We start from the raw sequence: 288,358 nt of genomic DNA, 5'->3' as shown, positions 1-288,358 counted from the left end.
GGCACACGCCACCACGCCCAGCTAACTTTTGTAGTTTTAGTAGAGACGGGGTTTCACCATGTTGGCCAGGATGATCTCTGTCTCCTGACCTTGTGATCCGTCTGCCTTAGCCTCCCAAAGTGCTGAGATTACAGGCATGAGCCACCGCACCCGGCCTTTTATTGTATTTTCTTTCTCCCCTCTCTCTTTTACAGCTTTATTATGAGTTTTCCCCACAAGCCCATGCTATTTCTTTGCTCCTGTGCACAGTGAAAACTTTTGGCCTTGCCTCTGGACAAATATATCAGGATTGATAGATTTTTGTCATTGGTACAGGCCCTCGCTTCTTGTCCCCCTCCACTGCCTCTCTTTTTGCTGATCCAAGATCCCCAACATTCTCCCTAGCTGCCATAGATCATTCCTGTTTCCCCATTATTCAGAGAAATTTAGCTTAGTTTTGCTTTAACTTCCATACCATCAAAACTCCTATGCCCGTCTCTCCCTGGTCAAAGGCTCCATACAAAAAAGACATCTGCCCTGAGATAATTTCTGAGGCTTTCAGTATTGCAGAAGTGATTGCTGGCATTTCTTTTTCCAAGCAGCACATTTTTTTCCTCTCGGTTATATAGTTTATTTTGACATTTATCCTCTTACCTAATAGATTGTGATTTTTAGTTCCTCATTCCAGAGGAAATGCAGATTGTCTACTCCAATGGTTAAAGAAAGCTGGTGATAGATAGCTGTACCTACTTAGTCCTACACTTTACCAGAAGGCAGAGGCCGAGACTTAGTTCTCTGGAGATGGAGATACCAGCAAGTCATTCCTTCTTTTTTGCTTTGAGCAAAACAAATTCTTTATTAAAACAGTTGACTTGAAACAGTATATTATATCTAAAGGAAGAGTTTTTTTTTATCTGTATAGCAGACTTTTAAAGAAAGCAACTAGTTATGTATAACTTGACACCTTTCCCTCCTATCTTTTGTCGGTTTGCCCCAGTTCATAATCTTATTAATGGACTTAGATTAGACTGTTCCTTTGTGATTTATTCATCTCCTTAAAATGTAGGGTCAAAAGTTTAAAGTTCCCTCCTGAGGACTTTAAACCAATGTGGATATCAAAATGCCTCAGGTGACTTCTTGGCTTGTGATGACTTGGGAGCTAATTCCACTCCCTATTAAGAAGTGTTGCCTGTTTTTCTTTCTCATTTAATTTCATCTTCTCTCTATACAGGCCAAAAACGAGTTAGTACCTAAAATATCTGTGATAGTAGTCTCTCTTTATCTTCCTTTCCAATAAGAAAGCAACTTTCCAGTTTCTCAGTAAGGATAAATAAACTACAAATAGCTTTCTCCCAGTTGACCGACCTAGAGATCACTAGCATTTATTTATTTATTTATTTATTTTATTTTATTTTGAGACAGAGTCTCACTCTGTTGCCCAGACTGGAGAGCAGTGGCACGATCTCAGCTCACTGCAACCTCCGCCTCCTGGGTTCAAGCGATTCTTGTACCTCAGTCTCTCGAGTAGTGGAGATTACTGGCATGTGCCACCATGTCCAGCTAATTTTTGTATTTTGAGTAGAGACAGGGTTTCACCATGTTGGCCAGGCTGGTCTCAAACTCCTGACCCCAAGTGATCCAGCCACCTTAGCTGGGATTACAGGCTTGAGCCATGGTACCTGGCCACTAGCATTTAAATTCATAAGTATAGTTCACAGATTAAATATGTCTAAGTCTGTTATCCATTGCTGAAATGTATAAACTTTGTTCAGATACAGACTGCTTTCTAGTATAGCAAAATAATTGAAGGTTTTAATCATAGAGCAATCCTTAATAGTTAAAGTCATTTTATGACAGGGCATGGAGGTGGATATCAGTGTGGCCAGGAGCATTCTGGGATGGAGTCATGGGAAAAGTGGGACTTGAATCATGTGTGGGTGGGAGTCAGATGAGGGATGGAAAGTAGGACAGGGTGAATAAAAGAATGAGCAAAGCTGAGGGCAGAAATGAGCATGAGATGAACCTGACAAGAGTAGTTGAAATTGATTTGGAAAAGGCCTAAATGAAAATTTAGGGTGAAGCATATGTCAATCAACTAAAAAATATATATTAGGAGCTTCCTAAGTGTCAGGCACTGCTCTAGGCATGCAGTAGCGGGGAAGACAAAGTTTCCATGGTCAAGGAACCTAAATTTGTACATGTGGTAGGGTAGGAGGGAAGAAATAAGCACACACACTTTTTGAAAAGGTAATTTCAGATTGTGATGGTTTGATCATTGTATCTAATCATGATAAAAGAAAATGAAACAGACTATAGCCACCAGATTTTTAAAATTTTGTACCCTTCTAGTTTAAATTAGAACAGCCATCCCATATATGTATGTTTTGTTCTCTTGTTACTTTATATTAGCATGATTAATATGATCTTCTACAGGATATTCTTAGCAGGAGTCTTTTAGAGCCACTTGCCCATTTTATGAAGGTTGGCTTAGCACTGTATCTTGTAATCCTTAAATCTCCTTAACTACATGCATGTAAATGGAAACAGATGTTGCAATCTGCAGAAGGTGAATGACTGAGTGAGGGCACATGCCAGCTCCTCAGTTGTGGAGGTCTCACCTTTTCCTCAGGAAATTAGCACATGACAAATGATTTACAGTCAATTTTCAGTTCTTTCTTATTTTTTAGACAAAAATTAAGTTCTAAATATTTTCATCAACTCCATCAGGTACACACACCCCACTATGGGAACCACTACCACTGCCAAAGAGAGAGTCTGGGAAAGAGTGGCTATTTTACCAAGGGTGATAAGAGAAGGGGACTCTGTGAAGTGACATTTAAATTGAAACTGAAGTGTTGAGGCAAGAACCGCCATGCACAGAAGTGTGTATAGGCCCAGGTGCTTCAGGGAAGCAGAGCCAGTATGAGTATTATGAGGATAAAAATTTACTATAGGAGTCAGATCTCACAGATGAGGGAGGATCTCAGGGAGTGAACATCTGGAAGGGAGAGTCAGGGGATCAGAGGAAGAATCAGTGACTGGTCCATCAGAAGCACTGGGACAGCTGGACAAATAGAGCCTGTGAGAAAATCCAAGAAGTTAAACCTGTTCAGCACCAAATTGGGGCTGCTAGGGTCTATGGGAGCTGTTGCTTCTGTGTAACTATCACCTCTGTGGGTCCACTGCCAAATATCTGGGTGGGGGGCCTGGGACCATCACTGATCATGAGGCCAGCAGTCCTGAGCATAAGCTGAACGTGGAGGAAAAGAGCAAGGACAAGCTGGGATCCACTGGCTTACCAGTGTGTCTGTCAATATGTCTAATCAAGATTAAGGGTCACTCCTTCACTTTTGATTTCCAAATCTCACATGAGTTCTTTTTTGGCCAACTATAACCTACAACCACACAGGGAAGGAGATTCTGGGAAATGTAGTTCTAAGACTAACCAAGTCGATATAGTACAATCCAGGGAACAAAAAACCACAGGGAACAAAAACCCCAGAAGGCAGTGAATTCGGTGTGCTCAAGAGACATACAGAAAAAAGGTGATGCTGAGGCTCAACAAAGGAGGGGAGGGTAGAGGGAGCATGAGCAGAGAAGCAGGCAGAGCCCAGCTCATGTGAGGCCAGCTCATGGTATGTTTTGATTTAATTCTAAGCTGCAGGATTTTAAGCAAGGTGGCAGCATTCTGTAAGTTATTTTTTAAAAGATTATTCTGGTTGTTACGGAAGTTTGGGAAGCAAGAGAAATGTTGAGAAGAGCCAACGGGGAAAACAGGAGGCTACTGAGGTAGCCCAGGAAACAGACAATGATGGCCTGGACTAGGATTATAGAATACAGATATTGAGAACTGGTCAGGAAGGCTTTTAGTCTCATTTCTCCAACATGTTTTTTTCAGTGCTGGAAACATTTCTCTCTATATGAGATGTGGGATCCATCTGCTGCAAGGAAGATACAGCAGAGGTAAGTGGTTAGGGAGGGTCTGAGACAAACATTGAGGACTTTCTCTGCACCAAGGCCTATGCTGAACCTGCTCCTCGCAACAATCTGGAATGAGGAAACTGATGCACTGGGAGGTTAAGTATTATACTTTAACCAGGGTCACACAGTTGAAAGTAGTGGGCCCCTGATTCTAACCAGGATATCTCAGAATCCAGGATCTCAGCTCCTTGCAGGATCCTGCTGCCTCTCAGGTGAAGGCCCTTGTGAGAATTCATGTCGACCATTAGCAGCTGTTGTCTGCATGAATATCACACCTGTTTGGCCTCTAAAGTGTACATCAAGTGTACAGGCTGATGCTTTTTGTTCCACTCTCAACCTTCTTAGAGACTCCATGCTGCGTAATGCCTCCAGTCCAAGTTTCCAGGACCCTTAAATAATTCGTTCAGTGTTTAGTTCTCCATCATAACTACTTAAGGCTTTATAATATTTAAACATACAATTTTAGGGATAGAAAAGAACACAAGTTGGCTTCCTGGGTATACACCTCATTGGAATAGTGTTACTCTTGAGGATTGGGAAATAGATTGAATTCTACATAACCCCCCCCTTTTTTTTTTTTTTTTGAACAGAGTCTCACTCTGTCGTCCAGGCTGGAGTGCAGTGGCATGATCTCGCCTCACTGCAACCTCCACCTCCTGGTTCAAGCAATTCTCCTGCCTCAGCCTCCCACGTAACTGGGACTACAGGCGCATGCCACGACACCCAGCTAATTTTTGTAATTTTAGTAGAGATGGGGTCTCACCATATTGGCCAGGCTGGTCTTGAGCTCCTGACCTCAAGTGATCCAACCACTTCAGCCTCCCAAAATGCTGGGATTATAGGTGTGGGCCACGGTGCCCAGCCCCACATAACTCTTTTAAAACAATGTTGTTATAAGGCAGTGTTGTCATATTTTCCATAGGTTTTTTTTTTTTCCTGTCCCCGATCAGCCCTTTAAAGAGCTTTCATGTGTTATCTCAATTAGTGCTACACTTTATTTGAGAGAAAGCTAAAAAGTAAATAATAAAGACATGAGATTTACTATTAAATATTCAATAGTTGAAGGGTATGTTCAAGATAAAAAAAATCAAGATCTGTTTTCTGATTAATGGTCTATTTATTGATACCATTCTATTTTAACAAAGAACATATTTCAAATTATACAAGTCAATACTGTTTTGAAGTTAAAAATTATTTGCTTTGAGAGTATATGTGTGTATGTATATATGAGATAAATGATTATAACATGTGTGTGTTAGTGATAATATGTGGTCCTTGGTTATTAGTTATATACTGTGTACCTGTGAGATGCAGGGTAAGTGGGTCACAGACTCTCAAATTTATGAAACACTTAGATTTTTCGGGGAAGTTACATGGAAGGAACTAGGGAGTTTCATGATTAGATAAGACGTTCGGGTGGGATCTCCACTGGACAGCACTCTAAATCATCAGCAGTGTGAGCAGTGATACAATTTGAGAAAGTGAGTATAGGTTTAAATTCTGGCCACAGACAACCTCTCCTACAGAATTCACTGAACCTCCTCTGGAAGGAGGTTTCCATGTCCTGCAGAGGCTAATTGAGCACCAATCATGCCTCCACTAACCGACTTGGCTGCTTCCTCTAGTGCTTAATACTTCACTGTTCCCTTTCTTCATGGGAGATAGTGTGGTAATTGATAATCACAATACAAACTCTGAAACAAGTAAACGGACAATAAAACTCATATTTGCCTAAAATAAGTTTTGAAAAGGATCTTGGTGGCTATCTTGTTAGATCGTAGAAAGCTGAGGCTTATTGGGAAAGCTCTTTTCCTTTGGGAAAGGGAATTTTTGTATGGTTGGGAAAAGGTTGGTCACTGGCTGATCTATAAAGTCCTTTTCATTGCAAGATTATATGATTTTTGGTAAACCGTATATTTTTTAAAAACAGTTCAGAATATCCGCAAGTGTTTTACCACGTGCTTCTTATTGTTGGAGAAGCTGAGCAAACATCCTGTCATAAAAAGACAAGGATATTGCATCATCCCTGGTCCCTGTAGTGAGTGTCCTGAAGATAATAAGTAAGAGGTTACCAGGGGCTAGCCAACATGGAGTAGCCAGGAAGGAACCAGCACCTTCTCTGAGACAATGGTCTGACTGCCCTCCTGCCCATAACAACATCAATTAAAAAATTATTAAAACCTAGTTCCACAGTATTATTAGGCACTGTGGAAGAATCAGGGAAATAAACTGTGGCTCTTGCCCTCCAGGAGCTGACAATCTGGTTGGAGAGATAGGATGAACACACAAGAATTGGTTAACCATTTAGTGTTCACCCATGTGGTACTGAACCAAGTGAAATAGGAGTTTTAAGATAACTTGTGTGTCCAGAACGGTTTATTTAAGAGTCAGGACTTGAACTAAGCTGGATTGAGTGAGGATGAATAGGGAGAAGGAAGCATTTCTGTGGGCTGTTGGGGACAAGGTGAGAAAGGAGTCAACTCAGATAAATCAGAGCATATGACATGTACACTGGAGAGGAGGCAGGCACTGAATTGTGGTAGGATGGAGAAGAGCTGACTTGAATGAAGCAAAGGGGAACAAAAAGAAATAAAATGGTCAGCCTGAGCGGGCAAGATAGAATCATACGGCTTCCAAAGCCAGAAAGGAGGCTATGAGAGCCACACACTGGTGATCTCCAGTGGTGATACCAAACAACAATCAGCATGAATCTCTCAGACACATTGTGTGTGAGGTCTGTAGGCTGATTCAAATACAGAAGTTGATGGCCACAGCAGCTTGGTGAGGTCCAGCTCAATTTCAAACTGCTTGGCTCACTAGCGTGCTCACAGGCTTAGGACTTGCTGACATGTGCCTCAGATACTCTCTGGAGGCTGCAGTGTGTGGAAGCCTAGGGCTGCTCTTCCAGACAGCTGTTGTGTGTGGGATGGGGTTGTGTGAGCATCTGTGTAGACATGGGTATTACTAAAATCACGGCCTTAAGCATGATGAAATTCAATTGGTGGGCAGTAGAAGAACAAAGACAATCATAGCCTCTAACAATTCTTAACGTTTAGATTCTTAAAATCAACTTTCTAACTTTAGTTACAATTTCAGAGTAATGTTTTAGATGTTCTAGTCAAATTAACAAGCCTTTGTATTATATACCATCCTCCTTTGGAATGATCTTGGTATAATTAAAACAGAACATTTTTAACACAGAATACTTATTGGGGAAGTGGTCTGGTCTCTTATGCAGTCTTCTTTTGTTGAGGACGTTGAGATTTTCTAACTTTCAGAACTTTCTTTTTTTGATGTTTTTTCCCATTCTTTTGCTTTTTCTTTTGGCTGACCTGTGAGAAGGGAAAAAAGGGCAATGTTTCTGAATCTTACCATTTTAACCTCCTTATATTTGGACTCTCCTGATCATAGTCTTTCTTTACTCTCAAAACCACATTAAAGTTGCTTCACTCTCAGAGGGGCTCCTTTACATTCTCTCTACTTTGCTCACTTTGAGGAGGAGGCAACAGCCTTCTAACTGGCTGTCTTTTGTCTATTCTTCTGACTTATTACATTCTCCTGGCAACCGTGCTTACCACTCTCCTGCCCCAGCTACAACCCTCTGAAGTTGGCACTATTTCCACGTTTTACATAGGAGGAGGCTGAGGCTTGGAGAGGGTGACTTTCCCAAAACTGGACAGCTAGTATGTGGCAGAACCACCAGTCTGTGAGACTCCAGAACCCAATCTCGCACCCACATATTCTGTGGCTCTCTTCAAATCCAACTCCTTAGTGTGCCATGCAGGATTCCTCCTGCTTTATCCTGATCTACTTTTCTGCCTCAGTCCCTTCATTCTCTTCACACAAACTCCAGCCACATTAATGGAGGCTCCCTGAACACAGCAAGTTCTCTCATGATTCTACTCTTCTGTTCACGCTCTCCTCACCTTCCTGGCAAATTACTTATCCTTCAACACCCAAATCAAGTATCACCTGACATGAGAAATCTTCCTTAACACTTTCTCCTGCCCCATTCCTCCAGCAAAGTTAAGTACTCCCTCCTTTATGTCTTCAAGATTCTTGTGCATACTTTTATACTTCTCACATTGTATCATAATTATTAGCATATGTGCTACAACAGGAAGGGATTATACCTTATTATCTTTGTATCCTCTGTGTCTACCATTAAATTCTTTACATACTTATTGTATTAAATAAGGACAAGCTCTGTACCCCCAAGGAACACACATTCCTCCAGTGGAAGACAGAGAGGAGATACTATATGTAGGAATCTAATTTTGTCCTAGGAACAAAATAGAAGCACCATAATATGAATGAAACATGTATTCTTAAAAGTTATGTATTCTTATAGTGTTAATGAAAAAGCAGATTCCTTGTCTTCTAAAGTTAATTTCTAAAAGAAAGAAATCTTTGATCCTCCTTTTCACCAACCTGTTTTTCCCACTTTTTAATCAATTCCTTCACATCTGCTGAATCTGGGTTTAGACATGTTTGATCTCCATTCTTCAGCGTAGCACTGCCAAATAAATAGCAATGAGATAGTTTTTTCTCATTAATAATTTAAATGCTTTTTCTCAGAAATAATGAAAATCAGTATGAATTTTGCTGAATTTTCTAATGAAACTGCTTAAAATTATTTCCTAGGACAAGAAGAGTCACTGGTTGAATTTTTTTTTTGAGACTGAGTCTTGCTCTGTCACCAGGCTGGAGAACAGTGGTACCATCTTGGCTTACTGCAACCTCCACCTCCTGGATTTAAGTGATTCTCCTGCCTTAGCCTCCCAAATAGCTGGGACTACAGGCGCATACCACCACACCCAGCTAATGTTTGTATTTTTAGTAGAGAGGGGGTTTTACCATGTCGGCCAGGATGGTCTCGATCTCTTGACCTTGTGATCTGCCTGCCTCAGCATCCCAAAGTGCTGGGATTACAGGTGTGAGCCACTGCGCCCGGCCCTGGTTGAATTTTAAAAATTACTTACAGTAGACTGTCTGGAAATAATTTAAATATTTCTTTAATTTTTCTGTATAGTCTGAGAATAAGAGTAGTCAAGGATGATTTATAAAGACAAAATATGCACACATTCTTTAACCTAGCAATCCTAATCTCTAGAAAGGAAAGAATTACAGACACAATACTGCCACAATAAGTTTTATTTCAGCAGTAATAATTTGGAAAAATCTATATTTCCAACAACAATCCTGGTCATATAAATTATGGTTTATCCATATGATGAAATACAGTTTGGCCATTAAAAATGACATTAGGTTAAAATGACATTATTAGAGATTTACTGACATGAGAAAATGTTCATGATATAGTGTTAATGAAAAAGTGGATTACAAAACAGTGTATAGTGTATGATTTAATTTTTGTGTTTATGTATTGTGTATATAAATACATATCTATGTTATGTACACATGAAGCAAGTAAGGGAGATTTAGAAAACTGTATACTAAGGGGTTAACAGTATTTGTCACTCAAGGGTAGAATTATGAGTGATTTTTATTTTCTTTTATTGTGTTATCTGCATTAAACATTTTGTGCAATAACACGTGTTACTTTGGTAATATGTCGTTCTTGGGGCCTAATCTACCAGAAATTCCTTGTATTTTTAAGGAGAAGAAAAGAAAGGAGCTGCCCAAATTTATGGAGGGGCTAACCATCTGATTTTTAAGTGTTTCTATGGGCAAGCACTCCAAGGGTAAAACTCATGCTAAATTTAATGTTCTTGCCAATATGGTGCATGCATGTTAGCTGGGTTGTTACTTACATGATTTCAGTTTTCTCGCAGGAAAGGTTTGGAGCAAATTGTTTAAGGTCTTTCAAGGATTGTAGGTGGATAGTCCCTTGGTTGGTGTTGATACAAGAACAGCGACCCTTCCTCATTACTGGGGTTCCTGAGGGAAAGAAAAAGAGAACACATCAGTATAGGCCAGTGTTTCAGTTTAGGTGATCTCTCAAAATGATACATTTGACTGAGTCATGATTATTGCTATCATTTACTGAGTGCCTAAAAATCATCACCACAAACCTTTGAAGGAGGTATCATCTCTATTTTATACATAAGGAAACTAAGGTTCAGAAAGATTAAGAACAAAGTCATACAGCTTTTAGGGAGCAGGGGCAGGGTTTTAGCCCAGATCTCTCTGAGTCCAAAGGCATTGCTCTTAACTACCACACCGTTATGTCCTTGGGAGAAAAAGAGACTTTCACAATATTTAATAAATGCCTACCACAAGACAAACAGATAACTAATTCATGTATGCTATGCTGATCACAGTTTCTTAAGCAACTCCTAAACCATTTATTATTTATTATCTGATCTTAGGGAATGGAACTGGTGTTGGTGCTGAATAGAAAGCACTCCTTTGTAACCAATCACCACTTCCATCCTCATCCTCTCTCCTCCCCACTGCCTTGCTTTTCAATAGTGTTTAAAATTTTTGGGAACCCCTTAAAATACATTATCTTAATTCTTCAATTTATATATTTACTTGGTACTTATTGTATTACATGCCGTACATTGTGTAGCAGTCAGAAAAGGTATAACTACAAACTTCTATTTTACAGATGATGAGGAAACTGAGGTCTAGAAAGATTAAGTAATTTGTTCAAGGTAACAAAGATAGTTAGTAAATAGATTAGGGACAACCTCTCTGATTATTGGTTGGATCCTTAATTGGTTAGCCACAGATTTACTTATCAAAAAACAGTATCAGGGAGAAGAAAATAATTTAGGAGATAGAGTTTCATCTCACTATTACCCAGTTCAATGAACATTTATTGAACACTTACTAGGAATTCATACACCTAGACTACAAAGACTTGTGTTTGACTTGGCAGATCTAAGTTATGAACTTTGGATAACTGATCATGTCACTGAGAAGCTTTTATAGGTGACCAAATATTACTCTTCAATGCAGGCAGAACATTCACCTTTATCTGGCTAATTAAGATTATTTTACAGTAAATCACTTCTCTTACTTTGCAATCTAACTCAGAACCCCTTACCTTGCACTCCAATCAGAACCAGGAAGATGATGCCCAAGAGGAAAAGAACGCCACTTTTCTTCATAGTGATAGAATGGAGTTCCAAGTCACTCCTGTATTGGATTTTGAGCCTGAGAAATTCTTTAGAGAACACATTTTGGGAATCATATTTATTTAGGAAATTCATTTCTCTCCTAAACTCTGATTGGCTAGCATCTTTAGCTGAGCTAACTAAATTAACCACAAACTTGATTGTGCTGGGGGAAACCCTAGTCTCAGATCCAAGGGAATTTCTGCATGTTTTTATTTCCATTTCACATAAATGGGTGGTTTATAGTAAGGGATGTGAAACTAGCAACACTGATAGCCTTTAGCATATTCACAGCTGCTCACCTGTGTGAAGAATAGGTTATATAATGAATATGCTAATGTTATACAACAAGGGTTGGAGATGTGGTTTCCAGATGGGAAATATTAAAGTCCAGATAAGTAATATACTTTTCAAATTCCCTTACTATTTATGGCATGTTCTTCTGCATAATAGATGGCCACATTGATATTTTCTTATATTCCCCACCTAACAACTTAAAGCACCTGAATTGCCTCTGGGACCAGATCATTTTCTACTAGTGGTAAGCTCATTTTGTGTCATTCCTGCTACTGTTTATTATTTTTTAAATTATTAGATTGGTTAGCATAAGGGGTCAGTTGCATGTAAGAGACCCAAATTGACAGTGTCTAAGAAATGCAATGAAAACGAAGATAAATAGCTAGGACCTAATTAAACTAAAGAGGTTTTGCACAGCAAAAGGAACAGTCAGCAGAGTAAACAGACAACCCACAGAGTGGGAGAAAATATTCACAATCTATATACCTGATAAAGGACTAATATCTAGAATCTACAATGAACTCAAACAAATCAGTAAGAAAAAAACAAACAACCCCATTAAAAAGTGGGCTAAGGACATCAAAATACAATTCTCAAAAGAAGATACACGAATGGCCAACAAACATATGAAAAAATGCTCATCACGAATGATCAGGGAAATGCAAATCAAAACCACAATATGTCACCACTTTACTCCTGCAAGAATGGCCATAATCAAAAAGTCAAAAAACAGCAGATGTTGGTGTGGATGTGGTGATCAGGGAACACTTTTACACTGCTGGTGGGAATGTAAACTAGCATAGCCTCTATGGAAAACAGTGTGGAGACTCCTTGAAGAACTAAAAGTAGAACTACCATTTGATCCAGCAATCCCACTACTGGGTATCTACCCAGAAGAAAAGAAGTCATTATTTGAAAAATGTACTTGCACATGCAGGTTTATAGCAGCACAATTCACAACTGCAAAATCATGGAACCAATCCAAATGCCCAACAATCAATGAGTGAATAAAGAAACTGTGGTATATATATATACACAATCGACTACTACTCAGCCATAAAAAGAAATGAATTAATGGCATTTGCAGTGACCTGGATGAGATTGGAGACTATTATTCTAAATGAAGTAACTCAGGAATGGAAAACCAAACATCATATGTTCTCATTGATATGTGGGAGCTAAGCTATGAGGACACAAAAGCATAAGAATGATACAATGGAGTTTGGGGACTTGTGGAGAAGAGTGAAAGAGGGGTGAGGGACAAAAGACTACAAATAGGGTGCAGTGTATACTGCTTGGGTGATGGGTGCACCAAAATCTCACAAATTACCACTAAAGAATTTATTCATGTAACCAAATACCACCTGTACCCCAATAACTTATGGAAAAATAAAAAATAAACAACAACAACAACAGAAAACAGTGGTTAAGATAGAAGCTTATTTCTCCCTGAAAGACATAGGTGGATTAGCACTTGGATGGTGGCTCTTTCCCATGAGGTCTTCCAGGCTCCTCCTTTCTTGTGTTGTCACCATCTTTAGATTGCTGCCCTCATGCACATGGCCAAAGGTGGCTTGCCACCATGTCCAATTTCCAAGTATAGGATGGCGAGAAGGCAGAAAAAGGGCATGTCCCTCCTTTGTAGACATCCTAGAAGTTGTACTTATCATTTTCTATCACCTCCTAAGGGGGCAGGCCTTAATCACATGGCTACACCTAGCTGTAGGGGAAGTTAAGAAATGTGATCTTTATTTTGGTTGACTAGCTAAAGACTGGAGATTTCATTATTGTAAAACAATGTTTCTTAACTTTTTTCATTATGGACTCAGCTAAATGAAAACTAAAATTAATTTCTTCCTAAAGAGAGAAATCAAACGCTAAGAAATAAGATTTTGTTGGGTAGGGTTGAAGTTTGGTAGGCCACTAGTCATTGTAATATCTAAGATTTTTTAGCTCTCCGAGAACCGATTTTTGTCCCCCTTGGGAGCAATTTACCCCTCCTCTCATGACAATGCATGCTGTAGAATTGGAGGAAAATGGATACTAGCATTTTATGTCACATGGTGCACATTTTTTGACTGGCTTCTATACAGATTATTAATACTTAAATGGAATTACAGAATTCTTTTTGAAGAAAACATGTGGTGACCATTGATACAGCTTATCCATTTGCTCATGCTTAGTTTTGGTACTGACTGTGGCAATGCATAGAGTGGAGATAGGTTCACGTTCCTGCTTTACTACTTAATGACTGTGTGCAAAATACATAATTTTTGTGAGCCTCATCTCCCTCATTTAAGAAAATTATTAGACCTCACGGAGTGTTAAGATTAATGCCAAGGACAGCTTGTCGACTGCAAAGCATCACAGGACTTGTGGCTGTTCTTTCCAGCAAAGAAAGGAGGAAGGAAATTTCTTAGGATAAAAACTAAGACCCAGCACTGTCGGTGCTACCCTCCTTTCCAGCCTCTTCTTGCACAGCTCTCTGCTCCCATCATTTTGTCTTCTCTCAGTTTTTTCTTTTCTCCTTCTCCTTCCCCTCCTGTCCCCTCTTCTTTTCTTTTATTTTCTTCTCTTTTTTCTTTTCTTTTCTCTTCTCTCTGAGACGGAGTTTTGCTCTTTTTGCCCAGGCTGGAGTGTAATGGTGCAGTCTCAGCTCACCGCAACCTTCATCTCCCAGGTTCAAGCGATTTTCCTGCCTCAGCCTCCCAGGTAACTGGGATTACAGGCACCCGCCGCCATGCCGGGCTAATTTCTGTATTTTTCGTAGAGATGGGGTTTCGCCATGTTGCCTAGGCTGGTCTCGAACTCCTGACCTCAGGTGATCTGCCGGCTTAGGCTTCCCAAAGTGCTGCGACTGCAGGCGTGAGCCACTGCACCCGGCCCTTCTCTCAGTTTTCAAAGGGGACAATGCTCCTTCCCATGGCACTGTTTTTGCTCATGCCATTCTTCCGCCTGGAGAGACTGTGCCTGCTCCTCATTCCTGCCCTCCTGCATAGCAGTTATTTACCATAGTTACCCAGGCCAGCATCATTTCCCTGGGAAGACTTCCCTGAACCCCAGGGGAGCTCTCACGGCACACTTACAGAGACCTCGCTGAGCCCGTGTCCGCGGCAACGCTACGTTTCCTTGCGACCCTATGGTTAACATTTCCTTCCGCCAATAGGCAAGGAAGGCCTGCGAGGGTCCCCGTCTGAGCATGGTGCTGAACACGGTGCCTGGCACCCAGCAAGCGCACACACACGAGGGAAGGAGCTGGGAGCTGGCACGGCAGTTCTGGAAGTTGGACAGGGTCTGCAAAGGGCTGCCTGGCTCCAGGGGCCTCACACGCAGTGACCTCAGCCGGGCCCGAGGTGCATGTACTGCGCATGCCCAGCCAACCGGTCTTCCAGAACCTTCTTTCGTGAGGAGGTTGTATCCGGAGCTCTCAACGCTCGCTGGTGCTGCTCGTGGTACCACTGGGTACCTTTGCTGCCAGTGCTGATCCAGCCGGAGGCGAAGAGAAGCACTTTGGGGGCAAAAGGTAGTGGTTGTGCCTTCGGGATCGCTCCTCTCTGTCCCCTGAGCGGCCCGCAGCCTCCCCAGCCGAGATGGCGGTGCTTTTGGGGGTGGGTGGGAAGGTTCTCAGGGGCGGTGGCCATGAGCAGAGAGGCCTGTTTTGCAGGTTTCACACGAGGCTTGGGTGAGGCCAGCAGGTAAGGACGGCCCCAGAAGGGCCAGGGCACTGGGCTTCGGGGTAACCCTGGGCCGTGGACTTCAGTGACTGGGACAAAGGCCCTTGGGATAAGAGAAAGGAGGTGTGGGGGTCAGTTAGGAGTCACTGAGGCCAGATCTTATTTATTACCCAAAAAGCGGCTGATTTTCTGAGGTAGCAAGCGGAATGGGAAGGCTTCTCTCGCCTGACCCTGCTTCATGTTGAAACTGTTCTGCCATGGTAGGGTAGGGCCCCTCCGAGCAGGCTGGGGCCGCTGCTCTCAGCTCAGGCCTGTCCAGACACTAGTTTCCTGGGCTTCGTTTAGGAACTTGTCATGCAACGTCTGAGAGCAGCCACCTTCTCTCAGGAAGCAGGCAGCAGGAAGGAGAAAATCCCATTGATCATTGCATTTATGGCTAGACAAGGCTTTTAGGAGAAACAGAAACCTGGTGAGAGGATGTTGCAGGCCTTTCTCACAGCCCTGGGAATGGAGCCAAGGATGATCTAGAGTTGAAATCAGCAGTTACCAATTCCTTTTTGGACAAGAATTTTAACTTCCTGTGCCTTGAAAAATTCCAGTTCTGTGTCCGTAGGGGATCCAAATGCTAATGTGACCCCAAAGAACTTTACCAAGCGGAATTCTTAGTTTTCACGGGTGTAGCCCAGCCTCCGCCTTGAATCTTTTTGGTTGTGGAATCGAGGTGTTCTGTTTAATTATCCAGGGTGACTAACTGTCGCGGGGACGATAAGAGCCTTCCTTTTTTACTTGTGAGAGGAGAAGTTTCTCTCATAAAGAAACCTCCAGGCCTGTTTGAGTTTCCCTCAGTGTGGACTTCCCCTCCTCTCGGCAGCTGTTAGTACTAAACTGACTAGAAAGGGATTTATTGATTGAAAGTCTTCTGCCCCAAGAGAACATTTTACTTTTTTTTTTTTCCCTCTCCTCTCCTCACTCAGGGAGTCATTTCTTCCTTCCTAAATACAACATGCTAGGTTACATGCAGGCAAATCCTAGCTGTGGAAGGTTTTACATCCTGTCTGCCTCTAAATCACTAAGAGAAAGGATAAAGTTCTTTCTTTGCTAATCTTATTATCTGACTTCTTGGTTTATATTTCTCATGTAAAACTGAAGGACTGGGTTAGGTTTGTGAATAAACAATTTTGAGAGAGCATGTTAAGGACATCATGTAAAGGACAAGTTTCCCAAAATGTTGACAATAACATTTTTGCTTAGTGACTTTAGGCAAGTCAGCTTATAGTCTGATGATATGTAACAACAGCCATTAAGAAGCTGCTGACTAACCTGAAGAAAAATTATCCTGAAAAGAAAATGTTTATACTTAAAATATCCATATTTATTTAAAATGGCACTTTAAAATTGCCTATGTAAGTAATTTTACAAGAAAAAAATCCACATTCTTAAAAATCTTCATTTACTGTTTATCATTCACTTCATTCACGAAACTTTTATTCTTATGGTTCTAGACTCTGAGGACACATATATGAACAATGATTTCCTCAAGGAGCTCACGGTTCAGTGGGGGAAAACAGCATGTACATTAACACTTATTATAGAAGAAGTGGTATGATAAAGGATTGTACAGAATAATTGGAGGTACAGAGAAGTGCACAACTCTGGCTGGTGGGTTAGGTCTGAAAGGGAGACACAGTTAGGTCAGACACAGCTGTCTGAGTTAGGTCTGAAAGGGAGAATTGGCTGGAATTTGTTACAAGAAGAAGGTGGGGGAATATTCTAAGCAAGAGGCGGGAGAAGGAATGCCAAATTTGAGAAGCTGCAAGTACTTTAGCAAGGGTGGAGGGTAGAATGAATAATGGAGTGGTGAGAAATTGGTCTAGAAATGTGACAGGAACAACATGATGAAGTGCCTTGTGAATCTCTATGTGGGGAGGCGACACTGCAGAATTTTAACTAAGGGAATGACATGAGATTTATACACACACACACCCCCCTGTATATACATCTGCCCCTTGACCCCAGTCTTTAATCTTGTTTTACTTGAACATTTCCTTGTGTCTACATAGTTTATATATTTGTAAAATGTTCTCATATTTCTAGCCTCTTCATTCTCAGTGCTGTGTCTTTGAGTTGTTTCCAATAATGTCTCAGTAATACAACAGTGCTCTTACTGTTTTAAAAAAGATTTTACTCTCTGGGGATATTTCTCATCTTTGGAACTATAGGGACAAGGGTTAAAAACGTTTCTGTATCTTCTGTAACATTTTGACAGATTGCTTGCCAGAAAGATTGGGCTATCAGTATGTAGATGTATCTGTTTCACAATCCTCTTGTCATTTTATTTACTTTTGTTCATTTAGCATGTGAAAATTGGCACTAGAGACTAGTGTTAATTCCCTTTTCTTTACAAATTGATATTTTACTTTGTATTGGTTTAATGTCTTCATTTCCTACCTTTTCAAGACCACTCGTCAAGTAGAGTCGGAGTATTGACCTTGTAAATATCTGTCAGTTCTTTACATATTTTGATTAGGAAGCTCCAATGCATTTTTAGTGAAAATATTTGCTTTTTCCATTTTGTTAAATTAATTTCTTTCATAATTAAAAAAAAAAAGAAAATGCAAGTTAGGGGCTGAATTGTGCTCCCCCACCAAATGCTTATGTTGAAAACCTAACCGCCAGTACCTCAGAAGTTGACTGTATTTAGAGATAGGGTTTTCACAGAGGTAGTTAAGTTAAGGTGAGGTCCCTGAGGAAGCACAGTCTTTGGACTTACTAGACCAAGATATTAAATCAGCTGTCTTAGATATACTCAAAGAGCTAAAGGAAATCATGTACAAAAAACCAAAGAAAACCAGACAAAATGAGAATAACAATAAAGGGATAGAAATTATAAAAAAGGAACCAAATAGAAATGATGGAGCGGAAAAGTGCAAAACTGAAGTGAAAAAATTTAATCGATGGGTTCAGCAGCAGTTCTGAGCCAGCAGAAAAAAGAATCTGCAAATCTGAAGATAGGGTAATTGAAATTTTCAAGGCTGAGAAGTAGAAAGAAAAAATAATGAAGAAAAGTGGGCCGGGCGCGGTGGCTCAAGCCTGTAATCCCAGCACTTTGGGAGGCCGAGACAGGCGGATCACAAGGTCAGGAGATCGAGACCATCCTGGCTAACACGGCGAAACCCCGTCTCTACTAAAAACACAAAAAATTAGCCGGGCGAGGTGGCGGCGCCTGTGGTCCCAGCTACTCGGGAGGCTGAGGCAGGAGAATGGCGTGAACCCGGGAGGCGGAGCTTGCAGTGAGCTGAGATCTGGCCACTGCACTCCAGCCTGGGCGACAGAGCGAGACTCCGTCTCAAAAAAAAAAAAAAAAAAAAGAAAAGTGAACAGAGCCGAAGAGACCTATGAGACACCATCAAGTGGACTAATACATGCATAATATGAGTTTCAGAAGGAGAAGAGAGAGAAAGGGACAGAAGACTATTCACAGAAATAATTACTGAAAACTTCCAAAATCCAATGAAACATATGAATATACATGAATCAAGAAGCTCAGTGAACTCCAAGCAAGTTAAACTCAAAAAGATCCACACTGAGATACATAATAGTCAAGCTGTCAAACCTTAAGAGACAAAGAATCTTGAAAGCAGCAGGTGAAGTGATTCATCATATACATCCAAGGGATCCTAGATAACATTAACAGCTGATTTCTTATCAGAAACCAAGGAGGCAAGAGGGCAGTGAAACAACATGTTTAAAGTGCTGAAAGAAAAAATAATCTGTCAATGAAGAATTCTATATCTGGCAAAACCACTCTTCAAGAATGAAAAAGAAATGAAGACATAAATAGACAGAAGCTAGGGGGAGTTTTTTACTAGTAGACTTGCTCTCCACAACATATTGAAGGCAGTCCTGCAGGCTGAAATGAAAGGATACTAACTCAAAGCCATATGAAGGAATAATACTGGTAAAGGTAACTATGTAGGTAATATAAAAACCAGTATTATTGCACTTTTGGTTTGTAGCTCCTCATTTTTCCTACATGAATTAAAAAATGCATAAAACAATAATTATAAATATGTATTAATGGGCACACAGTGCTGTAATCTGTGACAATAATAATTGTCAAAGGGGAAGGATGCAGATGTATAGGAGCAGAGTGTGTTTGTTTACTGTTGAAACTAAGGTGGTATTCAAACTAGGATGTTACAAGTTTAGGATGTAATCCCCAAAGTAACCGGTAAGAGAATAACTAAAAATATACAGAAAAGGAAAGAAGGGACTCAAAACAGTACACTCTAAAAATTCAGCTACATACCAAAAAAGGCAGTAATGGAGAAATTGAGGAACAGAAAAATAAGACTCTTAAAAAATTCAGTAGCTGAAAGTCAAAGTAAAACCTTCCTTATCAGTAATTACTTTAAATGTAAATGTATTAAGCTCTGGCCTAGTGAGCTTATATGTATACAAGGTTTGATTTGCTTTGGTTTGTTGAGACACGGCCTTACTCTGTTGCCTAGACTTGAGTGCAATGGCATGATTATGGCTCACTACAGCCTCAACCTGGCTCAAACAATCCTCCGACCTCAGCCTCTCAAGTAGCTGGGACCATAGGCATGCGCCACCATGCCCAGCTAATTTTTGTATTTTTTTGTAGAGATGGGTTTTTGCCATGTTGGTCAGTCTAGTCTTGAACTCCTGGGCTCAGGCGATCCTCTGGCCTTGGCTTCCTAGAGTGCTGGGACTATAGGCACAAGCCTGGCCTGGGATTATAGGCACAATGCCTGGCCTAGGTTTGTTAGTATTTTATTGAGGATTTTTGCATCAATATTCATGAGAGATACTGGCCTGTTGTTTTCTTTTTTGATGTGTCTTTGATTTTGGTATCAGGGTTAATACTGGCCTTATAGAATGAGTTTGGAAAGTCTTTATTTCTCCTTCATGTCTAAAGGATATTTTCACTGGATATACCATTCTAGGTTAAATGCTTTTTCTTCAGCACTTTAAATATGTTATGCCATTCTATCCTGGCCTGTAAGGTTTCCATTGAAAAGTTTGCTGCCAGACGTATTTCCAGATATTTGAAGATACTTGAGCGTTGCTGTGTAAGCCATATTTGCATTAGGAATACCCAAAGCCCAGTAATACTGTAGTTCTTGCAGACTCAAAGAGATACCTCCTTGGTGGTCTTAGATAAGATTTGGAAGAATTCTCTGGATTACCAGGCGGACTCTTGTTCTCTTCCCTTAGTTTCTCCTAAACAAATGAAGTCTCTGTCTCTGTGCTGAGCTGCTTGGGGCTGGGGTTGGGGTGACACTAAGCACCCCTGTGGCTACCACCACTGGCATTGTGCTGGGTCAGACCTGAAGCCAGCACAGCACTGGGTCTCACCCAAGGCATGTTACTATAACCACTGCCTGGCTACCATCTGTGTTTGCTCAAGGCCCTGCAGCTCTACCATCAGCATGTGGAAAAGTCAGCCAGGCTTATATCCTTCCCTGCAAGCAGCAAGTTTTCCCAGGCACCAGATGGGCACAGAGATGCTGTCTGGGAGCCAGGGACTGGAGTCAAAAAACCTTAGATATCTACTATTCTGTTGTGTCTAAGCTGACGCTCAAACTATGAGACAAAGTCTTTCCCATTCCTCCCTCCCCTTTCCAGAGGCAGAGGAGCCTTTTATTCATGCCCGTCACCACAGGCCCATGGGATGTACTGCCAGGCTACCTACCACCAATGTTCACTTAAGACCCAAGGGCTCTTCAGTCTGCTTATGGTGAATGCTGCCCAGCCTGGGACTCACCTTTCAGGGCAGTGAGCTGCCCTCTGGCCCAGGGCAGGTCCAGAAATGCCATCTAAGCCAAGGCTGGAATTGGGGACCCAAGAGCCCGCTTGGTGCTCTGCTCCACTGTGGCTGAGCTGGTACCTATCTTCAAGAAAAAGTCCCCTTTACTTTTCCTTCTACTTTTCTCAAGCAGAAGGAATCTCTCACTATAACCACCACAGTTGGGAATGTGCTGGGTCTCACCTAAAGCCAGCCTGTCTGAGTCTCACCCAAGGCCCACTGTGTACTACCTGGGTATTGCTGCTGGTTATTCAGGGCCCAAGGGCTCTTCAGTCAGCAGGTGGTGAATCCTACCAGCACTGGGTCCTTCCCTTCAAGGCAGCAGATTCCCTTCTGGCCCAGGGCATGTCTAGAAATGTCGTCCAGGATCTAGGGCCTTGATTAGGGGCCTCATGACTCTGCCCAGCACCCTGTCCTACTGTGGCTGAACTGGTATCCAAGTTGAAAGACAAAGTCCTCTTTACTCTTCCCTTTCCTCAAGCAGAAGGAAGGAGTCACTTTTATTGCTGTGAGCTGTGTTGCCTGGGATTGGGAAGAGCGGTGCAAGCACTCTCTGTGCTGCCCTGGTTGGTGTCTCACTAGGTCATGTTCCCCCAACTAGGTTGTGCACCCCCGAAGTCCACTGGCTCTTCAGCACAGCATTAGGACTGCCTAGGAGTTGCAATCCTTGTGGCCTAGACTGCCTTTCAGATTTATTTAGGACCCCAGAGCACTGTAGCCAGCGGAGGCAAGACTTGCCAAAACTCGACTTCTAACCACTAGGATGGGTGATTCCCCTTTGCCTAGGGCTGGTCTAAATGCTCCCTCCATCAGCATCAACTGAGTTCAGCCTAATTTTGCTTTCCACTCTGACAGAGCAGCACTGGGTTCCCCCAAGCACACAGACTATCTTTCTGTGCCACATGGCCACTGCCAGGGAAAGGGAGAGGGGTGGCATTGGCAATTCAAGACCATCTTTCCTACCTGGTTTTAACTTCCTATCACTGAAAGAGGTACTGATTAGTTCAGCCACTTTGAGAAGCAGCTTGGAGATTTCTCAAGGAACTTCAAATAGAACTACCATTCAACCCAGCAATCCCATAACTGGGTATATGCCGAAAGAAATGTAAATCATTCTACCATAAAGACACGTGCACACGTATGTCATCACAGCTCTATTCACAATAGCAAAGACATGGAACCAACCTAGATGCCCATCAACGGTGGACTTCATAAAGAAAATGTGGTACATATACACTATGGAATACTAAAAAAGAACAAAATCATGTCCTTTGCAGCAATACAGATGAAGCTGGAGGCCATCACTCTAAACGAATTAACACATGAACAGAAAACCAAATACTGCATGTTCTCACTTATAAGTGGGAACTAAACATTGAGTACCCATGGACACAAAGAAGGGAACAATAGATACTGGGACCTACTTGACAGTGGGGGTTAGGAGGAAGATGAAGATCCAAAAACGACCTGTCTGGTACTATGCTTATTACCTGGGTGATGAAATAATCTATACACCATACCCCCACAACACACAATTTACCCATGTAACAAACCTGCATGTGTACTCCCTGAACCTAAAATAAAAGTTGGAAAGAAAAATTTCAAGAAGTATTAAATACAAAGTAGCATGCCATGAAAAGTCTCCCTGTGCTACGAATGGAATGCCAAGTTTACTGTGTTTTACATTGCCACATAAAAGGGAATCTGAACAAAGCAAATGGAGAACATATGCCAGAGCCGAGCATGGTGGCTCGTGCCTATAACCCCAGCATTTTGGGAGGCCGAGGTGGGTAGATCGCCTGAGCTCGGAAGTTCGAGACGAGCCTGGTCAACCTGGTGAAGCCTCATATTTGTATTATCTACCAAAAATGCCCCCAAAAAATTAGCAGGTGTGGTGGCACATGCCTGTGGTCCTAGCTACTTGGAAGGCTGAGGTGAGAGGATTGCTTGAGCCTGGGAGGTGGAGGTTGCAGTGAGCCGAGATCACGCCATTTGCACTCCAGCCTGGGTGACAGAGTGAGACCCCATCTCAAGAAAAAAGAAAAAAAAAAGAACATATTCCAGAAAGGAAGTAATCCAATGAAGTCATGGGAAAAAAAAATGGCCCCACCAAAAGATGAAAAATATAAAAAAGATTAGAACTAAGTGTGTTTTTGGAATACCCAGGAAAGGAGTAAAAAAGAAAAGTAGAATATTTACAGGGAATAAAGGCAGTACTATTCTGCTGATGGCTCATATTGGCTAGGGAGAGCTAATGGTTAGATTTTCATGAATTATGTGAGTTAGTTTTTAAATACAGTCGTTATTAAAAATTAAACTATGTACTTGCAATTGAATGAACTGTGTTAAAATTATACTACAACAGATTTTATTGTTTCTGGGAAGATGATCAGTGTACTGTACATTGAAGCTCATTAAATAAAAAAAATTCAATCTGATAAAAAAGCAGTTCTTGGCCAGGCACGGTGGCTTACGCTTGTAGTCCTAGCACTTTGGGAGGCTGAGGCGGGTGGATTACGAGGTCAGGAGATCTAGACCATCCTGGACAACATGGTGAAATCCCGTCTCTACTAAAAATACAAAAATTAGCTGAGTATAGTGGCGTGTGCCTGTAGTCCCAGCTACTCAGGAGGCTGAGGCAGGAGAACCACTTGAACCCAGGAGGCAGAGGTTGCAGTGAGTTGAGATCGTGCCACTGCACTCCAGCCTGGGTGACAGAGCAAGACCCCGTCTCGAAAAAAAAAAAAAAAAAATACCTGCAAGAGTATCTGTGGTATATACAGAGGAGTAGAATTGCTGGAGCATGAGGTATGCCAGTGTTTAGCTTTACGAGATAATGCCAAACTGTTTTGCAGAGTAGTCATAGCTATTTTTTCTTTCATCAGCAGTGGAAGCGCATTCCTCATTGCCTTGCATCCTTGGTAATGCTTGCTATTATCTAACTTTAAAAGTTTTGCCAGTTTAGTGGTGTGAAATGTTATTTCATAATGATTTGAATGTACATTTCCTTGATTACAAATGAGGTTGAACATATTTGCATGTTAGGGGCTTATGCTTTTGTGAAATTCTAAATTCTTACTCACTTCTGTTTCTTTTTTTTTTTTCTTTTAGAGATGAGGTCTCACTCGGTTGCCCAAGCTGGAGTGCAGTGGTGCAGTCATAGCTCACTGTAACCCCAGACCCCTGGGCTCAGGTGATCCTCCTGCCTCAGTCTCCTGAGTAGCTTAAAAGAAAAATTTGGTAGAGACCGGGTCTCACTGTGTTGCCAGGCTGGTCTGAAACTCCTGAGCCCAGGCAATCCTCCTGCCTTGGCCTCCCAAAGTGCTGAGATTACAGGCATGAACCACCGCACCCAGCCTTGTCTTTTCCTTTTTGATCTATGGAGATTCTTTGCATATTCTAGATGCTAATAATTTGCCAACTAAATGTATTGTGAAGATCTTCTTAGTAAGTAATTGGATGTGGGAGGGGAGGAAGAAGTAGTATAGAATTACTCCTAGGTTTCTAGTTTGGGAAACTGATTGGATGATGGTACAATTAAACTAGGACATAGAATAGAGGGGGAGAAACAGATCTCAGGGAGAGGAGAATTAATTCGGAGTTTAAAGTTCCTATGGGATATTCAAGTGGAGACATCTTAGAGAAATTTGGCTATTGGGCTGGATGTGGTGGCTTGCACTTGTAATTCCAGCTTCTCTGGAGGCTGAGGTCAGAGGATTACTTGAGCCCAGGAGTTTGAGGCTGCACTGAGCTATGATTGCACCACTGCACTCAGAGGAAGACCCTGTGTCTAAAAAAATGAGATTGAAAGAAAAAAAAAAAGAAATCTGACTATAGGGGTTTGGAGATTAGGCCAAGCTCTGTTATGCTACATTAGTTCTGTAGGATCTTATATGATGAGCCTTTCAGAAGATTACAGTTGGAAGGAGAGAGAGTGGTAATTCTCCAACTCATTTGTCTTCTGCCCATCCCGTCTTCCTCTCCAGGCCATGGATTCTCCAATCTAAATTTCTTATGAAATAAATATCCCAACCAAGTGACACACAAGACACTTCATCTTAGTTAATAATTACTTTATTAACCTTTTGGTCTTTCAACATTTAGATAGTCTTTCTCAATATTTCCAGGAGAGTACTTCATTTTTATTTTGAAAACCATTCAACACATTTATCTTACATAACATGCAGAGCATATATCTATCTGTATTTTTAAAATTTTCCTGTTACTTGTTGATACATAGTACATAATTACATAAGTTATTCCATGTACACTGAAAACAATATAGGAAATATATACATCTAAGACTTCTACTTTGTACAGTCTTTCATTAAATAAGAATATTTACATACATTTTCAGATGTTTCTACCTTCCTGTATGTATTTGGAATTGTATGTAGGTAGCCACTGAAAGAATATGGGCCCCTTGGGAGGATGGCAGTGGAAGTCCATGAAGTAAAGGGCATTCTTTAAAAAGCAGATTGTATTATCATTTTGATTGCCTTTTAGTTATTTGAGATTCTGAGAATTCTGATAAACCCCAAAGCAGAAAGATTCCTTAGTACCCTTGGAAGATGGGAAAGGTGAGGGAAATACCGGAAGCAGGGTTAGGACTTGGCACATCCACTAAGAACATAGCACCGCAGTACAGCTTACGTTATAGTGCCAGGGTAGAGTTATTACTGAGTAGCTTAGGATGATGAACATTGACCTTCCTACAGGAGTAGTAGCAGCTGATTTGTAACCATGATTGGTCACCTTTTAATGGAACTGCAAACTAAGAACAATTAGGGCTTGACATATACTCCATGTAGGGAAGTGATGGGAGAGGCAGCCTCTGTGTGGTCCATTCTTGGCAGCACTTTGTTTCCCTCTGGTTTTAGGGAGATCTTTTAGACCTGTAAGAAAAGAAAGGGGACATAAAAGTGTGATATTCAGACTCTGACTTCAGACTGGGTTTTGCTTGGAACATATTCAGTTCATAGATAACCCAAAGATCCTCAGGTAAAGGATGTGATGAGCTTTCCTGCTGCTATGCATTCATTATGGATTACAGGGGCTGCTTTTTTTTTAAAGCCATGAAAGACTTGGGGAAAATGTGTCAGTTTTGCTTAGATAGTTATAGCTGTACTTTAAGGTTGACAGGTAATCAGGGTAACTTCTAATACTTAACACGTAAGATGGTGCCTCAGCATTTAAATAAATGGAGGTAGGAGAGGGCATGGTGGTAACATACTTTTAAACCAGTGATTGCAAAGCAAACCACAATGCAAGTATTTCTGACTCCCAAGATTGCCATTTCCTAAGAGCAATTCTGCAAGCAAAAGCAAACCTACCTTTCCTTGCTAACTGCTTTCAGTAAATTCTTGATGGCCTTAGATTCTGGATTCAGACACCTCTTCTCACCCTTCTTTTTCATTGTAGCACTGCAGAAATAAATAGGGATGAAAATATTTAAAACAATGTTGGGTCAATAAAACAGATGGCATACACAGTTCTGAAGTCCGACATTTAAGTTGCACTCTGCATGTTTTTGTTTGCTGTACATTAGTTTTATAATCATCATAAACCCTTACTGATCTTTTGTTATTATCATTACATATTTAATACAGTATATAATTACAACCAGGGAAGTGATAATCAGATGGGATTTCACTCACATGATCTCAACATGTGGACAAAATTGACTTGGAGGAATAATTTCAAGTTTTTCTAAAGACCTTGGATTAACAGGTTGATTACTAATGCTGATGCAGGTACAGCGTACAGTTCTTGAGAGAGGTATTCCTGTAGGAAAAGAGAAAGGAACAGCAGAGAAAGTTAGCACAGTGTTCATGTTAGACATTTAATGTAGACTGGTGGTATTTAGCAGAACCTATATCCCCATATTAGCAAACAGTCACTTAATCTGAGGAGGAATGAATCGCATCACAACACAATTGTAAATGATTAAATAGTTGATTATCTGGAAGAAAAGAATTGCAGCTTATTGATTATAAAGTCAAACCCTTAAACACTGTTCCTGTGGTTCATTGAGCTTAGTTAGGTAAGGAAGTATCTATCTCATCTCTCTCCGCATTCCCTCATTTTCTCTCTCTATCCTCCCTCTTCCCCATCTCTTCTGTCCTCCTTCCCTTTTTCCTTCTCTTTCTCTTATTCTATTTGTTTTTCTCACTTCAATTCACATAAGTTTTATGATCTGAGGGAATCTCTATTTATTTCCCTCTTATTTATAAACATGCAGTGAAACTTTTACAAATACATTATTTCTGTATTTTTAGAATTTATACCTATTCCTATTTCTCATTTTACAAATTAAGTATCCTTTGATGTTCCTTACCTTGAATGCCACTTAGAGTCAGAAAGACAAGGCAGCAAATCAGAATGGTAGTTTGATTCATGGTGCTGAGACTGGAGATTCCTCTGCTGCAGGCTCAGAATATGTCTAAGCAGTTGAGGAATGTCTCAGAAAACGTGAGGCGAGTGTGCCGTATTTATCTGCAAAGGCATTTTCCCTCCCTAATTCTGATTGGATAACATTACAGTTGACTTAGCAAAACCTGCTGGCTGTTCCTGGGGAAGTCCCATGTTGCAAAATCGAAGGTATTATGTTTGTTTATTGTAGTCTACAAGTATGGAATTTCCCTCTGCCCCTCTTTTTTTGGTAATAGTGAATTAGGTTTCACTTTCCAAAACATGAACTGTTTCTTGAAAAAAAGAACTTAATTGCATATAGAAAAAAACAAAGGTTGCAATCCATTCTAACTATGCTTTTTCTCAACACTTAAACTTTTATAGTTAATTTCAGAGGCTATTTTAAAAAATATCCCCAGTAATAGAAATTTTTCATCCTTTATAGGTAAACCTAATTTTTTGGTAACAGCAAGTTGTGCCTGATTATTAGAACAGTGATTTACCTGGACAGTGCTCCTTGATCAAATACTATAAAGTAATAGGATTGGCTTGCTCAGACAAGGTCAAAGATATGGAACTGGCAAGTTTTAAATAATTCAATAAATGCTTTGTTCATTCATGACACCATTAGATTAAGTAAACAGCTTCCAACATAACTATTTTGAGGGAAGGCACTGCTCATTTGGGTATCTAATTTCTGGTGTGTTAAAACAAGTTTCATGTCCTACAGCAGTCCCTGAATGAAAACATCATAAGATGGTATCTAGGATGGTGGGAGAAAAGGATTCATAGCTATCTTAGGGTTATTGTAAAAAACAAAGGGTGCTTTTTGAGGAAATGAATTTAAAAGGGGAGGTATGCATAGAGACAGACCTTGGGAAAGCAGCTTGAGACAGGAGGGAAACAGGTTGATTTAAGATGGGGTTCAACTGCAAGAGACTGTTAAATGCAAAGGAAAAGAAAAAATGTGTCAGCCATTGAGCTAGTAACAATGATAACTGAAATTGGCACAATTTTAACTGGATGATGAATTGTGGCAAAACTTAATTTCTTAGCATTCAATAGTACTTGGCTGATTATTTATAGTAGTCAGCAGTAGAAACACATGATACTCATATAATGGAACACATGTTGAACCTGAAAGTGGAAATTTAACAGAATCCATGGATATAGTGGTCCTTGGTTGTATTCTTTGCGAATGATTAATAACAGGGAATCCAAGATGAATTACTGTTTCAAAAGCAGGCACCACCCTGCAATGAGAGATCTGAGGCAAGTGATATTTAGAACCTAGGAAAATATATGGGAGTTCTTTTCATAGTCAGCTGGGCTGCAACAATGCAGGGATTGGTCAGGGAATGGAAAAGCTTCCATCCTAGGATGAGGCTACTGTACCTGGCAGATACTGTCTCAGAACCTGGTATCAGGGGCCGAGAATAAAGCCTATATCTGCAAACTGGGCACACACAAGACATGGATCCTCAAATGCAGGAACTTCATCATTGGAACAGAGAGTGAGTTGCTTGGGGCAAGTGGAGTTTGCTAGAGAGCTGACTCCCATGTTAATCTGTTCTAGGGACTGGAATAGAGCTAAGCTTTCAAGGGAATAAGTCAGCGGAATTAGCTGTGGGAAACTGGAAAGACAAAAGAGAGGGAGGTGAGGTAGAGACTGACAGAACCCGAAAGACTTTCACCTAGCAAAGAGGTGTTCCTTCTGATGAGAGAAAGGCTTATGAGAAATAGTGACATGGAAGGATGCTTCCATGTCTGTTTATGCAGAACAAACATTTGCCTGTGAATAGAATGCCAACAAATTTCAGAGAAATGTCTGACATCATGAATGGAAGAGGCCCGGAAAAGTTCAAGATTAACCAATCAAAACAAGAGATGGTGATGGTTTTATTTTAGTTAGTATCTGAGTTGTCAGCTAAGATGTCTCTATATAGAAGACAGTGTAAAAAGGAGATACTTGATAAATGGACTAAAAATCTGTTATTAGGGATAAAATATTTGATTTTTACTAAACATTGTATTACATTAACTGTGTGCCAGACATTGTTTGAACTGCTTTATGAATATTGACCATATTGACTCATTTTATCCTTATAATTTCTATCCTGACCCAGCCACTCTTCTATTTTTTTCACCATAGATTATTTTTACCTGTTCTAGAACTTCATATAAATAGAACCACTTAAGTATATACTCTTTTGTGCAAGACATCTTTTGCTCAGTATGTTTCTTAGATTCATCAATGTAGTTGCATGAATTAGTAATTTGTTTCTCTTTATTGATGAATAGTAATCCATTGCACAAACATATCAGTTTGTTTCTTGTTGATGGACACCTTGACTGTGTTCAGATTTCAGTTATTATATATAAATCTGCCACGAAGATTTTTGTGTAATTTTTTTTCTGGGCATATGCTTTCATTTTGTGGGGTACATATGTAGCAGTGGAACATGATCGCTTACTTTTTTTATTTTAAAAACCTAAGTGATCATGTCACTCTGCTGCTTAAGACCTCAAACAACTTCCACTTAGAATAAAATCTAAATTTCTAATTAAGCTGCTTTACTAAGTCCTCTATGATCTGGGTGCTACCTGTTTGTCCAACCTCATATCATTCCTTCTCAACCACTACAATCCGGTCAGTGGCCCATACACTGGCAGTTTTCTCCATCTGGAATGCTTTTCCTCCTGTTTGTCACATAGAGTGTTCCTTCTGGACATTTAGATTTTAGCTGGCTTGTACCTTCTCTTGTCACACAATCTGAAGCAGACGTGACTTTAATTCTCTACATGGCATTTCATACTATTTGATATTCAGTTCATTCTGTTTTTTTAGTGTAATGTCTGTTTCTCCACACTAAAATGTATGCCCCAGGAGAACAGGGAACTGAAATGCATATGAGAGGCATTTGGTAAATATTGGATAGAAGGGTAGATGAATGAATCTTTACAGACTTTAAGTAACAGCATACAAGGATTGTATTTCAAGAAGTATTTCTGTTGGTTCATCAGATTTCTGAATTTGAACATGAGTATTATTGTTTTCCTTAGCTTTAAGAACCAAGTTTAATTTAAGAAGACTATAATTTCCCCAGAAGTTAGTTTAGATTTAGTTAGGTAAAATCAATACAGATATTCTCAGCTAGCTATAGGACAGACTCTTCATTCCAAGAACTCTGGTAAATATAGAGTGGTGCCCCCAAAAGCTTCTTAATTATTCACTGCTTTTTATCTGTAATTAAAGATTGAATGAATGAATGCAGGAATGCAAATCTCCTCAGTGCATATTATGTATATGGCCATGGACAGTGTTAGAAGAAGGAGAAGTAGACTTGTTCTCATTATTTTCTGTGCACTTTGTGTAGGGAACTAAGCTAATCTCAGGGAATACTAGAAGGGATAAGATCCAATATTTATCCTTGACGGGTTTACATTCTAATTGGGAAGACCAAAAACTATGAAACAATAAATATCAATAAGAGAAACTTTATGGGCCAGGCATGGTGGCTCACGCCTGTAATCTCAGCACTTTGGGAGGCCAAGGCGGATCACCTGAGGTCAGGAGTTCAACAACAGCCTGGCCAACATGGTGAAACCCTGTCTCTACTAAAAATACAAAAAATTAGCCGGGCGTGGTGGTGGGTGCCTGTAATCCCAGCTACGTGGGAGGCTGAGGCAGGAGAATCGCTTGAACCCTGGAGGCAGAGGTTGTAGTGAGCCGAGATCACACCATTGCACTCTAGCCTAGGCAACAAGAGTGAAACTCCACTTCAAAAAAAAAATAAAAAAGAAAAAAAGCCTTTATGATCAGTACCAAATGAGTGGTATAGAAAATAAATAACGTGGAGGTTCATAGGAGACTATACGTACTCATTAAGGTCAGAAGTTTTCAGAAGATCCCTCAGAAAAAAAGACCTCAGATGAGCCATAAAGTGTGAATCTTACTTAAATAAGTGGCCAGGAGAGGAAAGCTTGTGCAATTACAGATAAATGTCATTAAAAAATGGCAAAGGGGGAAGCCAACTAACCAGTCAGGAAGATTGGTGGTCTCATAGGAGTGATAATGCCTTGTTAGGATTCTGTAAAATCTGGTCCTTAGTTTTTCCAGTCCAGAAATTCTCATTTTTCCTAGTCATCCACGGTAAGCATATTCTCAGAGAGTTAACTCTGCTAACAAAATCTAAAAGAGACTAAGATGAAAATTAAAAGACTGTGTATCCATTTACAATGAGAACTTTTTCAGTGAGTAGGATGATTGGTTTTGGTATCCAAGTCACCCCTTTCCCAGGATCAGATTACCTATGAAATTGAATTAGTATCAGAACAGTGCATGGTGAGCAGAGTCAAACGAAGGACCCTTCTCGTTTTAAATGAGGGGTCTGCTCAGGGTAGAAACCTGACAAATGTGATCAGCATGGAAAAATCATTTAGAAAAAAAATCAAACTTTTAGAGACAGTAGCAAGACCACTATTACTTATTTCACCCAAAACCAAGACTGCATGTGTCATTTAAATAAAAATCTAAATGATAACTCTTTTTATATATTTCTCTCAATTTTTGCAAGGTTTATGGTATATTAACTTTCCTAGAAGTCACTGATCTGAGTACAGTTTTGAAAGAAAATGAAAATCAAGGAAGTATCCCGCTTTAGTTTCTGTTTCAGTTGCTATTGATTTATCTTTAAGCCTCTGATTATGGCATCAGGCCAAAAAAGACAAGCATAAAAAAAGAAACAGTCTGCCCTGACAGACTAATGAGCATAGACCAAGGAAAAAATGCTTTCCCGGAAACTGTTGTGCTTAGAAGAAATTTTCTAAAAAGTGAGCAGGAGGACATCAGTGATTTCTGTGGACTGGGAATCCCCTCAGCTGGTGCAGAATGTGCCTTGGAAAGTATGGGAGAGGAGGGCAAAGCTTCCCCTTCATAGTTTTCACTCTGAGCTCTCAAAAGATTCCCTCAGCTCACGGTGTTTGGTAATACTGGTTATATACTTTTCGATTACCCATGCGTCTCATCTTTCATAGCCAGCCTAAGCAGAGGGCAAAATGAGTGCTGGCAAAGTGGGTGGTAGACCCTAACAATCATCATGGCATTGGAGGAGGGAGGGGCTCAGAATAGCTTCTGTTTGGATACATTTTAGGCTATTCAGTGTTTCTGAACTCATGCACTTGAGAAGACTTTTACAAATACGGCAGATTTCATCATTTGGAGGAAGAGACAAAATTGGAGGACATTATAATAAAGGAAATGTGTTTGGGGGAAGTGTGGTGCATTTCTTTCTCCTTCCCATAAATAAGATATTTCAACAAAATAAATTAGAATTTTGTGATATTTTGTTCTGTTTTTAATCAAAATCTTTAGAAAATGTGTAGTTTTAATTTTAATTGATTGATCATTGGTTGTCTTTTCAGAAGAGGAATCTTGAGATACAATGTAGTTCAGTAGTGCATGTTATTCCATATTTTAGATTATCGTGTTTGGAATTGGTGGGTTCTTGGTCTCACTGACTAAGAATGATGCCGCGGACCCTTGCGGTGAGTGTTACAGTTCTTAAAAATGGTGTGTCTGGAGTCTTTTCCTTTAGATGTTCAGATGTGTTCACAGTTTCTTTCTTCTGGTGAGTTCATGGTCTCGCTGACTTCAGTAGTGAAGCTTCAGACCTTCGTGGTGAATGTTACAGCTCTTAAAGGTGGCGCGTCTGGAGTTGTTCATTCTTCCTGGTGGGTTCATGGTCTTGTTGGCTTCAGGAGTGAAGCTTCAGACTTTCACGATGAGTGTTACAGCTCATAAAGGTGGCACGGACCCCAAGAAGGAGTAGCAGCAAGCTTTACTGTAAAGAGTGAAAGAACAAACCTTTCACAGCAGGGAAAGGGATCCCAGAGGGTTGCTGCTGGCTGGCTGGGGCAGCCTGCTTTTATTCCCTTATCTGGCCCCACACACATCCTGCTGATTGGTCAGTTTTACAGAGCGCTAATTGGTCCGTTTTACGGAGAGCTGATTGGACCGTTTTGACAGGGTGCTGATTGATGTGTTTACAATCCCTCAACTAGACACAGAGTGCTGATTGGTGCATTTACAATCCTCTAGCTAGACATAAATGTTCTCCAAGTCCCTACTAGATTAGCTAGACACAGAGCACTGATTGGTGCATTTACAAACCTTGAGCTAGACACAGGGTGCTGATTGGTGTATTTACAATCCCTTAGCTAGGCATAAAGGTTCTCCAAGTCCCTACTAGACTCAGGAGCCCAGCTGGCTTCACCTAGTGGATCCCACACTGGGGCTGCAGGTGGAGCTGCCTGCTAGTCCTGCACCACATACCTGCACCCCTCAGCCCTGGGGTGGTCAACGGGACCAGGTGCCATGGCGCAGGGGCAGCACTCCTCAGGGAGGCTCGGGCTACACAGGAGCCCACGGTGTTGGGTAGGGGAGGCTGGGGCTTGGTGAGCTGCAGGTCCCAAACCCTGCCCCCATGGGGAGGCAGCTGAGGCCCAGCGAGAATTTGAGCGCAGTGCCAGCGGGCCGGCACTGCTGGGGAACCCGGCGCACATCTGCAACTGCTAGCCGGGGTGCTAAGCCCCTCACCGCCTGGGGCCGTCGCAGCCCGCCAGTGCTCCAAGTGCAGGGCCTGCTGAGCTCATGACCACCTGGAACTGGTGCTGGCCCGAGAGCACCCTGCACAGCCCCGGTTCCCGCCCACGCCTCTCCCTCCACACCTCCCTGCAAGCAGAGGGAGCTGGCTCCCGCCTTGGCTAGCCCAGAGAGGGGCTCCCACAGTGCCTGCGGTGGGCTGAAGGGCCCCTCAAGCATCTCCAGAGTGGACGCTGAGGCTGAGGCCGAGGAGGCGCTGAGAGCCAGGGCTGCTAGCATGTTGTCACCTCTCATTATCATTTAGTTTTCTTCAACCTCTTACTGACAGTTTGTCTTTGTGAACAATTTGAAGACGAATGCTAAGTCAGGATTTATTGTATAGAGTCTATAACTCACACTAGGGCATTTCCAATTTAGAAGCAGTTTATTGAGCAGCACCAAGGAACTATGAATACATCTGTACTTATGCTGCCAGGAGTTTTAGGACATATTCTTCTTAGGTACTTAAGTGAAACTATGGTTTCAGTGTTATGTGTTAATCTCAGACTTGCTCAATTTCATTACCAGTGTCTGATAAATAAAATTTCCAGACAAGGCAAGAAGAAGCAACTAATATTGCCTCATTCACCCCTTCTCCAAAAAAAAAAAACCAGTTTTTTTGTGTGAGTACTACTTATAATCCACAGAATGTGCTGACCCTATCATAAAGATTTATAATTGTTGGCTATGAAAATCTTTTCAGAAACAGATACAAAGAGGTATATTAATTCCATGTGAGCATATTAGGTCCCGTACTCAGTAGCCAAAAATAATTAAGTATAATCTTTCCTTTTCTAATAGTATTATCCAAAACTACTCCATTTGTTTGAAAGCTCTTCTTGGCTAATTAGAGGAAACAGTCCTGAAATTTTAAGTCACTGTGGGTGTTTGGCTTCTTAAGTTCCATGTATTTAAAATTGAATCTGCAGTTTTTTCTGCTAAACTACATCTTCCCCCTCATATCCCTATTTCTGTTAGTGACAGAACTATTCTTTCAGACATCAAAAGTTCAGTCTTTTTCCCTTGTTTCTTCTCTTGCTTTAAAATTAGATTCAAATCCTTAACATGTTCTTTGTTTCTTTTTCTCAGCTTCAACTTTCTTTTTTTGATATGGAGTCTCACTCTATGTAGCCCAGGCTAGGGTGCAATCATGCAATCTCGGCTTACTGCAACCTCCGCCTCCCGTGTTCAAGCGATTCTCCTGCTTCAGCCTCCTGAGTAGCTGGGATTACAGGCATGCACCACCACACTCAGCTGATTTTTTTGTATTGTTAGTAGAGACGGGGTTTCACCATGTTTGCCAGTCTGGTCTCGAACTCCTGACCTCGTGATCCACCCGCCTCGGCTTCCCAAAGTGCTGGGAATACAGGCGTAAGCCACCGTGCCCAGCCTCAGCTTCAACTTTCACGTCCAATCTATCACTGTCTTGATTCTTTCTGTAGAGTGTGCTTGTCATTATATTTCTACTCTTACTAATATCACCTTAGTTTAGCCCTTCTTCTTTTTATGATAGTAAAATACAAATGACATAAAATTTCCCATTTTAACCATTTAAAAGAGTATGATTCAGTGGAATTCAGTACTTTCACAGTGCTGTGAAGCCATCACCATAATTTAGTTCCTGAACATTTTCATCACCCAGAAACCTCGTACTCATTAAGTAGTTACTTCTCATTAACACCTCCTCCAAGCCCCAGTCAACTAATTTGCTTTCTGTTTTTATGGTTTTTGCCTACTCTAGATATTTCCTATAAAATGGAATCATACAATATGTGGTCCTTTGTGTCTGGCTTTTTTTACTTAGCATATTTTCAAGGTTCATCCATGTTGTAGCATGTATCAGTACTTCATTCCTTTTTATGGCTGAATATCTATTGTGTGTGTATACCACATTTTATCCATTCACTTGTTAATGGATATTTGGGTTGTTTCTGCTTTCTGGCTGTTGTGAGTAATGCTGCTACGAACATTTGTGTACCAGTTTTTGTTTAAAGAGCTGTTTCAGTTCTTTTGAGTATATATCTAGGAATGGAATTGATGGATTATATAGTAATATATAATTACTATAATTCTGTTTAACTTATTGCAGAGCCAGCCCCATACTTTTCACACCAGTGTTTTCCAAAACGTGGGACACTACCATGTACATTGATAATAACATTTAGTATCAGTGAATTATTCTTTTCTTAACTTCAGTCCCTCTGATTAATTAAATCAGGGGGAATATTATTTTTTTCATTGTATTTTGTTTTATCGTTACATTTTATTTCCATGGCATGTATTACCATTTCACATGTATAGTAGTGAAAGTTTACTTTTGATGTTAATATATGTAAAATAAAGTGGTATATAGAGTTTCTAAAAATATAATGAAGATCAGACAGAGAAATGTTAAAAAAAATTGTAAAGATGATACGAGAATGCCTTGAAGTTTTGGAAATACAGACCTGAGCTATTACAGCTATTGCAGCAAATCCCAACTGATTTTCCTTCTCCAGTCTTTCTCACTTTCAATCAACCATTCATGCAATTCCTGGAATATTTTCCAATGACTTTGATAGGGTCACTCTGTTCTTCACAGACATTTGTTGAATCCCCATTTTGTACAGAGTAAAATTCAAGACATGTTTTCATGTCTTTCATCCCTCCAACCAAACGAATCTAATTGTGATTCCTAAAAATCACTTTATACTTCCTACTACTGTACATTCCCTTATGTCATTCCTCTGCTGTAAATTCCTTTTCCCTTAGTTCATATTGCCATTCAATAGGGTCTGATATGTACCAAAAACTGTACTGTTGGCCTGGACTGCAATGGCTTTCTTTTACACTTATGAGACAGCAGATAATAGGCACAGAAATAATTCATTAATTACAATGGCAGTAAGTAGTATGATAGAAAAATAGAGAGTGTTATGGAAATAAATAAATAGGACATCTGATCTAATTGAAACTGAAGGGGTGGTTTCAAAGGCTTCTTGGAGAAAATGTCATTTAAGCTGAGACCTAAGTAATTAGTAGGCGTTAGCTTAATGAAGAAATGGACAGAGAGAATAGTATGTGCAAAGGTACCAAGGTGGGGAGGATCTTGGCTCAAATATGTTAATTATTCATATTTCATATATTTATTTTGCTATGAAGAACTTTAGGTATATGTTTTCTTCTCAATAATAATGTACTGGCCTATAATATTTAATATACTTCTTACAAATACCAATTTATCGTGCAGCCTTAACTCTGTAAATTTTTTTTTGAGGCAGGCTTTTGCCCAGGCTGGAGTGCAGTGGTGTGATCACTGCTGACTGCAGGCTCAACCTCCCGGACTCAAGTGATCCGTCCACCTCAGCTTCCCAAGTAGCTGAGACTACAGGCATGTGCCACCATACCCAGCTAATTTTCATATTATTTATGGAGATGAATTTTTGCCATGTTGCCCAAGCTGGTCTTGAACTCCTGGGCTTAAGCCATTCACCTATGTCGGTCTCCCAAAGTGCTCAGATTATAGGTGTGGGCCACCATGCTCAGCCAACTATGTGAATTTTTATTTTTAAAGAGACTTAAAAAAAAATCAGTGTAGTAGTCAAAGATTAAAGATTAAAGTCAAGTCTTTTATTTATTTATTTTTTTTTGAGGTGGATTTTCGCTCTTGTTGCCCAAGCTGGAGTGCAATGGCATGATCTTGGCTCACTGCAACCTCTGCCTCCCAGGTTCAAGCGATTCTCCTGCCTCAGCCTCCCTAGTAGCTGGGATTACATGCGCGTGCCTCTACACTCGGCTAATTTTTTGTATTTTTAGTAGAAACGGGATTTCACCATGTTAGCCAGCCTGGTCTTGAACTCCTGACCTCAGGTGATCTGCCCGCCTCGGCCTCCCAAAGTGCTGGGATTACAGCCATGAGCCACCCCACCCAGCCAGATTCAGGTCTTAAAACTATCCAGGGAATTTATATGGAAGTCCCATCTCTATATAGAAATTTATATAGATTTATATAACAATTTATTATAAATCTGTTTTGTATCTATGACCTGTATAATAATACAATATATATACCTGATTATAATCCTAAAATAAATATTTTTATTTTTCAAATGTACGGGTGCCTATATAGAGAGTACTGCTGTCAGTCAAGGCTTTTGGTTACATGCAGAGAAACCAACTCTGGCTATCTTAAGGAGAAAAATAATTTAGTTGGAGATTGAAGAATCCACAGGATAATGGAGAATAAGTCTTGGAAAATGGACAAAGACCTAAGGGAGCTAGGTGATAGGAAGGACTAGCCAGAGTCATGCTACAGGAACACACATTGGGAAGCCACTACTGTAAGACTTTCATTGTTGTTGCTGCTGCTGCCAGGCTTTAAATAATTTTCTTACTCATAGTATCTTTGTGATGCCAGTTGGAGTTCAAAGTCTAGGGTAGAAACAGCATGGCTGAGTCCTTGTTGTGGCTATAGGAGAGGATCTCCTCTCTTTGGATTCTCTCTTTTGGCCTCCCTCCAACACTCACATAAGGGATTTTCTCCAAGTAAGAAGGGGGTTTGGACTATCAAGACCTCCCCCCACTGACAAAACAAACAACTGTCTTTCCCACCTACCCATTAAAATATATTTCTAAACAGTTCTGCATGATGATGGATAGGCATATGTTTCTGAAATATAAGGCAAAATTTTTAAAGACATCTCAAATGTCCTGGAAAGTATGTAGTTGTTGTTGTTGTTTTTTTTTTTAAAAAGAAAGGTTGTGGTAGTTTATTAGAGAAAAAAATGACTTTGATTCTTTAAACTAGTCTTGAGTATACCCAAATTTTATAGTATATAGGCATCAAAAAAGAAATTTATTAGATTACGTATTTTTCTAAGAGACAGAATTACGAAAAGTGAAGGTGATTGCCAGATATACATTTGCTTATTTTTCAACATTTTTCTTTGGTAGACAAAAACGTTTTATATTTCAAATGTGTCCAAGATATTGCTATCATTTATACAAATGGATAAAAACACAAAGTACAGTAAACACACATATCCTAATTGCTTCAAAACATCTCAATAAAAAACAGTTGAAAAACATCAAATTAAGACCAGTGCTACTAATTTGGTTATGATATATGTGCACTTTTGCCAGTATCCCATAGTGTATAATTTTTTCATAGTACATTTTATGAATTACATTTCATGAATTGGTTATAAAACAAACCAAATGATGCATAAGAATGTTTCCCTATATACTGATGTGCTACATGCTATTTGGAGAAAGAAATGTGTATTTGCATGAAAAAACATTTGAGGAATGTTTTACTATACATAGATGCTTTTGACTCATAAGGGCTTGACTCCAGTAATAATGTCAATGTCTCCACTGTAACCACAGATAGTAACATAGCATAAAGATCAATACAGAGAGATGACTTCCAGAGACAGAAATGTTCTCATAGTCACAACAGAATAGTTATAAACATCAAATCTAGAAGGTTCTCTAGCCTAGAAATGCATGAATGTATAATACAACAAGTAACAATGTGAAAGCACTTTGTAAACTCCAGTGGTAAGGAGCCTTTCTTAAGGTAGCTTTTCCTAGAAATCCATTTAATTGTTGGATTACTTTGGGCAGCGGAATTCTGATTGTCATTCATTCAGGAAGACTGTGTTTCTATTTTTGGTCCTTTCACCCACCTTTCATCCTTCACATAACTGTACAAAAGTTGAAAGTCACAAACCTATAGAAAAGTCTCAGTTTCCTACTGCAGAATTCTTGTCATTTCAGTAGTCACAGTTAAACTTGTTCTAAGTTTTTCAAATCCTCTTTTCCAGGACTTCATATGTTTTGATATTTTTAAAAATTCTTTCTTTCAACTTTCTGGAATAAGAAAACAAGAGTTTTATTTACTTGGACTGTTCTTATTTCCCCCAGGACATCTAAAAACATATAGTAAGAAAGGGAAACTGTTACAACCAAGGACCCCTTAACAGAATATTTCACACAGGATCATAGCAGAATCTTTCTGTAGTTGTCCATATTATTTTCTTTTTCAAAAGATCTGTCTTGGATAAAACAGATTATAACATGGGAGTAATCTGGTAACTTACTTTGATTATAAGTCTTGCTTGCTTCGATTTGGGATTTAGGCATCGTTGTCCTTTATTTTCTTTCAGGGTAATACTGTTAAAAGAACATACAAAAGAGTCTTAAAGTTTAGATGCAAATACATAAACAAAAAAGCCTGCACCATTGTCATCTTCAGCAAGTTCATTACTTACATCACTTCTATTTTGTCACAGTTGTTACTTGGGTAAATTATGGAGGCTTTCTCAATATCTGCCACTTTCACTGCTTTTACTCCAGGGCCTATGCAAAGACAGCGTCCTCTTTTGAACATAGGGAAACCTAGAATAGATCACAGCATTAGTTAGTAATGCATCTGATTGCAACAGATGGCTGTGGTTTATAACTGGTGGCGAACGTGAGCAGAATTTTCATTAAGGGTGAAGATAGTAATTTGTCAAATAGCACTTAACACAACTATTACTGGGAAAAGAGTTAAGTAAGATGTTGATTAATTCTCTTTAAATTTGTAAGCGAATCACTAAAAACCGGGAAGCATGAAGGAAGTTTATTGGAGGTGAAGCTTGTTTTGCCCCCTTGATTTTATCCTCAAGTATTTTCCCAGAAAGCTTGTTAACATGATCGCTATATAAAATCTTCTTAATAGACACTTAAAACTGTTGCTAAAGGCTCTTGCCAGATATTCTAGCCAAATCAAAAATTCCATGAAGTCCATAATTTCTAGTTTCAATAATCATCTCTAGTACCTTAAACACATCCATCATTTCTGTGCTAAAGCTGTGTAACTTCTAATCTGTGAGATTAAATATAACTTTATCATGTCTTTTAGGATAAAAGTGGAAGAAAAGACATTTGAAACATTAGAAAAGGAACTTATAGGTTGAGAAATAAAAAGTCCTGCTTACCTTGAACAACCGTAGTACACAATATCATAGCTAAGGCTATAGCCATGCCCTTCACACTCATGTTTGATTTTTTCTGCTGCTGCGATTGCTGCCACTGCTGCTGCTGCTGCTGCTGCTACTTCAGCTTTGCTACTCTTCTTGGAAGGAGTAGAAATGCTGAACATGAAAGGAAATTGACAATTGGTATATATAGAGCATTTTATACACCCGCAATCCTTTTATGGCACAGGAATTTCCCTCTTTGAGTCATGCACCTTTCTTGCTTCCAAGAGTTTCTGTTTTGTTCTCTTCTAAATGCTACTGTCCCTTCCTATTTGTAGTAGTGTTGAAAGTGATAAGAATGTGAAAGCACTGTGTAAACCCAGATGGTAACCAGCCTTTTTAAGATAGCTTTTCCTAGAAATCTGTTTAATTGTGGTGGGCAGCGGAATTCTGATTGTCATTCATTCGGGAAGACTGTGTTTCTGTTTTTGGTCCTTTCACCCACCCTTCATCCTTCACATAACTATACAAAAGAATATTCTGAGAAGCTTTTTCTTTATCATCTAACTTTTTCTTTCCAGTTCAAACTCTTATGATAGATAAGGCCTATATTATATTTGACACCAGATGACCTTTTCATATTTTTGCCTGTAAATGAGTGCCTAAAGAAGTTTCCCTGTGCTTCTGTATTTATGTCCATATTGTTTTGCATTTTCAACAATTTTTACTTTATATACTTTATTTATTTTGTTTTGCTTTATTTTATTTTTAAATTTAATTTAATTTAATTATTTTATTTTATAATTATTTTATTCTGCGAAGCTTTTATTACAGGCAGATGGCAGGGGCTCAGTCCTTCGCAGCTGCTTTCCTCATGGCGGTCAGGACGTTGCTCAGCTCCTCCTGCCTTCTCTTGGGGCAGATGTTTGTCCCTACCCTTTTCTTGATGAATTTGAGGGCCCGTTTGACCTTGGAGACCTTCAGTAACTCCATGCCATGCCACTCGTTAGGGGTGAAGCCACACACCTCTGGGATCATGTCCCACACAAACTTAGTGTGTTTGGTCAGGCGCCCACGGTGGTTGTGCCTGGGCTTGCTCACGTTCTTGGTCACCTTGTGGCCTTATTGAGGCCCACTATAGGGTAGTACAGAGTCATGGCTTCTGCCCTCCAGTGGTGGCCATGGCGGAAAACTACTTTATAAATATTTTAGCACTGTTACTTAGTACATGAAGTTGTATGAGTTGTGTTAGGGATCATAAAAAAAAGTGATCCTCTTTCCTCATGTGATAGTTTTACCTCTGAGATTCTACTTTGATGTAATTCCTATCTTTTTTTGTCTTTATCTTTTCCTGTTAAGCTTCCTAAATCTTTGTTTTAAGTGTGTCACTTGTAGACATTTAAGAAAATCATATCCAAGGAGCTTTCTAATGGGTAAGCTTAATAAAATACATTTACTGTTTAACTGGTAATCTGTAATTTTTAAAATGCTTCCTTGCTGATTCTTTATGTTTTCTTTGATTTCTTTCTAACTTTAAATATGTTTTATTTAACTTTTTGAAGCAATTTTTTTTTTTTTTTTAATGAGATGGGTCTTACTCTGTCACCATTCTGGAGTCGAGTGGCACAATCACAGCTCACTGCAGCCCTGAACTCCTGGCCTCAAGCAGTCCTCCTGTCTTGGTCTCCCAAAGTGCTAGGATTACTGGGATGAGCCACGGTGCTTGGCCTTCCTTAAGTAATTTGAAAGGAATACACTGTTTTACATTTCGATATTCTTAAAATTCTTTAAAAAGATTTTTACTTGAATTTTTCTAATTATTTACATCAACCATCAATAATATTTTTTTTAGCTCCTATCTTTGTAACATAAGAAAATCACTGTAACTTTCTTTCAAGAATTTTTCTCGTATTTCCTAGTTTTACCAATAAAAGTTGGTATAATCTGGGAATTTATAGCTGGTTTATTACTTTTAGATTATTATTTTATCTTATTCAACTTCTTTTTTTTTTTTGAGAATTACCATTTGCATTTTATCTTTAAATTATATATTTATTTAGATATAATCCTGCATTTAAATTCTTTAACAACCATGACTAATCTTTAAAACCTCTGAAAGTCTTTACAGTAGTCACCCATTAAATGAGAAATTCTAGAAATAATTCGTAAGTTTTAAATTGTGCACTTTTCTGAGTAGCATGATGAAATCTCACATCATCTTGCTCCATGACTTCATCCCATCACATAGACATTTTATCATCTCACAGCATCACTAGAAGAGTGAGTACAGTACAATAAGATATTTGAAGAGAGACTACACAGTCACTTAACTTTATTACAGAATACTGTTGTAATTGTTCTATATATTACTATTGATGCTGTTACTGTGGCTAATGTATAAATCAAACTTTCTTATAGGTATGTATGTATAGAAAAAACTACAATATATACAGGGCTCAGTACTATCTGCAGTTTCAGGCATTCACTGGGGTCTTGGAACATATCCCCCAAAGATAAGGTGGGGGGGCTAGTATATTTTAATTAATTTCCAAGTAACTGGAATATTCTTTCCCTCTTTTCCGTTAATTCATTTGACATATGTAAATAGAGACTAATTTTTCCTTAGGAATATGGGTAAAGTAAAAGGAATGTGTTTGTGGAGCTCATAAATCCTTATCTGCTATTATTTTTTAATGTTGCTTTTCATTTTCTCAGCATTAGAAACACAGTAGAGCATAGTTAATAGGGGAGGCTCTGGAGTCAGTCTGTGTTCAAATCCACACTCGATTATTTATTTATTTTTTAGATGGATTCTTGCTCTGTAGCCCAGGCTGGAGTGCAGTGGTGTGATCTCGGCTCACCACAGCCTCTGCCTCCTGGATGCAAGTGATTCTCCTGCGTCAGCCTCCCAAGCAGCTGGGATTACAGGTGTGCACCACCACGCCTGGCTAATTTTTATAGTTTTAGTAGAGATGATGTTTTGCCATGTTGGCCAGGCTGGTCTCGAACTCCTAACCTCAGGTGATCCTGCCGCCTCAGCCTCCCAAAGTGCTGAGATTACCGGCGTGAGCCACTGTGCCCAGCCCACATTCAATTATTTATGAACAAGTTACCTCAACTTTTTGAGGCTGTTTGCTCATCTATAGACTGGGGATAATAATAGTACCTTTTTTTTTTTTTTTTTCCTTTTGAGATGGCATTTCTCTGTGTCACCCAGGCTGTAGTGCAGTGGCGTGATCTCAGCTTACTGCAACCTCCGCTTCCTGGGTTCAAGCGATTCTCCTGCTTCAGCCTCCCAAGTAGCTGGGATTACAGGCATGTGTCACCACGCCCAGCCAATTTTTATATTTTTAGTAGAGATGGGGTTTCACCATGTTGGCCAGGCTGGTCTCAACCCCCTTTTTCATAGGGCTGTTATAAACTAGGTATTAAAACAGGTAATGCATATTAATCATTTAGAAAAATATGTGGCACTTGAAATGTATTAACTGCTATTACTATTATCAGTGTCCTTTTCTGAATTGGCATACCACATCTAGCTTGTTTTCAGCTGTTTTTCAGCATTAACACAAACACAACCACTTAATAAAAGATTAGTTGACATTGTTATAGCATATCAAAATATTTTAAATTTTAATAACCATGAATATAAAAATAGCACACTAATCATAAAAATCACTTACAGAAAGTGCATGAATGCAATAGCATAGTTCAAATAATACAGACAATAGTGAATATTTCTGCTTACTAGCTAAAGTTGTGTTGTCATATAGCTTTGGGGTAAGAGAATTTCTTAAATAGGGATTCTTAATTAATTTTTTTAAAAGACCCTGGAATTGATATTATTAAACATATTTTTACATTATACTGTTTTAAATAGAAAATAGACATAATTCAAATTTACATAAAACATGACTAAACTCTTCCTTTTGCCTTCACGTGTGAATTACTATTTAGCTGTGTAGAAAAACTGTGGATCACAATTTTCTCCTTCAGTACTCTGCTGGGAGTCCTGGAATGTATCCCCCAAGGATAACGAGGGGGCTACTGTATTTTATTTTCTAGTGTTTTATTTTCTTCCTTACTGCAAAGGTAATATCTGATATATTAAAAAAAATTAGAGCTGGGCATGGTGGCTCACGCCTGTAATCCCAGCAGTTTGGGAGACCGAGGCAGGCGGATCACTTGAGGTCAGGAGTTCGAGACCAGCCTGGCCAACATGGTGAAACCCTGTCTCTTCTAAAAATACAAAAATTAACTGGGTGTGGTGGTGCATGCCTGTAATTCCAGCTACTTGCAAGGTTGAGGCAGGAGAATCGCTTGAACCCAGGAGGTGGAAGTTGCAGCCAGCCAAGATTGCATCACTGCACTCCAGCCTAGGTGACACAGTGAGACTCCGTCTCAAAAAAACAAAAAGCTAAACATTAGAACATATGTAATAAGAAGAACCTTACCACCAGAGATGACCACTATTTTAGTTTTCTTCCCTCTGGATGGATACACACATACACTGGATACACACACACACACACACACACACACACACACACACACACACATTTCACCTAATAAGTGCTGTATCAGACTATATCAGGTTCCCCCACGCTGCCCCGCCATGTGTCAGGGACTATAAAGATACTTCAGAAGGAGACAGAGGAGAAGACAGGGAGAAAAAAAAATTCTTCCTTTTCCTCTGTGAGGAAGACTACTGCATAATCTTCCTCACAGAGGCTGCTGCTTGTGTATGACCCTAGAGGAGGGGGCTATCCCTTGCCCATGTAGACACATCTTTGTCTGCTTTTCCTCAGAGCTAAATTAGTTTGAAAACTGAGGGAGGTTTATTTAGTTCTTCACTTCTTCAGGTGATAGATCCAAGATTATGCAGAGTAAGGAGAGGGATTGGTTTTGTGCTGTAACCTTTTCACTTCATCTCCTTCAACCACTAAATAAGCCTAATTATCCTTTAGCAGGTGCTAATATGGTTGCTCTCTCCTTCTATAACACTCTCTCTCTCTCTTTACTGCTCTTCCTCCCAGTTGTTCCTGCCTTAGAGTTTCCTGGAAAGCACTACTCTTTTCTATAGTAGTTCATTTGTTCATTTACTCATTCATTCAGCAAATGTTTATTTTAGATGTCTGTCACATGTCTGGCACTCTTTTGGGTATTAGAGATAGAACAGTGAACAAAACTCACCAAGTTCTTTCCGTGTGTTGCAAATTTCAGAACCTTCTGCCTTATTGTAGAAGTTAGTCTGCCTGATTTCTGCTGGCTCTGTAGATGTGTGGGGTCAGACGTGTCTTCAGGATTGTGACTTGTTCTGGCTCTATACTCTCTGACATCACATGAGGAAGATTACCTTCTTTCACAGCATCTCCTCATCTGGTGAGCCTGAGAGATCCCTATTTTTTATATTGGTATAATACGGTTTTTCTAGCATGGAATGCACTTTCCTCTCTTTTGAATCCTTTCCTTCCTTTTAGTCTTGATGTCTTCATGAAGTCTTTTTCATTACATCGTGGTGTCTTCTTGTCCTTTATACTTTGTAGAACTTACTGTCTTTTCTAACTTTATCCAGTAGAAATATAATGCAACGCATGTACATAATTTTAAATATTCTGATAGCCACATTTAGAAAGTAAAAAGAAACAGATGAAATTAATTTAAATATATTTTCTATAATTAAGCACAAAAATACATTATCATTTCAATGTGTAATCAACGTGGATATAAAAATACTAAACGAAATATTTTACCTTTTATTACTAAGTCTTCAAATTGAACTAGCTACATTTCAGATGCTTGATAATATGTGTTTAGTGGCTACCATATTGGACAGTGAAGGTCTAGTTATTCATTTGGCATGTATTATATGCTCACTCCATACTCCATACTTATTTTAAACTAAAGCTGAGGTTGGAGAGGCAGAGAGATAACTGTCAAACTCCTGTAAATTTCCCTAGTTGCTTTCTTCCTTCTCTAAGTCATTATATCTCATTGCTCTTTTTCTTTGATTAAATGCAAAAAAGATCAGATACATTCTCTGTGTTTAGTAGTGTTGGCCTTTTTTGTTGTTTCCAGAATTGGACTATTTTACTTTATTTTCCCAGGTTCACCTACTAAAATAAGCTTTGCTTTTAATTTAAAGACGTAGGAGCATCCCAGGAAATGATGGAATACCAGTTTCCATAAGTAATCACTCTTTCAGCTTAAACAATCTGTAATCTGTGATTCTTCTGAAATTTTATTAATGCTCCCAAATTAGCCAATTAATGTAGAATTTTAAAATGTTTCCAAGTTAGAGGAGATTAATGTAAGCTATTTAAAAATAATTTCCAACTCACCATTCACCAGGTCTCTGAATAATATATTGCCTGACAAAAGAAAAAAAGGTAGTATCAAGGATATTTTGTTCAGTTAAGTTAGTGAAAAGTGGGTTACAAATGGATACTAATGTTTCCATTTATTATAAACGAGTATGATTTAAAAGAATCCTGTTTTGAGTGTTAGAAGGCAGGTGACTCACTCCTAGGGAAGAGGTTGCCAGGCATGTAATAGACACCTAAAATAATGTAGATAGACTGAACAGATTAATGTAGAATCCTAAATTCTTAGAAGTACAGTAGTATAGTACCTGATGTTCTTTTATACAGGGACTTAGGCATGCCAATGAATTTAGGGAGCTGCCAGTGGATTTTTTTTTTTTTTTTTTGAGAGCTCTTAAATAGAATACTACTGTGAGTTTCTTATAATATTATTAAAATAAAACCCAGAAATTAGACAGATTCTGCAGGCTATATTCAAGGTAGCCATTAGGCACTGGGTAAGGCTCTATTTTTTCCCCCAAAACTTGGAGTAAATTGTATAAATAACATTCAAATCATTAAGACATTGAGGAATAGTGCATGTTTTATTGCCACTGAAAAGAGTTTCAAAGTGACGATGAATTTTTGTTTTAGACCTGCTGTATCGCCCAGGCTGGAGTATAATGGCGTGATCTCAGCTGTCCGCAGCATCTGCCTCCCAGGCACAAATCATCTTCCCACCTCAGCCTCCTGAGTAGCTGGGACTATGGGAAGACACCTCCACAGCCAGCTAATGTTTTTGTATTTCTGGTAGAGATGGGGTTTCACCATGTTGCCCAGGCTGGTCTTGAATTCCTGGGCCCAAGTGGTCTTCCCACCTCAGCCTCCCAAAGTGCTGGGATTACTGGCATAAGCCACTGTACCTGGCTGACAATGAATTTTAAATAAGGATGTTTCCGAGTTTATGTTGTATCTCTTTTTTTTTTTTTTTTTTTTTTTTTTTGAGACAGAGTTTCACTCTTGCTGCCAGGGCTGGAGTGGAGTGCAATGGCGCGATCTCAGCTCACTGCAACCTCCGCCTGCTGGGTTCAAGCCTTTCTCCAGCCTCAGCCTGCCAAGTAGCTGGGATTACGGGCACCTGCCACCACGCCCAGCTAATTTTTTTTGTATTTTTATTAGAGACAGGGTTTCACCATACTCATGCCTGTAATCCCAGCACTTTGGGAGGCTTAGGTAGGCAGATCACTTGAGGTCAGGATTTCGAGACCAGCCTGGCCACTATGCTTTATCTCTTTCTGGGACTTTGACATAAGAAGAGATTTCCAAAGGTTGTATTCTGCTAATGTAGTCTGGTATTTGAGAATGAGATATACCAGCGCTCACATTTTATAAGGACGACTTCATCCTTGATATTTGCTACCCCAAACATTGCAGTCTCAAGTGCATGCACAAAAGAAGGGCCAGTTTTTAGTGACTACCCTATCACCATATGGACCTTCTCATGCTTGAGAGTGCCACTGGTGGCCATCTACCTTTCCTTGTCAGTATACGTTTGGGGGATACAAATATAATTTTGTTACATTGATATATTGCATAGTGGTGAAATTAGGGCTTCTAGTGTATCCATCACCAGAATAATGTACATTGTACCCATTAAGTAGTTTGTCATCATCCACCACCCCCAACCCTTCCAAGTCTCCGTTGTCTATCATTCCATACTCTATGTGTACACATTATTTAGCTTCCACTTATAAGTGAAAACATGTGTGTACCCAATTTCTTTTTTCTTTTTTCTTTTTTTTAAGACAGAGTCAAAAAAAAAAAAAAAAGAGTCTTGCTCTGTCACCCAGGCTGGAGTGCAGGGGCACGATCTCGGCTTGCTGCAACTCCTGCCTCCCAGATTCAAGCAATTCTCGTGCCTCAGCCTCCCAAGTTGCTAGGATTACAGGCCTGTGCCACCGCACCAGGCTAATTTTTGTATTTTTAGTAGAGACGGGGTTTCACCATGTTAGCAAGGCTGGTCTCAAACTCCTGGTCTTAAGCCATCTACCTGCCTCGGCCTCCCAAAATGCTGGGATTATAGACATGAGCCCTTGCGCCCAGCTGGTGTGTACCAAATTTCTGATGTTAAAGGAAAGGCAGTTATTTGTTCCCTGAAAGTTGAGCATAAAAAGAAGAAATAAGCTTTAGTTTCCAGTGGTTAAGGATTTGAAAAATAGTTACTGGTAGTTCAGTTTACTTTGCTTTTTAACTCTGCCTATTCATGCTGATCACATACAGGTTATCTCTATCTTGTTACTGGAATTGGATCGTTTCTCATTGGCTTAATTAAATTTATTGCACAGGAGGAGTCTTCCTGAAACATTTAAGCTATACCTGATTTATTAACTACGGCTCTGTCATTTTCTTATAAATTAATTAAGAGTTTGATCTACCGTTCCTCTTCTGAAAAGAAAACAGTGTTTCTCTACCTTTTTGGTAGAAGAGTTATTTAAAAAAACAGCTATTAATTGTCTCTTTTTCCAACCTGGCAAAGCACAGTATATAAATATTATTTGTTTTATCTCTAACCAAATTTAATTGCCTTGGAATGTTACTTTTTACATTTAGTTAAGAAGCGGGGTCAGGGGACAGCAGCAATGAAAAACACAGGAATTCCTTTCTGGGATGAAACGGGAGTGAAAGGCGTCTCAAAGGTCTGACAGTGTAACTCCCAGACCCAAGCCTCCCTGGAAAATAGAAAATGCAAAAGAAGATTAGAGCAGAAGACTAAATGTGGAACAATTTGGGATAAATAATATCTGACGGTCCTGGTGAGAAAGCAATTAAGAAAGCTAGAGAAGGTGTCTAGAGCCCCATTTAATTTACATTTCATTGAATAACAGGAGAATGCTTATTGTGAGACTTGTTAAAACTTGTATTTTGTTGGTAAAGTTTATCCTCTATTTCCCCATTGTGATTTGTAATAGTAACCCTTAGAAAATTTCAGAATAGGCCGGGCACAGTGGCTCACGCCTGTAATCCTAGCACTTTGGGAGGCCGAGGCAGGTGGATCACAAGGTCAGGAGTTCAAGACCAGCCTGGCCAATATGGTGAAACCCCGTCTCTACTAAAAATACAAAAATTAGCCGGGCGTGGTGGCACGCGCCTGTAGTCCCAACTACTTGGGAGGCTGAGGCAGGAGAATTGCCTGAACCCGGGAGGCAGAGGTTGCAGTGAGCCAAGATCGTGCCACTACACTCCAGTCTGGGCGACAGAGCGAGACTGTGTCTCAAAAAAAAAAAAAAAAAAAAAAAAGAAAATTTCAGAACAGCCAATGTTTATTCCAGGGACTGGATAAAAAGGGAGAAGCCTGTGCTCTTTTCTGCATTTAGCTGTGATAAACAGAATCTCTGATCTGAGGCAGTAACTGATGTCAGTGCAATAGGTAGCCAGCAGGTCAACTCCTGTCCCTAAGGATTTATACCAGATGAAGGTCTTGTGGAAACAGGAAAGGATAGAGAAGGAGGCAGTGAAACTACTTTAAGACTTCAGTGACAGTGCTGCTCCCTCAGTGCCATCCCTCTACCCCACTGCCTTTCTCCTTCTTTAGCTTTTGTTCTAAATAATTTCCTAGAGTCCCAGTAACCCTAAGTGTTATCTCTCTGCTCATTCTAGGTCCCTTTCCTTCCAGAACCCTTGAAGTTTGAGTTTACATTTTTGCAAGGATGCCAGGGATTAGCCCAGTTAGTAGGTCAAGCTTCTAAGGGTTAAATGAGTGGAGGGAGACTTTTTACCTCTACCTGTGGGGTCTTCCTAAAATCTGATGAATATGCAGAGCCCAAAGCTGAGTCTGGAAAGTCAGAGAGGCCTGTGAACATATTCTAAAACTAAGGACTCCAAAAATAGGTCCTAAAAGCCAGGAATCAAGGGTTAGGGGAAGAGAAAAAGAGTTGCAGGTTTAGAATAAGGGGGCAGCAGACCTGAAAATTGCCAAGAAGCAGCGTTATAGCTTAATAGCATCAGAGTAATGGGAGGATGGGGTGGGGGTGGACGATGTGTGCGAAGAGACCAGGAAAGGTGCCAAGTTCCTGTTGCCTATCAGTCTGAGGAGGAGAAATAAATGTATTCCTGACATCTCACGTTGAGATTTAGAATACTTTTCTCTCTAGAAAAAAAATACATACTAGATTAGATTTCCAGGCTAGCCTGCTAAAATAGTTTCCTCATAATGAACTTGAAATACAGATTCTAAGTATCATGAGAAAAATCTTGGTAGAAAACAGTGGGTTATCAAATGAACTTTTGAATTAGTTTCCACTAATAAGAGGGGAATCACCTATCAATTAGAATTAAAGAAGAGTTAGCCATACTTTAGTATTTTATCATGGCTTACACATATTTATTAAGATTATTTACTATTCTTTAAAAAGTTTAAAAAATAATAGTGACACTTTTGAAGAGCATTGATTAATTATTTTATCAAATATCCCTCAATTTGTCTTATCTGACATTTTCTCATAATTGGAATAAGGTTTTGTATTTTTGGCATGAAAACTACAAAATTATGTTTTCTTTTCAGTATGTTGTATCAGGGTTCATAATATTGTTATGTGTTATTATTAGTGATGTTTACCTTGATTGTTTTATTACATTTGCCATCTACTAGGAAATACCTTACAGGTTGGAGGAGACTTAGGAGAAATAACTAAATGCAGTGTGGGTTCTGATAGGAACCTAGAAAAAGGACATTAGTGGCAAAATTGGTGAAATTAAAATAAGGTCTAAAGTTTAGTTAACAATATTCCAATGTTCCAATTGGTTCCAAGTACCAATGTTCATTTCCTGTTCTACATAATTGTACTGTGGTCATAAAAGATGTTAACATTAGGGGAAGAGGAGTGAAGGAAATAAAGGTACTATCTGTACTGTTTTCTGTAAATCTAATATTAACTCAAAATAAAAAGTTAAAAAATAATGCTATGTAACACTTACATAGTGCTTCCTATTTACCACATGTACTCTGCATCTATTAACTCTGGTTCCTTTCAACAACCCTGTGAGGGGAACTGCTGTTATCTCCATTTGTCATATGAGGAGACCTAGATACAGAGAGGTAAGAAGCATGTCCAATGTCACATGGCTGTGAATTGGTCACATAGCTAGAAAGTGGCTGAGTTGGGATTTGAACTGAAGCACTTTGGATCCGGAAATCAATTACAGCGTACTGGCTTTCAATGTGCTATATATGCACATAGTTTAAAAAGATTCAGTTATACTCTTCTCTGAAGCAATCTCTGTTACAAGTTTTTGGCTTTTCTTTTAATCCTTCAAGGAAGAACTTACTTTCGAACATTGATAGGAAGGCAACTCACTTTGGTTTTAATTTGCAATATTCAAAGCTATGCTATGGCCGTGTTTTAGTCTCTCTTCAGAATCTTCTCATGGCGTGCTAACAATTGTAGATAGCAACTGTGTTAGAAACTAGGGAATCCCATCTGAGTTGGTCAAAGTCTGCGAGTAAAGTGCTAATTGCTCATAACTACTATGTTATGATTAAGTACAGTATGATTAAGTAGACTAAAACTTCATTCGGAATTTAACCAAATTCTGCAGTTGCTCTCCTGAGTACTTTGATTAGTATGAATGCTTTTTTCATTTTACTATTGAAATTACATTTTTTAACTCAAAAACTGCCAGCTGTTGTAATAATGGCTTTGTTTGTTGTAGTCTTTAAAATTGAAGAAAGAGTACGACGTGAATTACTATATATTAGACCTTTGAGAGTCTGAATAAATTGCTTGAGTTTGGTCTGATTAGTGTACCTAATGTAGAGACTGAGCTTCCTTAAATTGCCAGAGGTGTAAAGTTTCACAAGGTACTGGTTGCTGTAAAGGAAGACTGACTTTGAGTTAAATAGAAAGTTGATAAAAATGCATATATTGACAGTTACTGACTCAGTAAGCTTTATAATTCTAGGAATCACTGCTGATTCATATGTTTAGATATACTCATTTCTATCTTTCTGTTTCCTAGGCCAAAAAGAAAAAAGAAAACCAATATTTAAGAGGTGAGAAAAGTAACAGGAATTTCCTATCTATTTATACACATACACACAAACACAAGCCTGTAGCCTTTGCTGCAGAAGCAGCTTGTCTTTCGTTCCATAGTTAGGGCATTTTTTTTTCTGTGCGTTGAATTAAAATTTGTAAACAGCAGGAATTGTGGCTTGTTAAAAGAAAAACCTTAGACAAATTAAATTTAGTAGAGCTTAATTGAGCAAAGAATGATTTGTGAATCGGGCAGCCCCTGAAACAGAATAGAGAGGCTCCAGAGCTGCTGTGTGGTGAAAGAAGAGTATGGATAGAAAAAGGAAAGTGATGAAGAGAAAATGGAAGTGAGGTACACAAACAGCTGGATTGATTACAGCTTGAAGTTTGCCTTATCTGAGCATAGTTTGAATAGTTGGCTGCCCTTGATTGGCCGAAACTTAGTGATTGGCACAAGAGTAGATTACAGTCTGTTTACACATCCAGTTAGGTTACAGTTCACTGTGTATGAAGAAACCTTTAGGTTATAGTTCACAAGGTATGGAGAAACCTTTAGACTGAACTCAAGCTGTATAAAGAGACAGCTTTAGGCTAAACTTAATTTAACAGGCTTTTCGGTTGCCTTTGGATTGGTGGGGCAGGGGAAGAATCTAATAGCAGATATTTGCTTTGGAAGGTCCAAAGATCAATTTTGTTTTCTTGCTGTCTTCTCGTTATTTTCTCTTTTTTTTTTTTTTTTTTTTTTTTTTTTTTTTGCGTAAGCTTTACTTGCCTCTCCAGTCCTTTTCTCTATCTTTACTTTTTGATTGACTATAATATGGAATTGAATTTTTTAAAAAAAATCTGTAAAATTTATTTTTAAAAGTTTATTTCTTGGTCTTGCATTTAAAAGGCTGTGAATTGAACCTTTCTTCTTTCTTTAACTAAAAAAAACCTGTAATTAAGTGGCTTTTTGCTTAAATATGTTCTCAACTGATTTTTCTCCTTGTAGGTACCTTAAAGGAAAAAGAAATGTACTTTCAGTACTCTCATTACATATTCAGGCAATCCCAATTTGTATGGACAACTCAGTTGAAGTAACAAGTGACTCTGACAATTTAGAGAAATGAATTAGTAAAGTTTAGTAGCATTAAGCACAGGAGGATTTACTTAAGAGAAAAAGCAGGCAAACTTTATAAACACAAGTTGGAGAACTATCAAGTTCGTACATGTCTGACAGAGATGAAGAATACAGAATAAACCACTGGCCAAATATAAGTTAGATATTTAACACTAACACATAAAATTAGCAAAGAGGATGTTGTGGATTTATATGGAAGAAATCTGTTTGTGAGTCACTGGTTAGGAAATCAGAACCTACTTTCCTATAGATGTTAAATGGTGAGAGTCATTGTTCAGCCTGAGAGGTCCCTCCAGGGCAAGGAACCTTGTCTGATGTATCTTCCATCTCACCCTGTTGCCTGGCATGGAGTCAGGTCTTAATAGACTCATTTCCGTAGTTCTTGGCTTATAAAGTCTAATTAACATACAAGATACCCCAAATTCAAGCCTTTGTCCTGTTTTCTTCTTAACCTACTGATGTCAGATATTTTTCTATTTTGGAACATAATACTGTTGTGGAATATTGTGGAATCATAAGTTACTGATTAAGTTACTGATATTGTAAGTACATTGGTAATATATAACCAAACCCAAAGAACCCTTTTTATTTCGTATCAGTTTGATTTCTTCTGGCCTGTGACAATCAACTGTTTTCTCTCTCATGAAAGCCTCATGAAAATCTCTTTTCTTGAGGCTTCTTATTCTCCTTCTCAATCTCCTTCTTGGAATCTTACCTCTCTCTGCACCTAAATGCTAGTGTTCTTTAGGGTATTATGCTCTCTATCTGCAAGCTTACACACCTATTGGCTAACATGGTAGGCAGAATAATTATTCCCCAAAGATTTCCATGCCCTAATTCCTGGAATCTGTGAATATGTTATATTACATGGCAAAAGGAACACTGGACTTATACTTATGGACCTCAAAATACATATATATATATATATTGGGTGGACCCAGTGTATAACATGGGCACTTAAAAGTGGAAGAGGAAGACAGAGCAGTCAGTCAGAGAGACGCAGGGGAAGAGGCAGGAGATATTTGAGTATGAGAGGGATTCCACTTGCTGTTGTTGGCTTTGAAGATGGAGAAAGAGGACCACACACCATGTGGGTGGCCTCTGGAGTCTGTGAATAACCCTCAGCTGACAGCCAACAGGGAAACACAGGTCTCAATCTTAAGTCTTCAAGGAACTGCATTCTGCTAACAACCTGAATGAGCAAAGAAATTGATTCTCTTTTAGACCCTCAGAAAGTAACTTAGCCCTGTCAACACCTTGATTTTAGCCTACAGAGATCTATGTTAGGCTTATGATTTGGGAACTTTAAGATAAGAAATGTGTATTATTTTAAGCCACTAAGTCATGATAATTTGCCACAGCAACAGTAACAAACTATTGCAGCTAATGACTCTCAAATTTAAATTACTATCTCAGATCTTTCTATGAACTATAGTCAGTTGCCTATTGAATAGCTTCTCTACAGTATCTGGCTGGGACCTCAGACTCGTTACATTGAGATGAAACTCTTTTCCCTAAAACCTGCTCATATTTTTTTCTTGATGTTGCTCCTAACCATTCAGACTCCTTAGCCAGAAATCTGGGGGTCAGTATAAACTCCTTTTCTCATATGCTATTTCTCTACACATCCCTACTCTATATAATTGATACCAAATCGTTTTGATTTGGAGTTTATCACTGATTTAGGTCAAGCTCCCACCACTTCTCACTTGGATTTATCAGGTAATCTCCCAACACATCTTCCTGCCTCTGGTTAAAATGTCTTGGTAACTCATTCTTGTGTTCTATGAAAGTGACCTTTTCAATCAGATTATGTTTCTCCTCTACTTCATGGTTTCCCATTGCCATTTCAGTAAAGTTCCAATTTCTAAGCATTGCACACAAGGCTCTTTATGATCTGATTCCGCTTTCCTCCCCAACTCATTGTGTTCCTTAAAACATACCATGCTGTCCAGCTGTATTAAATGGCTTGCATTTTCTTGAACATGTGCTATGTATGCCATCAGTACCTTGTACATACTTTTTTATCTGACTGGAAGGCCCTCCTTTCTTTGTTTCCCTAACTCCTACTTCTTCAGTCTTCAACTGAATTGTCACTTTAGTTAGGGGCTCAGTAAATGTTGGTTTAAAGAGTAAATGAGAAGAATGCCGAAGAATAAGGATTGTGAACCACTGAAGTGGATTTCTGCACGAATTTCTGGAGTCTCTTTCCCTAAAGGACAATTTTAGATGGCAATGTTTCTGGAATAGTTTGAGGGTAGCCTTTTGTCGGTTTTATGTAAATGCTAAGAAGAGAGCATTTGAGTTTGATATTTGGAGTAGGAGTAGACAGGAACTCACTAAAGAGTTACTTCAGAAGAGAAAGTCATTATGGATGATGGTCTCATGTTCTTATCTGCAAGAGGGATTACCCCTTTTAGTTTTGCTTCCTATTTTTTAAAAGCTAAGATTTCCTGTTCCAGAAAGAGTGAGCTTACATTAAAAAGCATTAAGTATCTTTAGTTTTCTTTTAAATTTGACTTATGTTCTGATGATAGTTACTTCCTGGGGGTTTCCAACCTTGGGAAAAAAGTTAATAACATTTTTTTAGGTTTATTATAAGAACTATAGTTTAATCAATATAAAATGTACAGCGCCTTGTGTGTAATTAAGTAGTTAATAAAGGATATCTATAAATTGTTATAAATTATCATTATTGCTAAGCATTTAAAAATGATCCACCATTTTGCAGAGACTTAAACATCACCTATATCCAGAGTCCCTGCTGTGGCATGTTAGGTCACATGTTTGAAAATGAATGGAAATGGCAATTAAGGAGGAGCAAGGAACAAGTTTTTGTTTCCATTTAGTTGAAGGAAGCTTATCAAGGAAGAATCTTTGCAGCTCTTAAGAACAGAAGATAAATAAATTGGTAGCCTTAGTGGAGACAAAGTAGAAAGAGAGACAAATTCACAAAGATGAGGAGGTAGATAATGAAGGAAATGAAAGGTAAGAGGTTTACTTTTGAGGAAAAGAAGGATGGATAGTGGAGACAGAAAAAAAATAAGATAGGCCGGCATGGTGGCTCATGCCTGTAATCCCAGCACTTTGAGAGGCTGAGGCAGGCGAATCACTTGTCAGGAGCTCAAGCTCAACTGGCCAATATGGCAAAACTCCGTCTCTACTAAAAATACAAAGATTAGCTGGGCTACTTGGGAGACTGAGGCACCAGAATTGCTTGAACCTAGGAGGCGGAGGTTGCAGTGAGCTGAGATCATGCCACTGCACTCCAGCCTGGATAACGGAGCAAGATTCTGCCTAAAAAAAGAAAAAAAAGAAAAAGGAAAGAAAAGAAATAAAAATAAAAATAATAAGATATATAATTGTGAGCTATCACAAGAATGCCATTAAAACTGTGTTAGTTGGGGGAACCGCGAGCTCCTCGCGGCTGGGTGGGGACCGTCCTCGCAGTGGTGGCCTCCACCCTGGCCTCCCGCTTAGCCGAGGCTTCTGGAAGGATCGCAGAGTGTCTGTTGATGCAAGAAGCCGGGCCCTGACTGGCGGGACAGATTCGCCCAGCCACTCAGCAGAGCATCTGTAGGTCGGAAGTGGGGGTTGTATTGGACTGTGCTTTTTGTCTAATGATGTTAGACACATTTGGCCCAGGAATTGCTAACAAACATACAGTGCAGTGGTGGCTTAAGAAGTTTTGCAAAGGAGAAGAGAGCCTTGAAGATGAGGAACGTGATGGTGGGCTGTGGGAAGTTGACAATAACCAATTGAGAGTAATCATCGAACTACATGAAAAATTACAGAAGAACTCAGCATTTACTATTCTACAGTCATTAGGGTCATTCGGCATTTGAAGCAAATTGGAAAGGTAAAAAAGTTTGATAAGTGGGTGCCTCGTGAGCTGAGCGAAAATCAAAACTATCGTTCTGAAGTGTAGTCTTGTATCCTACGCAACAACAGCAAACCATTTCTCAATCGGATTTTGACGAGCAATGAAAAGTGGATTTTATACGACAACCAGCTCGGTGGTTGGACCAAGAAGCAGCTCCAAAGCACTTCCCAAAGCCAGACTTGCATCAAAAAAGGTCATGGTCACTGTTTGGTGGTCTGCTGCCGGTCTCATCCACTACAGTTTTCTGAATCCTGGCGAAACCACTACATCTGAGAAGTATGCTCAGCAAATTGATAAGATGCACCGAAAACTGCAAGGCCTGCAGCCGGCATTGGTCAACAGAAAGGGCCCGATTTTCCATGACAACACCTGACTGCATGTGGCACAACCAACGCTTCAAAAGTTAAAGGAATTGGGCTGTGAAGTTTTGCCTCATCCACCATATTCACCTGACCTCTTGGCAACTGACTACCATTTCTAGCATCTTGACAACTTTTTGCAGGGAAAACGCTTCAACAGGATGCAGAAAATGCTTTCCAAGAGTTCTTTGAATCCTGAAGCAAGGATTTTTATGCTACCGGAATAAATAAACTTATTTCTCATTGGCAAAAATGTGTTGATTGTAATAGTTTTGGTTTTGATTAATAAAATATATTTGAGGCCGCACGCAGTGGCTCACGCCTGTAATTCCAGCACTTTAGGAGGCCGAGGCGGGCGGATGACGAGGTCAGGAGATCGAGACCATCCTGGCTAACATGGTGAAATCCCATCTCTACTAAAAATACAAAAAATTAGCTGGGCGTGGTGGTGGGCGCCTGTAGTCCCAGCTACTCGGGAGGCTGAGGCAGGAGAATGGTGTGAACCCGGGAAGCGGAGCTTGCAGTGAGCCAAGATTGCGCCACTGTACTGCAGCCTGGGCAACAGAGCCAGACTCCGTCTCAAAAAAAAAAAAAAAAAATTAAGTTTGAGCCTCGTTACAATGATTTAAAATTCGCAGTCTGGAAATTAACTTTTGCACCAACCTAATATTTCTATGGTAAATCCTTGCAAACATGAAAACAATGCATTTGGCCCAGTGCTTTGTGGTTGTGTACTCTTTTTCTTTCTTTTTTAAATAGATGGCATTGGCCAGGCATGCTGGCTCACGCCTGTGATCCCAGCACTTTGGGAAGATGAGGTGGGTAGATCACCTGAGGTCAGGAGTTCGAGACCAGCCTGGCCAACATGGTAAAACCCTGTCTCTACTGAAAATACAAAAAAATTAGCTAGGCATGGTGGCGGGCGTCTGTAATTCCAGCTACTTTGGGAGGCTGCGACACGACAATCATTTGAACCCAGGAAGTGGAGGTTGCAGTGAGCCAAGATCGTACCATTGCACTCCAGCCTGGGTGACGAGTGAAACTCTGTCTCAAAAAAAAAAAAAAAACAGTTGGGGTCTCACTGTGTTGACCAGGCTGGTCTCGAACTCCTGGCCTCTGGTGATCCTCCCATCTTGGCCTCCCAAAGTGTTAAGATTGCAGTCATTAACCACTCCACCCTGCCTGGTTGTGTACTCTTTCAAAAATTAAGTTTTTAATATTAAATGCTGCTTCTAGATATATTGTAAAAATTCACCTATCAATGAGTTTTTTAATTAAAAACATTGCAATTGTACTAGACTTTAAAATAAATACTAAGTAGTAATTTAGGCTTCAATGTTAGTTTATAGTTTTCTCATTTCTTTCATTTAATAGCTCTGAAAATGAAGCAGTTACTTCCATTTTCCTGAGGTGCAGGAACTGTGGCCCAGATAAGTTAAGTGACCTGCACAATGTTATATGTCCAATAAGTGAGACTGGAGCTCTGATCTAGTCCCTTTGACATTAAAGTTTGTGCAGTAAACCAGCTATGTCAGTTTGCCACATTTGTAATAGCGTTCAATCAATTTTCACTTAAAGGTTTAATATTAAAGTAGTAGCAAGAATTCATAACCTTAATTGGCTTTAATCGCTTTTCTTCCCCTGAAAACAGATGCATACGTACACATGCACACAGATTGCTTACAGTATCAGCACATAGTAGGCCTTTGCATGTCGAGGTCCGTGCTGTGGTGCCTTTTTTTTTTTTTTTGGCTCGGTGTTTTGACTGCAAGTCTTTTTGGATAGAACTTTATAGTTAGAAAGTAGCTTTCTAACACTTGGATGGGTTTTATAGGCACAAAAAACAAGTCTTATACTAGCTGTAGTTTATTTTTTGAGTTCTTATTAATGAGGAGCATCCACTTTTGCATTGACAGTGGTTTCAAGATTGCTTTATCAGCCTTTAAAGGATTCTTGACTAGGTGTGCACATCAGAACTGCCAGGTCCCCAGTGGTTCTAAAGCAGTAAGCTTTGAATGGGCTCTGGCATCAGCACTTTTACTGAGCTTCACAGACAATTCTGATGCATACTCCAGGCCTGAACCACTGATCGATTTGAAACATGCATAACAAAGCAAAAAAAGTTTTGTTTCACCTTTTGAAATACAGTTAGCTCTTTTACCATGTCGGAGATTATTCATTCAGAGAGACAGGTCCTTGCTCCGGTGTGGCCCTTGTGTGTGTGCATTAGCTCAGCACCTGCCCGCACTGCAAGCCCCAGTAGGATGTGCCTTGTCCTTCCCTGTTTCAGCCCTTAACACAATACCTGGTACAGAGTATGTAGTGGGCATCTGTTGAATGAATGCTTTTCCCAGTAGCAGTGTATTCATACAATATTAATGCAGTCATCCCCTGGTTTACAGATAAAACTGAAAGCACTAAGTGCCCAGTGAGTGAGACCCAGGTGTTCTTCCTCCACCCCTAGTGGTCCCCTGGGCAGGTCTTTTTTTGTAACACCCACCAGTCTGTTCTGTAGTCAATCATTGATTGACTTGTCTGTGAACTTGAGAGGAGGAACTGTTTCACAGTTTCATTAGCACAGAGTAAACATGTTTGCCATGCAAGGTTATTTTACATCTGCATTTAAGTGATAAATGTTGAGTCAGTGAAAAGTATTGATTAAACAATAGTTGTAAATGCGCTAGGTTTTTCAAATCACTAATATCAAGTGGAGATTGTTTGTTTTTTCTTGTAAGGGTATTGCTTTTGCGATAGCATAAATAATGGTTTTCCTTTTTTGTAATGTAAATTAATTGCTGGCAACTTTTGTATTCCCATAGACCGGGGAAGCTTAATTGCCTTTATAAGTACTTATGTACAACTTTGTATCAAATTTTCTGTAATAGTTTATGCTTTATTACTATATATGTACTAAGATTTTATCTGACTTCTGTTTATATCGTTTGTACAATTACATGGTTGTAAAATAAACTTTTAAACTTCAAAAAAAACTGTTAGTTATGACAGTGCTAGCTGCTATAACACAAAAATGCTGAAATATCAGTGGCTTAACACAAAAGTATTTTCTGCTTGTGTTACAGCCTGGTAGAAAAGTTCCTGTGGCCGGGCGCAGTGGCTCACGCCTGTAATCCCAGCACTTTGGGAGGTCGAGACCATCCTGGCTAACACGGTGAAACCCGTCTCTACTAAAAATACAAAAAATTAGCCGGGTGCAGTGGCCGGCGCCTGTAGTCCCAGCTACACGGGAGGCTGAGGCAGGAGAATGGCGTGAACCCGGGAGGCGGAGCTTGCAGTGAGCTGAGATCACGCCACTGCACTCCTGCCTGGGCCACAGAGCCAGACTCTGTCTCAAAAAAAAAAAAAAAGAAAAGTTCCTGGTTAGGCAGCTCTCTTCCTTATGAATAACTAAATTCTTAATTACAACATTAGTCATACCCAGGGACAATTTTGCTTTATTCTTCATGTTATGTAAAATGCTCACCTACTTAATAGTGCCCCTTCCTGCATTTAAAAAGGAAATGTACAGGGCTAAAAGTAAAACTTTTTCTTTCTTTTTTTTCCCTCCTACTGAGGAAGGAATAACTTCCACAAGGCCTTTCCAATCAGTAAATTAGGTCCTGTGTACCTGAGGACACAAAACAAAAATTAGGTTTTGTGTCCTCAATTCAGAAGGTCCTGTTTTGGTCATCTGGACATCTTACAGCTGATAAATGAATAGCAGTAGATCATTTTCCATCCCATTTAAACTCTTCTTCTTAAATCTATGTTAATCAACATAGATTTTTATATGGAGAAAAATGCAGATTAAAATATTTGAGGAGAAGCAATCTTGAATGGAAGGAGACAATGGGCGAGAGGAATATGGAGAATAAATGAAAGAAGGAATACTGGGCTGGATCTGGCTTGACACTGCTAGAGTCTCTCTAGGCCTGGCATCATGGGAATTTGGTAGATTTACTCTTTGAAGACTGTTCAGTCCTGCTCACTGCCAGGACTTTAATGAGGCTTAACTATAATCCCTTTCTAACCACTATCCTACCTGTGCCATGTTACAGTACGGATAGAGGCACAGTTAATAGAGCCAAATGGTTTCCTAGAAATTTCCCACAGCAAAGATAGTGGTTGCAGATGTCAATTCTGCCTTTAACCTTGTAATTTCAGTCATTGCTATTATCATAGATAATTTGTGCTATCATAATAATTTATGCTATTACTATAGATAAAAAGTAAAGGTATACGAAGACATATATGGCATGGACCCTTTACCTCTCTGACCTTATTTTCTATACTTAACCCACTCAGCCCCAGTCACCTCTGAGCCATCCTGGTTTTCCTCAGGCATGATAGGCAGGCTCTGTATTCTAACTCAGTGTTGTCCAAAATAAACAAAATGTGAGCCACATATGTAGTTTTAAGTTTTCTAGTAGCTCCATATCAAAAGACAAAAAGAAGGAAGTGAAAATCATTTTAATAACTTATTTAACCAAATATATATTAATGGGATGTTTCACCATTTTTTAAATACTATGTGTTTGAAATCCTGTGAATATTTTACACAGGCAGTAGCATTTCTCATTTGGATATGAAATTTCCATTAGAAATACTTGATCTGTATATACACTTTATAAAATTTATAGTTGAAATATAGATTTACATGCCTGAGTTGTTTCAAATATACTTAAAATTTTTCCTATAAATCAATTATCAGTTTTTAAATTTAAATTAAATGCAATTAAAAATTTGTTTTTATAAACCAAATCACATTTCAAATGCACAGTAACTACATGTGGTGGCTAGTGGCCATTGAACAATACACTTCCAGCTATTCTCTCTGTAAGGAATACTTTCCTGCAGCTAATCACTTGTTTAAGTCCCTTACCTTCTTCAGGTTTTTGCTAAAATTCACTCTCTCAGTGAGGCCTACCTTGATCACTCTATTTAATACTATAGTGTGCTCCAACTCCCCACACTTCACATTTCTTCATTCTTACTTTATCTCTTTCACTGCGTAATTACTAATTTATTATTTTCATTGTTTATTGCCTTCCTCCTTTTTTTCTACTACTTGATGGACGTAAGCTTCCTGGAGGCAGGGATTTTTCTTTTGTTCACTGATAACATCCCAACACCTAGAATAGTGCTTGGCCTGTGGTAGGTGCTCAATAAACATTTGTAGATAAAACGTAATGAATGAATGAGTCATTGTAAAAACTTATTACAATTAGAAATAAGTATATACTAGATTCAAGATATAATTCAGAAAGAGTTAAAAGCATTGCTGAGCAAATCTCTCTTAACTAAATCTTGAATATATTCTCTGTACCTTATACCATTTTAAGCTGGAAGTAATGGGGAGAGAAATGAGTAGTTTAAAATGAGATTAAAAGAAGCTTAAATCTCTAGTTAGGAAGACAAGATTCACAAAAAGAAAATATGAAAAAATCCTGAATTTTGCTGAAAAAATTAGAAAATGGACTTACAATAAGGTCTCTCTGGTTGTGCCATATATATTCCTTTGATGAGAATTTCCCAATAGATATTTAAGTAGTAATATATATGTGTGTGTGTGTGTGTGTGTATATATATATATACAGTAGTTATGTATTTATATGTATTTAACAGAGACGGAGAACATAAAAACAAGAAAGTTAAAAGTATTATAAAGCCTGCACTTGAGAATTAGTTTAAAACAATGATAGTGAAAAATAGAATAATTTTGGCATTAGACATTGAGTTTATACAAATCTTTTAGAGATTCATGTATTATACAAAGTTCTGAGGAAAAAATATTTTGAACCTAGAATTATATACTATCCCAACTGTTCATCAGATTCACATTTCAAAAATGAAAGCACTGAAAATGTTTATCTTCCATGCATCCTTTTTAAAGAAATACTTTCAGAATATATTCCTACAAAACAAAGATAAATCAAAAAGCTGTAGATACAGTAGCATGAGACAAAAATTAAATTAAAAAAAAAAACACACTGTGGAATACAAGAAATGGAAAAAGTACCCAGGGATTCCATTGAAAGATTTTTTAATCTCCTAGTTGTTGGCCTGGAGAGCAGTTAGTCCAGGTTAGAATTGGTCTTCAAGAATAAGAACAAAATGGATTCCAAGCAATAGAATTGGAAATAGAAGCACATTAGGTATGTGATGGAGACAAATATTACTTTTCCCAACAACCACCACGATCACCACTACCATCACCACCAAAAAAGGCACTCAGAAACTAAAGGAAAAATAAAAAATTTTAGTGATCTAAATATGAAAGAAACAAAAGTGGGGCACGATTTTAAGGGATTAGTGGAGTATGGGAAAGGAGCATTCATTTGATCTTGACATAAAAATGTTTTGAGTGTGAATAGTGATCATGACATTGAAACAGCGGAGATGGAAATAAAATCCTAACTTATGTCTTGTCTTTATACTAAAGAGTATACACCTGATTGCAATAAACTTGCAGTAAACCATATTTTTTTATTTTTAATTTTAGAATAGACCTGTACTGAAAGCATGGCTACAGAACAAAAAGCAAATGTTATTACATTTTGACAACATAAAGATAAAAGAACTACTGATGGAAATTGGGAGGTGAAAGGCAGAAAGGAGATGAAGGGAAGGGTATCAGTGCTAATGTCCTCTTATTACAAAATGAGTACCAAAAAGAGAATATTGAAAGTGGATGCTATAAAATATACTAACAATATTGTTTCAATTATCAGTGTTGGTAGAAAGATGGGAGTTGGAATATTGAGTAAATTGGTTTTTTTTTTTGAGACAGGGTCTCGCTCTGTTGCCCAGGCTGGAGTGTGGCGGCGAGATCATGGCTCACGGCAACCTCCACCTCTCAGGTTCAAGCGATTCTCCTGCCTCAGCCTCCCGAGTAGCGGAGATTACAGGCACCTGCCACCATGCCTGGCTAACTTTTGTATTTTTAGTAGAAACGGGGTTTTACCATGTTGGCCAGGCTGGTCTCGAACCCCTGAGCTCAAGTGATCTGCCCACCTCGGCCTCCCAAAGTGCTGGGATTACAGGCGTGAGTAATGGTAGCCATAGTGGTGGTGAGTTCAATCAAGGAGGGAGTGTTTGCAAAGCAAAAATTGTGAGGTGCACCTCTTACCACCACAAAGTTCAAAAACAAACAATTACAAATATGGCGGGCTCACTGAGTGCTTTTGTACTGAATCATTTAATCTTGTGCATTTGTATTATTATTGTATGCTTTAGGAATTTTTATTTTACAATAATTTGTATTCATCCATTCATTTCCAAACCTCTCTCCTAACATGCCCATCTGTGGGATGTGGGAAGAAACCAGAGTCCCTAGTGAAAACCCACACAGACATGGGGAGAATGTGCAAGCTCCACACAGACAGTGGCCCTGGCTGAGAATCAGGTTTTTTCTCATTAATGTTATAATGAAATGGCCTTATTCAAGGACCTCTTGAACCTCCCACACTCTGATACAACCCTCCAACACACACACACACACACACACGCACACACACACACACTCTTGTTGAAATCATTGTCATAGAGACTCCTGTACTTGATGAGAATGCGTGTCTCTCACTGCAATGGGGGAAAGAAAGTTGAGAATTAAAGCCTAGAGACCTAAAATCTACCAGTAGGATGTGTCCGCAAATATAATAATATATTACATTATAATGTATACATATACTAGTATGTTGTATTATATAACATCAATATATTAAATATAATAAAGCAATATAATCATTATATATTGAATGTTGTAGGGATAATATGCATTGTTTTGAAACTACTAAATAGGTATGTGTTTCATTCCCTTTATAAAGTCTGTCTGTACTCCAGTAACCTTTAAGATTATCCTTAGTGGTCTAAAGGAAGGAAAAGGTTGATAATGCCAGAACAAGATAGGATTATCAACATAGGATAAAGACAAAAGAAATAGCACATAGGAAGTATGCCTAACAGGAATTGGGATTAGAAGACCTGATTCTAGAACGGAGAAAAGGAGAAAAGAGAATTCAGACTCCTGTGGCTCCTCTGGACTGAAACCCTAGAAGGGGTTGATGTAGGGGTTTAGAAACACAGTAGTAATTTTCAGGGAATCCTTTAGCAGCAGAGATTTTTTCGTTTCATACTTCTTGTGTTACAGGATCTTTGGGGTGTTGATTTTCTTCCCCTGTAAACCTCTGTTGCCAGTGGGTCTTTTGCCCGAGTTCTCGTCCTGCGTCCACAAAGAATGAGGTATGCAGACAAATGAAGGGTGAGGAAGAAGAAGAAGACAAATGAAGGGTGAGGAAGAAGAAGGCCCTGGAGAGGGCAGCTCCTCTCTGCTCTCTGGTCATCCTGAGGTCTGCTCCTCTCTGCAGGCAGGTCGTTCGGCAGTCTCTGCAGATCTCTGAAGCTATTAGCAGAGAGGGTAGCTCCTCTCTGCTGCTGGTCATCTTGTCGTCTGCTCAACTCTGGCTGAGCCCAGCTATTTATGGGCCTCAGAGGAGAGGAAGTGCATGCTGTTTGGCCCATGAGTGGTCATGGGCAGGCCTGGAAAAGGCACCAGTGTCCACCCCAGTCAGTGGAGCTGGCAACCCGGCCCCCAGCCTTCAGGCCCTCCCTGAGCTGACAGAGGGACCTCACTGGAGACCCACCCCCTTCCACCTCTGCCTCCCACTGTTCATGATGCCTGGGCTCAGCCTGACTTTGCTCCAAGATTGGAGTGGGAGCCAACAGCAGGGAGAAGCCAAGCAGTGGGAGCAGGCACTTCCAAGCTTGTGAGGACAGGGGGAGCCTTCCCAGGTCCCCAAGAGTACAGGGATACCTGAGTCTGCTGCCATAGTTTGAGCAATTGCACTGCTGCCCAAAAGGGCAGGGCTCCTGCCTGCTCTGTGGAACAGGCAGCCCTGGCCACACCTTCCTGCCACAGCTGGGATGATGGTAGGCCAACCGGAGTGGCTGCCACCATCACTTGGGCGTACTGGAGAATTTTTAAGGTCTCTTAGAAAAAGCATTATATTTAACAAGTTGAACATAACAAAGTAGAATGAATTGAGAAAGGACAAAAGATCCTCTCCAGTTTTCTAAAATCAAAGTTGTCATGATAGAATTCCTAGGTTTCCCTTGGGCTTAGGGAAGGTAACTGGGGTACAAACAAGTTTATGATCTTCTGTAAGAAGATGCCCACCAAGGGCAAGGGAGTGCATCTTGAGTTTGTGGGAGGGCCACCGAACAGGGTGAGAGGGCATGGAAATTGTTTGTCTTTAGAATGCCCAGTGCCAGAAGGCTATGATGAGGCAATTTAGCAACCAGGTTCCCAAAATCTATAAAAAATACTAAGTTACTGAGCTAGCAATTGAACGTCACCATTGCTGGAGACCAGACTAACAGCTAGAACTAACAGAACAAAGAACAAACTACAATTTTTCCCAATGTCAGAATGTCATAGTGTGAGGAATCATGTGCAAAAAGGAGTATGTATTTCTCTTTATTAGAAATCAACTTAGTTCACAAACCCCCATGTTAACAGTAAAAACTAATGGTAAAAACACTTAATATTGTCAATTAAAATTTAGTCACTTCTAAGTTGAAACAGTTTTCTTTGAATAAATATTTAAATTCAGAGTTCTTTTTCTTCCTAAGAGCAGTGGCCTGCCATTGGATAAATACCTTGTTCTGGTGCTGACCTCTAGCGGTCATTGGCCTTCCCTGAGGTATCTGATCCTGCTTGGTCTTTGGATGATAGAAATTTGCATTCACTACTGTAATGTCCTGCCTTGGCATCCAGTCCCTAAGATATAAGTACCTTGTATTTATCTTACTACAACTCTAGGCCTCTTTGGCTCACCTAGTTCTCTTTCCTCATCTTTCATGGAAGATCTTTCCTTATCTTCATTTTGTGTATTTCGTTTTCTCCCTGAAATACACAAATTTCAGGGAGTATGTAGGCAAGCTAGTTTTTGTTGTTATTTGTTAAAATTTGCTTTATTTAGGTATGATTAATATAAATAAAATTCACAAATTTGAAGTGTACAGTTTTGTGACTTTTGACGAATGTGTATCATCATGTAACATCTACTACAATCATGATATAAAACATTTCATCACCCAAATAATGTTCCCTCATGCTCATATTGTGGCATGTATTAATAGTTTATTCTTTTTCAAAGCATGGTTATTGAGATATAATTCACGTAATTCACATACAATACAATTCATTTAGGAATATTGGATAAAGAAAATGTGGTACATATACACCATGGAATACTATGCAGCCATAAAAAAGAATGAGATTATGTCCTATACAGGAACATGGATGAAGCTAGAGGCCATTATCCTTAGCAAACTGATGGTAGGAACAGAAAACCAAATACCACATGCTCTCACTTGTAAGTGGAAGCCAAATCATGAGAACACATGGACACAAAGAGGGGACCAACAGGCACTGGGGGCCTACTTGAGGATGGAGGGTGGGAAGGGGAAGAGGATAGAGGATCAGAAAAAAGTAACTGTTGTGTACTAGGCGTAGTACCTGGGTGATGAAATAATCAGTACAACAAACCCCTCTGAGACGAGTTTACCTATATAACAAACCTACGCATGTACCCTTGAGCCTAAAATAAAAGTTTAAAAGAAAAGAAATTCATTTAAAGTATTCGCTTGTATGAGTTTGTTTTTAAGAAATGAAGTCTCACTCTGTTGCCCCAGTGGCCTGGAACTCCTGGGCTCAAGTGATCCTCCTTCAGCTACCCCAACCACTGTGCACGGCTTAAATAGTTTTTATTGTGTGTAAAGATTTGTGCAACCATCACTGCAGTCATTTTTAGAACTACTGATACATGCAACAACATGGATAGATTTCATAGTGTTATGCTAAGAAGTTAGTCATAAAAAATGACATACTGACTGTATGATAATAGTTACATGTCTTGCTAGGAAAGGCAAAACTGGTGACAGGAAGATCAGTGACTTCCAGAGCCTTGGGTGAAGGGAGGAGATTGACTACAAAGGACATGTGGTGACATTTTGGGGAGATGAAATGTTTTCAGTACTCTAAAAAGAAGCCTAGTACGCATTAACAGTCTTCCTTACTTCCCCATTATACGTCCAGCCCTAAAAAAAAAAAAAATTAATCTATTTTCTGTCTCTATAGATCTGTCTGTTCTGGACATTTCACGTAAATGTATCAGTACTTAATTCCTTTTTTTTTTTTTTTTTGAGACACAGTCTGTCTCTGTCACCCAGGCTGGAGTGCGGTGGCGCTATCTCAGCTCACTGTAACCTCCGCCTCCCGGGTGCAAGCGATTTTCCTGCCTCAGACTCCTGAATGACTGGGATTACAGGCACACGCCACCATGTCCGGCTAATTTTTGTATTTTTAGTAGAGAGGGGGTTTCACCATGTTAGCCAAACCAGTCTCAAACTCCTGACCTCAAGTGATCCGCCTGCCTCGACCTCCCAAAGTCCTGGGATTACAGGCATGAGCCACTGCATTTGGCCTTAATTCCTTTTTATGGTGGAATCATATTCCACTGCGTGGGTATATCACAGTTTGTATATCCATTTACTAGTTGGTGGACATTTGGATTGAAATCTAGACCACTTTTTGGCTATTATATTTATAGATAAGACTGCTGTGAACATTTGTGCACAAGTTATTGTGTGAACATACCCAAGATGTAGGCCTCAGAGTGGAATTTCTGGATCTTGGGCATATACCCAAGATATAGTCCTAGGAGTGGAATTTCTGGATCATGTAGTAACCCTATGTTTAACATTTTGAGGACGTTTGTTTCTTTTTATTGCTGAGTGCTATTTCATTTGTTTGTCCATTTACCAGTTGATGGACATTTGGGTTGTTTCTACCTTTTGACTACTATGAATCAACCTGCTATGAACATTTGACAGGTGTGAGCACACACTTTAATAATTTCTTTTAAGTATAATAAATTCCTGTAAGTAGAATTACTGGGTCACATGGTAAATATATAAGTTTATGAAAATTGCCAAATTGTTTTTTTAAAAATAGCTGTATCATCTTGCATTCCCATCAGCAATTTATGAAAGTTTTGGTAGCTCCGTACTCTCATCAACATTTTATGTTGTTAGTCTTTAATTTTAACCATTCTAGTGGATGTATAGTGGTTTTAATTTGCATTTACCTGATGCTGATAATGTTGAACATCGTTTTCTACTTATTTGTCGTTTATATATCTTCCTTTGTGAAGTGTCAATTCAGATCTTTTGCCCATAATCATTCAATAAAATAAAGTAATCATTTTATCCTTGCTTGGAAAAGCTACAGTTTTTATTCAATCCAGTGTAGCTTAGTCTGCATCTACCATGGAACTGAATGTAGATGGAGAAAAACACAACCATCTTAAGTGGTTTCATTTTAAATTCAAGTAGGCCCTTAATGCAGCCCAGCAATCATAATGCATTCACTCTTCTCCTTTTCTAGATGACTGTTTCATTCTTTCTCCAGTTTCTTCAGATCTCTGTCACTTAAACCATCATCTTTTGTTACTACTTTTTTGAGAAAATTGAAGCAAGTAGAAAAGAATTTTTATTGCAAGCACTTCTTTCCGGTATCTGCCAATATACTGTGCCTTTCCTCCTGTTCATATTATATGAACTGCTCCTGCTCTTATCTAAGCCCACCTCATCTGCTTGTATGCTATGTCTCATCCCCTTTTGCCTACTCTAGAAGATTAACCCAATCATTCTACCCTCTCTCTCCTATATTATTAGTTTTTTCCTTTATCTACTAGATCATATCCAACATGCTGGTTTTTTTCTGTCTTTAAAAATCTTTCTGGCTGGGCACAGTGGCTCATACCTATAATCCCAGCACTTTGGGAGGCCAAGGCGGGCGGATCACTTGAGGCCAGCAGTTCAAGACCAGCCTGGCCAACATGGTGAAACCCCATCTCTACTAAAAATACAAAAATTAGCCAGGCTTGGTGGTGGGCAGCTACTCAGGAGTCTGAGGCAGGAGAATCGCTTGAACTGGGGAGGCAGAAGCTGCAGTGAGCCGAGATAGGGAGGTGGAGGCTGCAGTGAGCTGAGATCATGCCACTGCACTCCAGCCTGGGTGACAGACCGAGACTCTATCTCAAAAAAAAAAAAAAAAAAAAAATTTCTTGGACTCTTTTCTTTACCTTTTCCCCAGTCCCGCCATCAAGCTACTGCCTCATTCCTTTTATGTCCTTTATAGAAAAACTCCTTGAAAGAGTTGAAGATATCAACCACCTCCAATGTCTCCAATTCCTCTTTTCATTCTTTCTTAGGCCATTCTTACCAGGCTTTCATTCCCACTGTTCTATCAGACCTGTTCTTATCAAAACTTTCAATGTCCTCCACATTGCTAAATCCAATGGTCAGTTCTCAGTCCTCATCTTACTTGACCTATCAGAAGCTTTTAACACCTTTGATCTTTCCTTTGTTTTGAAAATATTTTCTTCACTTGAGTTCCAGGATGCTTTTTCCACACACAGTCTTCTCCATGTCAGTCAGTGACAACTCCGTCCTTCCAGTTATTCAAGCTAAAAATCTTGGAACTATTCTTTACTCCCCTCTTTTTCTTGCAGCCCACATCTAGTTTGTCAGTGCATCCTATTGCCTCAATCTTCAAATTATATCCTGCATTTAAGTCTAAACATTTTTTTTGTTTGTTTTTGATACGAGGTGTTGCTCTGTTGCAGACTGGGGTGCAGTGGCACCATCATAGCTCACTGTAATCTGGAACTCCTGGGCTCAAGAGAGCTTCCTGCCTCAGCCTCCCAAGTAGCTAGGACTACAGGCATGTGCCAACATGCCTGGCTAATTTTTAAAACTTTTTGTAGAGACAAAGTCTCCCTGTGTTGCCCTGGCCAGGACTCCTGGCTTCAAGCGATCCCCCTGCCCTGGCTTCCCAAATCTCTGAGATTACAAGCACTTTAACTGTATAATAAATTGGTATCTTTATAGATCATTTCCATTTTTTTTGTGAGTTATTACATTTTTGAAAATATAGTAGACTTTTAGAACCCACAAATGCTTTTCCTTATCATATCGGGAAATACTGTGTCTAACCTACAACAGTCAGATTTTTAACAGCCTCAAATAAAAATGGCCTGTTTCTAACAAGCAAACAACAACAAAGCAACAACATAAACATACACTCAGACATCCATTTCATACCATCATACACTCAGACATCCACTTCATACCACCTCAGCAACAGCAACAACACACATACATACACATCTACTTCTCATTACGTTTAATGCTGCCTTCCTGATTCAAGCCACCATAATCTCTGCTTGCATTATTATAATAACCTGTCAATTAGTCGTCTTACATTCACCCTGCAGACCATTCTCAGCATAACAGCCAGAGTGATCCTCTTAAAAAAAATAGATCATGTAATACCTCTTTTCAAAACCTGTGATTTGCTCCTTTTCTCTTAGAGTGAAAGCCAGTGTTCTTACAGTGGCCTACAAAGATTGACATGGTCTCCCCACCACCCCCTTACCTCTCTCACCCTTATCTTGTACTACTCTGATATTCCAACCATATTGACCTGCTTACTGTTCCTCAAACAAAAGTAGGCATTCTCTTGTCTCAGGTCTTTTAGTACCTGCTATTCACTGTGTTTGATTACCACAGTCTTCATGACTGATCTCTTTCAAGTCTTTGCTCAAATATCACCTTTCAGTGAGTCTTCCCTAACAATCCAATTTAAATTGCAAACACTCCATGCACTCCTAGTCTCCTTTGTGCTGCTTATAAACAAAAGCCAAAACCATAGCACTCACTACATTCTAACATACTTGTATAATTTACATACTTATTTTAGTTATTTGACTACCTCCTCCCACAAGAATATAAACTTCACAAAGGCAAGATATTTATCCATTTTGTTCACTGGTATACCTCTAGTACCTAAAACAGTTCCTAGCATATTTTAAGGACTCAAGTATTTGTTCAATGAATGAATGAAAGAAATTTAGTTAAAAACTGGAACAAAACAGGAATGGAACAAAATCACATTGGGTATAAACAAGGCCAAACTTGCCGTGAATGTCATCTCGCATTTGTTCTATTCTTTTTGATGAACGTTGTCGTTTGTGTGATATATAGATGAGTCTGGCAGGTTTTGGGAGGCCAGCAACAGGAGAACTTCTCTACCTCATTTCCTGTAAGTCTACATACCTGGGACTTAAAAGCAGGTTATTGTGAGCCTAAGGCCTGAAAACATGCACACTCTCTTTTTTCTTTCTAACCAAACTCTTGCTTTTTAAAAAATGATATTTCTGGGAGTGAGTCTGTGCTGTGTATTTAATCTTGGATTGCCAAGCCAGTGAGGTGGGAAAAGGTTGGAACTTGTCTCAGTTCTAAAGAGTAGAGTTGGATTTTGTAAACATGGGTGTATTTCATGATAATTGAAAATGTTTTCTTGAAGTAATATATGTGTGTACAAAAAAATACACATATCATAAGTATATAGCTTGCTGAATTTTCACAAACTGAATGTGTCAATGTAATTGGCACCCATAGCAAAAAGCAGAACCCAGCTAACATCTCAGATGCTCCTCTGTGCCCTCCCAGTTACTAGCTACTACCCAGGGTGACCTCTATTCTGACTTCGCATGCCTTGGAAGTGTTTTGCCTAATTTTGTTCTCGATATAAATTAAATCATATAGTATAAACATGCTTGTATCTCTTTTTGTACTCAAAATTTTGTGAGATTTATCCACATTGTTATATATGGTCAGAGTTTGTTCATTTTCAATGCTATATAAAATTTCACTGTATGAATATACTACAGTTTAACCATTCTACTATTGATGGACATTTAGATGGTTTCCAGTGTGGGGGTTATTATGAATAGTGCGACTATAAACATTCTATTAATGCATTGTGGTGTATGTATGCGTGAATTTCTTAGGACATTTTTGTGTTTTTTTAATCCACAGTCAGTGAACCCTAAGTGTTCCTCAGCATTGCAGTCAGTATATTTACCATGTATACGTTACGCAAATGAGAGCTTTAGTTGCAGGCATTGCCAAATCCTTCCCTCCTTAGTGTTATCACTGGACTTTGTCTATACTTGGGATTCTTAACATGTTGTATTTTGGTTAAGTATGCATGTTCATGTTTTTTATTAGATCGTGAGTGCTTTTTAGTACTTTGTTTCACTTGCTTGTGTATCCCGACTCCTGACAAGGTACCTGAAATACAGTAAGCTAGTTGAGCAAATGGTGATAGCTGTCACCATTGCCAGTGATTAACAAAGCAAGTTCCCTTAGTTATGTGAATCACTTAGCCTAGAGTAAAATCCATGCTTTAGTTTGATATCTCAGTGTCAAAGGATTAGGAATGGGAAGTCATTTCTCTCTGAGAGAAGCCTAGAACTGTGGGCTCAGAACCGAACGTGCTGTGTGGCTAAAGGGAATGGCTATGGCTTTACCAGCCTCTTGGAGATTTAAAGTGTTAACAGCAGTGATTCCAAGGCATAGTGTGGGGGCCAGATATAAATAGCAGAACACAAGTAGCGTAATGTGCCACTGCCAAGCTACTGCTGGGGGTGTTTATAAAAAGAAAAGCATTCCCGTCTCAGCTCTCACTGTCAACAACATCCCATCCTGAAGACTCGCTTACCACAACTGAGAGTGGGGAGTCAGTTTGAGGCCTAGCATCATTTAAACTTCCTCCAAAGGCACAAAAGCCAGGTAAACCTTTTGACTTATTTACACTCAGACTAAAGAAATGAACAATTTTTAGGAAAATCCTGATCCAAAGCTTGCTTAAAATATATTGCCTTGTGACAGATATCTATTATCTTATATTCAAATCTTTTTTGGAAAGAGAAGTTTAACACAAAGTAGCATGTTGGTACTATATTTTAGTATTTTTAGTAAAAACAAAACAAAACTGCTTCTGAAGAAATATGGGAAATTGAGGCCAAAATGATCTATAAAAGGGAAGACTGTCTCCCTTCCCCTGTGCTGTTCATTCTCATTTTTAGAATCCAGAATATGGTGATTGGTAGGATAAAATAGAAGCTTCATTTGAGTTACAGTATCATAAATACTGGGATGAATATTAGGCATTCAGCCAATAGTTGTATAATGTTAGAATTGCTGCCTACCCAGTTCCTTCTTATTCTTGTTCCCGCCTTTAGAAAGTTATGCAACACACTTATTTTACCCTCAGGCTTCTCTTGATTGTGAGTATTTGTGGGAAGGGGGCCATCTCTGACAATCCACTGCTTTGTACCACTATGGCCTCATCATCTCCTCCGTCCCACTCAAAAGGGCATGACTTAATGTGCAAAGAAGATAGAAGAATGGATAATGTGCATGGACATATTCCTGGAGAATTCTTAGAAACTGGGAGCTAGGGGACCTATTTGAGACTGCTGTTTTTCAGTCTGATTGTGTTATTTCCTGTGCATGCTGAGGGGAGATTTAGCGATGGGAAGAAAATTTGACTCCCAGTGACTGTGGTGGGAGAGATGACATGTCTGGAGAAGTATGGAAATGGACAGATTTAATCTTGAGCAAATCACTGAAATTCTAAGGAGTTTTTGTTTTCTCGTCTGTAGAATGAGAGCGTTAGACCACTAGATAAAGCCTAATTGCTTTTGTAGCCCGTTAGGAATTTATTGATAATCACTTCCTGACCATCATGCTATCCACTCGCATTCTAAACGAAAAAATACACAGTGTCATCCTATTCTACTCCCCTACATCTCTTTTTTGAGTCTACTGAATTGAAATTTCTTTATTTTAATTTAGAAGAGAAAAATGAAGACAGGACATTTTGAAATAGTCACCATGCTGCTGGCAACCATGATTCTAGTGGACATTTTCCAGGTAATGTTGGGAATGGGAAGCATGTGGTCATTGGAATGGAAATTCTTGATATAACATTCCCTGAGGCATCTGTGTGGCTTGAGGGTGGAAATGAAAGTAGGTAGGATAGGTAAATTAATTTATTATAAGTAACTCTTTTCATTTTAAATGTGTGACACATTAACTGTAAAAAGTTGAAAAAATTAAAATTAAGCAAAAAGAGGAAAGTAAAGATTATTCATAATCCCTCCACTCAGAGGGAATGATTCCCAACCTGTTGGTGTATACAGGCTTCTTGGCTTTTTTCTATGTGTATACTGTTTTTAATTTAAAAAAATGGGTTCACACTGTACGTAGTATTTTTTCTTTGCATTTTCAGTTAATACTGTGCTGCATGTCTCACATGTCATCAGATATTCTGAAAATATGTTTTTCTCCAAATAAGATAATGCTGCATTGTTTGATTACATGTTTTTTAATTAATGACGATTTTCTCACTTTTTTTTCTGGCAGAACTTTTATGATTTTATTTACAATTGACTCTTTAAGCATCTGTAACATATTTTTATGTAAAATATAATATTTCACTTGTTTTTTTTCCCCATGTTGTTAGCTGCCACATTACTTCTGTATTTGTGTACCATTTTAGACGCCTTTTAAAAAATATCTTAAATTCTTAAACTGTTATCCTTTTTTGAATTTAATATTCTAATCCATTTTCTATAGAATTGTTGTGTATCCTGTTGCCTGTGTCACAGTATGTTTTTTATTGAAATATAATTTACATACCATAAAAATTTACCGTTTTTAGCTGTCTACTTCAGTGGTTTTAGTATGTTCATTATGTTCTGCAACCATCACCACTATCTCATTGCAAAACATTTCCATCAACCCAAAAGGAAACCCTGTACTTATTATCAGTCAGCCCCAATTTTCTCCATCCTCCATTCCCTGGCAACCACTATCTACTTTCTGTGTCTATGGTTTTGCCTATTCTGGATATTTCACCTGAATGGAATCATACAATATGTGACCTTTTGTGTCTGGCTTGTTTCACTTAGCATAATGTTCTCAGGAGTCCTATCAGTACTTCATTCTTTCTTATAGCTGAGTAATATTCTGTCTTATGGCCGTACCCCATCTTGTTTATCCATTTATCAGCTGATGGACATTTGGGTTGTTTGTACTTTATGGCTATTACGAATAGTGTTGTTGTGAACATTTATGTACAAGTTTTTGTGTGAACGTGTGTTTTATTTTTCTTTTTAAAATGTTTTCTAATCATGTAATCTTGACATAGTGAGATAAGACAAACACTATTTGGTTATTTGGTAGCATTACAGAGTAAAGTTTACTTATATATAGGAAATGTGTGTGTAAAAATGAATTTGGGGGTTATGATTTATGATTCATGATAACAAAATTACCTATTGTTGTGACCATGTTTCACTTCTCTTGGGTATACACCTAGTAGTGGAATTGCTGGGTCGTATGGTAATTTTATGTTAACTGTTTTAGGAACTGCCAAACTTTTTTACACTAGCTGCACGGTATTACAATCCCACCAGCAATATATTAGAGTTCTAATATGTCTGCATCCTTGTGTTACATGTTACTTGGTTTTCATCATTTATAGTCATCGTAGAGGATATGAAGTGGTATTTCAATGTGGTTTTGATTTGGTTTTCAATATACTCTTGCAGCATAATTTAAGTGTATTTGTTTTGTAATTGTTTCGTGATTTGTTTAGCCAATTTCTCTCCTTGACCTTTAGGTCATTTCCATGTTTTTGTAAGAAATTTTTGGTAATTGAATTTCATCAGTATGACCTTTTTTCTCAGTGGTTATATCAGAGAAATATAATCAGCTTGTTCACCTAGCCTTTTGTACCTGTTTTTTAGTATCTGTTCAGTTGTCTCTGAATAGTGGTGGCATTTATAAACTTTGCCACTGCTAAAGGCACACATCATACAAAATACACAATCAGCTGTGGTGTCTGGCCAGAAAGACTTGATGTCTAAAATTAGATATTTGGAGACTTGTTAGAGGCATAGGGAAAAGACAGGAACATAGATCAACTCTGACATAATGTAAGGAATGTGGGAGGTGTTTTCAGAGTCTGGTGTCTTATACGGTGTTGAAGTCTTGAAAATAAATCAGACATTGGCACCCAAGCTGCACTGTGGTACATTCTGTGCTGTGGAGGAAAGTGCATTTCTTGGCTGTGAGATAGCAGTGATTTGATCTCCTGAAGCTCAAATTCCCATGTCAGGAAACTGACCTACAAACCCAGGACTACAGGGGTCTCAATGACTTCCATGGCAGAATTCTCCGTGGCTAGTAATCAGGACAGTTTCTGAAGCTGGCACAGTTCCCTCTTTTGTAAAATGGTGTTAATGATTTTCTATTCAACCTTTTATAATGGTTGTTCTGAAGACAGAATTACACTCTTCTTCAAGTGCTACATAAATGTCCATGGTCTTCGTCATTGGAAACATTCTCATTCTTTAGAGGCAACAGAACAGTTTGGTTAAGAGGACAAGACTCTGGAATTAGATTGCCTGAGTTCAAATTCCAATTCCATGTAAGTCTCAATCTCTTAGTTTCCTTATCTTTGTTAAAAAAAAAAAAAAAAAAAAAAAAAGGAGGGGGGCTAATAGTAGTACCTACCTCACAAGGTTGCCGAACACTTAGTGCCTGGCATATAGAAAGAACTCTGACGATGTTTGTTAAGCTTAGTGATAGAGTGGCTACGGAGTGTGTCTGAGAAGGAAATATGTAGGAAAAGTTCACAAACGAATGGATGGTTTTAAATAAGAACCAGGTCGTTGTGGCTGTACAATTGTAAGTTTTGTCTTAGACATGTTACGTTTGAAGGGTCTTTGAACATTCAAGTGGAGGTGTTAAGTAGGCAAATAAATTTGATATATAGGACTGGCACTTACAGGATAGATCAGATATATTTAGATCATAATTGAAACTGTAAGCATGTATATAACTGCCTGGGGAGCGTGGAGTTGAGAGTTAGAAAATATGTAGCCTTGAGAAACTCCAACATTTAGTGGCTAACTGGAATATGTTGGGTCTGCAAAAGAGTCTAAGAAGAAATGCTCCCTTAAGTGAGAGCTGTTTGGGTGGAGAAATGGGTGGGAAGCCATAATGGTGAGGGTTGAGCTATAAGTGGGAAATGAAGTGGAGATGGCAAGGATAGACATCTCTTTCAAGATGTTTGTTCATGAGGGAGAGAAGAGAGACGGGAAAGGAGATACCTAGGGCAGGATATGGAAGCAAGTTTTGTTTTGCTTTTACAAGTTAATGTATCTGTCTCTCTCTGTCTCTTTCTCTCTCTGTCTCTCTCTCTCACACACACACAGTAAGAGAGAGAGTTTTTAAGAATCATTCACATAGAATCTGTAACTTTTTTTTTGAATCTGTAACTTTAACAGCTTCTGACTAAATGTGTCTATAAAGTCTCCAACTGAGGTCCCTAAGGAGACTTATGCAACTATGCACCATACAAGTATAGAATAATGGAAGAGGCATTATCCTTTTATTTGCAGAAACCCATAAATGGTATTCCTGGGGAGATTTGATCATCTTATTTTTTGATCCGTAAGCCAGAGTACAGGGTTCTAATTTAGTTCACTTGAATATTTTGCCAGGTTCTGTGCTAGGTGCATAGGATTCAAAGATAAAAACGATACAGATCCTACCCTTAAGGAACTAACAGTATAATACATATGTTCTTAACATGAAATAATACAAAATAACCACATCACACTGGAGAAAGACCTTATAAAAAAATAATAATAACCACAGCATGTTAAAGACTTGACAAGTGCCAGACATGGGACAAAGGGCTTTGCATATATTCATTATGTAATTTAATTCTCACAGCCATCCCGCAGTTCAGATATTATTTCCTCCACTTTATCTTCATTTTTAATTTATTTTTTATTTTTTGAGACGGAGTTTTGCTTTTCACCCAGGCTGGAGTGCAGTGGTACAATCTCCGCTCACTGCAGCCTCCTCCTTCCGGTTTCAAGCGATTCTCCTGCCTCAGCTTCCTGAGTAGCTGGGATTACAGGTGCCTGCCACTACGCTCAGCTAATTTTTGTATTTTTAGTAGAGATAGGGTTTCATCATGTTGGCCAGGCTGGTCTTGAACTCCTGACCTCATGATCTGCCCACTTGGCCTCCCAGAGTGCTAGGATTACAGACATGAGCCACCGAGTCTGGTGTTTTATCTTCATTTTTTTTAATGGAAAACTTGAGGATTAGAAATGTCAAGTAACTTTCCCATACCTAATTAGTAACAAATGGGATTTGAACTCAGATCTGCCTGGCTTCAAAGTAGTGTTGATTACATTACACCACCCTGCTTCTTATGGTATGTGAACATATGTATATGTATAATTTAGTTGTATGTGGCATTATGCCTCTTCAGTTGTATGTGACTGAAATACAATTCAAACTAGCTGAAGTAAACAGGGAATTTATTGATTCTTAGAATTGGTGAAGAACACAGTCTTCAGGTACAGTTAACTCAGTGTCTAAAGTATGTTTTCAGGGCCTTATCTCTACTTCTCAGCTCAGCAAGCCTTATTTGTTGCTTTATTTTCAGACAGAATTCTCCATGGAACAAAAAGAATAACTGTTGGAAGCCCTAGGTCAATATTATCCTTAGAGCTTATAGCTTTAAAGGAAGAAAGATTCATTTTTTTCCTCTGGGAGCTCTGATTGCTAGACTTAGATCACCTGCTTATCCAGGAAATGCAAAATCATTTCTACCCAAGCCATATGGACAAGGGAGGGGGCAACCCCAAAGGAAAAGGAGTAATGTTTGTCATTATGTGTTATAGATCATGAATAATATTTGCATATGATACTTCAAATTCCTAACAGCCTTGACGGGTCGAAGAAATCTAGCTAAGAATATTGTTCAAAGCTGGGACTGCTACCCATTTCTTTAGCTTCACATTCATTGTTCTTTGCTCTGTACCATAATGTCCAGATAAATGAGCTACAGGCACAATCTCACCCATACCTGTCACCCTGTCACCCACTGACATTTACTCTTTCACACAAATATGTCACAGCTGAGAAAAGTTATCAGTAGCAGTGGAATATACTTCCTGCATAAAAATCCTACCCAAAGTTGGTTATAAGTAAGGAGAGAATTTTGGCAAGGGATGAGAAGATGGGGGTAATAATGTGAGAGAAAATGATACTCACTAAATTTCTTATTTCAAGAGTATTACTTTCTTTTTCCTTTGAAGGTGAAGGCTGAAGTGTTAGACATGGCAGATAATGCATTTGATGATGAATACCTGAAATGTACTGACAGGATGGAAATTAAATACGTTCCCCAACTGCTAAAGGAGGAAAAAGCAAGCCACCAGCAATTAGATACTGTGTGGGAAAATGCAAAAGCCAAATGGGCAGCCCGAAAGACTCAAATCTTTCTCCCTGTGAATTTTAAGGATAACCATGGAATAGCCCTGATGGCATATATTTCCGAAGCTCAAGAGCAAACTCCCTTTTACCATCTGTTCAGTGAAGCTGTGAAGATGGCTGGGCAATCTCGAGAAGATTATATCTATGGCTTCCAGTTCAAAGCTTTCCACTTTTACCTGACAAGAGCCCTGCAGTTGCTGAGAAGACCTTGTGAGGCCAATTCCAAAAATGTGGTATATAGAACAAGCCAGGGCACTTCATTTACATTTGGAGGGCTAAACCAAGCCAGGTTTGGCCATTTTACCTTGGCATATTCAGTCAAACCTCAGGCTGCTGATGACCAGCTCACTGTGTTATCCATCTACACATGCCTTGGAGTTGACATTGAAAAATTTCTTGATAAAGAAAGTGAAAGAATTACTTTAATACCTCTGAATGAGGTTTTTCAAGTGTCGCAGGAAGGGGCTGGCAATAACCTTATCCTTCAAAGCACAAACAAGACCTGCAGCCATTATGAGTGTGCATTTCTAGGTGGTAAGTGTCTGCTCTGTCTGTGCTTGTCTGGGAGGAAAGGAGTGGGATTCTTAGGCTTAGGGAAAGGTCAGTGAAGGAGAGTGAGAGGTATTTGAAAGGTGAAATGACGTTTGGCAGTTTTCTGTCTAGCTTATTTCATACTGTCTCTTTAACCATAATTAATTTTATGAAAATTATACATTTACAGTATAATTAAAAATTTTTAAAAATAGCACTATAAGGCAGTGGTTCTTAACCAAAGGCAGTTTTGCCCTGCAAGGTCATTTGGCAATGGTCAGAAGCATTTTTGGTTGTCACAATTGGGGAAAAGGAGGATTGCCACTGACATCTAATGGGCAGAGGCCAGAAACACTGATAAACAATGCATAGGACAGCCCCACACAACAAAGAATTATATGGCCCAAAATGTTGGTAGTGCTAATGTTGAGAGACCCTACTATAAGGCTTACAATAAATAAATAGTGCAGCCTGGGAGGAGACCCCCATCTCTACAAAATAAATAAATTAATTAAAAATTAGCCAGGCATGGTAGCACATGCCTGTGATCCCAGCTACATGGGAGGCTGAAGTGGGAGGATTGCTTGAGCCCAGGAGGTCGAGGCTGTAGTGAGCTGTGATCACACCACTGCACTCCAGCCTTGCAACAGAGCGAGACGGTGTCTCAAAAAAGAAGAAAAAGAAAAATAGCAGTCGCCAGCCCCACCTTTCTCGATTTCCACTCCTCAGTGGCATCCAGTTTTCATTCTTTTAGCTATTTCTTCAGGTGCTTACTGTCATGTTTCCAAGTAAATAACATGCTTCAACATGTTATTTCTTAGTTTTTAAATCTTTAGATATCATGTATTGACTTCCTGCTATAGAGAATGAATATTTAACTCTCATCTATCATGTATTAGCTAAGAATTTTTTATGCGTTCAGCTGTAAGTAACAGAAAACCTGACTGAGCTTTCATTTAATAAGTCTTAGAGGCAGACTGTTCAGAGTCAGCGCAGTGGCTCATCTATGTCATCAGTCACTCACGCTCTTCCTTTCTGTTCCACCATCCTTACCACGTTTTGTTTGTTGATTCATGTTTGCACTTGTGACTGTTGCAGCTCTAGGCATCAATCCATGTCCAAGACAAAAAGAAAGGAAAGGGAATGACTGCCAAATCTACTTGTTCAATAAGGAAAGTAAAAGCTTTCCCAGAAACCCTTACTAAACTCCTAATTACAAATGATTGACTTGAACAGTTTCGTGTTCACGCATAGCTACCAGAGAAGCTTGGGAAGGCAGTAATTAGCCTTTCTCCAGCCAAGGGAATATAGTGTGTGGGGGAGACAAAGGAAAAGGGAATTAGAAATGGCTGTTAGATCAGTAAACCAAAAGTTTTGAAAGCCAACACCCTCCTTCCCAATGTACCTCCATTTCCCCCTTCCCATTCTCCCAGCACAGTAAAGACAGGACATAGCTGAATTAGAGTGGTTTTTCTGCGCTTAAATCCCTCTTTCACCCCAGGGTTATTGGATGATTTTTGTTTGTTTGTTTCCTTAGTTTTTTTATATTCAACCAGTAATTCACCCCCAAATCCTTTGACAGAAATATAAATTTCTTCTTTCCCCTGGATAATTCCCTCATCATACTGCTCTATGATATGCTCTTTAGGCCTGCTGACTGTCCTGAAATCTCTATTCATTACTATTCTGAGACTTGCTTCTTCCCTATGAGAGATCTCCTATTTCTTGGATTTGCAACTCTTTCTTGGATTACTCCTTTGTTTGGTGTGGTGGGGATGGGGGTTCTGCAAAAGTTTCTGAGAAATGGTCCATTAAGGAAAATTTTCTAAGTCTCTGCATCTCTCAGAGATCGACCTTTAAGCTTGATTAATAGTTTATATAGATTTGCATTTCTATTTTAGAAACTGTTTTTCCTTGGAATTTTGAAGATACTCCCCCAGTGACTTGTAGGTTCTGTAGCTGTTGTTGAAAGGTATGAAGCCATTCTAATTACTAAAACTTTGAGACTTTTTAAAAACAAAAATCTGGAAGGTTTTTAGGTTGTTTTCTTTATTCCTAACATTCTGAAATTTTATGGTTTTGTGCCTTAGTATGTGTGAGCAAAGGGTTAATAAACCCTTTCTCCTGTCTCCTGTGAAAATGGCCTCCTGGTGATCTTCCAGCACTCTTTCTCTGTAATCTACGAAAGGTGGAATGACAGCTGTGTGATCTTACAGTGTTGTCTGTGGTAAACATAACCCTTGATTGGTAAAGTGCATCTGAGCTGGGAGGTTTGTGAATGAACTATAAATACTTGAGGAGAAGCCATAGCTTTGGGCTTTCCTGAATGTGGTGTGACATACCCAGGTGTTCTTCTTGTTGAGTCCTGGAAGGAGAGCAGTACTCTCTCATAGCAATCCTGCATAGGTTCAAAATATATTGTATTTTATGTGTGGCATGAGGCTACTAAGCTAGAGAGGCTCCTACACACCCACCTGTGTAATCTTGTTTCCTTGAACCTGAGCTGTAATTTGGAGGCAAAAGAACAGCCCTGGACTCCGGTGAAGACTTGCATTAAAGGAACATGTCTGATGCTGCTCTGCTGCTAGACAGTATGCTTTATTCACTGCCATGTATTTTTCTGCAAAACTGAGTAAACTGGTGAGGGGTTGGCCTTTTCAGGTCTTGAAGGTGTGATTGCCTAACTGAACCAAAAACCATCGCTGCTAGGTCCAGTGGAGTAATGCGTGCAGTAGGCCTTAAAGTGGGATAGACTTTTAGACCTTGACTAAATGTAGCCAAGGTACTATGAGATAAAAAAAAAAGGCTGGGTGGTAGGGAAGTGCTAATGAGACATTGATTTTTAGGTAGGGACAGATCCATTTATGATTGGATGGCAGAAGCTGTGTGGCTATTGGGGTGCCTAGGGTGAAAATTTTAAGGAAGTCCTCACTTAGGGCTGTCCCTGCACTTGTATATTACTGAGAGTGCCTCCTTAAATTTTCTCTAGGCACCTTATTTGCCTCACCCTGGTCCTGCAACTGAGTTGCACCTGAGAAGGACGATTCTAGAAGAAGCAGATGAAAGCGAAATGAGTAAATTTGTATTGAAAGGAAAAGTGCTTATCAAAAAGATAGGGAAAAAAAGGCAAAAGACAAGATGAGAAATGCTGGCTAGGGTTTGGAGAAAAGGGAACACTAGAACACCATTGGTAGGAAGGCAGATTGGTACAGCCATTATGGAAAACAGTATGGGGGTTTCTATTTTAAATAGAAATTAAAAATAGAACTGCTGGTCAGGCACAGTGGCTCACGCCTGTGATCCCAGCACTTTGGGAGGCCGAGGCGGGCAGATCACCTGAGGCCAGCAGTTCGAGACCAGATTGGCCAACATGGTGAAACACCATCTCTACTAAAAATACAAAAATTAGCCAGGCGTGGTGCCACATGCCTGTAATCCCAGCTACTCAGGAGGCTGAGACAGGAGAATTGTTTGAACCCAGTAAGAGGAGGTTGCAGTGAGCCGAGACTGCACAACTGTACTCCAGCCTGGGCAACAAGAACCCTCCCACCCACCCCCACAAAAAAATAGAACTACCATATGACCCAGTAATCCCTCTCTTGGGTATACACCCCAAAGAGTTGAAATCACCACCTCATAAAGATATCTTCACTCCCTTGTTCACTGCAGCATTATTCACAGTAACCAAGATATAGAAACAACCTAAATGTCCACCAACAGACAAAGGGATAAGGGAAATGTGGTATATATACAATAGGATATTATCCAGCCTTAAAAAAAGAGATTCTGCCATTTGCTACAACATGGGTGGACCTGGAGGACATTATGCTAAGTGAAATAAGCCAGACACAGAAAGCTATTACATCATCTCAGTTATATGTGGAATATATATGAGATCAAAAACAAGAGAGAGAATGAAACAGTAGTTACCACAGGTGTAGGGAGAGGAACTGAAGAGATGTAGATCAAAGGATACAAAATAGCAGATTGGTAGGATGAATAGATTTAGAGATCTAATGTGTAACATGAGGACTAAAGTCAATAAAATTGTATTTTACTTAAATAAGTGGATTTTAGCTCTCTTGTTACACATACAAAAATATGTGAGATGATAGCTATGTTAATTTGCTTCACTATAGTAACAATTTTACTATCCATATGTATTTTGTGATATCATGTAAACCTTAAATATATACAATAAAATTCATTTTTTAAAAAAGGAAAAGTGCTCATTCTCACCAACCATACATTGGACCTGACCCGAAACCAAGCCAGCTGGGGCCAGTTTAGATGAGCTCATGGGAACGGATTGTGGGTATGCATGTCTTCTTTCCAGCTCCCCCTACGTGACAGTAGCTTGAAATTGGCCATAGTTTCGAGTTATACCATAGACCCTCCCTCCCTACACCAATCTTGTGAAACTTTACCAGCATAGCACAGCCAAAATCCCAGCTGCAGCAGCTGGGCTGACAGAAATGGTACCGCTTTTGGTGCTTTTGATGCCTTTGGCCAGATGCCATTTGTGGAACCGTTAGTTATATCAAAGCCCTGGCTGCAGTGGCTACAAGCTAAATTTAGCATAGGGGTCTGGTTGATGGGCTGCGGTGGGCCATGGAGCCCACAGACTCCATGTTTGTGAGTCGGATTATGAAAGAACCAAAGAGGTTCTATTGGATTGATTCTGAAAGCGCCAGAGTTCAGGCCCGCATGGAGAAGTGCAGGCCATTGTGGAGGTGCACAGGTACCATGTGTTTAGGGAGCTCTGACAGTCAGCCATTGTACTCGGGTGTGTTGATTTAACCCTGCGTTGGAGTCCTCTGCCGCCATCTAGAGATGGGAAGGCAGGATCAAAAACTCCCTGGAGTAACCTTTAAAGACAGGCAGTTTGAAATAGTCTGAAGAACAATGGCCAAGTGTTTTAAGAGCCCTAGCTAAGGAGGATATAGTCAGAATCTTGTTCCATTGTGACTGGATATAACTGAGACTTTGGATTAAAAAAGACAGTATTTCTAAAAGGGGTAAAAAACAATTTTACTGCATTAAGTTTAGTGTGCTAAACACAGTCCGACAATAATGATTTAAACTTGCCTGTGATTTCCAAGATAAAAATATATTGTGAGTTTTTCAAAAACTAGTTAGCTGGAAACTTGGTTCATTAGGAAGTGGAGAGAAAATCAACGTCTCTTTAGATAACAGAGTTCCTGGTGGTCATAGGCGTTAATCTTGGTATTAATCCAAGCCGATGTGAGTGAACTCTGAGAAAAGGAGTAACAGAAACCCTTCTTCTTCCTCAATAGAAAATTAGCCCAGGTTAACTGTCTTTTATGCTCTTTTTCTAGAAAATGTGATAAAGTTGAAATGTTAGCTGTATAATCAAGCTACATCCATTATCATTAAAAATTACTCCACTGGGGCTGGGTGCAGTGGTGTGTGCCTGTAGACCCAACTACTGGGGAGGCTGAGGCAAGAGGATCCCTTGACCCCAGGAATTCAAGTGCAGCCTGGGCAACATAGTGAGACACCCATCTCTTAAAAAAAAATTACTCCATTGGAAAATTATACCTCGACTGGGAGGACGGTGAATGAATTATAAATACCTCGTGGGAAGCCATGGCTTTGGGACTCCCTCCACCCTACAGTGCAAATATGTCAGGTTTATATGAAGAAAATTTATATACAGAGAAATAGTAGAGCACATATCATCCCCTGAACTCTCTCTCTCTCTTTTTTTTTTTTTTTTACTGAACAGAGGAAGCAGAGATTATCTGGCATTTTGGTCCATGTTTCCATAGAGAGAGGCCAGCCTGTATAATACTCTACATAATTTATAGAGTAAGAGGGCCAGGGAATATTGTTCCCTGGCTGGAAAGTAGCATTGATAGAAAGGAGGAGCCTCTAGACTCCAGTGGCTTGTAGTAGTATTTTGTAGAGTTTACTGAGACCTGTTGAGCCAGCTCTCTGCTAAGCCATCAAAAAGGCGGAAAGAAGGTGAGCCTACAGGACTATCTAGATTTATTTGTTATAAATCTACCCCCAGCCCTTGTGTGTTCTTTAAATGTTAAGTGTCTCCATTGGTTCTGATTGGCACCTTTCTGTAGCATTTCCTAGGAGTAGCAAAGTTTCTGTACTGTTGTCTGGAATTGTCTAGGATTGAGACATCAATAAGATCCATGTCCCTAGGCCTAATAGGAAGTGACATACCCAACACCATAAGAAATTTGTACTTCTAAACAGTGGCTGAAGTGTCCCTGAATGCTACAGCAATTCACCAGGCTGCCAAGGAATATTTTTTAATTTCACAACAGACACTGCCATACTTGATATTTATCAGACACTGGGTGAACTACTAGCTTGAGGTGGAACTCAGTTTCAAAGTTACATGTTATATCATAGTACATTCTGTTTGATGACATCATAAATTTGCAAAGCTGGATCTTTAGCAATTGTAATGAAACCAAGTATGTGTGAAAATCAATGTGGTATTTATGAATACCACAAATCAGTAAGTATTTATATCTTAACACCTTAGTAAACTTTTGAAAAATAGCACATACTTTTTTAAAGTACTATTATTGTAACAATAATTACTTGCTAATGGGATGTGTTTGCTTTTTGGACGTTCACAGCTTCTCAGACCCTGGAATCAGATTATGTACTATCTCATTTCCTGTTCCACACTGATTTTCACATATACTAGCTTTTTGTGACAATTGCTAAAAAGACCTAGCTTTGCAAATGATATGGTTTGGATCTGGGTCCCTACCCAAATCTCATGCTCAATTGTAATCTCCAGTGTTGGAGGTGGGGCCTGGAAGGAGGTGATTGGATCATGGGGGCAGTTTCTAATTATTTAGCACCATCCCCCTTGTGCTGTTCTCACGATAGAGTTCTCACAACAACTGGTTGTTTAAAATTGTGTAGCACCTTCCCCCTCTCCCTCTTCCTCTTGCTCTGGCCATGTAAAATGAGCCTGCTTCCCCTTCACCGTCCGCCATGAGTGTAAGTTTCCTGAGGCCTCCCCTGCCATGCTTCCTGTACAGCCTGCCAAATCATGAGCCAATCAAACCTCTTTTCTTTATAAATTACCCAGTCTCAGGTATTTCTTTATAGCAGTGGGAGAACAGACTAATACAGCAAACATGTGTCATCAAACAGTGTGTAACATGATATAATGTGTAACTTTAAAACTGAGTTTTACCTCAAGCTAGTAGTTCACACGGTGTCTGACAGATATCAAGCCTGGCTGTGTTTTTCTTGAAATTTAAAAATATTTTTTGGAGGCTGGGCGTGGTGGCTCACATCTGTAATCACAGCACTTTGGGAGGCCGAGGCGGGAGGATCACGGGGTCAGGAGTTCTAGATCAGCCTGGCCAATATGGTGAAACCCCGTCTCTACTAAAAATACAAAAATTAGCCAGGCATGGTGGTGGGCGCCTGTAGTCCCAACTACTTGGGAGGCTGAGGCAGGAGAATGGCTTGAACCTGGGAGGCAGAGGTTGCAGTGAGCTGAGATTGCACCATTGCACTCTAGCCTGGGAGACAAGAGCAAAACTCCATCTTAAATAAGTAAATAAATAAATAAATAAATAAATAAAAATATTCTCTGGTAGCCCTGTGAACACCTCAGCCACTGTTTAGAAAAACCACAGATCTAATTGCAGGTCAGCCACATGTTTGTGAAAGTGGATTAGGTTTTAGGAGCCAGGTTTGACCGTTTATTGGAGGTGAGATTTCCATATGACAGTGGAGCTTTTGAGAGTTTGTCCAACCTTATGGGAATTTAGTTCAGAGAGAACGTATTACATAATAAGATACTGGTTTAGTGAATCATGACTTTTCTTTTGATAAGACAGTCTGTCTCAATCAGGACCAGTTAACAGGCTAGCAGTAGCAGCCCTGCAGAAAGAGGAAGTCCTTGTGACCTACAAATTCTGACGTAGTCTTGTTGCCAGAGATTCTAATCTGCTGTGAGTATAGTCATTGACATTTGTAATTTCTTTGGATCTGAAAAAGATGGGAACTTGTGGGAGGGCTTTATTTACTCTTGTCCAGACTGCATCTAATGTTTCTAACTGTAGACTTCTCTGCTAACATGACAGCCATGTAATTCTCCAGTATTTAACAAGTCAGGGATGTGAAGGGCTTCTGTTGGTAGGAAACTAGAGACCAGATCCAAAACCTAGTCCTGCCCTGTTCATCTCATCCTCATAATTAAGAAAAAAAATTAATAGCTTTAGTGAGTTATAATTGGTATAATAAACTGCACATAAAGTAAAATTTAGTAAGTTTTGATATATGTATATGCCAATGAAATCATCACTACAGTCAAGACTATGAGCATTTTATATTTGTTGCTTGCAAAAGTTTCATGCTTCTTTGCAATTCCTTTCTCCTCCCTTTCCCTGTTTCCCAATCCCCCCAGGCATCTACTAATGTACTTTCTGTCACTATAGATTAGTTGGCAGTATCTAGAGTTTCATCCAAATCTTATCATACAGTATGTTCTCTTTTTTGCCCGGCTTCTTTCACTCGGCATAATTGTTTTGAGATTCATCTGTGTTGTTGCATGTATCAATAGTTTATTCATGCTGTTGTAGAATAGTGGACATAACACAGTTTACATGTCTATTCACCTGTTGATTAGTACGTGGGTTGTTTCCAGTCTTTGGCTATTACAAATGAAACTTCTATGAACATTTATGTACAAGTCTTTGTGTGGACATATGCTTTCATTACACTTGAGTAAATGTGTAGGAATGCATTGGCTGGATTATATGATAGGTATATGTGTAACTTTGAAAGAAGCTGCCAAATGGTTTTCCAGAGTACCTGTACCATTTTACATTCTCACCAGGAGTGCATAAGAGTTCTAGCTATACCACATTCTTGCCGACACTTCATAGATGTCTTTTTAACAGTTCTAAATAGATATGTGGTGATATTTTATTGTGGTTTTAATTTGCGTGTTCCTAATGAGTAATAATGTTGAGCATCTTTTCACATACTTATTTGCCATTTGTATATATTTACTAAAACATCTGTTCAAAGATTTTTGTCCATTTTTAACAAGATTGTTTTCTTATCTTTTGAAAATTGTTTATGTATTCTAGATACGAGGTTTTTGTTTGATATGTGATTTGCAAATATATTCTCCCAATTTGTAGCTTACCTTTTTTTTTTTTTTTTTTTTTTGAGACAGAGTCTCACTCTGTCACCCAGGCTGGAGTGCAGTGGCGCAATCTCAGCTCACTGCAACCCCTGCTTCCCGGGTTCAATCAATTCTCCTGCCTCAGTCTCCCAAGTAGCTGGGACTACAGGCATGTGCCACCATGCCCGGCTAAATTTTTTTGTATTTTTAGTAGAGACAGGGTTTCACCATGTTGGCCAGGCTGGTCTTGAACTCCTGACCTGAAGTGATCCACCTGCGTCAGCCTCCCAAAGTGCTGGGATTATAGGTGTTAGCCACTGCGCCTGGTGATTTATCTTTATCTTAGTATCATATATTGATCACTATAGCTATATAATAAACCTCAAAACCAGGTAGTGTTCATCGTGTTCTTTTCTTGCAAAGTCGTTTTGGTGATTATATGTTCGTTATGCTTCCATATGAATTTTAGAATCACCTTGTCAATGTCTACAATTTGTGCTTGGATTTTGATTAAGCTTGCCTTGCATTTATAGATCAATATGAGAAGAGTTTAAAAATATATACTTTTCCAACTCATGAACACAGCATAAAATCTCCATTTATTTAGGTCTTATTTTCTGTCAGCTGTATCCGAATAGTGTTGAGGTTATCTTTTCCATCTTTTGTCAGATTTACCTTTAAGTGTTGTATGTATGAAAAGTCTTTATTTCACCTTCAGTTTTGAAAGCTATTTTCACTGGGTATAGAATTCTAGATTGATCTTTTTTTCTTTTCTTTGAGTAGTTTACAAATTTACTGCTTCCCTGTTGTTTTACTTAAATTGCTTCTGACAAAAAAATCTGCTGTGCTTCTCATTTCTGTTCCTCTTTATTTAGCCCCCCTTCTCCCCACCGGCTGCTTTTAAGACTTTGTGTTTATCATACTTATTTGGACCAATTTGATTATGATGTTACTTAGTGTCTTTTTTTTCATGTATCTTGTGCTTGGAGTTCATTGAACTTTATGGATTTGTAGGTTCATAGTTTTCATCACATTAGGAAAGTTGTGAGTACTGTTTGTGCAAATATCTTTTCACCCCTCTCTTCTTCCTTTAGGGATTCTGTTTATATGTATATTAAACTGCATGAGGTTGTCTCCAGCTCAGTGAAACTCTAATGGTTTTTGTTATTAGTATTTTTCTCTCTGTTTCATTTTTAGATGTTTTCTATTATTTTGTATATTTCAGTACTTCATTGCTGCCATAACAAATTACCACAAATCTAATGGTTTAAAACAGCACATCTAAATTTATTATCTTACAATTCTGTATTTCAGAAGCCTGACATAAGTCTTGCTGAGCTGAAATTAAGGTGTTGGTAGGGCTGCATTCCTTCCTGGGGGCTTAGGCAAGAATCTGTTTTCTTTCTTTTTCCAGCTTCCAGAGGTTACCTGCATTCCTTGGTTTACGGCCTCCTTCATCCATTTTCAGTCAGAAACAGCATGTTGATGGCCAGGTGTGGCGGCTCATGCCTATAATCTCAGCACTTTGGGAGGCTGAGGCAGGAGGATCACCTGAGGTCAGGAGTTCAAGACCAGCCTTGCCAACATGGTGAAACTCTGCCTCTACAAAAATAAAAAATAAAAAAATTATCCAGGCATGGTGACATGTGTCCGGAGCTGCACGCCCCGGCCATAGCAAATGATAATTAAGGATTAAAATGCCTGAGCTATATTCATTTCCACCTCACACCTCCTCCCTCGTTTTGCCTTCTTCCCTATATTAATACCGCCATTAAAAGATGGCGCTCTTCCTGCTTCTTCACTCACTTTTTTTGAGCCCAGGAAAAATTGTTACTTGATAGCGCAAGCGCAACATGACGTCCGACGGGAGAAACCGAAACCTACCTGGCCACGCCCTCTGCAATGAGGTCATTTCCGCCTTAGCCCCGCCTCTTCCCTTCCAAATGTATATAAGGCATTGCATTACCGCCATTAAACGAGACTTGATCAGAGCACTGTCTTGTCTCCATTTCTTGTGTCTCTTGTTCCCCAAATTCCCACCCCCTCTTCCAGGTCCTGCCTTGACGATCCCGCGGGTCGGGATAGACATGCATCTGTGGTTCCAGCTGCCTGTGGTGGGCTGAGATGGGAGGATTGCATGAGCCCAAGAGTTTGATGTTGCAGTGAGCCATGACCACACCACTGTGCACTCCAGCCTAAGTGACAGAGAGAGACCCTGAGACCCCGTCTCAAAAAAGAAAGAAACAGCATGTTGAGTCCTCTGCACCTTGCATCTCTCTGATCCTCTCTTCTACTTCTTGTTTTTTCCACTTTTAAGGATTTGTGTTATTAGATTGAGCTCACCTGGATAATCCAAGCTAAATACCCCACCTGAAGGCCAGCTAATTAGCAACATTATTTACATCTGCAACCATAGTTCTCTTTTTGCCATGTAAAAGAACATATTCACAGGTTCTGGGGATAGGACGTAGGCCTCTTTAAGAAGGGTATTATTCTGCATACCGCAATATGTCAAGTTTGCTAATCTTTTTTCTGCAGTGTCTAGTTTGTCAGTAATTCTCTCTAGTGTGTTTTTCATCTCAGAAAATTTATCTCTAGAAATTCATTTTGGGTCTTTTTATATCTTCCACATCTCTACTTAACACCTGTTAGTAGTACTGACATTCACTATTGAATGTTCTCCCCACAAAATTCATACGTTGAAGCCCTAATCCTCACTGTGATGGTATTTGGAGGTAGGTTTGAGAAGTAATTAGGTTTAGATTAGGTCATGAGGGTGGGAGTACCTATGATGGGGCTAGTGTCCTTTTAAGAAGAGGAAAGGAGACCATGGCTTTGCTCTTTCTCTGACATATGAGGATATAGTGAGAAGGTGGCTATCTGCAAGGCAAGAAGAAAGCCTTTACCAGAAATTGAATCTGCCAGTACCTTGATCTTGGATTTCCCAGCTCTGGAATTATGAGAAACAAAAATCTGTTGTTTCAGCCATCCAGTCTCTGGTATTTTGTGTGGCAACTGGAGGTAAGACAACACCTTTAATCTATTTTTTGGACACATGGAATACAGTTGTAATGACTACTTTAATTTACTTTTCTAATAATACTAACGTTTGTGTCAGCTCTGGGGTGGTTTCATTAGATTGAGTTCTCTTGTCATGATGAATTGTATTTTCCTGCTTCTTTGCTGGTATTTTTTGATTGGGTGCAAGATGTTGTGAATTTTACCTTGTTGTGTGCACGGTAATTTTATATTTCTAAAAATATTCTTGAGCTTTGTTCTGGTACATAGTTAATTTACTTTAAAACAGTTTGATTGTTTTAGGGCTGATTCTTCAGATTTTCTAGGCAGAACCAGAGTCACTTTAATCTAGGGCTCATTATTTCTCACTGCTGAGGCTGTACCCTTCTCAATACTCTACTTAGTGCCTGTGGATTATAAGGTTTTCCAGCCTGGTTGATGGGAATAGACACTATTTTTGACCTTGCGGGTTCTTTCTCTGGCCTTGGGTAGTTATCTCACACATATAATCTGATCAGCACTCCACTGAATACTTGAGGGAAACTCTTTGCAGATCTCTGGAGTTCTGTTTGTGCCACTGCCTTCTCTCTGGTACTCTGTCTATAAAAATTGAATTATCTTGGTATGTTCTTTCTGGAAAAATTTTAAACTACTTAATGGTTAGTAAGTTAAATTTTTCTAGGAATTTGTCCATTGGCCTTTGTATTTCAAATTAGTAGGCATAAAGCTGTTCATAATATTCTCATGTCTTTTTACATCTGCTGAATCTGTTGTCAGGTTTCCTTTTTCATTCCTTATGTATTTGTGCCTCTCCTTTTATTTCTGAACCAATTCTCTTATCCATTTTTAACCCTGCTACTTCTTCAGAAACTCAAAATAGTTTGATTACTGCTATTGAAAATGCTAAATAGAAAATTAAATCCAGAGTTTAAATAGGGAAGAGAAATGCAATATTAACAAAATGACTCTGTGTTAAACATTAAAGAGGCCAGTACAGTGGCTCATGCCTGTAATCCCAGCACTTTAGGAGGATGAGGCAGGTGGATCACCTGAGGTCAAGAGTCCAAGACCAGCCTCGCCAACATGGTGAAAGCCTGCTTCTATTAAAAGTACAAAAATTAGCTGGGCGTGGTGGTGGGTGCCTGTAATTTCAGCTACTTAGGAGGCTGAGGCAGGAGAATTGCTTGAACCTGGGAGGCAGAGGTTGCAGTGAGCCGAGATCTCGCCACTGCACTCCAGCCTGGGTGACAGAGCGAGACTCCATCTCAAAAAGAAAAAAATATATAATAAATAAAGATACCCATTCTTTTCTATTCAGGAGGCCTTCAAAAATTTTGTGCATAAAAATCACTTGGAGTGCTTATTTAAAATGCAGATTACAAGGCATCCCCCTCTAGAAAGTATGCAGCAATAATAGTCCTGGCTTTGGTCCTGTAATTTGCCTTTTTAATAAGCACCCAGGTGATTCTGAAGTATGTGGCTAGAAAAGTACACTTTGAGAAACATGCTCTAACTTGTGCTACAGACAAAAGACAAAGCCTTTCAAAATCCCCCTGGTGCCTGGTCTCCAGGTTGCATCTTTCAACTTACTTCTGTAGCCTTCTCATCCACAATTCCCCTCACCTTCACCTTATCCTCAAATAAGCTCTCTGGATGAGGCTCGTACTCACTCATCTCCTGCTGAGACAACTGTTTTTTTTTTTTTTTTTTTTGAGACAGAGTTTCACTCTTGTCGCCCAGGCTGGATTGCAATGGCGCGATCTTGGCTCACTGCAACCTCTGCCTCTGGGGTTCAGGTGATTCTCTGGCCTTAGCCTCCCAAGTAGCTGGGATTATAGGCATACACCACCACACTGGACTAATTTTTGTATTTTTAGTGGAGATGGGGTTTCACCATGTTGGCCAGGATGGTCTCGATCTCCTGACCTCAGGTGATCCACCCGCCTTGGTCTCCCAAAGTGCTGAGATTACAGGTGTGAGCCACCATGCCCTGAGACAATATTTTGCAATAATCTCTAGAACCAATTTTTAAATTTCTAGTCTAGTCAAATGCCTGAGTTTAACCTCAGGGCACTGTCCAGATTATAACAGATCTGTTATTTCCTGGACCAGTAGAAAATGGACCAAATCACCTGGATTTTTGGTTCAGACACTCACTACAAATGGAGCAGGACTTGAGAGTAGATTATAGAAGTATGTATCTTTTTAGGAGCCAGGCCTCTCTAGGGATTCTCCTATTGTAGGTAAAGAGGCTCCTCCTCAGGTAGCTGAACTTCCAGATTAGATTAGTGTGTTCGTCAGGTATGGAATAGAGACCACGAGGCATCTGGACCTTCGTTGTGCATTCTGGTAGGCCTTCCATATGGCTCATACTGCACCAGATCTGTATGCTGTCTCACTAACCTTCTTACCTTACTGCTGTTGGCTGGTAGATTCCCTTTCTGTCAAGTCTCAGGGGAATCACTGCAGCACTGACAACTTTTTCTAGGGCATCACCAGTGAGAACATCTATGACCTTACAAAAAGTACTGTCAGATGCCACGTTCTGTTCTCCAAATACTGTGGATTTCCTCATATACAAATGAATATTCTGGTGCATACCAACTCATTTCCTTTATATGAATGCGAAGGATCTTTGTTCAAATATTAAAGGATGTTGAAGGTCTCATTGAGATTCTTTTTCTTCAAAGGATAGGAATTGTTGTAGTAGAGGGATAGGTTTGTTGAGGATATTTAGTATCTGAAGAGAGGATTAGTTGGACAGGTAAATTTTCTCCTAAATTTTGCAGACTAATTATAGAATAGAATGATAAAGTATCAGCCCAGGATGGGCCCTTGAAAGTCATTTGAAGCAGTCTCCTAGTAAAAGATACAGATAAGAAAACTGAATTCCAGAAGGCTTAGGTGTTTTGTCAGAGGTCATATGGCTGTTTGGTGGCTGTACTGTAAATACTAAAATATAATTGTTCTGCAATTTTTTTAAATAATTGAGGCAGGGTCTCACTCTGTTGCCCAGGCTGGAGTGTAGTGGCGTGATCACAGCTCACTGCAGCTTCAGCCTCCTGGGCTCAAGTGATCCTCCCACCTGACCTTCCTGAGTTGCTGGGACTACAGGTGTGTGCCACCATGCCTGGCTAATTATTTTTAAAAATTTTTTGTAGAAATGGGATCTCCCTATATTGCCCAGACTGGTCTAGAACTCCTGGGCTGAAGCGATCCTCCCGCATCAGCCTTGGAGTTACAGGTATGAGCCACCATGCCCAGCCTGCAATTTGCATCTTACTAATTATGAGTCTGATAGACCAGGAGCTGACAGATTCGGTTACCAATAGCCATAGATGAATTGAAATATTTTACTAGGGTAGATTATGTCTAACTAATAAAGCTTTATCTTTGTGTTTCAGGACTAAAAACTGAAAACTGTGTTGAGAACCTAGGTAAGGTATGCTTTAAGGTCTTATCCCTACAGTAGGAATTTTATCAGTGACTTCTCATAGGTATGGGTCAGAGCCACCCCACCACTGTGCTGTCATACTGTCAGACATCATTTTCTCAAAGCTAAATTGTGCTACTGCTAGTACCTTTTCTGGTGGAGGGCCTAGGAGCCTTTGCTGCCAGCTCCCCACTGCCACCCTCATCCCCACCCACAGACTTGCCTGTGGCTCTTCTCTCAAACACTGCACTGGCCTGGGCATAAAGGGAACATACCGCTGTCATCTGAGCCTGACTTTACAGGAGTTTAAGGACTCCTTAATTCCCCTGCATCTTCAGCTATTTCCCGCTTGACTCCTGTGCAAAGAGCTAGCTCCTGTTCCTGTATTTTCTTATCTTAGGAAATAACATTTGGGAGACCAATGAAGGAATGGCATGAATATAGGTCAAGGAGGGAGGAGAATGGGATGACACAAGGGTAATATGGTCGATTTTAACTTCTTCGGGGAAAAATAAGAGGATGTGACAAAAAAAAATCTTTCTTAGAGGACTGTGGGAAAGATTTGGGAAGGTAGAAAATTCTAAGAGTATTAAGGAACAGCATTATCAAATAGGCCTAATAAATTTGAATTGAAGATACCAAAAATGCCTTTGGATGAAGACATGCTCTGGGTGGATCCTTTTGAAGATTTCCTCATTAAAAAGTTTAAAAACATACCAAAGGTATCAGAAGAGAGACAAAAAAAGTTCAAAAACAAGGGTCTGTTTCTAGCTGTCTTCCTGGCTAGCTGTCCTGTGAATTTTTTTTTTTCATGTAACTTAAATGAATCCATATCCAGAGGCTGAGGCGGGTGGATTGCTTGAGGTCAGGAGTTTGAGGCTAGCCTGGACAACATGTGAAACTGGCTCTACTAAAAATATAAAAATTAGCCAGGTGTGGTGGCAGGTGCCTGTGATCCCAGCTACTTGGGAGGTTGAGGCAGGAGAATTGCTTGAACCTGGGAGGTAGAGGTTGCAGTGAGCCGGGATCGTGCCACTACACTCCAACCTGGGCGACAAAGCAAGACTCTGTCTCAGGAAAAAAAAAAAAAAAGTGAATCCACATCCATTTGTCTTTGAATTGAAATTTTATGTCTCTCATAATAACCATATTTTTATGTTTCTTAAATATAAGCCAACTAAATCTTTATTATTAATGAACATTTAAAAATAGACTGAACCTGACGTTCACATCTAAGCATAGTACCATGTAATGAAAACATGTCTGTATTTCAGAATATTTTCAACCCGTCTATGTCTACAACCCTGGTGAGTATGCTCTAATTTTTAAAAATAATCTTGGTTGGGCATGGTGGCTCATGCCTGTAATCCCAGCACTTTGGAAGGCCAAGGTGAATGGATCACTTAAGCCCAGGAGTTTGAGATCAGCCTGGGCAACATGGTGGAACCCCATCTCTACAAAAAATACAAAACTTAGCCAGGCATGGTGGTGTGCACCTGTAAATACAAAACTTAGCCAGGCATGGTGGTGTGCACCTGTAGTCCCAGCTACTTGGGAGACTGAGGCGGGAGGATCGCTTGAGTCTGGGAAGCAGAGGTTGCAGTGAGCCAAGATCACGCCCACTGCATTCCAGCCTGGGTGACAGGGCGAAACCCTGTCTCCAAAGTTAATAATAATAATCCTCACCTGGATGTTTAATAGCTCTTTCTTGTTTAGCAAATGTATTTCTTAGCTGAAGAATATTTGCAGATATAAAGCAGTGACTTGGCCTATATGCGAAGAAAAAAATAAAGAAGCTATTCTAGGGAAATGTACCTTTCTCAAATGAGAGAATTGGCTTTTTGGAGATCTGAACAACATGGAAACTTTCTGGTGAATACGGGTGGTGAGAATGAAGAGCTAGTCATTCTTGACCAGTTCTGGGGGCTTCTTAGGTACAGCTCTGTATTCAGTCATTGAAATGAACCTATGTGACTCCAAATACTCAGATGAAAACACAGAACTCAGCATATTTGCATCTCTCAAATATGCTGATGCTTGATGTTTAATGTTATTTAACTAAAATATGTAGGTGATTAGATGCTCTTAAAGTTTCCACTTAAGGATATATGGCCCAAATCATTTCTTTGCATGTAAGTTCCTTATCATGTGTTTGGTTTACGTGGCTACAGTAAATTTTTCTTTGTTGAAAAGAGAAGAGGTTCCAGCCTTTTTAAAACACGCAGTTTATTTCATGTTTGGGAAGATACTTCCTGTCCTGATAGAAGTGAAGCACTTTACACCTTGAGGACTTCTTAGCAGCCCTTCTTTTTATTGTTCCATTGCAGTCACAGGTTCTACTGATCACTTCACAGGGACTTTAGCTGACTCTTCAACATAGACATTTTCTCGGCTCCTTGAGATCCCTGGTAGACAAGCTATTTGTAATACTTTTCTTAATAGTGGGGGCAGAGAATGTTCCAGCTCATTAGCTAAGGTACATTTAGACTCTGATTGACAACGTAAGTTTAGTAGGGTAGTTTCCTGGACATATCAAATGGTTCTTTATAGTCATATTTCCTGAAAGCAATTTTGCTGTAGCAATAGTAACTGCCAGTTCTTTTGTGTCATGGTTAAAACTGATGAACTTCTTTTTTGTGACTCAGGTGAGAAAACCCAGAAGCTTGAAGACCACGGTAAGACATTTTTATACATTTTGGGGGCTTGACCGGGCGCAGTGGCTCATGCCTGTAATCCCAGCACTTTGGGAGGCTGAGGCGGGCAGATCACGAAGTCGGGAGATTGAGACCATCCTGACCAATATAGTGAAACCCCATCTCTACTAAAAATACAAAAATCAACCGGGCGTGGTGGCGTGTGCCTGTAATCCCAGCTACTTGGGAGGCTGAGGCAGGAGAATCCCTTGAACCAGGGAGTTGGAGGTTGCAGTGAGCTGAGATCGTGCCACAGCACTGTAGCCTGGCAACAGAGCGAGGTTCCGTGTCAAAAAAAAAAAAAAAATTCTGGGGGCTTACATTTTGCAAGATACCTCCCTTTACAGGTGGGAATATTTTCATATTTCTTGAAAATAATTTTGCTGTAGCTGTAGTAACTGCCAATTGTTTTGTTCCAACATTAAAAACTGATGAGCTTATTTTTGTGACTCAGGTGAGAAAAATCAGAAGCTTGAAGACCGTGGTAAGACATTTATATAAATTCTGGGGGCTTACATTTTGTAATATATCTCCCTTTACATGTGGGAACAGGGAAGAATGTCATGGTAAGAAAAGTGGGAGGAAGGCAGAGCTCACCTTAGCTTACTGGTTTGGTATATTAGAGACCCTCCTGGATTTCAGGTAGAATTCTTTAGAAAAATGACATAGCAACTCTGTTTCTCCCGTCTAACAATCTTTAGGTCATCCCACCAAACAGAGGAAGGTGTGGCTAATTTTTCCACACATTCTTGTGACCTCTAGGGTATTGGGCAGGGCATAACAAATAGTGTCGTTTTTTCTAAATTAAAATGACTATTCTTTGTATTTATTTCTATCTCCAGCATATATTGATTAATATATGCCATTAGCTATATCCATTTGATTATTTAGTACATCCAAAGTATATCTCATCCTCAAGTATTTGTTTTTGTTTTATTTTTAATATTACTCAAATGGCCGGGCTGGGTGGCTCACGCCTGTAATCCCAGCACGTTGGGAGGCCAAAGCGGGTGGATCACGAGGTCAGGAGTTCAAGACCAGCCTGTGAAACCCAACCAACATAGTGAAACCCCGTCTCTACTAAAAATACAAACATTAGCCAGGCATGGTGGCACACACCTGTAATCCCAGCTACTCAGGAGGCTGAGGCAGGAGAATCACTTGAACCTGGGAGGTGGAGGTTACAGTGAGCCGAGATCGTGCCACTGCACTCCAGCCTGGGTGACACGATGAGACTCCGTCTTGAAAAAAAAAAATTACTCAGATGTCCTCAAGGGTACCGGGACAGGAACAGTCTCATAAATTACTGGTGAGATTATAAATTGGAACTTTTTTGGAGAGCAATTTAGTAGTATGTATTACTCGTCTTAAAAATGTTTATACCTTTTGACTCGGTTAAAACACTTTTGGATATTTGTCCCAAGGAAATTAGAGATGAACACAAAGATTTGTGTACAAAAATGCTTATCACAGTGTTATGGTAGTGTCAAAAGACAAAAGTACAACAAATTTAAAGAGATCAATTGGCTTTATTTGAGATTCTAGAATTGGACAACACTTTATTCCATAGAATAAGTGTTCCATTGAGCTGAGCACAGAAGTTTGGCTTTAAAGACAAAGAAGAGCCAAAGAAAGTGGAAGCAAAGAAGAGAGTATATTAGTTACTTTTAGACAGAACAGTAGAAAAATAACTGATTAGTTAACATCAGTTTATTTCAGGCTACCTTTTTTGTGTGTAAGGATTGAAGCAGCAGGAACTTCATTTGTTAAGCTGATTGAAGATTTTAAACTGGCCTGTTTGGGAAATTCTGTTATTTCTTTCTCCTAATTTCTTAGAAGGTCAGACAACTTAGTTTAGGTGGTGTGGAACTTTAGCATGGGCGACTCCATGTCAATTTTTAGTCTGGTCTTTTGGGGCCTACTGCAGAAACTTAGTCTAAAGCGATGGTCTCCTATAATTTTTATTTGACAGTAGCAAAAATTTAGAAACAGCCTCAGTGTCCAACCGTTGGGTATGGTTAAATAAAATACTATCTATATCATGAAACACTAGACAACTTATAAATCATGTTTTTGAAACCATCTAAAGATAGAAGAAAGTATTCTTAATACAATGGTAAATAATTGGATATAAAACAGCATATACAGTATGATACCAACTTTTAAAAATGTATATGCATACATATGTATGCATAGCAAAATGATTGAAATACACCAAAAATGTTAAGAATGAGTAGAGTATTTCTGAGATCTGCAGTTTTAAGAGAACTTTAATTTTTAATAATTTTCTGTATTTTTCCAAATTATAACATATAATTAGGAAGCATATTTTATATATTACATATAATGACAATTTTGGGTCAAGGTCTTTGGGTTGAATTTTAAAAAAATGAACAAGAGATGCTTAACCTAGGAGAGATTCTGGGTCACTAGCCTTAGTTCTTATCATCAGTTAGGCTCCAGTGGGTTAAATACCTTCTTTTTGTTACCTTGTCCCCTGCCATTTCTCAAAACGTTCTGAGTTTTCTACTACAGAAGTCAAGTATAAGGTCAAATTAATTTTCAAGCTGATTGCATTTTTTTACTAAATAGTTCTTATTCTCATCCTTAGGAATAAAAAGTCAGGGGCTCACTGTTTCACCTGGTAAATAATCTATTTACTGAGACTAGCTACATGGTTAGGAGACAATGAGGGTTCCTAGGATTAAGAACATTGTGGAAGGCCAGCACAGTGGCTCACACCTATAATCCCAGCTCTTTGGGAGGCGTAAGCAGGAGAATCATAGTGAGTTATGATCGTGTCATTGTACCCCACCACAGCCTGGGTGACACAGTGAGACCCTGTCTCTCAAAAAAGAGAAAAAATATTACTGAGCCTGGAGAGTTTGAGGAATGAGTTAGACTAGAAGAAAGGGACTTCATTTATTGAGTTCTTTTTTTTGCTCCATGCAGTGTACCAAGCACTTTTATGCGGTCTTTCCTTTAATCCTCACTAACTACAAACGTAAGAAGTAAATATTTCTCTTGCAAAATGAGAAACTGAAGTTAGGAGGGATTAAGTAGTCTGCCCAAAGTCACGGAGCTAATAACTATAATTACAATAGAGCTAAACCAAGCAGAAATGTAAAACCAGTACTGTGTCATCCACAAACTGATGTATTAGGACTGCCTCCTGAAGATAAAGTTGGAGAGACAGGGGTTAGATTGTGGAAGTTCTTAAAGTCCAGGCTAAGGAGTTTGGACTCTGTCACATGGAGAATGAAGAGCCACTGAAAGGTGTTGGTGTTTTTGTTGTTGCTGTTTCTTTTTTCTTTCTCCCTGCCTTTTTTTTTTTTTTTTTTGAGTTGGAAATGGAGGAAGGATAGACCCAAGAGAGTATTAACAATATAAGATAACTGTTTAATACAAACCAATATTCATTTCTGCCTTTAGGTGTGAAAATCCTTGAACCCACCGAAATACCAGGTAAGACAGCTTTCTATTTATTCCCTGAGCCCAAGAATGAGGTGAGCAGGATTCCCCACGCATTTAAGAGAATACTGTCATGAGACTATTATTCATGAATATTTCCCTTATAGCTGCCTGCCAGTCATCTACAAATATTTAGCTGGGGAAGCGTAGAGAAAGTCCCTTTCCCCCTGTGCATTCATGTGCTCCTGGAACATTGTCTCTGGGGCAGGAAAGTTAGTTCTGCTCTGGATATGGCTGAGGGAAAGGCTCCTGGGATCTGGATGCATCAATCCAGCACCTTCCGGGTTCTACAGCTAAAAATTATTCAATAGAAACCTAACTTTATGCACAAGTTGACTGTTAGTCTTGGCTAACATCTCATTGCCTGTATCTCCAGGTAACAAAACACGGTATTCTCCTGGCATAAACACGCTCAGTGAAGTGCTATGGCAGACGACTCTTCTAATCTTGGTGTGGATTTGTATGAGGGTTTATGTAAGGAGAACTTTTAAATAAAAAGCCAGAAACTATAGTGCATCAGGGCCTTGGGTGCTTGCATCTCTTAAGCTCAGCAGACAAGAGTTTGAAAATTATACTCAGTGGAGCAAACTGTAAGTCACTGAAAACTTCCTTCTCATTTAGGAATGAAAATTCCAGAACCTTTTCCAGTACCTGGTAAGCAACTGATAGGCATGTCAGAGGGGAAGATGCCAGTTTGGGGAGTATAGTCACCATTAGATATGCACGGGTCTGTTTATGCCTCATAATTATCATCTATTAAATGTAGCCATCAGTAGTCACATGTACATGACAGGAATATTTGTAAGGACTATGAAACCATAGACTCTCAGGGTGCAAGCCACTGTCCAATGCTTAAAATCTTTTCTCCTGAGTTCATGCAGTACTTTGAAAATATTTTTTGCAGGTTTTGTTATTATGGAAATGATGATCTGTTAAAGAAATTAGATATTTGGCATCTTAAAAACTATATCCAGCCACACAGTGCTGAACTTCACGTAACACTGCTGGCAATGGAAGCTGCATGCTGTGTACAGAAACAGCGTTTTCTATTAAATAAAGGCTCAGAGAACATAGGCTCAGAGAAAAGGGTCCAGGACCTCTTTTATATTGACCCAAGTTTGTACTGTTGGATTTATTTGGCCACAACTTTGAAGTGAATCTCTAGTGACACTGATGACACACCTTGTGCATCTACATCTCTTCAGCTCGCTGGTCCTGGGTTTGCACAGTGCCGTCACGGGGGTCTTGCTCATCAAACTGTGGTTATCTGAAAGCAGCCAGTGGGCATGGCGGGAGATGAACGTGAGCTGTGTAGACAGACAGACCTGCTTCAGGAAGCCTCTGTCTCTTTCCTCTCAGTAACTTTATATAAGTTACTTCACTTTTCTATGCCTCTGCTTTCACATCTGTAAAATGAGGAAAGCTTCTGTCTTGCAGGGCTGATTAAAGACCTAATGAGATAAAGTACCCAGCAAAATGAATGGTAGTAGCATAGTAGTAAATAGTAGCTGCCTTTGTTATTATCTGAAAACCTCTTTCTTGTTTAGGAATAAAAATGATACAACTGAATGAAAAACCTGGTACTACATTCTTTACTGGGGGTGGAGGCACCATGGATTCTAAGTCCTTTACCATAATCATTCAGTTAGTTCAGTCTTACGGGGTCTGGGGAAGACATCTGGGCTGTACACTTGCCAATACCCCAGTCTGCAAGCCAGACAGCGAAAACGTTGAGAACTTTCAGTGTGAGCAGCAGGCTGCTATTATGGTTCTCTGGGCCAAACATCAAAAAAGGCACTTGATCTTAAACTGGAACAGTTGGCTTCCAGCTGGGCCTGTCTATTCCAGAATGAGGCAGGCTTCCCAGGGTGAGGGAATCTGTAGACATAGAAATAGTATCATCCAAGAACTGTGAATGAGGACTGTGCAGTGTGCCAATACTGGGACCAGCCATTCTGTGCTCCTCACCACACTCTGTATCGTCCAATAGGCCACTAGATTTTGCTGGGACTACAGTGTATTGTGCCCTCTCCTGGAAAGCTGTGTGTAGCTTTTAAAAAGGTGATGTGAAAACAGTACACAGGAGCTCAATGAGATAAATGTTATTGACACTTGAGAGATGAGAACATGGAACATAAGAAGATTAAGGAATTTATAATAGGCTAGAAAGAGACACCCAGGACTCAAACTTTTCAAGCTTTGTTCACTTTGTGCTACACTTGTCTTCCAAACAGATTTAGTTATCCACCTCTATCTTGGGCACCTAGAATTGCTATTTGGCTTCAAAGCTGTTAAAATATGGTAATATCATAATATTTCAATGCTAGGCACACACTTGGTAGTACAGATGGTCTCCAAGTTACAATGGTTCTGTAAGAATTAAAGAAAGAGGAAAGAAACACGAAAAGGTGGCTTGCCAGTTAGGACAGATCTATTTTAGAGAAAACCTGAGAGGCGCCTTCTGGCCGAGTGAGGTTAGAGGCCCACTTTTTTACAGACTAAGAGTTTTTAAGGATTCAGGGTGGGAGAGTTTATCAGAGGCTTGGACTGCTTCTGTGTCTCTTGGTTGTGCTTATCTGGGAGGGAGAGTTGTGTGTCTGTTCCCATACTACATCGTTCTGCAGCTGCAGGCATATTCCCCAAGTCTGCTTTTAGCTTCCCTAACTTAGTGCACCTGAAGGGAAAGGAATGTGCTTATTAAGGCCCACCGTTTCACTGGGGCCCATTGTATGAGGGTGAAGTTTGGGAGTTACTCAAGAGACTTTCCCCTCACCTCCCTTTGTGCCCTAGCTGTTTTATCTGTGTTCTACTGTTTGCTCCTTCTGTCTGCTTGTAGTTAGAAGAGGTGATTTCCTTGAAATGCATGAGGCTAGAAAGGGAGCTGGAATTTAAAGTGGCGGTGTTTGTCCAAGAGGATGGTGCTCCTGCTCTATCAGGTTCAACTTAGGATTTTTTGACTTTGCAATGGTCTGAAAGCCATACACATTCAGTAAAAACCATACTTCAAGTACCCATACCATTCTCTTTTTCACTTTCTGTACAATATTCGATAGATTACATGAGACATTCTATATTTTATTATAAAATAAGTTTATGTTAGCTGATTTTGCCCAACTGCAGGCTCATGTAACTGTTCTGAGCACGTTTAAGGTAGGCTGGGTTAAGCCATGATGTTCTGTAGGTTGGGTGAGTTAAATGCATTTTTGACTTACGGTATTTTCAACTTGCATTGGATTTATTGAGACACAACCCCACCATAAGTCGAGAAGCATCTGTATAGCATAGTAATTCAGAGCAAATTTGAAATTTGATATTTCTAGCACCAATTACCTCCGTGATTTTATGCATGGCATTCCTCAAAACATTGCATGAATGTTTTAAGGAATATCTGTGAAATATGGATAATTATACCTGGCTAATAAGACTAAGAAGTAAAGGTGACAGTGTACATAAAGCATTTGCACAATGCATGGCACACAGTAAACACTCAATGAATACTAGGTATTAATGTACTTGGGAATCTAAGTTCAATATGTAGAAAATACTTTTTTGTAAACAAAATTTTAACTTTTATTTTAATGTAAACACATATTGATGGTAAAAAAAAAAATTCAAAGAGCACAGATGAGAACAAATTAAACCCTTCCCCTAACCCCACACATACCCGTAAACCTATTACCCTGCCCCTCAGACCCACTCCCAGAGATAACCGAGTTTGCTTAATTTTTAATCAGATCTTTCTTTTCTGGATAAACAGATGTACAATATAACTAACTCAAAATCTCTTTATATTTTAGAAGATAAAAGTCAAGGAAATATCAACAATCCTAGTAAGAAATATATCATTTCCTCAGTTGATGAATGCCTGCTTCTGTAATATAGAAAAAGTGAGAAATTTATTTTTCCTCAATAAAGGGAACAAAGTTGCAAGGGTCTCAGGCATCTTAACAACAGAGTAGAATGTCACATCCAAAAGCTTGTGTGTGCATGTGTGTGTTGGGGACAGTATAGCTTTGTTTCTTCAATAATCATTTTCCATTGTACCTAGAGTCTCTACTCTTTAGAACAGTGGTTCTCACCAGTCTGGAGACTGGGAGCAAAATATAAAATAAAAAAGAAAATATATATTAAAAAAGAAAGAACAGTGGTTCTCAACCCAATTCTCCCTTTTTATAACAGTATTTTATAAAGTCCTTATATTATCCCGAAAGAAGATCCATAGATAAGATGCACTCGTACCCATAAAAATCAACATCATGTCTAAAGTAGACAGACGTTTACATTTATTTATGCAAATAAATTTGGGAGTGGAAGCTGCTCTATACAGAAAGTATAAGAAAATGAAGAAATACAGTAGATACTAAATAAAAACTGATGTTTAATGTTTATCAGAACTATTAAAAATATTTATACATAAAACTGCTTTAGGTTCTGAGTTTGATTATTTTAAATAGGTTTTAACTTACATGTATGTCTAGCAGTCCATTTGAAAGTCGTGCAGGAAGTTGGTCAAATTTCATGGTCCAGGAATAGAGCACTGCAGGATATCTAGCCCTCTACCTCCACTCCACTGTTAGCAGTTATTTAAAAAAAAAAAAAAAATACTCTTGACAATTGTCCAAACTGCCTCTTGGGGCAATGCTGCCCCCCTGAGAACCACTGGTCTGTGGTAACATACAGTCATGCATTGCTTAACAATGGGGATATGTTCTGATTAATGTGTTAAGTGATTTCATCATTGTGCAAACATCCTAGTGTGTACTTACCCAACCCTAGATGGTACAGCCTGCTACACATGTAGGCTACATGGTATGGCCTACTGCTCCTAGGCTATAAACCTTTACAGCATGTTACTGTACTGAGTACTGTAGGCAGCGGTAACACAATGGTAAGTATCTGTGTATCTAAACATAGAAAAGTTACGGTAAAAATATAAAAGATTAAAAAATGGTACAGGTATATAGGGCACTTAGCATGAATGGAGCTTGCAGGCGGAGAAGTTGCTCTGGGTGGTAAGTGTTGAGCGAATGTGAAGGCCTGGGACACTACTGTACACTCCTGTAGACTTTATACATACTGTACAGAGGCTACACTAAATTCACAACAGATTTTCCTTCAACAGTCAATTAACCATAGCTTAATGTAACTGTTTTACTTTATAAACTTAATTTTAACCTCTTGACTCTTTCGTGATAACTTAGCTTAAAACACACGTTGTACAGTAGTACAAAAATATTTTTTCTTTATATCCTATTCTGTAAAGCTTTTTTAATCACCTTTTTTTATCACCTTTTTTTAACTTTTTAAACTTTTGTTAACTAAGACACAAACATTTACATTAGCCCAGGCCTGTATAGGGTCAGGATCATCAGTGTCACTGTCTTGCACCTCCACATCTTGTTCCACTGGAAGGTCTTCAGGGGCAGTAACATGCATGGAACTGTCATCTCCTATGATAGTGCCTTCTGGGGTTTCTCCTGAAGGACCTGCCTCAGGCTGTTTTATAGTTAACGTTTTTTAATAAGTAGAAGGAGTACAGTCTAAAATAATGATTAAAAGTATAGTAACTACATAAAACAGTAACATAGTTGTTTATTATCAAATGTTATGTATTGTACATAATTGTATGTGCTATACAGTTATACAACTGGCCATGCAGCATCACCCCAAACAATATGTTACGACGGCTACGATGTTGCTAGGCAGTAGGAAATTTTCAGCTCTATTATAATCTTATGGGATCTCTGTCATACATGTGGTCTGTCATTGACGGAAACATCGTTTATGTGTTGCATGACTGTACTAATGCATGTGTGCATCTGCCTATCCATTTCTCCATGTGTATACATCTAACTGCATGTTTGTAACTATGGCAAGTACATTGATACTATGAAGCCTTTTACAAATCTTACTGGCTATTTTTCTTGGTTTTATTTATGATATCTGAGTGGTGATCCCATTTGGATACCTCCAGTCAACGCTTCCCTGTAGTTTAAACAAAAACAGTTTAGGGCAGCGTGAAACAGTTTATCCTATGGATGGACTCCACTGCTCCTCTCCACTAGTTCAAATGAAAGGGAAGGAGTTGGCTGGGCGCGGTGGCTCAAGCCTGTAATCCCAGCACTTTGGGAGGCCGAGACGGGCGTATCACGAGGTCAGGAGATCGAGAGCATCCTGGCTAACACGGTGAAACCCCGTCTCTACTAAAAAATACAAAAAACTAGTCGGGCGAGGTGGCGGGCACCTGTAGTCCCAGCTACTCGGGAGGCTGAGGCAGAATGGCGTAAACCCAGGAGGCAGAGCTTGCAGTGAGCTGAGATCCGGCCACTGCACTCCAGCCTGGGCAACAGAGCGAGAGACTCCGTCTCAAAAAAAAAAAAAAAAAAAAAAAAGAAAGGGAAGGAGTTTCTCCAGTAGTGTATGTATGGAGGGAAAAACATTTTTAAAAATCATCTTGCAGAGATTAGTGTTTAAAAAACAATGCAGCTATAGTTAGCCCTCTGTATCCTCTGGGATTCAACCAACTGTGGATCGAAAATATTTTTGGGAAAAAAAAATACAAATTAAAAATCCCATACAGTATAACAAATACTTGCATATCATTTACATCGTATTAGGTATTATAAGAAATGTAGAGAGGGTATAAGGTATACAGGAGTATGTGTGTAGGTGTATGCAAATACTGTGTAGCTATTTTATTTATTTATGCTATTTTATATAAGGGACCTGAGCATCTGTGGATTTTGGTATCCTCAGGGATTCTAGAACAAGTCCCCAAAGGATACTGAGGGATGACTGTATATCCAGTTGTATGTTGGTGGTTATCTTGTTTGAAATAGAAGAGACACATAGAAAATGGAAATAGAAAAATTGCTAAAAAATATACTAGAGAACTTGAACAACAGAAAATCATTATATTGGCTATATAGAAATGTAAAAGCATGTGAAATCCTAGATAAAACCTAGCGTAGCAAACCTTGATGATATATAGTTGACCCTTGAACAACACAGGTTTGAACTGCATGGGTCCACTTAATACATGGATTTTCAATAAATATATTGGAAATTTTTTTGGAGATTTGCATCCATTTGAAGAAACTTGCAGACAAACTGCATGGCCTAGAAATATATATGTCATGAATGCATAAAATATATGTAGATACTAGTCTTTTTATCATTTACTACCATAAAACATACACAAATCTATTGTAAAATGTTAGTATTTATCCAAATTTGTGCACACAGACCGTATGCGGCACCATTCAAAGTCAAAAGAAACGTAAATGTAAAGATGTGGTATTAAAACTTAACTGCATAAAATTAACTATAGTACATACTGTATCATTGTAATCATTTCATGGCCACCTCCTGTTGCTATTGCAGTGAGTTCAAGTGTTTCGAGTATCCTCTTAAAACACCATGTGTTGCTAAACATCTCCGAGGAGTTCATCTCCAGTAAATTGCACATCACAGTAAAAAGTGATCTCTCACAGTTCTTGTGTATTTTTTGTCATGTTTGGTGCAATACTGAAAACCTTGAATAACACCATGGGACTCAAAGGAAGTGCTACTAGTGATGCCATAAGTCTCACAAGCAGAGAGAAGTCATGACATTACAAGAAGAAGTTGAATTGCTTGGTATGTAGATTCAGGTCTGCAGCCGCAGTTGCCAGCCATTTCAGACAGATAAGTCATCTTATAAACAGATTGTAAACTTAGGGTATTAGTAAATACAGTACAGTACTGTAAATGTTTTCTCTTCCTTATGATTTTAATATTTTCTTTTGTCTATTTTATTGTAAAAATACAGCATATTTTTATTTATTTATTTATTTATTTAGAGACAGAGTCTCACTCTGTCGCCCAGGCTAGAGTGCAGTGGTGTGATCTCGGCTCACTGCAAGCTCTGCCACCCGGGTTCATGCCATTCTCCTGCCTCAGCCTCCCGAATAGCTGGGACTACAGGCACCCACCACCTCGCCTGGCTAATTTTTTGTACATTTAGTACAGACAGGGTTTCACCGTGTTAGCCAGGATGGTCTCGATCTCCTGACCTCGTGATCCGCCCGCCTTGGCCTCCCAAAGTGCTGGGATTACAGGCGTGAGCCACCACGCCTGGCCAAAATACAGTATAATACATATACAAAATATGTGCTAAACCACTATTTTTTTCTTTTTAAAAATAGAGATGGGCTCTCGCTATGTTGCCCAGGCTCAAACTCCTGGTCTCAAGCGATCCTCCTGCCTTGGCCTCTTAAAATGCTGGGATTACAGGTGTAAGCCACCATGCCCCAACCAGAATACAGTATATAATACATATAAAGTATGTTAATCAACTATTTCTATTACCAGTAAGGCTTCCAGTCAATGGTAGGCTATTAGTAGTTAAGTTTTTGGGAATCAGGTTACATGTAGGTTTTCATTGTGTGGAGGTTGGCACTCCAACACCCATATTAAGGGTCAACTGCATATGGAAATACAGCCTGAAATCTGTAGTGAATTACACTTATTTGAAAATTGCTTTTGGCTGGAAGTATTTCAGGTAAGTTTCTAATTGAACTTTAGTGTCACTGTTTACATATTGAGGTTATATTGTATAGGTGGTGATACTTGATGTAAAAAATGATGTGTCGGTGACTGTGTATTCTCGTTAACAGCTCCAGGTCCAGTTCCTGTTCCAGGTCCCAAAAGCCATCCTTCTGCATCCTTGGGCAAAATGCTGCTTCCAGAGTTTGGGATGGTCATCATTTTAATCAGTGTTTCTGCTATAAATCTCTTTGTTGCTCTGTAGTTTCATGCATTGTTTATCTTTCTTGTTCTTTACTTGAAATAACTATAGGGATCCCACAGGAGATCAAAAGGAATGATGTATTTTTCACTTGTTGGCCAAAGTCACTGATAAAATGAGAATTGTATATTTGTTATTCATTTTGCAAATTCAGAAAGTTGGTCCAGATATATGTCACAGAACTTTTCACTTCTATACTAATTGAAAAAAATCCCGAAAACTGTATACTTCTGATTGAATTCAATAAAAGATTTTTAGATATTTCAGAATTGCCAGTATGCTCAATACTGTTAGTGTTTAACATGAATTTAATATCTGTAGTAGAACTTTAATATCTGCATTTAATATCTGTATTTAATATCTGTCTACTCATCTCTCTTAGTCTGTTTGGGTTGCTGTAACAGACCACTGTAGACTAGGTAACTTATAAGCAACAGATACTTATTTCTCACAGTTCTGGAGGCTGGGAAGTCCAAGATTAAGATGCCAGTAGACTTAGTTCCTGGTGAGGGCCCTCTTCCTTATCCCTTCCTCACCATCTCACATGGCAGAAGGGACAAGAGAGAGCGAGCACTAATTCCATTCATGAAGGCCCCACCTTCATCATGACCTCCCACAATCACCATATTGTTAGGATTTCAACATGAATTTTTTGAGGACACAAACTACTCAGTCTACAACATTTGCTTCGATAACTGAGTCTAGTTATCTAACCAGCTATATGATTAAGGACCACAGGCCTGCCTTCTATACGCAATCACCAGTGGGACAGGAACCTAACAGGATGACTGGGACTGTCTTTAAAAGGCTGACCTTAGGCCCTGTCTGGTATATTTATCTGGTTGAACTAGCAACCAGCAATATTAGAACATGAAAAATCAGAGGCTAGAGAAGCGAGCATGGTATGCATGAGTGATCCATCCGCTAGATTATATAGCTCAGTGAGTAACAATTCTCATCAATTAGACCAACAACTCTTCCTATGATAAGGGGGTGTGTAGAGGGACAGAAACTCCTATACTTGGCTACATGGGTAAGAATGATGAACATGCAGATCTTCTGGGCCATGGAGAAAATGTGGAAAAGGAGAGAAATTCCTGTCCCAACACCGTTGGTATTGCAGTATAATGGATAGGAAAGAATGATGAGAGGGTAGTAGTGTAACAAATTTACATGCCATAAACTTGGCAAAAGCAGCTGCATACTTCTGGCAGTCAATTTGGAAAGAAACAATCAGTTTTAAAGTTCCTAGTCTTGGCCAGGCATAGAGGTTCAGGCCTGTAATCCTAGCACTCTGGCAAGCCAAGGCAGGAGGATTGCTGGAGTCTAGGAGTTCAAGACCAGCCTGGGCAACATAGCAAGACCCCATCTCTACACAAAATAAAAAATATTAGCCCATTGTGGTGGTGCATGCCTGTAGTCCCAGTTACTCGAGTCTGAGGTGGGAGAACTGCTTAAGCCCAGGAGGTCAAGGCTGCAGTGAGTCATGATTATGCCACTGTACGCCAGCCTGGGTGACAGAGAGACTTGTCAAAAAAACAAACAAACAAACAAAAACCACAAAATATCCTAGTCTACACAACTGTAACCTATACAACTGAGCATAAATCTCTTCAGTGGGTTCTCAGAGGATGGACTCCAGATATACAGTGCATCACACTGTTCACCATCCCCATAGTAAATACAATACCAAGATTCATGGGGCTGTTACTTGTAACACCTGTCAATATAAACCAAAGCATCACAGAGAAGTGCAAAGTTAAAGCATCTCAAGAGCGGCAAAGATGATGCAGCCCAAACATACAGTGTGTAGTCAGAAATACTGTTTAAAATGACCCACTGGTTAAAGACCCACTATTTAACACTATTTAATCTGTTTAACTCAGATTTTCTAGTATTTCAAATATTAATGACGTATTAGGGAATTCTTAATACTAGATGATATCTGAAGTAAGTTTTATTTGCCATACCCTAATCAAATTGTGCTGATTATATCAGCACTGACAAAAATCCCTAGGAGGGAAAAATCAGACTTAAGACTAAAATTCCTGAATTGTGATTATTAATTTAGTACCTATGTGGACAAAAAATGGTCATTCCTCAAAAGCCAAATAAAGCACCAGACAAAATTTTATAAAATTACAAATTAAGAATTTATTTATAAGTTTTCATCTTTTTAGAAATAAAAAGGCTTAAAAAACAAAATGGTTGCAAAAATGGTTAATTTTGTTATATCCTAATTGCTTAGGTGTGCTCTGTAAATTCCAAATAAGTAAAATAATATAAAAATACATTTTCAAATCTTTATAGAACAAAAAAAAAAACATTAAATGCTTTTGGATTTTCTTTACTCCTCCCACAGATGAGTTCACAAATAGAAAAACTGGTGTACATTTATACTCTGAAGTACAAATCTCCAACAGCCAAGTAATTATAGTTTCTTCTGTTATGTGCAAAGATTATTTCATATTGGTATGGAAAGCAGAGCACAGGCTCAGTGGACAATAATCATTAAACAGATGATGTTCAAGAAAATGCTGTTGTAAAAATGTACAATAGTACATATAATTTTGGTAATTATGCACTTCTCCTTTTAAAGTAAATACAGCTTTTAGATATAAATCTTTCAAAGGTTTTCTTTGAAGAGCTGTGAGGTGACTGTATTTCAGATTTGATGGACAGTAATTTGTCAGTAAACTTCTCAAAAAACCAAGCCAAGAGAGAATTGTTTTCTTTTTCCCTCCACGTGGTCGGTTTCATTCTTAAGGAAGGGCTGATGCAGTAAGAAGATGAATTTCACAAACCTTTACACAAGTTTGTGAACTGTCAACTAAAGACACCACCTCTGATGTGGATGGTTTCATTCAATCCATGTTCGACCAGCTTTATATCTTCTAGATCATCTTTAATGATGCTAATCAAATGGCTAAGGCCTTCCTGTTGTTGTTTCAAATGCTAGAACAAATTAAGAAACAACATATTAATGTATTAATTTATTAAAACTGCAAGCTAGTCACAGGAAAAAGGACTCCACTTTGACTGTTTTACTAATAACACAGTACCTAGTAAGTGCTTTAAATATAGAGGGCATGCATATTTAAACATTTGTACTACATCTTTTGCTAACAGTGAAAGACAAACTCTAAAGAACAATAAAATCAAACAAATATAAAATGAACAGTATCTTCCAACAAAAATGTTTTTTAGATAGCTATTTCCTTTTACCAACTTTTAATAAAGGCATAATAAAACAGAACTCAAAGGAGGTATTCAAATATAGATGACTAACAAAATAACATTCTGAAAACTGAGAATATTCATGTTTTGAAGTACAAAGTATATAGCGATAATGGTGATGATGACTACAGATGCTAACATTTTTTAAAGACTCCTCCTTATGGGTTAAGGTGCTGTTTTAATAGTGAGTACTGGTATTCACTTGTTCAACTCATTTAAAATCCTTTTGAGCACCCTTTGGGGTACCATTATCATATCCACAGTTAAAGAAACTACAGGTAAATAACCTACCCAAGGTCATAAAGTAGATGGTGAACCATGATTCAATCCCTGAACAATACACTGCTCATCATTTTAAAAAAGACAAGTGTTTAAATTATTCAGTTTTATTGCATATATCAACCTACAACTATTACAATATACTGGAATCTGTTAATTTATTGCAAATACTTAAAACAATGGAATATAATTGGTTGTGTAATGTCCAAGAATCTAGAAGCCAAACTAGTTTTTGGTTACATAAAACCAGCCATATCCATTCTAAAGCATATAATAAAATTGGATTTGTTGATGACATTTATAACCTTAATCTAAAATCCTCAGGGCCATGCCAACAGTCATTAGCTACCTAGTATGCTCCACAAAGTTCATCATCTTCATATATTTTCTTTAGATACAACTGTTCATTTTCATTAAACCAATCTGCATTTATACTAATGAAAATAAGCCAAAGCAGTGTTTCCCAACTTTTTCACACAAGGTGAAAACCCGAGAAGAGTGGCTGGAGGTTCTGGCCACCTCAACCTACCTCCATCCAGATCTCCTGAGGGCTTAGGGGATAGATCAATAACAACATGTTTATAACTTACGTGTGACATATAGGCAGGGAAGGTATTATCTAAAGCAGTTGCTTCTCAAACTTTAAAGTGCATACAAATCATTCTATGATCTTGATAAAATGCAGATTGAATACATCTGGAGTAAGGACTGAAATTTTGCATTTTTAATGACCTTCCAGGTGCGGTTACTGCCTACACTTTAAGGAGCAAGGTCTAGTAAACTGTAGTGTCTCTATTACCTTTTAAATTCATCTTTTTGGTGAGGAGAGGGATACTTCACCTTTTTAAAATTGTGGCAAAACAGGCTCACCATAAAATTTTGCCTGTAACTATTTTTAAGTATACAGTTCAGTGGCATTAAGTATACTTATGCTGTTGTGCAATAATCAACACTATCCATTTTGTTCAGAACTTTTCATCATCTCAAGTTGAAATTCTGTACCAATTAAGTTCCTCCCATCCCCTCCTCCCCTCACACCCTGGCAACCACCTTTCTACTCTCTATTAATTGAACTACTAGGTACTTTTCACAAGTGAAATCATAAATATTTGCCCTTTTACGAGTGGCTTATTTCATGAAACACAACTTCTTCAAGGTCAAATTGCACTGTAGCGTGTGTCAGAATTTCCTTCTTTTTTCAAGGCTGAATAATATTCCACTGTGTGTATATATACTACATTTTGTTTCTCTATTCCTTGATTGACTCTTGGGTTACCACCACATTTTGGCTATTGTGAATAATGATCTATGAACATGGGTGTACAAATACGTTTTGGGTCCCTGCTTCCAACGTACTTGGGTATATATCCATAAGTAGACCTGAGAGATTGTATCGTAATTCTATCTTTAATTTTTTGAGTAAACACTACACTGTTTTTCATAGAGGCTGAACCATTTTACCAACACTGCAAGAAAGTTCCAATTTCTCCACATTCTCACCAACACTTTTCTTTATTAGGATAACAACCATCCTAATAGGTGTGAAGTGGTGAGCTCACAGTTTAAATAATACACCCTCATACAACACTTACCTGCTTGATTTCTCGTAACAGATCTGCATCTATGTAATACCTTTCTTCAGATCTGACTGCTCCAAAATGATTCTGCATCCTGATTTGAGACATCAATTCATTTAGTCGACCCTAAAAGTTAAGACTGAGTCAAATGACAACTGCCAATAAAGACTTGTAAAAGAGAATGTTTTCTAAGGATGGTTTCAAAACCATCTATTAAAAATTTCTATTTCTCTCTCTGTACATTATAGTTGAAACACTAATACTAGCCAAAAGAACCATGACTGAGTTTACTTTAGAAAGGAAGTTCTAATTGGAGATAACAAACACAAGTATACAAAATTCCTGCTTGAAGGCTACATAACTTTTTGTCTGCAGATCCACCTGAAACAAACTTTAGCATTATGGTCTTAGACGTGGTTACCTTGAACTGAGTAGGTGCATTTAGTTCACCCTGAATTGTATCCAGCTGAACTCGCAACTGCTCTTCATCAGCCTGAATGGCATAACCACTCTTCCTTTGAATTTCCTGTTTGATTAGGACCTATACAAATAAAAACCACCAATAACAATAGAATCATCTCTTTTTAGTTATGCAAGTAGTAGTATTACAATTAGTTGTTGAAAGAAATCAGCTGAAAATGAACAGTAGGGTTTAACAGTTCAGGATTTGAATTATGTTTCTGTCCATTTTAACTGGGCAAAAGTTATCACATACACTGATGTACACTTCGTTTTTTTTTTTGAGACAGGGTCTTGTTCTGTCTCTGAGGTTGAAGTGCAGTGGTGTAAACACAGCTCACTGGATCCTTGACCTCTGGGGCTCAAGCGATCCTCCTGCCTCAGCTCCTGAGTAGCTGGGACCACAGGTGTGCACCACTGCACCTGGTTAATTTTTAAAATTTTTTGTAGGGGGTCTCACTATGTGGCCCAGGCTAGTCCTGGGCTTAATTAAGTGATCCTCCAGCCTTGGCCTCCCAGAGTGCTGGGTTTACAGGTGTGAACCACTTTGCCCAGCCAACAATTTTAAAACTATGGTATGGCTTGGCCAGGTGCTGTGGCTCACACCTGTAATCCCAGCACTTTGGGAGGCCAAGGCGGGCGGATCACGAGGTCAGGAGATTGGGACCATCCTGGCTAACACGACGAAACCCCGTCTCTACTAAATATACAAAAAATTAGCCGGGCGAGGTGGTGCACGCCTGTAGTCCCAGCTACCCGGGAGGCTGAGGCAGGAGAATGGCGGAAAACCCAGGAGGTGGAGCTTGCAGTGAGCTGAGATCGCGCCACTGCACTCCAGCCTGGGCCACAGAGCGAGACTCCATCTCAAAAAATAAACAAACAAATAAAAAAACTATGGTATGGCTTAAAAGCAGTACAAAAAAATAGGCAACATAATACCCGTTTCAGACATTTACTCACAGCCTTTCTAAAGAAAGAGTTCTTTAAAGATGAGTCTATAATATTTATGTCTAAAAATTATTTCTTGGATTTTTTTTGAGATTACAAAAGCGTTAAGAAACAATACGAGAACGTAAAAGACAAATTTTCTCTCATACTCCCAAGACAAATAGTGCTAACTGATTTTCATTCCCCTGTACCTTTCTCCTTGCTCATACAGAGAGAGCGCACACACACAGATCCAAAATAAAACTAAACAGTATGTATCACTCTGTGACATGGTTCCTTTTTTTGGTTGTTGTTTTTGTTTTTCTGAGACGACCTCGCTTTCTTGCCCAGGCTGGAGGAGTGTGGCACAACATAGCTCAATGCAGCATCGATCCCCTGGACTCAAGCAATCCTCCCACCTCAGTCTCCCAAGTAGCTGGAATTACAGGTGCTCACTATCATGCCTGGCTAATTTTTTTTCTTTTTGCTTTCTTTTTTTTTTAGTAGAGATGAGGTCTCTCGATGTTGCCCAGGCTAGTCTTGAACTCTTAAACTCAAATGATCCTTCTGCCTCAGCCTCTCAAAATACTGGGATTACAGGCGTGGGCCACTGTGCCAGGCCGCTTCTCTTTCTTTTCAATTTAACAATACATCGCGAGAAAGGGTCTAAAGCAGTGGCCTCTAAATGCAGACTCTTGGTTTGCTGCTACTCTCCAAGCCCAGCTTACTCAGTTAAAAACAGTGCAAGTCCCTCCATACTCTCAGCCATACTCCTATAACCATATATTTTTCATAAACACACACACAGACCGACTGCTTTTTACTCATCTAAATTTTAAAAAATGGATTATATATAATTAACAAAATTTTATCATCAAAATTAATCATTAAATTTTACTACAAATTAAAATTATAATTTTATTATCAAAATCTCATGAAATTCCTTAAGTATAGCTCTAATTTGTTATTTTTAATGGCTGTATGCTTTTTTAATGTGTTATTAACCAATAATCAATCATTACTGTCTTGATGCATATACATTTTGTTTTCACACTACAAACAATGCCATGATAAACATTTTTGTAGCTTTGACTCTATAATCAATGCTTTAATAAACATTTTGTAGCTTTGACACTACAATGCTGTAATAAACATTTTTGTGCATAGATTTAACTGGTATAGATCTTTAACAATGAGGCTGAGTTTTAGAGTAAGCTGCTAGATTGCTTTCCCAAAAGATCCTAATGATTTAGATTCATAGGCCCCACATCAGAATACCCTTTCCCCACACTCCTGTCAAGTACAGGTGGTGGTTGTTTAAATTTTTCCCAACCTGATGAGTGTAAAAGGATTTTTTTTTTTTTTTTTTTTTTTGAGATGGAGTTTCACTCTGTCACCCAAGCTGGAGCGCAGTGGCGTGATCCTGACTCACTGCAACCTCCACTTTCTGGGTTCAAGCAATTCTCTGCCTCAGCCTCCCAAGCAGCTGGGATTACAGGCACGCGCCACCATGCCCTGCTAATTTTTGTATTTTTAGTAGAGACGGGGTTTCACCATCTTGGCCAGGCTGGTCTTGAACTCCTGACCTCATGATCCACCCGCCTCGGCCTCCCAAAGTGCTGGGATTACAGGCGTGAGCCACTGTGCCCAGCCGGGATCTCATTTTTTTTCTTTAATCTGCAATTCCCAGATTCCTAGTAAATTGAAGGGACCATCTTTTAATGACTAAACTATTTTGCATTTGCTTTTTCTGTGAACTGCCTTTACACATCTTTTGCCCAAATTTCAATTGGGTTTTATTGTCAAATTATAGGATCTCTTTGTATAATATGAATATGAACACCAAATCTAAAATCAGTGCTGTTTGCAAAATTCCCTTTTCCTAAATTCTATCACATGACTATTGACAAATGGCTTCTGGTATGTTTTGCTATACACTATTTTTTATATGGCCAACGTTGGTTTATAGTTTCTAGCTTTCTGATCAAATGTCTCTCAAATCCCAGGTTGTACATACAGCTTTGAAAGTTTCGTTAAGTCTTCAGTCCACTTTATTTTTATATGATGCAATGGTCTAATTTTATTTTCTTCCTTATGTATAGTTATACTCCAGCATTATTTATTAAATAAACCCACTGAATTGAAATACCACTTTTACCATATATTACATTGTCAGCACACTATCATCTATTTATAAATTCCCTATTCTGTTCCATGTATGTTTCTGTCCAATTTCATGCAGATACTATATTGATTCAATTACAAGAGGTTTAAAATAGGTTTTGAAATCTGGTAAAGAAGTCCCTGTTCACTATTTCTTTTTTGTTCCTGAACAAGCTAGTCTCAAACATTTATCCTTTTAGAGACAGGGTCTCCCTATGTTGCCCAGGCAACAGAGTGCAGTGGCTATTCATAGGCACAATCATAGCTCACTACAGCCTCGAACTCCTTGGCTCAAGTGATTCTCCTGCCTCAGCCCTCTGAGTAGCTGTGACTATAGGCACCATGTCATCACACCCAGCTTAATCAATTTTTAAAAAGCTGTAATTCATTTTTAATTTTGTAAAGTGGATATTAAGTATTCTCATCTAAGAATATAGTTTATTTGTAAATACCTATACTTTCCTCATAAATATATTCCTAAGTATTTTACGGTTTTGTCACCATAGTGAATGGAACATTTTCCTATTTCCAGATAGTAAAAAGAAAAGTTGATTTTTGTACTTTTATATCTAGCCGGCTTACTACATTAATTCTATGGTTTATTCCCTTGGGTTTTCCAGAAATACAATCATATCAGCAAAAAGAGAACACTGAATCATTTTCCCAATGTTTATATTATTTCTTTGCTTGTTTTATTTATGAAAACCTCCAAGACAGCAACGAATAATGATGATAATATTGGGTGTCCGTATCTAGTTTCTAAATGCAATTTTAGTGTTTTGCCTTTTTGAGTATTTGCTATTCATTTTTGGTTATAGTTTCTATTATATATTTTCCCTTAATGTGTTGCTATAATAAGTCATGTTGACAGATGTCCTGTTATTAAAACCAACCCTGCATTCCTGAAATAAACTTTACTTGGTCATAGCATATTTTTTAAGAAATTGATAAATAGCTGGATTCTCTTTGCTTATACTTCATTTAGAATGTGGTTTTCAAGTCTGATTTGAGGTATACTCCACATACGACAATTAATCTGTTTTAGGTGTTCAGTTCTATGAATCTTGCAAATACATACAGTTGTGTAACCATCACCATGATTAAGGTACATAATATTTCCATCACCCCAAGCCCCTTGTAGTCACACTTCTCTCCTCATCTATAGTCCCTGGCAACTACTAATCTGTTATCTGCCCCTAATTTTCTTTTGTATAATGTTATATAAATAGAATCACGCCTTACATAGCCTTTAAGTCTGGCTTTTTTCACTTAGCATAACTTGCATCTCTTTAAAACAACTTTATAATTTCTTTTCAGATGCTACAAACAGAAATGTAAAATGGTACAGCTGCTTTGGAAAACAGTTTGGTATTTCCTCAAAAAGTTAAACACAGTGTGCATATGACACAGCAATTTCACTCCTAGGTTTACACCCAAGAGAAATAGAAGTATATGTGCACACAAACACTTGTAAATAAATTTTAATAGCAATATTATTCATAATAGCCAAAAAGCAGAACCACCAAAATGTCCATCAATCGAGTAAAATGTGGTTTAGCCATACGATGGAATATTCAGCAATAAATGAATAATCATCATTTATTAGTACCTGAAGTACTATTACATGGTACAACACAGATGAACTTTGAAAACATTATGCTAAACAAAAGAAGCCAGTCACAAAAGACCAAATATCATTATGATTCCATTTATATGAGGTTTCCAGAACAGGCAAATCCATAGGGCAAAACTGGTTGCACAGGACTTGCGGTGAAATGGGGAAGATTTGCAGTGAAATGGGGAAGTGACTGACAATGGGTATGGGATTTGTTTGTAGGGTGATGGAAATGTTCTAAAATTGATTGTGGTAATAATGGTTATACAAGTCTCTGAATATACTAAAAGCCATTGAACTGTACACTTTAAATGAGTAAATAGTATGGTATGCAAATTATCTCAAGCTGTGAAAAAAGAACAAATAAGGAAGCTATATACATTATTCCTCATTTGTCTAGAATAATTAAAATAACACTGGAATTAGCTCTTTTGTGGTTAGACAAAATTTGGCAATGAAACTATCTGTCCTTGAGGCCTTTTTCATGTTTCATCTTTCATTTTTCCAATTGCTTCTGTGGTTTTTTTTTTTTTTACTTCTCTGTAGATTAATTTTGGTAATTTTCATTTTCATAGAAAAATCAAAATAAAACTTCCTCTGAGTTCCAGATTTGTTACCCTAAAGTACATGCAGTATCTTTTTTTTTTTTTTTTTTTTTTTTCCTTTTTTCTGAGATGGAGTCTTGCTCTGTCACCTAGGCTGGAGTGCAGTGGCATAATCTCGGCTCACTGCAACCTCTACCTCCCGGGTTCAAGCAATTCTCGTGTCTCAGCCTCCCGAGTAACTGGGATTACAGGTGCAAGCAACCATGCGTGGCTAATTTTTTTGTATTTTAGTTGAGATGGGGTTTCACTGTGTTGCCCAGGCTGGTCTTGAACTCCTGAGCTCAGGCAATCCACTCACCTCGGCCTCCCAAAGTGCTAGGATTACAGGCGTGAGCCACCGTGCCCGGCCCATGCAGTATCTTCTTATTCTGTTTTGTGTATCTATGGTGATGCCTCTTTTCTCACTACCAATTTTGTGTCTTTTGCTCTGCTTTTCCCTTCTTCTAGTTGATGAGATGCTTAGTAATTTTAATGGTCTTTTCGAAGAAACAGTTTTACAATTTATTCTTTCCACTATTACATTTTTTAGTTTTTCACTAATTTCACATTTATCTTTCTTTCTTTTTAGTTTCTTTTGGCTTATCTTGATATTCCTTTTCTAATTTGAGTACTCAGTTCCTTTATTTTTCACATTTGATCTTTTAAAATGAGATTTTTTATGACTGTAAATTTTCCTCTGAGTACAGATTTGGCTGTTTCCCATTGGTACTGGTATGTAATATTTCTCTTTCCATGATAGTTTATAATTTCAGTTGTTATTATTCTTTTAATTCCTCTTGTTAATTTGTAAATTCTATTGTTGTTTTTCGACCATTATGGTTACACTCCTTTTTCTAGCACTCAAAATAAAAAATTTTCTGAACTATTTTATGAAATTTATGAGACATCGATAATCTCACAGCTGTTTCCCATTGGTACTGGTATGTAATATTTCTCTTTTCATGATAGTTTATAATTTCAGTTGTTATTATTCTTTTAATTCCTCTTGTTAATTTGTAAATTCTATTGTTGTTTTTCGACCATTATGGTTACACTCCTTTTTCTAGCACTCAAAATAAAAAATTTTCTGAACTATTTTATGAAATTTATGAGACATCGATAATCTCACAGAAGCTTCCCTTGCACTAAGATACTTTATTTCTTCACTGCTTTCCCTCAAATTCTCACTAAAATATGAACTTTAGGATATTTTTATTCTCCTCACTCAACCCTATGAGACCTGTTTTCCAATTTCAAAGTTCTACTGAAAGAATTCAGTACTTCTAGTTTCACATTATTATTTTAGTCTTTTTTTTCTATTTAAAAAATCCATATTTAGTACATTATTTCACATACACAGCCTTATAAACACTGGGGGAAAAAAATCCAAATTACTACCTGTAAAGTTCTATGGGAAAGATCCATGAGTTTCCTCTTGTATTGCGCAATTTTGGCTACAGATGTAGTTTGATTCTTTTGTAGCTCACTAATATCTTCAGATATGATCTGTTTAAGAAAAAATTGGGGGGGTGTTAATCAAATACCACAACTATTTATCAGTTACACCTGTATGGAAATTCTAATCTTGGGATAAGCCGGAGATGCATCCCTCAAAATATAAACTCTTTCCCTACAAATCTATGCTTATATTTCTTCCCTTTTTACATACCTAAAAATTTTTTAAAAGAATCATGCAAAGATATCTTTACAGCTCTAGGAAATTTAGCAATGAGGCAATACATAGAAAAAAATAAGCTGGGCATGGTGGCTCACACCTGTAATCCCAGCACTTTGGGAGGTCAAGGCGGGCAAATTACTTAAGGTCAGGAGTTCAAGACCAGCCTGGCCAACATAGTGAAACCCCGTCTCTACTAAGAATACAAAGAAGTAGCTGGGCGTGGTGGCGCGCACCTGTAATCCCAGCTACTTGGAAGGCTGATGCAGGAGAATCACTTAAACCCAGAGGACGGGGCCGAGATCGTGCTACTGCACTCCAGCCTGGGCAACAGAGTGAGACTCCATGTCACAGAAACAAAAAACAAAAAAAAAAGAGTGAGACTCCATCACACACACACACACACACGCGTGCGCACACACACACAGCTGGGCACAGTGGCTCACTCCTGTAATCCTAGCACTTTGGGAGGCCAAGGCAAGAGGAGTGCTTGAGACCAGGATTTTGAGACAAGCTTGGGCAACATAGCAAGACCTTGTCTCTACAAAAAATAAAAAATTAACCAGGTGGAGTGCTATATGCCTGTAGTCCCAGCTCCTTAGGAGGCTGAGGTGGGAGGATGACTTGAGCCGTGATCACACTCCAGCATGTAGGGGTTGGGGGGAGGGAGGCGGAGAGAGAGGAAATTAAGGAATTTGAAGTAATATGGAATACAGCCAACAACCAGGTCTGAATGGAAGAAGTTAAGATGTATAAGATGATATCTAGGGGGTGTCTTAATAGACAAGTAGCCCTGTATGTAACTATTGACAGAAAGTACAGTACATTTCAACATTAACTGTTACAGAATACTTGGAGGGAGTCATCAGAGTGCAGAGGAAAAGGAGTGATATTAATGATGCAGCAGGATACATTTTTATGCCTCTGGATGTTTGACTTGCTATTTTACCTGACTGAAATCCACTATTCTGCCTTAGGAAGTCTTAACCTTACAGGGTAGGTTAAAACCTCACTATTTTATTAAAGCATCCCAATCAGAATTAATCCCATAATTGTCTCTATCATAATTAATCATTCTATGTCACTGGCTTATATTAACATGTTATAAGAAAGAGGATAAGACGATTGTGCAAGACATATTTTAGCACATCTACCTGCGCACATCACCTTTTAAAGAAACTTTCCAATGCCATGCCATGCTGAAAGGACAAAATTAGGTGGTCATGTTTTATATTACATAACCTAGGCAATCTCCCATCCCAATTTTGAAAAATCACCAGGGTTTTTAGATACAAGAGTACTTACGACATTATTTCCTACCAGTAATAACTAAAAAAATTAGACATGTTATCAGTCACAGTATTTACTAACAAATACTAAAACCATCTAGGAATTGACTCAAGCAAGAATGCTCAAGATTTTAAAAGGGAATATTTAAAAATTATTTTAAAGGACATAAAAGACCACAAGGATTAAAGAGACAAACCACATTCATGGATGAAATGATTTAATATTAAAATTCAATTCTCGCAAATGAGTCTTTGCATCTAATGCAATTCCAACCATAATTCTAGCATTCTGACAAATTGATTCTAAAGTTTTTATGGAAGAATAAAGATCCATAAAGACCCAGAAAACTCTGAAAAGAAGAATCAAGATTAGAGATTCATTCTACTAGATATTAAGATACACTACAAAGCCCTAACACTAAAAAATGTGGAATGGGTGGGTATAAGAACAGACCAACTGACCAATGATACATAAGAGAGGGTCTAGAAATAGATCACATATATATGGAAACTTAGTGTAATTTAAATTCTTTGATAATCATTGAGGAATATCACATTTTTATAGGCAATATTAAAAATATGGACCCACTATTTAGAGAAAAATAAATCTGGGTTCATACCACATACTTGATATAAAGGTAAACTCCATGATGACAACAAAAGACTCAAATGTGGAAGGTTAAACTCTAAATTTTTTTAAATGTAGGATACTCTCAGAATTTAGGGTGAAAAATTATTGAGGCAAATTCCCAAAAAGAAAACACAAGGCAAACATTTAATGGATATCATTACATTAAAATTAAGGATTTCTCTTCAACTACAGACACCAAAGACAGAGTTAACAGAGAGATGAGAAGAAGATATTTACAATGTTAAGTTCTGGACAAGATGAACTAAGTACGTGCAACCCCAATCTTCCCATTTAATACAGCTATAAAACTGGGATGGAATACATGGGGCAGCTATTTTGAGGACTCTGGCAGGAAGATCAGGGAAGATAGGAATTTAAAGTACCGCTGAACTTGTGGTGAGTTTACCCATTTTTCCCCTCAGGCATCCCTAGTCTGGTTTCAACCCAGCCTCAAACCTGGAAATGAGCATAAATGCTGAAAGGGAGCTCCAAGAGAAGTCTGCTAGTTCTAGTAGGAGGAGATACATCGTATTACCTAGAGAAAGGTTTCTCAACTTCAGCACTATTAATGTTGGGTAATTACTTGTTGTGGGAGTACTGTTCTGTACACTGTAGACTGTGTGCAGCATCTGGGCCTCTACACATTAGATGCCTATAGCACTCCCCAACCAAGAGTCTCCAGACACTGCCAAATGTGTTTTGGGAGACAAAATCACCACCACCACCATAAGCCACTACTAAGAAGTACTGCTCTAAGACTTGAAATAATAGATTAAAAGGAAATGCTAAAAAAAAAAAAAAAAAAAAAAAAAAGTCCAAATAACCCAAAAGAAAGCAGAAAAACGGAAACAGGAATGAAAAACAGAGGCTGCAAACACAAAACAAATAATGGTAGGACTAAATCCAAACTTTATGCTGTCTACAAGAATCTCACTTCAAATATAACAATATACGTAGGTTAAAAGCAAAAAGATGGACAAAGGTATGCCATACAAACACTTTTTATCAAAAGAAAGGTAGCGTGGCTATGTTAACATCAGACAAAGACTTCTGAGTGTCTTGAGTAAGTGTCCATGAACAGATGAATGGATAAAGAAAACAAGAAAACATGGTGTGTATGTGTACACATATATACACATACAATAGAATACTACTTAATCATGAAAAAGAATGAAGTGCTACCATTTGCAGCAACACAGATGAACTTGGAAGACATTTTGTTAAGTGAAATAAGCCATGCACAGAAAGATAAATTCTGCATGTTCTCACTCATACGTGGAAGCTACAAAAAAGCTGATTTCGTAGAAGTAGAGAGTAGAACAGTAGCTACTAGAGGTGGAGAAAGAGTAGGAGTAGGGAACTGCCAAAGGTTGCTTAACAGATACAAAGTACAGCTAGATAGGAGGATTAAGTTCCACTGTTCTACAGCGCTATAGGTAACTATAATTCACAACCATTTATTGTATTTCAAATAGCTATATAGATAAATGAATGGGGTAATGGATATGCTAATTACCCTTATTTGATCATTACACACTGTATCCATGTATTGAATTATCACAATATGCCCCGTAAATATGTAGTTATGTATCAATTAAAAATAATAATAAAAGAAAAAAGTCATTAGAGAAGATATAAAACTTACCGGGGATTAAGAGGGATATGATATAATAATAAAAGGTAAATTTGCCAAGAAAACACAACAATCCTATATAACAACAGCCCTTCAAACTATTAATACATTCTACAAACTATTAATGAAGTAAACACTGAGAAATGAAAGGAGAAAAACACAAATCCGTAAGTGTAGCTGTGAATTTCAACTCTTTTCTCAAACTAGCAGGCAGAAAAATCAACAAGAATACAGAACAGAAATGTTATCAACCAACTGGATCTCACTGACATTAATAGAAAACGTCACCTAAGAATTGCAGAACACACATTATTTTCATAGGCTCCTGGGATATAAAGCCTTAGTAAAGTTGGCCGGGCGCGGTGGCTCATGCCTGTAATCCCAGCACTTTGGAAGACTGAGGCGGGCGGATCACAAGGTCAGGACATCGAGACCACCCTGGCTAATATGGTGAAACCCCATCTCTACTAAATATACAAAAAAATTAGCTGGGCGTGGTGGTGGGAGCCTGTAGTCCCAGTTACTCGGGAGGCTGAGGCAGGAGAATGGCGTGAACCTGGGAGGTGGGGCTTGCAGTGAGCCCAGATTGCGCCACTGCACTCTAGCCTGGGCAACACAGAGAGACTCCATCTCAAAAAATAAAACAAACAAACAAACAAAAAAAACCTTAGCACAGTTAAAAGAATTGAAATCATACAAATTTCTCTGACCTTTAAGACTCTTTAAGTATTTAATTATGAAGTCTTTTTTTTGAGGAGTCTCACTCTGTCGCCCAGACTGGAGTGCAGTGGCACGATTTCTGTTCACTGTAACCTCTGCCTCCTGGGTTCAAGCAATTCTCATGCCTCAGCCTCCCAAGTTGCTGGCATTACAGGCGTGCACCATGACACCCAGCTAATTTTTGTATTTTTTAGTAGAGACCAGGTTTCACCATGTCGGCCAGGCTTCTCTTAAACTCCTGATCTCGAGTGATCCACCCACCCTGGCCTCCTAGAAAAGTCTACTTTATGAAATAAAATATTAAGTATATTTAAGCATTAAGTAATTTTAAATTTGCTTCATCAATATACAATAATATACCAAGACAATTATATGTGAACACAAAAAAACTTAATTATAACCTTCATTTTCATAAGGCCCCATAAATAATAATATGCAATCCCTGGCTGAAACTGGAAATGACAGTCTAATTAATCTACTAAGCCAAGAATTCTAAATTCATTATCATATCAAATCAGATTCATATGATTTGGGGACTTCTATCATAAAGAAGGTAGTTGCATAAAACTATAATTATTAATTTGCAGTGTATGCTACATTGTTTCCTGATTAAGATAAAATAGTAGCACATATATTAAAAAGAAATAAATGGCTATAATCCCTTTCCCTACTTCCAGGGCCAGGGAATGAAAAGCTAAATGCTTACATCTAATCTGGTTTGATGTTGCTTAGTCATCTGATCTTGAACCTTCAGTCTTCGGAGAAGTTCCTTAAAACCCACCATTGGTACAGGAATTAACCTGAAGAAATGCAGTGAACAATTTTCAGATCTTAAGCCCATTACTACAAAATACAAGAAGTTAAGGTTTTAATAACATTCACGTAATTTTACATCAACTTTCTAGGGCTCTAAGGCAGATCTATGACTATTAGATAACCATGTTACACCAAAGAGATTTTATTCAACCTCCCTATTTTACAAATGAGGAAAAACAGGTCAGTCAAAACATTACATTATTAAATGCAAATGCAATTAGATTTTTCCACTCCTAGTTAGTTTTCACTATGCTATGCTGCCTTACCATAATCTTTTTTTTTCCTTTTTGTTCTAGCTGAAGCTTTAGCTGGACTATAATCAATATTTTTTAAAGACCATGAAAATGAAAATAAACTTCTCTTATATGTAATAATTATAATTAATAGCTCATATGTTTGCTTTCCTAGTAGCAAATATTAGTTCTTAAATGAAACAAGATGAAGACATACTTACTTTTCAGAATCAGGGTTATCTACCTTGGCCTGTTCCCAGATAATAGGATCAACACCTACCACAAATAAAAAATATTTTTTCTAAAACAATTTTCTGTTTTTATAATATGTGTATGACAAAGGCTTTCCTAAAGTAAGACCCTAAACCCAAAGCTATAATGAAAAGTGACTGTCAAATATGATCATGGTAAAAATACAAATTTTTGCAGCATAAATAAAGCTCAAAAAAAGTACAGACTGAAAGGAAGTATCTATAACCTATAGGATAATAGATTAACTTCCAGAATATAGAAAGAGTTCTTAAACATCAAAAAGGAAGACAAAAAAAATCTAGAAAATGGGCAAAGGACACAAATAGGTAACTCACAAAAAATACAAATGTAGCTAATAAACATATTAAAAATAAGTATTAATTTTTAAATTAATTATTTTGTCATCAGTGGCCAGAAAAATAACATTCCTGTTATGAATGTAAATGGTAGAACTTTCCCTGGAGGGCAATTTGGCAGTATCTAACATACATAATATTGACTCAAAAATTTCATTACCAGAGATCTATTCTAAAGAAATATATACCAATGTGTTTTAAGACATGTTTACAAGGATGTTGTTAATTACTACATAGTTTGTAATAGTAAAAAGATAGAAAACAACTTAGAGGTGTTAAGTAAAGGTGTATCCTTGGAATACTATGCAATGTTTAAATATAGTAAGATTTATCTTATGTATTGACATGAAAAGTACTAACAAATACTATAAGTGAAAAAGCAAGCTGCAGATGTATATGCAGAATCCTTTTTTAAAAGATCTACATGTAAATATGCTTACATTTCAAATCACAGATAAAGGATTAAACAGAGTACCATAAATTGATAGTAGTTACTTCCGCAGAAAGGAACTAAAGGTAATCTATCACACAGTCAATCTAGTTATGCCATCCAGAATATTTTACAGTGAGAACACATTCAGGTTTTACTTGAATATTCAATGAATATGAGATAAGCTAGAAAAAAGCCAAAATTTTACTAGTAAATTACCTTTGGTTAGATGGATTATGGACTACTTTTCTTCGGTTCACTATTCCTCAAAATTTCTATTTTAATACATACATATTAGTTACATAATAAAAAACTAAATGAATACAAATATTCAAAACTATTTCCCAAATAAGTAGATATGTGATGATACTAATTTTATTAACATTAATAACCAACCAACACCTCTGAAATAGGGGGGGAGTGTTAGTTCTAAATCTTTCTCTTTTTTTTGAACTCTGTGATTCTAGAAACATACCAGCAGGAGGATTCTGTAAAAGCTGTTTGATCTGTGCAGGAGAAAGTTCTGTTCTAGTCATAGAAAGGGTTACACCAAGTTGCTGCAATTGTGTTTTTATATTGGCTTGTTCAAAATGGGCATATAGCGTTGTAGCTGGAACTCTTCTTGAAGTACCATTTGGTGAACGCTCAACAACATAAATAACAACTTCTGTCCTGAAGGAAGAATAACGAATTTATAAAATACGGAGCACAAAACTCATAGCCACAAACCTCAGCATATCATAGCATGTGATTTCAGAAGTGTAAGTTGAATTCAGACATGGTTGTTTTAGGAGGCAATTAAAATGTTTCCTTTTTTTTGTTTTTTGGAGCAAAGTTTGCTCTGGTGCCCAGGATGGAGTACAGTGGCGTGATAACTGCAGCCTCAATGTCCCAGGCTCAAGCAATCCTCCCACCTCAGCCTCCAAGTAACTGAGAGTACAGTCACACACCTGCTATGTTTAGCTTATGTGTGTGTATATACATAAAGTTCTGGGATTACAGGTATGATGAGCTGCTGTGCCCAATTGTTTTCTTCTTAAATCTTGAAAATAAAAAAGTTTTACTTAATGTAATGTTCATTTACAAATCAACCAAAATGATAAAGTTAAAATGAACCAGGTAAATAAGATAATATTTGGGATTTTTTTTTTTTTTTGAGACGGAGTCTCGCTCTGTCGCCCAGGCCAGAGTGCAGTGGCGCAATCTCGGCTCACGCCATTGTCCTGCCTCAGCCTCCCAAGTAGCTGGGACTACAGGCTCCCGCCACCACGCCCAGCTAATTTTTTTGTATTTTTAGTAGAGACGGGGTTTCACCGTGTTAGCCAGGATGGTTTTGATCTCCCGACCTCGTGATCCGCCTGTCTCAGCCTCCCAAAGTGCTGGGATTACAGGCGTTGAGCCACCGTGCCTGGACAATAAGATCATATTTATAAAGCGGTTTGCTTAGCTGCAAAATCCTATGTAAATGTTATTTATATAGAAAATTCTGTTGAAATTTATGGGTTCTCTGCAATTACAACCACGAGTAAAATCTGATTCAATTATTGCATCTCATTAATAATCATTCCTCCAAATATCCTAAAATAAATGTCTTGCCACGAACACTGAGAATTATACTTAGGTCAAGGGAAGTAAAGCAGTAATACTTATCCATGAATGAACATGAACAGTAATCAGTTAATAACATTTTCCAGTAACATCTTTATGGCTCTCAATTTGCACATATCTATGACAAATGGTCCCTTCCTGGCCTGAATGAAAATCTAGAAAATTATTAGCATCTAGTAAGTTAAAAAATCCAAATTCTTAAAAAAGCTTTTAAATAAATGTTTTTATAAATACTGAATAATCACTACCTGAGAAAAGACATTCTGCTTTGAGATTTAATTTGTGCTTTAGCAACGAAAACATTATTGATCACTCCCTTAGGACCAGAAATAAATACACAATAAACAGTATATTTATGTATACTTACTGATCATCTGGCAATGTTTTAGTGCCCTCTACATTTACAGTAAGGGTCTGGTTTCCTCCCAAAACTTTATGCAATGATTCCACCAACTGTTGTTGTTGGCTTCGAATCTCTGTTTCTTTTTTGTTGAAAACTAAAACCACTAGCCCATCTTCATCTTTATTACTGGGCATGCAACTATAACCTACTGCCTGTGGAATGACAAAATAAACAATATAAAAAATATGTACGGATCTTAAATCAAGTGTTTAATATTAACAGCTTAATATCTGCTAAAATGGGAAAAACAACTTAATGTCTGGTAATTAAGGGAATAATGATTCTTCCCAACATTTTGTGCCCTAGGAGGTCACAAAATTATAAAGAAAAACTATTTTACCCGGGAATAACATTAACCGATACAGTAAGATTAAAATTTCCCCTTTGAGAGAGTAACTAAAGAGCTTTCTCCCCTAAAACATTTTGATATTCATTATTGTTGGTTGTTTCTAAACCATATGCATGCAATTATAAAAGTGACTGTAAAAATCACCAACTAATTATCATTTATTTCACTATACAGATTGTTCCCAACTTAAGATTTTTCCATTTTATATGGTGTAAAAGCAATATGCATTCATATATACATACATGGAAACCATACATGGAATTCTGATCTTTTAGTTTTTATAAAATTATTATTATAAGATAGACTTGGTGTTAGATTATTCTGCCCAATTGTACACAGATGTAAGTGTTCTGAGCATGTTTAAAGCAGGCTAGGCTATGATGCTTGGTAGGTTAGGTGTACTAAATGCATTTCTGAATTACAATATTTTCAATTATGATGGGTTTATTGGGATGTAACCCATTACAACTTGAGGAGTATCTGTACATCTGATTCATGGAATCTTAAACTAAGTTTTAAATGTATAAAGAAGCAATTTACAAATACATACTTTTAAATCACAGTAATGACAGTCAACTTACAAATACTATAAAGAATATCTGTATCACTTTATTGGTTTATATAATACAAAACTTTATGAAACAGGATTGTATTTTTTCACATATTAATAGGACCAATTATACTTTTCTAAAGAATTGCTCTTTAGGTAGAAGCCTTTTATCCTTTTCACCACTCATCTGCAACTTTTAAAAAAGAATTTAACTCAAGTGTACATTATGCATTTTACCATGTTATACACCAACTTTATTAAATTGCTATATTCAACTTATGTCTATTATTGAATACCTCTTAGCAACTAAATACGTGTATCAAAATTTCAACTACATGCAGTCAATATACTTTTTGTTAGTGATGAGACAAAGAGTTGTTCTGCAACAAGACAGGCTGACCACTTTATTCAAGGATCCCACCCTCAGCCTTACAGTTCCAAACACAGGGTTATGTACATATTGATTAGGTTTAAGAGACCAATGTAGGCCAATATAACTTCTAAGAGGCTGAGGTATAAACTGGAATGCAATACATAATTTGTTATGGAAAATGCATTACCAAATGGACCTAAATACTCTCACTGGCTGATAAAGAGATTTTCTGAACAGACAAATGAGAAGGTTGTTTGGTAGGCAGGGAATAAGAACACAGAAAATGGGCAATACTGTTTTAATAGCTTTGGGGTTATACATGCCAAGGGGAATTCCTGTCTGCTGGTTAAGGTATACTCTCCTGGCCAATGTTAAATGAATACCACTAAATTGTAGTTTGGTGTCTCCCCTTTACAGGTGCCAAGCAAACCACTCTCCTGTTTACATTTTTTTTCTTCAGTTATAAATCACATTCTAGTCACACTTTCCTTCATTCATATTCTGGTCACCTTCAACCACACATATGTATGAAATCACTTCAATTTTATAATTTCTATATTTTCAAAATAAAAGTATAATCATACCATGTTCAAGGAGTAAAGACCCCAAGCAATTGTTATCCGGATATTAATCTAAATATATTTTCTGTTATACAAAATCTTCAACTGAAGATATAAACAGTATTAATAATACCTTAAATCGACAAAAGGGATTTTCTTGTGTGAATTCCACTGGCGGAATATTATTGTTGAAATACCCTTTTCCTGTTCCCCAAAAGGCCTGCAGTTGATTCCATTTTGCCAAAATAGCATCTCTCTCATCTCCCAATAGCGTTGGAGCAGAAAGAGCACTCGCAGTATTTATCAGCTGGTTGGACTGTGTAGGAGCTTGTGTAGGCTGACTGAAGAGACCACCTAATGCTAAAAAGGTACCCAAAATTAGTATTTAAAAACAAAACAAAACAAAACTTAATCCAGATCATAGGCATGGTAGGCAAAATAATGCCCCCGCCCCCCCACCCACAAAGATGCCCATATCCTAATCTACAGAACCTATAAATATGTTATCTTACATAGCAAAAAGGGCCTTTGTGGATGTGATTAAATTAAGCATGTTTAGATAGAGGGTTATCCTGGATTATCAGGAGGGACTCAATGTAATCATAAGATCCTCAAAAGTGGAAGAGTGAGCTCAGAGTCAAACAGATCTGAAGATGCTATGCTGTTGGCATATGGCAAGATGGAAGAAGGAGCCGCAAACCAAGAAATGCAGGAAGACTCTAAAAACTGGAAAATGCAAGAGAATGGATTCTCCCTTAGTGCCTCTAGAAGTAACACAGTACTGCCAAGAGCTTCATTTTAGCACAGTGAAATCCATTTCTGGACTTCTAATCTCTAGAAACAATAAAATAATAAACTTTTATTGTCTTAAGCCACTAAGTTTGTGGTAATTTGTTATGGCAGCAATAGGAAACTAATACACTAGGCCAAACCTTATAACGTTAAATTTGCTTTTCTAATAATATATTTTGAGACAGGGTCTCACTTTGTTGCCTAGGCTGGAGTGCAGTGGCCAGATCATGGCTCACTGCAGCCTCAACTTTCTGGGCTCAAGCAATCCTCCTGCTTCATCATCCTGAATCGCTGACACTACAGGAGTGCACCAACGTGCACCTGGTTAATTTCTTAAAATTATTTTTTGTAGAGACAGGGTCTTACTACGTTTCCCATGGTGGTCTCAAAACTTCTGAGCTCAAGAGACTCTCCTGCCTCAGCCTCCCCAAGTGCTAGGATTACAGGCATGAGCAACTGTGCCCAGCCCTAATGATGTTATCCAAATTAATTCCATTACCAGAACACAAACTGGGTCCACAATATTAAACCTACACATGAAAGAAAGAAAGGAGGGAGGGAGGGAAGCATGCATGAGGATGTAGGATGCATAAAGATGTAAGATTTTTTTAAATAACCATTATTACTGTTATATTTGTATAATAAATATAAATTGGGGGATACAAAGTCAAAGTCTAAAAATCATTGTTATATCAATACCAGCTTACTAAACATTTTCCTTTCTCTCATTATTAAAAAAATATAGTAATAACAAAAGGATTAACCATCAGTATTCTAGGCTAAAAATTTAGATGGCTGTGTAACTTTGGGCAAATCACTTAACCTCTGTGGGATACCAATTTCTCTAATGGAAAGAAGGGCCAAGTTCTTAGGGCAGATAAATATTTCCCAAAGTGTGAGATAAGTACGTCATCTTTTAACAAAGGGAGGAGCGAGTCTAAGGCTCAGAGCTTAAGGCAAAGGTATCTACCTAGAATTTATTAACACTATATTTTCTTTGTACTTAATTTCAATTACCTTTTCCTTAGAGCAAATGATACTAGTTTTCCACTTAGAGCAGCAATAAATTTTACTTTAAAATAAGTGTATTTAGTGTTTCAAAGTAAACTGATTTAAAGAAAATTCTTAAATAGTAATACAAATGGTATACAGATAAGGAGAAAACGTGAATACTAAAATGACCTGAGTTTTAAAACACTGTATTAGATATTATTTAAGTTCTCTTTCAGCTCTAAACATTGAAGGTCCATGGAGTTTCTACAGAGATAGAGAGAGACTCTTTTACTCTCCAGAAAAGTATTAATTCCCAAATGAGTATATATAAACATTGGCAAGAACTGGACTAGAACTCAGAACACCTGAATCCTGGTTTATTATAAGGTCACTTTCTATCCTTCAGCAAGAAATTCCCGGGCTTTATCTTCCTCAACTTTTAAATGACATGAATCAACTGTGATCTCTATACTGAGACATATGTAGTCAGCCTCTTTTTATACTTCACACTGAATTATGACTGTACCAGTTTACTTAAAGTTCACCAGCTGGAGGGCACTGATGAACTCAAATTACAAAATCCAATACTCTTTTCAAGACCGAATAATATTAGACTTCTTATACCTTGCGACCTTCTCAGAGCCCTCTTGCTGTTGATTATTCCTTTGGCCCCCAAAGAAAATCTTCACCTTCTGCTGAATACACATCCTCCTTGAAAGCCCTTGTCCCTTAAATTTCCTGACAATACAGTCTCTCTTGGTTTTTTATATACATAAACACATTCATTCATTCACTCACCATTAATTCATACAACAAATATTTACTGAGTACCTACTAAGTGCTCAGAGCTAAATGCTAAAGATACAGTGGTAAACAAGGTAGACAAGGTGCATTAAACAAACCGAACACATCAAACAAATATTAACAATTGTGATAAGTCCTTCAGAGAAGTACAGAGGTTCTGGGAGTACTAAATAAGGGAGCTGATCAAGCCTGAGAGAGGGGTCAAGAGAAGACAGTTCCATTAGCACTTCAGTTAGGGCCTAAAGGAAGGAGCCAGCTAAGCCATGGGGTAGGGGTAAAGGCAAGCAACATCTCTGTAGAGACAGAGAGAGGAAGATGAGTGGACAAAAGCAATAAGGAGGACTAACAATAAGGTAGGAAAAAACTAGACTAGTGTCACAGAAGTTAAGGTCTCCCACTGGCCAAATGCAACTAACTGAAACATATTTATTAAAGACCATGCATTCAAAATGGTAATTTTATGAAGTATAAGATCAAATTTTTTTAAAATCCTAACTCCTTGGATACCATAAGAAATAATGAGGCCACAAACTCATTTTTACAAAAAGTGTCCATTAAAAAGAAAATTATCCTGCCTTTACTATCTAAACTGTGTATTAGCGTGATCAAGCAGTCTTGGAGGATGAAGAAAAAGTTCCTTTTACAGAAGAAATTTCAGTGTGATAGGGAGGAAATTAGAAAATCACCATTTTGCAACCCCTAATAAGATAACGGATTGAGGCAATAATCTTCAAGGAATGAAACCATTAGGTTTCATTAGTAGTAAGTAATCTAAAGTAGTAAGATAAAAATACGCTGTCACCATCTGAACCTACTGATCAATCTTAGCATCACCATAAGTGAGATAGTCTTTCAATGTGATGTGATATGAAGCACACAGCACCACTTGCAAAATGTTCTTACCAAAAAAGCAGAATCAAGTCCCTAAAGCAAACTTTATTTACCACAATTATGAGAGATAAAGTTAAATAATATTACAAGGAAGCAGAAGAAAAATACAGAATGGGGGACATTTAACAAGACAACTGGAAAATTTATGAGGGAAAAAAACAGAATGAGGAATTCTCTACACTAAAAAGAACTTAAGGGACATGACAAGAAAATGAATGTATGGTCCATGTTTGGATCATGAATCATGATTCAAACAAACCAAATAAGAAAATACTTTTGAGACATAGGGAACTCTGATTATAGATGGGGTATTAGATACCACCAAGGAATTATTGTGGGTTGGAATGAGGTACACATTTTTAAAGAGAGAAGTATAGTAAAGCATGAAATGACATGCTTGGGATTTGCTCTCCAATATGTCAGTGATTTAAAAAAAAAAAAAGGAAAAAGGAGACAAGAACAAATGTGGCAAATTCTGACTTTTGATGACTCCAGCTGGTAGGGTTCACATCACTATTCTTTTTTTCTTTGTTAGCATTTTTCATAATTAAAGAACAGTAAGTGTTCACTGGATTTACTGAGATGATTGATGACCTTAACTTATTTGATAAAATAAAGAAACAAAAACCAGACTGGCAAATAGTTTGTGATGGGGAGGAGAGTGGTAGCTGAAGTGAATGTGAGATTAAAGTAGTTTTTTTGTTATTAATGTTTCAAGAAAAAATAAACTTTAGTTATTTATATGTGGATGAGAAGGTGAAGACTAGGGGAGGGAGTGCAGCTAGAATAATCAACAGCACACGCACCCTGAGAAGACAAGAGGTTGAGATCCCGAGTAAGGTAAAAAGAGGAAAATGCGGATAGAGGGAGAAAAAGAAATAGATTTGGTGGAGGGAAGGTGAAGGAATTGCAATAAGGAATTCTATTTTCTCTTTGTTTTTTTTGTGTTTTTTTTTTTTTTTTTTTTTTGTGAGACAGAGTCTTGCTCTGTCACCCAGGCTGGAGGTTCAGTGACACGATCTCAGCTCACTGCAACCTCTGCCTACCGGGTTTCAAGCAATTCTCGTGTCTCAGCCTCCCAAGTAACTGGGACTACAAGTGTTCACTATCATGTCTGGCTAATTTTTATATTTTTAGTGGAGATGGGTTTCACCATGTTGGCCAGGCTGGTCTCTGACCTCAGGTGATCCGCCCACCTCAGCCTCCCAAAATGCTGGGATCACAGACGTGAGCCACTGTGCTCAGCCCTATTTTGTCTTTGAAGCAGCAGTCAAGGCCATCTGCTAAAAGTAAGAACAGATAAATTTGAGATTTGAAGAGTATAAAGGTTTAAAATTACTGCTATAGAAAGCGGGAGAATAAGCTGAAAGTAGAAATTTCACAGGATTACCAGGCAACATTGAGACCTGAGGTTGGTGATCAAGAATTTAGAGAGATATTATCCGCTCTTCCATAACGTGTGATTTTTCTCAAGCACTATCTAGACAGACAGTTGGGCTTATAAAGGCTTGGGGTTTTTTCAGGCAAATGTGACAAAAACAAGGAAGTTTGGCATATTGGCAAGAGATATAGAAAATGGAAGGCCATGGAATCTAAGCTAGTTAGAATACTGAAGATAGAAAGAGCTAACAGAGCAGAAAGTATCAGTTGTCGAAAGATCCAACAGTCTTTTGAAGGATCCTATATAATCAATGCTTTGGCTTGGAAAGGACTTCTGGTGGTTGTCAGAAAAGCCAAATGTGACTTTTCCCCTTGATTCACAGGTGTTGCCAACTGAGATGAGTATAGCTGTGATTAGTAAAAGGGAGCTAATGAGTATGAGGAATACATGGACGGGCATCTCTATACTGAGAGATGACAAGCAGTGATCCTAACAATGCTGCTCAGTATTTTATGGTCAATAACCTACTTGGCTTGGGGGTACGAGATGCTGGCATTTAAGTGTTAGTGTTTCTAAGAGTTTTGTTCTAGTATTCTCCTCTTACTCTGGAATCAGGTCTCCTAAATGACATCATCCATATTCACCACTTTAAATACTACTTATGTTCTGATGGCTTTCATAAATATATACAACTACCCAGGGGACTCCTCAAACTCATTACCCACAAACATCTGCTCTTGCTTTAGTATTCTGTATCTTAGTGAAGGGCAAGGGATCCTTTAGTTATGCCATCCAGAAGCCCAAGTTACCTTTATCCAGTCATTAGCTTTTACTGATTCTGCAAGTTAAATCTCTCTCAAATTCACATTCTGTTTTTTCTCTCCACTCTTAACTGTCACTGCCTTAATTCAGGTCTTCACTATTTCCTGCTTAGATTTTGGCAACAGCTTCAGAACCCATATCTCTGCCTCCATTCCAACCCACCTATAGTCTATCTTTGTATTTCTCTAAGAGATACTTGTAAAAATCTGATTATTTTCCTGTCCAGCTTAAATCCTATAATGGTTTAGAATTGCTTAAAGGACAGCTCCTTAGTAGAATATATAAGGCATGCTAATAATCCAATTCATATCTATTTCTCTAACTCTCACCACTGACCCTAAGGTCATTTATGCATTAAAACTGCACTGATCTAGTTACTGGTCCCAAATGCATTATACTCTGCTATAAACGATGCCACGTTATTTCCTCTGCGTGGATACCCTAGAATCTCCTTGACTATGAGCAGGGATTGTGGTCTTCAACCTTGTACACCCAATACCTGACATACGATACATACAATAAATGGCTATTACATAACAAAATGAGTCCCTTCCATTTTTAAAACAGCACCAGATTCAAATTCTCATTTTCCTAACAAAACTAAATGGAACTACAGTTACTCATAGTTGGAGAGACTATTTTAAGAAACAAAGGAAACACTTCATTTTTGCTGTCCTTTCCTTAACCACTTAAATATTTCATCAAATTTTGTATTTTTGCAGGATTGTAGAAAAGATGAATGACTGGAATAATTGAAGAATAGTTCTGAGAATAGTATTCTATTATCTTCATCCTACTGTTAGGCAATCCTTGAAAGTCATGTTTCATAAGTTAATAACTAATCTTCAATGACTGAGTAGGATGAATTTTAACTAGTCAATCAAGTTACTTAAGAAAAATGAAACAAAAGTAATTTTAAGAGGCATCAGATTGGAAAAGTGAAAACAGCACTAGAAGGAGTAGTTGAATTTACGTCCCTGTAAATTCAGAGGTATACAGGTAATTCACAATCTCTCACTTTCCTCTCTTCACTCATAAAATGGGGATAACAAAAGTATTATTTCACAGGGTTCTTGTGAGGATAAGTTAATCTATACAGAACAACCCCTGGAACCTACTGCCACACCAGCTAGTATGGATGGTTAGTAAGGAAGCCATCAAAGACTAATAACCAGACTGTGTCTAAGGGACTTGGGAGCCAACTTGAAAAGGCTTGCCCCGGCCAAAGATGTAATAATTTAAGCATCAATAAGAACGGTAACTGCAATGGATTAAAAAATAGCAACTAGTTTAAAGGCTGCAGTTTCTGACATTAAAAAAAAAATTGGTAATCTTTGGAGAATGCTAGACCACCAACTGTTTATTCTGAAAACCAGTAATAAAGAGAAAGAATCAACCAAACAGATGAAGTCAAGTTTCTCCTCATAGAAGTATTTCAACAAACAAATGAATCCAGGTGAAACGGCACTATTTGTAACCCCCAATGAATTAATGGATCTAGGTAATGATCACCAATGGCTCAATGGCTGATCAGCCATCACCAATGGCTGATCACTCAAAAAAAAGATACTATATGTCTTCTGATAAAAAATATACCTATGAAATAGTCTTGCAAACAAACAACAAAACAACAAAATATATATATGTATGCCCCAGATCTAACCCAATCATCAAGAAATACAGAGAACAAAGGAATGTGTTAAACTATACCATAGGCGTGCAATCAGAAAAGTCTTGACTAAAAAACTCTCTAGGATAAACGATCTGTTTTCTTCAACAAATTAAAACATAAAAAAGAGAGGCCGGGCGCAGTGGCACACGCCTGTAATCCCAGCACTTTGGAAGGCCAAGGTGGGGAGATTGCGAGATCAGGAGTTCAGGACCAGCCTGGCCAATATTGTGAAACTCCATCTCTACTAAAAATACAAAAATTAGCTGGGCCTGTAGTCCCAGATACTCAGGAGGTTGAGGCAGAAGAATTGCTTGAACATGGGAGGTAGAGGTTGCAGTGAGCCGAGATCGTGCCACTGCACTCCAGCCTGGGCAACAGAGCGAGACTCTGTCTCCAAAAATAAAAATAAATTAAAAAGAGAGATAAAAGAAGAGCCTATAGAGATTTAAGACAGGCAAAACTAAATGCTGTTTACATACTTGAATGACAACACTATAAAGTAAGGAAATGATCACCATAAAAGCCAAGACTGCAGGTCCTCTGATGGGGAAGCGAATGGGAGGGAAACATGGTAGGCTTCTGAACTAGCTGGCCAGGGACCATCTCCTGACATAGGCAGTGGTTACAAGGCTGTTAATCTTTGTAAACTTATATATAATTTACTAAGCTGTACTTTTGTGCAGTTTCTCTATTTGTTATTTTTAACAACAAAAATTTAAATGGAATGATCCTACACACAGGAACCTTATAATTCTAACTGTGCCAATCAGTGTTCTCCCCAGCTGCTATCATATATAAACATGAAAAGCAACATTCCAAATCTTTTGGAACATATGAATAATACTTTTTTTTTTTTTGAGACGGAGTCTCGCTCTGTCTCCCGGGCTGGAGTTGCAGTGGCCGGATCTCAGCTCACTGCAAGCTCCGCCTCCCGGGTTCACGCCATTCTCCTGCCTCAGCCTCCCGAGTAGCTGGGACTACAGGCGCCGCCACCTCGCCCGGCTAGTTTTTTGTATTTTTTAGTAGAGACGGGGTTTCATCATGTTCACCAGGATGGTCTCGATCTCCTGACCTCGTGATCCACCCGTCTCGGCCTCCCAAAGTGCTGGGATTACAGGCTTGAGCCACCGCGCCCAGCTGGAACATATGAATAATTCTTATAAAAAGTCCACTCAAGTATTTTGAATGCACCCAATAATGTCAGCTAGCATCGTCACGGTTTTTTATTTGAAGCTGAAAACCTCATACTTACTAGTTTGCTGCTGCTGCTGTTGTGTATTAAATCCTCCAAATCCCAGTCCAGTTCCCAAACCGGTACCTAAACCAGTACTAGTTCCCGTTGTTGTGCCAAAACCAGTACCAAATCCAAAACCTTTGTTCTGAGTACCACCGAAGAGTCCTTTGAATGAAAAATTGGAACTTCGTAAGTTAAAAAAAAAAAACAAAAAACGACCTCTACTTCATTTACTTCTACAAATGACTTAAGATGGCCTCTTACCAGTAGTGCCTGTGTTAGTGGGGGCAGAAAAGCTGAATGCAGAACCTGCAGTTGTAGATGTTGTCCCAAATCCTCCAAACCCACCTAATTAAAAAAGAACAAAAATAGAAAGGAAGAATCTTTTGTATATATAAAGGCAACTTTTTAAAATTATAATTGCTACATATAAAATCAAAATATATTGATCTAATTTTTCCTTTCTCTACTTTCAAGATCAATTTTTTAGAAAACTATACTACCAATCGAGAAGTCAAAATGTTACAAGAAATGAACTAAGCATTTAAAATAGAAATATCACAATGTAATATATACCCTTCAATTAAAGGGGTGGTTAACAGTTACAGATGAGAAAACACATTAAGCCTATTGCCATAATTCTAAAACGACTATGTATGTACTTTTAGAGGATGTGTTGCAAATTCATATGTCTAAACAGTAAAGACTAAAGTAGACTATGTGTTTACTGACAGGTGGAACTGTTTAAAATGAATAGTTTTTTAGATCAGCAGTTCCTAAATTCCAGCAGATACAAGAAAGGTAGTTTAGTAGTGTCACATATTCCCATTTTTTACCCCAAGAGAAACAGGAAATCTGGATTTTCCATGTAAAATGTATGGGTTTTTAAACCCTAATTCAACTACTTTTTTTTTTTTTTTTTGCAAGGAATTCAAATGTTTTGAAAATAGCGTGCCAAACATATCACATTAGCAGACTCGTTGCCAGTTTGCAACCTTGGTTTTGGTGAATTTATGTCAAGATTAACTTATATTTCTACTTAGTCTCTGTGAAGACTAAGTAACTTTTCAAAGGAAGCACACCAATACACTTACCTCCATACAACAAGAATGTGTTTCTTGAAGGAAGAGATTTGATAGATAAATGGAATGCTAGCCAATCTAAAATTGTTTTGTTATTTTTGTAACTTATTGTCAGTCTTCAGCTGATTACCAAGGGTATCAAAAAGCCTTTCAAGACAAATGTTTGAACCATTAGTGTCGAATTATATTGCAGGTTTTTTGGAATCTACCTTCAATTTTATTTATTTCTGGTATACAACACAGATTCATCAATATTGCAATACAGAAAATACAAGAAAAAAATGCAACCATTTTATATTAATCACCTCATTCTGATTTGGAAAACTACTCAAGTAAGCTGCATGTTGCATGCAGGCACAACTAAATATTCTATTTACTTGTAGGTTCTACTGCAGTACTGCAAACTGTAAACATTTTCATAAAAATCACCTAAAGTACTAAGCATTGTTGTAATCTCTTTTCATTACTTTTCACTTCCACAGAATAACTATGATATAATCTGAATTGGCTTCACAATAAACACTAGTCAGTTTCTTATCATGCTCCACAACATCAAAAATGTTTTAGTAATAGCAGGTCTACAAGTATACAAAATAAAAAGTAAACAAGAACTTTTATCAGCCCTCTGCTGAAGGTTAACACATATAAAAGTAGTTAAAACATGTTACATTATCGTAACTCAAAACTTAACAGTGATAACTCCAAATGAACATGAAATCAAGCAAATACCAACAAGTTTATTTACTGTTGTTGAATTATGAGCTGGGTGGTTTTATTCGGAAACACAAATTTCAAAGTAAGATTTCTGTTTTACCCAGTGCCAATTTTAAGCAAACAAGGAAAAGCAAACACACCAAAGGACAGTGATATGTGATCACTTCGAATACATCTTAATTAAAATGGATCATCTCGTCTTTGAAGTTTTCAAATATTCTTCTGTTTTCAACTCAGATGCTAGGGTGATAATCACATTGCAGTAACAAGTGAATGAATAAAATACCAAACTTCCCTAGTAAGGTGTAGGGAGTAAATAATGTTTATCAAATGCATATAATTGGCACGGGCATAAGAGGCATAATGTAAGAGACTATGGACGATAAATTCATATACGAGCAGCTGAAGAACAAGATTTTTTTTCTACAGTGTCACTATGTAAAGTACACATAAACCTATTTTAAATGCATACATAATATCATTATTGCGTCTTGCAAAATTTTTTTAATGAGCTTCAAACAACCCACATGCATAAGAAAATCTTCATAATTATCTTTTTGAATGCAAAGACGTCTAGCCTACCTTTTAGAATTCGGGGCTATATGCCATAAAATTAAACTGCTCTCTTTGAGCTTTTCCCAAAATTCCAGAAAAGAATTGGGGATTCTTTCTATAATTACACATCTTATAGAAATTACACATCTTATAGTATCCTAATCTGCTGAGTTGACCAAAGAAATACATTATTATCATTATAACACAAGTTAAAAAACAAAACAGGTTACTGCTGTTCGTATAAGACTTGTTTCTCTTTGGAAACAGAAGGACAATAAAATGAAATCTCAATGAAAGATGCAGAAAAAATGAAAAATGACTGCAGGAGTCCAAGAATCCCAGGATGGGCTTGACTGGTGGTGAGTTTATACTTTGGAAGTCTTATCTAATAATTTAAAAGATATATTCCATTCAAAATTATAATCCAAATGCTTATCATTTGGAAGATAAGTGCACATTTAATAAAGGAACACAACTTGCAAAACTTTCCTAAACCACATCTTTTAAGGTACTAAAAACTTGATATAAATGTTTTTGATCTGAGATCAGGAAACAAATTTCCTTTCCTTATTAAACAAGTAACAGTTCCTTCCCAAACTCCAGGAACCACAATATTCTTGGACTCCAGCTCCCAACACTCGTTACACATACAACCCGCAGTATCTACCTGCACTTGCCAGACTGTTACCAAAATTGAACGGAGTCGCCGAGGTAGTAGAAACACCGAAATTCCCAATATTAAAGTTCACTGCAGGATTAGCAGTTAATCCGAAACCCCCAAAATTAAACCCACTGGCGGTGGAGTTGGCAGTCTCAAGCCCACCAAATCCTGATAGGCGTGTAGGCAAAGAAACAAAATTTTAAAAAGGGGGAGAGGGAAAAAGAAAAGAAAGCAAGGTAAGGATTACAAGAATCAGCAGGAGGTTTCACAGAAGTGAACAAACCTGGTTTTGCTCCAAACAGTTTAAGAAAGCAGAGTGGGGGTGGGGTGGGGCAGATGGAAGAAGCACGACGGATAAGCCCCATAGCGAGGACCACAAGGGGCCGGGGCTGGAACTAAGGGAGTCAATGGGAGTGCCGGTGGATCCCCAGCCCCATCCTCGCTGGCAGCGGGAATCACGCAAGCGTTCCCGCCTATCTGGGAGGCTGAGGTGCAGAAGGGAGGGAGGGAGGCTCTCGGGCAAGGTGAGAGGGGAGCAACCTCCAATTTCTCTGAGTAGAACTCCCCGGTGGCGGGAAGCGAACCGCTGAAGCCAGGGCCCTGTGGAAACTCACGCGCGGCGCGCGAGCTTCTAGTGGGACCTCGAGTACCCCCGCGGCCTCCTCGGGAGCCGCCTCGGCCCACTTTGCGGCCGCCCGCCCTTTCCCAATGCCTCTAAAGTCTCCGCGTCGGCGGGAGATCCCAGGATACCCAGATCGGAGAGTCTCGGACAGAGGGGGCGGACCAGACCCTTCCCCTCCTTCCCGGGTGAAGGTCCAGGGGGATCACTCACCCGCGGGGGCCGCGGTGGCTGCAGCGGTACCGGAGGTGCCCGAGGGAGCCCCAAAATTGAAGGCCATGTCGCGAGAGCAGGAGACCAAGGAGATTACTCCCGCGACGCGCAGCGCGCTCCTCTTCTCAGTCCGGCCCGGAAACCGCCAGTCAGATCACCGAGTTCCGCCTCCTTTCTGGCCTAGCCTAAAAGGCCGGAAGGCGCCAAGGGCGTAGGAGCCGGGTGGTTGTGAGGGAACGCCCCCAGCCGGCTCACTTCCGGTGGGGTTCACAAGATGTGGGGCATCACTGTTAAGGTAAAATGCTGGGACGCTGGCGAGGGTGTGCCTCCTGGGAGTCCTTTAGAAACTGCCGTAGGGAGGTTCTTTGGGAAAGATGTGCAGAGGCTGAAGTTGTTACTGTAGGGATACGCGGTAAACAGCTAGAATTTGCATGTGGTAGGGTTGAAGTTGCTGCCCCATCAAAGAGTGGAGCTGGGAGGTCGGGCAGCTGGGCTGGGTTTGAGAACCCACCACCACCCACGAGGAGATGGTATTTGAACCCAGTGCTGAAGGATGAGTAGGCGGAGCAGAAGAAGTAAAGAGGGTGCACGTTGGAAGAAATGAAAGAGAATGGAACTGTAGCAAACACGTTGCGTTTACTCTGTGCCAGGCACTCTTCTAGACATTTTACATAATTTAATTCTCAGCTATCTTGTGAGGTTGGTTCCTGCTATCTCCAGTTTATAAAAGAGGAAACAGGTACCAGAGGGTCAGGCTGTGTCCAGAGTCAGTACTCCTAACCACAGCTCTAAGGAGCACTGAAAAAGAGGGGAAGAGTGGTCCCCCTCCATCTTACTTGTAATATTATTTAATCCTCAGAATAACTCAATAGAGGAGATTCTGTAACTATATTTTGCAGGTGAGATGAGAGGATTGAGGTTTGGAGTTGTTAAGCAGCTTGCCCAAAGTCACCTTGCAAGTAGGTTCTGGAGTCTAGTTTTGAACTCATGTTTCTCCACTCCAGAGTCCCAATTTGTAAAAATTACCATTATATTATATTGCCTTGTAAATTATGGTAAGGATTTCAGACTATTTCTTGAGGGTAATGGGAAACCTTTAAGGGGTTTTAGGCAGAGGACTAGTATGACTAGAATTTTATTTTTAGAAGATCCCTCTGGCTGCCATGAGGAGAATGGATTGGAAGGAGCCAGCATGCCTCGGGAAGGTAGAGCTTTTAGGAGTCTGTTGTAGTTGCACAGGTAAGAGATGATGATGACTTGGATTATATCTGGCAGTGGAATTATGAGAATAAATTTGAGAGATACTTAAGAAGTAGCATATATAAGACTTGTAGTATTTGGACATGGGGAGTAAGGATTCAAGGACAACTTCCTGCTTTCTGGCTTGGGCAAGTTGGTGAATGGTGACCAGTGTCTGACTCCTGCAAACTAAGTATGCTTTCATACCCAATGCACTGCCTTCTTTCACTGTTTGTCACAGATAATTTATCAGTCTAATTTTTACTCACAATAATATATATTCCATAAATGCAAGAACCGTGTCCCTCTTGTTCCATGCCCTGCACAAGTATCTGGCATATAACAGGGGGAAATAAATAATGAATGAATGACAGATAGGTGGAAACCAGATCTTGAAAGACCTTCCTTAGCATGTTAAGGAGCTTTGATTTACCACCAGCTTGTCCAGCCTGCAGCCCACAGGCCACATGTGGCGCATGGCTCAGGATGGCTTTGAATGCAGCCCAACACAAATTCATAAACTGTATTGAAACGTTGTGAGGTTTTTTGGCGATTTTTTTAAAGCTCATCAGCTATTGTTAGTGTTAGTGTATTTTATGTGTGGCCCAAGGCAATTCTTCCAGTGTGGCCCGGGGAAGCCAAAAGATTGGGCACCCCTGAGTTAGCACATAGTCTAATGGTTAAGTACTTAGCTTACCTTTAAAAAACAACCCCCCAATCTAGCAGAAAGAAAAACCAAAGATTAATTTATGGAATCTGCCAGAAGCTCAGAAATTGGAGATATCATGTATCTTCATCAGTTGGGGTAAAGGGAAGATAAAATGAGAGGAACTGGTTGAAAGTCTATTTAAGAAGCAGTTAGAGCTCCCAGAATCCTCTTCTGACCTTGTGCAGCCAAGTGAATGCTTCTTCCCCACTCTAGAAAAATAATGGAGAATTCTTCTCTACAGTGATTAAAATAGTATTATTTGCCAGGCACCAGCCTATAGTCACATCTACTCGGACAGCTGATGTGGGAGGATTGCTTGAGCCCAGGAGTTCAGCCAGCCTGGGGAACACGGTGGGGACTCTCCCCTGCCCCCCGCCAGTGTCAAAAAAATAAAATGGTAGTGTCTCTGGACTTGGGGGCACCAGACATTATTGAGAGTGGGTAGTGCCCTACTGAATGCTGGAAGACTGAGTGGAAATGCATGCCTATACACCTTCCCCTACTGCTCCCAGAGCATTGGCAGCCAACCCTTTACCCTCCAGGAAGGTATAGGAGAATCTTCTATGGGTGAAATGACCAGTATCAGAGAAAAGACAGTCATCTGACATCAGAAATCTCTAAATAAATGATTTAGCCACATCACATTATAGCAGTGGTCCTCAACTGGTGCCAATTTTGACTTCTACTCCTCCCACCCCCTGGCACATGTGGCAGTGTCTACAGACAGTTTTGGTTGTTGCAACCAAACTTTTAATTTAAAAGTTTCATTCTCCTTGCAGTTTCCTCCAAGCTGCTTTTGCTGCGCTATTTGTTTTGATCTCTATACTCTGTGTTAAAGACTTTCCTCAGCTTGGTAATCCTTGCTGGTCTACTCATATTTAAGAGTGGAAGATCCTACAGGCATCTATTGGGTAGAAGTTGAAGATGCTGCAAAATATTCTAGGACAGACTCCCTTCCTCCCCAAACAAAAAATTATCTGGCCCCAAATATCACTTTTACAGAGTTTGAGAAATCCTGCTTTATAATAAAGCTCACACTTCGCAAGCCTCGCTAAGACCCACAGAACTTCCATTCAGCTTTTAAGTTCCACTCTTAAATATGAGTAGACCAGCAAGGATTACCAAGCTGAGGAAAGGCTTTAACGCAAAGTATAGAGATCAAAACAAATAGCGCAGCAAAAGCAGCTTGGAGGAAACTAACTGCAAGGAGGATGAAACTTTTAAAAAGTGTCCACAGAGAGATAGCAAGAAATATTGTAACCATGAAATAATATCAGGATGTTATTATTTTCAAAGAAAGTATTCTTAGCAGAACAAAAGAGAGCTGTAGGAATTTTAAAGCTATTACCGGAAATGAAAAACCCAGTAGAAGTGTTGGAAGATAAAGGTGAAGAAATCTCTCAGAAAGTAAAACAAAAAGACCAAGGATGGAAAATTGAAGAAAAAATAAAACTAAAGGACTAGTTCAAAAAGTTGTCTATCACACACACTGTTATATTATGCACATCAGAAAGAGTATACAGAAAAATCTGTCCTTTAAAGTCTTTCAAGATTATTCCTATTATTCCTGTTATTCGTTCATTCAGAGTTTATTGAGTCCTACTATGTACTTGGCACTATTCTGAGCACTAAACAGAAAAGGTATGGTTTGTGCCTTTGAGAACTTACTGTTGAGTGAGGGAAAACCAGATATTAAGTTAATAGTACACTTGTGGGCCAAGTGCAGTGGCTCATACTTGTTTTTTTTTTTTTTTTTGAGACGGAGTCTCACGCTGTTGCCCAGGCTGGAGTGCAGTGGCGCAATCTCGGCTCACTGCAAGCTCCGCCTCCTGGGTTCACGCCATTCTCCTGCCTCAGCCTCCTGAGTAGCTAGGACTACAGGCGCCCGCCACCGCGCCCGGCTAATTTTTTTTTTGTATTTTTAGTAGAGACGGGGTTTCACTGTGGTCTCGATCTCCTGACCTTGTGATCCGCCCGCCTCGGCCTCCCAAAGTGCTGGGATTACAGGCTTGAGCCACCGCGCCCGGCCGTGGCTCATACTTGTAATCCTAGCACTTTGGGGGGCCAGGGCAGGAGGGTCGCTGAGCTGGGGAGATTGAGACCAGCCTGGGCAATATAGAGAGACCCCATCTCTACAAAAAAAAAAATAGACCAAATTAGCCAGATGTGGCAGATGCCTGAAGCCCCAGAGGTTGATGCTGCAGTGAGCAGAGATCACGCCACTGCACTCCAGCTTGGGTGACGGAGTGAGACATCTCAAAAAGAAAATAGTGTACTTGTGACTATTCAAGAATGCAGCACAGATGAGAAAATTATTAAATAATTCAAGAAAATTTATCATAATTGAAAGACATTGTTGGTTTGAAAATGGTTCACCAAATGCTCATTACAATTAATGAAACTAGACTTACACTAAGGCACATTCCAAAATAACAGAACCATGATGGCAAAGAAGTTTCCAGAGAATAAAAGAGGTCACACACAAAAAAACAGGAATCAAAATGGCATCAGACTTCTCAATGGTAACACTACCTAGAAGGCAGTCAAGAAATGCCTTTGAATTTCTGAATACAAATTGTTTCCAGCTACAATTCTATTCCCAGCCAAGTTGTAGATCAGCTGGGAAGGGAGACTAACAGCATTTTTAGACAAAAAAAAAAAAAAAACTTTAAGAAAATAAAACACCTCCTATTTTTTAGGCAGTTAGTTACCAGAGGATGATTGCCACCAAGATGGAGCCAAGGCTGAAAGAGGAAGACATTCGGAGCTCCAGCACAGATGGCAGGAATCCCCAGGATGACTTGGAGAATAACCAGTCCAGACTGTAGCAAGTCTGGTTCTGGGGAAGGCTACTTCAAAAGGATGAGCAATTGGAGAGAGATTTAGACAATCAGCAACAAGGTTGGGGTTGAATTGGTGATAAATACATGAAAACTAAGCCAGTGGGACAATTAAACAGTATTAGATGAGAAAGGAAAAGTGTTGAAAGGTTACTACATGGCTCAATTGTGCAGTTTCCACATAATCCCAATAATGTGAATTGAATATTGAGCTGTACAAAATTATGGCATAACTATACTGGAAAGATGGGGGAATGAAAAGAATATTTGTGTGAATAGAAAAGAGCTAAACCCTCATGCACCATGGTGGGGAGTCAGTGGGTAACACTGAAACAAAATTCACCAAGCAGCGTATCATCTAGAGACAGGGGGTAAAATAAAAAAAACAATTTAAAAAAGGCTAAAACAGGTGTCTGCAAGCACTCTGAGAGTAGTGTCTGCTTTTCCTATTTTTTTAAAAAATAACAATTGTAGAATTGTTTGATTGTTAAATCTATGTGCTTATATGTATAACTTTAATAAAAATGAAAACAAACAATAACAAAAAGGCTTTGTACTTATCAAAATTACTACTGTTGTTTGACCCAGCAATACTACTTCTAGGAATTTATCTTATAAATGATTTGGCAAAATAATGGAATACAAGATAATTCATTACAACACTATCTATAATAATGATTGGAAACAAACCAGGGTTTGGTTAAATAAATTGTTGCTTTTATACAAAGGAATACTATTCCGCTATGAGCTAGGAACAAAAAAGCCCTTTGTGTACTGAAAAGAAAGACCTCAAAGATAAATTACATGTGGAATGTTCATCCTTGGAGTTGAAAAAAAAATTACATGAAAAATGCACAATTCAGAACACTGTATGTATGCTACAATTTGGGTTTTTAAAAAAGGGCTAGAATATATAAATACACATGATTTGTACAAAATATTCCTGGAAAAATACGTTTGAAAAACCAAATAATATTGGTTGCATCTGGAAAGATGTATTGGGTGGCTAGGAAATGGGTGGAGGAAGACTTTTACCCTAAACCCGTTTTATGCATTCTGAAAATGTAAAAGGGTTACTTATTTAAAAAACTAAGTAATGCTGGCTAATATGGTGAAACCCCATCTCTACTAAAAAAACAAAAAATTAGCCAGGCATGGTGGCATGCGCCTGTACTCCCAGCTACTTGGGAAGCTGAGGTAGGAGAATCGCTTGAACTCGGGAGGCGGAGGTTGCAGTGAGCCGAGATCGTGCTGCTGCAGCCTGATGACTGACTCCGTCTCAAAAAACAAAACACACACACACAAAACCTAAGTAACGCTAATAGAGATTATTGCAGGAGTCCTAGTGAGAGTGCAGATATGCAGGTGAGGACAGCAGGAATGAAGACTGATGGGTGATTGCTTAATTGATTATATGTGGAGGGGAGGGAAAGGAGGAGTCTAGCATGAGTCCCTGATTTCTGGCTGTACAGTGAGATATGATTGTGATGCCATTTTCTAGTAATGGGAATTTGGGAAGAAAAGAAAAATGAGTTCCTATACTTACTGCATTTGAGGCAACCTGGCTAAGGATATCTAGCAGGTATCTGGATATGTGAGGCTGAAGCTGAAGAGTAAAACCCATTTACTTCCCAGACTTCATTTACAACCCAAACACAACCCAGCCTGTGTTGTGAAAAGAAAGACCTCAAAGATAAATTACATGTGGAGTGTTCATCCTTGGAGTTGAAAAAAAAAGTACATGAAAAATGCACAATTCAGAACAAAACCCAACCTGTGTTTTGGTTGTAATTGAAGTCTGGGAAGTAAATGGGATTGTCAGGGAGAGAGTATCAAGTGAGGAGAGGTTGTAGCTGAGCACTATTATTAAGAAGAGAGCAGAGAGTCTTCAAGGGAGCCTGAGATACAGGGGCCAAATCCAGCCCACTGCTGATTTTTGTAAAATACACTTTTGTTGGAACATAGAGACATCATTTATGCATTGTCCACAGCTGCCTTCATGCTGCAAGAGCAGAATTGAATAGTTGTGACAGGGCACCTGGCTTGCAAAGCAAAACTATTTTCTGTATGGCCCTTTAGAGAAGTTTACCAAACCCCACCTAGACTACGGCAGCAGCCCCCGTAGCACAATGAGCAAGACTCTCTGTGACCTTGGCAGTTCATTCTTGGTTGCCTGCAGAATGAGTTAGCTGTGGCTGGGGTTTCCTCCTTCTAGGGAAAAGGCTGCACCCAAGCTCAGGTTCCCATGGGACTGGCGCCTTCTTCATCACAGGAGTGGAGATTTTTAACATTCCATGGACAGCTGGCATTTCCAGACAACTCCTGTAAACCATTGGCACTCCAAATCCAACTGCCTGTTGCTCAGCATCTTGTGTATTCCCCCATTGACGAGACTTCTTCAAGCTTGCCCTATAGAAAGGGAGACTAGGAGGAGGACGTGCTCTTCTGAAACCAGTGTTGTGGGCCTTGGCTCACCTCTCCATGGGATAACATGAGGATGGTACCTTCTTTTTTCCTGGCCCTGTAAATTTGTATTTCCTCCAGTGAAGCTCATTCCTTAGCCCATGCTATGTAGCTTTGTGGATTCACCCTGAAGGGTGGTGTATGACAGCTGATGACCCAGAAGACCCATCTTGCATGCCAATGGAGACCTAGCACAACAGCTCCTAATTGATCTCCCTGCATCCATGTTGATTCTCTTCAATTCTAGTCTTCATCTTGCGGCTAGACTGGGCCTTTCTAAACAGACTTGCCCACCTTCCTCCCACAACCCAATTGAAAACACAATAGCTCCCCATTGGTCTTAAGACATACCAAAATACCCAAATCTTTAATATGGTTTAATGAAACCTTACTTCCCACCATTCGTCCCTCTCTGGACTGCGGCCATTTTCTCAGTCACTTGTAGTAACCGCATTTCCTCCTGCCCTTGAGCATGTCCTGTTCCCTTTGTCTGAAAGACCTTGCTTTGCTTAATTAACTCCAGCTCCTAGTCATGTTCCCAAAACACTAAACTCAGTTGAAATTTTACATTTTATCTGTATGATTATTTGGTAACTGTTTTCCACGCTAGACTGTAAGATCCACAGATCTCTTTTAAACCAGTAGCCTAGTTTATATTCAAAGTGCCTAGCATAAAGTGGGTGCTTAATGAAATTAGTTGAACACATTTTTAGGTATAATGTAGAAAGAAGCCAGGATCCAAATACCACATACTCTATAATTAAATAAAATGTCTGGAGAAGGCAAATCTACAAAGACCGAAAGATGATGGTGGTTGCCAGGGGCTAAGGTTGGCAACAGAGTGCTTATAAACTGGCATGAGGAATTTTATTGAGGTTATGGAAATGTTCTAAAACTGCACAACTCAGTAAATTTACTAAAAATCATTGTATTGTACATTTTAAATGGGTGACTTATGGTATGTAAATTATACTTCAAGTGTTTAAAAATAAAAACTTGACTGAATGAAAAAATATAGTTACTGGAAAAGGGATCTTTATCTTGTGCTGAATGTGTATACATGTTTTTATACTTTGTCTTCTATACCATTCATCCTATACTGTTTTCTTAGTGCTAATGGATATATGTTTTAACATACCTTATTGCTTAAAAAAAATTTTTCTGGATTTTTCTTACTCCCTGATTTGAAATAATCAGGCTTGGCATGTTACAAAGTTCCAGGTGTCTCTAACTACCTTGAGTAAGAAGAAATAGGTACAAGGAGTTTCCCTGTGACATAAACCAGCTGCAGAGTTAGGATTCCTAGGAAGTATATATCTTAGGGATCAAGTGTCCTTGATACATGACATTTGTAACACTGAGCTAGATATTTTAAGACTTTTCTGGATTTGCTGATTTCAAAAATAAGTTGCAGTATTGGGATGGGAAAGGTTTTAAAGGTAATCTGAAGTTTGGAACTAATAACTTTAGTACCCTAGATAGTACCGTAGATAAATATCCCTAGAAACAAAAGCCTCAGCCCTTTGGGAGGCTGAGGTGGGCAGATTGCTTGAGCCCAGGAGTTCAAGACCAGCCTGGGCAACATGGCAAAACCTTGTCTCTACAAAATATAAAAAAATTACCCAGGTGTGGTGGTGCACACCTGTAGTCCCGGCTACTAGGGAGGCTGAGGTAGGACGATCACTTGAGTCCAAGAGGTCGAGGCTGCAGTAAGCCATGATTGCACAACTGCACTCCAGCCTGGGTGACAGAGCAAGACTCTGTCTCAAAAGAAAAAAAAAAGAGAGAGAAAAGAAAAAAAAAAAAAAAACCCCAGTGCCTCTCCAATAGCTCTTGGATCCCACTGAGCCTTTTGGGTGGACTTATCTGCATTTTGGTTGGGTGTACCTGGAAGCAGACCTAAGATAAGCAGACGTAAGATGTTAGGACAGGTGGATGATTTGGGAAGCAGCATTGAAGGGCTGGGCGATTAAGACAGGGAACAAAGAAACGCTAACGGAAAGTAGTTACCACTGTGGGCAACCCTAATTGAGGACCCATGTGGAATAAGCCTGAGAATTGGTCCTCTGAGGATTGAAACATCTATCAGCTGACTGACTCCTGCCCCATTTAGTTGAGGGTTGCCTTGGGTTATTAACTCCCTGATACTTTCTCAAGGGCTCTTGAGAAAGACTCAAGACAGAAAAGCAGAGTGTGGGACTGCTTGGAGTGGAACTTGTCAGGCTGATTGTAACCGTCCACTACAGCAAAGCTGAAATCAGACATGGTCCAAGTGTGTGACTCAGGGCTGCCTCTGTCAAGAAACATCTTTCCAGTGAAACTCCATAAACAACAGGACATCCAATGACATATAACTTCTAGTGCAATTTTATATAAAGTGGTTTTTTATTAGTGAAACATTTCATTGCATTAAGGGTAGAAATAAACACGTCAAGAACCGCATGAAGTGAACCAACTGTATGAGCTACATGAAGAGCATTCTGGTCAGTATTCTCATTAACAGGCACAAGCAATTTAGTGATAATGCCCAGAGGGCCAAGGATACGGACCACCTTTTGCAGAACTCATATCTCAAGCAATTTAAATTAAAAATTAGCCTCCCTTAAGTTAAAAACCCCAATAGGGGTTAGTCGTGTAGTGCTTGTTCCACTTGACCATTAGTGATCTTTCTAGAACATAAGGAAATAAAATCTGGTTGGAAAAGCCTGGAGCTAAAAGTGGCAAAGCCCATCTCCTGTCCTGTGCTCAACTCCTAATTTTCCCTGAGAGAAGTGAGTTAAGCTCTCTGTCTTGGTTTCTTCCTAAGTTGAGGATCATGGTACCAGAAGCTTGCATTCTGTGATCATGACAGTGCTTACAATCACAAAGCCTTTGAGGGTCTTTCTAAGATAACTGCCGCAAGAGAATAAGCATGAGAAATAATTTATCTTTAACTTAAAGCCTAATAGGTGCATTCATTCCTCTGAAGCTATAATTTTGACTGTAGTTTGTACGTCTGTCTCAGACTTTTCAGAAGGATAGTATCAAATGTGATTTTAACCAAGTAACTATTAAGAATCATGACACAGGCCAGGGGCAGTGGCTCACACCTGTAATCCCAGCACTTTGGGAGGCTGAGGCGTGTGGCTAGCAAGGTCAGGAGATCGAGACCATCCTGGCCAACATGGTGAAACCCCGTCTCCACTAAAAATACAAAATTTAGCTGGGCGTGGTGGCACGTGCCTGTAGTCCCAGCTACTTGGGAGGCTGAGGCAGAAGAATTGCTTGAACCCGGGAGGCAGAGGTTGCTGTGAGGTGAGATCACCCCACTGCACTCCAGCCTGGGTGACAGAGTGAGACTGTCTCAAAAAAAAGAATCATGACACAAGTATGGAAGTAATATGTTTTTGGTCTCCCTGCCAGTGTGTAACTCAGTCTAAATGTGTATATCATTAACTGTTATCATTTACAGTATTTAAAATATCCTCACAGATGATTCTATCCTGATAATAGGACTAAGCCAATAAGTATGCACTAGCGTGTCCATTTTATTAGTATGGATAAGTACATGCATAAATAAGACATGCCCAATTATCTAGTTAAATATTTATAAATTCTAAAAATCTAGATATTTAGCATTATTGCAGACCCAATATTTTTCTTAGTTTTTTTACATTTTGGTGAGTTGGAGTATCTAAAGTTTCTATCTTGATTCTATAGAAAAGTTGAGAGTTTAATGAATTGCCTCTTCAAGAGGGGAAACATATCACATATTGTTTTAGTGTAGAAAAAGGAAAAATTGTCAGTAAAACAATTTATTACCTCAATACAGGGATAAGAAGCTATGGAAATGAAATCTATATATTTTTTCTTCATTTGCTTACATTGAAATCTAGTTTTAAACAAAAAAAAATCTTTTCGAGTGGTTCAGTTGTTAAGAAATTCTGTAAGCACTTTGTCAGCTAAATGCATAGGCTTCTTAATTCAAAATGAATGGTGAACTTTGAGAATCAAAGAAAATGCCCTTAAATATGCTTGAATTCTGAACACTGTGACATATGGTGGTTCCCAATTCCCTGCCTTTGGTTATGCTGAAACCAAGAAGTCCTTTGAAAAGTGGTGTCTCTGCTTCTGGTCCTAACAGACCTTTCTTTAAAGTACTTTGTGCAACATTTTAAACATCCATCATTCTGTCAGCAAAATGATTGTCACAGGAAGTGTAGGGCACACGTTTTTCTATTCAGTGAGTGACTGTGAGCTACAAAACACTGGAAAGAACTGAATCTGAGGAAAGAACTTGTAAAAAGAATTTCAAAATTACCAAGAAGGCTTTCCCAGAAGAAATGTCTCTTTAGTCTAATCAGACTTTCTGAAACTTATGTGTAACTTAGGCTGTAGATAAATGGATTTCCCATATTCATAATTTTACAAATAATCACTCAATATTAGATTAATTAATACAGTATCATATTTGGCAAGGGTGACTCAGGAAGAAAAATCAGTTACTCATTACATTCAGGAGCATCTTTTCACAGCACGATCATTTTGACTAAAAAAATAACAGTTAACTATCCACAAGCATCATAACTAGCATTTAATTCTACTCTACATGAAATATCTGTACTTATCCTCACCGACATTATTTATGCATTCTCTTCGTTCACAAAAGTACAAGTTAAAAATCCTTAGAAGCTTATCACTATCAACTCATGGGTACTGCCCCACCCAACCCCTTTCCTATTTGATTCTACCCAGTATTTTATTGTAGTTGGAAGACTGAGTTTTCCTGGAGGAATTATGAACTGAAGATCAACATAAAATGTAATATGTAATATTTTAGAAATCAGATGCATTTGAATGATATACTGGATGAAGCTACCATTTTACCCTGGGTCCCGAACTCTTATTTACTTCTGTTTTGCAAGTGAAATGATGGAATACAACATAAAATGGTATATACGCATTTTGAGCACAAAGTTCGGTGAATGAAGCATACTGAATAAAGTTAGACCAAGTAGCATTAACAAGTGATGCAGAGACATTTTACCCACAACAGTGGTCACAAAATTCTGGAGCTACCAGCACCCAACAACAACAAAATTACTATACATGGGTTTATTAAATACTTGCTAGACACATAAAAAAACAATTTCAGAGCCCACATGATTTTATAAAGCTTAATGGCCAGCCATGTCAGCCTGCTCTTTAACCTCTGGCCAGAATGTTCCTATCACTTGCCAGCGCCGTGTCTTTTCCCTTCTTTCAACAGGCAACAAGCCTGCGAGGAGGTGGAGGGTTTCCCCACATCATGGTCCAGGTCAGGACAGCTCACATGGTTTCTTCACCAAGCAAAGGCAATGTTTAGGTTCGAATGAGGGGTGCTCTTTCATCCGCTGTTCCCTGAAACACAGAAGAGAGAAGACAAAGAAGTTAGGTGTTCCTGTCAGAAACTTCTCCCCAGTGTGAAAAGTTTGGGTGAGGAGTGGGGGCATGGAAGGAGGAGAGACCTATAGGAAGGTGGCTCATCCCCCTTACCTTCCCTATTGGACTACTGCTTGTTCTTAAAGATTCAGGCCTAACCTTTTCAGGAGGCCTTTTCTGACCACTCTCACCCTCAATACCAGAGCAGTACCCTTCTCTGTGCTGATCTGGATTATAAAACTTAGACTCTATGGAATTTGCCTGCTTCCTGGTTTGAAACCTACTAAGGAGTAGTGTCTCAGAGATAGTAGTTCTCAATAATTGCTTGCTTGTTGAATATATGAGGAAGGTTAATTATAGGAGCAGTAATTAACATTTCCATGAGGTTTCATTTGTGCTTAAGACAATTTCAGTGACTGCACAAAGTCAGACTGGAAGATCCACACATAGAAATGGCAAAATAGTTTGCCTCACAGCTAATTCAAGCTAAAGTGACTGCCATGGGATAAGAGAAATAATGGAAGAATATGGAAGTCAGGGAAATTCAGCTAATTTTACTCAGATGGTTTCACTTATTTATTTTCTACTTCACATTTGCCTCGGACACTTAGTTGAGGAAACTGGAGGAAAAAAAGGCCTCTGTTGTAAAAAAGGAAGTTGCAGAAAATTTAAGAAGGGCTTCTACAGAAAAGGCTCATTGGAGGTATTCAGGTTCCTGGTTGGGCTGCTGGTCACTGGAGAGGCCAACCCAACTCTTTATCCTAGCCTTCCAGGAAAGTATGCCCGTGTTCCAATCATTTATTATGCAGTGATACCTAAATCATAGGTATCTTCGAATACATCAGGGATTCTTTCCAAGCAGGGCCCTGCCTGCCTTGCTCTATAATCTTGGAGCTGTTTTATCATATTTAATAATACTTAATCCTTTATTGAGCTCTTACTATATGCTAACACTGGGCCAAGTCCTTTATGTCTACTATATCATCTAATCCTCATGAAAAACTCATAAGGGAGGCTTTTATTATCCCATTTTACAGATGAAGAAATTCAAGCACAGTTTCTAGGGTCGTATAGCTATTAAGTGGCAGAACTGGGATTTGAACTCAGGCAGTCTGACACCAAAGATCAGATGTGTAACTGTTATATATTCTTCCTTTTCTTTCAGGTTATTGTTTTCAAAGACGTAAAGTTAACTCCCAGAGGATATATCCAAAGAGATTCTATTCCCCAAATACTAGATGGTACATTCTATCCCTCCACTTTCTTTGACATACTTCCTTTGCTTCCCATTTGGTCCAACAGTAAAATAAGAATGAAATCACTATGCCCAGCACAAAATCCCAGAATTCATCCTAATAAGCCAGCTGACAGCCCTTCAGTGAAGTACAGTTGAATTCCTCAGGTAAAGTTATCCAATAAGGAAGAAGTTCCTTCAGCCAGTTCTCACCTCATCCATGGATCCCTGTCCTTTGCATGCAAGCCAGGTAAAAACCAAACCGAAGAACACACCCAGTGCCATGATGATGTAGGGTATGTTGGTGATAATCAAAGTAGTGTTAATCACAGACTTCAGTCGACTCGCCGTCTCTTTATCAATGAGAACACTCTGGAGAGGCAAGAAAATAGTATTCCCTTGATGACTAAACATCCAGTGTGTAACCTTTTTTTGCTATATCTTTCCTTTATTTAATACAATTTGGGAATCTCCTCCTCTTAGCAAACCAAATATACTGAAAATCCATTTATAAGTCAGAGTAATCAGAAGGGACATTTATTCATTAATATCTTGTCTTCTCCTGAAGACATCTTTTTACTCTTAAAATAGATTGGAAAAAGGAGGTAAAATGTATTCAGAAATACTGAGACAGTATCATCTTTTGTTTTATGTCAGATAATTCCAATTCATCCTTAAAAATCAGCTCAGCATCACTTCCTTCCAAAAGTTTTCTCTGGCTACCTCAGGCCTAGTCAAAGGCCTCTTCCCTAAGTTTCCATCTCACTCTCTACCTCCATCATTGTCCTTGCACTCTGCATTGTAACTGTCTATCTTACAATGACTGTGAAGACCCTGAAGGCAAGACTTAACCTCAGTCACCTCCACACTGGGTATAGCACCCAGCACACAGTAGGTGCTTGATTAATGCTGGCTGATTAAATGAATAAATAAATGAAACACTCCAAAAATGGTATGTGGAAAGTATAATTTCTTTCTTGGTTACATCTATAGTAATCAGGACCACAGCCCTCTACAGAAAGTGCTCAGTGAAGTTGTGGGCTAACCAGAATTCCAGAGACTGTTGATAGTAGGAAATGTACTAGAATAACAGTGTATGCAGAGCAGAGGAATTACCACCTAGTGTAATGAGTGAGGTATCTGAAGAGCTTAATTCCATAGAAATTATGAGCAACAATTCTGGCCTAGTTTACGCTTAATTTGCATTGGAGGCCTGGCATAGTTGCACACGCCTGTAATCCCAGCACTTTGGGGAGGCCAAGGCAAGCAGACTGCTTGAGCTCAAGAGTTTGAGACCAGCCTGAGCAATGTGGTGAAACCACCTCTCTACAAAAATACAAAAATTAGCCGGGGCTGGGCATGGTGGCTCATGCCTGTAATCCCAGCACTTTGGGAGGCCGAGGTGGGCAGATCACTTGAGGTCATGAGTTTCAACATGATGAAACCTCATCACTGCTAAAAATACAAAACTTAGCCAGGTGTGGTGGTGGGCACCTTAGTCCCAGCTACTTGGGAGGCTGAGGCATGAGAATCACTTGAACCCAGGAGGCAGAGGTTGCAGTGAGCTGAGATTGGGCCACTGCCCTCCAGCCTGGGTAACAGAGCTAGACTCCATCTCAGGAAAAAAAAAAAAAAAAAAAAATTTAGCCAGCCATGGTGGCACACACCTGTAGTTCCAGCTACTTGGAAGGCAGAGGTGGGAGGATCACTTGAGCCCAGGCGCCGAAATTGCACCACTGCACAGGGTGTGAGACCCTGTCTCAAAAAAAAAAAAAAAAAAAAAAAATTTTTTTCACTGGACCGAGTCAGGGGATTGGGTTCTAAGACAGTTTTTCCAATAACTGGCTAGAGTTTCCTCCTCGGTAAAAAGGTGGTGCGGCAACAGTCTCCAAGGTCACTTCCAGGTCTAATATTTTATTTTTCTAGAGAAGAGAATAATCAAGCTGTTCCTAGGAGGCAGCAAAAATACAAGGTTCCACTCCACACACCTGGACTTAATCTAGTCTTTCACAAAAAAGCGAAGTAGAAGTTGGGGGTGGAAGGACTTCAAATATGCCACAACTTAACAGAAACTGGCAGAAAAGGGCCCTTCTGCATATTCAAAAAGACCTACTTTCATGCCCCTGCCCACAAACAGGAACATGGATGATCCAGGAGCAATTGCAAAGAGATCCTATGAATTGGTAAATATTGCCTGAATTTTTCCTATGAAACAATAAAAACCTCATCTTAGAATTGTAATCACAAACCCTTAAGTTTGTAAATGTGAATACCAATATAATGCTAAATGAAGAAAGAAAGATATAAAATTGTATCTATCATATGATTTCAGCGATGTAATAGCAAGAACACGAAAATATCAGGAGTTGACATCTGAACTGCACCTGTCTCTGAGAGAGAGGGACTTAGCAGTAATTTACTTTTTAAATCAATTTTTTAAAAAATTTCTAAGAGTTCTATAAAGAGCACACGTTTTATAAAATGTAAAACGTTAGATTACCTTTTAAAGTTGTTATTGGAAAAAACTGTACAATACATTGAGTAAAATAAATAGAAACAATATTATCAGACTGACACAGATTTTGTGAATAGTGATTTTAATTTTTCTTGCTAATCTCTATTGATATTCTACAAACAGTAAGTATTTTTAGGAAATAGAAAAACAATAAAAAGTAGAAATTTGCCAGTCAAGAATTCGTTGAAGAAAAAAACCTGTGTTTTTTTCCTCAAGCTGGGTGGAAGCAGGAGAAACTGAGGAGATATAACTACAGTAAACGTGATATGTGATTCAGAAAAGAATTTACCACAGGTGTCTTAAACCAGCATGGTTTCAAAGGAGGAGGAGACAAAGGTCTAGCTGGCATCTATCTGAGTGTGAGCTATTTCCCTGCTTCAACAATGCCTGCCAATGGCTCATTTTCCTGTTTTTGTTTCTTACATGAGCAGCTCCCCAAAAGGGAGTTTTGCCCAAATAGTATTCTTGAGAAGGAAAATTTCTTTCCGTCATTTCTCCAAATCAGCTCTCAGACACAGGCAGATTCATGTGAACATTTAAGTGAAAATTTCAGAGGAATAACAGGTTTTAAAAATCTTTTGCCTTTTTGTCATAACTTACACATAACTACAACAGTAGACATCATAATGGATTTTTTCTGAGTCTGAAAACACCCGTGGCTCCCTCTGTCTCAGGACTTACCTCATTGAGGTACATCACTGGGAAAACCATGGTTCTAATGTCTCCCGTTTCACTACAAAGATAAAGGATGAGATTGTTTCAGAGACATCCTCATCACAATGGCACACTTTCCTGGACAGACACATTTATATGAAGATTCCAGTACACTTATTTCTTAAATTACCCAGAATTTACTGATTTCTTAGTTATCTTTGCAAACATATACACCACAAGTTAGATTCCAGTCTGTCTAGCAATTCAAGTGCTGTACGTTTATCAAAACACAAGATACTGAAGGCAGATTCCTTAAAATGATTACTATTCTCCTTAGAGTCATCAGAGAAGGCTCCAGTTGACAGAACAAAGCTGTCACTCCTCAGAGTGTTTTGTAACTAGGCCACTGAAGTACCGTCTTTGCAACAAGAGCCAACTGAGCACGTACCACATACCAGCTCTGTGCCAGGTGTTTTTGGGATATTATCTCACTCAATTCCTACAGTAGTAACATGCAGTAGGTATTACTGTCCTAGGTTTACAGATGAGAAAATTCTGACTCAGAAAGGCTACATAATTTGCCTAGGATCACTACAAGTAAGTGATGGAGCCAGAAATGTAATTCCACTTTGATTCTAAGGTTCCAGCTCTTAACTACTAAATTATACTGCCTCAGAAATACACACACAGATGACAAAATGCATTCTTGTAAACCACATCTACTTCTTAGAAAAAGCCATGACACCTGGTATTAAATCTGGCAAATTCAATGAGGTAAACAAGTCAAGTTTTATAGATAGATAATTATGCATAGTTTTGCATCCTGTTTATTTCATTCCTAAAAAATTCCCATTGAAAAATCTGAGCAGGAGATTATACTTTGGAATTCAAATTAAGTTGCAGCATGGGGAGGTAAGGCTAGACTCGAGAGATTATAACTATACAAATGAGAGTTATGGTTGGCCCCAAGTGGGACCAGTGGGAACAGAGAGAGGGGAAGAGGAAGAGACTCTGTCTCAAGTCTCTGAGTGATAGAGTTTGGATACTTTTTCCCCCAAATCTCAGGGTGAAATGTAATCCCCAGTGTTGGAGGTGGGGCTTGGTGGGCAGTGGTTGGATCATGGCGGTGGATTTCTCATGAATGGTTTAGCACAATTCCCTTGGTGCTGTCCTTGTGACAGTGAGTTCTCATGAGATCTGGTATTTAAAAGTGTGTGGCACCTCCCCTCCTCTTTCTCTTGCTCCTGCTCACCCCATGTGATGTACCTTGTTCCTGCTTCATCTTCCGTCATGAGCAAAAGCTCCCTGAGGCATCCCTAGAAACTGAGCCGATGGCCAGCACCATGCTTCCTGTACAGCCTACGGAACTGTGAGCCAATTAAATCTCTTTATAAATTAACCAATCTCAGGTCTTTCTTTCCTTCCTTTCCTTCCTTTCCTTCCTTCCTTCCTTTCCTTCCCCCACTTCCTTCCCTCCCTCCCTCTCTCTCTCTCTCTTTCTTTTTTTTTTTTTTTTCCTGAGACAGAGTCTTGCTCCGTCACCAGACTGGAGTGCAGTGGCACTATCTCAGCTCACTGCAACCTCTGATTCCCTGGTTCAAGCGATTCTCCTGCCTCAGCCTCTCAAATAGCTCGGATTACAGGCACCCACCACCATGCTCAGCTAATTTTTGAATTTTTAGTAGAGACGGGGTTTCACCATGTTGGCCAGGATGGTCTCGATCTCCTGACCTCGTGATCCACCGCGCCCGGCCAGGTATTTCTTTATAGCAACACAAGAACAGCCTAATACACCAAGAGAGTCAAGGTGCATGAGAGAAAGGCTTAGTGGAGTGGGTAAAAGTTGACTAGACAGTAAGGCTGTGTGGCCTCTAGCAAGTTACCTAAACGCTCTGCTTCTGTTTCCTCATCTGTAAAATGGGGACAATACAAGGTTATATGTGAATCTACATAAGGTGCTAAGAATAATACCTGATCCATGGGAAGCACTCTGTAACTGTATGATTAAATACAACAAGTAAATTCCAAGACCAAGGCACCCATGAAAATGCTGATCCTGCCCCATCCCTGAAGGGCAGGGGTGAGCAGACTTAGGTGAAGTAGGCTGTAGTCCTCCTACCATCAACCCCACCAGAAGGGCAATGGAGCAAAACTGCTGTCTCCTCCATAGAAAGAAACAAAACTTACACAAAGTCATCTAATTTTTTGACATAAATGTTGATTTGGAACCTCTTGGCTGCTTTTAGGATTATTCCAGTCAACTGCAAATCAGAGAAGTGAAAAGGAAACATTAGGATTTATTAAACTGCAAACAACTTTTTCAATAGAGCACCATTTCTGTGTAGTCCTGATAAACAAGGTGACCATTACCATGTGTTAGAGTGGAAACAAGTAAAAGTGATCCCCAGAACAGAATGAGAACCATGTATTAGGTGGCTGGTACACCAATGTGTCTCAAACATGAGTATGAATGTGGGTCCTTGGGAATCCTGTTAAAATGTAGGCTCTGATTCAGTAGACTGGCCATTTCTAACAAGCTCCCAGGATGCTGCCACTCTGAGTAGCACAGCTTCAGAAGGACTCCAACAGGAAGGAGACCCAAAAGATAGCCTGTCACGTCTGGATTTCCAGGCAGTTGTCCAGAGAGCTAAGCAGAGGGTGGTGGTCACTGCCAGAGAGTGGCATCCAAGTATAGGGCCCACCTAGCACAGCCATGGGGGACAACTGCAGCACTTGTCTTCCTTAGGGCAGCTCCATCTTTGCACTAAGGTTATAAGACTGCATTCATCCCTTGGTGACAAGCACTGCTAACAGTTTGGCTGATCCAAGGGAACTGATCAGCTGATGGCTAAGAGAGAAAAGGGAGAAAACCACACACGATCTTATTCACCAGAGCATAAGATCAATGGTTTCTCAGATACAAATGCAATGTATGTAGCTAAGAGTGTGAAGTACCCATAAAATACTGTGCTAAAAGAATGTTCTTGCTTTTTTTTTTTTTATTGGTCTATAATGTTCAAATTCCAAAAATGAAGACATGGTTAGCATGGTTTTTGTTTTTCTCCTCTATGAATACAGGATTAAATGTGTATTATACATACACACACACACACACACACACATATGTATGTCTCCTCTATGTATATCTGATACCTTTATAATTAATAAGATAATAAACTCTCAAATAACCTGTAGAAAGAAGTTTGCCAAAAGTGCCTGAGGTTAATATACATATTCATATTTCAACCAAAATACTCCTGGCAGTGAGGAAGCAAAGGGACATCTTTAACTTTTTTGATCTGTGTCCCAAGGGGACAAATAAATATATGTTGAGGTCCAAGGCTAGCAACAGAAGATTGACCGGGTTACATGGGTCCAATCTCAGTAGTTTCCAATAACTGAGTTTTCACTGTTGCTTTTTGTTAAAGGCAGGTTTGCTCGTGTTTCTGCTATTCAATCCACACAATTCAGCCTTCTAATTATAGGGCTAGGAGACACTGCCTCCACTAGCACTAAGGTGAATTTCTCCCACTTGAATATGTATATGAAAGTAAGGATGTTTTTAAAGAAGGCTCAGGACTAAACTGGTGAACACTGTATAGACAGAATAAAACATATGCTCTTTTACCAGGAGGAAATATGTACTCACAGGATTAATGTCCACAAATGTCTCATGGTCTTCCTTATTTGGGTGCATGCCTTCTATGGCAGAAACAAACCTCTCATCTGCTTGGTAAAAGTGTGGGAAAGACATAATGATGGGTGCACCTGCGTTTGAAGGAAAACAGAAATGAATGATGCTGTTCTTAAAATCTAAGCTGAATATAAAAGTTCCTGGCCACAGCCTGGTTCCTAAAGAAAAAATTTAAAAGCTACATATAAATTAACTTGGGCAGGCTAAAACACCATTCTTTACCTCCTAGTTCAGGATTTATACTTCATTTTCTGACATCTCATTTACCCCCAATTTTTTATTCCTCATTATATACTGAAGTTCAGGCTGAATTATTTATTCTTCAACATATATTTACAGAAGTTAAAGTGCTTCATATACATTATTTTAATTAATGCTCCCAACAGCCCAATGAAGTTAGAACTATTAGCCTCACTTTGCATTTGAAGAAAGTGAGGTTCACAAAAGTTACAAAATTTACCCAGGGACAGCTAGCCATCAGGTTATGAAGGCAGAATACTAAGTGAATGAGGGGTATTGTACCTCAAAGCACTAGTTTCAACTACAATTCTCTAGGAGTAAGTGGGCTTTTTATTTCTTGTTATTTCTAAAATCAAAAAAAAAAAAATTGTGGTGGTTTTTTTTTTCTTTTTTTTCTTTTTTAACCAAAGATAGGCACAATCTCAGCTCACTGCAACCTCTGCCTCCCGGGTTCAAGTGATTCTCCTGCGTCAGCCTCCCAAGTAGCTGGGACTACAGGCATGCGCCACCACACCCAGATAATTTTTTTGTATTTTTAGTAGAGACAGTGTTTCGCCATGTTGGCCAGGCTGGTCTCAAACTCCTTACCTCAAGTGATCTGCCCACCTCAGCCTTCCAAAGTGCTGAGATTACAGGCTTGAGCCACCACACCTGGCTTATATAATTTTTTAAGAGTTAGCCTGGTTGTGGTTGTGCTATACACCCAGCCTCTAACCAGATCACAAAGATTCTGGGTTTTTTTCCTTTCCTATTCATTTTAAGAACCAAATAAGTGCTTATGTTATAAATTTAATGTTTATATATATATATAACCAAATAGGGAAACAAGGTACTAAGGAAACCTATTCTAGATCTGGCTATTGAAAAGAAGAGAGGGACCCAATAATTGCTGCCAGGGCAATATATTTTTGGAGAAAGGAGCTTATCGGCAAGTTATTTAAATTTGCTTACATATCCACCAGCCCATGGCTCAAGGAACACATCACACGTGCACATGCATTTTGCTGTTTACTGCTGAACAGTTCCAGAAAATCATGACTTCCTTCTTTGTGACCTATAATGACCTCGAAAATGTATTTTTAAAATCTGTTGATGGCTTATTAAGGACCACTGTCCTGAGTGTTTTACATACATTATTTCTAACTCTCACACAACCTCAAGAAGCTATAACCACCTCCATTTTATTAATGAGAAAACTGATGTCTGGAACCCTCCTTAATAAACTTTGGCCAATTTGCCAACAAATAGAATAGGATTCAAACCCAGATCTGCCTGACTCCAGAACACTCACTCATCCTGCTATCCAAAATGTTCCCCTGTAGAATTCAAAACACTGGAGGATGATCCTGGAGAGTTTCACCGCAGTCCCAATTTGGGAATATATAACAGAGGAAAAGGATTGTAGCAAGAAGTTTAAATGTGTAAAGTAGAATATTTCTGTTGATTCTGGCATCAGCTTCTTGAGGAAATAGAATTTAATAAAAACGGCAAGAGAAAATATATCTACATTTTTGCTTTGAGCCAGATGCACACCAGATGAGGGGGCAGGGACACTGTTTCAGGACTATTCACCAGTAAGGCAATGGGGGAGATCACAACCAGGAACATGTCCCCATGCACCCTTGGTCTTTATCTCCAGGTAAAGGGCACCATGTTCCCTCGCACAATGGTCCCCAAATACCTAGACGCCATGTTTATGGAAATCACTTGTTAAAAGTGTAGATTCTGGGGCCCTGGTATGTTCAACATGGGACCCTAGGACATACGTGTGTGTGCATGCTTGTGCACATGTGTGTATACCTATATATTATATACATACCTAGTATATTAAAATATAGCAAATATATGTATATGCAGATATATGCATATTTATATAACTATATAATTTAATACATTCATATATTAAGAAATATATTAACATATACATACGTAAATATATATACACACACACGCGGCTGTTAAACCTAGTCTTCAAGATGAAGAAAATACTTTTGTCAGTTGTATATTATATATATACTATATAATACATACACTATATATAATATATACACAATATAATATATACACTATATATAATACATATGTAACGTATATATTTTATATATATATATACACACATATATATATATATATACACACATATATATATATATATATATATATATATATATATATAAATTTTTTTTGGATACTCTGTTGCCCAGGCTGGAGTGCAATGTTGCAATCATAGCTCACTGCAGCCTTGAATTCCTGGGCTCAAGCGACCCTCCAGCCTCAGCCTCCTGAGTATCTGGGACTATAGGTGTATGCTGAGCTATGAGCAGCTAATTTTTAAATTTTTTGTTCAGATGGGGTCTCCCTGTTGCCCAGCAGGTCTAAACTCCTGGCCTCAAGTGCGCCTCCTGCTTCAGCCTCCTAAAGGCTTAGGATTACAGGCATGATCCACTGTGCCTCACCAACATATTTTAATAACTCTTCAGATAATTCTGATGTCAGGCCAGGTGTGGGGGTCACTGCCCTCTCAGACAAGGATCAGGAGGTATACTGCTGACCTCAGACTTATTCCAAAATGATATCTTATTCTTTTTTGTTTTCTTTTTTAAAAGATGGAGTCTCGCTATGTTGCCCAGGCTAGAATCAAACCGGACTCAAGCGACTCATCCATCATAGCCTCCTGAGTAGCTGAGTCTACAGGCACACACCACCATGCCAGGCCTGAAAGGAGATTTTAAAACGCGTTAATACGGGAGCAAAAGTGAGCACATTACTTTATTCAGGAGAAAGGGACTACAGAGATAGCTCTCCAGAGAAACTTTATAGAGGAATTATAGCCAAAGAGGGAATCACAGGGCAAATATGAGAAGACCCTGAGTTCCGCCAGAGATCTGCTCAGAGGGAGGAGTCGCATCCAAATCGTGTTACCTCTCTGAGCCCGTTTCCCCACTTATAAAAACAGGCCACTGAATATCTACCATCTGTAAGGTCGTTGTGAATAATTCTGCAACTTGTGGCTATTAAAACTACTCTTCAAGATGAAGAGAATAGTTTTGTCAGTTGTGCCACTGATAATTCTGCCTCATTCACGGAAAGGAGCAGAGTAGCTCTGACCTTAAGAAACACTGGGACATTTGTGTCAGGGTTTAAAACTAACTCTGCTTCAAAATCACTGAGAATCTTTGCCATGATATGCCCTTTCTTAAAACCGAGTTGTCCACTTTTTCTTTTAGCATCTGTTTTTGGCCGGGAGGTGCGGAATCACTCTATTGGTCAGGCTGGCATGCAGTAGCACAATCATAGCACACTGCAACCTCAAACTCCTGGGCTCAAGCAATCTCTCTGCCTCAGCCTCCTGAGCAGCTGTGACTACAGGTGTGTGCCGCCACACCCAGCTAATTTTTTATTTTTTATTTTTTTGTAGAGACAGGGGTCTTGCTATGTTGCCCAGGCTGATCTTGAACCCTTGGACTCAAGCAATCCTCCCACCTCAGCCTCTCAAAGCGTTGGGAACACAGGCATGAGCCACTGTGCCCAGACTCAGCATTGTTTTGAACATTGAAATCAGTTAAATGTTTTGCATGTAGTTAATACATGCAAATATGTAAAGCACTTAGGACAGCGACTGGCATACATCAGGTGCTTAGTAAACATGAGCTATTATTACTGTTAAGACTTCTAAACCACTGTCCAGAAAAAAAACACGACATGGCATTCTAGAAATAAAAAGCATCACAGAAAAGCCAATAATTTTTTTTACCATTCAATAGCCATGTTATGAAACATTATTCTTGAAAGAAACTGATCTTTCTATTGGGCTGACAACATATTCTTTTCTGTTTGTTTTGTTTTTTAGAGATAGGGGTCTCACTATGTTGTCCAGGATGGACTTGAGAACTCCTGGGCTCAAGTGATCATCCCACCTCAGCATCCTTAGTAGCTGGTAGTGTAGGTGTGTGCCACTATGCCCAGCTACATATTCTTTGTTGAACTCCAATCCTTCTGCATTCTTGACACCCCTATCATACCCCCTCTCTTGAGTTCTTACCATTCTTGCAGATGCTGACATTCAGAACTCCTGAGCCCAGGCAGTTTCCCTCAGGTATACAGAAGCCAGCATTGTCTGACGTATTAGCTAATATTTCTGCAGGAACTTTATAGCGAAAGGCAGGCAGTCCCTGTACACTCTCATAGTCACTGAAAGTAATATACACTGACCTGTTAGGATATAAGAATAAAAAGTGAATGTGGACTCTGGTCATTGTAATCTGCCCCAAATTCACAAGTTAGCAACAGTTCTCAGGTACAACGTGGCCAGAAGCTCATAGGGTAAGTAGAAAAGAATGTTTGGAAGGCCTTCTGTCAGCTCAACGTGTAATAAAGCAGAAGATGAATTGTAGTGAAAGGTGTTTAAGTGGTAGCAATGGAGGTATTATCCAAACAAGAAAAAACAATATGTGGTAGAAAATTAAGATGATAACATTTAGAATGGAGACTCACATAAAAAATAAGAGGCCTCTAGACCTGCATGGACACATGCCAGTGCGGACGGGTCACCAGCAAAGCCAGGAAAACCAGGGCATGGCAGAGCCAAAGCTAAGGTAGAACAGGCAGCGATGGCTGTGGCCTTGTAGGGGCACTTGAAAAGTGTTACACTGGGCAGATATTTTATTAGAATATACACTTTGATATTCATTCCTTCCCCCCACCAAAAAAAAAAAAAAAAAAATCAGATTCCATGTTTTGCCCCAGTCATTTATTTAAATGGAGTTCAACGTAATTCTGCCTTTCATTCTTACTGATTTCAAACATGGTCCCGTGTAATATGACCACTGCTTACACTGCATAGTGCCTCACAGACCACTTCGATGTACAGTCACCAGTGAGCCTCAGGCCCTCCTGTGAAGGCTGGCCGGAATAGCCTTCTGGGCCTCACTTTTTCATCTCTGAACCAGAGCTGTTGATACATCTCTCGCAAGGTTATGAATAACATAGGTGGTTTCACTGCACGAACCACCCCCACAGCATTTTTTAATGAAATATTTTAGGCACCAGAAAGAGAAAAAATATTCTAACAAATACCTTTGTATCCGCCACTTAGACAAATAAAAATTATATTATGGATATAACCAAACCTATCTACATAATGCTCTTGATTCCATTCCGTCTCTGTCTCCCCTGAGGACACCACTCTCCTGAAATATGGACAATAGTATCCTCTATTTGGCTTCCATGTAGAGACAACCTATTGACTGGAAGTAGGCCAGGTCAATTTAAGCTTGACAGAGCATATCATAGTAACTAACAGCCAACACTTAATATTGGTTACTGTGTGACAAGCCCTGGGCTAAGTATTTTACTAATACTAACTCATTTGTCCTCATAACTTCTAACATAGTTAACAATTTCTATCTTTGTTTTACAAATGAGGAAAGTGAGGTACAGAGTGGTTAAGTAATTTGCCCAAGGTCACACAGCTATAAGTGGTACAGCTAAGATTCAAACCAACAGTCAGGAGTCTGTGCTGTGAACCAGTACACTATACTGTCTCGATGTGCCATCAGCATGTATCACTGATTAAGCATAAATATCCATGCATAATAAGTGTGTCTGCATATATTCCTCATGCTTTTAGTGGTCTTGCAGTGAAAGACCTTATTTTTAAAAAAGAACTTATCTTTAAAGCTTTTACCTGCAAAAATCAGATGGGAAGACATAAAGGACCTCATCTTTGGTTATTAGTGGGTGAAAAGAATCTCCATCTGTTCCATTAATCATATTGCACTTGTCTGTTATCCACCAGTCAAGTGACCTATAATTGATAAGCGCAAGAAAGAGTAAAGATGATCACATTTGAGTTTAGATTCTCTTAAACAGTCAGGACTTTGCAAGATTTAACTGGAGCTATCTACACACAGTGTCTTCTCCATACACAGACACAACAGTGTTAATTAGATCAAGGGGGAGAAAAAGTAGGTCCCTGGCCCCAAATCAGTTTTCATAGAGGCAATGGCCAAATAGCCCAAAACATGTGGTGGTCTGAAAAGTATTTGTGCTGTAGCTACTACACATCACTCAATGACTACTAAGCAAGAGTGGGAAGTTTCACTGGCCTGTAATTCATGCCTGGCCATGATAAATCTACAAATCACGAATATTTACTCTGTAAGATGTTTTACCACCACCTTGATTTGTAGAATAAAAATTACAAGACTGTTTACATGTTTTTATATTTTTCATCCAAAAAAGGCTTAAACACATTTTTTAAACAATGTAGAAGTAGATATGTAGTTTAAATGAAAACTGAAAAAATAACTCCACTGATAAATCATTAGACTTACGTTTTCCCATTCCATTCCACAATCTTTGTAAAGTTAAGGTAATTGTCTTCTCCAGTTAGAAAAACATAGTCTCCATCATTAGTCCCATTTTTCTGAAAATACGTGAATACGATCATTTAAAGTAACTGCGATAATTTGATGACAACTTGGCTAGCCTATGGTGCTCAGTTGTTTGGTCAAACACTAGCCCAGATGGTGCAGTGAAGGTATTTTGTAGGTGTGATTAGTATCTACAATCAGTTAACTTTAAGCGAAGTTACCCTCAATGAGTGGCGGGGCCCCATCCAATCTGTTCAAAGCCTTACAAGCAAAAACAGAGGTTTCCTAGAGGAGGAATTCTCCCCAAGACTGCAACAGTGAAATTCTGCCTGGATTTCCAGGTTCCAGCCCGCCCTACAGATTTCAAACTCAAGACCACATCATCAACTTTTACCTGAGTTTCCAGCTGCTGGCATGCCCTATGGATTTCAGACTTACCAGCTCCCATAATCACATAAGCCAATTCCATAATATAAATTTCTTTCTCTCCCTCTTTCTCATCTCCATATACACACCCTCTTGATTCAGTTTCTCTGGCAACCCTAACTAATACAGTAACTAAAAAATTTAATCTTCATGAAACTGTCCTACTAGGGCCTAACTGCTACACAAGACTGAACCAGGACCAGAAAATAGTGACTATTTTGCTAAATACTATATTAACCATATTATTATTTTATGGTTTTAAAAAGTAGGAGCTCAATTTTAAAATGGGCAAAGGATTTGAAGAGACATTTCCCAAAAGAAAATATAATAATGGCCAAAAAGCACATAAAAACATGTTCAGCATCATTAGTTATTAGGGAATTGCAAATCAAAACCACAATGAGATACCACTTCACACCCACTAGGATGGCAATTAAAAAAAAAAAAATAGTAAGCGTTGGTGAGGATGTGGAGAAATTGGAACCTTTATACATTGCTAGCAGGAATATAAAAATGTTGCCGTCACTGCAGAAAAGAGTTTGTCGGTTCCTAAAAAAATTAAACAGAATTCACAGGACTCCAAAATTCCACACCTATGTATATACTCAAGAGAATTCCACTTCAAGGTATATACCCAATGTTCATACAAAAGCCTGTATGAATAAATATTCATAGCAGCACTTCTAATAATAGCCAAGAAGGAACACAACCCAAATGTCCATCAACTGATAAATGGATAAGCAAAATGTGGTATATCGACACAACGGAATACTCCTCAGTTATAAAAAGGAATGGAACACTCATACATGCTAGAACATGGATGAACCCTGACAACATTATACTACATTTAAAAAGGAGACACAGAAGGGCATATATTATATGATTCCATTTATATGAGATGTCCAGAATATGCAAATTCACAGAGCCAGAAAGTAGACAGTGGTTGCCAAGGCCTGCGAGAGTAAGACGGGAATAGGAGTAACTGCAAAGAGAGTATGCAGTGTCTTTTTTGGGATAATGAAAATGTTCTGGAATTAGCAGTAATGGTTGCACAACCTTCTGATTATACTAAGGACTACTGAATTGTACATTTTAAAATGGTAAATTTTATAGTAAGTGAATTATTTCTCAATAATAACAAATTTAAATGCCTAAGTCCAGGACCAGGACCAATTATACCAGAATAGCTACACTGGAAGAAGGTGGTATTAATATAGTCCTATTTTCAATTAAGGTTTCTTCAATTGCATATTCTCTCCAAGTTATACTTCTTAAGGGCACATACAGACACTATATATTCCTAAAATTCTTTATCTGGGCATGTAGCTATGATTTCTCAGAAACAGCACAGGTAGTAGCTCCTCTATAATAATAGGAGTGAACAATTGTTGAGTATAATATTCCTGGCTCTGGTCTAAAATTTTTGCACGAATCATCTCATGAAATCCTCACAACCACATAAGATAGTGTGGCTATCAGTCTGGTGAATTCAATGATGTAAAAACAAAAAAGCAAGTTATATAATGCAAATTATCTGAGAAACGGTGAGATATTAGCAACAAGATCTATCTGGCTGATGGACTGCAGCCACTGGGACCAAAAGGGCCTCAAGGGAACCTTTGCATAATATCTCTCAGTAGGAGGCTCTCTTGAAATTATTTCCAGAAGGAAGGTTCAGTCAGGGCTTGACAAGAAATCTGTGCTTCCTCTGGTCCTGTGAAGCTGTGTTCCTCTGAGACAGGACCCTCTAGGGAACTCCTGTCTGGTCTGCTTCTCCAGAATGATGCATTCAGAGTTGGTGAGGCCCTACTTTTAGGACTCCTGTCTCTCACACAGATAATTTTTTAAAACTTGCTCACAATTCTGTTTTAACAATTTCTAAGTTTAGTATAACCCTGAAGGCCCAGGGACACAATTATTGCTGTTTGCCATAAAAACTGGAATGCTACAGGATTACATGAAGAGGCAGAGCCAGAAAACAGCTTCAAATTTAAAGCTGAGGAGACTCATCACAATCCCAGAGCACACCCCTAATCTAATACTCTTCCTTCCTGGGGTTACTTTATCTTTTAACAACTTCCCAACTATCCACTGCACTCAAGGGTTTTTTTTTTTTTTTTTTTTTGACTGAGTCTTGCTCTGTCACCCAGGCTGGAGTGCAGTGGTGTGATTTCAGCTCACTGCAACCTCTGCAACTCACCTGCCTCAGTCTCCTGAGTAGGTGAGATTACAGGTGTACATCACCACACCTGGCTAATTTTTGTATTTTCAGTAGAGAGAGAGTTTTGCCATGTTGGCCAGGCTGATCTCAAAGTCTTAATCCTCAAAAGATCCACCCACCTTGGTCTCCCCAAGTCCTGGGATTACAGGCATTAGCCACCGCACCTGGCCTCAAGTTTTTTTTATTTCCAAAAAACACTCCATTTTTCACATACTCTACAAGATATCTTAACTTCTTGTTAAGTTAAGGCAATTTCTAGAAGAAATTGAAAGTTAATCTGGCTTGGGGTGCCCCTACCCGCTGTCAGCTAAAAAAAGAGGTTCTGAAAAGAAAAATCGACTTACCTCATAGAATAGGCCAAAATAGGGAGAGATGTCAGGCCTGAAAACATGGATAAGGGACAAGATTTCATCTTTGTAGCCCCAGAGCAATTCATCAACTGTGTGAGTCACAAAGAGCTTCTGCTGATAGGCTTTCAACATGGCCTCGATGATCTCCCTGAGGAAGTGGACCTGGGACCACTCTATGACAGTCTGCGGAGCAGAGGTATATTAAGACAGCAGCATCCCCTCCAAAGCACCCCCACCCACTCTCTCCTACTACCCCTCAGCAAAGTGGGTTGGAAATATAAATGTAAAGGTTGAGATTAAATAGCTGAAAAATCAGATAGTCAGCTCCGTTCTGGCTGCATATGGAAGACAAAGCCTCTTCTCTGTCCTTTCTCAGTACTACATTTTGTAAGTGTAATATTTACAAAGAGACCATTTGCAGGCTCTGAGTTATCCAGACACCACAAAAGGGGAAAAGCTCTTGTAAACATGTCGGCATCTTTGGCCACAAGGTGGCGCTACCTTCCTCCTGAGCAGGGCCAGAGGCTCATTATAAACCTGACCTACACCCCTGGGACTAGGCGGCAGGGACCTAATACTGTCTAGGTCCTGGGTCCATCATCAGTGTCCAGCTGCATATGGAGCGGTCACCTAGGGGTTAGGGTGGGAGAGTCGGAAGGGGTTGGTGTAGGTGAATTAGAATGTTTACTGGGCCAGGAACAGTGATTCACGCCTGGAGTCCCTGGCCGACACGGGAGGATCCCTGGAGCCCAGGAGGTAGAAGCTTCAGTGAGCTGTGATGGAGCCACTGCACTCCAGCCTGGGTGACACAGCAAGACCCTGTCTCAAAAAAACTAATAATAAATAAATTAATTAAATTTTAAAAAAGAACGTCTCATGGGTCTCAGTATAGAATAGATGTAGAATAGGTGTCATTATTAGGTGGAATTACCATTATAAACAGAGCCCATTGAAATCACAGTAGGTTGTACTCAGCCCAGTCTATTGATTTCTGGTGTCAATTTATGAATTTTGAGAATATAAAATCCAACATAAAAATCTGAAGTAAGAAATGGTATACAAATTTCACTGATAGAATTTCTGAATGAAAACAAGGGGCAAATAAACATTTTTAAAATTATGAGCTACCAAAAAATTCCAGGGGCATATTTGCACAATTGCTAATCCTGAACACACAGGAAGAAACTGTGAAAACAAATCCTAAAATCTGAATTTTGTCATCATTTGAAAAGACCTTATTTGATAGATCTTAGAAAAAAGTCCAAGATGCACTTTAAAGAAAAGAAGAAAAAAAATATTTTTCTTTTTATATATGTATATTTCAACATAACTTAATGGCTCCTAAATGTAAAATCATAAACAGCATTAACTTAGCTTTTTCCTTTCTTCCAAAATCCAAATTAATGGTATTAAAATGCCTACTTACCAATACAGGAATATTTAACGTTCTAATTAAGTCAATTTTAGGGTCTCCAACAGATTGGTCTCGTTCAAAAACATATGCCTTGTTGCTGACAGCAGATATTGTTGTTCCATTATCTCCAAATTGAACATTTGCTTTGTTTCTGAGTTCCCTAAAAGAAAGAAAGAAGGGTTTTATTTGAAAATAGGCACCACTTTAATAAGCAAGACTTTTCCTTTCTTTTGGCATCAAAGTTATATTTTTAATATAACATCCCCAATATAACACTATATAGAGACTGCAGCTACTAAGCCTTAAAAAGCTGGAGACTGAAGCTATAATGTGGGAAGGAAACGAGGCCTAGGATAGAGTCTTCTCAAAAACTTTGTTTTCATTCTTTTCTTCCCTGATGAGGGAGGTGCAACAGTCAAGGGTCACCTTGACCAGGGAATCAAAGTCAGTGAACTCTCTCCTGGGTTATGGTTTGGTCCTGAAGTATTTTCAAAATTTTCAGTTTGGTTCATAGATTTAGTTTGAATTTTAATTTGTTTACCAATGTCTTTTTGTTTCTAAATTGAATTAAATTGAAATTTTATTTTAAAAAATAATGCCCAAAGCTTAGTAAATTACAGGAATTCACTCCTGTTTCTTTTTTTGAGATAGGGTCTCACTCTGTTGCCCAGGCTGTAGTGCAGTGGCATGACTATAGCTCACTGCAGCCTCAGCCTCCTGGGTTCAAACAATCCTCCCACCTCAGCCTCCCAAGTAGCTAGAAGTATAGGAGCATGCCACCACACCCAGCTAATTTTTTTGTAGAGATGAGGTCTTACTATATTGCCCAGGCTGGTCTTGAACGCCTGGACTCAAGTGATCCTCCTGCCTCGACCTCCCAAAATGCTAGGATTACGGGCATGAGCCAGCACACTCGGTCTCTGTTTCTGATATACAGCACAGTTTGGTTCAAGTTAGTGCCCCCAAATGAAGCATTAGAAAGTTCTTAGAAAGTGCCTGATGCCAGGGCTGGGCCTAGAGTCAGTGTGAGTGATGTAAGATGTGCCAAAACAAGTAGTAATCAAGATAAGTATTTTAATGCACTATTTATTAAAACCAAAATTTATGCCAAAAATTTATGATGAACAAAATTTTAAATAAAAACAGGATCTGATCTTTTGTTCATCAAATGCCTCACACTAGCCCTAGCCCTGCCTGGTGTTCGATAAATAGTAGGTGTTCGATAAATTCCAGTGACTTTAGTTTCTTTCCCTTTGTTTAACTTTCCTTCTTCCTAAACCAGCTAGGGTTATTATGTCTGACATGGTAGCCACTAATCACATGTGACTACTGAGCACTTAAACTGTGGCTAACTGGAATTGAGATTTGCTGTAAGTGTAAAATACACACAGAATTTCAAAAACTGTGCCAACCTTTTTCTTTGTTGATTACATATTGAAATGATGCCATTTCAGTAATAATGGGTAAAATTAAAATATATTATTAAAATTAATTTTACCTGTTTCCTTCTACTTTTTAAAAAATGCAGCTACTAGAAAATCTTGAAATCTTAAATTACACACGTGGATCATGTAATATTTCTATTGGGCAGAGCTAATTTAAGAGCACAGGTTAGGAAGGCATTGGCCAGCTGGGCTACCCACACCTCCTCTGAGGCCTTTCCCAACCACAGTAGCACAGGGATTTTTCTCACCCACCTGTAGATGTCTGTACATGTCTTTAGCATTCAATTATAAACTTCTGAGTGACATCATTTAGATTGTGAAAGAATTACCATGTAGCCTCAGACTGTAAGCAAGCTGAAGGCTGAAACTTGTATGTAAAAATGCTCCTCGGTGATGATGGAGTTATGTCCCAATAAACCCATCATAAGTTGAAAAGATCCTAAGTTGAAAGTTTGTTTTTGATTCAATAACTTAGTATTTTTCCAATTTACGATGGGTTTATCTGGATGTAACTCTATCATCATTGGAGGGGCATACCGAGTACATTATCACTTTCACACCATTGCGAAGTCAAAAAATCATTTAAGTTGAACCATCGTAAGTCAAGGACTGTCTGTATATTATATCTCTTTATACCTCTTAAATCCCTTCTAGATTTTAAAATAAAAACAGATGAGAAAATAAACAAAAGCTTTCATACGATGCATAAAAATAAATGAGTCTTTGTATCTTCTCCAGTAGAAAAAAACAAACCATTTTTTTCTGTGCTCTCATACTGTAACAATTTACACAGAAGATTTCTGAGACTTCTGGTCATCATGAAGTATGTGGCGTTTTCTCCCCACCAATAATTCTGCAGTGTCCTCCAATTCAATTCAATTCTGATACTTTCTACTTGGACATAGCATCAGACTCTACAGGTTGAGACTGCCTTCCACTTCCTATGCCAATCAAAAGCCCCAGGCTGTTTTACCTGTGCTGCCAAACCAATGGCTATAAATTGGGATTCCCATCCCCCCATGCTTGGGCTCAATTAATTTGCTAGAGCAGCCCAGAATACTCAGGGAAACACTTACATTTTATTATAAAGGATATTACAAAGTACACAGATGAAGAGATGCATTGGGCAAGGTATAGGGGAAGGAGCTCAGAACTTCCATGCCCTCTGCAGGCTCGCTACTCTCCAGGAACCTCCCATGTTCGGCTCTCTGGAAACTCTCCAAATTCAGTCCTTTTGTTTTTTTTATGGAAGCTACATTACATAGGCATGATTGATTAAATCACTGGTCATTTGTGATCAACCCAACTTTCAGCCCCTCTCCCCTCCTGGGAGGTTGGGGGATGGGGCTAAAAGTCCCAACCCTCTAATCCTGTCCTCTTCTTTCAGGACCAGCTCCTATCCAGGAGCCATAGAGGCAGCCAGTCATCAGTCAACTCACTAGCACACAAAAAGACACTTATCACTTAGGAGATTCCAAGGATTTTAGGAGCTGTATACCAGGAAATGGAGGAAGACTAAATACATTTCATCATATCACATGTCTATATCCTATACTCTGTCAAGTGTACAGAAGGAAGCACACTTCGTATCACATATACGCATATCACACATCATATCACACTAAGCACCAAGCTATGCCCACAAATCCTATAAATATCTGACACTTGCATATCTCTTCAAAGAGTTTAACCCACATTATTTTATTTTATTTTATTTTATTGAATCCTTACAAGTCTGTAGTACAAATAGAGCATGTAGTATTGCCCCACTTCACAGACGGGGACACAGAACATAGGCAGAAGAGTCAGAACTTGATCCCACGTCTTTCTCATTAGCACAAGGTGCTCCTCCCTCTGTATGAGACAACCTCTCATAACAGGAACCTAAGAAACGCCTGTAGGATGAAACCAGCTAATGCCTCTAACAAATGCCTCTAACCAAAGCCAAATCTAAATGATAAATTACATGCCCTTCCAGTTTACAAAGAATATATTAAAAAATCTGATAGACACTTCCATGTTAAAACACTTACACAGCTTGAAGTTCGGTGTTTGCAGTGGACTTTTCGTTTGTTAGACAACCATTCCCCTTTCTTCTGGTAATAGCCCTGATATTCTTTCCTCTCTTGTACTGTACAGCTATGTAAGACCATCGGTCGAGGGTGCTATGGGACCTAAGCTCAACCAATTCCTTTCTTCTGGCCTCTGAATCCTGAGCACAGTGCCTCAAGACAGAAAACACAGTGAAAGAGCCAGGCATGGTGACCTGTACCTGTAGTGTCAGCTACCTGGGAGGCTAAGGTGGGAGGATGGCTTGAGCCCAGGAGTTTGATGTTACAGTGAGCTATGATCGTGCCACTGCATTCCAGCATGGGCAACAGAGCAAGACCTTGTCTCTACCAAAAAAGAATTTAATTTAAAAACAAGAAAACTCAGTAACAGACAGGATTCCTCCTGGTGGCAGACACATGATGTGATGATCAATACATTCTCGTGACCTGGATCTTTAAAGCTGCCCGGCATCCTGCTTTTGTCTTCCAAGCTGCTCTCCTTGATTCTGTTAACCTACTTTACAGCCTCCAAGCAGAATCCCCTTTTACTTAAATTAGCCAGAGGTAGTTTATTTTGCTTATAACCAAAGAGCCTTCACTTAGAAATCATTAACTCAGTCTTTTCATAGATAAGAATATGTAGATTCAGGACCAATCAAAAGTGTCAGGGCCAGGTTAAGAATCCTGGTGACCTCACCTCTCATCCAGGGTATTCCCTGATTTTACACAGAGGTTAATTCACAGTAATTTATTGGCATATGGAGGAGGAAAGGAAATTTCAAAGTCAAACTTTTCTGTAAGCCAAGGCTGGTGCCTGCAGAGAGGGGCATATTGATCAGTTACTGTCCTACAAGATCAAAGAAGACCAAAGGATCTTTCAGAAATACAAACAAGAGTTTGAAAAAAAAACAAAAATAACAACAAAAAACAAAGCAAATTTTTGGCCTAGGCAATTAAGGAACTATACTTAAAAGTACCCGGCATGGTCCCTGGTATTTAATAGATGCTAATGAATCTCAGACTACAGTGTAACATTTGTGAATTACTATGATGGTCCTTGTCATCAAGAAAAGGTTCAGTTATGCTCCATGAACTATTTAATCAGGTAGGAAAATTCATGGTTGGTTTTAGAAATAATTTTAGAAACAACAGACTAAGGAGTAGAAATCAAAAGGAATAATTTGAATTAGGTGGAAAATTAACATCTGTATGTCTAATTCCTCAGAGGTGTTTGATAAATTGGATGCATATAATATTATCATAGAATCATTATCTTTCAGTCATATTGGTTCCTTCATTCACCTAATCCTCTGTTGAGAATTACTATTAAGAAGTGATTGAGCACACACTGGATACAAACTAGATTGAGATGTGGCTGGCAGGGTTGACTTTCAACCCTGGTTTCATCTTACTCACTGCTTCTGTGCTTCAGTTTCCTCATCTGTAAAATGGAGGTAATAACGTACTCACCTTGTAGGTTGTTATGAGAATGAAATCCACATAAATTCAGTTAGAACACTACCTGGCACACCTGCTGCTTAGGAGGGATTAGCTACTGATACCACGTGCAACGGCTTGTGCTAAGCTCTTGAGATGGTGCGACATTAAGTCCTGGTTCTTGTCCTCCAAGAATCCACAGTAGAGCATGGGAGGCTGCCTTCAGAGGCCACCTCCCTCACAGTAAATGCGCTGTGGGCATACAGAGGAGGGAGGGATGGCGACTGGAAGGCGACTCCTGCAGGAGACACTTTTGCTTGATTCTGGAAAGAGTGGGCTTCTGCAGGTAGGAGGGTGGAGAGGGCGTTCCAGCAGAGGCAGCAGGAGGGCCAGGGCGGGCAGCACAGCATGAAAACACTTCCCACGTGGGGAGAGAGAAAGCTGTGGTCATGGAGGAGGAGGACACGCTTTAAAAGACCATCACAGATCCAGGTGAGGCTGGGGTGATGAATACATCAATGTGGAAAGAGTACTGCAGTCTTAGGGTGACCACCGAGCAGAGGGAAAGCAAGGTGAGCTGGCCAAAGGCACAGGCTGAGAAGCCCCTACCCTTAACTTTGAGTACCCTGCCCACTCAGGTAACTGAAGGCAGCAACCTCTAGATACAAAGCAGGATACTGAGAAGAAGTGGTAAGAGCAGGATCGGGAGAAGACTCACCCACTTGTTGACAGTGTGCAAGAAACAGTTTCATTCCTGAAGATGGAAACATCTCCCTGCTCTCCCTGTCCCCAGGCAGTGACCCCTGGGCTCATGCAGGCAATTCACCTGATGTACCACGTGCATTTAAAACTCACACACACCTGGTCACAACCTTTTGTGCATGATAAGATGGTGTGAGAGATCTTTTTCTATTTTTTTTAACTTCTGAGCAGTTTAAGGATTTTTTTTTCGAAATCTGTTTCTATTTTGGCAAAACACACACAATTTTAGCTACCAATCTAAAAACACTATCAGAGAAAGGTAAGGCAAGTTTAGAAAAAAGGATACAGCATTCTCCTATAATAATGGAAACAATGATCATGGTGTTCCTAAATTTTTTATTATCTCTTTATGTTAAAAAAAATTTTTATACAGCTTGGGTCAGAGATGGTTAAAGAACTAAAGGGTTAACAGGACAGAATTAGACAGTATAAACAAAATTCCTGCCTTTGCTAAATTGCAAGGAAGACACTTAGATCCTGAAGAAATTAAAAGTGGAAAAATAGAACTATAGGAAAATCAACTTGAACATCAAACCATTGAAGGGAGTAAAAGACTTTTAAAGCTCAGACATGACAGAAATGTTGAAAAAGAATAGACTTGATTACAATATATTTTAAAAATTAACAAGGCAAACAACGGAAAAACAGTTGCCCCAAATGAAACATAAAAAGTTCACAGAGTGGCATGAATGTTCCAGAACCCAGATAAGCAAATCAACAAAGGACAAGAACTAAAAGTGTGGAAACACAACTGGCTCGCAAACAGGGGCAGAACATTCAATCCATGAGGTAACCAGAGGAGAAAATGAAAACCGATCTACATGTTCAGGAAAGGAACAGTTAGGTGCAGTAATACATTTACTCTATAAAATATAATCATCATTAAAATTCATTTGTATGAAGACAAAAATATAAAATTGAAAAATCTTATGCTATAACATTAGGTGAATAAAAAAATGTGTATTTTATATGTGCACATGCATATGTACATAGTATGATAATCGTCTAAAACTCATCCATGGAAAAATGGCCGAGAAGATATCCACTAAAATGTTAGTTAGCATTGGTTATTTTTCAGACAGTGAAGCCGTGGATAGTAATTTTTGTTCAAAACTTTACTGCATTTTCAAGTTGATCTTTAGTGATTATATATATGGGACACATATATATGTGTAATTTTAATAATATATAGTTTACACTCTTAAAGATAATGCTGTATACATTATATATGTTGATATTTGAAAATCCAGTATTACTTGATATCAATGAATAATAAAATAACTTAAGATATAGCCCTTACATCTTTTTAAATAATACAAGCCTAAAAAAGAAATGAATAATCCAAATGGCAAAACTAAGAAACCCCAAAATAAGATATTTCACGGGATATTGTAAATTTAGCAAATACTTCTTAGAAATATGAAAATTAACTGGAAGTGCCCTTAGACAAACTGTTTTCTTTTTTAATCCTTGAAATACTAAATGGTATGCAAAATAGAAAAAGGTATCTGACAAGACAAAAAATAAACCTCAAAAAGGCTGCAGAAGCCATGGGATACCATGACTTGGATACAAATTTTATACAAATATGTCCCTGAGCAAAAGGATCATAAGGCCAATGAGCCTTGTATTCACAGACCTGTTCCAGGGCTGCTCAATCCGTAGCTTTACAAAAATATAAATAATACACTGCATTCCTTAAAACAGACTGTTATCTGGCTGTTATCAACATTTGGAACGCCCATCGTCTTTTCCCAAAAATATTACTATTCTGAACTCCCCAATATGTGAAAGGTTTGGGAAATGTGCCACTGTAAATCCTGTGTCAGATAAGTTGGGCCCACCTCCACAGCCCTGCTTGGCCCTTCCCCATCTCAGAGGTTTCCCACCACCACACCAATCCATAATAACTGGCGAAAGGGGCTACATACCCTCCCCTTCCTTTGTCCCAGGCCCCCTGGCATATGATTGATGGAGTCAGCTGAGTCAGTTGGGAGAAAACACTGGAGCAGGAGCTACTGGAATGTTCTGTCTTATCCAGCCTAAACAATAGCATCATAAAGCCACAAGTGACAAAATCAAATCCAGTGAATGACTGCAAAAGGCACATGTAGAGACTAGCAGGCTCCACAGAGGGTTTGGACAGCTCCCTAAAAAGCCATGTTTTTCTACAAATCCCAGATCTCATGACCCACTTAGCCTGTAAGGAGCTCTTAGCAGCCTGCACTGCACATGTGCATATTCCTAACAAAGCCATTCATTTTCAGGGCCTGATTCCCCTTTCTTGAACCTATACTTGGGTTTCCTGAACTAAGTCCTATGGTTCCGGCTATTAGGTAGGTGCTAAGTAACTGCATTTTTTGTCATTACTTTTAAACACTTTTTAATAATTGTGTCCTATAGTGTTAAAAAGTTTTTCCACACATGTCCTATGAATTTAAACCACAGTTGAAGATGTTTAATTCACATATTCCACAAATATTCATTAAACAGTAGACAGTCAGAGACAAAGGACTTGGTCACTGCACCCCATGGAGCTTCCAGTACATTGGGAAGAAAGACAGATACCTAAGCCAATTATTAAAATGCACTTAGTCACTGTCATAATGGATGCACATATTTATTAGTCCGTTCTCACGCTGCTAATAAGGACATACCTGAGACTGAGTCATTTATAAAGGAAAGAGGTTCAATTGACTCACAGTTCAGCATGGCTGGGGAGGCCTCAGGAAACTTACAATCATGGCAGAAGGGGACACAAACATGTCCTTTTTCACATGGCAGCAGAAAGGAGAAGTGCCCAATAAAAGGGTTTTGCTTGTTTGTTGTTGTTGTTGTTGTTTGAGAGAGTCTTGCGTTGTCGCCCAGGCTGTCATTCGGTGGCGTGATCTCGGCTCACTACAACCTCTGCCTCCCAGGTTCAAGTGATTCTCCTGCCTCAGCCGGTGTGTGCCACCACACCCAGCTAATTTTTTTTTTTTTTTATTTTTAGTAGAGACAGGGTTTTACTATGTTGGCCACACTGGTCTTAAACTCCTGACCTCAAGCGATCCGCCCACCTTGACCTCCCAAAGCACTGGGAATATAGGCACGAGCCACCACACCCGGCCAAAAGGGGTTTTTAAAAAGTCCCTTATAAAACCATCAGATCTCGTGAGAACTAACTCACTATCAAGAGAACAGCATGAGGGTAACTGCCCCCATGATTATATTACCCCCTACTGGGTCCCTCCCATGACATGCGGGGATTATGGGAACTACAATTCAAGCTGAGATTTGGCTGGCGGGGACACAGCCAGACCATATCAACATACCACTTTACAATTGCTATAAAGTGGTATACTTGACACATTTTTTTTTTTTTTTGAGATGGGGGTCTTAATCTGTTACCCAGGCTGGAGTGCAGCGGTGCAATCTCAGCTCACTGCAACCTCCACCTCCCAGGCTCAAGCGACGCTCCCACTTCAGCCTCTCAAGTAGCTGGGGGCCACAGGCACATGCTACCACACCTGGCTAATTTTTTGTATTTTTGTTAAAGACGGGGTTTTGCCATGTTGCCCAGGCTGGTCTCGAACTCCTGAGCTCAAGTGATCTGCCCGCCTCAACCCCCCAAAGTGCTGGGATTATAGGTGTGAGCCACCGTGCCCAGTCTACTTGACATTTTAAATAAGATGTAACAGGGAGAGAGTATCCCAAGTCAGGAAAGTCTCAGGAGATAGCATTTGCACTAAGTAAGATGTGAAGGTCAAGAGAGGTAGCGCTGGGGAATTCATTCTTGACTGCAGCAACAGCATGAATATTGGCAAGGTAGTGTGTCTGGGGAGCTTATAAATCATGGGAGTGGCCAAACGCAGTGGCTCACGCCTGTAATCCCAACACTTTGGGAGGCCGAGGCAGGTGGATCACTTGAGGTCAGGAGTTCGAGACCAGCCTGGTCAACATGGTGAAACCTTGTCTCTACTAAAAATACAAAAAATTGGCCAGGTGTGGTGATACGCACCTGTAATTCCAGCTACGGGGGAGGCTGAGGCAGAAGAATCACCTGAACCTGGGAGACAGAGGTTACAGTGAGCCAAGATCGTGCCACTGTACTCCAGCCTGGGAGACAGAATGAGACTCTGTCTCAAAAAAAAAAGAAAAAAAAAAAAATCATGGGAATATGGTTGGAATTATGCTGTCTAATAGGGTAGCCACTAGCCACATATGGCTATTGCATATTCAAAATGTGGCTAGTCTGAAATGAAATGTTCTATAAGTGTAAAATGCACACAGGATTTCAAAAATAGCATAAAAAAGATTGTAAAGTGTCTCATTAATAATTCTAAATATTGGTAACATATTGGAATGACACTATTTTGGATAGTTTGCAGAGTCTCCATCACATCTTAAGGAACTTCATTTAAAAATAACAACAACAACAAACAATGGGACACTTAGATACTGATCCTGGTTCAACTTCTAATTGTCACCAGTGGGAGAGCTTGAAATGCAAACTTTCTCTACCCAGTACACAATGTTTCCTCAGGCATAAAACACATACAAAATGGCTTTTTAAAATGAGGACCCACGTATTTTCTTAGATTTCTTCATATAGCAACAGGGTTCATCTTTATAATTCTACATATTGACTTGTACAGACTAAAACAATTAATCCACAAAGACCAATAATATAGTTTTGGTGTCCCCTCCAAATCTCATGTTGAAATATGATCCCCAATGTTGTAGGTGGGGCCTGGTAGGAGGTGTTTGGGTCATGGGAAGGATTCCTCATGGCTTAGTGCTGTCCTTGTGATAGTAAGTGAGTTCTCACGAGATCTGGTTGTTGTAAAGTGTGGCACCTCTCCCCTCTCTTGCTCCTGCTCTGGCCATGTGACATGCCTGTTCCCCCTCTTCCTTCCACCATGATTGTAAGTTTCCTGAGGCCTCCCCAGAAGCCAAGCAGATGCCAGCATCATGCTTCCTGTAGAACCTGTGGAACTATAGGCTAATTTTAAACTTCTTTTTTAAGTAAACTACCCAGTCTCAAGTCGTTTCTTTCTTTCCCTCCCTCCCTCCCTTCTTTGCCTCCCTCCCTCCCTCCTTCCTTTCTTTCTTCTTTTTTTTTTGAGACGGGGCCTTGCTCTGTCACCCAGGCTAGAGTATAGTGGCATGTTCTCGCTCACTGCAACCTCTGCCTCCCAGGTTCAAGCAATTCTCCTGCCTCAGCCTCCTGACTAGCTGGGACTACAGGCAGGCACCACCACGCCAGGCTAATCTTTGTATGTTTAGTAGAGGTGGGGTTTTGCCATGTTAACCAGGCTGGTCCCAAACTCCTGACCTCAAGTGATCCACCCACCTTGGCCTCCCAAAGTGCTAGGATTACAGGCATGAGCCACCGCACCCAGCCAGGTATTTCTTTATAGCAATGTAAGAACAACCATTCTATGGTACTCTCAGTACCATAGAAAAATGGTACTGAGAGTCAAATATTGCTATAAAGATAGCTGAAAAATGTGGAAGCAGCTTTGGAACTGGGTAATGGGTAGAGAATGGAAGAGTTTGGAGGGCTCAGAATAAGACAAGAAGATGAGGGAAAGTTTGGAATGTCTTAGAGACTGATTAAATGATTGTCACCAAATTGCTGACAGTGAAGTTCAGGCTGAAAAGGTCTCAGATGGAAATGAGGAACTTACTGGGACTGGAGCAAAGTTCACATGTGTTATGCCTTAGCAAAGATCTTGGTCACTGTCACGTTCATGCCCCAGGGATCTGTGGAAGTTTGAACTTTAGAGTGATGATATAGGATACCTGGCAGAAGAAATTTCTAGGCAGCAAAGCATTCAAGATGTCGCCTGGCTGCTTCTAACAGCCTACACTCAGATGTGGGAGTGAAAAAATGACTTAAAGTTGGAACTTATATTTAAAAGGGAAGCAGAACATAAAGGTTTGGAAAATTTGCAACCTGGGCATGTGGCAGAGAAAGAAAAAGCATTTCCACAGCCTGGGCAACATAGGGAGACTCTGTCTCAAAAAAAAAAGTTAAAAATTAGCCAGATGTGGTGGCACTTGCCTATAGGCCTAGCTACTTGGGAGGCTGAGGCAGGGGGATCCCTTGAGCCCAGGAGGCCAAGGCTTCAGTGAGCCATAATCATGCCACCACACTCCAGCCTGGCAACAGACTGAGACCCTGTCTCAGAAATAAAACAAAACAAAACAAAATATTTTTGTGGGGAGATAAATTCAAGCAGGCTGTAGAGCAACCATTGCTAAAAAGATTTGCATAACTAAAAAGGAGCCAAGTGCTGATAGTCAAGACAATAGGGAAAAGGCCTTGAAAACATTTCAGAGATCTCTGAGGCAGCCCCTTCCATCACAGGCCCTGAGATCTAGGAGAACTGAGTGGTTTCAGGGACCAGGCCAGGGTCACCATTTCCCTGTGCTGTTTCCCACATCCCAGACACTCCAGCTCCAGCCATGGGGTGCAGGCACAGCTCGGGCCATTCCCCTGGAGGATGCAAGCTATAAGCTTTGGCAGCTTCCATGTGATGTTAAGCCTGCAGGAATACAGAGTGCAAGAGTGAAAGAGGCTTGGCATCCTCCACCTCGATTTCAGATGATATATGAGAAAGCCTGGGTGCCCCAGCAGAAAATGGCTCCAAGGGCAGAGCCCTCAAGAGAACCTCTACTAAGGCAGTGAGGAGGGGAAATGCAGAGCTGAAGGCTCCACACAGAGTCCCCACTGAGGCACTGCCTAGTGGAGCTGTGGGAAGAAGGCCACCATCCTCCAGACACCAGAATGGTAGAGCCACCATCAGCTTGCAATCTCAGCATAAAAAAACTACAGGGGTGGAGCTGCCTAAGGTCTTGGGAGCCCACCACTTGCACCAGTGTGCTCTGGATATGAAACATGAAGTCAAAGGAGACGATTTTGGAGCTTTATGATTTAATAACTACCCTGTTGGGTTTCAGACTTGCTTGGGGCCTGTAGTCCTTTTCTTATGGCCAATTTCTCCCTTTTCAAATGGGAATGTTTGCCCAATGCTGATACCTGCATTGTATCTTGGAAGGAAATAACTTGTTTTGATTTTACAGGATTACAGGTGGAAGGAATTCATCTCTAGATGAGACTTGGGACTTAGGACTTTTGAGTTAATGCTGGAATGAGTTAAGACTTTGGGAACTATTGAGAAGGGATGATTATATTTTGACATGTGAGAAGGACATGAAATTTGGAGGCCAGGGGTGGAATGATGCAGTTTGGATGTCCCCTCCAAATCTCATGTTGAACTGTAATCCTCAGTGTTGGAGGTAGGGCCAGGTGGGAGGTGTTTGGGTCATAGGGGAGGATCCCTCATGGTTTGGTGCTGTCCTCACAAAGTGGTGAGTTCTCACGAGATCCTGTTGTTGTAAAGTGTGGCACCTCCTCATCCCTTGCTCCTGCTTTCGCCATGTAACGTGCCTGCTCCTGCTTTGCCTTCTGCCATGAGTAAAAGCTCCCTGAGGCTTCCCTAGAAGCCAAGCAGAGCCAGCATGCCACGTGTGTACAGCCTGCAGAACCGTGAGCCAATTAAACCTCTTTTCTTTATAAATTACCCAGACTCAGGTATTTCTTAGCAATGCAAATATAGCCTAATCCAACTAATAGTAAGAGCAAACACTTAAGTATCACTAATTATGTGCTAGGCACTAGTCTAAGCACTTTGTACATAATGACTCATTGACTCAATCTTCATAACAATCGTGTGAAGGAGGTCCTATTTGTATCCCCATTTTATAGATAAGGAAATGGAAGCACGGTCAAAATGGGTCATCTGACTCCAGAGTCACAGCATGAGCACCCAAGAAGGAACTAGGATTAGTACTGATTCATAACACATGAATCAGTCAGCAATAATTTATTGAGCAATCGATTACAACAGAATTGTGAGGCATTTTGATCATTCAGCAGTTCTGAAAAAGAAAGATCCTGTTGTCTGCTTCCTCTATTAATTTGTTTTCTAATTTGGTAAGGAGAGACTTTATTAGAAAGATTATTGTATGGTGGAGGGAGAAGGTATTATAATAGGGAAAAGGGGAAGATTGCAACAGAGAAAATGCTCTGATTCAAGCATCTCCCTCTACTAATCATTTAAAAATGACTAAAGGGATCCTGATTCCCCAGTGTTTGAAATTGGTGGTCACCAGCAAAGACTCTAACAGACACTGCTACTGGCTTATTGCTTATACCCAGGATGGGTGGAGAAAAGGAGTGGGTAAGAAACAGAAAGATCTGTCCCAGACAACAGTAAATTCTGGAACTGCTTTAAAACTAGTTATGTGGGGAATGGAAATGGAGGGAGACCCTAAAAGTCACTTAAGAATATCAAGGTAGCCAGGCGTGGTGATGTTCACGCCTGTAATCCCAACACTTTGGGAGGCTGAGGCGGGAGGATCACTTGAGCCCAGGAGTTCAAGACCAGCCTAGACAAAATAGCAAGACCTCATCTCTACAAAAAAAAAATTATCTGGTGTGGGTGGTGAACACTTGTAATCCTAGCTACTAGGGAGGTTGAGGCAGGAGGATCACTTGAACCCAGGAGTTGGAGGTGGCAGTGAGCTATGAGTGCTCTACTGCACTCCAGCCTGGGCAACAAAGCCAGATCTTGTCTCTTAAAAAAAAAATTTAAAAAGAATATCAAGGGGCAACCTTAAAAGCGTCAGGGTAAGGAGTAACTCTTCATGGTTTAATAATCACAGTCTGCCAACTCAGGAGGAAACCGCCGCACTTCAAAACACAACATGCTGAGACTTGGCCCAGTCCACAAAGCCATTCTCTGCTGAGGTTTCACACACACATACAAAACATCAGCAGCGTTTCAGACAAAGAAATCAGGAACTGTGCTCCCACACAGCCCTGGAGCCCTGCTCTTGGGAAGAGGTAAGGATGCAGGCCATATTAGGGTCACTCTGTATTTCTTGCAAGACAGGAGGCGATCAAGACTTACCTGTAGGTGTACGGCCCCACTTCTTCCACCCGAGGGGTCTCCCCTCTGAGGATCTCCTCTGGATTGGTGACATTGAAGAAATAGAACTGAGTATACACAGGCAGAGGGGGCTTCTCCCAGGAGTCAAAGGCCTCGGTACCATTCCTTAACACAATTTTCTAGGAAGAAAACCAAAAGATTTACAAAAATGTAAGGTAGTAGTTGGCTTTAAACCCAAGAAGCAGAGGAAGGGACGCCCCCCTATTCTGACCTCCTAGATCACTATTTTAATCATTTCACAGGCATTCAACTGCAGTCTCCTGAGAATAGGGCCATATCTTACACCAATAGAGCCCACAGTTCTAATAAGTCAGAGAAGGCCTTCGATAAATATTTGTAAAGTGGCCGGGCCTGGTGACCCAGCACTTTGGGAGGCCAAGGCGGGCAGATCACTTGAGGTCAGGAGTTTGTGCTTGGTCAACATGGGGAAACCCCGTCTCTACTAAAAATACAAAAAATCAGCCAGGTGTGGTGGCACGTGCCTGTAATCCTGGCTACTCAAGAGGCTGAGGCAGTAGACTTGCTTGAATCTGGGAGGTGGAGGTTGCAGTGAGCCAAGATTGTGCCACTGCACTCCAGCCTGGGTGACATAGCAAGACTCTGTCTCAAAATTAATTAATTAATTAATAATTGTAAAAGAAGGGTACTAAAGACAGCACATGGGCAGAAGCATGAAGCATAGTGTTACCAAAACCTAGGCCACAGACTGAGTGCCTAAAGGGCCTGCTGGCTTTGTTATTTTTGAAGATTCCATGGATGGTGTATCTTCTGTAGAAGTTGAGCAATTCTGAAAAGCACTCCCAGTTTGCCCAGATGAGAGAAGAACAAGGGGAAGGGCCCAAGAAGGCCAGTTTTGGTCCTTCCATTTCAAGTCGAACCACATCCATCCCTACTACCTCCACCACCAGGCGCTTTAAATGTATTTTCTTATTGGATCCCCAAAAACCCTAAAATGGAATTGCCTATCCCTGCTTCAAAAACCAGGAGGCCTAGCCTCACTGAGGTTAGCTGACAACAGAGACTGAACTCTGCACACAATCCCTCCTGCAAGTTCCACCCCTGTTCTGCATTATAGGACGAATAATGCCCCCCATACTCTAAATTCCTAAGCTGAAGTCCTAATCCCCAATACCTCACAATGTGCCTGTATTTTGAGTCAGGGTCTTTAAAGAGCTGATAAAGGTTAAATGAGGTCATGAGGGTAGGCCCTGATCTAATACGACTGATGTCCTAACTGGAGGAGGAAACTGGGACACAGAGAAGCACAGAGGGAAGGCCATGTGAAAACACGCGGAACTGACGGTCCTCCACAAGCCAAGGAGACAGGCCTCAGAAGAAACCAACTCTGCCAACACCTTGATCTCAGACTTCTAGCATCCAGAACTATGAGACAAATTTCTGTTGCTTAAGCCACCCAGTCTGTTGTATTTGTTTGGGAAGCCCTAGCAAATTAATACACCATGGCTCCCCTAGAGTGAAGTATTCTTCCTGCCTCACTGACTTCAGGTTAGGCCAAGTGACGAGATTTGGCCAACAGGATGTGGGTGGAATGACAGTGCATCAATTTGGAGCTAAGGCCTTAAGATGCACAGCAAGTTTCTATCTGCCATCTCGGAGTTGCCACCCTCGGAAAAGAGAAGAGCAGGCCACAGGTAGCTGCTGATCCTTCAGCCTAGGTTCTAAAATGGAGATGTGTAGACTAGTCCTAAAGCTAACCAGAAACCTGGGGTCAAGCCTCGTTCCACTGAGCCAGCTGAGCCCAAACTGCAACCAGCCTGCACACCCACATATTATTGTTACAAGCAAGGAGACTGAGGAGTTACTTGTCACTCACCATGGCAGCAGAGGCCTGATAAATACAGTGCCTGAGGTTAACAGAAACCTGACACCTGGTATTCCCAACAGTCCTCTATCTGTTAATGGAGAAAAGCCTTGTATTTTTACAGTAAAAACGACTGAAATACAAAAATAATATAAAAGCACAGATTGCAAATAAACCAAAATGTGAACTTTGAGTGTTGAGAATTTGTATCAGTTATAATTCACATCTGGATTAGGAGTCTTCCATTCACTGTTGCTTTTGTTTGGATTTTTACAACAGAAATAAATTACTTCTGTAAGCAGGAAAAAAAAAGTTCCCTTACCTTTTTCTTTTTAAGTGAAAATCTAAGAAACTCCGATTCTATAGGATGTTATGGATAGACCCTAAGGCAGGGAGAAGGAGTGCACACAAAGAAAACCCACTTCATCTTGGCTTTCCTCTGTTCTTGCAAAACAAAGGCCAGCCTGATGCTGCCTCAGCGGCGGTCCGCTCTGCTGCAAAGGCCCAGGAGCAGCTGCCCCGCCCCCACTCTCGGCTCTACCGCACTTCCCTTCCTGTGACTGTCAGGACAGTTGAGTGAGCACTCTGTATTCCTGCCTAATTTTTCCTGACAAGCATCATAGTGTGTGAAGTTTCCAGTGAGAAAGGACTTGAGATCTCATTTATTTGTTCATGTGAAGAAAATCACCTCAGAATTAGGAACCCTGAAAGAGTCAGCAAACAGAAATGAACAGATGGCTAACCTCCCGGGTTTATCTTGCTGGGCTGGCGTCCAGCTTTTAGGCAACCATAAATCTAAAGACAAGTAAAAGGGTTTCCAGAAACAGGGGGTTACCAGAAGGAAAGGTAAACCTGGTTGTTCTGACATGTGTAAACAGTGTGACTTGAACTTGTTCCTTCAACCTTTAGGATAGAAATAAACATTTAGTACATTTGACTTCTTAATGAAACAAAGCAAACGAAAAATAACAAGAACAATAAAAACAGTCCTTGACAGCATGCCAGAGTCACAACCAACCCAGACTGTGTTACAGCGGGGCTTCTCCTCTGTCTGCCTCCACCCCTACCACCCTTCTCTGCCTGGCCACTTCTTAGCTGAGTCACCGGCACTCAGACAAATCCTCATAGCCCCTTTTACTCCATTCACATCTTGCCCTCAAGAGTGGTGGCTTTTCCTGATCCTTTCATGTGTCTCTTTTCCTCCACCTTACAAGCTGGATGTTTGTCAGGAAACTCTCTGTCAATCCCAGAGTAGATCATGTGTTGGAGAGTGAGTGAGAGAGAGAGAGAGAGAGAGAGAGAGAGAGAGAGAGAGAGAGAGAGAGAGTGTGTGTGTGTGTGTGTGTGTGTGTGTGTGCGTGCGTGCGCGCGCGCGCGCGCATGCTCACACGAATGCACTAAGTAGGAAGAGAGATGGGGAATGAAAGAACAGAGGGAAGTTGTAAATACAGCTGCCAACATTTCTAAAACAGTTGTGTCTTTATTTTTATTTTCTCACTTTCAGCTCAGAAAATGACAGTTACCATTCAGTTACCATTACTACCACCCCAGCTGCAATTTACTATGAGTCTGCTAAAGTCAGGTGCTGTGCTAGGGGCTTTACAATGTACATTATCTCTGAGTTTTACAATGACACTACAAAATTAAAATCCCCATTTTGCAAACAAAGAAATGGTGGCACTGGCTGTCCCAAGTCACAAAGCCAGTAAGTGAAATGAAATCTGACCAAGTCCAGGCCTGCAGATTTGCTCACCCATGCAGCAGCTGCCACCCTATGGCACCCTGAGGGTAGAGTTGCCAGATTTAGCAAATAAAACCTGGGATACTCAGTTAAATTTGAATTTCAGATAAACAACAAATAATTTTATAATATGATTATGTCCCAAATATTGCATGGGCTACGTCAAAAATGCTTTTATTCATAGGAGATGCATGCTGAAGGATTTAGGAACAAAGTGTGTGATATCTATAACTTACATTCAAATAATTCAAGAAAAAGTGCACCAGAGAGATAAAGTAAATATGGCAGGATGTTAACAACTGATACATTGGACTAAATCGAAATATCACACAAGACAGACTCATACTAAAACGTTATTTGTTGTTTATCTGAAATTCAAATTTAACTGGGTGTCCTGTATTTTATTTTATTTGGCAACTCTAGCCCCAGAGGGACAGTGAAACTATGGAGCAGCCATAAGTTGGACCCTGAACTCTCAGGGTTTCCTGGAGTTCTGGAGGAACCCCCGCCATCTGGAGGAAAGGAAACTAGGACAGCTGTGTGAGGTCACGGTCAGCTCCTGGTCAGGAGCCCACAGGTAAGGAACCGGGAAAGGGAGAGTTTAACTCCAGAGTTTCCAGGTGGCCGTGCAGTCCCAGTATGCTAATGTGTCCAAAGAAAGCACCTCAACCTCCTGCCACAAGATGGTCCAGAGAGGGCTCTGTTTTGACTTAAACTTTTAATTTCTGCCCCTTCTATTTCTGATCCTCAGGGCATTCAAGTGTGCACTCCCAGGAGCTCGCTCGGCAAAGGAAGGCCTGAGAAACTAACAAATAATAACCTCAGCCTCAAGACCGCGGACTGTCTGGCACAGGAAGTCATTCATTCCGCCAGATACAACGAGCTAGTGTCCCCCTCAAAAGCGCCCTTTGCCAGTCTGAACAGAAAGCCATGGCTTGGGAACAACTGATCCTCCTTACTGAGGGTTCTGCTGTGGTGGTGACAGCCACCAGACAAACCTTGTAATCAGCTGAGTCTTCTTAGTTACACTAAATGAAAAAGCAGCATAAGGCCTTAAATCAGTTTTACAGTGTGACTCTGGATATTAACAGTGGCACTGTGGAGTCACAATGTAACTGTTGCTTATTAATTTTAACCAAGACGAACATAAAGAATTTTTCCATGCACAATACTGTGGCACTACCACTAAAACAAAAATACTGGAAAATAATCAAGTTATATGGTGAATTCGCAGTGTCAACAGCTTAAATTAATAATTTGGACTGAAAAACATACTTTTCAGTTAATCAGCCAATAGGTACCTACTGAGAGCTTCCTATGTGCCCGGACTATGCCCTGCAAACAGGCATAGGCCCTGTCTTTAAGAAGAAATTTAGCTAAGGACACAAAACCAACATGCATGTAACAGGGAGTGAAAAAGGTGTAAGACCCAGTAATTCAGTCTAACAAACAGCTTATGCCTGAAACGATTTAGATCCTTCATCTCACAGGCTGCTCCAAGACAACATGACCAAAATGGACTCAGGATTTTCTCCCCTAGTTGATCACTAAGTCCTGCTTATTTCACCTCCTCCTCTTCCCCATTTCTACCCCAAGGCACATTTTATCCTTGGCTTGGACTGTGACAATGCTGTATGTAGGCTCCTAACTGGTCTCCCTCTCTCCAGCCTTTGTCCTTTTAAACGCTTCATCCACCTCAGCCTTCAGAGAAGCCTGTCACAAATGCCTAATGGAACAGATACTCCAGCCCTGCTCAAAGGATAAAGTCCACAGTCCTTGACCTGTTGTGATCTGAAGCAACTGCATCACCTGTCGCTGTCATTTCCTGGTAGGCACTTTATGCACCAGCAACACGCAACCATCTACTGTTACCTAGCACCCACCATACAAGATCTCAGCCAGGGCCTTGGCCTGAGTCACTCACCGCCCTTCACCCAGAAGTCTCTGCAGGGCCCTTATCACCTGGTTCACTTCTACTTGGGCTTCAGGGCTCAATACAGAAGTGCCATCTCTCAGAAGGCCCCTCTGGGCTGTGTGTTTTCTCTCTGCTTTCACGAAACTTCACAGGTTTTAGAAGGAAAATGTGTTTATTAGTCTTTAGTATCAGACTGGGTCTGATACTAAGGACTGTATCTTTTTCTTTTTTTATTTTATTTTATTTTTTTTTTTGAGACGGAGTCTTGCTCTGTCACCCAGGAAGGAGTGCAGTGGCGAGATCTCAGCTCACCTCAAGCTCCGCCTCCCGGGTTCACGCCATTCTCCTGCCTCAGCCTCCCGAGTAGCTGGGACTACAGACGCCCGCCACCTCGCCCGGCTAGTTTTTTTGTATTTTTTAGTAGAGACGGGGTTTCACCGTGTTAGCCAGGATGGTCTCGATCTCCTGACCTCGTGATCCACTCGTCTCGGCCTCCCAAAGTGCTGGGATTACAGGCTTGAGCCACCGCGCCCGGCGACTGTATCTTTTTCATGGATCCCCAGCACATAACAAGGTTACTTTCTTCATTATCCAAATTTTCTGTGACAAATATGATGGAATGGGTAGGGAGTGGCTGGAATAGCATTTACCTGGCACAGAAGGGACACAATAAATAATTAATGAAGAAACAAATGATACTGTAGCGTATAGCACAATGCTGTGCCAGGCATTCATCTTCTGCTGTTTACCTAGTTCTTCGTAAAGTCTTCAGTGTGGCAAAATGCCGCATATTCTAAATAATATGTGAGAAAGGTGATCTGCATAAATAAAGTCTGAATTTCAGTACTGCAGAATCAAGAAGAGATAGTAACTTTCTTAGCTGCAAATATTATTTTTCAAGGAGACATTTTGGCCTCCTTTCATAAATGGTTAAGACTAGTTTGGAATTAGCAGGGTCTATTTTTATGCATAATTAATATGCCAGAGGCACACAAACATTAGTTCTAAGTCTGTTAGATCTGTCTTTAGCAATTTTGGTTTTAATGAATTTTTTATAATATCCTTTTTCATAGCAAGTATAGCATAGGATTTTCATAACCTTAAAACTGATGAAACTCTTTCATTCTTTCCACAAATATTAACTTAGCAATTGCTTTGTGCCAGCCACTGTTCTAGGTATTGGAGATATAACAGTAGACAAGATTTCCTACCTTCTCATTTTATTGGTGAATTCTAAAAACTCCTTGAGATAACACGGAACAAACTAGACTTGTAAGCAATAAAATATCACATTTATCGAAGGGAAAAATACCTAGATGTCATGATAAATTATCAATCTACAGAAATTTCTATATTCATATTAGAAGAGATGTTTAAAGTAGCAAATAACATTACTACAAATGTGTAGAAAAGTCATGTGTTGCCTCCAATTTCTATTCACGAATGAGGCTACTGATTGTTGCTACTTTATTTTTTATTTATTCAGTTATTTATTTATTTTTTGAGAGGGAGTCTCACTCTGTCACCCAGGCTGGAGTGCAGTGGCATGATCTTGGCTTACCACAACCTCCGCCTCCTAGGTTCAAACTATTCTGCTGCCTCAGCCTCTTGAGTAGCTGGGATTATAGGCACGCACTACCACAGCCAGCTAATTTTATATTTTTAGTAGAGAAAGGGCTTCACTATGTTAGTCAGGCTGATCTCAAACTCCTGATCTCAGGTGATCTGCCCACCTCGGCCTCCCAAAGTGTTGGGATTACAGGTGTGAGCCACCGTGCCCAGCCTGTTGTTACTTTTAATCAGGTAAATGCTATTCCATCCACTCCCTACCCATTCCATCGTATTTGTCACAGAAAATTTGGATAATGAAGAAAGTAAAACGAAGAAAATTTAAATCCCCTGTAACCCACATCATAGTTATTAACATATGGGTTTACTTTCCTCTGATCTAGTCATACATATGTGTATTTTAAACAAAATTGAGATCATATGTATTGTATCATTTTTTCACTCATCTTTTATGATTATCCTTGTTATTAAACAGTTTTTGAAACTGTTATTTTAATGTCTGTATATTAATCCACTATATTATTTTATAAAATATACTAAATCAGTTTATTTAATCATTCTTTTACTACAGGAAATTTGTGTTGTTTTCATGCTGAAGTAAATGTTCTTGAATATATTCGTCCAAATTAGTGAATTTTTTTTTTTTTTTTTTTTTGAGACAGAGTCTCACTCTTGTCACCCAGGCTGGAGTGCAGTAGTGCAATCTTGGCTCACTGCAACTTGTGACTGTCATGCCTCAGTCACTGGAGTAGCTGGGATTACAGGTGCACACCACCACACCCAGCTACTTTTTGTATTTTTAGTAGAGATGGGGTTTCACCATGTTGGCCAGGCTGGACTCTACCTCCTGGCCTCAAGTGATCCACCTACCTTGGCCTCCCAAAGTGCTGGGATTACAGGCGTGAGGCATCACACCCCGCCCAAATCAGTGAATAATTTCTTAGAATAGACTCCTAGATTGGGATTATTGGTTCTAGGGACAACAAGTTTTCATGAACTCATGAGCCTTTAAATATCAACAAGTTGCTCCGGAAAGCAGTGTATGAGCAACCATTTCAGCATATCCATCCCAATATCGGTGTTTAAGGTTTTCAGAAATCTTTGCTTCTTTAGTAGTGGCAAAATAGCATCTTCTTGTTTGAACTTGCATTTCTTGAATTACTGGAGAAGCATAATAGTTTTTACCATGTATGAAGTGAGACTGTTTTAAAACAAAAGTAAAAGAATCTTTCCCAGCATAAGCTTCCTTCCATTTGGGTACACAGAAGGCTGGTCAGAGGCAGAACTGAGAACAGCCTCTCTGCGCTGTGTGTAGTGAACACAGAGTCGCTGGCCAGGCTGACACCTGACCTAGGAACAGATGCAGGCTGGATTAACTTGACTGCTGAACACTGACATGACTTAATACAGCCACAACCCAAGTCAGCCTGACAGCAATCTTTTGGGAAGGCAACACCGTGAGTGGTTAAACCAGCTGTCCTGATGTAAGTCACTTCCAAATGATAAAAATAAGCACTCAGGGAATCCATTAGGCTTTCACGGGAATCAGTAAGACTTTTAAGGAAAGTTTCAGGACTCAAGAGCACTACTGGTTGTTCTTTAAGGTCAGTAAAGTGCTACTTAATAATTAAATGCAACTTAAGCATCCACGTTGCCATCTGCACAGTCTAAATTCATCCAGAGATAATGCAGACCAACTTGGAGAACTTGGCCTAATTGTGTATGGATGGTATTGGCCTAATTGCATACTGGACTCCAGATTAATAAAACTCATCAAATGGCAAAACACAAATTGCTTTGCTTTGTTTTTTAAAATTGCTCCCTGAAATGAAGCAAACCCAACTCAGACTCTTGCAGTAATTTAAGTAATTTCCACTGTTTACATAAAAGAAATAAACTGCCATTAACATTCTACTCTTATTCCCTCACCTTATTTTAACTCAGTAAAAATGTATTGGCATTTATTTATTTATGTCACTGTTGCTTAACTCATTTTGATTTTGCAACTGTCATAGTTTTAACTAATGAGTGCTGATAGTTCAGATTCAAATGCTAGCTCATGGGTGGACTGTTACTTTGTTTATAAATTACAAAAAGGACAATATGGTGGAATGGCAATCCCCAAAAAACCTCCTGCTACAAAATACCCACTAACTTATTTTTGAAAGTTTCTAGGTGATTACAAACGTACAGCCAAGTTTGAAAACTGATGACCTAAAGGGAAAAAAGCAGCTACCAGATAGAAACTTAAACATAGGCCGGGTGCGGTGGCTCACGCCTGTAATCCCAGCACTTTGGGAGGCCGAGACGGGCGGATCATGAGGTCAGGAGATCGAGACCATCCTGGCTAACACGGTGAAACCCCGTCTCTACTAAAAATACAAAAATTAGCCGGGCGCGGTGGCGGGCGCCTGTAGTCCCAGCTACTCGGGAGGCTGAGGCAGGAGAATGGAGTAAACCCGGGAGGCAGAGCTTGCAGTGAGTGGAGACCACGCCACTACACTCCAGCCTGGGTGACAGAGCGAGACTCCATCTCAAAAAAAAAAAAAAAAAAAAAAAAAGAAACTTAAACATAGAACCAGATGAAAATTGGGGGCAGAGGGTGGGGAATATATATACATATATGGGGAGTGGGGAGGGTAGAGAGAAAGAGGATTTTCTGATGTGAATAAATAAGAAATAAGGTCATGGAAACAAGGCCCACATATTCTGTGTGTAACTTACACAGCCAGTCTCATTATTTTGCAACCTGTTTGGTTGTGATTATATCTCTCAAATTTGAAATAAGTAATATTTTCATTACCTACCTATTTCTTTTTTTTTTTTTTTAATACTTTAAGTTCTAGGGTGCATGTGCACAACGTGCAAGTTTGTTACATATATATACATGTGTCATGTTGGTGTGCTGCACCCATTAACTCGTCATTTACATTAAGTATATCTCCTCCTGCTATCCCTCCCCCCTCCCCCTTCCCCACAATAGGACCCAGTGTGTGATGCTCCCCTTCCTGTGTCCAAGTGATCTCATTGTTCAATTCCCACCTATGAGTGAGAACATACGGTATTTGGTTTTCTTCTCTTGCGATAGTTTGCTGAGAATGATGGTTTCCAGCTGCATCCATGTCCCTACAAAGGACACAAACTCATCCTTTTTTATGGCTGCATAGTATTCCATTTACCTACCTATTTCTGTGTCTCCTCTTCCATTACCATTGATTATCAGAAGCACAGTGTTAAAAGAAAATATCCTTAAAATGGGAACTGCGGGGGCTGGGAGGACTGGTGAGATGTTAGTCAAAGGATACAAAAGTTCAGTTTGATATAAACCAATTCAAGAGATCTAACATACATCATGGTGATTACAGTGAATATATTGAGCCAGGCACAGTGGCTCATGCCTGTAATCCCAGGACTTTAGGAGGCAAAGGCGGGAGGATTGCTTAAGCTCAGGAATTTCAGACAAGCCTGGGCAACACAGCAAGACCCCATCTCTACAAAAAAAAAATTAAAAATTAGCCTGCCATGGTGGTGCACACCTGTAGTTTCAGCAACTTTAGAGGTTAAAGCAGGAGGATGGCCTGAACCCAGAAGGTCAAGGCTGCAATGAGCCATGGTAGCAGTACTGTACTCCAGCCTGGGTGATAGAGAGAGGTCCTATCTCAAAACAAAAACAAAAACAAACAAACAAACAAAAAACCCCAAAAATACTGTATACCTGAAAAATGCTGAGATTAGATTTTAAGTGTTCTTACCACAAAACAAAGATAAGCAATTGAGATAATGCGTATGTTAAACAGCTTGATTTAGCCATTTCACTATGTATATCTATCTATATCTATATCTCTCTCAAAACATCATGTTGCATGCCCTAAATATGTATAACTTTGACTTGTCAATTAAAAAATGAATTTTAAAACTGGGACTTGCGATGAGTGATTACATTAGTGTAACAATGGCACTCTGCCTCACACTCTCTCTGGAAAGTGTGTAAAATCCAGATGCTGAAGGGGCCAGATGGCTAGGGCAAATGAGTGACACAGGCCGTGAGTTTGCACATTTGTTTGCATGTCAAACGCCAGCAGCAATATTCATTTCTACAAAGAAACATGCCCATTTCTGTTAAACCCATGATCCTCTCAAGCTATCTTTTATTTTCCTTCCTTTGGTAAGGAGTGTCAGATATAGAGAAATATTTCTCTAAGAAACACAACAGCACATGCACAACAACAGACACCTTCACTGGGCCTTGGGAGCCAATAAGGGCGCAAAGGACGGTGGGTGCTGTGGTCTGAATGTTTGTGTCCCCTCAAAACTCCTTTGTTGATATCCTTACCCCCAAAGTGGTGAGATTACGAGGTGATTAGGTTATGAGCATAGAACCCTCTCGGATGGGATTAGTTCTCATAAAAGGTACCCCAGAGAGCTCATTCGCCATGTGAGGTTAGAGTGAGAAGTCCATAATCTATGAGGCAGTGGGCCCTCAGCACACCCCAAATCTGCCGGGGCTTTGGACTTCCCAGCCTCCAGAACTATAAGAAATAAATTTCTGTTGTTTATAAGCCACCCAGTCTATGCTATGTTGTGACAGCAGCCTGAATGGACTAAGACAGTGGGAAACAGGGAAGGCAGGTCTCTTCTAAGGGTCAGCCTCTTTTCTGACCAGATAGCTACCACACAGAACTTGGTATGACGAGTACCAAAGAACATCCACATGTTTTAAGAGAAGTTGGAAATCTGGACCAATGGGTGAAGTTTCCAGATTTTAAAGGTATAAATCATTCATGAGACAAACATGTGACCACTGGCCTACAAAGTGGGGCAAAATGTGAGATTAAACAACAAAATGCAAACAAAATCATTTCCAAAGAAATTATTTTCTCTATTCATCCAAGTAATACTTACTGACCATCTATTGTGAATAAGACATTACATTTGGCAGTAAGAAAAGACACAAAACCAAATATGACAGGACCTCTACCTTCAAAGAGAGTTTCACACTAGATTAAAATACCAAACTACCTCATACGGGTTGAAAATCCCTGCAGGGCTGAGGCTAGAAGGGAATTATTGAGTAATTCAATTATGGAGATATGAATGCTCTTGTCTACTTTGATCAGCATTCTGGGAAAGACAGGAGATTGTGAAACTGGAATTACTGATGGCCCAAACTCCTGTGTTTAACACTGGACTCACGGAAAGCCAAAAGGACACAGTAAATGAAAGACACCCCAAGCAAAATCCTGGTTGTTTGAAAACGTTAACAATATAGCTTCCAAACTGGCCTTACAGGAATATGAAACAGGGATATTATGTATTTTTTAAAATATTCTAAAAATCAAAATAATTAATTAAATGAAAACGAGATCAACAGTTCTCAAAGTGTGATCTCAGGACCCCTGGGGAGCCCCAAGACCTTCTAAGGAGGGGCCCACAAGGTCAAAACTATTTTAATACTAAGGTATCATTTGCCTTTTTAATTATATTATTTCTCTGAGTGTAGAGTGGAGTTTTCCAGAGGCTACCATGGTGTGTAATGATGTCATATTGGAATATGTGCTTGTGTATTCTTCTGTTTTAAACATTTCTCAAAAATACCTATCAGTTTCAATCTCTAATATTGTACATATCAATAGGTATAACCCATGGAAACATAAGTTCTTTGGGGTCCTCAATAATTTTTAAGAGTATGAGGGGCCCAGGAGTTTAAATTGGATTATACAATCTGTAAGGGTAGAGACTGCATCTTGCTTAGTGTTATATCCATAGGTCTTGGCACACTGCCTTGCAAATGGTACACACTCAGTAAATACTTGTCAAATAAAAGAATGACTGCCAAAGCATGTACCTAAAGGTGCTTTTAGATACAGAAAGCAAACACCTAAAGTGGTCTTTATTTCCCTTGGTTGTTTTTTCTAGTCACCAGCTTGGATTAAAAATGGTCCCTTCCTTAGTGTATAGTGTATAGACAGTGATATCTTGATGATATGGCCAGGAATGTCTAGTCACTTGGCCAACGTCCTATGTTTTCATTAATGAGCTTGTAATTCCACCTCCTGATTCTTCCTGGGAAACAAGCAAACGTCTGGCAGAACAGATGGCCCCTTTGCTGTGGCCTGACAGAATGAAATCTTGGATTTTATTTAACAATAAAGCAAAGTAGTTTCCACAGGCGGGAACCTTCCCCTCCTCACCAAATAATATTTCCTTTAATGTAAACTTGCAGATTAATAGTAATTATTAGTAGTAATATCCTCAATTAGAATTACCATCTTAAGGAATGAAGATATGGTCTAAAATAATCACTATACAAATATAAACAACTTTAAAAAAATGCATATTCCCAAAATTGCAGATTACGATCCCACAGCAACCTGCCTCCAGTAATGGATTTTATGATAAGGAGTTTAACCTGGGTTCTGTTCCTAAAGAGTCTGATTCAGCAGGTCTGGGGTGGGGTCTGGTATTGTCTAAATCTTTGTAAGTGATTTAGATGCATCTCGTAGAGTCTAGGGACTATGCTGACAACTGTTAGCCTACTGTATTGTCTTAATCATTAATAAGGAATGCACTCATAGTCAACATGAATCAGTAAGACACTGAAAGAAACTTAATATGATTTTGATATCACAAGATCATGTTTCTAAAAGCCAGGAAAGAACTTGGGTAATTTTGCTTAGGAGTTAGAGAATCTTGCAAGGAAATTAATGACACTGCCTCTGTTTACAGCGCTATAGTTTCTTCCTGTGCTGAGCCAATCACATTGCTCCGCTACAAACTCGGAAAAGAGAAACTAGGAGATGAAGGACGTCTATGAGAGGTCAGCAGCTGGAAAGTCACACTGAGGCGGGGCTGAGCAAGCCCGGATGAGTACAGAGCCAGGCTGAGTAAACAGAGGAAGCCTGTTGGAGAAAGCAGAGGAAAAAGTGGGAGACAGAGTGTGCCTGGCTCCTGCTGACTTTCCACTTTCGATTGTCCTCTCATGAGGCCTTACTGTGCCATGGTTCTTGCCCTTTGATTTCTATGAGTTTCCCCTTCCAGATTTACAAAAAGAAAAAAAGAATCCCATCTTGCCTGAGCTAGTTTGAATAGGCCTCAACTCCTTAAGAGAGCCAAGAAGCGGGATACATTGTGGTCTGTAAGGACAATGTGGCATGAGAGGTGAGGGATGGCCACAGAATTTATTGTCCAAAGCAGAAATCTTTTGGAGGGAAGGCGGTGTTAGTGATTACACCAGAACAACAGGTACACAGAAACCAGATGGGACTATTCCAGGCAAATGGGATGTATGGTCATCCTTAGGATGGGAAAAGTGGGTTCAGGATCAAGAGACCAGCTGGCACAGCTAGCTCTACCCCTCCCTCTCCATTTGACTTTAGATAAGTCACTTCTGTTCCAAGAGCCTCAATTTCCTTGACCGTAAGATAACAGATTTGAGATATCTTTACTGGTTTTTTCTGATCAAGAAAAATCTCAGACTAAGATAAGTCTTCTTTGAATAGAGGCAACTCGGGAGATGAGGTAGATATGCAAGAAGGAGTCCTTTAAAATTATATATAGCTGAAAGCCTTTACATACACATCAATAAAGATGTTTTACTGATTTGACTTTAAAAAACAAGATCCTGGCTGGGCGCGGTGGCTCACGCCTGTAATTCCAGTATTTTGGGAGGCCGAGGCCAGTGGATTACAAGGTCAGGAGATCAAGACCATCCTGGCGAACACTGTGAAACCCCGTCTCTACTAAAAATACAAAAAAAATTAGCCGGGCGTAGTGGCAGGCGCCTGTAGTCCCAGCTACTCGGGAGGCTGAGGCAGGAGAATGGCATGAACCCAGGGGGCGGAGCTTGCAGTGAGTGGAGATCATGCCACTTTACTCACTCCAGCCTGGGCAACAGAGCGAGATTCCGTCTCAGGAAAAAAAAAAAAAATCCCATATAGTCACTAATCAAAGCAATCTGGTTATCAGTGATTACATTTTACTTCTTTTTTTTTGGTTTTTTTTTTTTTGAGACAGAGTCTCGCTCTGTTGCCCAGGCTGGAGTTCAGTGGTGCCATCTTGGCTCGCTGCAACCTCCGCCTCCCAGGTTCAAGCGATTCTCCTGCCTCAGTCTCCCGAGTAGCTGGGACCACAGGTGCCCGCCACCATGCCCAGCTAATTTTTGTATTTTTAGTAAAGACAGGATTTCACTATATTGGCCAGACTGGTCTCGAACTCCTGACCTTGTGATCCACCCACCTTGGCCTCCCAAAGTGTTAGGATTACAGGCATGAGCCAGCGTGCCTGGCATATATTTTACTTCTTGAGGCTTCAGTAGAACAGCTCCAAAGTTGCTATGGCTCCCAAAAGAAACCAGCTGGTGCTGAGTTGCGCAAAGCCTCTGGTCCAGACGAAGGGGAAGTGTATTTGTCGTGTTCATTGCATCTCTGAGACCTAATGCTACAGTCCTGCCTTGACCTGTGAAGAGGAAGTCAAAGGTGTAAACTAGACTCCCACTGGTTCCCTTGACAGCCCATCCCTTGTTGACCAGCCCTGACTGTGGCCACTTCTGCATCCCTATTACTGGGAGACAGTCAAACTGCCAGCATGTCTGCAGAGATTAGGAGTGCACACTTAATATTCTGAGCTGCACAGCTGCTCTTAAAGGTCACAGGATCTCAGAAGTTTGGAGCTAGGAGGAACCATAGCTTGTATAATAAGTTTCGATTCACAGATGACAAATAATAGCTAAAGACATAACAAATGTTAACGTTCAGGCATTGTGTGATGCATTGTGCTGGGTGCTTTATAGCAATCATATTTCATTCTTGTGACAACTCTATGAGGTAGGTATTCTTATCCTTATTATTCCTATTTTCAAAATGAGGATCCTGAGGTTTTGAGGGATTAAATAACTTGCCACTCTGCTTGTTCAGCTTAGTCCAAGAAATCCTTAGGGACAGAAAAAAAATGTTTGACTCAGTTCTGCTGATTCTCAGGACGCTCTTCTTTCTATTAAAATGATCACAGGTGAGTCAAGAGGTATTTAATATGTATCTTAGGCACTGTGCCAGGTGTCAAGGCAGTTCACTGGGATACCAGATGAAATGTAACATAAACTCCTGCCTTTCCAGGCCTAAGGGAGGAAAAGGAACTGCTGGGTCTCTGCAAAGCTCTCTCTTCATGACGGCCCAAATGCTTATAAGGAAATGCCGTATTAATGCTCATAATATCCCCTAGGAAGAGGGTGTGGGAAAAAGAGAAGAGAAGTACTATTATGCCTGTCTTGCAAATGAGAAAATTGAAGCAGAAACAATTACAGGCCTTGCCCAATACAAGGCAGTCACCACTGAGGCCAAGAATGAAACAAAATTGTCTTGGCTCCTTCTACTATATAATATCACTGGCCATAATTAAAAGTCTCTCTCATCTCTGGTCACTGCAGGGTTCAAGGACAATTATCATTTGAGACAACTTTTTGGATAGGAATTATCTTACTAAGTTTCCCACACCTACTCATTTGAATTTCATCCCTTTTCCCTCTCCCCTTTATGATGTAGACAAGTCAGGGCACACACAATCTTCAAATGAAAAACAAAGAATTGGAAATATCAGAGTAAATTATATTACAACTATATTAAAATCAAGTTATGAATGAATTCTCCCATAGTAATACTAGTGGCAATAAAGATGACTGCCATATATTGATCACCTATTCTGTGCCTGATACTATGCTAAGTGCTTTATTCTTGGTCCTACAATAATACACATGCAGAGACAAATACAGGTTTTGTGGGTCCCTTCTTAAGAAAAAGAAAATTTGGGATACAGAATGAGGTACAGGGCTTTGGAAGGGCCTGTGCAAGTGAGGGACCCAAAGCTTAACTTTGCAAGTTTCATGGTAAATGCATCACTGTGCCCAAGTTAGCTAACAGCTCATATCCCCACTTTTACAAGCAATGAAATTGAGAAGCAGGTAACTAAAGTAACTTGACGTAAGTCATAAAGCTTATAATGGCAAGAATAGGATTTGAAAATATGGAATCTGACTCCAAATCTCATGTATTTTCTTAGCGTGGCTTCTAATAAAAATAAAATTGCTATCATTTATTAAGCACTAACTATATCCCAGAAAGATCACATCTTAAGGTTATCAAAGTTATTTGACAAAGCGGATGTGATCGTTAGTCCTTATTATCCCTATTTACAGATGGGGAGAACATGAATCAAATAAGGTTAAACAGCCCATGGTCACCCAGCTGGTACATGGTGGAAGCTAGGTTTCATGCCCAGGAGTGTAAGATCCTCATTCTTTCCCACTATCCCATGCTACCTACCACCCTACAGGTAATCCAGGAAAAAGCAAAACAGTGATGTGTGACTTACCTCTAATGACAACAGTATTTCCACATCTGTCCACTGAAACTAGCCCTGTCCTTTATTTTCATACAATACACCGTGCAGTCCTCCTTAGCTGGGATTGAGCAGCTCTGAAAGTCCACTTCCCTGTACTGTTACTTATCAGAACAGAGTCCATTCCTCATGGAGAAAACCACTTGGAAATACCAACACAAACTCAGGCCCCAGTCAAGTTGCCTTACAGCCACCCCCTCGCCCAGAAAAATGGAGACACATAGAGAATCTAAGGGCTGGCTATATTGGAACCATGGGGAAGATCACTCATCCTATAGGGCTCCTTGAAACAGCCTTTCAAAGCCATATAAGAAAACTCACATATTGACTATAATTGGATTGCTTAACTCTAGTCACCCAAAGCAAGAGATTACATCCTCAGACACAGCTCACCATGTATTTGGACATGGACAGGAGTGGAGAAAGGATTCAGTTTCTTTTTTCCTTGAACATGAGTACTGAGAGGAAACTGACCCTTGAGATGCTCGGACGGTGGGCCTTGTCTTCCCTTGGCCATGTGAACTTTAAAAATTTCATTATGCTTTGCCATGGTGCTTTTTGAAAAATTGCCTTTAACTGCCAGATTTCAGGTACTCACTTAATTACTTTTGGAAACTCAGTTAAAGGAATATATCCATTGCCACCTGGAATAAAACAGCTTTACTAACTGGAGAATGCAGTGATTCAAAGTAGACTAGGCCTGGGCTTTTTTATCTGGCCACAGCAAGTGCAAACCAGTGGGAGAAATGAAGCGTGCAGTTACGGATGCCAACAAGAAAAGCTGCTGCTCCGGTGATTTTTTTCTTTCTTAAGGAAAAAATGATCCCAGTAACTCTCTCTTGTTCCTCTTTTGACACAGCTTGGTGGACGTGGGGGAAAGGGCAGATGAAATGACTAGTGAAATCAAGAGATGAAGTATTCTTAAAGGACTGGCTCTCCAGCCCAATCATCTAGAGGAAGAAACAAGTTCAGATTCTTGTAGGGAATCTAAATGCATCTGTGCCTGAAAATTATGGCCGTTTGAGAAGAACAAGAATTCATGGTGAGACAAAGCAACACAGGCTGTTGGTACAAGACACAAAGCCACTAAGTCAGCGTTCAGCGAAGACTGATGGATGAAATGTCACCCAACCTAAAGGACTGGCCCAGCTACCAACTGCCCCTGCCCAGCCCAAGAAGGCAAGAACACAATAGACCGCACACCCACGTCTCATCCCCAGGCGCACACCACTTCAAAGGCCACAGCAAGCAGACAACACAACCTGCCTCTTCTGCGGTGTCTTTCATTTAGTTCTGTTTCTTCATGAAGTGGGAGGGAAACAAGTTTGGGCTCACCTGAGATTGGGGTGTAGACGGAAGGAATGTGGAGAGATGCAAACGACAGAACACAACCGAAGGCCTTTTTAAAAGTCAGGATCCATAGCCTTACTTATTACTGTAAAGGGAACAGAGTAGGCGCCATCCTTCCCCATCCTTCCCTAACCCTCGCCTACCAAACCCTGGAAGACAAGGACGCAAGAAGAGCTGTAGTGCAGAGGCTCTGCCCGAGTGCAGGTCTTCCCCATACAAGGTGCAGCAGCAGGGGTGGGGGGGGCGTGCTGGAAGACTCCACCACACACGAACACACACAGCCCGCCCCGCCTCACCTTCTCGATACTCTGGTCCACAGCCTTCTGGAAGACCCGGGCCACCAGCAGCGTGACGCTGGTCACCAGCAGGAGCAGGGACAACGTCCCCGCAGTGTAGAAGCAGCATCGGCCCATTCTGTGCGCCGCTCACGGGCCGGGCCGGGCCGGGCCGGGCCGCACCCGCCCGGGATCCCACTGCAAGGAGGGAGGAGCCGCCGCAAAGGCGTTGGAAGACCCGGGACCCTTCGGCGCCGCGCCCTCCCGGCGCCCAGTTCGTGCGCGCAGCTGGCGAGCGCGGCCCCAGGTGCACTGGGCGGATGGGGCCACCGAGGGACGGGCCCGGCCTCGGTTTCAGTTTCCTTCGCCCTGCAGCCGCGGCGCCAGCCTAGCGCAGCTCAGCAGAGTGCAGGGAGCGCGCAGGGACGTGACGTTCGCGGGCCGGGTTCGCCGCAACCCCGGGAGGCGACCGCCGGCGACTGCGCGGGGAGGCGGGCGGGGGCGGAGGCCGCAGTCATGTGCCCTGTGGCGGCTGCAGTGATTCGGCCCGCGCCCTCCCCGGTCGGTCCCCGGTGGCCCTGAGTGGCTGCGGCGCCTGAGCCAGGCCCGTCCTGGCGGCTCCCAGCGCCCTGCACCGCAGGCCCAGCGCTCGCCCCACCGAAATCGCCGAACCCGGTTCACACACTCATTTGCTCGTTCCGCAGATAGGTCTGAGGGCCTCCTATGGGCCACGCGCGGGGGATTCAAGGTGGTTGGGACATTCCTCTGCTCTAGAGGCGCTCGCAAGTTAGCGGGGACACTGTTACCGCAATTAGAACACAATGTAACAAGTGCTTCTACTAGGTGCCTGCTGCGATCATGCCAGCAAGCACGTTCTGCCTGGATGACCTAGGGCCCTCACATTGAACTGGGGCCTGGGGGATGCATAAAAGTTTGTCACGTAAGGGGCATGTGCAAGAAAGGAAGATGTGCAAAAAAGGGAGGAGAAGGCATTTCACGAAGAAGGAAAGGGGGGCAAAGGCATTGGGGGTGAAAGAGCAAAACCTGTAGGAAGCAAGAAGGAAGTTCCTTTTGACTGTAGGCTCAGGTGTTCAGGGTTTGGAGTCGGAGGTGTTGAGGCCCCAAGGAGTCAGACTTTGAAGGGCTCCTATCCTGTTGAAGAGGTGGAAGTTGGGAAGGAGCTTAAAGCACGCAGCGCTGGTGTTCTTGCCTGCTTTGCTCACTATCGTGGCCCAGACACCCAGGACCAAGACCTACACACAGCCAGGACTCAAGAAGTATTAGTTAAATGAGTGTTTCTTCTATGCCAGCCCTTTACTAGGTTCTTTGCACAGTTCTACTCATTTAATAACCTTGGCAGTCCTATGAATAGGAGGTTGTGTTTGTCCCAGCCCTCCAGAAACAGTCCCAGATGGGGGTACTATGCAAGAGAGTTTTGAGGGAAAACAGGGATCTGGACCTGGGCTGCAGGTGTGCTCCTGGTGAAGGAAAGAGGCAAGCAGGGAAGGAAGGTTGGGTGGAAGGAAGCATTTGATACTATATACAGTTCATGTCTAAAAAGTTCAGCAAGGTCATTTAGCCAAATGGGCTTGTCCCAGAAGTCTGGCATCTCCCAGAAAGAGGCCTGCCTTAGTGTCCCTGTTGTGCTCAGTCATGAGCTGGGAGCAGCCTTAGGAAGCTGGCCTTTGCAGCAACCTGGGGATAAATATCAGGGGATGGATTTCAGCAGAGCTCAGCAGTTGAGGCGGAGCCATTGGTCAGTTATGCTGTCTACACTGCAAGACTGAAGAAGTACATTTTCTTGGCAACTATATAGTGTATTATCCTCATTTTACACTCAAGAACACTGGGGCTCTGAGTTAAGTAACCTAACAAGCTCAACCGGTTACTGAGTGGTGGATCCTTCCTGAACCGGGATGTAGGGCTGGCTGTTGGCCTCCAAAACCCTCACTTTTTTGTACTCTGTGCATTGCTGCCTCCCAATCTGTTACTAATGAGAATCTGGGGACAGCAAATCAGTTAGGAGGCTTTGTTGAGGAGCTGGCGAAATAGCATGATGGTTTAAAAATGGTGGCAAATTATTTGTTACTCCTTCTGTTGAGAGGTAGGGTCTATACTTTCTCGCTTTGAATTTGGGCAGGTTTTAACAATTTGTTAAACCAATGGAATACAGTGGAAATGACCATATCCTGGAACTTCTGAAGCTAGATCATAAATGCCTTGCAACTTCTGCCGGGGCCTCTGAAAATCCTTGCTCTTGGAGCCTTAAGTCACCCCTAAGTTCAGCTGCCCAGAGACTGCTGCAGAGAACATGGGAAAGACTCCGGGGAAAAGCCTTGAGTCTGTAGGAAGAGAAATGTCCCACCAGTCCCCAGCTGTCCCTAGCCTTTTGAGTCACAGGCCCTAGACATTATAGAGCGGAGGTGAGTGGTCCCTGCTGAGCCCTCCTCAAAATGCAAAATAAAGGATTGTTGTTGTTTAAGCCACTGAGTGTTGGTGTGGTATGTTACTCAGTAGATAACTGGAGCAGATGGTGAGGGCAGGACTGAAGCTGGGACATTTTGCAGCTACCAAAGCTCTTCAAGCAGCAGCCCCAGAGGACCAGTCCTGTGTTCAAATAGAACCTGGTGGGGTCCTGAATGATTCAACTGTCCCCAGCCTGATGGATGAGTGGTCTGCAGTCCTCAGGTGTCCACAATCGGCAGCCTTTCTCTTCCCCCAATCCTACGTCTTCTCTGCTGTTAAGTTCCAGTTAGTTACGTTAACTCTGCTCTGTGCCCCAGTTTGCTTAAGGAGCAATGCTAGCCCACAAACCCTCAGATGCCCCCCACCTAGGCACCTCCTGTAATCTATATGTCTTCTCCTTCCCTAACTAGAAAAAAGTATTTCGTAACTTGCCTGCCTGGGTACTTTGGCACTCAGAAATTCATGTTCACATTGGACTTCCACCCCCTACTCTCTGACTGCTACAATCAGTACCCACCCCTTCCACCCCGGAACCACCAATCCCAGGGTACTCTTCCTTTTCATTGTTCATTGAGGTCCCTTCTTGTCTCTTGTCTGGGCCACCAGGACAGTAATAGACTGTGGGGATGGAGAGATGGAGACAGATTTGATAAACGTATCACTTGTAGGAGAGTTTCTAAACAAGGGCTTTCAGCTCAAGTTGCCCTCAGTTTACCTTCCCTCTGAGGATCTCACTCTGTTTCCACTATGTCAGGTGGTTAGTAAGCCGCTTCCCCTTTAACACTCTGGACAAGCCGAATGAAAACCTCTAACTTGGTTCTTCTTAACACAGCTGAGACCAAACTAGCATTTTTTAAACATAAGACAAACATTAAACAAAAAGGACCTAATTACAGAAAATATAAACAGCTTTTAAGAAAATAATGTATATTCCCAAAATAGCAGTCTGTGATCCCACAGTAAACTCTGTCTTATCACAGAGGCTGGCACAGCTTTTCAGCAGCTGGCCTGGCTGTCTTTCTGTTCAGTTCCATCTTCTCTACCCACAGCTACGTGCAGAAGCTTTTGACACAAAGCCCCAAAATCCAGATTTAAGTTTCTCAATGCCCTGTGGGACTTCCTCCTCATTTCTGATCTACAGGACATGTCTACACTGCTAATTGGCATTGTTAGTTTATTGCCACAGGATCATCTCACCCTACAGGTGAGACATGCCCTCTCATCCAGGGAGTAGCCCCTGCTTGCCAGGCACTAATAACCCTGAACACACTCTGGAGGGGCAGACGGCTTGGGAAGGGGTTACTGCTCCCAGCATTTAGATAAGGAGGCTGATGCCAGGGCAGGGAGACAATCAGGAATCTTCCTGGTGACTTCTCTGCTATGTTGGATTTGTGTTCCCTCCAAATCTCATGTTGAAATTTGATCCCCAGTGTTGCAGGTGGGACCCAATGGGAGGTGTTTGGGTCCTGAGGAGAGATTGTTCATGAATGTATTAATGCCCTCCCTCAGGCATGAGTGAGTTGTCAGAGAGCTGGTTGTTGAAAAGAGCTGGCACCTCCTCTTTCTCTCTCTAGCTTCCTCTCTGCCCATGTGCCTCACACACGTGTGCTCCCTTTCTGCCTTCCCATGAGTGGAAGCAGCCTGAGGCCCTCACCCAATGCAGATACCTGTGCCGTGCGTCTTGTCCAGCCGGCAGGAACATGAGCCAAATAAACCTCTTTTCACTCCCCAATCTCAGGTGTTGTTACAGCAACACAAACAGACAAGGGTGGAAAATGAGGCTGATGCTGTGGCAAGGAGAAACGGTGACCTCTCTATACCTAAAATCAGAAGACTTTATCTGAGAAGAACAAGTACGCTTAATGAATGATTACTGGTGCCTGTTGAAATTATGCAGTCATTCAGGACTTAGAAAAAGAGCTTTCTTCACAGACTCTAAGGGCTATCATGGGGAAGCAAGAGGGCTCTTTGGGCTCTACTTTAAATTTAGAATGTCGATACTATACTCAAACAAGTTTAATGATGTAGTCATTATATATTTTTATGTTCAAAGTGTTAATGTGTTAAATATAAACATTTAAAATACACAACAGGCAGGGCACGGTGACTCATGCCTGTAATCCCAGCATTTTGGGAAGCCAAGGCAGGAGAATCACTTGAGCCCAGGAGTTTGAGATCAGTCAGGGCAATGTAGCAAGACTTCATCTCTACAAAAAAATAAGAAAATTAGCAGGGCATGGTTGCACCTGCTTATGGTCCCAGCTACTCGAGAGGCTGAGGTGGGAAGATCACTTGAGCCCAGAAGGTCAAGGCTGCAGTGAGCAGTGATTGTGTCACTGCACTCCAGCCTGGGCAACAGAGTGAGACCCTATCTCAATAAAATAAAACAAAAAATACGTCACAATGTTTATAACCCTGTATGGTAGATAATCTCCAAACAGGACTACCAACAATTCTTCCTGTTTTTGTAGGCTCATGCTGCTCTTCACGTCAAAGGTGGAGTCTGTTTCCTCCCTTTAATCTGGGCTGGCCCTGTGACCTGCTTTGACCAGTAGAATATGACAGAACCCATATGTGCCAGTGTCAGGTTTAGATCTGGCAGCTTCTTCGTTTGCCTTCTTGGGACCCAACTGCCATATCAGAAGCTCAGATTAGACCACTGAATGATAAGAGACCATGTAGGGAGGGACACTGGAGAATGAGAGGCCACATGGATGTCACAACTCCAACCAAGTTTCCAGATGAATACAATCTCATGTCCCACAGAACAGAGATAATGAGCTGTCCCTGCTGAGTCCTGTCCAAATTGCAGAACTGTGAGCAAATGAATGGCTGTATATCAAGCTACTAAGTTTTGGGGTGGTTTGTTATGCCATGAGAAATAACAGAAACAGTATTTTTATCACTTATTGATCATTTTAATATTCCAGGTGCCTAAAAATGAATGGAAATGGCCCTAGGCCTTGCCTACTTTGGGATAGGTCAGGCTCCAAGATACTTCTAAAAGTCTTGGCTTTCTTCTTATTGAAGGTGATCTATAAAATGTACCATCACACCCTAGTGATTTGACATATGTTACTCCTAAATGTTTGTAGAGCATCCTAAATCCTGAGCAATACAGGATCCATGAGAAAAAATTACTCTCTCCTCTCTCCTCCCCTACCTATCATCCCAAAGTTCTTACATTACAGAACTGCTTTATGCAGATAGGCTTACAGATCCCAGAGGAGAGCTCATATACCATTTATATTGTATCACAGGCACCTGTGCCAGGCCACAGGGCATCTCTGTGAAGTTACCCATGCCCCTGTGTGCTGCCTCCTCCGATCAAGAAGCCCTCAGGGCTTCCTCCTTATCATCTTTGCACCCCCAACTAGGGGAGCCTTTTCCAGTTTGTTTTGGTTTGGTTTGGTTTTTATTTTGTTTTGGGTTATGGGAAAATGAGAACTCCCCTCTTCAAATTCTTATTTTCCTTTTTGTTCCCCTAAGAATGCAGACCTTTTGAAACACAGAACTAGGAGGAGATATCCTATTTGCCTTCTTCTCTTCCCTTTCCTGAAAACACAAGCGTAGTGTTGCCTAACTAATAGAATGTGTGGTTGGAGGGTGAGAAGTCAGGAGAGCAAAGAGGAGAAAAATATAGTGGGCAGAAAGGGTGAATATGTCAGCAATGTTATCTGCTACTTGTACATATGCCAAGCACTATGCTAGACAGTGGGCTTCCATTACTTCATTTACTCCTCACAATGCCCTATGATGTAAACATTCTATCTTTATTTAAGGATAAGGAAACTGAGGCACACAGAGGTTGACTAAGTAGTCCAATGTTACAGGCCAGTAGGAAGCAAAGGTATTACTAAACGCAAGTCAGTCAGATGCTTTAGCCAGACTCTCAATCCCTTAGCCACTGCTTGGGACTTCTGGCCTCATGCTTATTGAAAGTAAAAGGAAAGCAGTGAAAACTGCAAAAAAAAAAAAAAAAAAAAAAAAAAAAAAAAAAAAAAAAAGCTATGGCATTGGAATACTCATGGTGACTTGGGCATCCAGGAGGGGCAAAGGTTGGAATTAGTGTGTGTGAGAGGGAATGCCTCTGCCTGAACCTGATGTTGAACTAGAATGGAGGGCCAGGAAGGAGTTGCCAGTCCGGTGGCCAAAAATATACTTTCCAATATATCCAATGTATATTCTGACATGAAATGTATTCTAATCTGTTCTCACTTGAGGTACTTTAATGGTACTTTCTAGAAGCAAATGAAGCTTGGGTTGGGTTTAAAGTCAGTGTGGCAAAGCCAGCATATTATGAAATATCAAGGCTGTCTGATTTCCTGCATGTTGTGAAATCAGGGCTAAATAAACAACACGAGAGGTCATAGTTATTCTTTAATGATGTGTTCCATGGGGAGAAGCTGTATAAACAAGAAAGCCAGGTTTACTCAGCATCTCTTTCTCAGGGGAGAAAGGGGGGATGGAGAGTGAAGATGGGACTGTCTGAGGGTAGAGGCAGACTTTGTCAGCCTGGAGTGGTGGGGAGAAGATATTTGACCAGAGATAGGGGTGCAGTGGTGGAATGGTGAAGGAGGGGCTTAGATATTAGACTATGAAAAGGGTAAAAATAAGCCCACCCCTCACCACTAACCTGGTCCCCACATGACTCCTAACCACTGCACTCACGACATATCCTGAGACTCTGAAATGATTACCCAGAAGCCTCCTATACTCATCAAACCTCAGAGAATACTACTATTCAGTTAACTTTACAACAGTTGTAAGCATTTCCAGTTCTTTCATAAATAAATACTATTTCTTATTAGTGTCAATGTAAAATGTTTCAGAATATTAATGAGTAGTGATTGCTTCAACCACACTGCAAGCTATCTTAAGCAGCACTGTTTCCACAATTTTGAATCAAACCAGAGGAGATAGAGATGCAAATCACAGTTCTTCAAAAAGTTAAACAGAATTATCGTATGACCTAGCAACTGTCTTCCTAGGTATCTAACCCCCAAAATTGAAGACAGGTACTCAAACAAATACTCGTAAACCAGTGTTCATAGCAGCATTGTTCACAATAGTCAAAAGGTGGAACCGACCCATATGTAATCAGACAATAATAGATACACAAAATATGTTATATACATACAATGGAAAATACTATTCAGCTATAAAAAGGAAAGAAATAGGCTGGGTGTGGTGGCTCATACCTGTAGTCCCAGTATTTTGGGAGACTGAGGCAGGAGGATTGCTTGGGGCCAGGAGTTCAAGACTAGCCTGGGCATCATAGCAAGACCCTATCTCTACAAAAAAATTAAAAATTAGATGGGCATGGTGGCATGCACCCATAGTCCCAGCTTACTTATAAGGTGAGATAGGAGGATTCCTCAAGTCCAGGAGTTCAAGGCTGCAGTGAGCTATCATTGTGCCACTGTACTCCAGCCTGTGACAGAGCTAGATCCTGTCTCTTAAAGAAAGAATGAAGTCCTGATACACGCTACTACAGTGCAGACTTCTTTTCTTTCTCATCTGCCATTTCTGATGTGAGTAATGGTCCCTCTTAGAATATGATCTTTTTAAAAATCAGTGATGGGAAAAGAATTCTAGAAAGTTCTGGCAGTTTTTTACCCAGGGAGAAATAAAAGGCATAACCAGTCATAGGTGCATTTTCTGTTACATAAGAAGAAAGATTGTAAAGAATGCCTCCAGGTGCTCACCTGGGGTCAGCTGGGACCACAGGGGCTTCTTCATTCTCTCAGCAGAGACAGCACATGCACTCAGCTTCCCCTGGGGATGGCAGCTTCCTTCTGGTCCTCTTTATTTCCCCATGGGAAACTGTACAACTCACAGGCCCCAAGGTCCCTAGTTGATTCCTAATCAACTCCTGTAGAGTCAGCTTCCTAAATCCAGACTGCCTGGCACCATGCAATCTACATATTCCCTTACGAACAAGGCCAGTTTCACATACCTGTCCACGGGAAGAAAAACCCATTGTTGCAGGGGAAGGGGACAGGCTTTCTCCTCTGGAACAGAACCATACAGCCCAGCAGCCTTCACCTGCTTCACTGATGGTAAGCTTGGGCGACCACTGCCTCACTGGTCCTGGCCTGGGGAGTTTTTCTTTTCCCCTCTAAAGCCTATTCCCCATTATTCCTCTTTTTTTGGCAGGGGCGGGGGGGGCGGCGTGGAGATGAAGTTTCGCTCTTGTTGCCCAGACTGGGGTGCAGTGGTAGAATCTCAGCTCACTGCAACCTCTGCCTCCTGGGTTCAAGCGGTTCTCCTGCCTCAGCCTCCTGAGTAGCTGGGATTACAGGGGCCTGGCACCACGTCTGGCTAATTTTTTGTATTTTTAGCAGAGACAGGGTCTCATCACGTTGGCCAGGCTGGTCTTGAACTCCTGACCTGTGATCCGCCCACCTCGGCCTCCCAAAGTGCTGGGATTATAGGCGTGAGCCACCATACCCAGCCTATTCCCCATCATTCTAAGCCAACTAATGCAAGAACAGAAAACAAAATACGTGTTATCACTTATGAGCTAAAGAGCTAAGCATCAAACATGCACAGACACAAAGACAGGAACAATTGACACTGGAGACTACTTGAAGGGGGATGTGGGTGAGGAGTGTGGGTTGAAAACCTACCTATTGGGTATCATGCTCACTACCTTGGTGACAGGATCCTTCACACACCAAACCTCAGCCACACGCAGTTTACCTGTGTAACAAACTTGCACATGTACCACCTGAACCTAAAATAAAAATCAAAGGAAAAAAATGCATATTCCTTAATCTATGCCACATGATGTTGTGGAATTCATCCCAAACTCTGTAACAATAGGTGACTACCATGAAGAGATCCACCTGGTGTACTAATATCTCTATATTAAACAACAAAAGGAAACTGCACATTTAAGAATGAGGACTACACAGAATTTCAGGGAGGCTGGGCAGGCCCAATCCTTTATCTGAAGAAAAATCTTAATATTCAGTGGTACAAAATAATACTTCTAAATTCAGTCTCCAATCCTTCCAGTGTCCAATTCATGAATATCTGGGCATCATCTTTCCTATCTTCTTTTTTTTTTTTGAGACCAAGTCTCACTCTGTTGCCCAGACTGGAGTGCAGTGGTATGATCTCAGCTCACTGCAACTTTCGTCTCCTGGGTTCAAGCAATCCTTGTGCCTCAGCCCCGCCAGTAGCTGGGACTATAGGCGTGAGCCACCACACCCAGCTAATTTTTGTATTTTTTAGTAGAGATGGGGTTTCACCATATTGGCCAGGCCAGTCTCAAACTCCTGACCTCAGGTGATCCACCTGCCTCGGCCTCCCAAAGTGCTGGGATTACAGGCGTGAGTCACCATCCACGGCCTTTTTCCTGTCTTCTCCTTAGTCCTTTTCTCTCCGCTGCTTCCACCAGCCCTATCCTAGAGGAGCCTCTCAAGTTCCAGGTAATTGCCAGAGGAGGGTTTTGGTCCTTTACATTCTTTCAGAGTCAACAGCACAAACCCATCCTTTGCTTGTCACTATTGAAGTTCTCTCAAACTCTATTTACTCTGTCTTAGCAAAAGGTAAATATTACTTGCTATATGCCAAGCTCTGTTCTAAGGACTTCACATCTATTAATTTTTCAAAGGTCTGGGTAGGGGAAGAAGACCCTGGTCATGGATATTTCTACTACGGAGGACTAGTAAGCCCCAGCTGAGTGCCTAGTTTAAGTCTTGGTCAGGCAAGAGTTCCAAGCTGAAGCTCAGAAGAAAGGCAGGTGGGAAGAGGCCCAGGTGAAGCCTTGTGCATGGGAATGGACCATGTAGGTGTTAGAATTCTCTGACAGGATCAGACCTTGACAGGTGGATGCATCAGACTAATGATAATTTCACACCTCTTCAAAGCCATATAATTGTTCAATATCAAAGGTGACGGCTGGTGGCAGATGTCAACCCTTGTCAGTCCAGCTCTGGGGGCATGTTTGTACACTGTTCAGTAAAACAGTCCTCCAGGTGTTAATGAAAACTACCCTCCTTGGAAGTACTTTATTTTAACCTCAGCTCATTTCTGCAAGTGGCTTAACCAAGTGTTCCCTCCAAACACATAGAGTGCTTGGCCTGTGGAAGGCTTTGGGAGACAGAATTGTCTCCTTGGTAAATTTCCAGTGAGTTTTGGGTAATCTGCATCCTGGGGAATGCTATGGCAGCCCACCCCTTATTGGGTCCTACTTAGCCAGAAGTCAAAATTTGGCTGGGTACTGTCAGAAGATAGCAGGATCCTGTATAATTCAGAATCAGAATCAGAATATGATGTGCATAATAATATTATCACAGCTGTCTTCATTATCACCACTCTCTTCCTCTAATCCCTTGCTACTCAAAGTGTGATCCCAAGACATTGCGTTGGAACCAGCTAGGAGCTTGTTAGAGATAGAGACTCTCAGGCCCTGGTCTGGGCCAATTGAACAAAATTTGCATTTGAACAAGAACAACCTATGACCCATGAGTAAAGTGTGAGAAGCATAGCAGGTTAGCCCATAGTCCCTCAAGGCCCAGTCACAGCCATGCTTTCCCATAACCCTCCTTCAAGGGACCTCATAACTGGTATTTGGACTCTCCACTCTGACTCCACCTCACTAAAAGGAGAGTGTCCCTGGCCTGCTTTCCACCCTCAGGATCTCCCTGGACTACTGAAGATCAGTATGTCTTGGGACATTCAGGCTTGATCTTTGGACTGCTACCCCTACCCCTGAGGGATGTGTGACACAGTCATGCCCTGTCTCCCCAGGTTCTGATGATGTTGGGGGAATGTAATTAAAAATAAAATATCCTGCCAAACCAGGAGACCTCCCCACAAACACAGAAGGGAAAGACAATTTATTATTGGATAGGTATTAAACCAGAATGTGACTTGCATCACAGGTAATCTGCTAAAGAGAAATCGTAGATTGCAAAATCAGAAAGAAATCTTACCCTTTTCTATATCTAGGCAGATACAGTCCATTACATACACGTTTTCATTGTCACACATAGTTCATCCTAAATTCACTGGATAATTGTGATGGCCATCTGTGTTACTGCCTTTATCCAAAGGAAAAATAAAACTTCTCATATCTTTATGAAGGAGGTAGTTTTGCAACTTAGAGCCAGGCACCTTAGAGTTAGGCTCCTGGCCTCCCACAGAAATGGAGAGAGGAGGGGCTGTCTTTCTTGATGATTACACTTCAAAGGGTTCACTCCCAAGTCCTTAAGAAAAACATTCCTGTGTTGTAAAGGTGGCAGAGACTTTTTTAAAGCTTTTAAGAAGCTTTACATACATCTTAAAAGGGCAGAGAAAGAATTTACAATTATAACTTTTTTTAAAAAATGCTTTTTTTATTTTATTGAGACAGGATCTCTCTCTGTCACTCAGGCAGAGTGCAGTGGCATGATCTCGGTTCACTGCAACCTCTGCCTCCCAGACTCAAGCAATTCTCCCAGGTCAGCCTTCCAAGTAACTGGGACTTCAGATGCACACCACTAGGCCCAGCTAATTTTTGTTCTTTTATTTAGTTATTTTTTATTTCAGTAGTTTTTGGGGAACAGGTGGTGTCTGGTTGCATGGAAAAGTTCTTTAGTGGAGATTTCTGAGTCTTTGTTGACTTTCTGTCTTGATGATCTGTCTAGTGCAGTCAGTGGAGTATTGAAGTCCCCCACTATTATTGAATTACCATCTATCTCATTTCTTAGGTCTAGTAATACATATTTTATAAATTTGGGAGCTCCAGTGTTAGGTGAATATATATTTAGGATTGTGGTATTTTCCTGTTGGACTGATCCTCTTGTCATTATATAATGTGCCGCCTCTTTGTCTTTTTAAACTGTTGTTGCTTTAAAGTCTGTTTTGTCTAATATAAGAATAGCTATTCCTGTTTGCTTTTGGTGTTCATTTGCCTGGAATATCTTTTCCTAGCCCGTTACATTAAGTTTACATGAATTCTTCTGCATTAGGTGAGTCTTTTGAAGATAGCAGATACCTGGTTGCTTGATTTTTATCCATTCTGCCATTATGTATCTTTTACGTGGAGCATTTAGGCCATTTACATTTAACTTTAGTATTGAGATTGTTGGAACCGAACTGTCGATTCCCTCCTGGGCAGGGGTCGCCGCGAAGGATCACCGACACGAGATTCACAGCAGAGAGTTATTTATTACTAGCGCGCTAGGGTCCCAAGCTCTAAGTTGGCCCTGGGACCCCGAGTGCTTGTTACAGGTTGTTTATATAGGCAAACACAAGTTCAAACACAGCTTAGGGCGCGAAATTCAAACAAAGCTTTAGGCGCGTGGTAATTGGGTCTAGCTATGGCCTGAGCAAGGTTTCTTGTTCTAATTGGTTAGAGCAGGACCTTATGAGGGTTTTTCCTGGAGTTGTTGATTCCGGGAACTTCGAGGCAGGGTGGGACCCCCGGAATTGGCAGGGTGGGACCCTATCAGGGTGGGACCCTATCGAGGCAGGGTGGGACCCTATCCGGAGCCACCTGGTGTTAATTAAGTTTTTTTATGAGGCCTAGTTTCTAAGTTTTATGAGGCCTAGTTTCAAGATGTAAGGTACTTTTTTATTCATTGTGCTAGTTGGTGCCTGAATACCATTTTTTTTTCGTTGTGTTGTTGTTTTATAGGCCCTGAGAGAATTATGCTTTAAGGAGGTTCTGTTTTGTCTGCTTTGAGGTTTTATTTCAAGATTTAAAATCCCAGCTGGGTGCGGTGGCTCACACCTGTCATCCCAGCACTTGGGGAGGCCGAAGTGGGGGCAGATCATTTGAGGTCAGGAGTTAAGAGACCAGCCTGGCCAACATGGTGAAACGCCATCTCTACTAAAATACAAAAATTAGCTGGGCGTGGTAGTGTGTGCCTGTAATCCCAGCTACTCAGGAGGTGGAGGCAGGAGAATCACTTGAACCCAGAAGGTGGAGGTTACAGTGAGCTGAGATTGTGCCGCTGCACTCCAGCCTGGGTGATGGAGTAAGCCTCCATCTAAAAAAAGAAAAAAAATTAGAATTCCGTTTAGCATTTCTTGTAGTGCTGGCTTGTGGCAAATTAGTCTCAGCATTTATTTGTCTGAAAAATACTTTGTCTCTTATTTATTTATGAAGTTTAGTTTTACTGGATAAACTATTCTTGGCTGCCAATTATTTTGCTTAAGGAGGCTAAAGACACTACCCCAATCCCTTCTGGCTTGTAGAGATTCTGTTGAGAAATCTGCTATTAATCTGATAGATTTTCCTTTATAGGTTACATGATGCTTTTGCCTCATAGCTCTTAAGATCCTTTCCTTCATCTTGATGTTAGATAACTTGATGACTATGTGCCCAGGTAATGATCTTTTTGTGATGAATTTCCTGGGTGTTCCTTGAGCTTCTTGTATTTGGATATCAGGATCTCCAGCAAGGCCAAGGAATCCCTCAAATAAATTTTCCGAACTTTTAGATTTCTCTTGTTCCACAGGAACACCAATTATTCTGGCTGTTTAACATAATCCCTAATTTCATAGAAGCTTTATTCATTTTTAAATTATTTTTTCTTTGTCTCTGTCAGATTGGGTTAATTCAAAAGCTTTGCTTTTAAGCTCTGAAATTCTTCTACTTGTTCTAGTCTATTCTTGACACTTTCCAGTGCACTTTATATTTTTCTAAGTGTGTCTTTGATTTCCAGAAGTTGTGATTGTTTTTTCTTTATGACGTCTGTTTCTCTGCAAAATTGTTCATCCATATCCTGTATTGTTTTTTAAATTTCTTTATGTTGGTTTTCACTTTTCTCTGGTATCTCCTTGAGTAGCCTTAATAATCAACCTTCTGACTTCTTCATCTGGCAGTTCAGAGATGATTTACTTGGTTTGGATCCATTGCTAGGGAGCTAGTGTGGTCTTTTGTGGGGTGTTATAGGACCTTGTTTTGTCATATTACCAGAATTACTTTTCTGATTCCTTCTCATTTGGGTAGACTGTTTCAGTGGAAAAAGCTGGAATGCAAGGCCGCTGTTCAGATTCTTCTGTCTTACAAGATGATCCCTTGATGTGGTATGCTCTCCCTTCCCCTAGGGATGTGGCTTTCTGGGAGCTGAACTGAATGATTATTATTGCTCTTCTGGGTCCAGCCACCCAGTGGGGCTCCAGGCTCCAGGCTGGTGCTGAGAAATACCTGATTCCTATGATGTGATCTGTCTTCAGGTTTCCCAGCTGTGCATACCAGCACCTGCTCTGATGGAGGTGTCAGGGGAGTGAAGTAGACTCTGTGAGAGTCCTTGGTTGTAGATATGTTTAGTGTGCTGGCTTTCTTGAATGCTGGTTATGCTAGCAGTGAAGTTTTTATGTGGACAGACCCAGGCCCTCTGGTTAGCCAGGATGTTGCAGGCAGTGGAATTAGGTGTTGTTTTCTCCTCCCTTGGAGCAGGGTTATTCTGTCATTAATTGCTATAATGTCCCGAGTTGGATGGCCTCCAGCCAGGAGGTGGTGCTTTCAAGAGAGCACCAGCTAGTATAGTAGAATGGGGATATTAGCTTGCCCTAAGTTGGCCAGGATATGTATTTGGGGTTCTCAGGTAATGGTCAGGGCCATGAAGCTCCCAAAAGTTTATGTCTTTTGTGATTGGCTGTTGGGATGGGTAGAGAAAAACCAGGAGGTGGGTGCAGGGTTAGACAAGTCTAAGCTCAGACTCTCCTTGGGCAAGGCTTGCTGTGGCCACTGTAGGGGATGCAGGGTGGTTTTTGGGCCAATGGGGTTATGTTCCAGAGGGGATTATGGCCACCTCTGTCACTAAGAAAGTGAGGGAAAGCCAGTAACAATAGGCCTAACCCAACTCTCACACAGTTGGTGAGGCTGGTCTTGCTCCCTCTGTGCCCTCCTAACAGTGGCAAATTAATCTCCAGGAAGCCTGTGGGAGAACTCAGACCTTGCCCCAGGCTATACGCTTCCCTGCTGAGAAAGCAAGCATGACTTTCAGGCCTCACCTGCCCCTCCCTGTCTGTCCATTCGGTGGGCCATGGCTCCTGTGCTCCTTTCTGCAGCAGTTCCTGTTCAATGCCTGGATTCTGCTCAAGACAGTTTATGCCCAGTAAAATTATTACGAAGTTCAGTTGGAAGCTTCCCTTCTCTTCCTAGTAGATACCTGGGGTATGTGAGGGAGAGAGGAAAGAGCGTCGTCCTCTTTCCTTCTTCTGTCCTTCTGTCCCCGAGTCCTGACAACCTTGGCAGTCAGCACCATGGGTGTTAAAACAACTTACACTCATGAAGCAGGGGGTCTAGGGGATGAAAATCATCCACTCTTACCCACATATACCCTATCTCCCTTACTGTCAGTAGCCTTGAATTCCCTAGACCTCATTTATGCCATCGATACTAACGTAGCCTTTATCCATGAAACAGGAAGCTTGGGCTTGGCTTAATTGGCAGAAATCAGCCATGCTCACCTGTGCCATGCCTTTTAACTGCCTCTGGATCCCTTAGATCCAGTTTTCTTTCCCAGGGCTTTGACCCAAAGCTTGGAATTGAGTTTGGGACAAAAATGTGTCTCAGGGGAGTTGCATGGACTCCTTATCATAAGCTGAATGCTAAGGTGAAACTGTAGAACTGAGTCCTCCTCCAATAAGGGAGAAGAAAGGATGTCTTGTGACACACCCAGATAACTGATAACTAAAGTTACACTTACTTAGATTTGGGTGGATGATGCTTGGCTTTGGTTAGCTCCCTTGGTCTTATTTTCCCAAAAGGAAACGTCCAAGTGATGGGCATCCTATTTATTCCCATCACCTGGCAGGGTTTGCAGGATAATTCCTCAGAACTAGAATATTGATCCAGATTTTCACATTACCCATCCCTCTTATTCTTTCTGAGCTGCAGTTGGAGACTGCTGGTTGGTAGACAGGAATGAGCAGGATTAGTCTTAAAATGTAGGTAAAAACTTAAAAACAATTAGTGAGTTCATAATGTAATGACAAATATATGATAGGTTTTGAAACATGATTTCTCATTCGCCAGTCCTCATTTTTGTTAAAAACAAACAAACAAATCATGATAGGACTGAGTTGTTTGCAAAATAGACTTTACAGTTGTATACTTGGCCTGATTATTTGCATAAAATACAGCAAGAATTATTATTTCTACATAGGCCTTTTGGATTGGCTTTGATGGAAGTTTGTTCCACAAGGAATCAGATAAGACCTTTTAAAGCTGAGCCCAGCCATGGGTTTATCTTCAAATACCTGTGAGTTTGGTGATCCTCTCCTCTTACGGTTCCAAGATAAACTTGGAGTTCCTGGACCTGTTAAAAGTGGCATTCTTTACTGACCATAGGAACCCTGTGCAGGCACTGTGTAAACAAGGGTATGAGGCCAGTTTCCCCACTGGGCTTTTATCGGCGCTGCAAATCAAGTTTGACTCCTTAAAGTAAAGCATACCCTTCCAGTCAAAGACTTGGTAAAGTAACCAGTTTTTCCAATTGTGGCCTGTTGCAAGAGAGAAATGGATTCTTATTGCACTGATGTAAACAACTATATTGCCGTAAGTCACGAATACTCACAGATAGTTTTCAAATTTTAGAGGAAACAGAGAGAAACAAACATGCTCCAAATTTTGGTTACAGAAGTGTACTTTGCTTAATTATTAAAGGCCATAAATAGTTCAAAATAAGTTTCCTTGACTCTGAGAAACAAAACAAGGATGAGCAATATTCCAAGCAAAAGTAAAAAAGATTTGCTTTAGTTTTCTGAGTTCCGTTCATTCAGTTAATTCTTGCTTTGGTTGATATTCATGAACATTTCAGCTCTTCATGAGTTCTGTACATTTTCCTTTATTCCAATGTCACAATCTCCAAAGTTATCACAAGCCTGTATTTGAGAGCACCTGTTAAAGTTCTATGGCTTATAAATCATCTCTTGAAAAGGATTAAAACAAGACAACAATTGTCTGTGAATAGCAAAATGTCCAGGGTAGTTACATTTAGAAACACAACTGACAAAGGAGTTTGGTTTTCTCTGTGGTTTACAATAAGTTAACCTAACAACCTTAATTATATTGGTAGCATAACTTAGACATTAGAATTTTGGAAAATCCCACATAGTTTTGGAACATGTATTAATATCATTCACAAAAATATAACCTAAAGAAGATTGAACATCATTTTGACAATTTCACTTACCTAAACATGTCAAATCATCCCGTTTACCTCTCTTTTCTGGATGTCTCAGGGGCCCTCTGGACTATCTAAAAGCCAGGTGTCAGGAAAGACAATTTTGAAACTTAAGTTTGATTTTTAGAAGGCTGTTAAATATGTTTAAAGCACTTGATATTATGAAACAGCGTTCCAGATTACTATAAACAATTTTGCCAAAATGATGACTCAGAAATTTTAAAGAAGCAAAAACCTTTTGTAACCCTTTTGAATTTAGTTAATGTGGTCACAGAAAGAACTTCTTCTGCAAGATTAATTTCCATAATTGTTGCACCACTTGCTTGAACCTTCAGCTTTTCCTATCTAACTCAAAACAATCCTTTAACCCTAGGCAAAAATTTACATTTCCATGCCTCCTTATAACCTTTTACTTAAAAACCACATTGTTCTTACACACCTTGCATGTAAATCTATTTCCAGTAGTCTCAATTACATGTTGTAATGGTAACTCCTAGAATTTTTAACGTTAATTTAAAACCTGTTAAGTTGTTCTAATTGTGTGCTAACTGCAGCCAAATTTTGCCTTCTTAATTAAGGGTGTGGTTAGTTCCATATGACCCCAAGGCCTTACCAGCTGTGAAGCCAGCAAGTCATATTTTTCACAACCCAAAAAGCAGTTTGTAACCATAAAACATTTAGCAAACCTTGCATCTGACCTGCATTATGCCGCCCACTTATTTACATTTTAACGACATCTGCTTTTTACCAATAATCTTTAAGGTTGCTTTTATTTCTCAAAGATTAAAGTCACGTGTACTGAAAGGCATCACAGCTTTTATCTTCCCTTAAAAAAATTAGATGTGAGCACTTGTCTTTCTTCAGGCCAAATTAATTAGAGTTCTTTTTACAGACATCACACACACACACACACACACACGCACACGCACACACATAACTGCACAGAAAACCCAGTCCCGGGTGGGGTTCTTTAAGAGGCAGGGCTAGGAAAACATCCAGCTATCAAACCAGAGCGGGCTCATTCCCTAAGGCAGGATTGCTCAACAAAGCCCTATCAAGGAGTTACAGGCAATGCCCCTAAGATGTAAAACAGGAGGAAGGCTTCATTTCAGAACTAAAACTTTGCAGATAATACAAACAGTGACGGTTGAGGGGGCGGCTGGTTTACTAAAGCGTCTTCTAAAAGGAAAAAAACTTTAAAAGTTACTACTGATGGGGTGGAGAACAGGAAAGATAAAAAGTTTAAAAAATGTCTCGGGAAGAACCTCTTTTTCTTATGCAAGTGGTTCCTTCACCAGGGAGACAAGTTTAATCGCTGCCGGTCAGAGCTGGCCTTTCTGGCCCAGGGAGGAGGAGACTCCATGGGCGTGTCGCAAAAAACACCAGCCAGCTGCCCGCCGCACCTTGGGCCCTGTGTCCCAGCCCGGGAGGGAGGGGAGAGTGGAGGGGAGTCGCTGCTCTGGTTCATCCCGAAAAAGGAAAGAAAAGGCCATGAAAAGGCTGGGGAGCGATGGGGGGTGCGGGCGTGATTTCTCCCACTCTCAGAAGTCTGAGGATGAAAAGATTTAGGAGCCACAGTGACAGGTTTTGAGTCCTCATTTCACTCACCGCTTCTTGAGCCCCATGTTGAGGGTCAAAAATGTTTCAGGACTTTTCCTCAGTGAAGCTAAAGATGACCTTCTTTGTCCCACAGCCACAAAAATTCAGGCTTGCAGACAATTTGAATGGTGAGTAAGACAGAGTTTTATTGAGTGAAAAGGAGTTAACAGGGACTCTTTCTAGGCCAGAGTCCCTGCTAGAACGCTTCCTGCTTGACCATTCTAATCCCAGGTTCCACACAGGAAGTGAAGGAAGTTTGAAGCCTCCTGGCTGCAAACAGCGTGAACTTCGCGAGGCTCCACCCCAGAGCGCATGTCGGTTGGAGATTTTCCGGGGACCCACTTCCCACCTGGCTGTCTCACCAGCACTTTAGCAGGTCAAGGTGAGAGGATCACTTAAACCAGGAATTCAAGACCTGACTGGGCAATATAGTAACACCTTTATCTCTACGGAAGGGAAAAAAATGCTAGCCGGGCATGGCTGTGTGTGCCTGTAGCTCTAGGTACTGAAGACACTGAGGTGGGAAGGTAAGTTGAGCCCAGGAGTTTGAGGCTGCAGTGATGCAGCCAGCTAGGATTGTACCACTGCATTCTAGCCTGGGAAATAGAGCTAGACCCTGTCTCTCAAACAAAATTTTTCTTTGCCTTATTTAAATAGTGAAATTAAAGTAAGATAGTAGGGACAGGGTGGGGACCAGCAGCCCCTCCTGAAAAATAAAAATAAAAATAAATTGGTCGGGCGCGATGGCTCACGCCTGTAATCCCAGCACTCTGGGAGGCCGAGGTGGGCGGATCACGAGGTCAGGAGATCGAGACCATCCTGGCTAACACGATGAAATGCCGTCTCTACTAAAAAATACAAAAAAATTAGCTGGGCCTGGTGGCGAGCGCCTGTAGTCCCAGCCACTCCGGAGACTGAGTCGGGAGAATGGCCTGAACCCAGGAGGCGGAGCTTGCAGTGAGCTGAGATCGCACCACTGCACTCCAGCCTGGGCGACAGAGGGAGACTCTGTCTCAAAAAAATAAATAAAAATAAAAATAAATTAAGATAAGTTTCATTTTGGAAAATATATTTAAAAATATAATTCTAAGCTACCTGTCCTCACTAAAACTAAGGTGGGGATTAGAAGGAGTTTGGAGGAGAAGCCTCCTATGCCAGGGACAGCAGTAGGCACTCTCCATATTTTACCTCCTTTACAACTGTGGGAGCTAGGAATTATTATCCCCATTTTACATTTGAAAAAACCTGGAAAAACCTCAGATAATAATTAGCTTCTCCAAGATCATGAAGGTAGGAACTAAGCACAGATAGATTCCCAGTTAAGGGCTCAAGAGAGATCAACCTGTTAAGAGAAAAGAAGGTGTTTTTCATGTTCATATTACCACCTTAAGACCATATGCTGCTGTTTCACAAAGGAGACCCACAAATCACTGAAATTCATTGACTAGTTCTAGATCGATTCTCCATTTCAGAAATCCTCTGCATTATAACACTAATATTTACTGGGAACTTAACTACATGCTAGGCATGTTCTAAGCACTCTGTATGTGATAATCAATTTAATCCTCACACAATCTGATGAGGTAAGTGCTATTAGTATCCTCATTTTAGCAGATGGGACCCCAAGGCACAGAGAAGTTAGATAACTTTCCCCAGGTTGCACAGCTAGTAAACAGTAGAGCTAGGATTCGTTCCTGGCAGACTGGTGCCAATGTCATACTCTTACCTGTCTTTTATAACCTCTGGCACCAGAGCAAAGTATAACAACTGGTTTGAATTTTTTACATATTAGAAGTGGCTTGGAGAGATTAAAGAACATTTTTTGTTTTTTTTTTTTGGTTGTCCCCACCCAACAGAAACCTGTCAAACTGGTTATTCAGGTTTAAGTCACTTTATAGTTCTCACAAGAATGTTAAAGGAAAATAATGAAAACAAACAGATGTTAAATGATTCATTCCAGTATACACTCAATTATCTAAGTTCCTTTGCTTTTGTAGCAATCCAGATGTCTTTGGACTTTGACCAAGTCTGAAACTTTTTCATATTGTATTTATTTCAAATAATGAGATTGAAACTAGGCCTCATAATTCCTAAGCCTCATAAAATTTAAAAAGCTTGGCCATCATGAAACTTAAACCCCAGATGGCCACGGATAGCCCCCCGATGTTCCCAGAACCCAAACAGAAAGACAATTCCGGGAAATAGCCTCATGGGGTCCCACCCTGATAGACTCATGGGGTCCCACCCTGCCTCAATGTCCCCGATGTTCCCGGAATCAGCAATTCCAGGAAAGAACCTCCTAAGGTCCCGCCCCAACCAATCAGAACAAGATACCTTGCTCAGGCCATAGACAGACCCAATTACCACGCGCCTAAAGCTTTGTTTGAATTTCGCGCCCTAAGCTGTGTTTAAACTTGTGTTTGCCTATATAAACAACCTGTAACAAGCACTCGGGGTCCCAGGGCCAACTTAGAGCTTGGGACCCTAGCGCGCTAGTAATAAACAACTCTCTGCTGTGAATCTCGTGTCGGTGATCCTTCGCCGCGACCCCTGCCCAGGAGAGAATCGACAGTTCGGTTCCAACGAGATGATCAAAGGTAATTTGTGAAAAACACAGGATAAAAACTGCAGCAGCCTGGTAGAACCCACATCTAGGTTGTTGATGAAAAGAATCAAACTCTGTAAAATATTTGAAGAGATATATTCTGAGTCAAATATGAGTGGCTCTGGCCTATAACCCAGCCCTCAAGAGATCCTGAGAACATGCGCCCAAGGTGGTTGGGGTGCAGCTTAGAACATTTTTGGGAGACATTTACATTTTAGAGAGACATGAGACTTCAATCAAATACATTTAAGAAATGCATTGGTTTGGTCCAGAAAGGTGAAACAACGGAAAGTGGTGGGGTAGGGTGTTGGGGGGTGGGGTGGGGGTCGGGGCTTCTTAAAGGTGGGTTTAAAAAATTTCTGGTTGACAACTGGTTGTTTATCTAAAGACCTGGGATCAGTAGAAAGGAAATGTCTGGATTGAGACAAAGGATTGTGGAGACTAAAGTTCTTATTTGCAGAGGAAGCCTTCAGGTAGTAGGCTTCAGAGAGAATAGGTTGTAAAATATGTTTCTTTTTTTTTTCTTTTGAGACGGAGTTACACTCTGTCACCCAGGCTGGAGTGCAGTGGCATGATCTCGGCTCACTGCAAGCTCCGCCTCCCAGGTTCACCATTCTCCTGCCTCAGCCTCCCCAGTAGCTGGGACTATAGATGCCTGCCACCACACGCGGCTAATTTTTTGTGTTTTTAGTAGAGACGGGGTTTCACTGTGTTAGCCAGGATGGTCTCGATCTCCTGACCTCGTGATCCGCCCACCTCGGCCTCCCAAAGTGCTGGGATTACAGGTGTGAGCCACTGCGCCCGGCTGTAAAATGTTTCTTATCAGATTTAAAGTCTGTGTTGATGTTAATGCTGGAATGGTATAATCTGGCATGTCCAACCCCACTTCCCATCGTGGCCTGAACCAGTCTCTCAGGTTTACTTTTAAAAGTGCCCTCCCTGGCTGAGAAAGTCCATTCAGATGGTTGCAGGGCCTTAGAGTTTTATTTTTGGTTTACAAGGTAAAAGTTGGCTTGAGATAGTATGAAAAACAGTGAAGGTATATAGGACTCAGAGTTAATTTTAGTCCTTTGGATGTCTGTCTGTCCCAATCCTCCTGCGTTTATCATTAATATCTCAGAGACAAAGTACAGTTATTCTGAGGAAAAACCCAGGAGTTTGGACCCTGTGTTAGTCCATTCATTCTCACAATGCTATAAAGAAATAACTGAGACTGAGTAATTTCTAAAGAAGAGAGGTTTAATGGCTCGTGGTTCCACAGGCTGCACAGGAAACATGATGCTGGCATCTGCTCAGCTTCTGGGGAGGCCTCAGGAAACTCACAATCATGGCAGAAGGTGAAGTAGGAGCAGGCACATCATATGGCCAGAGCAGGAGCAAGAGAGAGGAAGGAGAGGTGCTACACACTATTAAACAACCAGATCTCACAAGAACTCACTCACTATAACAAGAACTGCACCAAGGGGCTGGTGCTAAACCATTCCTGAGAAATCTACCCCCATGATCCAATCACCTCCCATCAGGCCCCATCTCCAACACTGGGGATTACAATTCAACATGAGATTTGGATGGGGACATTTATCCAAACTGTATCAGACCCATAGTTGAGTTTGCAGTGTAGCCCTATAATGATATAGAGAGGAGAAAGATTGGGAAATAAGGGAAGATAGGTGAGCAGGCCAGACCTGGGAGGCTTTGAATACCGGCTTAAAGAGTCTGAATTTATTCTGTATCTAATGGGGAGCCATGACCCATAAGGAAGGCTATGGAATTATTAGGTCTCTTCCTGCCAAGACTCTAAATATTCCTTTGCATCAGGGTTGACCCACGTCAGGCTGAATGTTCCCAGGTTACTTTGGGTTAGCCTAGCGTTTCCAAGTCTGGTTCACAGTCTTCAGGTACTAGGAACAGGGTTTTCTCTACCTCCACTTCCCAGCTGATTTTTGATCTGGCTCAGGGAACCTGTTTGTCCCTTTCTAAAAATATGAGTGTGCAGTTTCCAAGACAAATAGGCAACAACTGCTCTGTGGGCTGGCTGAAGGATCCTGCCAGGGCACTGGTGAGTTTGTTTCCTCATGCTACATTTATCTTTAGCACAGCAACTAGCAGTTGGCAGAACTCCTAGCTCAGCCCAGTGATAACCAAGAAGTAGGCAGGTAAAGGCAACTCTGAGTCCAAGGAGCAGACTTAAAGGGGGCAATCAAATATGTTGCACCTGCTTAGGTTCAGATGCCCAAGATAATCTAGGAGAGATGTGATGGGAAGGAGAATAGGAGGGTGCTTAGTCATGTTAGGTACAGAGACAACATTAAAAAAAACTTTGTTTATTATTTTTTCCAATTTTTAATTGTGGTAAAACATACATAACATAAAATTTATTATCTTAATCATTTTTAAGTGTACAGTTCAGTGGCATTAAGCACAATCATATTGTTGTGCTACCATCACCACTATCCATCTCCAGAAGTCTTTCCATCTTGCAAAACTGTATTCATTAAGCAATAACCGCCATTCTCCCCTCCGCCCAGCCCCTGGCAACCACCATTTGACTACTCTAAGTATCACATATAAGTGGAATAATGCAGTATTTGCCTTTTTGTCACTGTCTTATTTCACTTAACATAATGTCCTCAAGATTCATCCATGTTATACTATATATCAAAATTTCCTTCCTATTTAAGGCTGAATAATATGCCACTGTATGTGTATACCACATTTTGCTTATTCAGTCATCCACCAATAGTCACTTGGACTGCTTCCACATTTTACTACTGTGAATAATGCTGCTATAAACACAGGTGTACAGATACCACTTTGATACTGCTATCACTTCTTTTGGAAATGCTGGATCATATGGTAATTCTACTTTCAGTTTTTAAGAAACCACCATTTTACACCGGTGGTGCCCTTTTACGTTCCCACCAACAGTGCACAAGGGTTCCAATTTCTCCACATCCTTGTCAACACTTATTATTATTATTATTTTTAAATAGTAGCCATCTTAATAAGGGTGAGGTGGTATCTCGTTGTTTTGATCTGTATTTCCCTAATTATTCATGATGTTGAGCATCATTTCATGTGCTTACTGGCTGTTTGTATATCTTCTTGGAGAAATGTCTATTCAAGTCCTTTGCTCTTTTTTGAATCGTTTTTTGTTATTGTTGAGTTTTAGGAGTTTTCTCTATATTCTGGATATTAATCCCTTATTAGATACATGATTTTCAAATATTTTCTCCCATTCTGTGGGTTGCCTTTTTTACTCTGTTAAAACTATCTTTTGATGCACAAAATTTTGAAATTGTAATACAATCCAATTTGTGGGTTTTTTTTGTTGTTGTCACCTGTGCTTATGGTGTTATATCCAAGAAATTATTGCCCATTCTAATGTTGTGAAGCTTCTGCCCTATGCTTTCTTCTGTGAGTTTTATAGTTTTAGTTCTTACATTTAGGTTATGGATCTAGTCTGCATTAATTTTTGTAATTGGTATCAGGTAAGGGTCCAGCTTTATTCTTTTTTATGTGGCAGTTTTCCCAGCACCATTTGTCAAAAAGATCATCTTTTCCCCATTGGATAATCTTAGCACCCTTGTTAAAGATACTATGAGGGTTTATTTCTGGACTCTGTGTTCTATTCCATTGGTCTATATGTCTGTCTTTGCACCAGTACCACACTGTTTTGATCGCTGTAACTTTGTGGTAAGTTTTGAAACAAAGAAGTGTGAATCCTCCAGCTTTTGAAGTGCAGATTTGCTGGATATAGGAGTCTTAGATGATAGTTTCTTTCTTTTAGCACTTTATATCAGCCCACTGCCTTCTGGCCTCTGAAGTTTCTGATGAGAAATCTGCAGATAATCTTATTGAGGATTCCTTATATGTGATGATCACTTCTCTCTTGTGGCTTTCAAAATTTTCTGTCTTTGGCTTTTAATAGTTTGATGGTAATACTTTTGGTGTGTCTTTAAATTTATCCTACTTGGAGGTCATTGAGCTTCTTGGATATTTATATTCATGTCTTTCATTAAATTTGGAAAGGTTTTGGTCATAATTTCTTTGAATAATCTCTTTGCCCCTTTCTCCCTCTCACTTCTCCTCAAGGACTCCCCACAAAGCATGTGTGGGGCTGTTTGACGATGTCCTACAGGTCCTTTAGGCTCTGTTTTCTTCAGTTTTTTTTCTTTATATTCCTCAGATTCAATAATTTTCCTTGTCCTTTCTTCAGGTTTGTTGATTCTTGTGCTTGCTCAAATCTGCCATTGAATCTCTCTAGCAAGTGTTTTTTTAAATTTTAGCTATTGTACTTTTCAGTTCCAGAAAATTTCTGGAAACCGATTTCTTTTTGGTTTCTTTTTAGGTTTTCTGTCTCTTTATTGATATTTCCATTTTGTTCATACATCATTTTCTTGATATTTTCCACATCTTCTTTTAGTTCTTTGGGTAACTTTAAGACAGCTGTTTTAAAGTCTTTGTCTAATAGATCCTCCATCAGGTCCTTTTCAGGGACAATTTCTGTTGGTTTATTTTTTCCTTTGAATGGGCCATATTTGCCTGTTTCTTTGTATCTCTTGTTTTTTTGTTGTTGTTGTTGAAAACTTGACTTTTGAATCTAATAATCTGGTAATTCTGAAAATCAGATTATTTTCCTCCCGCAGGGTTTACTAGCTTTTTGTTTTTTATTGTTGTAGGCTGTCTCTGTGCTGAGGAAATAGCCTGAAGTATAAGCTTACAGTCTTCTTGGGTCTTTTCTAAGCCTGTCCCTGGGCATGCACAGTGACTTTCTAATATCTTCTGTATATACAGTTGTTTTTGAATGTCATAACCTTCAATGTCTGGCTTCCAAAAATGGAGAAAAAGAGAAAAGTGAAGGGCAGAAAAAGGCTCTAATCGTTTTAATCCCCTGGAAGTTGCTTCAGCCAGAGGAGGTGCGGTTTGCCACAATGTGGGGGAAAGTGCAACAACAAAACAATGGCTGTCATTTCTTTTTCTGCACCTTCATAAAGCAACAATCAGCAATCAGAGCCCTACTATTTGGAGGACAGTTTGGTTTTTTTTTTTCCAACCTTGATTCCAGCAAGTTGTGTGCATACTGCTCCAGGAACACATACACGGCTGCCTGATACAGGGCTGAGGAGTAGGATTTGGCTACTCTTGGCTATTACTGTGCTGAAATTCACTGAAATTAACTGCAGCTTACTGTCCAACTCTTCCCCTAGAAGTTGCAAGCTTTCAATAGACCCCAAAGTTTTAAAATAGTTATGTCAGACAGATTCTGCTAGAACAATTGTTTAGGTGGGAAGTCAGATTCCTGGTGCTTTCTACTCTGCCGTCTTCCCAGAATCCTCTCTCTAGTTTTAAAGACATAAGAATTTATAATATACTTTTAACTCCAGTGGTAATAAAAGCACATTAAATATCTACTCATTGGCCGGGCGCGGTGGCTCAAGCCTGTAATCCCAGCACTTTGGGAGGCCGAGACGGGCGGATCACGAGGTCAGGAGATCGAGACCATCCTGACTAACACGGTGAAACCCCATCTCTACTAAAAAATACAAAAAACTAGCCGGGCGTGGTGGTGGGCGCCTGTAGTCCGAGCTACTCGGGAGGCTGAGGCAGGAGAATGGCGTCAACCCGGGAGGCGGAGCTTGCAGTGAGCTGAGATCCGGCCACTGCACTCCAGCCTGAACGGCAGAGCGAGACTCCGTCTCAAAAAAAAAAAAAAAAAAAAAAAAAAAAAATCTACTCATCCAAATAAAATTTTGTTCATTAGTACAAAAATCCAGTGAAATCCTTTATAGAAGCTACACTCTTCACATTGGTTCTCGGCAGGAAAGTCCCTCATCTGAGCAGGTTGAGGGCTAACAAGTATCTTCTCATATGAGAAGGAAAAAGGGGGAACATCTTATTTCTTGGAGCAAACAGGACAAGAATAGCTGAAATGGAGGAAGTATGTGACTTATATGTGATTTCAAACTTGTGTTGCCAACAAATCTTTTCTATGCTTATAATAGAGTAAGGAATACAGAAAACTTATGGATAAATTTAGTGATATGGTTTGTATAGTTGTCCTCTCCAAATCTCATGTTAAAATGTAATCCCCAGTGTTGGAGGTGGGACCTTGTGGGAGGTATTTTGTGAGGGGGGTGGATCTCTCATAAATAGCTTGGTGCTGTCCTTGCAATAGTGAGTGAGTTCTCACAAGTTCTGGTTGTTTAAAAATGTATGGCACCTCCTCCCTCTTTCTTTTACTCCCACTCTCACCATGTGAGATGCCTGTGCCCCTTTCATCTTCTGCCATGACTGTAAGCTTCCTGAGGACCTTACCAGAAGCAGTTGCCATTACCATGCTTCCTCTATGATCTGCAGAACTGTGAGCCAAACAAACCACTTTATAAATTACCCAGCCTCAGTATTTCTTTTGAGCAATGTAAAAACGACCTAATACACCCAAGGAATGTGTTTGAGCCAATATTCCTTGAGTGCCTCTTTGTGCTGGGCACTTGGCTAAATACTTATTATTTCTATTGTCTAATATGGTTGCTACCAGCCTCGTGTGGCAAATGAATACTTGAAATGTGGCTTGTCAGAATTAAGATGTGCTGAAAGTAAAATACACACCAAACTCTAAAGATTTAGTATGAAAAATAATGTAAAATATCTCAGTAATATTTTATGTTGATTACATGTTAAAATCATATTTTTGTTGTGTGGAGCTAAACAAGATATATTATTATAATTAATTTATCTGTTTCTCTTTACTTTTAAAAATGACTACTAGAAAATGGATACTTATGTGGCTCACAGTTGTGGGTTGCATTACATTTCTATTGGAAAGTATAGCTTTACATTATTCTTATATTGCATCCCATAACAATCTTATAACATAGACTGTTGTTAGGTCTCTTTTACTGAAGGAGAACTGCTGCGATGTAGACTGTGGGCGAGTTGCCCAGCATTATTAATGTACCCCAGACAGTTATCTTGCCCTATTTTCTGCCATGTAACAAAACAGCGAGAAGTAGTCAGTCTGCATCTGGGAAGAGGGTCCTCACCAGAACCTGACCATGCTGGCATCCTGATCTCAGACTTCCAGTCTTCAGAACTGTTTCTGTTGCTTATATACCACTCAGTCTATGGTATTTTGTTATAGTGGACTGGACTGACTAAAACATATATTAAGCCATAAGACTCCAAATCATAATCTCTGCTCATGTCTGATGCAGCTGGCAAGAAATCAGCAAGATTCACATAAAATTGCCATGGAATTTTGACAACACCTCCTGCTTTATCTAGTACCTGATATAAGCTCTGGGTCTTGTTTCACCATCTGTCCCATGATTTTGTTCCTATTTCTGCAAACTAACTTGGATTTGGGGCAGGTATTATTTTAGTATTTCATAACCCACAAAGCATTCTTTGAATTGTATCTCATTGCCACCAAGTAACTATTTTTCTGGCAACTTTTTTTTCTACTTCAGGTGCAGAGCATTGGTTAATCTTAAATTCATGGCACTCCACTACCAATTGTCTTATTCATTCACTCCTTTGCAACCCTATTCTCCACTTCTGTTCCTCTACCCTCTCCATAGGCAGTCATTCTTTTTATGTTTTTTTAAGTTTTATGTTTTTTTAAAGTTTTATGTCTTTTTAAGTTTTACGTTTGTTTAAGTTCTGGGGTACATATGCAGAACATGCAGGTTTGTTACATCGGTATACACGTGCCATGGTGGTTTGCTGTACCCATCAACCCGTCACCTACATTAGGTATTTCTCCTAATGTTATCCCTGTCCTAGCCCCATGACCCCTGACAGGCCACAGTATGTGTTCTTCTCCTCCCTGTGTCCATGTGTTCTCATTGTTCAACTCCCACTTATGAGTGAGAACATGTGGTGTTTGGTTTTCTGTTCTTGTGATAGTTTGCTGAGAATGATAGTTTCCAACTTCATCCATGTCCCTGCAGAGGACATGAACTCATCCTTTTTTATGGCTGCATAGTATTCCATGGTGTATATGTGCCACATTTTCTTTATCCAGTATATCACTGATGGACATTTGGGTGGTTCCAAGTCTTTGCTGTTGTGAATAGTGCTGCAATAAACATACGTGTGCATGTGTCTTTGTGGTAGAATGATTATAATCCTTTGGGTATATACCCAGTAATGGGATCATTTGGTCAAATGGTATTTCTCGTTCTAGATCCTTGAGGAATCACCACACTGTCTTCCACAATGGCTGAATTAATTTACACTCCTGCCAACAGTGTGAAAGCGTGCCTATTTCTCTACATCCTCTCCAGCATCTGTTGTTTCCTGACTTTTTAATGATCGCCATTCTAACTGGCATGAGATGATACCTCATTGTGGTTTTGATTTGCATTTCTCTAATGACCAGTGATGATGAGCATTTTTTCATATGTTTGTTTGCAGGCATTCTTTTTTTTTTTTTTTTTTTTTTTTGAGATGGAGTCTCACTCTGTTGCCCAGGCTGCAGTGCTATGGCACAATCTCAGCTCACTGCAACCTCCACCCCCCCGAGTTCAAGTGATTCTCCTGCCTCAGCCTCCTGAGTAGCTGGGATTACAGGCACCTGCCACTGCGCCTGGCTAATTTTTGTATTTAGTAGAGAAGGGGTTTCACCATCTTGACCAGGCTGGTTTTGAACTCCTGGCCTCGTGATCCACCCGCCTCGGCCTCCCAAAGTGTTGGGATTACAGGCATGAGCCACCACGCCTGGCCTACAGGCAGTCATTCTTAAGTGTTGACATATGTCTTCTCTCTGTTAGAATTCTTATAATAGGTACATTTTTGTTTTTTATACATACATTTTTATATAAACTACGTTGTAGTAAAATTTTCATTCTGCTTTTCTTCATTCAGCAATATATTTTAAAAAGTCTAACCATGTTGCTGAGTATCTGTCTAGACTATTGCTTCTAATGATGCCTAATTATTCATCCATTTTATCCACTCATTTCACAGAAATGGACATGCACATTGCCCCCAACTCACCAACACTAGTAACGATACTGTGGCAATATCCTCATACATCTTACCTCGTGTGTGAGAATTCCTCTGGATTCCTATACTTAGCAGTGGAAATACTGAGTCATAAGTAACATTCGTATCAGTTAGAGTAAAACCAGGAAAACAGTGTGTCTACGTGTGTAAAACTAAGATTTTAATGCAGGGAATAGTTACAGAGGTGACGAAAGAGCTGACGGCCAAACAGGGGACATAGGTAATCTAGAGATTGGCAATAATAGGAAGCCCCTACCACATCTAAACTGCAGGAATTGCTTGGAACCAAGAGTTTGGGTCATCTGACAAAAGCCGGAATCATAGCACCTGGTGGGAGCTGCAAGAGAAGGAAGAAATATAGATGCTTCTATAAATAGGAGAGAGATAAGAGAGAGAAAAACAGCCTGTTCTTTTCCTCCATCCCCATCTCCTATCAGTGCTTTCTACTAGTCGAATCCAGCCCCCGATGCAGCTTGCTGATGCCAGGGCAGAGCAGGGGCAGTGAAGAACAAATCAGCCAGCAGATACTGTATACTTGGTTTGACTAAGTCCTGCCAGATTGTTCTCCTAATAACTCTCCTAGCTACACTCCCACCAGCAATGTATCCCTACATCCCATCTACTCTTCATGGCCCTCTGTTCAACAGAGTGGAGGTACAGATCTCCACTGTCTTCCTTTAAGTGTGTCTAGCCTATTGCAGATGCCTCAGGCATTTCCTCAAATCTAGCAGCCAGACCGAACTAAAGGACCCATCCATCCACTTAACCAGAACCTCCTGAGGGCAGGAACCTTGTCAAATTTATCTGTAATCCCTTATCTGGCATCATGCTCAGTGCTACTGACCAAGTGAGAAATGCTCTTGTTGACTATTGGTGTCCTGCCTTTACCCCCATTGTTATTTGGTTTGCAGGTGTAGTCGACACTGAGGGCAGTTTTCAAGAAGCCACTTACAACATTGTGGAGGAAAATCTCTAGGGAGATTCTGTGGGTGAGGGAGAAGGTTGACAGTAAGCAGGTAAACAAGGTTTAGGACTAGAATGGTTGTCAAAACACTGTGTTAGTTGGTAAATAGCCACTGCTGTGAGCAATTCTGAGTGACTGTTGTGCTTTGACGGCTCCAGCCACTCTCTGCAAGATCAGCAACTAAAGGAAGATGCCATTATGATTAGGGGACTCTAGGACTCTGCTGTTGCAATCTAGCTGGCCATCTTCCTGATTGGTTAGTGTATATGCTTTACTGGTTGTTAAATATTTGAAATATTCTTCCCCTGGATGAGTACCACAAAATAAAGAATGTTTGGGGGAAAGTCTGCAGACTTTAGGGTGCCTTAGGGCTCCCAGGAAGCTTGTTTCTTTATGTGATAATGGGGGAGTGAATTCTCTAGGATTATTTTCCTGATGGAAAATGCTGCATTTTTTTTTGCTTTTCTCTCTCTCTCTTTTTTTTTATTTTTGAGAAGGAGTCTCGCTCTGTTGCCCAGGCTGGAGTGCAGTAGCGTGATCTCGGCTCACTGCAAGCTTCGCCTCCTGGGTTCACGCCATTCTCCTGCCTCAGCCTCCCAAATAGCTGGGACTACAGGCGCCCACCACCACGCCCAGCTAATTTTTTTGTATTTATAGTAGAGACAGGGTTTCACTGTGTTAGCCAGGATGGTCTCTATCTCCTGACCTCGTGATCCACCCACCTTGGCCTCTCAAAGTGCTGGGATTACAGGCGTGAGCTACCGCGCCCGGCCAACTTTTCTCTTAATGAATAACTTACATAGTAAAATGCACACATCTGATGTGTACAGCTCATTAAAATTTTACATATATACTAACATATCCACCAACAGATCAAGATATAGACTTGCATCTTCCTAGCAGACTCCCTCATGCCTTCTCTTTGTCAGTTACCCGCCAAGTAACCACAATTCCGACATTTATCATTATAAATTAATTTTGTCTCTTTTAAAACTTCATGTTAGTAGGAACACAGTGTATACTCTTGACGTCTGGCTTCTTTTGCTCAACATTAAAAACATACTTCTTCTGGGATTTATTTGACTATTTTTCCAATTTGTTAAGTTGGATTCTTAGCTCATTAATTTTCAAATTTCCTTCTCTTTTTCATATTTTTTACAACTTTAAAAAATTGTGTCAAAATATATGTAACATGAAATTTGTAACTTTAACCATTTTTTTAAAGTTTATAATTGGTGACCTTAATTATATTTACTGTATTATGCCATCATTATCACTATTTCAAAATTTTTTCGCCGGGCGCGGTGGCTCACGCCTGTAATCCCAGCACTTTGGGAGGCCGAGGCGGGCGGATCACAAGGTCAGGAGATCGAGACCACGGTGAAACCCTGTCTCTACTAAAAATACAAAAAATTAGCCGGGCGCGGTTGTGGGCGCCTGTAGTCCCAGCTACTCGGGAGGCTGAGGCAGGAGAATGGCGTGAACCCGGGAGGCGGAGCTTGCAGTGAGCCGAGATCGCGCCACTGCACTCCAGCCTGGGCGACAGAGCGAGACTCCGTCTCAAAAAAAAAAAAAAAAAAAAAATTTTTTTCATCATCCCCCCAAAAAACCTCTGTATCCATTAAGCACTAACTCCTCATTTCTTCCTTCTCCCAGTCCCTAATAATCTCTAATTTACTTTCTGTCTCAACAAGTTTGCCTATTCTAGATATTTCATATAATGGAGTTATACAGTATATGTCCTTTTGCGTTTGACTTCTTTCACTTAGCATGTTTTCAGGGTTCATCCATGTTATAACCTATCAAAATTTCATTCTTTTTATGAATAATTTTCCATGTATGTATATACCACATTTTGTTTATTAATTCATCTGTTGATGGACACTTGGGTTCTTATCACGTTTTGGCTATTGTGAATAATGCTGCCATAAACATTGATGTACAAATATCTGAGTTCCTGTTGTTAATTCTTTTCGGTATATACCTAAGAGTGGAATTGATGTGTCATATGGTAAACCTATGCTTAGCTTTTTGAGGACTGCCAAACGGTTTTCCACAGCAAATGCATCATTTTATATTCCCACCAGCAGTGCAGGAGGGTTCTAATTTCTCCACATCCTCACCAACACTTGTTATTTTCTATTCATTTGTTTTTATTATTATAACCATCCTAATTGGTGTGAAGTGGTATCTCATTGTGGTTTTGATTTGCATTTCCTTAATGACTAATGATGTTGAACATCTTTTAATGTGATTTTTGGCCATTTGTATATCTTCTTTAGGGAAATATCTATTCAAATATTTTGTCTATTTTTCAATCGGGTTGTCTTTTTGTCGTTGAGTGGTGGGAGTTTTTAAATATATTATGGATATTAAACTCTTCTCAGGTATATGATGTGCAAACATTTTCTCCTGTGGGTTATCTTTTCACTCTCTTGATCATGTTTTTCGATATACAGAAGTTTTTCATTTTAATGAAGTCCAATGTATCTATTTTTTCTTTTGTTGCTTCGGCTTTTGTTATCATTTTAAGAAACCATTGCCAAATTCAGAATTGTGCAGATTTGCCCCTATGTTTTCTTCTGAGAAGTTTGTAGTTTTAGCTCTTAAATTTAGGTCTCTAAGCTGTTTTGAGTTGATTTTTGTATACGGTATAAGGTAAGGGCCCAACTTCATTATTTTGCATGTAGGTAGGATTTCTCCAAGACTAAGGGTAGGCATCTTGTCCATCTTGTTCCTAGTACTGTGCCTGACACACATTATGTACTTATTCAACAACTATTGATTTGTTATATACCATACTAGGCACTGGAGAAGAAACATATCCACCAACAGATCAAGATATAGATTTGCATCTTCCTAGCAGACTCCCTCATGCCTTCTCTTTGTCAGTTACCCGCCAAGTAACCACAATTCCGACATTTATCATTATAAATTAATTTTGTCTCTTTTAAAACTTCATGTTAGTAGGAACACAGTGTATACTCTTGACATCTGGCTTCTTTTGCTCAACATTAAAAACATACTTCTTCTGGGATTTATTTGACTATTTTTCCAATTTGGAGAAGAAAACAGACTTGATCATCGTCACCTTGGTATTTCGTTGCTAGTGTTTGCTGAATAAATAAATAAGAAACCATCTATTTTCATGACATCTGCATCATCACAAGTTGATAATCGCTCCATATGGTAATTTTGACTCCATACATTCCATACCATAATTGTAGTCGTTACTTAGAGAATCTCTCAGCCTCTCTCTGTTTCTCAACTCAAAGGTGAAATGTATTAAATACAGTAATCAAGTGAGCATATGTTATTTAAGAATGAGATTGGTGATGTTCCAGGTGTTTATTTCTAGACTTTTTGCCAGGTAAGGTGGCCATTTCATTCCCAAAAGGATTACTCATATATAATAGTATTTGAATAACAAAACAAGCATTTGAATAACAAAAACAAGTATTTGAATAACAAAAACAATAGAACTTAGCAAACGTGGTGAAACTCCATCTCTACTAAAAATACAAAAATTAGCCCAGCATGGTGGTGCGTGTCTGTAATCCTAGCTACTTGGGAAGCTGAGGCAGGAGGATTGCTTGAACCCAGGAGGCGAAGGTTGCAGTGAGCTGAGATCGCACCACTGCACACCAGTCTGGGCAACAGAGTGAGACTCCGTCTCAAAAAAGAAAAGAAAACAAAACAAAACAAAGCAAAAAAATAGAACTTTAAGGTGAGAAATTGGAAAGCAGTCCTGAATTGGTAGAAACCCTAGGCATCTGGACAAATTATTTGTTTGTTTGTTTATTTAAGAGCGAGAATTTGCCAACATATTAGTTTGCTAAATATTTTTAAAAGGATTACTGAAGCTGTAGAAAATATATAGAAAGCCATCTTAGGAAACTCTACCTCTTGCTTGCTGATATATAAATTGTAGTCAGTTTTTTCTTCTTTTTGTCACAACCTTTGGAGATTCCGGTAAAATGCCTCCTTCAGAATATTTCTGGGCATCCTTTGTTTATTTTTTTTTGGTTACATGAATAAGTTCTTCAGTGGCAATTTCTGAGATTTTGGTGCACTCATCACCTGAGCAGTGTACACTGTACCCAATGCATAGTCTTTTTTCTCTCATCCCCGTCCCTATCCTTCCCCCCAAGTTCCCAAAGTCCATTTTATCATTCTTATGCCTTTGCATCCTCATAGCTTAGCTCCTACTTATGAGTAAGAATGTACAATGCGTTTTCCATTCCTTAGTTACTTCAGTTAGAATAATGGTCTCCAGTTCCATCCAGGTTGCTACCAATGCCATTATTTCATTCCTTTTTATGGCTGAGTGTTATATATACCATCATATATATACACATACCACAATTTCTTTATCCACTCATTATTGATGGGCATTTGGGCTCGTTCCATATTTTTGCAACTGCAAATTGTGCTGCTATAAACATGTGTGTGCAAGTATCTTTTTTGTATAATGACTTCTCTTCCTCTAGGTAGATACCCAGTAGTGGGACTGCTGAATCAAATGGTAGATCCACTTTTAGTTCTTTAAGGAATCTCCACACTGTTTTCCATAGTGGTTGTACTAGTTTACGTTCCTACCAGCAGTGTAAAAGTGTTCTCTTTTCACCACATCCACACTGACATCTGTTGTTTTTTATTTTTTGATTATGGCCAGTTTTGCTGGAGTAAGGTGATATTACATTGTTTTGATTTGCATTTCCCTTATAATTAGTGATATCTAGTCTTTTTTCATATGTTTGTTGGCCATTTTTATATCTTCTTTTGAGAATTGTGTATTCATGTCCTTAGCCCACTTGTTGATGGGATTGCTTGTTTTTTTTCTTGCTGGCTTGAGTTCCTTGTAGATTCTGAGTATTAGTCCTTTGTTGGACATATAGACTGCAAAGGTTTTTCCCATTCTGTGGGCCGTTTACTCTGCTGATTATTTCTTTTGCTGTGCAGAAACTTTTTAGTTTAATCAAACATTGTTCAGACAAATTGTTACAAATCATTCCTGCAGGACTCCATTCAGCCTAGACAACCATACCTTTAGTCTAGTTCTCACAGAATTTCTACAGAAATCCTACCTCCTCAAAGTAATAAAAAATTTGCATTAGCAATCAGACTAATATCAAAGATAATAAAAATAACAATTGGGCTACTTATAATGATTACCTACATAACTTTCTCCATTAACTACCTCACAACAACTCTGTGAAGTAGGCAGGACAAATATTACCACCCCCAGTTCACAGCTGGGATAATAGTACTCTGCATAATAATAATTCTTGAGGGATTCTTAAATGCTGGCACTGTGTTAATTTCTTTATATTCATCGAATATCCCCAATAACCCTATAGGTAGATACTATTATTTTCCCCATTTTCAGGCTACGTAATTAATGAAGCTTAAAGATGTAAGTAGCCTGCCCCCAGGAGTGCATAATTATTAAGTAGCAGAACCAATGCTTATGTTTAAATCAGAAACACTCAGAAGTAGCATGAGAATTTAGCAAAACCAAAACACACCCTCATGCAATCCGTACTATGTGGCCACGTGCCTACCAGGGTCAGCTGGATGGTACTTGTCTGCTAGAAGTGATTCGAGACAGAAGAATCAACACGAGCTGGAAGGGCATCTGGAAATCAGCTGGGGACTAAAGACAGGTGTGCAGCCCTCGGTTTACAAAGGCTGTGAGACCAAGAGTTCCAAGACCTCCAGGAAAACATCTCCCTGCTAAAAGGCTTTCCTAACCTTTAGAAATCTATTCCTTTCCCTCCCTTTCCATCCTCTTTCTCTTGCTATCTCTTTATCGCTCCTCCTGCCTTCTTCCTTTCTTTCCTTCAGTTAACTTTTTTTGAAACGATGATGAGCAAAGGCCTGATCCAGTCTATGGCGCGTTTCGGTGGGACGATGAATACGCCTTCCCAGCAGAGTAAAATGTGATTACACCAAGGACTGGTTCCCTCTCCCTTCCCCTGGCCAGGTCAGCGTCCCCAGGCGTCGGAGAAGGGGTTGGACCACTCAGCGGGCTGTCAGAGTTGCCAGGCGCCCGGGGCAAATACGGGCAGCCGGTGGCTGTGAGGTGTCCTAGCTACGGGGCGGCGGCAGGACACACACACCGCCCAAGCCCGGACGGTGGCCGGAGCTAAGGCCACCATGGGGGACCGAAGGCGGCGGCTCCAGCCGGGGACGTTGGCCCCGGTGCGCGAGGACGTGAACTGCAGGTCCAGGTAAACGCTCAGTTCCTGGGCCGAGGGCGCATCCCCCGCAGGCCGCGCGGGGGCGCCTGGAGACCCGCGCTTGCTGGGGCGGGGGCGGGGGGAGAGGTCCTGCCTGCCTTCCCTCCTCAGTGCTTCCTGTACGTACAATATAATATGCTGAGATAACCAGCGCTCGGTGCTGCTCTTCGCAAAGGATTTTTCCTCCTGTCATCCTTGCAACCCCCGCCTCTCACGCACGCCCCCAGGGATGTAGACTAATATCTCCATTTCTGAGGGGAAAGTGATGGCCGCAGGGTCCGCTGCGGAGGCTGGTTTAGCCCAGGACTCTGAGCCCTCCTGCTAACCACCCACCCTTCTCCGGCCTAGCCAACCAACTGTTCGTCAGATGCCCCGGGGCGCCTGGGGTCCTGTATCCGGTGTTAGGCATCTGTTGCCCCTGGAGCCTTTGGCATCCAGATGGCGGCTGTGACCAAACGGAGCCCAGGGTTGAGGGAGCGCCTGGGGTACTAGGGAGGTCTGCTAACACTTTGTACGGTTGTGGTAGCCTCACAGCAGGAACAAGAATGTTTTTGCCTTTGCCGACTCCTTGAGAATCTTTTGAGAATGGAATTCGTCTCTCTTGGAGACAGCACGATGTGGTGGTGAAGATTCCAGAGTCTAGAATCAGAAAGGCTTGCGTTGAAGGCTGGTTCTCCTCTTGTTTGGAGACTTAGGCAACTTAGGCAAGTTGGTTGCTCCTTCTGGGCTCACTTTCCTAACTATAAAATGGGGCAATAACTTGGGAATCAGCTTTCTAAGATTGTTGTGAGGATTAATGGAGATAGCACATGTAAACTTGTCACTGGCACATAGAATGTATTGTGTACATGTTAGCAATTATTCATAGTTGTTTCTAGCAGTTATTCATAAGAGCTTCTTTGGGAAGCTTTTCCCTCCATTTAAAAAACTTTGTTTTGAAATAACTGTAGACTCACAAGAAGTTGCAGAAATAGTACAGAGTTCCCATGTACGCTTCCCCTAGCTGCGTACAGTGGTACCATTTTACATAATGATAGCACATTGCCAAACCAGGAAACGTCATTGGCAGAATATGCTAATTGAACTATAGACCTTACTTGGATTTTATCAGCTCTTGCACTCAGGTGTGTGTGTATACAGTTCTGTAACATTTGGTCATATGTATACATCAAGATACAAAACTGTTTCATCCCCACAAAGGAATGCTTAGTACTACCCCTTTACTGTCACTTCCTTTCCCACCCCAGCCTTGGCGATCAGTAAACTGCTCTCCATTTCTGTAAGTTAGTTCTTTTGAGAATGTTAGATAAATAGAATAATATGGTATGTAACTATTTGAGACTGGTTCTTTTTCACTCATCATACAGCCCCCGAGATCCATCCAAGTTGTGTGTATCAATAGTTCATTTTTGTTGCTGGGTAGTGTTCCTTGGTGTGGATGTACCACAGTTTGTTTATCCATTCACTTGTTGGAGGATATTCAGGTTGTTTTGGACAGTACAGTTTTTGGGCTATTACGTAGAAAGCTGCTATCGACATTTGTATACAGAATTTTCTAAGAACATACGTTTTCATTTCTTTAGGATACAAGCCCAGTATCCTGTTGCAATTCTTAAAGAGGGAAATATCCACATATCATGTACTAATGTCTGTGAAAACAGTAAATATTTAGAAAAATTGTTTTCAATTTTATTTTATGGGCCAAGCAAGATTTTTCCTGAACCTAACATAATGCAGAGTGGTAAGCTTATTAACTATGAGAGGCCGTGTGGGGGAGAGGAAAGCCCTCCCTCTACCCTTGTTGCCTCACTCTCCTCTTAGAACTTAGTTTCCTTATTGAAAAGAGGAAAGTGGTAGCCAGGCATGGTGGCACATGCCTGTAGTCCCAGCTACTCAAGAGGCTGAGGTGGGAGGATCACTTGAGTCTGAGAGGCAGAGGTTGCAGTAAGCCAAGATCACACCATTGCACTCCAGCCTGGGCAACAGCAGAACCCTGTCTCAAAAAAAAAAAAAAAAAAAAGGAAAGAAATGAGGAACGTGGCTCATGCCTGTAATCCCAACACTTTGGGAAGTGGAGGCAGGAGGATCGCTTGAGCCCGAAGTTTGAGACCAGCCTGGGCAACATAGCAAGACCCTGTCTCCTCTCTCTACAAAAACAATTTAAAAATTTAGCTAGGCATGGTGGCACACACCTGTAGTCCCAACCATTTGGGGGACTGAGATTGGAGGATCCCTTGAGCCCAGGAGTTTGAGGGTGCAGTGAGCTATTGAGTTATAATTGCCACTGCATGCTAGCCTGAGCAACAGAGTGAGACCCTGTCTTGAAAAAAAAAAAAAAAAAAAAAAAAAAACAGAAAGAAAAAGACGAGTGAAGAAAGTAGACTGGATTTCTCTCAGGATCTCTGCCAGTTCTAACATTCTATGAGGTTTCAGCTCACTGCCACATACATTCCCCATTTTGAGTTGTATGGCTGTACTTAAACAAAAATATTTGTTCTCAGATTTGATTTTGTGAAGTGCTTGGGTGCATGAGTTAGCTGTAAATATGCATAAAATGAACTTTGTAAAGACATTTAATATGGAGAGTTACTTACTAATAGGTAATGCTGAATGGGTCATCAATCTTATGATTAGATGTAATTTCAACATCTTTCTGCCATTTAGCTATTTAAGAGTGATTTGTTAAATGAAGAGAGTAACTTTTTGTTAAGTTCATCTTTTTGTGTCCTTTCATCTAGATTTTCACAGTAGAGTTGGGTTAAGCCCTTAAAACAACACATACACATCTATGCAGCAAGTAAGAAGTTTCTAGGACTCACTAGAAAATAATTGGGGTCAGGCTGGAATCTCTTAAAAACACTTTGTAGCAATGGGTGTAGCAAGGATTAGATTTGGTGTATAAAGACATTATAGATTAAAGGGATCTGAAGGTGGAAGAGGCTTCAAGGACACTGAGATTCTAGAAATATCTGACTAAGGCATTGTAGTATGTGGGGATAATGAGATGCTCAGATTCCAAATTGTGACTTTGGTGTTCGCTGGTTGTGTTAGGTTATTTGGGAGCTGGTTCTATTTTCCTTCCTGTTTGCCCATCTGTCTCTTCCATCTCATCTCTGTGCCCTAACTGCTCAATGCTAGCAGGGGGCTGGTGGATAAGGAGGCTGAGTGAAGCAGCTATATATATGGCGGTAGGGAGAGGTGGAGGTTGTGAATGAGAGAGCAGGTGGTTTGTCTCAAGTGGGCAACAAATATACCAATTGTGGCTCCTTGGAAAAGTGGACCTATTGTTCACAGATCTTGAAAAATCTGGCTTTTCAAGAGCAGCTGTTTTTCCTGGTTATTTATGTGAACATTTTTATTTATCAGAAACTAGTAGAGTGATTAAGCACCTTTTTATGGAGCTGCACTACCTGGGTTAAACTCCCAGCTCTACCACTTATTAGCTGTGTGACCTTCGACAAGTGTTTGTTTTGCTTTTTAACTTCTTTGTGCTCAATTTTCTTATCTGTAAATGGGAATAATACTCATACCTAATTCATAGGGTTGTTATGAGATTTAAATATGCTGGTATGTGTAAAGCACTTAGAAAGTGTCTGTTATATTGAAAATTCTCAATTTATGTTAGCTATTATGATTTTTATTAAAACATAAGGAGGACCAAATGACAGGTTTATTGGCCCGATGTAGCCATGGACAGCCATTTTGCAACCTTTGATCCCCTAAGTTTAGGGGGAATCCACAGAGGTTATATGAAGAGCCAAGGCCATTCAGCTATTTAGGGGCTGAGTTGTCAGTGGGATCCAGGTTCTTCCCACCCCACTGCACTCTGTCCCTTTTAGTGAAGGGAGAGGGTCCTTGGGAAAGGCAGCAACTTGAGTGTCCTTCACAAAGTGAATGGAGAGAAGAAGTGTGGTGGCAGCAGTTGGAATAATGAATTAGATTTATATAGAGTGACATGGAAGGGTCTTTAAAATATAGTGCTTGGTAAACAAGAAACAGAATAGTTCCATTTACATAAATTAATAGTGCATGCACACAAAAGGATGCTTCAGAATTTCAAGGAAGTGTACAAACAAAGGATATATTCCAAACCCACTAGAACAGTTTTGCTTTTGCAAGGGAGACCAGTGAGACTGCACTGTGGGGATAAAATAGACAAGAAAGCAGGAGAGGGGTCTTGTACAGAGCAGCGATTCTGTGCTATGAACTAGGAATATGATTAACTCCAGCTTCTCTAGTGAATCCCTCTTCCCCTACCCCCCACCCCAAAAGCTGGAGACCAGCCTTTTTACTACCTCCTTCTCCCACCCAAGTCCTGTGGTTAATATGAACAGGCACGTCGTATTCTAGGTACAAAGAGAATTTATCTACCTTTCAGATGTTTCACAAAGCACAAGAATGCGCTGAAGTTCCCCACTTCCCTGAACAGCCGGCAGCTGGTATTTCTAAGAAAGAGGCTGGATGACTTCAGGAAGGGCAGCCCGTCTTGCACTGGTCTGGTGACTCAGGTCCCTGTGGAGGGCTTTCTGCCCCAGATTTATCACAGAGCTCCCCAATTGGCCCCAAAGAAGAGACAGATCAAGCTGCCCAAGGAAGCAGACCTGCTTTCCAAGCTCTCGCCAGCCCAGCAGGCTCAGAAGGCATTCCTGGAGGACGTGGAGGCCCACCTGACCCCACATCCCTTGGCGCTCTACCCGAATCTGGAAGAAGCTATGCCTGTCGAGGTGATGTGTCCTAGGGTTTGTGGGAGGGGCTTCACTGGGGCCTTGCAAATAATTCTATTTAAATGTCTAGGGAGTCCCCATGAGAGGGTGACATATATTTATAAGAGGAGCAATGAATGTCTCCCCCAGGGCACGAGTACTTGTGGGCCTCAGAGCAGCCTTCTGTCCTCTGCTCCCAGAAAACACAACCAGCAGCAACATGCACACTGCTCTCTTTGCTTCCTATGAAGCCCTTCAACTTACAAAGATGCCACAAACCGAAACGTCTGACTTCTGTTCCCCATAATTTCTACCCATCTACTGTACTTTGCATTGTGACTTTTTGGGGGGAGGAAACAGTGAGAGGGAATTGTCTAGTCTTATTTTTGTCACTTTAGCCTGTTATTAAGAGGTGCCCTTAGGTACTTACTAACAGGTGGAAAGAATGAGACCGGAAAGGTCGTGGGGAAAATCCACCTAATGGTCCAGACTAGGGCTGGACAGCAGCAGCTCTGTGATGTGACCCATGTCCCAGGCCTCTCCTGACTTTTAGCTCTGTATCCTTAATATGCATCTCTTGTCTTTGTATCTCAAAGTGGCTTCCATGCTTCCAGGCATCGAGTCTGTATTTCAGACAAGAAGAGGGAAGGGACAAAGGTTAAAGGGTGCATGCCGGCTGACTCTTTTATTTTTATTTTTATTTTTATTTTTTATTTTTTATTTATTTTTTTTTTTTGAGACAGAGTCTCGCTTAGTCGCCCAGGCTGGAGTGCAGTGGCGTGATCTGGGCTCACTGCAAGCTCCGCCTCCCGGGTTCACGCCATTCTCCTGCCTCAGCCTCCCGAGTAGCTGGGACTACAGGCGCCCGCCGCCTCGCCCGGCTAATTTTTTGCATTTTTAGTAGAGACGGGGTTTCACAGTGTTAGCCAGGATGGTCTCGATCTCCTGACCTTGTGATCCTCCCGCCTTGGCCTCCCAAAGTGCTGGGATTACAGGCGTGAGCCACCGCGCCCGGCCAAGCTGACTCTTTTAATTAGGCAAATAATAGTTTTCCCAGTAAACATCTCTTTCATCTGACTACTCCTAGTTGCTAGGGAGTCTAGCAAATGGAGTTTCAGAGTTGGGCGTTGAACCTGAGAAAAACCCAGGTTCTACTGGGTTTAAAGAAAAAAGGTAGAATGGATATTGGGCAGGGAGCTAGCAGTGACTGCAACTCCATCCCCATCCCTGCAACCTGTATTCTACACAGAGAGGACGATGGTTCAGAAAGGCAAATCTGTTCAGAGCCCTCCAGTGTCCCCTTCTCTCTCAGAGAAAGCCAGAGTTCTTGTCGGGGTCTGAAAGGCCTTGGCATTCTGCTCTCCACAGTACCCCTGTTCTGCTCCCCCTCCAACTTCACCCCTGCTCCTGCCACTCCAACCACTCTGGCCTCCCTGGCTGCTCCATGGACAGTATGAGCATGTCCAATTCAGCTCTCTGTTCTGGTGCCTGGAACACTTGCTCCAGATGGCTGCTTGGCTTACTCCTTCACTCCCTTTAGATCGATGCTCAAATGTCTCCTAATTGGAGAGGCCTGTATAAAATAGCACTTCCCTTCCACCCTCACACTCTACTCCTTACCGTGCCCTACTTTTCACTGTAGCACTTGCCACCACTGAGCTCCTCCTACAATGAAAGCTTATAAGGGCAGGGACTTTATTTGTGTCTTTCACTGTGTACCACCAATACCTGTCCTATGGCAATAAATAATTTTGAATGAATGAATAAATAAATGATCAGTGGCAAAGAAGTCTACAGAAAGGACAGCTAGAATAGCTGATCAGTTAATTTCTCTCTGGGGCTTTCCTTCACTGCCTCCTGCAGGCCAGAGCTTCTGAGTCCCTGACAAAGAGATTATTTCCACATCTCAGATGGCACATGGGCATGGCTTGGGATTGTGGTGCTTATTTCCATGTGTGACCTCCCCAAGTACATGTGTTGGCTTTCTGCTGAAGCAGGATCTCTTATGGTGCTAAGGTGGTCATCAGAAGATCCAAGTTTAAGCCCTACCCATTTAGCAACCCCAGCAGAAAGAGAACACACCTTTTTACGTGATCCCAGAAAAATTCGATAGCCTAATTTTCATGGATCCAACTTCAATCATGTGTCTATTCCAGAGTCAGTCACTGTGGTTCTGATTGTTCTGCGTTAGGAGTGAGGTTGGGGTCGGGCTAATTCAGACCATACAGGTTGAGAGCAGAGAGGTGGTTCTCCAAGGAAAAATCCAGATATTCATGAGAGGGAAAGTAGATAGTGGGCAGTCAAAAACCACAGAAATCCTTTAGAGGTGCTTCACTTAGTGGGGCGTTTGGGGACTGGGGTAGGCCCAGAGACATATTCTATTCTATAGGAAGTAGAACTTTAGTAAAAAGCTGTATACTCAGTGTCTAGGTGATGGGAGGTTTATCCAAGTGGTGCTGATTATAATCCCAAAAGACATAGTCCCCAATCTCATAATCGTGAATGTTGAGATCTCCAAAGTCTAAAATCCCACAAATCACAATCCTGAAAGATTAAATTCCTGAATGTTGAAATCCTGAAAGCCAAATTCTGGGGAAGGGATTAGTGTGTTTTTGGTTGTATGCTGGATAGTTGCATCGTGGTAGGTGGACCTATTACCTTGCTATTGTCTTTATTTGGAAATTAAATATGGTTTAAGGAGATGAGTATGAGTGCCAACCTGACAAGAGGTGGACTTGTGGACTTAATTTTAGATGTCAGTTTGACTGGATTAAGGAATTCCCAGAAACATGGTAAAGTGTTATTTTGGATGTGTCTGTGAGGATGTCTCCAGAGGAGATTAGTATGTGAGTCTGAGTGGAGCAGGTCGGGAAGATCTGCCCTCAGTGTTTCAGTGCTTCAAAGATCATAGAGTAAGTGAAAATGCAGGTGAAAAATACAAGAGCTCTCCTCTGCCAAATTATTTGATTGTGTATAATTTATGCCCCTTCACATATAACACCATCCTTGCCTTCAAGCATGTGACACCCTTTGTCAGAGAATTAAAAGAATTTGACAAGCTCAGCAACCTTCTGAACCAGACATTTGCTGATATTGAGATTCCTCCAGTGTTATAACCATCTAAAATGGTGAACTATTCTTGGTTAAAGATTTGACTGTCAAGAAAGATAGACTTCTTATATTTACCACTAAATCTAACATAGAAAAACTAGTGCATGTTTCACTTTGGCTATTGGATGGCACTTTCAAGACTGTCCCCACTTTTTAAAATCAATGATATACAATTCATGCCCCTGTTGGATCTGGAAATTCTAAAACTTATCTGCTTCTTTATATGTTAATGACTGGAAACAAATGAAGTATTTTATAATCACTTATTTGGAGATTTGGTGGACTGTGCAGAAGAAAATGGATGTCTTTGCACTCCCAAACCAAAATGACAGGTTTGGAATTAAGTGTAATCAAAGCTTCTAAAAGTGAACCTGAAAGAGTTATCAATAAAGTTTTTTTTTTTTTCATGTAGTCCAACACATGTGGCAGAAATTCAGATGAATGGATTGGCCATGTGATTAGGCAATGGCAGAAACTTGAGTTTAAAAATGAATCATTTCATGATCCTACACCCAGAAAACCTTAAAGATTCATCCAAAAGACTTCTAGACTTGATAAACGACTTCAGTAAAGTTTCAGGATACAAAATTAATGTTAAAAAATCAGTTGTGTCTCTATACATTATCAATACTGAAGCTGAGAAACAAGAACTCAGTATCATTTACAATTGCCACAAAAAACTAAAATACCTAGGAATACATTTAACGAAGGAAGTGAAAGACCTCCACAAGGGGAACTACAAAACACTGATGAAAGAAATCATAAATGATGCTAACAAATAGAAAAACATTCCATGTTCATGTAAAGGAAGAATCAATGTGTTAAAATGACCATACTATCCAAAGCAATCTACAGATTCACTGCCATTCTTATAAAATTACCAACATAATTTTTCAAATAATTAGAAAAAACAATTCTAAAATTCATACAGAATCAAAAAAGTGTCTGATTAGCCAAATTAATCCTAAGCAAAAAGAACAAAGCTGGAGTCATCATGTTACCCAACTTCAAACTATACTGCAAGGCTACAGTAATGAAAACAGCATAATATGGATACAAAAACATGCCCATAGATTAATGGAACAGAATAGAGAACCCAGAATTAAAGCCACACACCTACAACCAGCTGATCTTTGACAAACTTGAGAAAAACAAACAATGGAAAAAGGACACCCTATTCAATAAATGGTGCTGGGAAAACTGGCTAGCTATATGCACAAGAGTGAAACTGTGTCCCCTTGTCTCACCATATACAAAAATTAACTCAAGATGGACTAAAGACTTAAATGTAAGACCTGAAGCTATACAAATTCTAGAAGAAAACCTACAAAAAACTCTTCTGGACATTGACTGAGGCAAAGAATTTACGACTAAGACCTCAAAAACAAATGCAACAAAAACAAAAATAGACAAATGAAAATTAAGCTAAAGAACTTTGCACTGCAAAAGAAACTATCAATACAGTAAACAGACAGCCTGCTGAATGGGAGAAAATATTTGTAAACTATACATGTGACAAAGGACTAATGTCTAGAATTTATAAGGAACTTAAACAATTCAACAAGAAAAAACAATTCCATTAAAAAATAGGCAAAGCTGGGAAGTCTCCCCAGGAGGTTTAAGGCTACAGTGATTGCACCATTGCACTTCAGCCTGGGTGACAGAGTGTGAGACCCTGTCTTTTTTCACACAAAGGACATGAACAGCCACTTCTCAAAAGAAGACATACAAGCAGCCAACAAACATATGAAGAAGTGCTCAACATCACTCATCATCAGAGAAAAGCCGATTAAAACCACAATGAGATACCATCTCATATCAGTCAGAATAGCTATTATTGAAATAAAATAACAGATATTGGCAAGGATGCAGAGAAAAGAGGATGCTTATACACTGTTGATGGGAATGTAAGTTAGCTCAACCTCTGTGGAAAACAAGATGGAAATTTCTCAAGGAGCTAAAAATAGAACTACCATTCAACCCAGCATTTCCACTACTGGGTATCTACCCAAAGGAAAAGAAATTGTTTTATCAAAAAGACACCTTCACTCATACATTTATCGCAACACTATTACAATAGCAAAGTCATGAAATCAACCTAAGTGTCCATCAGTGATGGATTGGGTAAAGATAATGTGGTATGTATACACCACAGAATACTATGCAGCCATAAAAAGAATGAAATCATGTCTATTGTAGCAACGTGGATGGAACTGGAGGCCATTATCCGAAGTGAAATAACTCAGAATCAGAAAATCAAATACCATGTGTTATCACTTATAAGTGGGAGCTTAACAATGGGTATACATGGTCATAAAGATGGAGAGAATAGACACTGGGGCCTCCAAAAAGGGGGGTTGGGAAGGTGTTGAGGATTAAAAAACTACCTATGGGGTACTATGTTCACTATTTGGGTGACGGGTTCACTAGAAATCCAAACCCCAGTATTACACAACATACTCATGTAACATACCTGCACATGTACCCCCTGAATCTATAATAAAAAATTAAAAGATAAAATAAAAAGGTTTTTTTAAAGGAAAAAACTAAACATGAAAAAAGCGTCATTTGTTTGCATTAGCATTCCTTACAGCTGCTGAAATTCCAGGAGCGTTTAATAAAGCTGCATCTGCCCGAAGAGATCGTGATTTTACTGACTAGTTCAAAAATAATTATAGGATACATAAGATAAGATGTTGTTGCTATTGAATCATCAGTATTGTTTCTGCCAACTTTGGTGTCTGTATATGAGCACGTGTGGAATGGATTTCCCTATACCCAGAACAACATAGAAGTATGGCACAGAAAAGGGGAAAATGTAATAGGGAATACTCATGTGAGTATATATTGAATCACAGAATAATTTTAAAAAGAGCAGTGCATGTAGAAAATGAATATGAACGTATTCTCCAAGGAGAGCCCTAAAAGAAAAAAAGCAACTATTTACTATGATGCAAGTCTTCAAAATATAGTTAACGATCATAAATGCCTGCCAGTTCTTATGGGCTACCTCTGTGTAATTGCCCATAATCTATCTCATACATGTTTTTAACATGTTGAATTTCCTTATTAGCTTTTTTTTAGTGCCCCCCACACTATTTTAAATTGTAAGTGTTATTTTTTACAATTCACTATATTATGTGTTTCATCTTTGCATCAATTTTAATGCTGGAGATACACATTGTGTAAAAACTTTTATAGAGTTCTAATTCATTTCATGCATTTTTTGCAAATTTGACTTCATGAAAATGCATTGTCACAACACTGACTTTGTGTGTAAGCATTGTGGATTTACATAACAACATTGAAACTTCATCAATGAATGAAGAGATGTCCTTTTTGTTCATCTGTATTTGTGAAAGATAATATTTCTTGATATCTTGGTTCTTTGGGTAACTGCGCATAGAGTGGTGTCCCACAATGGTTGTTTTTTGCTTGTGATTTTGAGACAGGTTCTCATTCTGTTGCCCAAGCTGGAGTGCAGTGGTGCAATTATAGTTCACTCTTACCTCAAACTCCTGAGCTCAAGGGATCCTCTTACCTTAGCCTCCAAGTATCTAGGATTACAGGAGTGCACCATCACGCCTGGCTAATTTAAATTTTTTTTAAATAGAGACAGGGATCTTGCTGTGTTGCCCAGGCTGGTCTCAAGCTCCTGGCCTCATGCCATCTTCCTGCGTCAGCTTCCCAGAGCACTGAGATTATATGTCTTAGCCACTGTGCCTGGCCCCATCATGCTTTTTGATTGATTTTGTCAAAAGGCTTAGGTTGTACATTGCTGTATTTCAGATGACTGAAATTATAAAGCAGAGTGCACACAATTGCCAAACATAGTGATATGCATTTATACATATCACTTTTTGAGCTATTTCTTTATGAATATGGTTTCCCTGCTCATATTATACCCATGTGACTTTTGCTAGTATACCTGACTGTTTATGCTTGCAAAAATATGTATATTGTTTTTGCCCAATTCATTGTGTAAAATGGCCAATGAAGTGTTCTCTCATTTTTACATTTCTCAAATAAATCTCCATTTAAAAATTTAAGTGCCTTTAAAATAATTTTTTTTACAATTTTTTTTCCAGAATTATAGTTTTGGAATTTTAATTTTTGGGATTGCGATTTTGAGGATTTTAGACTTAAGGGATTATCATCTTTCAGGATTTTAACATTTGAGATTATGTCTTTTGCGATATGGTCCTAATCTATCCATAGCACCCAGCATAATACTTGGTATGGAAGTTGGTGAACAGTACTGATGGGTTGAAAAGGAAAAGTGAAGGGCAAGTGTGTCTGTTTTGTTGTAGAATGGGGACTCCCTTCTTCAGCACATTTTTCTTCTCCTCTAAGACTATTTTCTGTTTGTAGCTCTTATTAAAGGTGCTGGAAGTGCTCGATCCTGACCGGAAGCTGGAGGACACATGGGCTTATTGTCAGGACACCAGGAAAGGAATGAAAGAACCCACAAAGCTTTTTAAAAAACGTTCTACCCAAGTCTACCTGGGACCGTGAGTATTGTTCTTAACCCTTTGATCATTGCTGTCACCTGATGAAACATTCTAGGAATTACCTTCTTAAAGTTTCTCATCTTTAGAATAATTCTAATGAAGAAAATATAACTAAGTTCCCAAGGAAGAGGGAAAGGAGTCCTAGGTACCACTCTAAATAGTGCTTATTTCTTCAATGGATGTGATTTATCCAGCAACGATGCAGACACAGGTGTCTATAAGGAAATTCCAGAGAGAGTCCCTCCCTATGCTTGAGGGGTAGAAACAGTGAAAGTCAGAAAATCCTTGATTTTGAGGCAGCTTCTACAGCTTTCCAATTTCCTTTAATTTAAAAGTGCTCAGCATACCAAAGCACCATAGTTTTGGGGTTTCATCCTTTGTACCCCAAGAAATGTTACGGCTAGAGGGCAGTGAAGAGATCACAACTCACTGCAGCCTTGAGTTCTGGACTCAAATGATCCTCCTACCTCAGCCTCCTGAACAGCTAGGACTTCAGGTATGTACCACCATGCCTGACCTAAGCCTTTTTTCTGAGTATAGGTCTACTGCTTGGAGTTTCCACCCATCTTTTTTTCTTAAACCATACCTGTAATACTACCTTCATTGACACTTCTCAAAGCATTAAGCTTAACGAAAGCATCTCCCTTTTGTAACACATTCTTGATTCCCCAGTCAATATAATATTTAATTAAATAACATAAATGCAGTGATAAGCATACTGGACACAAATAGATTTGGGATACACATGTTTTTTTGTTTGTTTTTGAGACAGAGTTTTGCTCTGTCACCCAGGCTGGAGAGCAGTGGCACCATCTTGGCTCACTGCAACCTCTACCTCTTGGGTTCCAGCGATTCTTATGCCTCAGCCTTCCAAGTAACTGGGACTATAGGTGCTCACCACCACACCTGGCTAATCTTTGTGTTTTTGGTAGAGATGAGGTTTCCTCATGTTGGCCAGTCTAGTCTTGAACTCCTGGCCTCAAGTGATCTGCCCACCTCTGCCTTCCAAAGTGTGGAGATTACAGGCATGAGCCACTGGGTCAGGCCTACATATGACTTTTGAAATTAAAGACCTCACTGATGGGTGCTGAAGAGTATGGTGAACTAGAGAGCAGCCTATCCACAGTACCCAGACACTTAGAGGGGTGTGGACCAGGTCAGTGTGTTTTGTGGGGGCCATGTAGAGCTTTGTTGGTCACACACATTACCCACATGGAGGTGGATTTAGAGAGAATCCACTGCATTACATTGTATATGTTTTTTAGGGGAAGACACAAGGTGAGAGGAACTCTACTCTTAGGACATTTCTGGCTCTTCAGTCCACCACTTGGTAAAAATAGGAAGGGTAACTGGATGTGCTTCTCTCAGTTTTGCCTTTCTTCCATGAGGAGCAAGATGGCCCATGGGAAGCATAATTTCTCCTTGCTTCCCCATTCTAGAGGGGAGGACTGTCCTTGTCCAGCCCTGCAGGAGACTGGGTGGAAGTCTTTGCCAGTTTCTGGGTGTCAGTTAGCAAGTCCTCTTGGACCTAAAGCCATGTCGTCTATCATGGCTGCTGTTAGCAGTGAAGGGGATATTTTGGCTATTGTCTTTGCTCTCCATATTGTTTTTCAGGTTGCTCAAAACTTGGGTGGGGGAGCGAGAGGAATGTTGTATGAAGGGATCTGTGATATAATAAATATACTTGGTCTTTGTCCCCAGTTACTGACACAGGGCTCCTAAATCCCTTGGGATTTCCTGAGTGACAGGAATGTTTTTGTTATTCATAAGGAGCCCCTTTTAGTCACTGGAGAGTTTATGCTAATGAGGTGCTCAGGTTGGGGCACCTAGATTGTCTTAGAATGTGGCTGGTCACCAGAAAGACCAAGTGATTAGAGGGTTAGAATGTTCAGTCCCACTCAGTGTGACCTCTCAGAGGGGACAGAGGGAAGCATGGCTGGAGATTAAAAATTCTTGAACATATATTTGATGAACCTCCAGGTTGATGAACACCTCCAGGTCCTGGCAGGATGCAAGTGACACCAACTCCGCCTCACCAGATAATCTCTCCTTTCCTTTAGAGCAAAATTTTTTGAAAGAGGCATTCATACTCACTCAGTCTTTTTCTCTCCGAACAGCAATCAGGCTCTTATCTCTACCACTCCACTGAACCTGACCTTAGCCAAGGTCACCATTGACCTCTATGTTACTTAATCGGCTCGCAGGGATCACCATACTTGACATAGTAGCAATTGACGTAATTGATTATGTCCTCTTTCTCCTAGCACTTTCTTTACTTGGCTTCTGGAACATCCCTCTTTCATGGACCTCTCCGTAGTCATCTTTTACTGGCCACTCTTTACCTTTTAGCCTTGAAGTACTTTGGTCTTTGATGGCTTTTCAGCACATTTACTCACAACCAAGTGACCTCCTCTGGTCCATCTGTATATGGTTAATTCAATATTTGTCCTTGGATGTATAATTGGAATCTCCGACTAGACAAACCCAAAACTGAACTCTTGTTTTCTCCCCTAAACTTATTCCTACTTCTGTCTTCCCCAGTTCAGTAAATAGGAACCCCATCTTTCCAGTTTTTTCTGGAACAATAGTTGCAATCTGCTGGCGAATGATAATGGTTTTACTTTTGAAATGTATCCAGAATCTCACCTTCTCCACTACTACCAGTCTATTCCAAGATTCCATCACCTCTTGCCTGGATTATTGCAATAGCTTACTAACTGGTCTCGTGACCTCCACCCAAACCCCCTCTCTCAAGTCTGTCACACAGTAGCTGACATAATCTTTTTAAAAACATAAGTCAAGTCATGTCATTCCAGTGCTTGAGATTCTCCAGTTGCTTATTTTTCTGAGAAAAATCCAAAGTCCTTACAGCTGCCTTCAAAGTACTATATGATTAGGTCCCTGTCACCTCTCAAGCCTCATCCTCTGCTGTTCTACTCTTTACTCCTCTCCATGGGACTTTGTATTCTTCAAACATGCTCAGCACGCTCCCAGCTCAGGTCTTTCCATATACCATTCTTTTCTGTCTGTTATCTGCATGACTTGACATTTACATGGTTTGACCCCTTTCTTCTTTTGGGTCTTTGGTCAAATATTACTTTAATAGAGACAACTTCTCTGTATAAATAAAATGCTCCCTACCACCACTCTCCATCCCTCCTGTCCTATTTTGCTTTCTCTATATCACTTATAATCACCTGGCATATGTTTGTTTACTATCTGTCTCTCTTATTCAATTGTGTACTCTATGAGGACAGGGGCTTAACTTTATTTACATTTCAATTCTAATGCCTGGCACATAGTTGATGCTTACTGAATATTTGTTGAATTAATGGATGGATAAATTAATATGAGTGTTATGAATAAAAGGTACAGGGGCTATGAATAAAAAGTAGGCTCAGGGGACAGCCTGTGGGGATGCCTCCCCGAGGAAGGCACATGTATGTTGAGACTTGAAGGGGATAAGGAAATGGTGACAGCATTGCAGTCAGGTGGAACAGCTCAAGCAAAGGCCTAATGGCTGGAGGGAGCAGCATGAATTCACAGAACTGAGAGAAGGCCATATTGGCTGGAGTTCAGAGAGTGAAAAAGGGCGGTGGGTCCCAAAGAACCTGGAGAGCTAGGCCATGCAGAGCCTTAGAGGTTGTGTCAAGATTTAAGTCTTTATTGGAGGAATAGCAAGAGGCTGTTGAACACAAAAGCTTGTTCATGAATGTCCATAGCAGCATTGTCCTTAACAGGCATAAAGTGGCAACAGCCCAAATGTCCACCACCTGCATATGTTTGTGAACGGATAAACAAAAAGTGGTCTATGTAGACAATGGAATATTGGCCACAAAAAGAAATAAACTACTAATACGTGCTACAACATGGATGAGCCTTGAAAACATGATGCTAATTGAGAGAAGCCAGACACAAAAGACTACATGTTGCATGGTTCCATTCAGATGAAATATCCGGTATAGACAAATCTACAGAGACAGAAAGGTAGGTTAGTTGTTGCCAGGAAGGAACAAGGGAAGTGGGGAAATGGTGAGTGATTATTAATGGCTACAGGGTTTCTTTCAGGGCAATAAAAGTGTTCTGGAATAAGATAGTGGTGGTGGTTGCACAACTTTGTGAATATAAAAGGGTACTCTCAAACACTTTTGAAGTGGTACATTTTATGAATTTCATGGTGGATGAATTATATTTCAATTTTTATAAAGAAGCTATTGATGGTGATGAAGGGTGGCTGATTTGATATGTCCAGAGTTACATTTTGAAATGACTGCTTGGGCTGCAGTGTAGGGAATGGATTGGGGGTTGAAGGTTGGGGGAGCCATAGGAGTTGATGATGCAGAGACACTAGCATTTTGCTGCAGTCCAGAGGGAAGGAGACAGTTACAATCTGCCAGACTTTAACTGAGCTGGATTTTAGGAATGATAGAGAAGTCAAGGATGACTCCTACTTGTCAAGGTTACCTGAGGCTTTGATAGACTTCAAGCACAGTAATTTGGGCTTTTACCCAGTACATGTTTTAATAAATGGTACTCAAAATTTTAAAAATCAACTTATAATGGTAAAATGCTATATAAGTTTTAATTATTATAAGTAATCATGATATACTTGTCTTTATGATATTGGTAATGAGAATGTGCTCTTTGAAAAATTAAAATATAATTTGTATGTGAGCTTGCAAGAGACTGTCAGAAATACTTGCTTTGGACGGGCGTGGTGGCTCACGCCTGTAATCCCAGCACTTTGGGAGGCCAAGGCGGGCGGATCACGAGGTCAGGAGATCGAGACCATCCTGGCTAACAAGGTGAAACCCCATCTCTACTAAAAATACAGAAAATTAGCCGGGCATGGTAGTGGGCACCTGTGGTCTCAGCTACTCGGGAGGCTGAGGCAGGAGAATGGTGTGAACCTGGGAGGCGGAGCTTGCAGCGAGCCGCCACTGCACTCAAGCCTGGGCACCGCTCCACTCCAGCCACTGCCCTCCAGCCTGGGTGGCAGAACAAGACTCCGTCTCAAAAACAAAAAACAAAAACAAAACAAAGCAAAACAACCAAATACTTGCTTTATGATTTCCTTTTGCCTCCAAAACTGTTTGAAATCCATTTGGATTCATTGTGTCTCATATTGTAATTCTTTAATGATCTTATTATCTTTAGTTCCAAGCAGACTTCTGTGTCAAATGCAAGCCAATGGCTTTATGAAGAAAAGCCACATAAAATGGATTTGCTCCATGAAAACGGTCCTCGTCCTGGTCTTCAGGAAAATGTTCACAGAGCAGTTAATGACTTCTGCAACTGGGTTACTACTTTTGTAAGTTAGTGGTAATACTTAAACCTACTTTTAAATGTCAAGCTCAAAGTTGCTTTTATTAAAAAACAGTATTGAATAAAATCTAAGTCAAATCCTCAAAATCATAAAGGAATCATTTTCTTCTATTATACATAAATAGAAATATTTCTGGTATATGAAATTTCTGGAAAGTTTGCAAACTTGTGGCTAATTTGGATGTTTATGTTCACATCTCACATCATTGCAGTTGTTTCATATTTTTATTTTCCATTTTAATGTCAGGACTTTCTTTTCTCTCTTTCACTCATTAAACTCATTTTTCTCAGATTTATCTAGAAGTACTCTGGCAGGTACTCCTTGATTATAACCTTCACACAAAAATGTTCTAACATGCCAGGCACAGTGGCTTATGCCTGTAATCCCAGGACTTTTGGAGACTGAGGTGGGTGGATCACTTGAGCTCAGGAGTTTAATACCAGCCTGGGCAATATGGCAAAACCTTGTCTCTCTTGTATTTTTGTAAAAAATATGAAAGTTAGGCCGGGTGCAGTGGCTCACGCCTGTAATCCTAGCACTTTGGGAGTCCAAGGTGGGTGGATCATGAGGTCAGGAGTTCAAGATCAGCCTGACCAACATGGTGAAACCCCGTCTCTACTAAAAATACAAAAAAATTAGCCGGGTGTGGTGGCGTGCACCTGTAATCCCAACTACTCAGGAGGCTGAGGCAGGAGAATTGTTTGAACCCGGAGGCAGAGGTTGCAGAGAGCAGAGATTGCACCACTGCACTCCAGCCTGGGCAACAGGGTGAGACTCCGTCTTAAAAAAATAAAAATAAATAAATAAAAATTAGCTAGGCATGGTGGTGTGCCCCTCCCACACAGGAGGCTGAGGTGGGAGGATTGCTAGAGCCTGGGAAATCGAGGCTGCAGTGAGCTGTCATCATGCCACTGTACTCCAGCATGGGCAACAAAGCAAGACCCTGTCTCAAAAAAAAAAAAAAAAAAAAAACTGACATAAACAGACTTTTGACTCAGTTATCAAGGTCTTCCCTTGTGCTCCTTCCAAGACCTATATAGTCACCTATTCCTGTTCCTGAGTCTCTGTAGATGTCTAAATACCTGATGCTTTTCTCGGATTTAAGGTCTTTAGGATTTGCATTACATGTCCCCACCCCATCTTTTGAGTGTTAGTTTTAGTCAATGTATTTTTTTAGTACTTTTAAACATCAAGCTGCTTACTTCATTGGCAAGTGACTGAAATATAATTCAGATTGGTTTAAGAGAGAAAAGGAAAGCATCCAGATATAGTAGGAACTTCAGGCACAGCTTGATCCAGGTGCTGAAATATTTTTAGATGTTGTTCCTATCTCTTGGTTCTTGCAAGATGGACTTCTTTCTCAATCAATATTTCCCCAAGAAATGGCAAAAGTCGTCACTAAAATTTCCAAGCTTATATCCTACAACCGAGCAACCTAAGTGTGAAGACAGCAGTGCTTTTCCATTAGGGAAAAGTCCAGGGATTACTCTCACTGGACTAACTTGGGGCACGTGCTTGTGCTTGAACTAACCATTATGATTAAGGAGATGGAATATGCTTATTGGCTAGGCCAGGACGCACACCTAACCCTGAAGCCAAGAGTGGGGGTGTCCAGCCCAACTGCAACAGAGTGAGAGTGAGGGACAGAGACTCCTCAGATGGTGACTGGAGCGGGGATGCTGGACGAAGCAGACGACGCCCAGTATGCCTGGTATCCAAATCACTGCTTGTCCATAATCTGTTCAGAGTGGACTGCCTGATTTCCAGAGTCCACTTCTCCTATTCCTGCTGCTGGAGGCGATTCCTGTCTCAAGGCAAGAAACTTAAGGAATCTTAGAATAAGAGCTTAGCTTCTCTGGTAACTGCCTTTAGTTTCAGACCCTGTGACCAAGCTCCCATCTTTACTGACATCCCACGAGCTAGGTCCCTGTCTCATCACCCTGCGGGATTTTCTTCACAGCACTGGCTTGTGCTTTTCCTTCCATTCTGTTTGTTTATTTTTCACCTCATTGATTCTGCTTGCTTTATTTCTGCTTCATTATTACTTTAGCTTCCTTTTGCCTGTACTTGTTCCTTTATGTCCCTGACTCTGTTTCATGACTCCTCTCTATAAATTTTACTCCAGTCACAGTGCCAGCTGCTGGTGACTTCGTTCTCTGTGTTTTCCAGTTTCTATTCTCCAGTGTGAGATTCTATGGAGTCTAAGATCTTTTAGCCTTGAGCCATATCATAGGTAAACGCTCAGCATACAGATTAGCTACTCTTAATGTGCCCATCTCTACTCCCACCAGCTGTAGCTGAGGGAAGGAAATGGTGAAGGTTGTTCTGTGTACAGAATGCGGCTGACTGAAACCACCTCCTTCAGCAGGAGCTGTGAACCTGGCAGCTTCCCTTATACAGAGTTATGGGCAGAGAAAACACTGCCATATCTACACAAGTCTGGAAAATACTTCTAGAGATGCCGCCACTATAAAGTGCTGAAGAAGTTTGCTATCGATCAAACTGAATTTCCCTCAGGCTCGTGATTTTCCTCAGGGACTCACTGCTTCTTGCAAAGTCCTAAGCTGTCTTTTAATGACAAAGCCCTCCAAATCCCAAACACTTCTTGTCTTCGATAAATGCTGACTGAGCATTTTCCACCTCTCCCCAAGCTACCTCTTTCCCCAGCAATGGCCAACTACCTCCCTTAGATTAAAGAAGAAAGCAAGGAGCATTTCACCGATTGCCCTCAATTCATGCAATGTGATATTCTTCCAGGAAATTTCAGACATTGATGAAGAGTTCATCTTGAAACAGTTTGACATTGACTATGAGACCAAACCAAGCCATGATGCGCTCCACACGATGAAGCCAAATCAGGTTGCTCTGGAGCTAAAGCGTAGTGTGGGGCTCAGTAAACTGCAGGAGCCAACGTTCTTCCAGAAAACAGGCTATGAGAGGAAACTCCAGAAACCACAGGTAATTGCAGAAGGGGACCAGTCCGAAAATCAAAGAAAATTAAGTTGTATTGAAGTCTTAAAGTTCTTGAATTCTGGTGTGTCATGGGTACTGGTTTTTTAAAGTAGAATTCTTGAATTTTTTTCATGATTAATATTTGTTAAACAAATGCATGTTTAATACCTATAATAAAGTCAGTTATACAAATGAGGCATATCATTTGGGATTATTTTTAATACCTGAATAGTCATTTTCAGAGATAATTTGTTAGGTGTTTTATATGTTGAAATACTAAAAGTCAGTAGAAATATACATGAATGGTTATTATTGCAAGAGCAAAATGCTGCAATTAATTATTGTGAATGCTGTTAATAGTATGTCCAAAGAATTCTTGAATTTTTGCTGGAGTCTTGTTGACCACAAACCATCATTCTTGACCACATGCTTGCCTAATGATTAACAGGTTTCCTCAGCGCCAAGTTTCTGTAAAGATGGAAGAACAAGGTAACAGAAAGGAGAAATAACATGCCATGTTCCAAAGGGAAGTACTATGGGCCCCTAAACTACTATTTACTTTTCTACACAGTGTGTCACTGCAAATATATATACACAAGTCAAGTTATGTGAGTCAATAACAGATTTAAGTGCCTAAGTTGGAGGGGAGAGCCCTTCCCTGAAAGTGAAAAACAATATTTTATCTCTAATTGTCTTCTGCCTTTTACACATAAACTTTGATATTATACTTCCAATATTTGGGACGTATTAATTTTGTCCTTTACAGTTGAACACATTTGCCAACCTATTTTGACACACATTATGTTTCTATCCTTGACTCTATTGCATAAGGTTTATGAAAACTATGCATTTCATCATGAATATCAGCACTTTTATTTTTCCATTTTCCTTTCATCTTTCTAAAAGGTAAAATGCAAAATGGTATTAGACAGGTAAGTTATGTCCATCACACCTGAGGCCTGAACCACTGCTTGTCCTGATTCTGGGCTGAATAAAATTGCTCAATTCCCTGTATGTAGAAATAATTATGCAAACACTGCTTTATAAACCATGGAAGTTATTGCCAAAGTTGAACCTTTGACTGGCAAATGGAGGGTCACTATACAAAAGTTGAAACTATATTTCCACATAGTATCTTTTTTCTTCTGACTAGAAGACTTCTTTTAACATTCCTTCCAGTGTGGATCTGCTGGTGATGAATTCTTTCAGCTTTTGTATGTCTGCAGACACCTTGTTCTGCCTCATTTAAAAAGATTCAGTGGTCACCTGTTGTCTGTTATCTGTAGGGGTTATGTTTCAAGATCCTCCAGTAGATGCTGAAACTTTGGATAGTACTAACTCCTATATATACTGTTTTTTGATAACAGGCGGTTACTGAGTGACTAAGGGTGGGTAGTGTGTACAGTGTGGATACTCTGGACAAAGAGATGATCATATCCCGGAGGAATGGAACAAGGATGGCTTGAGATTTCATCATGCTACTGAGAATGGCACACAATTTAAAACTTATGAATTGTTTATTTCTAGAATTTTCCATTTAATACTTCAGACCATGGTTGACCACAGGTAACTGAAAATGTAGAAAGCAAAATCATGGATAAGGAGGAATTTTGTATTTTGTGGGAAAAGAATTCTAGTTCAAAGTTAATTCACAGTTTTAAAATTTTCAGTAAAGATATTGCTTTCCTGTCTTCTTGGTTGTACTGTTTCTAGGAGAAATCTTACAACATCCTCATCTTTGTTTTTTTGGGATGTGCTTTTTCCTTGGATGCTTTTAATATTTTCTCTTTGTCACTGGTTTTGAGCATTTTGATTATCATAAACCTTGGTGTATCTTTCTTCGTGTTTCATGTACTTGTGGCTTGTTGAGCCTCTTGGATTTGTGGGCCTGTAGTTTTCATTAAATTTGGAAAATTTTGGACTATATTTCTTTAAACTTTTTTTGTTGTTGTTTTTCAGTCCCTTCCCAGAACTCTGATTACCTGTAATTAGGCCACTTGAAGTTGTTTTACAGTTCACCACTGCTCTGGTAAGCTTTTAAAATTCTCTTTTCTTTTTGTGTTTCTATGGCTATGTCTTTAAATTCTCTATTTTTTCCCCCTGCAATGTCTAATCTTTCGTTAATCCCATCTAGTATTTTTTAGAATCTCATATGTTACAATTTTTATCTCTAAAAGTTTAGCTTAAGTCTCTTTAATTTATATCTTCCATGTCTCAACTTCACCTTTTGTGCATAAAAAACATAGTTATAACAATTGCTGTGATGTCATTGTTTATGGATTCTAACATCTGCATCAGTTCTGTGTCAGTTTCCATTAGGTGATTTGTCTCCTCATTGTGGGTCATACTTTCTTGCATCTCTGTGTGCCTGGTAGTCTTCGATGGATGCTAGGCAGTGTTACTTTTATCTTACTGGGTGTTGAGTATTTGTATTCCTATAAATATTCTTGAACTTTGTTCTGGGATGCAACCAAGTTACTTGGAAGTTTGATCCTTTTGAGTTTTGCTTTTAAGATTTGTTGGGGTTGGGTGCGGTGGTTTATGACCGTAATCCCAGCATTTTGGGAGGCCAAGGCAGAAGTATCACTTGAAGCCAGGAGTTCGAGACCAGCTCGGGCAACATAGTGAGACCCCGTCTCTACAAAAAAAATTTAGAAATTAACTGCTTGTGGTGGCATGTACATGTAGTCCCAGCTACTTGGGAGGCTGAGGCAGAGGATTGCTTAAGCCTAGGAGTTCAAGGCTATAGTGAGCTATGATTGTGCCACTGTACTCCAGTCTGGGTGACAGAGTGAGATTTTTGTTTCTATTAAAAAAAAATTTGTTGGGAAAGACCAAAGTAATATGGGGTAATTATTCCCTACTATTGAGGCAAGACCCTTCTGTGTGTTCTGCCTAGTGTCCTGTGGATCTTTAGGTTTTCCGGGAGGAAGAAGGCACTGTTCCTGGCCCTGTGAAAGTGCTGGACACTTTGCCCTCTTTTCCTTTTGGTTGGTTCTTTCCCTGACCGTGGGTAGTTTCCTCCCACACATGCACAAAGGGGTACCCTCTGAAATCTCCTGGAGTTCTCTCTCTGTGCAGCTCTTTCTTTTCTGATACTCTGTGCTGCAAACTTTCTCTGCTTTGATCTGTCTGGACTCTTGGTCCTGTCATCTCAATTCAGAGAGTCCATTGGGCTCCTCCTGGGCTCTGCCTGAAGGCAGTGAGCTAGGGCAGTCGTGGGGCTTATCTTGTTTGTCCCTCAAAGATCACTATCCTTGGTTACCCCATGTCTTGTGTCTGGCATAGTATTAATTCATGTACTTTTTCTTGTTTTTTTGATTGTTGAAGGTGGCGGGGTAAATCTGGTCCCTATTCTGGAAGTCCTTGTCTTTATTTTCTGGGCGTCCCTGTCTTTATTTTCTGACTCCACAAACCCTCAGGCCTTCTAAACTGTGGTCTTTGGTGTATGAGCTTTCCTGCCACCTTAGCTTTGCTCATAGTATTCTCGATTCCTGGAGTGCCCTCCTCTCCATGTCCATAGGTTCTGTCTTCCTTTAGACCCAGGAAATATGCTGATTTTTCCATGGAGCTTTTCTAGGTCCCTTGGTTGACATTAATTTGTTCTTACTTCTAATCTCTCACAGCAATCTGTGCCTCTATTTTATATATCTTTCTTTGCCCTCTATATTAATTGGTCAATTTGTGTATGCATTTATTCAAAAACAGTAGTAGGTTTCTGAGCACCTACCACTATGTGTCCAAAAGTGCTGGGAACAAATGCAAAAATGGAGGACTGCCTCCTGCACTTATGGAGATTACAGCCTAGTGGGGTCAACAGTTAAATGATTATAGCGAAATGATGTCATGGTGTGTTCAGGACATAGGAAGAGGTAATCAATTCCATCAAGCACGGAGTGAGGGCATGTTTACGAAGGTATCACAGAAGGAATTATGTTCATCTTGAGTCTGGAAAGATCACCAGTTACCCAACAACATAACATATTCCAGAATTGAAGTTCTTCAGTGTGGCAGTAATGTAGATTCCATTCCCCTCCTTCTCCCCTTTCTTCCCCAATCTGTTTTCTTCCCTCTTTCATTTCAGTGGTTCATATCTGAGGGCAATTTGCCCCCTTTCCCCCACCTCAGGGATATTTGGCAATATCTAGAGATGACATTTTTGGTTGTCACCACTTGGGGGATGCTATTAGAATCTAGTGGGTAGAAGCCAGGAATGCTGCTAAACATCCTATGATGCATGGGACACACACACACACACACACACACAAACACACACACCACTCCCCTACATACAAAGGGTTCTCCAGTACCAAATGTCAATAGTGCCAAAGTTAAGAAACATGACTTTCATTCAGCAAATACTTATTAAGCACCCATTATGTCCTAAGTATTGTTTAGATGCCAGGGAGATGTAGCTGGGAATAATTTCCGAAGCTTATATTTTAGAGGACGAGAAGAGAGACAGACAAATGATCAGAAAATATATAGCATAGAAATGGTGATGAGGGTCATTAAGTAAAATGGAGCAGAGAAAGAAGGCAAAGAGTGTTGGGAGGGGGGATTCCTTTTTTTTCTTTTTTTTTTTTTTGGAGACAGAGGCTCACTCTGTCACCCAGGCTGGAGTGCAGTGGACTGATCCCAGCTCACTGCAACCTCCGCCTCCTGGGTTCAAGCGATTCTCCTGCCTCAGCCTCTAGAGTAGCTGGGACTACAGGCATGCGCCACCACGCCCAGCTAATTTTGTATATTTACTAGAGACAGGGTTTCACCATGTTAGCCAGGCTGATCTCGAACTCCCGACCTCAGATGATCCGCCTACCTTAGCCTCCCAAAGTGCTGGGATTACAGGGGTGAGCCACCGCACCCGGCCCGGGGTTACCATTTTTTAAATTGGATGGCCAGGGAAGATGCCACTGAAAAGATGACATGAAATAGGTAAAAGAGGAAGCCATGTGTGTGTCTTGGGGAAAAACATTACAGTAAAGGGAACAGTGTGTGTAGAGGCACTGAGGCAGAAGCATGACAGGGGTGCTCTGGAAATAGCAAGGCAGTCTGTATGCTCGGAGCGGAGAGATCACAATGCTGAATCTAGCGCTGGAAGAGATTTCCCTCCTGTCTACTCTGTCCCATTTTCTCTGTCTTAGAGCGTATCTGGCTTGACTCTAGAATGCCCCACACATTCCGCCACATAGTTTAAATGTGCATGAGAGGAGATAGGGCCAGAATCTTTGTGGTTTCATGTTTCTAACACCCAAGAGTTAGACCCCCTTTTGTGATGCTACAGTGAGGGTATTGCATTCACAGTATCAGTCTATGAACCAACAAGAGGTTCTCCTAACGTCCTTGATGCACCGCTGAGGAATGGGGGAAAGAAGGGAATGAGATACATTCATTTTCCTCTTTCTGTCTTCCAGTTAAAAAGGCAAGAGCTCGGCCGGGCGTGGTGGCTTACACCTGTAAGCCCAGCACTTTAGGAGGCCGAGGCGGGCAGATCACGAGGTCAGGAGATTGAGACCATCCTAGCTAACATGGTGAAACCCTGTATCTACTAAAAATACAAAAAATTAGCCAGGCGTGGTGGTGGGTGCCTGTAGTCCCAGCCACTTGGGAGGCTGAGGCAGGAGAATGGCGTAAACCTGCGAGGCGGAGCTTGCAGTGAGCCGAGATCACGCCACTGCACTCCAGCCTTGGCGACGGAGCGAGACTCTGTCTCCAAAAAAAAAAAAAAAAAAAAAAAAAAAAAAAAAGAAAAAGAAGAAAAAGAAAGAAAGAAAAAATAAATAAGGCAAAAGCTTGGTGTTAGCAGTTTGATAAAACAATATTGTAGCATGTGCAAGGCTGAGCACCGTGCTGGGTTCATACTGTCTAATAACTTACTATTTTGATTGACTGAGTATTATTCAAGGTCTTTACCCTAGGGGAAAACATGTGATTTTTACATGATTTCTAGCTGCTTTACATACATTCTCTCCTTTAATCTTCACAACAGCCCTGTGGGGGTGTATACTATTATTATCTCCATTTTACAGATGAAGAATTTATGTAATTTGATCATCTCACACCTACTGAGTGGGAGGAAAGCTGGATTTGAACCCTGGTCTGTCAAAATCCAAAGGCCGTGTTATTAACCACTGCATTATTTTTAAAATCATGAACTTTAATGTTTACTTTGTAAAATCAAGCATGCTGAAACTTCACAAAATACTTTGGCAAGGGCCAACCTAAATTCCAAAGTAATGATCTTGCTCTCCTAAGCTGAGCTTTAGATGTTTGAAATGACAAACAAACAAAAAATCAATGGCACTGGGAATTGTGTTACTCTCCATAGAATCCTTGTAAGCCAAAGTGGATGAAGATGAGGTATGGAGCGTGGTATTTGAACCCCAAGTTGTGGAAAAAGCAAAGAGCAGACGAGCCTCTGGTTGACCCTGAGGTCTCACATAAAGCTCAAGAGGAGAATTTTAAAAAGGAGCTGCAGGAACAGGTATGTATTTATACTGAGATTCGATCATCTGAGCTTAAGATGACCACAGTGTGTCTGCCACCCTAGTACTGAACTAGACTCTGTGGCGTAATACAAAGCCTCCTGAAAGCCCTCCACCTTGCATATTGAATTCAGCAAGGAGAAAGCCAAGTCATGTTATGGAGAATATGTAATAAGCAAGACGTGGAATCTCCTAGCTTTGTGGTAGACATGACACCTCTACTCATGGTATTTCAACATTTTTGGAACAATTTATTCCAAGGATAATTGTTCAAAGGGCAGTGTGACTTGGTAGGACCACCTCAGTGCCCAGAATAGATGTGATGTCATGAGTTCTCTTTGGGTAACAAAATGTGAAGCTTGTTTCCTATCAGCTATGGGTGAATGTCAAAACATTCAAAATTTCAGCCAGGAAATTTCTTTTAGGCAATTCATTCGAGTTGCAGGATCTGTCTGAGAGGAAAGGGACAAAGGTTAAGCACTGTTTGATATTGCAAAGCAACAAACACAACAAGGATGTGCTCTAATTTTACTACAGATAAGCTGTGTGCCTGCTCATTTCTTGTGTAAAAGTAGCTAAAGGAAAGAAGATACTCATTATAGCCCTGGAAATTTGGAAATATTGATGAAACACTTGCATAGTACTCTAAATGAGGATATTTGCAAACCTCTTCTCTTTTTCAACAGACCCCAAACTTCTCCCAGATAACAGATGTGAAAACACTTTGAGAAAGCAAAATACAATACGAATTAGACTCATTATTCATCAGTAATCACTCATCAATTGTCTTCTTCAGATTGGAAAGCTAGGACAGGAAGGATGATCATTTTAATCTTTTCCAGTACTGAATACAAATTCTTATTTTCAGGTGTGAGGTATGACACAAATTTATGAGCACTACATGTTTATATAAATCTCAAAATTATGTAAATAATGTTTGGCAGAATTTCTTAGTATGGTTTTTGGAGAGCCTAAGTTTATGTGAATTTAATATATAACATAAAGCTATTCCAGTTACACTTTTATTATAAAAGGTAATATCATTTTCTCAAATATTTAAAAAGAAAAATAGCTACAAACTTTTGCTTTAAGGTGTCTAGAGTTCTCTTTTTAAAAACATATTCTTAATGACTAAGTCTTAAAGACTTCAAAAGTTTTACAAAACATATTTCATTTTGATGACAAATGCTATAAAGATGTTTTCCAAAATGGTTACAGTGAGCGAATGAAGTAGTAGTATTTAAATTTTGGAAATATAATTGATATAACTCATATAGTAAAAGATTGTTTATCAGGCAGTTTAGACACAGGAAGTATTCATAACAATGGAATTGTTCTACAATAATTTTTATAAAACACACCTTTTTAATGCCTGAGGAATGATTTACCTTATCAACTATAGGTGGTACCACTAGACTGTGGCACCCCAGTTTACAAGACACAGGCACTATGGGGTACTGGTAAGTACTATGACAACATGACTGTCTTTCTGGGGACTCATGAGTTTTGACTATTCTTGATAGATTTCGTTTGGAAGGTGAAATGATCTTAAAGTACTGAATTGCAATTATGTAAACTTATGCATCCAATTTTTAAATTAAAATAAATGTAAAGAAAAACTAAAAAGATGCATAAATATCACAGATGTTGGGACTGATCAAATCATTTTTGATTGTCATGTCCTTTGAAGTTAAGATCTATGATTTGTGGATATACTGTTAATCTTAACTAGGTTAGATTCCAGACATCATAGGTCAATAATTGTCTAATCGCTAAAATGTATTGCCCATCCTTAATACGGGGATAAGGAAAAGGGCAGGGGAAGGAGAGAAAGCTGGACGCCTTTAAAAGCCTTCATATTCATCAACTCAGGAACATTACACACATATTCAAAAACAAGAAGGATATGGATTAAAATGAGATACTTTATAAAGAGCTAAATGCTTTTAATGAGAACAAATGCGAGATCAAGCTTCTGATGGCGGACCCCTTTCTTCTGTGGGTACTCTTTTAGGAGGAGTTACTTGCAGACCTTCACGGAACAGTTGCCTTTAAGGATTTCATTCTAAGCAGGGGCTACAGGATGCCACGTGTGAGTAAAGGGTTACTTCAGAAGGCCCTGCTGAGGGGCTTCGTGGCTCACAGTTGTTGATGGGAAGAGGTTATGACCTTGACAAACCCAAATAGTTCTTTCACAGGCACATACCAAGACAGGCCCCTGGAAGAAAGGGCGTGCTTTTCCCCAGACGGGGACTCAGAGATAGGATATGGCATTTTGCCCTTTTTATTCTGCCTATTTGGTTTCTGCTACTGTCAGAGATACCATTTCCCTGCTGGTCTTTGACTCATCTTCCTTGGGTTTGGCCTCAATAGGTCTATGTGCAGGGCATGGACCTTGCAAATTCCAACTGTTACTCAACACCCTGAATTCTCTAGGATGTTTTCAAGTCTCCTTTACATCCTTGTCTAAGGACAGAGAGCTGTGGCTTGGGTTAGGACAAAATAGAGTTGGGATTTGCAATTTTATCATTGCACTATTAGCTCTGCCTCAAGTGGAAACGGGCTAAGGCAAAAGTTCACTTCCTGGGGAGCCTGGCCAGTGTCGTCTGCCTTTTTTTCCTTTATTCTTTTCTGCCTCCTGGTTTCACCTTACTAACTTGTAAAGCTGGCCCCAGCATCTCCACACAATGTGGTCCCCCTTTGGACAATCACTTGTAACAGGGGTGGGGTGGGAGGTTGGCAGAAGGGAACATGGAGTGGGAGGGCCTGCTGCCTCAAGCAGTGTGCCCAGATCAGCCCTGTTACTGCAGCAGGAGACAAGATGGGCATCTAGGGCTGAAGTCATAGCTGATAATGTCATGCATTTGTCCACTGTCCTCTGTGTGCACGTACCTTGGGGTCTTTAGGGAACAGTGCAACTGAGATGGTCAGAAGTTCCTGGAAATGGGAGATTTGATTTCTGTTTTTCCAAGAGTGATAGAACTAACAATAGCTGATACTGCTATTAAATAAATGTAGGACCAAGTTCAGAATCAGACCAGTTTCAAAGTTAAATCAGGCAAGTCTAGAGCATGAGATGGAGATTTGAGATTGAGAAACTCCATTATAGAACTGGTTTGGAGGAACTCCTTTAGTTTGAACATCAATACTAGGTCTGCTAGATATATTTAATATACTTATACAAATAACTGCCTAATCTGTATATGAGGCTTGCATAACTATATTTATATATAATATATAAAATATAAAATATGCATATATAGCTTTAATGTTACATAATTATGTGTTTACATGTCCATATTAGATATATGAAGATGTACTTCTGTGGTATATGTGTGTGTATATATAAATCCTTATTTGCTGTTGATATTACTTTTTGTATCTTAACATTTTTAGTGGCAAACACATTTCTTTTTTTCATTTTGATGTGTCTCCTGTTGATTCAGTCCATGCTGTTGATGAACATTTAGTTCAGTTTTGGGCAAAAGGAAGCATGCCTGACACACTGGCTGTCCTCTTTTCAGTCACATTGACTAGAGAAATTATGCCCCTGGTCACAACAGAGTCCTCTGAGAACACCTGTCACTCAAAACCCTACAATACTTTGTCCCTTTATTCTTACATCCTATATTCTTATTTTATCAATAAGATTTCAACTGAAAGAGAGAAGAGACTCTATCACAGGGAATAAGATATATATGCATATACACACATAGAGTATATAAATATATATGTGTGTATACACAGTTATTTCTTACTTAAATCTATATGTGAACATTCTTTTTTTAACCTCCTCTATATATATACATTCACATATGTTATGTGAACATACACACTTACCTACACATTCCAGTATTTGCTGCTGGATTATCTACTTGATGCATCACCCACAGCCTCATTCCCTCTGCTACACAGATGGGTCCCAAGCCTTAGTAGCAGGGATGGGCAGCACAAGGCTATATTGAGCTGGGCTGGGCCAGACTGGGGCACAGAACAAGTGTGAATTCCATCTGAGTGTTTCTGATACTGTGTGACTACCTTCCAAAGACCAACATCTATCTTGGTCGGATTATTAACATGTGATTTTGCGTAGTGTAAGGATATATATTAGAGTGTGAAATTTTGAGTTGGGTTTGGTAGTGATTGTGGGGAGGACTGTACTGTACAAGTTTTGTTTGTCAGTCTAATGAAGGTTCTCTCATTTTTTTTTAGTTCCTTGAGAATATGTATATTGGGAAGGAATGTAAACATGCGTGTAATAAGACTCCTATAAAATGAACTCAAGCATAGAAGAATCATAGGAGAATGATTAGGCAGATTTTATTACTACATACTTGGCTTTTTCTCTGTCTCCTTTTAAAGATTAAACAGAATTTATGATGAGTGTCCCACTGTGGATGTTCAACTTTGACTTGGCAACATCTGTAAACATAGTACCTGATGGTTATAAACATTTCTCAGTGGATTTCTGCTTCAGTTAATCAACATTTTGTATACTTTATCACCTATGAGATCAATATTCACATGTAATCTTCTCACATTTTTGTAGCACTGTGAATATTATATAGGTATATCAACTATTTGTAAAAATAAATAAAGCCATAAATAAAAACAGAATTACTCTATTGCTTTTTTCCCAGGTTCTTCCCCTGGTATTGAGTGAGTACCTCCTTTCCTTTTCCTTTACAATATAATTTTCTTTCATTTTGAATTAAATTTACTGAGATATTTTTTCCTTCTGTCAACATTGCGATGGGTGGATATTGTCTGTTTGGCCCCACTAAATCTTATGTTGCAGCTTGATCCCCAGTGTTGGAGGTGGGGACTGGTTTGAGGTGTTTCAGTCATGGGGGTGGATCCCTCATGAATGACTTGGTACCGTTCTCACAGGAGTGAGTGAATTCTCACTCTTGGTTCCTGTGAGAACTGGTTATTGTAAAGAGCTTGGCTCTTCCTCCTCTCTCTTGCTTGTTCTCTCACTATGTGAGCGAAAAAAGTGGCACATGCCAGCTCCCCTTTGCTTTTTGCCACAAGTGGAAGAATCCTGAAGCCCTCACCAGAAGCAGATGCTGGCACCATGCTTCTTGTACACCCTGTAGAGCTGTGAACCAAATAAATTTCTTCTCTTAAAGATTACCCAGCCTCAGGTATTCCTTTGCAGCAACACAAATGGACTAAGACAGGCATGTTAGTGTTGATAATAAATGTGTATCTATAACATAAGGGCATAGGTCAGAAGGTTTAATGGAAACTCTAGATGACATGTATTTCAATTACCTTTAAAAATTATGTTTTATTTAAAAATGTTAATACTGTCTGGATGTGACCACTCACATCTATAATCCCAGTGCTTTGGGAGGTCGAGTCAGGAGGATGGCTTGAATTCAGTAGTTCAAGGCTGCAGTGAACTATAATTGTGACAGTGCCTTTCAGCCTAGGTGACAGAGTGAGATCCTGTCTCTAAAAAAAAGTTAATGCTTATATTGGGAAAATCAGAAAACATAGACTAGCAAACAGAAAAATAGAAAATACTAATTCTTCCTATGCCTGTCTTTACTTTAATCTCTTAATCCCATCATCTTCATAAGCTGAGGATGTATGTCACCTCAGGACCCTGTGATGATTGCATTAACTGTACAAATTGTTTGTAAAACATATGTGTTTGAACAGTATGAAATCAGGGCACCCTGAAAAAGAACAGAATAACAGCGATTTTTAGGGAACAAGGAAAGATAACCATAAGATCCTACTGTCGGCAGGGTCGGGCAGAATAGAGCCATATTTTTCTTCCTGCAGGGAGCCTATAAACGGACGTGTGAGTAGGAGAAATATCGCTGAATTCTTTTCCCAGCAAAGAATTTTAATAATTGATAACCCTGGGGAAGGAATGCATTCCCAGGGGTAGGCCTATAGATGACCGCTCTGGGTGTGTCTGTCTTATGCGGTTGAGATAAGGGATGAAGTGTGCCCTGGTCTCCTGCAGTGCCCTCAGGCTTACTAGGATTGAGAAATTCAGGCTGGTAAATTTAGTCAGACCAGTTGTCTGCTCTCAAACCCTGTTTCCTGTTAAGATGTTTATCAAGACGATGCATGCACAGTGGGATATAGGCCCTCATCAGTAATTCTAATTTTGCCCTTGCCTTGTGATCCTGCTCTGCCCTTTTGCCTTGTGATCTTTTATTACCCTTTGAACCATGTGATCTCTGTGACCCACTCCCTATTCCTTTTGAAATCCCTAATAAAAACTTGCGGTTTTGCAGCTCAGGATCACCATCACAGTCCTACCAATATGTGATGCCATCCCCGGAGGCCCAGCTGTAAAATTTCTCTCTTTGTGCTATTTCTCTTTATTTCTCAGACCGGCTGACACTTAGGGAAAATAGAAAAGAACCTATGTTGAAATATTGGGGGCTGGTTCCCCCAATACATAGATACAACACTAGTGTCAGCACCTTAACCAGCAGCAGCATCCATGTCCAGTGTGGGTTCTTCCTACTCATCTCAGGGTCTCTGATGAGGCACTTGACTGGTGGAGCCAGATCCATGCCTATGAGTGAGGTAGGCAGAGAAAAGTAGTATATGGCATTTCCAGCTCCTACAGTGTAAGGGGACTCTGCCCCCATAGGTCAGGGAGTTCAGGTGCCTCTTAGAATATGGAGTTCAGATGACTAGCCTCTTGAATGCCCAATATCAGTATCTACTTTTTTTTCATAAAGAAAAAAGCATAAGAAACAAACAAAACCACTTTTCTTCTAATTAGTACAACCATCTCTCTTGCAGAAGAGGACACAATCATGTTCTCAAAAGTGATGAGTTCAAAGTTTTATCCATTACTGCATCTGCCTTCAAATACAAAATCCCTGGGGGGTAGCCTTTCATCCTCTGGGTCTGTCATGACCTCATCTCAGTAATCTGTATGCTGAACTGATTACCTCGTAAATTTGACCACTGACAATACACCCTTAGTGGAGAAATAGACAAGGGAAGAGGAAGAAACTTAAAAAAAAATGACATATACATGACATGGCAAGAAAGAAAATGCAGATAGATGCAACAGTATCCATTTCTACAAATGATCAAGAGGCCATAGCTGCTATATATAATTTCCATTCTCCACTTCCCATTTCACATTCTTTTCACCTTTGGCCAGTCCCTTAACTGTTAGGAAATATTTACTTAAGAGAATGACCTAAACCTTTATTCACAAAGGGCCCGAGCCTTGGTGGTCCTAACCAGCCAGGACATTTTTATTAGAAGACATGACAACACTAGGTGGAACTCCAAGGGGTCCTTTGATTTCCATGACTCTATTGTCAATCAATTTCCACTTGTTATTGATGATTCATATAGCTCTCTGTTTTTCTTGTTCTTCAGGGATCATGAGGAGTCCATACAATGACCATGTAGCAGTCTTAGATTCTAATTCAATGGAACTATTATTTTTTTTCTACTGATAGACACCTTGTCTCAAATTTTTAAATCACCAGAACCCAGTTCATGGGGCTAAGAAGTAACAATTTTGCAAGTGGTTCTGAAGGAGGTGCTCCTCCTGATGCTACACCCATGTATGCTGAATATGGGAAAAACAGCATGTATTGGTTGCTGGTACAGAATAAATAATGAACGTTGGTATGGGCAGAAATTTGTTAGGCAGGATCAGCAAATTGCAATCCAGAATAGGTTACTATTCCAGTAAAGATAAATTACTGCCCCTTTCATGATAATGGAAGAGGTCTGGGACATTCTTTGAACCCACTTTCTCAACAACCATTATGTCCCCCTTCTAGCTTGCCTTCCTACTGTAGAGGCTGGAAAACTAATGGCTGCATTTCCCAAACTCTCTTAATGTTTCAACTCATTTAAGTGCCCACATGTTTGGAAGTCCAAGGCAGCACCAAGGAGAGAGCTGATCCTCTGCAAGCCAGTCTGGCTTTCAGGTGCTGAGCAGCAGAGGCTACTGGAAGTGGTGGTCTGGAAAGAATCCACTTCTTTCCCCAGGCACATTGTTCCTGGCTTTGTTCCATTCAAACCTAATTCATATCAGGGACTTTAGTTTTATTTCCTGGACAAATAAATATCATACAGAGGCTGTGGCCAGATCAGGTTTGACGAGGGAAATCCAAGTTGCTGAACCCATGTGTAGCCTGTGTTTCTGCTACTATGCCTACTTCGCTCATTGGGCAACACTGGAGTGCCTGCAGAAAGGAGAGGGTTGCAGGGGCCAGGTCAACCTCTTCTCTTGACTATTGAGCGTTTGGGTGGCATTTGGGTGGAGGCGTTTGGGTGGCATTCACAAAGAACCAAATATCCTCATACTCTGGATTCATTCTCAGAGATCCCATAGATACCTCTTCCTCCAAACATCCTTGTCTCCAGACTTGCATTCTTGATCCTTCCATGTCTTGGCTGCTGAGCTATACCGTCAGCTAATGACCATTAACTGGTGATATCCATTTCTCCTTTCAGACAAGGTGGTCAGCAAGATGAAATGCTTAAAATTCTGCCTTCTGGAAGATTCCCCTTTGTTGATCTTCAGGGCCACCCTCAAGTTGGGCTATAATGTTGCCGTAGTCCACTTGTGGCTGGTGCTGTCATATTGTGCTGGTTGCTGTCTAGTCAGTTGTACTTAGAGAATACACCATGAAGTCAGAGGTGTAGGCTGAGGAAGAAATGGTAATGTGGTAGGAGTGGGAACACCATGCAATTTGTTGTGTCTTCAATTTCTGCTCAAGCCCAATCTTATATAGCAAACTTTCACTTGATCATAAGAAGCAATACAATTTGGTAATTTAATATGTGTACTTTGAAGCCAGAGAGCCTGTGTTCTAACCAAGTCCTGCCACTTATTAGATATATGGCCATGGTCAAATTGCTTTTCTCCTCTCTCTGCTTCAATTTTCTCATCTAAAATAGGAATGATTACAATAACAGTACTATTTCCCAGAAATGTGGCGAGGATTAAAGGAAATGTTACAAGTAAAGTACTCAGAGCAGAGCTTGGCACGCTGTGCACACACACTAAATGTTAGCTGACTTTATGGCGTGGTGGATCAGGTAGCCCCCAGCTTATGATGAGCAGTAGCCATGAGATTAGGCTGCTATATTTACCAGTGCCCAGCAACAAGCCAAGATCTGTTTCTCAAAAGAAGAAAAGTTATATGCCACAGAATCCATGGCTTGCCTGCAAAACTCTGAGAGCCTGTGCTGGATGTTCCAAAGCTCTGTTCCAAAGCTGCATTCAGCAGCCCTATCTGCCACAGGCATTTCAATAACATCGGATCCACTGGATCAGAAGACAGAGCTTCCTGGAACAGCGAGACAGCATACTCTTGCTTCAGGCTGCACTCAAAATTGGCAACCTCTCAGATTATTGAAAAAACGAGCTGAAATAGCATGTCTAAATCTGGCCTCCAAAATTCAAAGACAAGTGCAAGCAGCACACCATTATAGCGTATTTCCAACACCCAGTTATAATACATATAAATAATCTGAGGAGCATAGATAATAATAAAAAGTCAACTAGGAAGTGATGAGTTTGTAATTATCTTTGTTTTTCACATCATTTATTTAACTGTAAGTATATATAATTTGTTTTAATAACGGTTGTGTTTAGCAGTCAGCTCACTAAATTCTTGAAAATTTGTCAGTTGACCT

At 40.1% G+C, this 288,358-nt stretch overlaps 7 protein-coding genes, 1 long non-coding RNA gene and 1 other non-coding gene across 34 annotated transcripts; 3 read left to right on the top strand and 6 right to left on the bottom strand.

Annotated features, from left to right (window-relative positions):
• Nucleotides 1-5,057: 5,057 nt before the first annotated feature.
• On the bottom strand, nt 5,058-11,099 carry CXCL9 (C-X-C motif chemokine ligand 9). The gene is made up of 4 exons (XM_005555009.5): nt 10,976-11,099; nt 9,735-9,861; nt 8,392-8,476; nt 5,058-7,292 (listed from the first exon to the last, which is right to left on the bottom strand). The coding sequence occupies exons 1-4, from the start codon at nt 11,037-11,039 to the stop codon at nt 7,191-7,193; spliced, it is 378 nt and encodes a 125-aa protein (XP_005555066.2). The 5' UTR covers nt 11,040-11,099; the 3' UTR covers nt 5,058-7,190.
• Nucleotides 11,100-24,907: 13,808 nt separating this feature from the next.
• Nucleotides 24,908-27,313, bottom strand: CXCL10 (C-X-C motif chemokine ligand 10). The gene is made up of 4 exons (XM_005555010.3): nt 27,187-27,313; nt 26,507-26,633; nt 26,183-26,272; nt 24,908-25,744 (listed from the first exon to the last, which is right to left on the bottom strand). The coding sequence occupies exons 1-4, from the start codon at nt 27,245-27,247 to the stop codon at nt 25,726-25,728; spliced, it is 297 nt and encodes a 98-aa protein (XP_005555067.1). The 5' UTR covers nt 27,248-27,313; the 3' UTR covers nt 24,908-25,725.
• An 11,405-nt stretch (nt 27,314-38,718) lies between these two features.
• Nucleotides 38,719-41,030, bottom strand: CXCL11 (C-X-C motif chemokine ligand 11). Of its 2 annotated transcripts, none has more exons than XM_005555011.5 (4): nt 40,869-41,030; nt 40,158-40,284; nt 39,987-40,059; nt 38,719-39,756 (listed from the first exon to the last, which is right to left on the bottom strand). In XM_005555011.5, the coding sequence occupies exons 1-4, from the start codon at nt 40,927-40,929 to the stop codon at nt 39,733-39,735; spliced, it is 285 nt and encodes a 94-aa protein (XP_005555068.1). In that variant the 5' UTR covers nt 40,930-41,030; the 3' UTR covers nt 38,719-39,732. The 2 variants fall into 2 exon arrangements, with proteins under 2 accessions (XP_005555068.1, XP_045248411.1); XM_045392476.3 differs by having other exon boundaries at nt 38,719-39,752.
• Nucleotides 41,031-41,699: 669 nt separating this feature from the next.
• LOC102142626 (large ribosomal subunit protein eL36) lies at nt 41,700-42,007 on the bottom strand. Its single transcript, XR_006698041.2, has one exon. It is a non-coding gene; the product is annotated as a large ribosomal subunit protein eL36 (transcript).
• A 33,127-nt stretch (nt 42,008-75,134) lies between these two features.
• ART3 (ADP-ribosyltransferase 3 (inactive)) lies at nt 75,135-113,177 on the top strand. 17 transcript variants are annotated; one of them, XM_015450080.3, is made up of 11 exons: nt 75,135-75,244; nt 76,313-76,390; nt 81,649-82,360; nt 97,928-97,960; nt 99,231-99,263; nt 100,602-100,631; nt 101,104-101,133; nt 104,082-104,114; nt 104,742-104,774; nt 107,918-107,950; nt 112,778-113,177. In XM_015450080.3, exons 2-11 carry the CDS (start codon nt 76,322-76,324, stop codon nt 112,909-112,911), a joined length of 1,140 nt encoding a protein of 379 aa, XP_015305566.2. In that variant the 5' UTR covers nt 75,135-75,244; nt 76,313-76,321; the 3' UTR covers nt 112,912-113,177. The 17 variants fall into 17 exon arrangements, with proteins under 17 accessions (XP_015305566.2, XP_045248406.2, XP_065400621.1 ...); XM_045392471.3 differs by having other exon boundaries at nt 107,918-108,007; XM_065544549.1 differs by lacking the exon at nt 99,231-99,263.
• Nucleotides 113,178-115,037: 1,860 nt separating this feature from the next.
• On the bottom strand, nt 115,038-148,187 carry NUP54 (nucleoporin 54). 4 transcript variants are annotated; one of them, XM_005555006.4, is made up of 13 exons: nt 148,061-148,187; nt 147,235-147,396; nt 144,481-144,564; nt 144,235-144,381; nt 135,761-135,987; nt 133,760-133,947; nt 132,260-132,456; nt 130,968-131,022; nt 130,404-130,497; nt 125,148-125,255; nt 118,423-118,542; nt 118,017-118,127; nt 115,038-115,863 (listed from the first exon to the last, which is right to left on the bottom strand). In XM_005555006.4, the coding sequence occupies exons 1-13, from the start codon at nt 148,125-148,127 to the stop codon at nt 115,735-115,737; spliced, it is 1,689 nt and encodes a 562-aa protein (XP_005555063.1). In that variant the 5' UTR covers nt 148,128-148,187; the 3' UTR covers nt 115,038-115,734. The 4 variants fall into 4 exon arrangements, 2 of the variants coding, with proteins under 2 accessions (XP_005555063.1, XP_005555064.1); XR_012434856.1 differs by lacking the exon at nt 130,968-131,022; XM_005555007.3 differs by lacking the exon at nt 147,235-147,396.
• Nucleotides 148,188-148,313: 126 nt separating this feature from the next.
• On the top strand, nt 148,314-153,395 carry LOC107129726 (uncharacterized). Its single transcript, XR_001490772.4, has 3 exons — nt 148,314-148,355; nt 149,206-149,299; nt 152,708-153,395. It is a non-coding gene; the product is annotated as an uncharacterized lncRNA (long non-coding RNA).
• A 4,282-nt stretch (nt 153,396-157,677) lies between these two features.
• SCARB2 (scavenger receptor class B member 2) lies at nt 157,678-214,051 on the bottom strand. The gene is made up of 12 exons (XM_045392464.2): nt 213,613-214,051; nt 194,492-194,649; nt 179,846-179,993; nt 178,414-178,602; nt 175,384-175,475; nt 174,735-174,854; nt 173,091-173,260; nt 168,764-168,882; nt 167,302-167,375; nt 165,142-165,193; nt 162,159-162,317; nt 157,678-160,690 (listed from the first exon to the last, which is right to left on the bottom strand). Exons 1-12 carry the CDS (start codon nt 213,727-213,729, stop codon nt 160,652-160,654), a joined length of 1,437 nt encoding a protein of 478 aa, XP_045248399.1. The 5' UTR covers nt 213,730-214,051; the 3' UTR covers nt 157,678-160,651.
• A 43-nt stretch (nt 214,052-214,094) lies between these two features.
• Nucleotides 214,095-283,316, top strand: FAM47E (family with sequence similarity 47 member E). 6 transcript variants are annotated; one of them, XR_012434858.1, is made up of 8 exons: nt 251,462-251,607; nt 255,995-256,340; nt 263,802-263,941; nt 269,099-269,252; nt 272,025-272,225; nt 272,668-272,708; nt 277,634-277,718; nt 278,548-278,573. XR_012434858.1 is itself a non-coding variant. In XM_045392466.3 (8 exons), exons 1-8 carry the CDS (start codon nt 251,534-251,536, stop codon nt 282,980-282,982), a joined length of 1,215 nt encoding a protein of 404 aa, XP_045248401.2. In that variant the 5' UTR covers nt 251,462-251,533; the 3' UTR covers nt 282,983-283,316. The 6 variants fall into 6 exon arrangements, 5 of the variants coding, with proteins under 5 accessions (XP_073895956.1, XP_073895957.1, XP_045248401.2 ...); XM_045392466.3 differs by lacking the exons at nt 272,668-272,708; nt 277,634-277,718 and adding exons at nt 280,719-280,796; nt 282,917-283,316 and having other exon boundaries at nt 278,548-278,703; XM_074039855.1 differs by lacking the exons at nt 251,462-251,607; nt 255,995-256,340; nt 272,668-272,708; nt 277,634-277,718 and adding exons at nt 214,095-214,266; nt 280,719-280,796; nt 282,917-283,316 and having other exon boundaries at nt 278,548-278,703.
• The last annotated feature ends 5,042 nt before the right edge of the window (nt 283,317-288,358 follow it).

The sequence above is a fragment of the Macaca fascicularis genome, chromosome 5 (genome assembly GCF_037993035.2).
Source record: "Macaca fascicularis isolate 582-1 chromosome 5, T2T-MFA8v1.1".
NCBI lineage: Eukaryota > Metazoa > Chordata > Mammalia > Primates > Cercopithecidae > Macaca > Macaca fascicularis.
The sequence above is the reverse complement of the archived record's forward strand: the minus strand, read 5'-3'. Positions and strand labels throughout refer to the sequence as shown.

Bases quoted from the DNA above. Each gene is read 5' to 3' on its own strand.
- CXCL10 (XM_005555010.3), bottom strand. From the start codon at position 27,247: ATGAATCAAACTACCATTCTGATTTGCTGCCTTGTCTTTCTGACTCTA. The intron at 26,634-27,186 runs GTAAGGAACATC...CTTTTCCTACAG, and splicing joins GACTCTAAGTGGCATTCAAG to GAATACCTCTCTCAAGAACT. The intron at 26,273-26,506 runs GTGAGTGAAATC...TTATTTCTGCAG, and splicing joins TGTCCACATGTTGAGATCAT to TGCTACAATGAAAAAGAAGG.
- NUP54 (XM_005555006.4), bottom strand. From the start codon at position 148,127: ATGGCCTTCAATTTTGGGGCTCCCTCGGGCACCTCCGGTACCGCTGCA. The intron at 144,382-144,480 runs GTAAGAGGCCAT...TTTCATTCAAAG, and splicing joins CACTAACACAGGCACTACTG to GACTCTTCGGTGGTACTCAG. The intron at 125,256-130,403 runs GTAAGCATTTAG...TTTCTTAAACAG, and splicing joins AACATCAAACCAGATTAGAT to ATCATATCTGAAGATATTAG.
- CXCL11 (XM_045392476.3), bottom strand. From the start codon at position 40,929: ATGAGTGTGAAGGGCATGGCTATAGCCTTAGCTATGATATTGTGTACT. The intron at 40,060-40,157 runs GTAAGTAATGAA...TTCTTTTAACAG, and splicing joins TGTGACAAAATAGAAGTGAT to TATTACCCTGAAAGAAAATA. The intron at 39,753-39,986 runs GTAAGTTACCAG...TATTCCAGAAAG, and splicing joins AAGCAAGACTTATAATCAAA to TTGAAAGAAAGAATTTTTAA.
- FAM47E (XM_045392466.3), top strand. From the start codon at position 251,534: ATGGGGGACCGAAGGCGGCGGCTCCAGCCGGGGACGTTGGCCCCGGTG. The intron at 251,608-255,994 runs GTAAACGCTCAG...TCTACCTTTCAG, and splicing joins GACGTGAACTGCAGGTCCAG to ATGTTTCACAAAGCACAAGA. The intron at 280,797-282,916 runs GTGAGTAAAGGG...ATTTTTTTTTAG, and splicing joins GGGGCTACAGGATGCCACGT to TTCCTTGAGAATATGTATAT.
- ART3 (XM_015450080.3), top strand. From the start codon at position 76,322: ATGAAGACAGGACATTTTGAAATAGTCACCATGCTGCTGGCAACCATG. The intron at 82,361-97,927 runs GTAAGTGTCTGC...TTTGTGTTTCAG, and splicing joins TGAGTGTGCATTTCTAGGTG to GACTAAAAACTGAAAACTGT. The intron at 104,115-104,741 runs GTAAGACAGCTT...CTTCTCATTTAG, and splicing joins TGAACCCACCGAAATACCAG to GAATGAAAATTCCAGAACCT.
- SCARB2 (XM_045392464.2), bottom strand. From the start codon at position 213,729: ATGGGCCGATGCTGCTTCTACACTGCGGGGACGTTGTCCCTGCTCCTG. The intron at 175,476-178,413 runs GTAAGTCGATTT...ACGTATTTTCAG, and splicing joins ATTTTGGCCTATTCTATGAG to AAAAATGGGACTAATGATGG. The intron at 168,883-173,090 runs GTAAGAACTCAA...CTTCAAACGCAG, and splicing joins TGTCAGCATCTGCAAGAATG to GTGCACCCATCATTATGTCT.
- CXCL9 (XM_005555009.5), bottom strand. From the start codon at position 11,039: ATGAAGAAAAGTGGCGTTCTTTTCCTCTTGGGCATCATCTTCCTGGTT. The intron at 9,862-10,975 runs GTAAGGGGTTCT...TCTTTCCCTCAG, and splicing joins GGTTCTGATTGGAGTGCAAG to GAACCCCAGTAATGAGGAAG. The intron at 7,293-8,391 runs GTTGGTGAAAAG...CCCTTCTCACAG, and splicing joins TTAAAAAGTGGGAAAAACAG to GTCAGCCAAAAGAAAAAGCA.